General features: G+C 37.2%; 3 protein-coding genes, 1 long non-coding RNA gene and 1 pseudogene across 29 annotated transcripts in view; 1 reads left to right on the forward strand and 4 right to left on the reverse strand.

The window, feature by feature from the left end:
* The window catches only part of LOC117402914 (receptor-type tyrosine-protein phosphatase kappa-like), a 206,625-nt gene extending 174,325 nt beyond the window's left edge, over positions 1 to 32,300 (reverse strand). For all 15 annotated transcript variants that reach the window (XM_034004568.3, XM_034004565.3, XM_059024017.1 and 12 more), the window contains exon 1: positions 32,083 to 32,300. In XM_034004568.3, the coding sequence (XP_033860459.3) occupies positions 32,083 to 32,155 (73 nt within the window). In that variant the 5' untranslated portion in view covers positions 32,156 to 32,300. The remainder of the gene's footprint in view (positions 1 to 32,082) is intronic.
* Positions 32,301 to 69,220: 36,920 nt separating this feature from the next.
* On the reverse strand, positions 69,221 to 72,564 carry LOC131737210 (uncharacterized). Its single transcript, XR_009328794.1, has 3 exons — positions 71,246 to 72,564; positions 70,399 to 70,637; positions 69,221 to 69,802 (listed from the first exon to the last, which is right to left on the reverse strand). It is a non-coding gene; the product is annotated as an uncharacterized LOC131737210 (long non-coding RNA).
* A 15,478-nt stretch (positions 72,565 to 88,042) lies between these two features.
* LOC117403177 (vesicular inhibitory amino acid transporter-like) lies at positions 88,043 to 91,639 on the reverse strand (annotated as a pseudogene).
* Positions 91,640 to 93,653: 2,014 nt separating this feature from the next.
* lama2 (laminin, alpha 2) lies at positions 93,654 to 225,223 on the forward strand. Of its 11 annotated transcripts, none has more exons than XM_059024018.1 (66): positions 93,654 to 93,819; positions 116,700 to 116,870; positions 125,642 to 125,754; positions 134,121 to 134,363; positions 136,579 to 136,758; positions 138,082 to 138,171; positions 138,292 to 138,409; positions 138,684 to 138,862; positions 138,978 to 139,077; positions 139,344 to 139,504; positions 141,086 to 141,226; positions 142,299 to 142,472; positions 150,127 to 150,228; positions 152,683 to 152,894; positions 153,648 to 153,759; positions 155,971 to 156,009; positions 157,617 to 157,730; positions 163,286 to 163,413; positions 164,320 to 164,406; positions 171,762 to 171,973; positions 173,437 to 173,543; positions 174,332 to 174,610; positions 178,445 to 178,625; positions 179,124 to 179,260; positions 179,582 to 179,818; positions 181,422 to 181,565; positions 184,163 to 184,342; positions 186,064 to 186,249; positions 186,332 to 186,459; positions 187,630 to 187,747; positions 188,158 to 188,292; positions 188,427 to 188,551; positions 188,660 to 188,746; positions 189,427 to 189,620; positions 191,859 to 192,001; positions 193,460 to 193,558; positions 193,721 to 193,832; positions 196,822 to 196,984; positions 200,125 to 200,335; positions 201,049 to 201,165; positions 201,589 to 201,752; positions 202,211 to 202,349; positions 204,276 to 204,378; positions 204,718 to 204,834; positions 205,132 to 205,314; positions 206,289 to 206,443; positions 206,760 to 206,903; positions 208,060 to 208,193; positions 209,975 to 210,134; positions 210,386 to 210,510; positions 210,893 to 211,055; positions 213,587 to 213,731; positions 215,287 to 215,425; positions 215,796 to 215,807; positions 216,217 to 216,337; positions 216,919 to 217,095; positions 217,779 to 217,927; positions 218,668 to 218,844; positions 219,252 to 219,441; positions 221,564 to 221,676; positions 222,229 to 222,418; positions 222,849 to 223,007; positions 223,193 to 223,346; positions 223,461 to 223,591; positions 224,257 to 224,479; positions 224,982 to 225,223. In XM_059024018.1, the coding sequence occupies exons 1-66, from the start codon at positions 93,753 to 93,755 to the stop codon at positions 225,134 to 225,136; spliced, it is 9,648 nt and encodes a 3,215-aa protein (XP_058880001.1). In that variant the 5' UTR covers positions 93,654 to 93,752; the 3' UTR covers positions 225,137 to 225,223. The 11 variants fall into 11 exon arrangements, with proteins under 11 accessions (XP_058880001.1, XP_058880006.1, XP_058880003.1 ...); XM_059024023.1 differs by having other exon boundaries at positions 189,427 to 189,482; XM_059024020.1 differs by having other exon boundaries at positions 155,974 to 156,009.
* Positions 225,224 to 231,976: 6,753 nt separating this feature from the next.
* Positions 231,977 to 271,591, reverse strand: LOC117402433 (rho GTPase-activating protein 18-like). Of its 2 annotated transcripts, none has more exons than XM_059024029.1 (15): positions 271,358 to 271,591; positions 259,550 to 259,743; positions 256,304 to 256,539; positions 255,002 to 255,071; positions 251,327 to 251,490; positions 250,390 to 250,555; positions 249,954 to 250,045; positions 247,028 to 247,105; positions 246,444 to 246,603; positions 246,116 to 246,198; positions 244,732 to 244,938; positions 243,275 to 243,421; positions 238,064 to 238,188; positions 237,043 to 237,098; positions 231,977 to 236,450 (listed from the first exon to the last, which is right to left on the reverse strand). In XM_059024029.1, exons 1-15 carry the CDS (start codon positions 271,471 to 271,473, stop codon positions 236,359 to 236,361), a joined length of 1,986 nt encoding a protein of 661 aa, XP_058880012.1. In that variant the 5' UTR covers positions 271,474 to 271,591; the 3' UTR covers positions 231,977 to 236,358. The 2 variants fall into 2 exon arrangements, with proteins under 2 accessions (XP_058880012.1, XP_033859454.3); XM_034003563.3 differs by having other exon boundaries at positions 259,550 to 259,746; positions 271,358 to 271,590.
* Positions 271,592 to 283,366: the final 11,775 nt, after the last annotated feature.

The following is a 283,366-nucleotide window of genomic DNA, read 5'->3' on the forward strand; positions in this document are numbered from 1 at the left end:
GTAAATGTCGGCTAAAAAGGCTTCTTCTGTCAACTTGTCTGACAAATACATTAAGTCTAGAACAAACTGAACCCAATTGTGGCTTGACTGCCAGGCTGTTGGTTCACAGGCCTGCCCCACGTTTGGATGAGGGGGCTCATGAGAGTATTTGTTGCCCTTTCCTTTTTCACGCTGTCATTCACCATGCTGTGTCTCTCAGCTGGTCCAAACACAAACACTGTAGAAGCTATAAAAGTTCTGGCACAGCAGAAAGAAGTGCTGCAACAGTTAAATCGTACTAAATCAACTTTTCAAAATGTATTATTTTTAAAAACATATAATTAAGCAAAGGTTTACACTATTTTGATGCACATCAAAAAAACAAGTCTCACTAACACTTTGTTGTCGATTATGTTATCAGAACATTTACTTTATTAACATGTTCTCAACAGAACAAAACAGGTTCGGAGAGGGGCTCCCGAGTGGCGCATCCAGTAAAAGCACTCGCTCGAGTGCAGGCTATTCCACAGCCAACCGTGGACGGGAGCTCCCAGGGGGCGGCGCACAATTGGCCTAGTGTCACCCGGCAGGGTTAGGTCGGCTAGGGTGTCCTCGGCTCACCGCTCACCAGTGACCCCTAGTCTGGCCGGGCGCCTGCGGGCTTGCCTGTAAGCTGTCCAGAGCTGCATTGTCCTCCGACCCTGTAGCTCTGAGGCGGCTGCACAGTGAGTCTGCAGAGTGTAAAGAAGCGGGCGGCTAATGGCTCACGCTTCGGAGGACAGCGTGTGTTCATCTTTGCCCCTCCCGAGTCAGCGCAGGGGTGGTAGCTGTGAGCGGAGCCTAAAAATAATTGGGCATTTCAAATTGGGGAGAAAATAATAAAAACGAATTGGCAACGACTAAATTAAAAAAAACAGATTCGGAGAAGATGCTTCGTTCATTTCACCTGGGCAATTCAAATAAGTGTACTTTCCGTCAAGCTTTTACAGTTGTATCTCATTTGGCTCTGAACATCTGCAGTCTTAATCCCATAGTCAAACATCTGGTTTTGGTTTACATATTTTTCACATCGGCTGACACAGCACTCTCATATCCAAAACATAGACCTTGTTAAGGAGACGTGTACCCCTTAGACTCCCACAATAGGAAACTTAAATACACCTTAACATTACACAATTACAATAGTACATGTTTATTTTAAACCTTACAATATCTTGCTCACTGCAGCAGACATCTGGAGTGTGTTCAATAACAGAGCGCTGGCGCCCCATAACACATATTAGCTGTTAATGAACAGTCCATTAGGAGCGAGCAGTTTTACAATAGCAGGCAATACATTTGTATTAAAACCATGTTTCCATTTCTAATACAATCGTCACGTTAAAATAACATACCATAAATCAGTTTTAAAAAGCCAAAATGACAACAAAAATATTACTTATCACATAAAAAAAAAATCCATTTGCAGCCACCACACTGATAATGCAGGTTGGCCATTTTAAACCTCCAGCTAGGCAGCTCTGAGCTTGACAAAGCGCCACGTAACGCTCTGGAGCACTTTGCCTATTGAACGCACCCCTGGTGTTCTTGGTGGATAGTTTAGGAGACAATCGCCGTATTTTCCTCATGGCATAACTACTATGCAAAACTGGTGTGCTTTTAGACTCATTCTATTGTAACAAATACATTATTGCATCCAATTGTACTCTTTTACTGTCTGGAACATTTCACCCGGTTACAAAAGCAAATGCGAAATCATGTTTCAGGATTTGTGATTTAATTATCTGGATTTATCAAGAAGAAAAATACGCACATATATGCCCGTTACATGATACAGTATGCTAGGCTACATCATACAACAGTTCATAGCTCCTGACTTGCAAGAGAAAGTTATTTTACCCCATTAAAAAGTCTTCATGACAAGGAGTAAATCGGGACCGACACATTGATGATCGAACCCGATCCTGCTTTTGTTTTCAGAAAGTGGTTGCAACTGCAACGCAAAATGATGGCTCATCTACCAAAATGACAGTATTGCAAAGACAGAGAGATATTATAAAAATAAGATAAAATCAAATGAGGCTACCACAATCTCTTACAAGTACTAGGCACTAACTTGTACACACGAGATACAAACCTTTTTTAATTCACACCATGTCCCTTGAGGGTTTCCATACTATCCCGGTATTTCAGAAATACTATTTTCTTAACCTATTTACACATGAAACACATCTGAATTGAATAAATACTTGATATGTAGATACAGTAGATTGACATTGCTCAAAAAATAAAGAAACTCTCAACACATTCCTGATTTGCTGGTACAGTACTCCCCTGACCTCCCAACTCCCACCTAATAGGCTCTTGTTAACTGTCAGTAAATGTACTGTATTCAAGCCCCAAAAACACATGAGTATAGTGCTGCAGATCAGAGTCTCTCATGGCATCATTTCTAAAATGCCTTAAATCATTTAATAAAATATTGCAGCGTTTGTAAAGCATAGTATTATTAATAAAGGCCACCCTCGTTTAAGGGCCGCAGTTATTTTGATCAATTTAAAATAAATGCTGCAGAGCCAAATTGAAGTAATACGGTATATTATATGTCAAAAATTAAATGTGTCCCCATTTCATTTTTTTTTACGTACATAGTTTTTGTAATTTTGTAATCTTGTTTTTAGTTTTCGTTATGACATTATAATTTGTATTTTTTGTATTAGTCCTGTAAAGTGCTTTGGCATGGCATTGCCATGAAAGGCACTATATAAAAATAAATTGGTTGATTGATTGTTGAAATATTTTGTGTGTGGGTGTGGAGTATGAAAGATGCCTGGAAGAAGCTACAAGAAACTGATGGAGTCCCTAAGACCACCAGAAAGCCCTTTGATCTCGAGGATATCAACACACTTTTACTTGAGTACCACGAGGGGATGGATCCACTGGAGGAGGACCAGCCGGATGAGAAGCAGATGATGGAAGAGGGTAGAGATGAAGTGGAAGAAGCCGTTCGAGATGAGCCCCAGCCCAGCACTTCCACTGTCAAGTAAAAGCATTGTATTCCTAATTGATTTTTATGTATTCTTAATTGTTTGTCTTTCTTTTATAGTATGGCCACCACAGATGCGGACCATGCACACTTCTTGTCCACCAAACGCCGCTGTACACATCGTCACAACGCACCGGATCGCTGGTCACCAGACAGGTCTGCACCCACTCACTATCTATTACACCCGCTCACTACACACTTGCCCACACTACTGCCTCCACACCTGATGCTTCTGTGGAACCTGACGTCCTGTAGGAGTTGACATCCCCATGGTTACCAGCACTCTTCGATCCACCACAGCTAAGTTTACCCGCAAAATAATTTTTTTCCTCCTCATTTTTTCACGCAGGTTCTTATTGATGATATCTGCAAATTAAAAAAATTCCCAGGGATGGCATTTAGTTGTAGAAAAACCTAGCTACGGTAACACAGTCAAGCTGGTTGGAACGAAGTTACCTCAGAGGCGTTAATGCGATTTATTTTCCTCATAATTTACATGGGCATTGTACGGTTACCTGACGTTCATCGGGTATTGGAGAACGGCTTCTTGGCTTATAGGCTAGGGCGTTCATGACACACAATCGATTCAAGGCGATAACGGCTGCGCAACATATCGTCGATCCCACCACTGAAAATAACACTGATCGGTTACGCAAACTGTGCTACCTCCTCAATCACCTAAGCGCCACATGTTTTAAACTATCAGCCAAACCAAAATGTAATTGTGTAATAAACCACTTCATTGACATAGCAGTCTCAAATAGTTTCCTTCTCTTCCAAGAGTTGCACGAAAAAAGAGGTAACAGCCAGTTTTGAAAGTTGCAGAAAATATTCTCATCTTCATTTTAGAGAAAATCCTTTGCCAGCAGCTAGCGGGAACAGGTATAGATGACGATGTAACCGTTATACGAGCCAACAGCCAAATTAAGTCAGCCTCCCTCATCGTTACCTAGAGAAGCATAAGAACGGCTGGCTTTGTACCGGCTAAAATAGAACAGAAGACGTTTGTTGTATGCTTTGCTCCCGAATGCAACGGGAAACCATTATGTACGATTAGCGAACGGCCTTACTTCTAAATTTGGCACTCTCCGGATGCTGATAAACATCGCAGAGCTAATACATAGTCAAAAAAGACAGCTGCAGATGGATTGGGTTGAAAAGGAATGGACAGTTTTTATTTTCCATCTCTCTCCCTTTAAACCTCAATTAATGGTTGTTAAGCATTAACTGAATACCAGATTGTTTAAATTAGAGACGCACTACTAGAAACTAACACAGTGGAAATTAGTAAACTGAATTCAGCGATTAGAGCCACAACGAAATGCAGGTTCAAATAGAATCAGGAGAGACCAACGCACGTCGTTTGTTAACTCAATCAAGATATGAGGGTAAAAAGAAACAACTTCCTTTGGTAATTAGTGTTTGATTAAGAAAGCGAATCAGCTCAAAATATGATCAAAAATCAGATCAAAAATAAAACCCGAAAACTAGAAGCCCTAGTTATACTGTTAATTTGTCCCACAGTTTATTTGACAGGTAATAAATTACCTAATTTTAAATAAAAACTACTTTTAATAAAAACTTCATTGTCCCTTGTTTTTTCATACATTACCAAGATAAAAGGTTTTACATAAGATTTGGCAATGTACTTATGATATTTTGCTTAGTCTGGACGACTTTCATAAAATACAGTTGACAGTTCTGAAAATAGGGACGTATTGGGGAATTTTGGCATACAGACCATGGCTCGGACAAAATCCTCATAATTTTGCATCTGTCATATGCTGATAATTCTTTTATATCTAACTTGGAAAGGGGTCAAAATTGCCTATTTTTAAAAACATTTTATTATCCATTTTTCAATTATGTTTTGGGCGGTGCAGTTAATTCCTTATAATGTATTTTATTGTGAAATACATTTCACAATAAAATACATTATGTAATTGGAAAGCGCTACTAAAGGCCTTCCTATAGATATACTGGTTTTAATTTCTGATGTAAGTTATCACTTGAAAAGAATTTCAGTACAAGGTAAAAGCAAATGATTAAGAAATAGGCAAATCTCATGGAACAGAAGTGTTTTTTTTTATTGTTTGTCTTAAGAGGCACAAAATACTAAAATAAAACAGAGAGAGAGAGAGAGAGAGAGAGAGAGAGAGAGAGAGAGAGAGAGAGAGAGAGAGAGAGAGAGAGAGAGAGAGAGAGAGAGAGAGAGAGAGAGAGAGAGAGAGAGAGAGAGAGAGAGAGAGAGAATGTGTTTATAATCTGTAGCAAAAGATTTATGTTTGACACACTTCTTAAGATTTATGTTTAACACACTTAAGATCACTTGATTTAGGGGGTAGTGATTTAAAAAAGAAAAAATCGATCAGCAGAACCCAATAGGTTGAGTTTGAAATTACAAATCTATATTTATGGTATATGCCCTAAATTGATATACAACAAATTGCTGCCTTAGATTAAATACTGGCCAACTGCATTCCATTAAGAATTGTAGGGACAAAGCAGGTGGCTCTTAATATGCATCTTATCCACACATACCATACACAACAGTCTCAGCTGACTATGTCCTACAATGAAGCATAAGTGATTTCTAAACCAAGTTTACACTTTAAAGCAAATGTTGTCTGCCAAAGAAATTCACATTGAGAATGCAAGATAAGAACACAAATGTTCACTGGAAGTGGAGGGTAATAAATATAAAATGACAATAATACAGCCCTGATTCCAGCACTGGAGAGTTTTTCCTTCTGCACAGCAGTTCTGTTGTTTATCTGCTGCTGTAGCTTTTATTCAGGTTCGGGCTATGACCGATGCCTTCACAAAGAACTCCCTGTAACAGCAGAAACTAGTTACTGTAGCCAGCGTAGGCTTTAATGTCGGTGAGAGAGCAGCAAAGCTGTTGGTTAACCACTGAACTTCTGATAAAGGGTTCTGTGTTTAATCATTTTCCTCTAGAATGCACAAACTTACTTGTTTGCTTAACCTTTAGATATTAGTAAGCCAGACTCCTACATAACTTATTTAAAAGGCCAAAGGCTTGTATATATTTGTAATCTTGTATTCATTTTGTATAACTGCATATCTCTTTTTTTTAATGCATTTTTTTTTGATTAATAGAAGCAATAATACACAGCAATGGGCTCTGGCCAGTACCTCAGGAATTTCATGGGAAGGTTTACACTATCTCCACAAAACAAACATTTGGCACAGTGGAGTTCACAGCTTAGAACTGCTGAGGTAGCTAGATAAAATGTCTACGAGCCTGTTCAATTTATTCATTGATTGACTACTGCAGTTACAGTGCTCTAATTTCAGTAATTAGGGTGGGAAGTCCATTAATGTGCCATCAGTTAAACAACAAATCAGCAACATTGATATCTAATTAAAAAAAAAACTGATTTATTCAGTGTACCATTTATTTTATTTTTTTTCCCCTGAGTGCTTCAAAACGAGACTGGTCAAAACACAGCCCGAGGACCAGTATCTTATTAGCCACAGTAATGGTACAGAAACTGCAGTCCAATTATTACTGTTAATAAAATTCTCATCCAAGTATTCAAGGTGAGCAGGTAAAATTAAAATGTATAGACTTATGGTGCAATACCTAATTCTCACAACTTTCGTAAGGTGAACTAAACAGGACGTTTACTGTGTAGTTTTACTCTATTCAAGGAACATGCCATCTCACTGATGTAAAGTACAACTCTGACTGCCTTACGGCATCGTAGCTTAGCAACATGAGCACTACGCACACACACACACACTCACAACTCAAACACAAACAGAGTGCAGCTGAGCGCTTAACAACTGAACATCACATAGACATCATCCTTTTATACTTTGTTTATTACAAATGCAATGCAGTTTGCCAAAAGCGTGAAATATTTCTCTTGAAGGAGTTGTTTATCTTCATTTTTGGCAGTGTAATCTTATCCTGAAATTATACCAGGTCGATCATTACCTTTATTTGAAGCACAAAGTAGCTAAAAAGAAATAGTGTTGTCTGCTTTGATTCTAATGGCACATCATACAGAACTCAGTCTACAAAAAAAGTTTAGTGATAAGTATTCTGCACACACTAGGCACCACAACTAATAAAATACATTCATATGAATGGTGTAATTGGGTAAAGAAAACAAGCCCTGGAAGAAACTTGAGCCATCGTTTTGCTTGAACGGTATCAGCAGGATTTGGAAATTCTGTGGTGTTCCAAGCATTGGGAGACCAGGATTGTATCACAATACCCTATTTACATGGCTGGCTCAGTGATCTGACTAAATCTATTTAACAAGTCTACACATCACTTTCTATTGGCACCATCTCCTTGAATTATGGCTGCAAGCAGGGTAGTTTAAATGCCGATCCTCTAAAAAATTGTGGGAACCTTGCATCAAGGGAAATCCACATTTACTACACTATGCATTTTTAAAAAGGCAGACAATTTAGAAAATTATATAAAGGAGACCTTCATTCTCAACAAAACAATGTGTTTCTTATATGCAAAAGTGCACAATTTAACAATATAGATTAAATTGAATTTCTGGGGGATTTAACCAAAATTGTTTTGCCTGAGGACAATCACATAGCCATGACGGACACCGTAGACATAAGGGGGAAAATACCCAAAGGGCCAGCCATTCAAACCGCAAAGCTGTTTACTCTCCAAGCTATTGTCAAAAATCATTTCTTGTTTTCTTCCCAGAATCACATGCATTTTATTCATTTTGTATGTTTATTTCAATTGATGCGGCAAAAACAGCACAATAAATAAATAAAAATCAATGGGTTTCTCTCCAAACTCTCTCTCTCTGTGTTCCTATACAGATACTGTATAGTACACATCCAAACTGAATTGACAAGACCAACCCAATTTGGTCATCTTGGTTGCTTGTTTAAAATAAAAAATGGACGGAAATTTCCATGGTGTGCCAAATGCATAAACAGAATGCTAGAACTGTTAGCTCTAGAAGAGATTCCTTATAGCTTCAACGATGCATGAAAGGTTACTCTCTCAAAAGGAGATGCATCAAGAGCAATTTATAAAGCTTATCTGTATTAAACCATGCAATTATAGTTTCTTAACTATTTGAATGCATACCAAGTTCACTACTGCAAGCATACTCCCAGTCGACAATTATATTCATATTCAGTTTAAATTTGGTCCTCTAATTATTTTCTGTGGACTCAAAATACTTCGCTAAGGTTCTGCAAGACATTCTGTTAAGTACCGTATTTCTAGTTGCAAGGTTCCAGATACCAAATGGATAGCTTTATGGTAGCATTTTAAACACAAGGTTATGAACTACAGATCTTGCACAAAAAATATTTAATTAAAGCTGTAGTGACTTATGATAAACAAATACACCCTCACCGGCCACTATAAAAAGATTTTAATGGGGCTTACAAACCACCAAGTTGACCAGGTCCTGATCTGAAACCTGGACTTGAGAAGCAAAACATGGAGCATTACATGGTCTATAATATTCTCCTTCTTTCCCCTAAAAAATTGAATATACCCTAATCTGGGATTGGCCATTCATACCAGCCTGTTTAAGGAAGTGTTGTTGTTCGCAATACTGTATGCCTGTAGATAAAACAAAAAAGCCTATCAGTTATTTGTATTTTTGTAATTGTAACTGAAGTGTTTGACACTTAGGATACAAAATCACTACATAGTAAAGATGTAGCTTGGTAGGTCCGTACCGGGTTCAATGCGTCATTTCTAAGATTTACAAAAAATGCTATGCTTCAGAGAAATATATTGTTTTGATAAAAAATAAATAAAAGGTCATTTGTAAGTTTCAGCACAGAATGCTGACCAGGCAAAATAGAGCTCCACATGAAACAGCTGATGTGAGCTTTTCAGGATTTAAAGAATCATCATTTTCTAAATAGTGTCGCAAAGCACAACTGTACTGTAAAATTGTTTCTAGGTAATAAAATTAAATGTCTGTTTTATTGTGTGTACACCTAGAAGCATCTCCAGCAGAACACTTCTAATCAAAAAGCTTTTATTGAGGCAAGTTTATAAAATTGCAAGTACTTTTGATGAGCCATGAAACCACATTAGCAGTTACAAGGTTTTTATGTTGCTCCGATTAAAAGCTAACCATCAGGTTGTCAGACTGTGCCATTCTTTTTTATTTTTAAATAAAAATGTAAAGGTTCATATTTTTTATGTCAGTTTAAATAGACAAAATGGGAGAAAAAAAAAAAGAAAAAAATCCCCATACAAAATAGATGTATTCCCAACTTTATGTTCAGTTATCTTTCACTTTGGATTAGGCAGTTTAGTACCTTGATTAGATACGGGGTGGTCTATTGAGGATGTATAATAATTTCTAAAGGAATCTTATCCCCTCAAGGAGAGAGATTATATGGTGGAACCACAGTCTATCAATTACTGCCTCCAGGACTTAATTTGCAGAAATAACCTGAAGGACAGTACTTCCAAAAGTACAGCATACCACACCCATCATTATACTGCATTGATAGGCTCAGCATTTTGAGTCAGACTTTGTCAAGACTCATTTTATTCTGGACCAGAGGCAAAGGGGAAGCTATAAGCCCTGAAGTTAATAAGGATTATGAACAAATGTCTGTTTACTGTTTACAAAAAGCAGAGTTTTTAGGGATTGCATACATTTTATATTTCCATAATCTATTAATTAATTTGATAAAATATGCCATTTAAAAACCCAGTAATTGTCATGGATTTTTCCAAGTGTGTTAATAGCCTAAATTACTGGGTTCGGTTTCAGAAAACAGGAATCATAAAATAGAGTAGCAGGTTAACCCCCTGAAATAAGATGGCAGAGTCACTGATCTACAGGCATAAACTGGTCTGGAAAATAAATAAATAAAATATTTCACACAAGGACTTAATGGATATAAACTCTAATCTCATGTCACTATCCACTACCACCATGATATCATATCAGGGATGTCTAGACTGTGGATGCAGGTCGGTTATGATTGGTTTGGTTTTTTGTCAACTCTGAGTTGTTTTTGATGTCCAATCAGTTTTCGGTAAAACCGAGAGAAAAAAAAATTTAACTGCAGTTGTGCAGCCAAGGGAAGGGAACATGCCGTTCTTACACACATTTATTGATTGATTGATTTTAACTGTGATAAATAAGCTCAATACAGTATTATTGCATCACTCGTACCAAATATATTATACAAATAGACAATGTAGAAAGAATAACATACTGTACTGGTACACACATTGTCGCCAAGGTCAGCTGTAGGTGGCATGTCCAAGTACAACTGCAGGTCATGGCTTTCAAAACTGCAATTATTTAATCAACGTGTTGGCTTCAAAATGACAGACGTGTGGCAGCATTTTAAAATAGTTTGTAATGAGAAAACACGTCTAATTTATGACCTAGATTTGTCAGCAAAAAACTAAAGCTAGGACAAAAGCAAAGTTCTTGTGTAGTATACTTGTGTATCATAGCCCATTACTAGAATACAAATGACTATGGTAAGTCCCTTGCACTTGAATTAAGTCAAAATGCTGATAGAATGCAGCAACAAAGTAAATCGGACAAATTAAACTAATTTCAATACATGCACAGTGAACAACACTACTGTAACAATAACAAAGAAAACCTCAAAGCATCATCTAATTTAAAGCAGGTTCCAGATATTTGTCCACAGTATCCCTTTTGCTTGTTTTGCAGCTTCACAATGGTTTGGGTCCTCAACTAATATTTTATTTTCTTTCAATACTTATGAATTTGGCTCTTAGTCAATTTAGCATCATTAATTTAATCCTGATTCGGTCTATACTGTAATTTTTTATTTATTTATTTATTTATTTATTTTAACTCAAATACTTGCCAGCTTTTCACTTCTTACGATGCATTTTAACACTAACGGTTTAGGTCAGGGTACGCAGGCTGTGTGTTTGTGTATGCCTGCTAGTACTAGCACCAGCACCTCTCACAAACAAAATGTTTCAGAAAACCTAGAAAGAAAACAGCCCTAGATACAGTGCCTTGCATTAGTATTCACCCCCCTTGGACTTTCCACATTTTGTAGTGTTACAACCTGGAATTAAAATGGATTTAATTTGGATTTTTTGTCACTGATCTACACAAAATAGTCCATAATGTCAAAGTGGGGAAAAAAAATCTACATATTTTTCAAAATTATTTACAAATAAAAAACTGAAAAGTCTTGACTGCATAAGAATTCACCCCCTTTGCTGTGACACCCCTAAATAAGCTCTGGTGCAACCAATTGCCTTCAGAAGTCACATAATTAGTTGAATGGAGTCCACATGTGTGCAATTAAAGTGTCACATGATCTCAGATTAAATACACCTGTTTCTGGAAGGCCCCAGAGTTTGCTAGAGAGCATATCTAAACAAACAGCATCATGAAGACCAAGAAGCTATCAAAACAAGTCCGGGATAAAGTTCTGGAGAAGCACCAGTCAGGGTTGGGTTATAAAAACATATCCCAAACTTTGAACATCCCCCAGAGCACCGTTAAATCCATTATTAAAAAATGTAAAGAATATGGCACAACCGCGACTCTGCCTAGAGAAGGCCGTCCACCAAAACTCAGTGACCAGGTAAGGAGGGCATTAGTCAGAGAAGCAACCAAGGGGCCAATGGTAACTCTGAAGGAGCTGGAGAGATCCACAGCTGAGATGGGAGAAACCGTCCAAACTATAACCCGGACGCTCCACAAAGCTGGGCTTTATGGAAGAGTGGCGAGAAGAAAGCCATTGCTGAAAAAACCCCATATCAAATCCTGTTTGGATTTTGCCAAAAGGCATGTGGGAGACACAGCAAACATGTGGAAAAAGGTTCTCTGGTCTGATGAGACCAAAATTGAACTTTTTGGCCTTAGTGCAAAACGCTATGTGTGGCACAAAGCCAACACTGCTCATCACCCTGAGAACACCATCCCCACGGTAAAGCATGGTGGTGGCAGCATCATGTTATGGGGATGCTTTTCATCAGCAGGGACTGGGAAACTGGTCAGGATTGAGGGCAAGATGGATCGAGCCAAATACCGGGAAATTCTAGAGGAAAACCTGTTTCAGTCTGCAAGAGACCTAGGACTGGGGCGGAGGTTCACCTTCCAGCAAGACAATGACCCCAAACACACAGCCAAAGCTACACTGGAGTGGTTTAAAAATAAGAACCTGAATGTCTTCGAATGGCCCAGTCAAAGCCCAGACCTCAATCCGATTGAGAATCTGTGGCAAGACTTGAAAATTGCTGTTCACCAACGGTCCCCATCCAACTTGACAGAGTTTGAGCAATTTTGCCAAGAAGAATGGGAAAAAATTGCAGGATCCAGATGTGCAAAGCTGGTAGAGACCCAAAAAGACTCACAGCTGTAATTGCTGCCAAAGGTGCTTCTACCAAGTATTGACTCAGGGGGGTGAATACTTATGCAACCAACAAATGTCTTTTTTTTTTGTTTAATTAACTTTTGTGTCAATAAAAAAATATTTTGCACCTTCAAAGTGTTAAGTATGTTGTGTAAATCAAATGGTAAAAATCCCAATTAAATCCATTTTAATTCCAGGTTGTAACACTAGAAAATGTGGAGAAGTCCAAGGGGGGGTGAATACTTATGCAAGGCACTGTATCTGAACACAGGCGGAGTATGAAACTGCGGTTATCCCTCCTGAGGGCAATCAGGCAAGTCTTGTCATAACTTTGGATTTATGTTGCCCTATTAAAAAGGGACATTAATATGAACTGTCTACATAGTGTGTGCAATAAGCTCTCAAATGCCACTGGCTTAGTGATGAGACTGCCAATGCTTTTCATTGTACAAAAAAAATATATATGTTTCGGTTCGGTTTTATCTTTTGTCGTTCAGTTTGGAATTTTATGCAAATGTCAGTTTGTTTGGTTTTGGTTTGCATCCCTAGTCTGGACCTCTGGCTTTATCTATTCCACTGTTCACTATCTTATCCTGCAAATGCCTAAAGTATTGATAACACACTAACCAAGGAAGGATTATTATTTATTTATTTATTCACATTTAGGTTATTCAGTGTATTATTACTCATGTCTTGAAACCTAATCCTTACCCAAATAAATGCCATGGATTTATAATATTCACTGTATTCTTGTCTGTGCTGCATCAAGGACACAGTAAATCCCCCATACAGGGAGTACAATTCCCAAAACAGAGAATCCCAAAACATGCATCAAAATAGAAGCAGCAGGGCTTGTGATTTCAGAATGAAAATCCACTGCAGAATCTGGAAACAAAACACTTGAGACGATTATACAAGCCAAATTTAATATTTCTTTGCCAGATACTTTCCAGACAACACGTTATTTAAAATCAAAGAATAAGACCCCCGTTCACATTACTGGGCTGGCCCAGGGACGCCACATTTTTAAAGTCTGCAACCCTGTTCACATTTGAGGTTTAAGGCGTCTTTGTGCATTCATATATTTTTTTATGGAACGATAGCCTGCACTCAGTATGGAAAACCTACTGGGACACAGTAATCTTTGATTTATAAAGATTTTCTCATTAATTTTTTTTCAATGCAGCACAGTAGCAATTTTATGGTATATATTTTTTAAAAAAAAACTATACATATTGACTATTTTGACAATGTTATGGTGCATCAACGATCTTAATATTTGTGGATGAGAACAGTATTTTGTGTGTGTAAAAGCAAGCAGCTAAAAGAAATGATCGGTATTTTAATGTAGACACACACTTCTGTAGCTATGTATATCGTTGTGTGCAAAACAACCAATGGTGTCTGAATATGCCAAGTCGCCGCAATATTGAAGCATTAAGGTATGACAGGGGGTGGGTTAACATGATATAAAACACACTCGTAGAAATAATTAGTCACGTGATACAAAAAGACAGCCCCAAGTCTGCTTTGCATTCATATAAATGTAAAGGCCGGCCCTGGTCCTGCAATTGCAGGCCCTGGGCCACATCAAAACGGTGGCCTAAATCTAGGCTGGCCCTGGGCTGCCTTTTCTTTTTTGGAGCATTCACATAAAATAAAAGGCAGCCCTGAGGCGCAAGCGTGAATGGGGTCTAACTCATCTAAGACTTGGCGAAGACTGATTACATCAGTAATATTACATAAAGTATTTTAGACAGCTTACATTGTTTAATAGGAGCATTACAAATGCATACAAAAAGGAGGCAACTATAACTTCTTAGAACATGAGAATTAAAGTTTAAAAGTTTAATTCATAGAGGTCAAGGGTTCAAGCGTTAGCATGCCAGTCATAAGAAATTGGCCATGTCAATGGCACTTTGTGTGCAACACCACTGGTGCCACTACCAGTCTGCATTAGCTTGGGAATTACATTTGAATTTTGGCCTGCCCCAAATAGTAGAGTAGCCAAGGTGAGTTATCCACATTATTTTGTCTTTGAATAAGGCATCATCATTTTACAAGGTTATTAGGATTATTATTTGAATCAAAGTGTCATTTCAAAAAGGACCAATGGACCAATTCCTTATGCTTGGGTAGGCAATTTGAGCTTGAACCAAATAAAGGAAGGACACAAAAGTCCTTATCCCTGCTAATCTCGTTCAAAGTATTACCCCCTCCAGTATATTTTTATAGGGACAAAGGGGGTTGTTAGTTATGGCCACATAGTTAATCAAATTTTTCAGCTCAAGCTGCTTAAAATCAGATTTGTTTCTCAAAACAGCATGGAGGTCCACATAAAACCAGATTACAGATTCATTAAAATGATTCTTCTGAGGCAGAACGTTCCCTTCCGATTTGATTTTATTCTTCTTTTCCAGCTACTGTCACGGTGGTCTACTTCACTATTCTGCAGAGGAGGGGGGGGGGGGTATAGATGTGTGTAGTTTAGATTTACTAACTCCCCCAAAGCAACACAGACACACAAACACAATAAGTCTTTCTTAAGCAAATAGAAAAACAGATCTTCATTCCTGTAGGCTAATTAGACCATCTGGCTGACTGCTGCAAGCAACACTATGTCATGGCTTATTAACTCCTCAATTCTACCACATGTACTTGTATACCAGGATCTCAACCCCCAACAGTAAGCAAGAGGGAAGAAGGACCGGGCAGTATGTCCAGTCCTTGCGTCTTCAAGGACTATTTCAATTTGAGACGGTCTGTTTAAAAGTAGCAGAAAACGGTACAAAATACAATCAGAAAGAATATCTTACTAATTGTTTTAAAGCAAACATACAGTACATATATACTTCTATGACAGACATCCCTGGGGGAAAACAAATCGAACATGTGTTTATTAGATGTAAAGAACCCCATTTTGTACCAGCTGAGAAACCTTTTACATTTTAACCATGGTATGGGAACAATTTAGTGGCTACAGGAGTCTCTCTGTAGCATCATAAAATGATCACTATCAATCTTGCTCCAATACACGGATTAAAACCATCAAATAGAGAGGATGCAAAAGCTGAAAACAAACCAAGTATGAAAGACTAGAAGTGGTGGTACCACCCCCACCTGCCCCTGCCCCTACCCAACACTGGTGACCTTGCTTCACATAGACTTTTTGAAAAGGATCCCAAGACCAGCTCAAGTACTGTCCTTTTAAAAAAAAACACACTGATCCAACTATGTATTTATTTTTAACCATCCATTTTATCCATGATCTAATTTCACTTCTAGAACCCAATGTTTCACAAAGAGTCTCCACTAGTATCTCCAAGAGCTACAATACCTCAAGCATCAAATTAATCTTTTTCCAACACTAGCTGTGCTTCTCTCTAAAACACAAAGCCATCATCTCTGTTGAGCCTTTTCAGGAAAGTCATATAACACAGTATAATAATGCACACAGCAGAGGCAGTTCAGGTCAAATGTTAAGTGATGGTAATTAAACTTCTTCGGGCCATCATCTTGTCAAAACGTGCCATCCATGCTGCAGTGTGTTCAAAATAGCTTCAGCTAAGTGCAGCATTGTCTGGCACAGCTGAATAGCAGGAAAAGAAGGTTGACATTCGATTGTGGCATCTATGACAAGGGTATGGTTGCTTCAGTTTTACAGATTCTTTGTTATATTATTTAAACCTGAGCTACAATAAATACAAAATCGCACCAAACTAGTAAGGAAACCTAATGGATAACTAGTCCTGCCCGAGTAAGAAGTATGTAATAGTAACCTGGCATTACGAATCTACATTACACACTGAATAGTGACCTAACTTCATAATGTAACAGGGGTATGATATTGCATTTAAAAGAGTTTCAGCAAAGCAATTATAAATGATGGGCATGAAATAGCATGTCTACCGTATCCATTTTAATCACCTCTCATCAGGGTCAAGAGATGTTGCCAGTCCACCGGCACAATCATAGTGACTTTTGAGTAGTTTTCTTGGACTACATGTCAACTCTTTTTGTCTAATCTATGTTGAGTTGATTGCTTTGAAAATGTAATTCGGCAAGTATCTGTTACTTACTATGAGACTGCACACTGCTTGTTTTCTCTCTGGCAGTTTGTTAATGTGGAACTCAGGATGAAAATGAATATGATAAACCCAACAGTAAGAACTCATGTAAATTATTTTGATTTACAGTGTTTGATTTTATCACCTTCATATTCTGTTATTTTTGTAATATATTAATTAACTTTGTTTAAATAATGAATTAGACAGACATTTCTAATGACTTACTACAAACCCTGCAAGCATTAAATTAATTTCCTGGATAGTCGTTCCATTTCTGTTATTGAGAAATATTGTGATGCCCTTCCCATAGATTAGAGGCTTGTTATTCTTTTTTTTTTTTTAATAAACAATGTGTTTAAATTATAAGGTATAACAGTGCCATATTGACTAAATCAAAGGACATTTCTTAATTTCCAGTTTGTACCGTGTGTGACAAATGATATAGGTTAATTATGGTTCTTCGTCACATAAAATACTCAAGATTACAGTACAATATACAGGATCCACCGAATTAGCAATATGTGTTTTTATGAGACATCTTGGTCATGATAATGACTTCATCATATATGTCGACTGCAACAAAAGCAAAATGTCTGTGCTTACTAACCCTTTGTTTTCTGTTGCCCTGCCAGCCTCCTGGCCCTAGTCGATCAGCAAAGGCCAATTCCCCCTACTAAATATTTCTGCTGCTGCCCCTGCCTCTCATCAAAAAGGACCCTGGTGAAAATCTGTGCTAATTCTCAGCAAGCTATTTTTATTAAAATAATTTATTATAAGCAATGAGCAGCCAGTTCATCAAAATCATAATAGATGCTGGATCACACCCTCATACAACCCTTGCATATTGTATTTCAGGACATAAGGCAGCCACTTGGAAAAAAAAACAAATTGCCAAACGGTTTAATATAAATTACAAAAAAGCATATCTTATGAATGAATCCTTTTATAAAGTTATTTACTGTTAAGAAACTAAACATCTGTGTCAGGGCTGAAGCCCTGCCGGAATTGAGTGTGTGTGTGGGGGGTATATTGGGTTGGTTGTGATGTGTTATGTCTGTGTATTTTTGTAGAGCCTTTTGTTTTGGACCTTGAGCCTATTTGTTTACAAGTGTTTGATTTTGTTATTTGTAAAGTATTAGTTGTTATTAAAACATGTGCACTAGCGCTTAACCTGCAGCTTTTTGCTTCCGAGTCTCTCTTCCTGCCAGCTCCAGCTTGTCCGTGACGCTACCCTGTCGCACATCCCAGCTACATTATTCCCCAAATACTCTAGGTCTACAAGACTTCAAAAAGAGTTTGGGATCAAACATCAACTTGGGATTTGTGTTACCTTTTTTGTTTAAGAAAACAATGTTTTATAGACTTTCCTGCAGGCTATGCAGTCAAAGAAAAACAAGCATGCAGGCTCACAGCACAGTGAATATTTAGTCAGTCAGACTGGCAGTGAGGAAATGGAGCAACAGACAAATGTAGTATTTAAAAGATTTTTAAAAAAGGAGGAAAAAAAACTGGATTAGCAGAGCATGATATTGAAACTCTGGACACCATTAAATCAACTTTATCAGCCAGTTAATTTTGATTAAATTCAGCACAGACCTAACACATTCAATCCCAAAAATGTAATTTGCTTTTTGCATTAAATATTCTTTAAAAATGAAGCTTCGGTGCTTTTTCACGAAAAGTTTTGCTATTTTTTTTATTATTCTTTTAATAGTAATGGGTTTGCACGTTTTTAGTAGGTCTGGACTTAACCATTGCCTTGCATCTCAAGACAGACATATAATGGAGTGCATTATACCTTATTGGTCTCAGTCTACAATGATTTCATCAAAACTTGCATTAATTGCATGGAAACAATTTAATCCTATGGACAGAAAACAAACACCATCTTTCTGAGGAGAGGTTGCTGCACTACTTAGGCCAATTAATATTTTTGTTGGTCTGAAACTAATGCCAACATCGTTTGTCTTGGTCATCTCCCACATGGAGAAGGTCAAAGTTTTTATTTTTACCACCTTCAGTAACAGCTCTTCTTTTGTATGCACACAACACCTACCCTGGAACAATTTTCATTGATATTAGAGATCCTGCAAAGAAAATATGTTTTGGAAACAATAACTGGAAACAAAGATAGGACGGAGAGAGAGAGAGAGAGAGAGAGAGAGAGAGAGAGAGAGAGAGAGAGAGGAGCACTTCACAAAGAGAGGTATCAGGATTACGAATGTATCAGTCAGTTGAAGCCACCTTCTCACCATTCTAGCACTATCATGATCCAGCCACTTGCACTGATAATGGAAATTCTACTAAAACAAGCTGAAACTACGTTTTATACTTTGACTCATCTGCTTGTCTGAAAATTAAATCTTAAATAATTCAAGCTTTAATTTCTACCCTGCCAAGACAATGGAGTTACTGTCAGCCACAGGTGTTGACCTCACAAAAGCATTGCCTTGCCAGAGATTTGTTTGAAAGAACCACATTCGAACAGTTTTAGCCACATCCGCAAAATAGCAGTTAAAAGTTTGTTGCTTTGCTATAGTGTTTGAACATGAAAAATTTGGAAAACATTTTAGAATGGATGGAACACAGAAAATAAAACAAGATTAAAGCAATTTTAAATGCGTCAATAACATGGGTTATTTTTTTATAGAAGTCTTTCCAAAACAGCAGAATATAACCGAACCAGGTAACTACAGACCAATAAGCCTGACTTATTATATGTAAACTTATGGAAACTATAATAAGATCCAAAATGGAAAATTACCTATATGGTAACAATATCCTAGGAGACAGCCAGCATGGTTTTAGGAAAGGGAGATCGTGTCTAACTAACCTACTTGACTTTTTTGAGGATGCAACATTGAAAATGGATAACTGCAAAGCATATGACATGGTTTATTTAGATTTCCAGAAAGCTTTTGACAAAGTCCCACATAAAAGATTAATTCTCAAACTGAATGCAGTAGGGATTCAAGGAAATGCATGCACATGGATTAGGGAGTGGTTAACATGTAGAAAACAGAAAGTACTGATTAGAGGAGAAACCTCAAAATTGAGTGAGGTAACCAGTGGTGTACCACAGGGATCAATTTTAGGTCCTCTGCTATTCCTAATCTACATTAATGATTTAGATTCTGGTATAGTAAGCAAACGTGTTAAATTTGCAGAAGACACAAAAATAGGAGGAGTGGCAAACACTGTTGAAGCAGCAAAGGTCATTCAAAATGATCTAGACAGCATTCAGAATTGGGCAGACACATGGCAAATTAAATTTAATAGAGAAAAGTGTAAAGTATTGCATGCGGGCAATAAAAATGTGCATTATAAATATCATATGGGAGACAGTGAAATTGAAGAAGGGAACTATGAAAAAGACCTAGGAGTTTATGTTGACTCAGAAATGTCTTCATCTAGACAATGTGGGGAAGCGATAAAAAAGGCTAACAAGATGCTTGGATATATTGTGAGAAGTGTTGAATTTAAATCAAGGGAAGTAATGTTAAAACTCTACAATGCATTAGTAAGACCTCACCTAGAATATTGTGTTCCGTTCTGGTCACCTCGTTACAAAAAGGATATTGCTGCTCTAGAAAGAGTGCAAACAAGAGCAACCAGAATTATCCCGGGTTTAAAAGGCATGTCGTATGCAGACAGGCTAAAAGAATTGAATCTATTCAGTCTTGAACAAAGAAGACTACGCGTCGATCTGATTCAAACATTCAAAATCCTAAAAGGTATAGACAATGTCAACCCAGAGGACTTCTTTGACCTGAAAAAAGAAACAAGGACCAGGGGTCACAAATGGAGATTAGATAAAGGGGCATTCAGAACAGAAAATAGGAGGCACTTTTTTACTCAGAGAATTGTGAGGGTCTGGAACCAACTCCCCAGTAATGTTGTTGAAGCTGACACCCTGGGATCCTTCAAGAAGCTGCTTGATGAGATTCTGGGATCAATAAGCTACTAACAACCAAACGAGCAAGATGGGCTGAATGGCCTCCTCTCGTTTGTAAACTTTCTTATGTTCTTATGTTCTTATGAATGTGCATTTTAAATTCAAGGTCAGAGCAAGCCAGAATATGGGGCAATTTCCTGATTAATCTAGTGTATAGTAATCTGGTAAGGCAGTCAGTCAATGGTGAATGATTTCCCAAATGATACTCCCAAGCAAAATCTGGGCTAACGTTAATGGAAGGTAGAGCCGCTGGTAAAGAACACCAGCACTTTTAAAACATCACTCAGCCACATCTTTCTGCTAATTAATGGTCCAGTCACAGTTTAATTAGCATAATGTGTTTAAATTGAACCTCCACCTATCTTTAAACCAGTACCTGGAATTTCAAGAACAGAAGCGCTTAAGAAAATGTAGAGGTGCCCTGCACAACATTCGTGGTGACATTTTTATTCCTAACCTTTGTATTAAATATAAAAGACTTGCACCCAAATCAACCTAGGACAATGAAATATATGAGAAAGCTTTCATTAATTTTATCTCAAATTATCTCTGTGGGTGTATGTGACACATTGGCTTGTGGGGGAAGTCAAACCAGGAAGGAAATCACAACAGTACTGTGGTATGGAAGCACTGATGCTCGAGTTTTAGTTAAACAAAACAAAAGATTTAAACAAAAAAAAAACGAACAGAAAAGGCACGATGGCCAAAACAGACAAACAAAAGACACGGAACAAACACTAAATAAAACAAGTATCATGCTGGTTTAGAACCAGCACGTGCAGCAATTGTTTATTTGTATCTAGCTTTTCTTTTTATCTCACGACTCACGTCTTGTTCCTCCTCTGAAGACACTAACCCTGATTCATGCCTCTACATATACAGCTGTGCCAGGACTCAATTGCTAATTAATCATTCACTTGAATCTCGGCACGTGAACTAATTTGTGCAATTCCCGTGGCCACGTACTAATACACATTTTATCTGCACGTGAAGTGATTGTGCAATCCCTGTGCCTAAATACAAATACATATATTTTAAATCACCCGTGCTACACAGCCCATGCACCAATATATGCACACCAACAGTAACACACCACATACAACATAAAACACAAAATACGCATAGGGGTGGAGCCCCCCGCCACAGTATACAACTGCATTTTCTGTAAGTTTGTAAATTAAATAACTATTCAAAAAACACTTAGGGGAACAGAAATAATAGTCCCAACACCTAGTTGTCATGTCAGCCACCACACTCCATAAATTTGACACAGAGCCTAGTAAGAACACATAACTGGATATCAAACCAGTAAGAATATTATGCAACAGAAGATGTAGTTTACCCTGTTTGCCAACACTTAGGCAAGGGTCATTAAGTTATTATAAATTCTTTTAAATTAAAAGATCATGACATAGAAATTGTAATTTTTTTTACTCCTTCCTTGAAACACAGTAAATAGATGCTTGATGATGTTCAATCAGGGCAGGGCTACTTCGCCTTCCATACAATGGTACACCTCTGCACTTCTCCAACTTTCTCTGTGTGTACTGTACCTGTGCCAATTGGGCCAAAGCTCTCTCCTGACTACTCAGCTAGCTCAGCCTTCCCAACTGTCCCTTGAGGGAATGAGCCTTGTTCTCTTTTCCATTGCAGCTCTTTGAAATGCTACCATGGGTACCACAGCTAAGGTTTACCGTACCTTCATTCACATGTATTATTATTCCCTCCCAGGGGATATAGGACCTTCTTAATAACACATTATTGAGTGTAGCTGGCGTTGTACTCAGGCTCTTTGTCACACTTAAGCCCCTTTCACACTGTTTGGACATTGTGGGACAGTAAAAATAAAGGCTACACTTCACTGATATTAAAACTAAATACCACATAAACTCACTTATAGTTCCAAGTGCTTTTGCAATTTCTGTTGTCGCGTAGATTTTGGAATTATGATCGGAGTATGCTTTGGCACTGCAATCGTACAAACATGAACTATTGGTCCACATTTGAACAAAATCATCTTCACAATCTTTTGTCCAATATTCCGCCATCTTGTCAAGTCATATGATAAGCCACGTCACGTCACTTAAACCTGCTTCACCATTGATCGACACCCTTATCTAATCGATCTCAGTCAGTCTTGGTCAGCAATCACATCTTAACAAAACTGCGACTGAAAAATCTGAAGACATCTTGACTGAAATCTGGATAATCTTGGTTTTAGGACATGCATACTGCTACGATTCATGCAGACTGTGTACAGCCAGTTGAGATGAGAGAAGCTGGGACGGCTTGAGTCGGGCAGTGTGCAGCGGGCTTTAGGGGTATAATGTAAGTGAAGGAATTAAGTACGGATATAATGGTGTATTATTCTAACAGGAACCTGGTTAGGCTCAAATAAAAGTAACAAAGCTGCTACAGTTGATGTTATTCATCCACTTACAATCCTATCTAGCTCTCTAGCTGGCATACTATCTTCAGGACCCTCTCCCTCTCTTGCTACCCAGACCGAGGACAATTCATTACAGTGGCACCCAATGGAAATAATCCTGACCCTTCATGCGCCCCAGAGCATCAGGCTCCGGGGGGCATGAAGGCATCTGTGTCCGTCTGTTTACATATCAAACATACATCTTTACATGTGAATACAGTTAATGATACCAAAAAAACCCTGCATAGGAGCATGGTTGGCAATATTAACAAATCCTACTGATAATGCATCACTGGGGAAAACCTCATCAAAATGAACCTCTACCACAAGTTCAGACACAAAATAAAGTACGAATCCAGACATGTCCTAACACTTATTCTATCTTATATCTCTTAAAGTTTCTAATAACTGAGATGTACCAAAAAAAACAGCTTGTATTTTAATTTCCTCTGCTACCAGTGTCCCTAGGCTTTTCCATCAAAAAAACTGGACTAATTTAAAAAATGTCCTTTAGACAATCCCACATTTATTTCGCTTCCAGCCAAGAGCTTTATACTTCTATTTACTAATTTATTTATTATCCTTGCAGGCTGTTGATTATATTTTGTATCCTGATCTTCAAATGGAACATTGCATTGCCAACTGATAATGACACTTGTCTGCTTGCATAATGCTATACTAAACAAAAGATACTTCAGCTGTTGGAATACACACACAATAAGCAAGATAAGAATCAGAAAAGCTATCACGCTATAAAAGTATCATGTGAATTTGTGACAGCACAGTCCACTTAATTCCATCAACATAATAAAAAAAAATTGATTGGAAACTGTGCACAACACAGTGCAACAGCCCATTAATGATAAAGTGGAGTTGAGATACCCAAATCTGATTTAGTTACCCTCAACAAGATTTCTGCCTTTTAACCTTCATCTGTGCTACAGATGCTGTCAATGTCCGTATTACTAATTGTTGTCTGTCAAAAAAGCTCTGATCAACTGCTGTCTTACACTGACCCCACCAAAGTTCTCAGCTGCATATAAAAATGTCAATAATTGCTCCACATCAAGGCAACATTTAAGAATGTCAACGAGTAACAGAAAGAACACATCTATACTGCTACAATAATATATGAAGGACAACTGGCCATACTCTGATTGTGCAAATGTACATGATTTTTTACTATATCTGACTTATCTGCATATAGTAAAATGCCATTTTTGCTGGGAATGTTAAATGCCCAGTTGTCTCCCAAAGAATGTCATCATAAGCAGAAAGCAAATCTAAAATATCAATATGTCACTAGCATTTCATTAAATGTAATTGCTTCAGCTTTATTTGCCCCACCGGAGGGAGGGATTTAAAATTACAAACTTTAAATATTCAAAAATGTGTTTCTAGCCACAGGAAGAGGCAATTATTCCAAATGCATTTTTTATTATAATAGCTTAGAACTTGGTATACTGTCTGAAAAACAGTGATTTAAAAGGGTGTGTACATAACATTTGGGGAAAACCACTAAAACCAGAATAAAGAAATCACTGCCAAGGTCACTCAATGGCATTAATAAAACATGCTTCTAGACCTCGTTACAAATACAATGTACATAGACACACGTTACAGCTTCTAGACATGTTTTGACTTGGTATGTCAAAAATACATCAAGTTAACATCAAAACATTTCTATTTGACAGCAAAGCAGATCCACTGTAGATTAAAAACATGCAAAATAAATTAATTAATTAATAAATAAATAAAAACAGCTCACTTATTTTGGCAGCCAATCATTTGACGAAAGGGAATTGTCTCGCTGAACCCACATCTGCAGCTGCTCAATGTTTACTATTGGACCTTCCAAAATGACACAGTAGAACACTAATTATTGGTAACACTGGTTCATTTCCAATGACTGTTTGATAACGATAGTCTGCAACTGAGAACGTTCTCTGGAAATGCACTTGAGTACAAATACAGTGCTATTAATCGGTGTACAAAGAAGCTATCCCTCATATACAAAACGTTTGATTTACTCTACATTTGTTCATTAAGAAAAACATGCACCTTAAAAACTGCGTGTCATAAAGAACAAATCAAAAGGTGAAAAGTAATTTACTAGGAGAGTGAATTTCAGGGTATGTGTAAATTACTGTATGCAGCAGATTTTAATTTTGACTGCCTTTAAATCAAAATGACACTACTTCCTCATTCCAAAAAGACATACCAGAAGAATGGCAGTGACAGTTTTTCCAGATAGTTCAGACAGTAAGTTGAAAATAAAACCAACACACCTTGATGTAGGTTGGCAGACATGCCCAAGACTAATACAGTGCAGTCCATTTATAAGAATCACTGACATAAGAATCAACTGCAAATAGTGATCAAAACCGCTGGGACCAAATCATTCCTATACCAACCAATGTAAAATAATCTGCTTGTAAGAATCAAGCAATCTGCTTATAAGAATCATTTTGAGGCAAACTGACTGCATGCAATACGATACTAAATCAAGTGCAATGACGTGTACAGCCAATAAGAGCTGTTTCTGAATTTGATCACATCTTGCGTGATTAGGCACGTACGCAGCGTGGATAGTGCAATGATGCAGGAAACACTGCATTGTTTGTAATCAAATGTGACTGCGCCACTGCATTGTGCAGGTATGGGGTTTTTTTGTGTTCTCTGTTAGTGAAAATGTGTTTCAATAAAGTGAATACACGTTCATTGAATACATACCGAGTACAACAGTGTTATTGTGTGATATGCATGTAGACATTGCGGCGCGGTGTGGAGGAGGAGGAGGAGAAGGAGGAGGAGGAGGGGATTGCAGTGCTTTGCATCTCCGTTTAATGAAAAACTGTGAAAATAAATAAGCCATAGATGTTTAAATGCAGTGCTAGTCCTGACAGTAAAATACTGTACTGTAATGTCATTTTAATTCAAAGGCCATTACACGTAACACCGCACGGCAGTTAAACTAGGCACCCTCACAAGATGATCGCTTCAAGTATACTGTAGTAAAATAGGATTCTGCAGCCTTGAGTAAACACAAGTCATAACCGTGATCGTATAACAAGCTGCTTACCAAGGAGGACTTGTTTTGATGTATTGTCCTCAGTGATTGAGCACCATTGACATCTGTATACTGTACTTAAACTGCTGATGGCACGCTTTTGCTAATTGTAATGCAGAGTGGCTGAGGGCAGTGTAAATTATCAGGCTGGAGTCTTAATTTACAGTTTTAAACTGGTGTTGGTTTTATTTTTCTTACACTGCGGTGGCGAAACAACCGTTAATAAAACAAACAAAACAGACCTAGCTCTAGCTGGAGCGCTAACTAACAGTACTTTGTGTGGAACAAACCCTAGATCTCTTACTCAAGGTTTTGGTTTCTTTTTGTTACTTCTGCTTCCTTTCTCCTCTATACTCCCATCACAAAGCTATCGGCTAAGCTATTTTTATCGAGGTGTCATTAACTTTAACAAGCAGTTAACCAATTGACTATTACCCATAATTCATTAAGGAGATCAGCTGTGGATAATTCGTTAAAGAGAGCAGCCGGGACAGATGTGATTCTTATAAACGGACTACACTGTACTACACAAAACTATTATTCGGGTAAGCGCCCCACAGGTGAGGGTCATTGGTGTTGATTGGGCTAAATGACCCATTCCAAGTGAAACAAGTGAAGAAACAGCTGTTTGGATTTGAGATGACTGCTACTTTTCTAAGACTCTGGACAACAGCACTCCACACCAATCCAAGCAGCTGTTTCTTCACTTGGAATGGCAAATTAGCCCAATCAACACCAGTGACCCTATCCAATGCTGCACTACCCAAGACTGAAAAAACTATAATTCTGTGTAAGAGCAGAGAACAACTTTTAGAGAAAGACTACAGTAATGGATTGAAAATGTCTACTTTTAAGAAACGTTAGAGTGGAATGAACGTTCAACTACATTTGCTTTGTTGCAAAAACGTTGTGGTTTCAGGTTTCATTATGTATGATAGTATTGTACAGTGTAGGTTCACTATTGATTTTGGCATTGCCAACAAACCAGAGCAGTCCAAAATGAACTGCTTGTCCAATTGTGATAAGTTGCGCTGTAGTATTCTTTAGCTATTAAGAGTACCAGAAACTCAAGGGTTAAGAAAGGCAACCTATTTGTCTGTAGGTCACAATAAGTTATACATCTAGAGAAAAGCATATTAAATTGTGTTGAAGCTTGGTCTGGACATATTTTAGCTACTGAGAGCATTAGAATCTGGGTATCTACCCTATGTCAAATTTATTTCTTACATGCAAGTATAGTGAATAAAAAAGTCAATCTACTTTTTCATGTTACCGATAGCTATCATTTTGAATTACAGCCCTAGCAGGGGATGAGTGTAGGATTGTGCTTGTTTGGGCAGGTACGTGGAGGAACTTAGAAACAGAATCTTTCCTGTATCTATCAAACAAGTGTTCTCCAAATTCAGGTTCCATTACCAGAGGTTTGAGTGCCATCACAGACAACATCCTCTCGTACTGTCAGATTCATTAAACAGAAACAAACACATGTTTGTCAACACATTAAGGAGCAAATTAAAACACCTCTGAATTTCTGACAAGAGATGCTGCTACCTGCGTTTTCAATTTAGTTTATGTTTCTGTTAAATTACCAAAAACAAACTGCTAAACCTTTGGAACTTAAATGGCTTTACACATAACAAGTAGCCTACACCGGGACTAAAAAGGGGATTTGAAATGTATCAAAACTGCTGATCAAAAGAAAACGCTTACCGAATACTTCCATATTAAACTCCCGAGTACAAATGTATTTTTTCTTCCTGGGATTTGTAGGAATTCAATTACAAATCCATACTGCTGATGAAAACCTTACACATTGTCACATTTATTAATATTAGGTGTCTTCCTGAATTTAAGAAAAAATTGCCAAGCCTAAAAAAGTGTTGTACAAAAGCACACACCACATGTTTGACAAGAATGCTGTGGCTTCTGGCCAACTTATGTCAATGCTGCCTTTAATCTTTCTCCCCAGTGTACGTATTGTAGGCAATGAAACATTCTGTGGAGCTGCATTCAATCACACAACCAGGTATTTAAAGTATGAAGTGGGTGGATAAAACTCAGACTACCTGCCCTGCCAGAAAACCTAGTAATTATTCAGCTTGTAAAGTCATAATTACAGAATTGTTAAGTGTTTCAAAAGGCAGAATTTGCTGGTTACCTGCAGAAAGAGAGAGGCTTTTGTGATCAATGAAAACTGCCAACTAACAACATATTTTATGTTTTATAAATCAATGAAAACTGTTCTTTTACTCAGGAGTTTTCAATACAGTGAGGAGTCAATATCTACCTATTGTTTTGAAGCAGTTTGGGCATGAAAGCAGCAAATGCTGCAGACTGCTTTTGGTAAAGATTGAAACACATTCAGACTGTATTCGGATGCTGAGTCTGTAGTGTCCTTTCGTCAATAAACACCAATCAGTTAGCTGAATGAGGCACCATGCATGCTAAACACAGCTCACTAATTTAGGTACAGCCTTTTCTTTATCTGTGTGTATAATGTTATTGGATGTTACTGTGGGATTTCAGTTCATGCTGGGCTAAGCAAACAGTTAAAAAAAAATGTGTAAAATAATTTCCAAAATCTATATCCAATGATTAGATATACAGCAGTGTATTCTATTTCATATACGGACACACTGCCATGTAATACAAGTTGCGAGTTGGTTTTCTGGTTGAATGCTTTTCTGGGGCTGTGACTATGGAGCATACTAAACAATATGAATTCCCATTCTAGTTATAGAGCAGTCATTTACTAATTGGTTTTATTACCACCACCCATCTAAAAAATAATGCAAATCCATTTTTTTTTTTTTTTAATAAAAAAATAAATTTAGGAAATCATTGCTCAGCTTTGCAGAACTATCCATTGGAAAGGAGAATTGTTTAAACCAGAGGTGGGGAACCTATGGCCTGTGGGCCGGATCCGGCCCATTGCTTAATTTCGCCTGGCCCGCAGCACACATTTGTAAATATGACAATATCACAATAAATAAATAAATAAATAAATAAAAATAAAAAGCACTACAGTAAAGATAGTGCATGCAGTCCGCATTTTCACTGTTTTGGGGTTATCGGTGAGGTTGTAGGTAGTTTATATATGTGGCAACAGGTTTCAAATTTTAGATCATCACACACATGACGTGGTTGCTAGGCAGTGTAATTTCCTGACACCGGCCGTGCTGCACATTCCATACGCATGATACAGTTGTCCTGGGCAAAAAAAAAACAAAAAAAAAAAACCCTTGTGCTCCTACTACGACTACTGTGTACTTCTTACGTTAAAAGAAATGGCTACTGCAAACAAATGAAGGAAAGTGGATGCGGAGTGTCGTGTTTTTAATGAAACATACAGAAGGTGAGTTTGTAAAGGAGTGCATAGTTGCAACCACCACTTTATTGGCGCCTGGTAAACTTAATTTGAGCTTTTGAGCTTCTCACAGAACAGTGTCAGCCGTGATCCAAGTAAGTTGATTGTGTGCCACTATCGTTCACCAAGAGAATCTGCGTGCCAGATTAACAGACGACAATTTACAAAACCAGTTGCCAATGGCAACATCTTCAGTGCCAGCAGATATAACGCTTGCCATGTAAAAGCAACCTCAACCATCACACTAAAAAAACAAAAAGCAGGCGAGTTTAAAGTTTTATATTTATTAAGAAATAATAATAAACTAAATTGAGTTGGTATTGTGTGTGTGGCACGTGATGGATTTTTTAAATGGGCCAATGGCCAGTGATAGGAAAAAGGTTTCCCACCCCTGGTTTAAACCTTTCCAGGTGCAATATTTTCCCGATGCTATTTAATTGCATGGTCAAATTAGCACTATTTAAAAAGCATATATCACATCATTCTCTCAATATAATTGAACAGAAATCCATATATTGAATATGGCAATGCTACTCAGTAGCACATCTAATTCTAGCAGTTTGGTTGACATTGTATCCAGATGAAATAAAACAAATATAATTTGGATTAGCATAGATTGCTTCTCAGTTTTAGGACATTGCTAATAAATAGCTCAACAAGTTAATTGCAATATTATTGTAAGCATAATTAAACCTTTTGCCAAGTAATCTAAAAAAAAGTAATTTACAGTTTGCCAGGTTGCGTTTGATTACATTTTATGTGATTAATCCAACATTACGATTTTCTCATTTTAATCAGCTATAACCAACAGATGCAATAATCAATTAACAAAGTGTTATAATCTGATGAGATGATGCAGAATTATTCAAAACAGCTGTGGGTTGTTGCTGGTAAGCAAACTGCCGGTGAATTTACGAAATTAAAATCGAATAGCCTTATGGTCTTTCAAGAGTGCACTACACCAGGGGTTCCCAAACTATGCTGGCACAAGATCCCCCATTCTGACTGTGGACCCCCACCCGACATTTTGATTTGTATCACTTTTATGAGAGAAGTTGTTTGTTTGCACCGGTAGAAGTGTTACTGCTTTCATTATGTTCTGTGTCGGGGTCATTGCGTGCTTTTTATTGAACTGTAAAATAAATACAACGATTAAAAGAGAATCAAACTACAGACATTACTCTTTAGTAGTATATATATCCGCACTCGCAAAAAAAGCTGTTTATTTATTGCACAACCTCAAAAAGGTGGCTATTGAGTTTCTAACTCCACTGTCCGGATCCCTTTAAACAACAGCACACATTGTTTGCAATAATATGTATCAGCAAGTATCATATCCTTGAAGTTTGCATTAAGCCTGTTTCAATGAAGCTCTATCGCCTCTCAGCCCGATATATTCCTGACAGTTTTAAAGATGAAAGCACTCGCAAGATGTTGTTTTATAAGGAACGGATTCGCGGTGTCTTGATGAACTGTGACTGTATATCATTGGTTTAAACAGTTTATAAAAACCGGTTGTCTTTTTCAAGAAGACGCTCTGCAGACACGGGGGCTTGTTAATGGGGTATTAGAAATCCAAATCACCTACTGCATGCTGAGAAGGATTAATACCACCCCTCCCCCTGTCTAAAAAAAAACTTTACCTGTTATACTTGCTTTACAAGAGTTACAAGAGTTGCATATTATCTTATTCCTGGTATTTAAGATGCACTGTACATTTCTAGCTAATCAATATACATTCAAATTCAACAGGTCAGTTACACAATGTCAACTATAATGCTTGGTGTTTACGTGTTCTTTTTAGAAATGTAACTATAATGTTAAATTTGATTAAGTACTACATCACTTAGTAAGTTTTCAAATCAATAGTTCGCTGTATCAGTAGATTTAACAAAGCAAAAAGTTGTTACAAAAAAGCTCTTATATTCTGTAAAACAGTAAACTTAAATCAAGAATCGGGATCAAGTGTTATTATAGCAGCCACATAACATAGATGCGGTTATAGGTTACTTTCACATTCAGAAGTGACCAAAACATTTGAGAATGGCAGGTTTCTCAAACGCGCACAGTATATTATTGTATAATTGTGGCAACTTCAAACTAAACAAACGGCAAACATAATCCGCAGTTCATTGTTAATTTAAGCGATATTAAGTATGACAATCTTTTGTCCTTATACAATTGAACTGGCATTTACATGGAGATTATGTGCGGTTATAATGTCCAATTCATAAAAATATATATTAGGGATAGTCTGCAAAAAATATCCCTTACGTCAAAAGATACTTAGTAAATGATTCGAGCATTCTGTACAATTATAGAATGTAGAATTGGCAGAGTTGAACTGAACCATTCTAGAATGATTAATAACCATTGTGCCCTTAAAAACACAACACTTTTTGCATAGGTACGGATTTGCAATTAGCCTTTGTTGCAATTGCAAAGCAATTTATAATGCGGAAATTGTCCCTGATAACCCCGCTCAAAACGTAAAGTAATAGCAATGTTCAAAGCCATCCTGGGAACTTGTACAGTATTATTTTGTACAAATGTTTAATGCAAAAAAGCTTCGCAATTCAAATTTAAAAGGACGTTTGACTAAGGTGAATAGTTTCGAGACAGCTACAGCTGTGCAGTAGTTATATGCAGAAATCGCGAATGGTGTTTAGAAATTCATGCTTAACTTTCTTTATTTTTTTTATTGTTTAAGAGCAAAAGCGCACACCTTGTCAGGAACGCTTCCAAAATACGCTTTGCAACTTTCTCTCCCGCAGAATCCAAACCACAAAATAATTAAAAACAACTTCACTTACCTGCGGTAAACTGAGCCACAACTCTTAGATTACATGAAACAATAAGTATAAGAAGCGTAAAGGTGGTATCCATTTTTGTTTGTTGAAGTTTTCAAAGTTTAAAAAATGAGTTAGTCCTGCCGATTTCTGCGCTCCATTCTCACCGCTTTACTCGCTACTTTGTTTCTTCTAGTGAGTGGAGAAAAACTATAGTGACGTCAGCTTCCAGATTCAAACGCCGCTGTTTGTAGCCCATACAATGCTAAGGGAATACCAGCGCCCCCTGCTGGAATATATTTTTACTTCCATTCATTAGAACAGGTTTTCCAGGTAAAGTTACAATTTAACCAAATACAGTGTGATCTTAACGGGGAGTTGAAAGGTACAACACACTTTTATGTTTTTAAATACTGGGACAAGAAAGACCACGACATCATTACAAAACTAATTCATGTTTCTACTGGTCTCTGGAGAGTTTCACTTTTATCAGTAAACAAAAGTAATCATGGAGGTACATATGTAACTAGGCTTTCGTGGGAGCTTTCTTATTTAGCAAAGTTATGTCCCATGAATTAGAGTTTCAATTGATAGTACTAATTTTTTTTGTCACGACGCTGACTTCAAAACAATAGCCAGAGACAGTCAATCTGCCCCCAGGCTAGTAGCTTTCAGTTTGAATCCCTGTCTGCCACCGGAACTACAGAGGCTACAAACTGTTGAAGTGTGATGTTTCCAGCACTGGTGGGGGAGGTGTACCTCGCTTAGTTAATCATTCACTTTGTCATTACATTACCTCATTCTGATTAGTCACTGAAGAGTAAAAGGAAATAATAATAACAAAAATAACACCTGGAAGTACCAGAGAAGTCTAACACTAAGGTTTTAAACGTTGAAAAAATAATTAAACAATAAACAACTATCACTTTTTTTGTATAATTAACCAATGTTTATTATTATTATTTATTTCTTAGCAGACACCCTGATCCAGGGCAACTTACAATTGTTACAAAATATCACATTATTTTTACATACAATTACATTATTTTTTTTCCATAGAATTACCCTTTTATACAGTTGGGGTTTTACTGGAGCAATCTAGGTAAAGTACCTTGCTCAAGGGTACAGCAGCAGTGTCCCCCACCTGGGATTGAACCCACAACCCTCCGGTCAGGAATCCAGAACCCTAACCACTACTCCACACTGCTGCCCTTTAAAAACTAAAAAGGTAAAGGCACATTATTATTATTATTATTATTATTATTATTATTATTATTATTATTATTATTATTATTATTATTATTATTATTATTATTATTATTATTATCTAAGAGGAACTTCAAAGGCAGTTTAGTCTTATTCTAAGTTCTTATAGCTATGTTTATAAGGACTACTGATTGAGTGTGCCTTGCTATAGACTCGATTGTGATGTAAAAGGTTACACATACAGGGGTTAATTACATAATTGAAATGCCTACCACAACACTGTTAATCAGGTGTAGGACTACCAGGGGAAGCCAGAATAGAAATTATTTACAATTACAGATCACCAAGATGTTTTGACAGTTCGGGAGGAATACATAACCTTTCCCCAATTACTACTGCCTGTAATTCTTCAGGTATTGTAAGTATGGGGCTTCAATAAAGTCTGTTCTGCAGAATTGCCTATGCAAACTCCTGCCAACCAAACACTTACCAATGCACCTGTGTCAAAATCTGCTGTCTGCTGTCAATGTCATGTGAGGGATTAACCATTCACACATAAGTGTGTACTGCATATGCAGCTGTTTTGATTATATATTTTTTGTTCAGTTCTTGTTTTAACAGTAGGAAATACATTCACACCTTACCTACACTTTACATAATACATGTCTGCTAACAGCATTAACATATTGCTTTGGGCATGTTCCATCTTTTGATGCTTGGTCCAAGGTTAGTCCCAACTAACTTTGGTTTATCATGCTTAATAAACATGACGAACCAAAGTTAGTTTGGGCAATATTAATTGTACTGCACCTAACCACACCTTTCAATTCTCTACTCATAGCACTTAACTCCCTTTTTCTCCTCTATTAGATCTCTCTCTCTCTCTCTCTCTCTCTCTCTCTCTCTCTCTCTCTCTCTCTCTCCCAGGTTCTACCGCAATAACTCCCCTCCCCCACCACCTTTAAGTGCTATTGTGTTGTGAGAGAGCTTTGGGACTGAAATATAAATACAAGGGCTAACTGTGTAATTTCTAAATATCAATCACCTAATACTAATTACTAATACTTTCAGTAAATTAAAAAACAACACTTTAATGATTTATTTTTTCCCGACTATCTGTAATCAAAGAGTTTATAGTAACATCAAATTCAAATTTGAAATGTTTCTGTATGTTCTGCTTGCTGTTAAAGCAGTAGTGTCCCATATAATATGGCATTTATTAAACATTTTACTGGTGCAAATACAGAAATAGCATGAGCAGGCATAACAGGCAATGATGTGTGATGCACTGCCCTTTTGGATTTTGCCCCCTGTAGGTGACATGAGATAATGTTAAAAGCTCTAAAACCAGACAGGCCCAGTTCATGCCCAACCTCCCCCTGCTACACATACCTTATCTGACTCTCCTGTGCGTGTTTTGAGTTTGTGTTGTACTGTTATTATTTAAATGTACTGTTTTGTGTTTAAACGTTGTTTTATTGGTATTATTGTTTTACAGCATGGATGGGTTAAAATTCCCCATCCAGCTAAAACTCATGCATAATGTGGCCATCTCCCAATTAATCAAGTAATTACCAATTGGGAGATGGCCACATATATAAAAGCGAAGCAGCCACTCCTGGGAGGTTGATGAGAGTTGGAGAGAGTTTGGAGAAAGGAGACGGAGAGACAGTAAGAGTTATAAAACTAAAAACAATTGCTACTTGTGCTGGTTTTACACCAGCACGGTACTTGTTTTAATTATTGTCTGTTTTGTTTTGGCCATCGAGCCGTTTTGTTTGTGTTTAGTGCTTTGCTTGCTGTTTTGTTCAAACCTTTTATTTAATAAATAAATACAAGCGCATTTGCGACTCACCCCTGCAGTCCTTGTGTGTGCCTGTATTTCCTGGTCTGTGACATCACCATACTGAATGGAACCTTACTGTAAAACAAATGAAAATGCATAAATCATTGGAAGAAGCTAAAGTACTGGATCCCCAAAAACCAGAGTGAGATAAGTACAGGTCATTTATGTATTTTTTTTTTTAAGTTAGTCGTAGCCAATAATTTTTACCCAGTTTTTTCCAGTGTTTAATCAGGAGGCAAAACCGCATTTAGCCCTTATAAAACATCTGTCAGGTCATAGGGAAAGCAAAATGTGAACAGGGAGTTCTATGAGGTGTCAATTTAAAATGTGGACTGTATACAAGCATTTCTTACCTTTCATCATCCGGTTTCCAAATAACATTGACAAGGCTTATTCTGGACTACCAGAGGGAGCCTCAATGGCAGGTGTTATTGACAGTATAAGAGGGCATGCAATTGAAAAACCCAACAAAAACAACAAGCAGAATGTGTTCGCAATGCTCAAGGCTGCAGGTGTGCAGGCAGTATTGGAAAAGCTAACTAACAACCGACACAAATAGCTGATTTTATAATAAGGCCTAGGTGTATTCTTTCCCTTGGGGTGGGGGGTTGGGGATGTTTATGAAAAGGGTTTTTGCGTTGATATACACAGGCACGAATGACTGACGTAATTTGGTGATAAGCAAGAATGGCAAGTTTTTAAATAATATGTTTGTTTTACAAGCTAATGGGAAACTGTTTAGAAGCCTGTGTAGACTCTGTAAATGAAAGTAACAATGGGTTATTCAGACATTTTTAAAACCATTTGGCAATATGCCTACTTTGAAAACAGCTTTTTTCTATGTTGGGTGTGTCAAGCAACAGGTTCCTGCCCTGGAGGTGTACTAGTAAGAAGACTGAATGTTAAACAGATTAAGTAATAAGTGCATTTCCAGACGTGGGCTAGAAGTAGTGATCAATTGCAGCCTTTGGTATTTAAATATTGACTTGTAGTCTAGTAGATATTTAAAATAAATAAATTATACATAAGAGCATAAGAACATAAGAAAGTTTACAAACGAGAGGAGGCCATTCGGCCCATCTTGCTCGTTTGGTTGTTAGTAGCTTATTGATCCCATCAAGCAGCTCCTTGAAGGATCTCAGGGTGACAGCTTCAACAACATTACAAGAGAGTTGGTTCCAGACCCTCACAATACTCTGTGTAAAAAAGTGCCTCCTGAATGCCCCTTTGTCTAATCTCCATTTGTGACCCCTGGTCCTTGTTTCTTTTTTCAGGTTGAAAAAGTCCCTTGGGTCAACATTGTCAATACCTTTTAGAAGTTTGAATGCTTGAATCAGATCGCCACGTAGCCTCCTTTGTTCAAGACTGAATAGATTCAATTCTGTAAGCCTGTCTGCATATGACATGCCTTTTAAACCCGGAATACTTCTGGTCGCTCTTCTTTGCACTCTTTCTACAGCAGCAATATCCTTTTTGTAACAAGGTGACCAGTACTGAACACAATATTCTAGATGAGGTCTTACTAATGCATTGTAAAGTTTTAACATTACTTCCCTTGATTTAAATTCAACACTTCTCACAATATATCCAAGCATCTTGTTGGCCTTTTTTATACCTTCCCCACATTGTCTAGATGAAGACATTTCTGAGTCAACATAAACTCCTAGGTCTTTTTCATAGATTCCTTCTTCAATTTCAGTATCTCCCATAAGATATTTATAATGCACATTTTTATTGTCTGCGTGCAGTACCTTACACATTTCTCTATTAAAAGTAAGTTGCCATGTGTCTGCCCAGTTCTGAATGCTGTCTATATCATTTTGAATGACCTTTGCTGCTGCAATAGTGTTTGCCATTCCTCCTATTTAACAAGTTTGCTTACTATACCAGAATCTAAGTCATTAATGTAGATTAGGAATAGCAGAGGATCTAATACTCCAGTGGTTACCTCGCTCCATTTTGAGGTTTCTCCTCTAATCAGTACTTTCTGTTTTCTACATGTTAACCACTCCCTAATCCATGTGCATGCATTTCCTTGAATCCCTACTGCGTTCAGTTTGATAATTAATCTTTTATACAAGACTTTGTCAAAAGCTTTCTGGAAATCTAAATAATCTAAATAGTCGATGTTACATCCTCAAAAAAATCAAGCAGGTTAGTTAGACATGATATCCCTTTCCTCAAACCATGCTGACTGTCTCCCAGGATACTGTCACCATATAGGTAATTTTCCATTATGGATCTTATTATAGTTTCCATAAGTTTACATATAATAGAAGTCATGCTTATTGGTCTGTAGTTACCTGGTTCGGTTTTGTCTCCCTTTTTGTGGATTGGTATTACGTTTGCAATTCTCCAGTCTGTCGGTACAACCCCTGTGTCAAGAGACTGTTGCATGATCTTGGTTAGTGGTTTGTAAATAACTTTTTTCATTTCTTTGAGTACTATTGGGAGGATCTCATCCGGCCCAAGGGATTTGTTTATTTTAAGAGCTCCTAGTCCCTTTAACACTTCTGCCTCTGTTATGCTAAAGTTATTTAAAACTAGATAGGAACAGGTCGATAGGAACATGTGGGGCATGTTGCCCGTATACTCCTTTGTAAAAACTGAAAAGTTTTAATTTAATATATTTTTTTCTCTTCATCTATGATTTTGCCATTTGTATCTCTTAGACATTTTACCTCCTTTTTTAATGTTCTCTTGCATTATAATATTGCAAAAAGTTTTTGGAATTGGTTTTAGCCCCCTTAGCAATGCTCATTTCTACCTCTCTCTTGGCCTTTCTAACTTCCTTTTTGACTTTGAGTTTGCAGTTCCAAGTACTCTTTCTGTCTACTTTGTTCTTGGTCCCTTTTAAACGCTCTGTAAAGTGCCTTTTTTCTCTGAATATTTATTTTTAATCTATCTATTAAACCATTTTGACAATTTTTGTTTTAGATTTTATACACCTTTTACAAATGTGCCTAGTGGTCTGTATCATAATATAAAAGCAAGGCTTGCAAACAGAAATGTATTTACCTAGTATAGTACCAGATATCATGTTTTAAAAAATGAAAATACAGTTTCTTCAAACCTGCACATTTGAGGCACATATATCAAATGGAAGTGCAGAACATGTAAGATTTATATATATATATATATATATATATATATATATATATATATATACAATTTGCTAGCTACTTTAAGTTTTGTATAACTTAGCCTGTACACATTTTTAAAGAATAATACTTCCATAATTGCTCCAAGTGGAATGTGGTGTGCATTTATTTTAACAAAAATCTGAAGTAAAGAATGTTGTAATTATATGTTTTTCTTCCTAGAAGTAATTTGAAATGTATATATATATGAAATGAGTGGTTGCTAATAAGTGTGATCTCATTATAGCTCAGGCAGCTCATGCACATTGGGGCCAGATGGTCACAGGTTCAAACCTGGACATACATGCATTCCATCTACCAGCACCTCATTATAGAGTGTGTTTAAGGGACAAGTGCTGCTTTTCAAATAAGATGTAACTTAGCCTTGTCAGCAGAGGATATTAAATATCCCGCATTAGACTAACAAGAGCTGACCTTGATGCCCTAGCCATTTTTTTGAAAAAAACAGGGAGTGTAAAACAGTCTTCACTGTTGAGTCAGGCCAGCAAGCTTTACTAAATGTGTACTGTTATGCATAGGGTTGTAATTCATATATAAATTCAATTGTTTTAGCTTAACAGAACGGAAATCTTGATTTACAATAATGATCTGTAGAAAAGATATTTGAGGTAAAATGTGCTCAATTCAATTAGAATTTTTTTTTACATACAGTATACATACTAATATTATATGCATTCTCCCAATAATAATTTGTTTCTTATTTTATCATGATTATTGTCATGTTTTTTTTTTTAAATCATTCTCCCATTTATCTTGCCATTAATCAAACTAGAATTTTGAATTCTATAACAAACAGACATTAATCATCTGCACCATTTTTGTAATCCTCTTAGTTTGACCTCAGAGTGAATCCTGTATCTTGCAATGTCTAAATGATGTATCTACTTTCTAATTATGTATGACTGCATTAGTTTCTGGAAGTGGATATTTGTTATGGAGTTTCCCTATTTTCACTCATCAGTGCCTTCCTATTTAAAGCCACACTATGGCATGTATAAGCGTTTGACTCATCTATGTATCTCATTGGGTCTGTGTGCAAGATTTTTTCTTTGAAGTACTGTATGTTATTCCCCAGTAAGAATGTGTGTATAGAGATAGGTGGCCCAACCTTAAAATAAATTGGGAGTAAGTTGTTTGTACTTGTATATAGTTGTTTGTGCTTTTTGTATGGTCAAAGCTTATATTCATACATCACTGACAGGAGCCGCCTGTCCATTAGTATTCTGTTTTTGGCTGGTTGCTGGAATTCTCATGATAAACTTAAAACATTCTAAAAAAAAAAAAATGGCATTCTGCATTCATTGGGAAATGGCTTGCCAGTCTCATTGTTTAAAAATGTCAATATTGTTACTATGAGAAAAATACTGGTTGGATCCCCAATACTTTACTTATATTAACTTTTCTTGAACATTTTAACAGTGCTTAAATAAGTAAAAAAAAAAAAAAACAGTGCTTGCTCAGATGAGTTTGAACCAATAACTGCAAATAATTGTGGTTTCATTCACTATAAACAGTATTCTTTATTTTATTCTTTTATTTTTTGAGATAGAAACCATGTAGGTATGGACAAAGTACAAGTATGCACGTTCTTTCTTTGTGAAATATTAATTCAACAGTGAAGTTAGGTTCAAAAATAGTATTAATATTATTTAAAGAGATGGTACAGCCCAAGAATGTCAGGCTGATAACTTTGTACTTTATTATAGTGATATATTACAAATTAAATAGAGTTGTCAGTCTAATTCTTAAAGTTAATAAATATTTTATAGAATGGTATCATTTATTAGAAAAAAACGCTATCCCTAAACTTGAAACCTACCATTTATTAAAAATAACTAACCAATTTAATCAGGCACCATAATGTTCACCTTAGTCGTTTATACAGCTAATGTTTCACGGTATGGCGAGTCTGTCACAATAGGTAAATATATTTTGGTGCTGTGAACTGACCAACCTGTTTAATCTGTTAAATAAAACAGGATGGTGTTGAGACTATCTGTTAATTATATCATTATGTACTGAGATATTTAAAGGTATACTTGAATATGGCACCAAGCTGCACTGTTCACAGTACTGTTTCACCTATGTTTTTCATTATGCAGTTTTGTTGTCTCTTTTCTTTTTCATTTTTCACACCACATTGATTTTATTATTACAACTTCAATCTTCTGTCTCTGACTTGCAATCAAGGGTTCACTGTGCTGGGTTTTTACCATTTGGCTTAATATTTTGTACTGTGGGAATTCATAAATCCCTTTACAAGGGATAGGCTACTGCAATTTACACATTATCTTGGTTCATTTGTCTTTCATTTATTTGACATATTACTTGCAAGAATGACAGCCAACCCTGTATGACTATACTGCACTGCACCCCAATACAATAATACAGCAATACAACCGAATTAAGTTTTTAGATGAAGATCCTTAAAAAAAAAATCTAAACAAAGGTTATTTTTAAATAATGGTTGTGGTGAATAACAGACAGCTGCTGAAGAGTTTTGCCCCTAGCTGTAGGTTAACATACATTATGAAGATATAGATATAAAACAAATGTGGGAACTCAGTCAGACTCCTTTTATCCTAACACTTGGGAGGATAGTGTATTATAGAACAAAACAGGGCAATTTTTTTAGTCGACTTGAGCTCACTGAGTAGAATCTCACAAGCGCCATGGTCAGTTGCTCCAGCCCTGGCCGAGGCCACTGCAGTGTATAGAATGTCTGCTACTAAATGATATGAGATAATTTCACTTTCTAGTTAACATAAGACTAACATCACCAGAAATGATTATGGTGGCAGATAAGTAAAGATCCTTTAACAGAAAAGTAGGTATTTAGGAAGTCTTAATTACACCTCCATGAAGCAACCAGATTAGTCAAATTACTGTTTATATGGATTTCATTACAACAGGCAGTCAGCACTGACAAGAGAATTCATGATCACAGTGGAAATGCTTGAGTGCTTGATACACAATGAATCAATTCCAATAACAGGAGTTGAGTCTTGACTTTTTCTAAACTGGCTGGCACTGGGCTAATCAATTTTAAAAACTGCAATCCCTAAAGCCAGGAAATTGAACTTTTGATGCATCATGGATTTTACTTATCTGTCATTTTGTTGGGAGATGTAGTTTCAAATTGACTTGTACCATTATACGTCTAAAATGACCAGATCCTTTTTTATTAATACAAAAACAAATCAATTTATTTGTATTAATAACAAAAATTCTGAATAACATCAATATATGTTTTATCTTTTCACTAAACTATTAATATTAAAATAGTAACCCTACTCTTGCTGGCATGCCATTAAAAGGTTTTAGCTAACAAATTAATTCTGTAAATCGGACCGGTTGTGCACTTCTATTTGTTATATAGGTCTGCAGATTTGAAAGAAACACATATTATAACAAACATGTTTATATAAAAAATGATATCTGGTACTACACTAGATTTAAAAAATCCATGTTTGCAACCCATGCTTTCAGATAGTGTTGCACTTCCTTGGTCATTTCACCATGGAATACTCCATGGTAACCCATGGAATACTCCATGGGTCAGTCCATGTCAAATCAATCACTTCACAAAGGTTTCTGACCTCTTTTAATTGTGTTTGTGCCATAGAGATATAATATCCAATTATATTCAACATTAAACATAATTTTTTGACTTTTGACCTTGAATTGTTGACCTTCGACTTCAGCTGGCCTGTCAGCCCCAACTGGATCAAGGTTGGATACTGAAGCTCACACCATCCTCTAAGTTTGTACCAAAAATCAGACTGGGGTCTTGATGGGATCATAAGGTATTCACTCATTACACTGTGTCATTGTAGTTTCATGGGTGATACATTTAGGAATGACTGAAAAGGAAAAACATGTATAGGACACCTCTACTGCCTATCAACAGTGTAGTGTGCTGATGCTGCATCATGTGTTGACTATTGGGATGGAAACCTGGTATAAAATGTAATTATGCTTGTATGTAATGGAGCATATACTCAATGTGATGCAGACTCAAGAATTCAAAGCTATGAACTGCTGATTGTCTTCTCTTCTTTCCAGATGGCTTGCTGCACAGGGAGTTTCAATGAGGATACTTGTGAGTCAAGTAGCAGTGGACAGCTGTATGAACTTCTTCTAAGTGAACAGCAGCTGATTGAGCTATGAATGAGGTGTTTCTGGAGCCAAAGTTGGTGTGTGTTGGCCACTGAAAAAAAGTTCCTCACCAATTATGCCAGCCTCCAAAAAAACTATTGTGACACACCCTACCAAATTTATGACCCATGAAACTACAGTGACACAATGTAATGAGTGAATGCCTCCTGATTCCGTCAACATCCCAGGCTGATTTTGGTATAAACTTAGAGGATGGTGTGAACTTCAGTATGCAGACTTGATTTTAGTCAACCATATTGAGACTGAGAGTCCAAGGGGTCAAAGCTCAACAATTCAAGGTCAAAGGGCAAAATTCTGTTTGATGTTAAATATTTGGATAGAGCACAAAGAGAGCTTTCCAGCAAAAGTTCACTTTTTACAGTAGCATTAACAATAGAAAAAGTTATTGATACTTTTGTGTCATTGGTCTGTTCTGGGATCCATTTTGGGTAAAATATTTGGTGACCTCTCACATAAAAACCGTTAGACTAGAGACATGAAACTTGGATTAAATCTTATATCTCTAAGGCACCAACATCCCGGCCAAACAGCATCAAAATCCATGAACCTTCGGTTTCGAGTGTGATTGACCTGACATGGACTGACCCGGCATTAACAACCATCTGCTTCAAATATTGACTGACATGCTTTCAGCCAGCAATATGATTTACTGTCATTTATTAATCATGTGACTGTGCAAGATGGCAATTTTGGACAGCTGCTAAAATCAGTAATTGGAATGATACTTTATGTATGCATATACCATGTCTGTAACAGATACACCACAAAGTATAATATTAATGCTTTCCACTATTTTCAGATTGTACTATCATGTCCTGTATGCAGGGCTTTTAATTTCAGTAATCCAACTGTTTAGCTTTTAGAGTATAGAGAATTAAGCTTGGTTAATATATTTGTTTATAATAAACCAAACAATTAGTGCCTTCCAGGACCACACTCTGACCACCCTATGATCACACTGTGCTGTCTTTGTTCTAGAAGATAATATACAAACTCATTAAAATAACTTCTGGAAAACTTCCTAGTTATATCCAAACTCTCATTGTGACGATGCAATATTTTAGAGTACAAATTGCATCTTTTGCAACATAATATTGCCAGCTTTCTTAAGCCGGGACCCAACAAATTTTAAAGCTAATATGTATCAAGAGAGTTTAAAACATTAAAAGGCCATCCGATAGAAAATAATCTCACATGCATCTTTGTGTAAATAATAATAAAGAAGTTTGAGTTGGATAGTTGGATTAGTAAAACAATTGATTGTACTGTACCTGTTAGATGCTATGGCATTACTGAGCAGCATTTCGGATCAAGTTAAACTCAGTCGAGGCTGTAATGGTCTTTATTACACTGCACATGTTTTTACTGAATCACTCTGTTTATAGTGTTGTGCTAATTGATTCCTGTTAAAATAGTCAGTGTTAATTAAGCAGGTTCCAACTAATAAACAGATTGATGTTCATTTGCAATAGTACTGTAATTCAGAAACTCAGGCATCCATTAACACATCCAGCCACAGGTACTTTTTCAAAGTAGAGCTCATAGCACAATTCATTTTTTATGTGGCCGGGACTAGAAATATGTTTCCAATCCTTTGCCTACACTACATCGACTGAGGACAGGGGCTAGACAGAAGGCACAGGTGTCGTTGTCCATCAATTCAACAGTATGAAGGTCACTTTTAAAATCAGGACTTAAAGGATGTGTTGCAGTAAAAATGCCTCTGTAAAGAAAGGGGAACAAGACTAAAAGGCTAAAATATGCACAAGAACACAGAAATTGGACTATGGAACAATGGTCAAAGGTGTTTTGGACTGTTGATGGATGGACAACGACACCTGTGCCTTCTGCCAGTTCTGTTGTCAATTCAACGCTTGTCTTCTTTCTATTCCTTAAGGATATTATCTTCAAGTATTGCTCATCCTTGTTAGACAGCTTTTTGGGTCTTCCAGTCCTGGGTTTGTCAATTACAGATGATGTTTCTCTGTACTTGTTGATTATGCTTCAGATACCACACCTTGAAAATCAAGTGATGCGAGCTATTTCACTCAATGTTTTTCCTTCTTTATGCAAGTCAAGGTTGTTATAATAGTAGAAAATATTAGTGGAAGCTTTGAGTAAATTGTTGATGCTCACAATGTGTGTATATATATATATATATATATATATATATATATATATATATATATATATATATATATATCTGCTGGGTATCCAATAGAAAACCAGCAATATTAACTCTTTCAGGCCACCAGCTCACGAGAAGCAGTTGCTGGAAATTTCTGCAAGGGAATGAGGTACTCCAGGGGTCCAAAGGGTCAGTGAATGTCATAGTCTGACTGGATGGTTGTGTGTTAGCATTGGAATGCTTTGAGTTACTCAGTATCACTAGGAAGCATGATGGAGTGGTTTAGTGATTGGCAGCAGATTAAGCTAGAGGCCTGGCATTCCTCAGTGGGGGAGGGGAACAAGATAAAGGGGTACAGTGCACGGGTTTTAGGTGGTGAAACATTATATTTTAGTCCAAAAGAAAAATTAATCATTATATGTTTAATAAAAAGAAGATTATTGATCATATTTAAATTATATTTATTTTTTAATAAACTTGAGTATGACTACTTTTGGATTTATCACAGCATCTAGATGACTTGTCATAGGATGCTTTGTACACAAGTCAGAGAGATATCTTTTGCCTCTCCTCAATAGATCAAAGTAAGCTTTTTCGTAAAAAAATATATATACATATATATTACATGTTTATATAGCTTGAGATATTAACATACCTTCCTGAAAAAGTACTATAGCCACCAGAGATGTGATTTTTGTCACAGTTTATTATATTTTACTTGTCACTGAGAAAAAGGATCCTATGTTAGCATACATGAGCGAGTATAGAAGGCAATAGAGCAACAGCAAGCTCAGTTTATTTTTCTCAGTGTATATGTTTAAAATATTTCTTGGGCCTATCAAATTCCTTTTTGATGCAGTGTGGTTAGCAATATCAGTGTATACCATGGGTGATCTTGTGATCAGCAAATGGTACAGAAGGACTGCCCTACACAATTAAATTAAAACACAGACATATTTTTATTTCTAGTCCCCCAACACATACATGTACCATTTACATTGAAAAAGTACATAGGCATATAGCCTAATAAATGTTTCCAGTTAACAGATATATTTAGTCTTTTTTAATATTATTTTGTATATATATATATATATATATATATATATATATATATATATATATATATATATATATATATATATATATATATATATATATATATATATACAGTGCCTTGCGAAAGTATTTGGCCCCCTTGAACTTTGCGACCTTTTGCCACATTTCAGGCTTCAAACATAAAGATATGAAACTGTAATTTTTTGTGAAGAATCAACAACAAGTGGGACACAATCATGAAGTGGAACGAAATTTATTGGATATTTCAAACTTTTTTAACAAATAAAAAACTGAAAAATTGGGCGTGCAAAATTATTCAGCCCCTTTACTTTCAGTGCAGCAAATTCTCTCCAGAAGTTCAGTGAGGATCTCTGAATGATCCAATGTTGACCTAAATGACTAATGATGATAAATAGAATCCACCTGTGTGTAATCAAGTCTCCGTATAAATGCACCTGCACTGTGATAGTCTCAGAGGTCCGTTTAAAGCGCAGAGAGCATCATGAAGAACAAGGAACACACCAGGCAGGTCCGAGATACTGTTGTGGAGAAGTTTAAAGCCGGATTTGGATACAAAAAGATTTCCCAAGCTTTAAACATCCCAAGGAGCACTGTGCAAGCGATAATATTGAAATGGAAGGAGTATCAGACCACTGCAAATCTACCAAGACCTGGCCGTCCCTTTAAACTTTCAGCTCATACAAGGAGAAGACTGATCAGAGATGCAGCCAAGAGGCCCATGATCACTCTGGATGAACTGCAGAGATCTACAGCTGAGGTGGGAGACTCTGTCCATAGGACAACAATCAGTCGTATACTGCACAAATCTGGCCTTTATGGAAGAGTGGCAAGAAGAAAGACATTTCTTAAAGATATCCATAAAAAGTGTCGTTTACAGTTTGCCACAAGCCACCTGGGAGACACACCAAACATGTGGAAGAAGGTGCTCTGGTCAGATGAAACCAAAATCGAACTTTTTGGCAACAATGCAAAACGTTATGTTTGGCGTAAAAGCAACACAGCTCATCACCCTGAACACACCATCCCCACTGTCAAACATGGTGGTGGCAGCATCATGGTTTGGGCCTGCTTTTCTTCAGCAGGGACAGGGAAGATGGTTAAAATTGATGGGAAGATGGATGGAGCCAAATACAGGACCATTCTGGAAGAAAACCTGATGGAGTCTGCAAAAGACCTGAGACTGGGACGGAGATTTGTCTTCCAACAAGACAATGATCCAAAACATAAAGCAAAATCTACAATGGAATGGTTCAGAAATAAACATATCCAGGTGTTAGAATGGCCAAGTCAAAGTCCAGACCTGAATCCAATCGAGAATCTGTGGAAAGAACTGAAAACTGCTGTTCACAAATGCTCTCCATCCAACCTCACTGAGCTCGAGCTGTTTTGCAAGGAGGAATGGGCAAAAATTTCAGTCTCTCGATGTGCAAAACTGATAGAGACATACCCCAAGCGACTTACAGCCGTAATCGCAGCAAAAGGTGGCGCTACAAAGTATTAACTTAAGGGGGCTGAATAATTTTGCACGCCCAATTTTTCAGTTTTTTATTTGTTAAAAAAGTTTGAAATATCCAATAAATTTCGTTCCACTTCATGATTGTGTCCCACTTGTTGTTGATTCTTCACAAAAAATTACAGTTTCATATCTTTATGTTTGAAGCCTGAAATGTGGCAAAAGGTCGCAAAGTTCAAGGGGGCCGAATACTTTCGCAAGGCACTGTATATATATATATATATATATATATATATATATATATGCTGGTAAAGAATTTTCTCCCTTCAAACAACTACTATTACTACAGAATGTATTCATGACTCCACACTTCTGCCCTCCATATAAACTGTAATAAAAAAATAACTTACAAATACATTATACATCTGTGTTCGATAGTTGTGATTTTAATTGTGAATGGATGTATGAATGTAAAACATTAACTTGAGTGTGGAATTGTGTTGTTTTTTATATTAAAGGTCTAATTGAGATTAGTGTAGCTGGGATAAAATACATTTTGTGATTGACCGGAAAACTGAGGTGGTTGCTGATAAGCGGGCTGGGTTGGGGGGAATTCAGCCTCGTTGAGAACCTGTTGAATTTTTATTTTGACGAGGGATTTCTGCTGAGGATTTTGTCTTTTCAACGTGGGGACCAAGCTCTGCAAATACAGCTCACCTTCATCCTGGGGTTGGTTTGTATTGCATTTTGTCGAGAGGTAAGACAAAGTTTGCTCTGTAACAGGGTCAGGACTGGGCTGTTTGCGGCGCATCCTTTTTCTTGGTAAATTTGCTCTGTAACAGGGTCAGGACTGGGCTGTTTGCGGCACATCCTTTTTCTTGGTAAATTTGCTCTGTAGCAGGGTCAGGACTGGGCTGTTTGCGGCGCATCCTTTTTCTTGGTAAATTTGCTCTGTAACAGGGTCGGGACTGGGCTGTTTGCGGCGCATCCTTTTTCTTGGTAAATTTGCTCTGTAGCAGGGTCAGGAATGGACTGTTTGCGGCGCATCCTTTTTCTTGGTAAATTTGCTCTGTAGCAGGGTCGGGACTGGGCTGTTTGCGGCGCATCCTTTTTCTTGGTAAATTTGCTCTGTAACAGGGTTGGGACTGGGCTGTTTGCGGCGCTTCCTTTTTCTTGGTAAATTTGCTCTGTAACAGGGTCAGGACTGGGCTGTTTGCGGCGCATCCTTTTTATTGGTAATTGTCGTCCAGATGAAGAGCTTGATGGTGACACGGCTGCCTGTGGTGTTTGAGGTGTACTGGGCCGTGTTTCACAGGGGTGTACTTCATCCTTAAACTCTCTTTCAGATATGCTTTCCCTGTCAATTCTCCTACTCTCGCTATCGTCTTCGCCAGGTGTTGGAATGTTTGTGGTGGTACTGTAAAATACAAGCTTGCAAATGAGGAAAAAATACCTGGATTATTCCATTAGGGTTTAATGCTGTATATTTTTATATAAAATGTTTGCTTTTTATTTTATCAGACATATTATTTTTATTTTAAATAAGATATAATAAAATCACAAACACGTCTCTATGCAGCCTACATGTATTGCATTGTACATGTATTAAACTACAGAGATCCATTTCACAGAGTATTGTAAATAAACTTACTATTGACCGTACAGTTTCCATTTATATTTTACTTTCTATTTTCTGTGCACGAATTCAAGAATGCCATGCATGTTTCATACTTCCACTTTTTAAAAGTCACCGAGCCTTGCCCACTCTTGGTCACCCTCTCTTTTTATTTTTCTCAAGTAGGTGTCACGCAGGTTCTTCCATTTCTTCTTTATTTCATCAGCTAAAACCATTGAAAAATAGGCTAATGCAAAGATAATGGCTGACTGATCCGCATTTGACACAGTATTTTGGATATCCAGCATCCAATAACTATGCACTCCCTCTAAAACAACAACTGTTAATATTATTATTATTATTATTATTATTATTATTATTATTATTATTATTATTATTATTATTATTATTATTATTATAGGCCTGATGATAATGGCAATATATTAGGCGATATGCATTTAATCATGTATGAAATTATACAAACCAGGCATGCCCAGATCATTGGAAATCGACTCCCACATTACATTTTTGGCTCCGGTGTTTTTATAATTGCTTTGACTCTTGTCAAAAAGGTCAGGGAAATTAGATACTACATGTATGATCTTCTCCTCCATTTTGAGTGAAAGTGAAACAGGGCTTGATTTCAAACCACATGACATGAAGCTGTTCTCTGACTGCTCAGTTGTGTAGTTGTTGTGTAGTTGTGTAGTTGTCGCGAATTCGCAAAAATAGGACCAGGTTTTCATCACTCGCATTTGAATTTGCGCCGCGGCGATGTCGCTTGTCGTGTCGCCTTTGGTGTGAAGGGCACTACTGAAAAGCATGGGTTTTATTGATTTTCTCGCGTTTCTTTGTCATGTCGCTCTTCGCATCGCGTCTGGTGTGTAAATAAATTGGAAGAAATATGAAACTGAGTAGTATTCCTAGCTCTGTTAATTTATATTTAGTTTAAAGAAGTTTTTTCATTCCGAAATATTGTTCAGATTCTGCAATGCCAATGTGTTTTTTTTTTGGGGGGGGGGTATCTTTCAGCATTTGTTTACAGTGGTGCCCAATTGATAATGATTAAAACGTATTACATTTCTCTATATATTGGTCAGACATTAATGTCAGACATTCTCTTGAATACTCCTATGATACAATGGACAATACAAAGCAAATTGCTTGCTTCTGCAAAAGATCCATCTGAATTATTTACCATAATTATGACAAACCTTAGTGCTTGGCAGAATGAATTTGGTTCTTTTACTCTGTTAGAGACAGAGCAATCCTAATCACAGATTAAATGGATTTCTCAGGGTAAAAAACAAACAAACAAACAAGCAAGAACTAAGAAAAGAAAAAAAATCAGTAAAGGCAAAATAAGATTGGATGCGATTCATCCTTTTGGTAGCCCCTTTTCATGCCAGTGTAAATTGTATTATCTTGATTATAATTCCAGTGTACTTTCGCTACACTCTTGGTTTTAATATTTTACATACTAATGCAAATTTTAATCCCTTTTTCATTCGAAAGCTAACTGTCATTTGGTGGTTACAGCTTATTAATGTAAAAATGAAAATGTTTTCAGCAAAAGAAAAGGGGGCAGGATCTGAGGTGAAGCTACTGCTAATATGAGGTAAAAAAAAAAAAAGTTTAAAAAATAAATCAAACCCATGTGTAAAGGATTGCAGTGTAGAGGTGCTGTTATTGATCCCAGGTTAAAGTTTATATCTCATTCATAGATCAAGGAAAACAATGACGCCGTTGAAGCCCCTATCACAGGGTTAATTCATTCATGAATGTTAATGTGACCAGCTGATTCATTGCTGAATGAATGAGAAGTCCTCAAATACATATCTTTATTGCTATTAAGTCAATTAACTATGTGATATGCAGGCTTCAACTGCACACCCTATGTACATCTATTTTTATTGCATCATTGGTGCAATTTCCATGGAAAAAGAAAAAATAAGTCTCACCTTTTTATCACTCTATCTTAGCAGTACTTTCAAGTTGTGTGTGTTTTCATGTATTTTGTTTTTTAGCCAGGGAAATTGTCGTCAAATGCAAATAACCTAATTAATATTAAAATGTGGGAGGGTATATTTTAAAAATGATTCTGTACTTCACCGGAAGCCAATGCAAGCGGGCAAGAACAGGTGTAATATCTTCAAATCTTTTTGTACCTGTCAGAATTCGTGCAGCTGTATTCTGAATCTGCTGAAGCGATTGATAAGTTTACAAGGTAGACCAGCCAATAGGGCGATACAGTAGTCCAGACAGGATGAAGCAAAGACATGAATTAAAATTTCTACATCAGATTGTGCAAGATACAAACGGACATGAGATATATTCCGCAAATGATAATAAGCAGACTTCACTACAGTTGAAATGTGATGCTGAAAACTAAGAGTAGAATCAAATAAGACTCCAAGACTTTTCACAGCTTGCAAAGAGCTAATGGGGGGAGGGGGGGGGGGGCAAGGTGAGTGGTTGTTGGATTTTATTTAATGCTGTTTTAGAGCCAATTAAAATAAATTCAGTTTTATTTGCATGTAACTGCAAAACATTTTTTGACATCCAAGCCCCTATTTTGTCAAGGCAAGTTGAACTCATTTTAAAATAAATCTGGGTGTCGTCAGCATAAGAGTGGAAATTAAAACCTTGATGTGGGGAGGTTAAGTAGGACCGCAGCCAGGAGAGTACTGTGCCAGTAATGCCAATAGTTTTCTCAAGGTGATCAAGAAGAATCGTGTGATCAATGGTGTCAAATGCAGCAGATAGATCCAAAAAGACAATCCCCGATAACAGCCCCTCATCTTCATTCAGCAGGAAGGCATTAACAATTTTTATGAGTGCAGACTCTGTACTATGTTGTTTATGAAAGCCAGATTTAATTTTTGAGATTATTAGCAGAGAGATATGCAGACAACTGAGCAACAACAACCTTTTCCAAGACTCTTGCAAGGAAAGGTAAATTAGAAATTGGACAATAATTAGACAATACATCAGGATCCAATGTTTTCCTTCAAAACAGTATCTTCAGCAAATCTGAACCTTATAGTTTACTAACAGTGCTAAAATACCAGCACTTTAGGTTAATAATATAAAAATGATCCCGTCAAAATGTTTAGTACAGTACATTTTTAAAATATTGGTAGTAAATCAGGCAACCCTACTCGCCGCGTTTCCCACTATGTATTATTGTTATCATAATAATGTAATACAGTAGTCTCCACATATAGGAACACCTCCTAAGAGAACAGTTCACCTAAGAATATCTTGGCACCGATAGGGAATTGTTCACAATGGCTATAATATGGTTTTGAAACCTGATAACTCATCATCATCAAAGATATAAATTAAAATGGTTTATTCAGCCTTTTCAAAAATGACTTGTCATCACGAGAAAGTGGCACACTGATTGGTTTATTGAATCTTTCCAGAACCGGCTTCATATCATTGACTTGTTTTATATTCTGATTTCTATGGATGGCCATCTGGGTCAAAAACGTGTTATTTAGTATACGTTTCAAATATTTACACGTTCTACTTTGACTTTAGTATGTGTTGTAATTCTAATTATTACACATACTAATTTAGTCAATCAGATCACTGAAAATAAAATGCGAACTGCTGAATTTAAAGAAAATAGTAAGTGTAATAAATTATCCAATTAAAAGTTGCCTTACATCTGCCATTCCTGCCCAATTTGTGGTGGTATATGGACTTGGCATTGGGTAAAGTCTAGTGAAAGATGGATAGACCCGGACCCTCCGAGACAAGCATCAGCCGGTGGTTTTAGAAACTTAGAAATCACTTTAATTCAGTGGTAACCTCACTGTAACTAATATGTAATTTTAAACTGTGTTGTCAAGTGTTGAAAGATCTGACATTGAATCTAATATTAGCCATGTTAACTCAATATTTTAGTGTAAAACTGAAATAAATATAATTAGAAAATAAAAAATGTGTACATTAATACAAACTGAACCGTGTCACGGTCAACACTGTCTGTCTCGAGAAGTCAGCAGCACTCAGCAAATCTATATTTACACCATAAAGGAAAACTCTCGCTGCCATGATTTGCAATTTTCCTTATTCTTGATTTAAAAAAAAACGTATTTCATGTCTGAAATTAAAAAGATGTACTCCCAAAGGTGATTGGCTACTCTTGTAATTATGCTGCATGACTGTAAAATGACCAGCATCTACGTAGGTACTACTGCAAAATGACCAGCCACTGCATTGAAAATATGTAGTTCATTTACATTTATTTAGAACACATAGTATTCTATGTATTTTGATTGGTCCAAATCAATGTGCATACTAAATATTTGAAACACATACTAAAAAATGCATGGCCTTCCATAGATTTCCATAGATTTAATCATAATAAAAATAATCCTTCTCAGAGCGTTGTCGCTTGTGTAGACTTTTCCCAAGTCAGCACCAATTTTACTGCTGATACCAATGAGTCCTGGAAAGATTGTGAATGGCATTTCTGATCTGAACACATAGGGGTAGATTTTTAATTGATCACAGATTACTTGTACTTGAGTCCAAGTAATACACTACACCTGCGTCAATGCTGCGTTCACCTGCTGCACTGATATTTTGAAAGCGCAAGGTGGTTACCTGAGGAACAAGACAGGTGTTTGCGATCTGTGCTGAGCGTCCCACACCCTGTTTTTGTATTTGTGTGGCTATTTAAATGAACACAAATGGGGATGCAAGTTGACAGGCACAGACGTAACTGATCCTGCGACCTATTAAAAATCTACGCCATAGTATCCCAAATCAAAAAGTTTGGCAATTTGATCCTGTTGTCCAGCTTCCATGTGGCATATCTCGGTATCCATTGGTGGGTCTTTTTTTCGCTACAGTCACAGCAGACAAACACCTGCTATCCTGCAAACTATTACTGTGAGTCTGGATGTGTGTGGCAAAGTGCCCCCCCCTGTGTGTGTTATATGTTACGTGTTGTGTGTAAATGTTGGTGTATAGGCATTGGTACACGGGATATAAGCGGTCTGTGTTTCACGTGTGTGTAAATTGTATATTTGTATTTAGGCACGGGGATGGCACATCACATCACGTGCAAGTAAAAAGTAATATGTGAGCACGGGGAATTGCACTTTAATTAATTCACGTGCAGTTCCCCGTGCTCACATATTACTTTTTACTTGCACGTGATGTGATGTGCCATCCCCGTGCCTAAATACAAATATACAATTTACACACACGTGAAACACAGACCGCTTATATCCCGTGTACCAATGCCTATACACCAACATTTACACACAACACGTAACATATAACACACACAGGGGGGGCACTTTGCCACAATGTGATATAAACTAAATGTTGAATTCCTAATAAAAAGGGGAAACTGACATTTGTTTCATTGTCATCATGAAGTCAAATTAAGTCTTTCTTCCATTCCACTCCAAATGTTTTTTTTTCATTTTATTTTTTTATTGTTTTCACCCCAATTTAGTAATGTCCAATTATTTTTTTAGGCTCAGCCCACTGCTACCACCCCTGCGCTGACTCGGGAGCGGTGAAGACGAGCACACGCTCACCTCCGAAGCATGTTCCTCCAGCCGACCGCTTTTTTACACACTGCATACACACCATGCAGTCACCCAGAGCTACAGCGTCGGAGGACAACGCAGCCCTGGGCATCTTACAGGCAAGCCCGCAGGCGCCCGGCCAGACTATAGGGGTCGCTGGTGTGCGGTGAGCCGAGGACACACTGGCCGACCTAGCCCTCCCTCCCCCCGGGCAGCGCTTGGCTAATTTACCACCGCCCCCTGGAAGCTCCCGTCCTTGGTCGGCAAAGGAATAGCCTGGACTTGAACTCGTGATGACTATAGGGCACATCCTGCACTCCACATGGAGTGCATTTACTGGATGCGCCACTCGGGAGCCCCCACCACTCAAATTATTTTTAAATATAATTTCTTTCTTTATCATTATTGATTTCAACACTTTACTTTTGGCTGATTGGTGCAGTTGTTTGCTTAGTTGTATAAAAACCTGAATCGTAAAACATTGCCATGTCAAGGGAACGAGTCTTACCAACAGCACTTCAGTACGAACTCTCAGGTTTTGACTGTACAACAAATATGACATGCGGTGGGAAAATTCAGACTAGTTCAATTACGCCGTTATCGGAGGGGAGGCTGTGTTTTAAAGAATGGGTTTGTAAATTAGTTTTTTCAGCTTTTTGCCACACTGGCCCCTTTTCCTGGGTTCATGAAACGGAAGCCATGTCTACTATACCAGCAGTTCTCAAACCTCTCAGCATTGCAACCCCCTTCTACCAATAAAAATGACTTTGCGACCCCACTGCCCTGTATTACTGCAGAATAATTAGTATTGATAAGTAAAACATGTATTACAAGGTAATATCAACAAAACTAAAATATAGCCATTGCTTATTTTATTCTCACTTCCTCTCTGAGCTCCAACAAACGATTGAGCACCTTGCCCCGTGACAGCCAGCAAACTTCTGCGTGGTAAAGTAGCTGCCGGTGCTCTGCTCTCATCTCATCACACAAAACTCCAAGCAGACGGTCATTTGTTGGATGAGACTTGATAAAGTTGACATTGCGTACAGCTCCATTGAGAACTTGTTTTAGAACGGGTGGCTTTTTTTTTTTTTTTTGCAACAAGGGCTTGTCTTTGTATCAAGCAGTGAGTCCAAATGGCTTGTGGTACAAGAGCCTGCACTCTGGTGACTAACCCACTGTTTTTTCCTGTCATGGCATGAGCATTGTCACTGCAAATGCCGACACAGTGCTGTCATTCCAAGCCCGCATCGGAGACAAAACCATTCAAAAGAACAAAGAGTTGTTCTCCTGTTGCACGCTGAGGCAATGGCCGGCAGAACAGAAATTCCTCTCAGTTTCCCGTCATCTTCAAATCTAATGTAGGTCATCATCTGAGCAGCACCTGACACATCAGTTGTTTCATCCAATTGAACAGCAAAAAAAATACTTTGCTTTACCTTGACGATCACTTGCTCATACAGGTATAGCCATAGCCATACTGTGAATACACCTGGCAACAGTGTCATCAGACAGGGGAAAAGAATCAAGCTGTCTGGCAGCACTTTGCCCCATCATAATCGAAACCACCTGCTTGGCGCATGGTAGAAAAAAAGTTTATACAATATTGTGGGATTTACCAGTTTTGGCTATCCAGTGTGACACAGCAAAAGATGCATGGAGAGCCTTCTCATTAGTTGTAGCTGTCAACTTGCCAACTTGGAAAACGCAGGAGAGGGCTAACACTGCAAATTGTGCGGGGTTAAGTATTTTACTGTATGTTACTCTGTATCAGGGCTAACTCATAAACTCTAGTGTAGTGAATTTCTCTTTTTTACTCTCAGGGTCTCAATAGATATTAAGAAAATATTAGGTCTTGTTTTCTTACACAAATAATACAAGGATAGTACACAGCGCTTTCTTATGGAATGGAATATTAATTAGGTTATTTGCATTTGAAATGAGAATTTCTCTGACTAAAAGAAAACTACATGGAAACACACACAACCCAAAAGTACTGCCAAAAGGTGATACTTACTTTTCTTTTTCCATGGAAGTTGGCCCTATGTTGGCTAAAGCTACAGCATGTGTGGATATACCCCAAGCAACTATGCCAAGTTTGTATGTCTGTAAAGCAATGTTTGGCTATAGCAGCTGTAGTTTAATTGTGAAAGCTAACTATTAAGGCAATAAAACTTCATTTATAAACCTCAGTTAATAGTAATACACCTTTTAATATGAAAACTGGGGGGTTGCATTGATTATTATAACCTAGGAATTGTCAACTGATTAAAAGTACAATCTTCATAACATTATTATCCCGCTGAATTACAAGGATTTCCTGATTACTAATTGTCAAATTCCCTGAATAGACAGCATACTCATCCTCTATACCTCCACTGAATACATAATTCACCCCCTGAAACATTCATAATGAAATTAGTCCGTAGTTAAGGTGACTGTGGGCTGAATGGCTCTTTGCATGCATGTCTGAATTTTCTAACTGAAATTTGATTTGTATGGTAATAGAAGGCTAATAGGTATTTTTAAACTGGATCTTATCCATTGTGGGAGTAAACCGGCACCAGATTACTTACTGGTAAGTGACAACGGAATGTAATTTCTTCTTAAATCATTTGACTGATAGGGTTAATGTCACATATCATTGAAAGCTTCTGCAGCACTCAATTCAGAATGGCCAAAGGTTGTCTAAATGTATAGAGACTACCTATCAGGAAAGTATTTGTATAACGATACTCAAAAGTGTGATGTCATTTATGGACATTTTAATAACATTAATTATATGTTTTATTGTCATTGAAAATTGCCACTATGCATTAATATGCAAAGCTCACTGGTTTTCTTCAACAAGACATTTCAGGCATACACATTTAGTGCAAACAAGTGCATTACACATATTTAAAATAAAATTAGAAATAGACAGGTAGACATTATTCCCAACAGTTTTCATATATATATATATATATATATATATATATATATATATATATATATATATAATTTCAAAGAACTATGTTAATAACTGAGGTATGTGCAAATGTATGGCATTCTGTGAATTGCAATTTTATAGTAACCATGTGCATCACCAAACTTATTTCTGAGCAGTTTAGCATACATTAGACCCATATGTTATTATTATTATTATTATTATTTATTTCTTAGCAGACGCCCTTATCCAGGGCGACTTACAATCGTAAGCAAAAACATTTCAAGTGTTACAATACAAGTAATACAATAAGAGCAAGAAATACAATAACTTTTGTTCAAGTAAAGTACAAGTTTGACAAACCACAATTCAATAATACAGCAGGTAATAGTGATAGTTACATCAGGATATGATTAAATAGTGATAGTTACATCAGGATGTGATTAAATACAAAGTACTACAGGTTAAACACTTGGCAGATTACAGTATTCTGAAGTACAGGATTAAATGCAGTAAAATAGGGGCTGATAAGAGCAAAATAAAGCACATTTACATGAAGGGTGATAGTGTCCCAGGATACAAACAGAGGAGTTCTACAGGTGCTCTTTGAAGAGGTGAGTCTTAAGGAGGCGCCGGAATGTGGTCAGGGACTGGGCAGTCCTGACATCTGTAGGAAGGTCATTCCACCACTGCGGAGCAAGGGTGGAGAAGGAGCGGGCTTTGGAGGCAGGGGAGCGTAGCGGTGGTAGAGCTAGTCTTCTAGTGCAGGCGGAGCGGAGAGGTCGAGTGGGGGTGTAGGGAGAGATGAGGGTCTGGAGGTAGCTGGGTGCAGACTGGTCAAGGCATCTGTAGGCTAGTACAAGAGTCTTGAACTGGATGCGAGCGGTGATCGGGAGCCAGTGGAGCGAGCGGAGTAGTGGAGTAGCGTGGGCGAAGCGAGGCAGAGAGAACACTAGGCGGGCAGCAGAGTTCTGGATGAGCTGGAGCGGACGGGTGGCGGACGCAGGGAGGCCAGCCAGGAGGGAGTTGCAGTAGTCTAGGCGGGAGAGTACCAGGGCCTGGACCAGGAGCTGGGTAGCATAGTTGGTGAGGAAGGGTCGGATTCTTCGGATGTTGCTCAGGAAGAATCGGCAAGTGCGTGCCAGAGTGGAGATGTGCTGGTAATAAGAGAGGCAGGGGTCCAGGGTGACTCCAAGGTTCTTAGTGGAGGAAGAGGGAGAGAGTGTGGTAGATTCCAGAGGAACAGAGATGGAGAGATCAGAGGAGGGGGAGGAGGAGGGAAAGAAAAGGTGGTCAGATTTAGAGAGGTTGAGTTTGAGGTGATGCGAGTGCATCCAGGAGGAAATATCAGACAGACAGGTAGAGATACGGGAGGAGATGGTGGAGTCAGAGGTGGGGAAGGAGAGGAAAATCTGAGCATCATCAGCATAGAAATGGTATGAGAAACCATAGGATGCGATGAGGGGGCCCAGGGAGCGGGTGTAGAGAGAGAACAGGAGAGGACCCAAGACTGACCCTTGGGGGACTCCAGTTAAGAGAGGGTGAGGTGTGGAGGTAAGTGCGGTTGGAGAGGTAGGAGGAGAACCAGGCCAGAGCAGTGCCAGAGATCCCCAAGTCAGCAAGAGATGATAGTAGAATAGAGTCATCAACAGTGTCAAAGGCAGCAGAGAGGTCGAGGAGAATTAGGACAGAGGAGAGAGAGGCAGCTCGGGCACATTTAAGTGAGTTGGTGACAGACAGGAGGGCGGTTTCAGTAGAGTGAGCAGAGCGGAAGCCAGATTGGAGAGGGTCAAGCAGAGAGTGGTTGGACAGGAAAGCAGAGAGCTGGCGGTGTACAGTCCGCTCGAGGGTTTTGGAGAGGAAGGGTAGGAGGGAGACAGGACGGTAGCTCTGGAGGGAGGTGGGGTCGAGGGTAGGTTTTTTGAGGAGGGGAGTGATCGAGGCTTTTTTGAAGGCAGAGGGGAAGATACCAGAAAGTAGAGAGGTGTTGAGGAGGGAGGAGATGAAGGGGAGTAGAGCAGGAGCAGCAGCTTGAAAGAGGTGAGTGGGGAGGGGGTCCAAGGCACACGTGGTGGGTTTGTGACCCTGGAGCAGGGAGGAGAGGTCAGAGTCTGAGAGGGGCAAGAAGGTGGAGAAGGAGGGTGAGTTAGTAGGGGTTGCAGTGGGTGTAGGAGTTGGAGCGGGAGGGGGTGCGGGGGAGGGAGAGGTGTTAAAGAGTTTGCGGATATCTGAAATTTTAGAAGAGAAGAAGGAGGCAAAGTCATCAGGGGAGATAGAGGAGGGAGGAGGAGGGGGGGAGGGTTAAGGAGGGAGGAGAAGGTAGAGAATAGTTTACGTGGGTTGTTAGTGGAGGCTTGGATTACAGATTGGAAATAAGCACATTTAGCAGAGGAGAGAGTAGAGGAGAAGGAGGAGAGGAGAGTGCGGTAAAGGTCTAGGGCAGCAGGGAGTTTGGTTCTCTTCCATTTCTTTTCAGCAGATCGCAGTGTGATTCTTGCCGAACATGTAAGGTCCTTATGTACCCTTTAAGTAGGGGACAAGGCTCATTTGTATACCTGTACAGATACTATTCTCTGGGTGGAAATCAGAGGAACATTACTTTTTCCATCATTTGATGTGATGCCAACTGCCCTATTCATACGTGATTTTATAATAATTAACTAAGGTACAATTATCTTCACTGCGACCAGAATAGCAACAGAATGAGGGTGCTGCACACTAAAAGGTGATAATAAAAAACGTCCTTTAACATAAAAAAAAATTGAAGTGTCATTTGTTTTCTTTTTTCTTTGTCCTTTTTAATTTCTATGCTTGAGTATGCTAATGAGAAGCAGTACTGAAATGTAAAGTAGTATTGCTGGTGCCTGTAACCTTTCTACACAGACTACCTACTGCTTGTTGGTTTTGTGTGTAATAATGGACAATTTATAACATAAGCAGATAAAAGGTCAATGTAAATGTCTGGAGGGGGATCTTTTGAGGCTTTATAATATGATATATTTATTTACAATACAGTATATCCCAAAGAAAAAAAAAATCTCCTTATAAAAAGACTGCATGGTTGCAACAAATACTTAGTCTGCCACAGTTATTGGGCACGCCCTGTGGAACCTAGCTGTCAGTGTCTCCACTAAAACAATATCCCTATTGTATTGTAGTGTTACAATCCCCTAAGGCGGTACAGGAATGACTGCATCTGGGACAGCTCTCACTACAGAAGAGAGAGTCATCAGTGTTGGCTGGAGTGCCCTAGCAGTCACTGGGAAGGGTTGTGATGGCTAGCTTGAAGGAATGAATTTGGTTCCATAGAGGTGCTCCTTGGGTTACGTATGAGGGATCACGCAGGGTTAGTCACAGTGTGAGGAGTGTGGTCCTCTAGAGGTGCCACAAGGGGAATAGGGTTCAATATAAAAACATCTTTAATACTTGTCCACTGTGTTTGTTTGGCTGATGTTTTACAGTCTCACATTGAAATTCTGGGCCATTCTGGACTTTGCTGCATATTTCCACCATCAATTCCCCTGAAGGAATTAGAGCCGGTACCCACTGAAGAATAATTATGTAACCCTCCACAGAAATTTTAATTCCTTGCAGATGTACACTAACTGGTCACGTTATTAGGACCTGTCTATGTGGGACTGTGACAAGGATGATGTGTGTGGTGATGTCAGACCAGGAAGAAACACAGCACTGCGAGGTGATATGGTGACGTGCTGACAGTGCCCTGCTGAATCAAGGCTGAGGTCAGCTGCCGACGATGCTGAGGTCAGCTGCCGACGATCTCCAGGTCAAGGATCTCTCAGCAATATCCCCAGGTGATGGTGAAAAAGCATCCCCAGGCGATGGTGAGCAGGCCTCCCCAGGCGATGCAGGCTCGGCAGCCCTAGACGATACAGGCTCGGCAGCCCTAGGCGATGCAGGCTCGGCAGCCCTAGGCATTGCAGGCTCGGCAGCCCTAGGCGTTACAGACGTGGCAGCCCTGGGCTGGGATCTGCAGGTAGTCTCCCTCTGGTGGTGAAGGTGGGAGTAGCAGGTCTTCCCCCTCTAACCCTAGAGACTGGTGCGGCTCTCCCTCTGTCGCTGGGAACTGGTGCGGCACTCCCTCTTTTGCTGGGAACTGGTGCAGCTCTAGACGCTCTGGTTCCTTAGCTTGCCTCTTGGACCGGCCGCTCTTTCTTTTTTTTTTTGCTGGCAGCTCTTCCTCTTCTTGAAGGGGACAGTGTGCCACCATGTGCCCGAACTCTCCACAAGCCAGGCACCATCCTTCTTCCTCCAGGCCCTCAAGGAGGTCCTGAAGTCTGTCATCGTGCTGGAACCGGCCACTGTCCTTGTCTCAGCACACCCAGTTCTTCAAAACACTCCCACTGCTCTTAAAAAAAAAGAAAAGGTAAATGAACTTCACCCGCAGTGCTGTTCCTGGTGGTGCTGTTGCCCCAGTTCTTACAACATATGTGACAAGGATGACATGATCTATATATACAGTTGTGCCAGGATTCAATTACTAATGAATTATTCACTTGAATCCCAGCACGTGAACTAATTTGTGCAATCCCTGTGCTCATATACTATTACATACTTTATCTGCACGTGAAGTGATTGTGCAATCCCTGTGCCTAAATACAACAATATATATTTTAAATCACTCATGCTACACAGACCCGTGCATATCCCGTGCATCACTATATCTGCATATAACAGACGACACCAAACACAAAGATACGCAGTGGCGGGGCATACTGCCACAGGGACCCCACAAAATTTAGAAATCATTAATAACTTAATATAATTTGTGGGAAAACAAAAATACATTTACCATGCAAACTGAGTTTAATATTTTAATGCATTGACATGCAGGGACCATGTATGTTTACAATATTATTAAGAAAAATATAAGCTTTATATTGTAGCGCTGTGGGACCAAGTACAGGATACACCCTGCCCCTGTGTTTATTTTATGTTATTATTGTTATTGTTTAATGTATTTGTGTTTATTTTAGCTAGTTGGTGGTGCCGCTAGGACTGCAAAAAGCTGTTTTGAAGTCTGTGCATGGAGGGCCTGGCACGGGACACTTTGGGGTGGCAAAGACTGGGCTGGCTGCGGGAAAGATTCTACTGGGGGCAGTGTAAGAGAGACGTGGAGACCCACTGCTGCCACTGTGACACCTGCACCACTCTAGGGCACCTCTGAAACAGTATCAGGTGGGGGTGCCCTTGGAATGGATCTTAATTGACATTCTTGACCCCTTTCCCCAAAATGGCCTGAAGCTTATGCCATTCCCGATCATAGAACCACCACCTGTGTGGATGCACTGCTGGAAGACATGTTCAGTCTGTTCGGGGTGCCTGAGGAGCTGCACAGTGACCAGTGGCCAGAGTCCCAAGTCTTCAGGGAAGTCTGTTGCTGGCTGGGGATTAGAAAGACCTGCATCAAACCGCTCCACCCACAGAGCGACGGACTGGTGGAGTGGTTCAATCGGACCCTCGGCACCCAGCTGGCTATCTGGACAGACCAGAGGTAGTGTGACTGGGACCTGCATCTGCCCCTGTTCCTGATGGCTTACTGGTCTGCATCAGCACACCTCCACACCAAGGGCAGACTCTCCTGCGTCTGGGGCTTCAGTCCCTGTCAGAGCACCACGGTGGCAAAGAGACTAGACCGGGTTATAGACTTTGTTGTGGACCACAGACTGAGCCATCTGGACATTTGGCCTTTGGGTGGGGACAGTGTGACGGTCCTGGCAGCAGTGTGGGACCATCTTTTACCTTTACCCCAACTGGCATTGTGCTAGTTCACCTTTAGAAACCTCAGCTGACATTGTGCCAGTCAGCCATTTGGGACTAGAGGGTTTTGGAACCAGGTCAGCTGGGGATGAATATTGCTATTGTTGAATATTGCTTCTACCTGCAAGTGCCTGCCAGAATAAAGAGCCTTCTTTTCCTGCATCTCTGCACTTTATTCTGTGATTATTCACGCACAGCTTGCTACATTATTATACAAAATGTGTTTTTTGCTGCTTTTGTGAATAATACTTTAAAAGGAACAATTATTTTAGAAATGTTGTATTTCTGTTACTGTGAAAAAAATACTTTTTATTTTGTAATTCAGTGTTGGTCAAAGCAATTTTCTAAAAGGGAAAACTGAGTGCATTTTAGCTAGTTGCAAGTAATGCATACAGTAACTGTATGCATGTCTATTACTTATTTCTAGTTTAAAATGAAGATTGCTGCAAATAGAAAAAAAAGGAACTGAACATCCAATTGATCGCAGATTGGATCAGAAGCATGCTCCTGTTACCAATGGAGCAATGCTTTATTTTTTTATTTTTTTATTTTGCACCTATGGAGAAATAAACTTTTATTTTTGCAAAACAATATCTGCACAGTTGTAACTTCTACATGATAGAATTTGGCATCGCCACAGCTTGTCAAGGCTGTAATCAGTATATGGCCAAACCATATACTAGATACAGGACCAGCTCCAAATAAAGTGTCCAGGCAGAGTAATTGGTAATATTATGTGGTGTTATCTAATATTGCTGAACAAGGTGTGTGGAGGACAATGTCATTTTTTTTTATTTTTTTTTTATTTTTAATTTCAGCTCATCTAATGGGATTTATCCTTTTGTACAGTGTTTAAGATGCTTCGCAAAGGTTGCCAGTTTGTGTCCCCTGCTCATCCCCTGCCTGTTGTAGAATGTGCTTCTTATGACTGTGCCCCAGCTGCATTTTCTAGTTATTTCTAACAAAGACAGCTGTTATCTTTCTAGCAGCTTAACTACATAATAATGGTAACAATTTTAATCAGATATTTCCCTTATCTCCATCTAGGGTAAATATCATTTGTTACCATATTAAACAAGAAAGAACGAATTTGAATTATAGTACAGACCTAGCAATTTGCAACAGACAAAGAAAACCTGGAACTATGTGGAGGTTTACAGTTGGGATCATTCTGTTTGATAATGGAGTCATTGTTTATGTTTCACTTCATGGAAATAGCAAACAGTTTATATGCAACTAAAAAAACTAGGCCTTAATTTAGTTGAAGGTTACTGTCATTTAGTATTACATTTTTGTTTGTTTTTGAGTGTTATTAAAGGAGTTTATCATAATAAATCATAACAGATTTGCCTCAAATGAAAAAAAAAACAACAGTTGTTACTGTAAACATATATTTTAATAAAAAAAATATATACATATCATACACTTATCCTTAACTGGTCATTTTCCCTGAAGAGACACATTTTTCCCACTTTTTAATGCCTGATTAAACAATCAGCTTGTTCAAATTGTGACTAACATAGTAGATGTAATCCCCCATTAAGAAAAGGGAATTGCTACAAAGCCTGCCGAAGCAAGTTCAAAGGTTAATGAGAGATGGCTAAAGACAGCACACGCATAATGACATGCTGTAACTAGTGAAGGGAAAGTTTACAACTTAAATTACCTATGTTGTCTGGGTTTTTATGGAATAGACGAGTATTAAGAAATACCCAAAAATAAGAGAATGAAATGCTTGAGGGAGAAGGGAAAAGGGCCTTATATTGATCAGTACTTCTTACAATGTCAATCAAGTCAGTCGAATGAAATCCAGTGACAGGAAGCAAATCACAGTTCACAGGATATCAGCATCCCTGTCATAGGTGTGAGGAGGACTTGCATGGATACAGCTAGTGATGAACCTAATGATCCTTGTGAACCCGGTCAAACAAACCAGCATAAGAGAGAAAAGAACCTCAATGGGCACAAGCCTGGAGTTAAATGGCCAAGAGTTTGTTAGAAAACTGTGTTGGACACAGTAAACACGGATCTCTGTTTTGCGTTGGAAAGGTTAAGTGGAACAGTTGAAAAGAAGCTGGATAAATTTGGGGACATCATCTACGCATATGGAAGCGAGAGGTTTGGAGTTGATAAAAGGAAGGAAAAAGTACAAACTATTCCTGTAGCTGTGAAAAAAACAAGGGTGTCATCATCTCCAGGGTCCAATGGAGTTCTGTACAGAGTGTACAAGAGTGCTTCAGGAGTTCTACGAATCCCGTGGAAACTGATGAAAGTGGCATGGGAAAAACAGCTTGTACCAAGAGCATGGCGCTGAGCAGGTGGAGTCTTTATACCAAAAGAAAAAGATTCTAGAAGCATCAATCAGTTTCGCCCTATTTCCCTATTAAACGCAGAAGGCAAGATTTTCTTCAGCATTATTGCTCAGAGATTGTCAACTTACCTATTAAAAGAACTGCTTCATTGACACTTCAGTACAAAAAGCGGGCATTCCAGGTTTCCCAGAATGCTTAGAACACACCAGTGTGATCTGACAACAAATTCAATCAGCTAAAAAGGAGAGGAAGGAGCTCCATGTGACATTCCTGGATTTGGCTAATGCATATGGTTCAGTGCCACATGAACTTATTTGGGCAGCATTTGATTTTTTCAGTTTACCAATGACAATAACAAATTTAGTGAAAGCCTACTTTGGAGATTTGCAATTTCGTTTTTCAACTTCTGAATTCAGTACTACATGGCAATGCCTAGAAGTTGGAATAATGGCAGGATGCACCATTTCTCCATCGGCTTTTACCATGGCAATGGAAGTAATTATTAGGGCATCAAAATAGATAGTGGGAGGAGAGCGCTTGGCTTCTGGAATGTGACTACCACCAATTCGAGCATACATGGATGACATGACAACCATGACTATAGCAGTAGCTTGCACTAATCAGTTATTGGGCAAATTAACCACTAACATTGAATGGGCATGAATGCAAAAAACATTCCTCCGCCCAGGAGAGCAACTGCCAAGAGAAGGTGTTAAAAGCAAACCTCGCCCAGGACAACTGGATGCTGCAGAGAAGGCCACAGAAAATAAAATAAGCAGCTGCTATCATTTTGGTGAAAAGCACAATGCACAGAGTTGCAAGTTAAAAAATGACACATGCTACATGTGTTCTAAAGTGGGTCATATTGCACGGGCATGCAGGAATAAAAAGAAGCATATGGAAGCAAAATTTATCAGAGAATGCAGTCAGATAGATGTGATTGCTGATGCAGAGCTAGGGCTGTTGGCAGTTTTCACTGCGAGTGGAAATGAAACAGGAATTAAAGTACAAGTGAGCTTACACAGAACACCAGTTAAAATGCAGGAGGATACAGGAGCTACTGTTTCTATTATACTGGAAACCATCTATGCTAGATGCTTAGCACAGTTGCCTTTAGAGGAAACATCTATGCAGTTAAGGACGTGTTCGGGAGGGAAATTCCCCTTGCTGTGTAAGGTGAAAGTGCCGGTGCAGTACAAGACACAATCTTTACCACTAGTCATCACCAAAGGCAACAATCCAGCTTTACTGGGAAGAAATTGGAAGAAGCACATTCATTTAGACTGGAAGAGCATTTTTCAAGTTAAAAGCTCACAACTGACAGTAGAACAAATAGTAGAAAACCACAAAACAGTGTTCAACAAAGGTTTGGGAACAATTAAAGAATTCAAAGCTGAAATAAAAATGAAACCTGATGCACAGCCACCCTTCCACAAGGCTCGTCCTGTACCCTATGCACTGAGAGAGTGTTGAAAAGGAGCTGGATAGCTTGGAAATGGAAGGCATTATTTCAAAAATTGATTGAAGCAAATGGGCAGCCCCGACAGCAGTGGTGCCAAAAGCAGACATGTTGTTGAGAATATGTGGAGACTATAAGGTCACTGTGAATTGCTGTGTTGAAGAAGAACCATACCCTCTTCTTGCAGCTGAGGAGTTGTTTGCCACTTCAGCGGGTGGAAAGTTTTTCACTAAATTGGACCTGCATCATGCATCCCTTTGGAGGAAACGTCCAAACAGTACTTGGTTGTAAATACCCATAAAGGCTTGGATCGTTACAACCATCTGTCTTATGGAGTTTCAAGTGCACCATTCTGGATATGTTATGTTATCCAGACTACCACTAAAGGACGTGGAACCCATTGACAGTGGAGATGAAATCTTTTACTTCTCAAATGTGGACAAGCTGCCGATCCAAACTATTGACATTGCAAGAGAGACTCAGAAAGACCCATTTTTGTGTCATGTGCTGGATTACACTCTAAATGGCTGGCCAAAACATGTGGATAACAAAACCTTGCTTCCCTACTTTAACAGGAGACAGCAGCTTTCAATTGAACAGGGCTGTGTGCTTTGGGGACAAAGAGTGATCATTCCACCGGTGTACCGCATAAAGCTACTGGAAGACCAACATGAGGCACACCCTGTAATGTGTAGAATGAAAGCACTTGCTCACAGTTACCTGTGGTGGCCAGGTCTTGACATTGAAACAAGGTTCAACTGTGTGACATTTGTATGGCAGTGAGGAACGTGCCATCACCCGCACCATTGCAGTATTGGAGATGGCCTACAATTTTGTCGATATTGCTGAAAAGGATCGCCAGTATTTTTTGGTCCTGATTGATAGCCATTTTAAGTGGTTCGAAGTGATTACCACTTCCAGCACAATTGAAAGTTTAAGAACATTGTTCGCTGCTTATGAAGTCCCAGAGAACTGGTGTCCGACGATGGTCCTCAATTCATATCGGCAGAATTTCAACACTTTATCAGAGGTAACGGTATCAAACACATTTTAATTCCACCATATCACGCTGCTACAAATAGAGCAGTGGAACGGACAGTGCAGATTCTGAAACGTGTGCTAGCCAAAGATGTGTTGGAAACAAACCAAATGAAAAAATTATCACTGCAATATTGCTTGGCTAACTTCCTGGCCACATATAGAAGCATCCCTCACTCTCTGACTGGAAGAGCACCAGCAGAAATATTTCACAAGCGTGAAATTTGCACAAGGCTGACTTTGTTGAAACCAAATTTGGAACAGGAAATGGAAGCGAAACAGGACCAACGAAAAGGTTACCATGACAAAGCACACGCCAAAGAAAGACTGATAGTGGAGAACGACAATGTGTGGGTGAAAACTGGATGGTGGGGAAGAACAAGTGGATAAGAGGTGTGGTTTGCAGAAACAGGGACCACGATTATTCCTGGTGAAATTTGGAGACAAAGTGAGACTGATACATCTGGATCATTTGCTGAAAGCAGCAGAGGGTATTACTGTGGAAGTAGGGGACGGTTATAAACCAAGTGATAGTTTTCCTGATCCTGAGCCAACCTTGGACCTGGAGCAGACTTCATTTCAAAGGAACGCACACCCAACATTAACTGCAGACCAGGAGTCAGAGATGTCTTGTGCAGAGTTTCCACCAGAACCACTGAGCAGCCTGAGTGGGGGGAAACCTGTGAGGACACAACAATCACAGGCAGAACAAGACATACCATCTCAGTTATCTACAAGATGGCATTACCCAACCCGTCAAAGACATCACCTCAGAGACTTAACCTTTAATGGTGCCAACCACCACCAAAACACCACAAACACTATTTACGGGCAGGGCCGTGCCCTGCCACAAATTTATTTTTATGTAAAAATAAAATTAGATTCATTTGAATTTTTCAATGATTTTCAAAGTGATTCCAAGTACAGTAGATAGTCTTTCCATTCAAATGTGATACTGTATCTCTGCACTGTTACCATGCACTTTGTCCAAGATTTCAGAAGTGTGTGTTAAAGTTGTACTTTCCATAATTTGTATTTTATAGTGTCACCTCCGTGCCACAGTAAACCCGTCTTTTTATCTGCTGCAGAGCAAGACCTATGATGCAGCAGGGATACCTCGTCCTGCGAAGAAACAGAGGCTTAGTTGAATATGCTTTTCTATGTATGTGGGATCCCTCCTGGGACAGGTGTAAATATGGTAAATTGTCATCTTTAAGGACACAGTACCCATTTATTTTATGAACTCTGTGTCATTTCGAGGCCTTCCACACATAGCTAATATGTATTGCCTGGTGCCTTATTTTCCTATATGAAAGATGTACACTGAGGGTCAGACCCTCACTGTAAAATTGAATTGCCTGTTACTGTCATTGTTATTTTAATGGCGATAGAGCCGTGGGTTTATTATGTATTGTGCATGCTGTTGATGAAGTGTGTTTGATATATGACGGTGTATTGCTGTAATTAGATTAGGGTGCATACATTATTTTATTCCAGATGCCAGTAGACAAATTAAAAGACAGCCACCATAAAATGAATAAGAAAATAAAATAACTAACACTAAACCCTAAAATAGACAATAAGACAACTAACTACAACCTATTAAAATAATTAAAAAGGCAACTTTTGCGATGGAGTAGTAAATACGACTCCCTCTGACAGCTTCATATAGCCCTGCTGCAGCACACGGGTCCCCAATGCCTCATCTATCAGTCCATCCGCTCCTCTGTCTGTGGTGCCGCAGCTGCTCCGCTGTCCTGTGTACCCTCCTGTCCAGTTAGGAATCTTGTTGGTTAAAACCGGTGTCGATCGCCCCACGGTAAAACCTCTTTCACTTTCATTGCTTTCGCTGTTGCGGTTGCTGCTGCCACCGCTGCTCGGTTCTGTCTCAGTTGTTGCTCTCCTTCTGCTTTTTCAAGCATGCTTTTAAACAGTCTCACACCCAAGCCGCTTCAGGTGCAGGTAATTAGGGCAATAGTTTCCATGGTCAATTGGTGATCAAGTTCTGCGTGACAAGTCCGTTATACAAATTAAAGTGCAATAAAAGAAACACACAATCAATTAAAAAAAGAAAGAAAATCAAAATCACACGTGCAAATCATAATTGTGATAAGTGAAAAATAAATCAATGTAAATAAAATGGTTAAATAATAAAATCAAATGGTGCTGAATTAACTATACTTGTCACACCTGTGACACACTTCCCTGCTTTTTCAATTGCAGTCCCTGCAACTATCTCATTTCCAATAACTCATTAAAACAATAGATTCGATGCCCTTAATTTGCTTTTCCATTAAACTTCTCTGAAGCTCACTGGGGGTCTGCCCAAATTAGCCCTATTGGATCTCCTTAACTCACATGGTGGAGAGACTTCTCTAAACAAGTAACCCCATATTGACTGGGGTACTGCTGGCACCTCTACACTATCTTAGGTATTGGGTGGCTCAAGTAAAGGCCACAGGCTAGGACGCAACATATGGTGTTGCACGGTCCATGTAGGGCCTTCACGTTGCTCGGGTCGCACTGTATAAACTGGCAAAGTGGGGCCTGCAATATTTACTATGACAAATGGTTCAATTTCCCACCTATCTGCCAACTTACCTTTGCCCCACAGCCTCTGATTCTTGACCAACACCCTTTCACCAGGTAGCAATAGAGCTTGCTTCGTCACCTTGTCATAGTTCTTGCGATGTCTCTCTGTGCTCTGGGCCATCTGCTTCCCTGCTTTTTCATAGGCAAAAGCCATCTTCTGGTAATGGTGATGCACCCATTCATCTGTATGTCGGGGTACCTCGGGCTTTGCAATCCCCAGGGCCAAATCCATTGGTAGCCATGCATGTCTTCAAAACATCAGGAAGAAGGGAGCAAAACATGTAGAACTATGCACAGAATTATTATATGAACTAATGAACTAGTTCTGAAAGGTAATCAGGAAAGCGCCCTTGCTTCTCTTGTTCGAAAGTCTCCAGTATATTGAGCAATGTCTGGTTAAATCTCTCGCACATTCTATTGTCTTGTGGGTGGTATGGGGTAGTTCTACTTTAACTTATCCCATAACACCTACACAACTCTTTGATCAAATTTGACTCAAAGTTTGGACCTTGGTCAGAATGAAATCGCCTAGGGCAACCAAAAGGCTGTATAACATGTTGCCACAGGGCATGAGCTGTTGTCAAAGCAGTTTGATCATGGGTGGGGACAGCCCATGTAAAAAAGAGTAAACATGTTTGTGATTACTGCTCAGTGCTAGTGGTGCTGTAGTCTGAATGGGGACCAGGGGCGCTTTACGCTCTGGCTTTGCTTTTCTTAGCACACACCGGGGCATGAGGCATGCCAGCCCCTCACATCTTGTTCCATTCGTATCAATCCCCAAATGCCCTGCTTGCTCATGGTAACCCTGCCAAATCTCCCTCCATTCATTTTCTGGAGTAAACATTTGAAAACGTACCTCTAGTGTACTTGGGTCCATGCTCCGCCGACAAAGTACCCCGTCCTGTTACTCTAGCCATTCCCATTGTTGCAGAGCCTACAGCATCCTGGGGGCATCCTGTTCACGCGCTGCAGGAGTGGGGAAAGATCCCCCATCCTTGAACTGCTGGATCAATGGGTCCTTCCATTGTGCCTAGATCCATCTCTCTGGTGCCCACCCCCACTCTGACAGACACTACCATCCTCAGCCTGTACATGTAGACCTGTTACTCCACTGCAGCAAGCTTGGACCACCTCTGGATTCACGGTCTGGAAGGAAGGAACTTCTACTGCATCTCTGTCTGCCACTTCCGGACCCTCTCTCCCTGGAAAGTTTTCTGGCAACCTGGAAAGCACGTCAGCATTCACATTATTTTTACCTGTACAAGATGTCAAACTGAAAGTTGGACAGTTGTGCTGCCCATCTCTGCTCCACAGCCCCTAAGTTGGCAGTTTCTAAGTGGGCTAGAGGATTATTGTCGGTATAAACTGTGAACTTTGCCCCGGTCAGGTAATCTTTAAATTTATCTGCCCACTTTAAAGCAAGGAGCTTTCATTTAAAGAGCTGTAGTTAGGCCATTATCCTCTCTTTTCCATCATTGATGCTAAGCTAAGACCAAGTCCCTCCTTGCTGGCACCTGTGTACACAATAAAAGACAGTGAGAAGTCAGCAAAAGTCAATACTGGGGCCTGAAGTAAAGCAGCCTTCAACTAGATGAAAGCAGCTTCACACAGTTCAGTCCATGCTACTGTCTGGCCTTGTTCTTGGTATTTGATATGCCAGTCAATAGATTCTGAATGGGGGAAGCAATACTGGCAAAATCCAAGGAATACCCTGCAAATCCAAGGAATGAACACATCTGTTTAACAGTCCTAGTCTTTCACCACAGCAACTTTACCTGGGTCAGGCACAACTCCTTGGCAGCTCACAACATGTCCCAGGTACTGTACTTCAAGCTGGAAGAATTTGCACTTTGCTGGATGCAGCTTCAATCCATAGTGGCCTGACCTCTCAAAGACAGCCTCAAAATCTTTCAAGTGAGATGCAAAGTCAGCAGAATAAATAATTACATTATCAAGATAAATCAATAGTGAGTCGTACACCTGGCCTCCAAGACAGTGCTGCATTAATCTCTGGAAAAGGACATTATCTCAATTTGTATAAACCAAATGGAGTGGTAAATGCAGTCTTCTCTTTATCTTGAAGGTCTACTTCAACTTGCCAATAGCCACTTGCCAAGTCAAGTGTAGAGTACCATTCAGCCTTTGTTAGACTAGTCAAGGACTCCGATGCGAGGGAGAGGGAAGCATCTTTGTGTAACTGTGTTTAGTTTCAGATAATCTACACAAAAACGAAGAGAGCCATCCTTTTTTCTTACCAGGACAATAGGGGCTGCCCAGGGGCTGCTGCTGTTCCGAATCACACCCGATTCCAACATTCCTTGTAATAGTGCCTTCATCTCCTTATACATGGTTGGTGGGACAGGCCGATACCGCTCCCGCGTTGGGGCTGCATTGCCAGTCGGGATTCGGTGCTGCACAACACTGGTCTGACCGTAATCCTCTTCATGTGCTGCAAAGACATGGCTCCAGTTACCCAGCAATATGTCCAGCTGTTGTTGCTGGTCTTCAGTCAGCCCAGTTACTCCCAGCTTCTGGCTGGGAGAGGCAACACACCCAACTAATGGTTCCACCTGGATCGAGGGCACATCCACTTCAATTACATCAGGCCTAGGTGGAGTCAGACAACTCTTTCTCCCCCTCTATGCTAGTAGGATCTACAAAGAAAGCAGCTGCCAGCTTTTGATATCTTTTAAGCTGAACTGGGTAGCTATTTACATTCCTTACCCTCACTAGTACATGCCCTTGGTTAACTAACCCCACAGACCTGGCCACCCCAGCCGATTCTGTTCTTCCACTGGATCAATCATGCAGCAATAAGTGTTACCTTCAGCTCCATTGGGTACTTGTCCCCATACCAACATCTCACTTTTTGGAGGCACTTCGATAACTTTTCGGTAGGCTGGTCTCACAAACCCCCCCAAAATAATCTCCTTCTTTGCATTGGGCTGTCCACTGACAAATAGAATAGGCATTAGTGCAAATTAATGTAATTATATGTAAAAATAACGTGATATCTTGTAACAATTGTAAGTCGCCCTGGATAAGGGTGTCTGCTAAGAAATCAATAATAATAATAATATTCTAATTCCATTTACTACTACACTCACTTGGGGATACTCTCCTACAGTAGCTTTCTCTGAAAAACTGGGGATTTGACTCAAGTAACCTGCTGCTTGCCCAATACCAGCAGGTCTTAGTTTAAAGGACCCGACGCTGGTGGGTCTTCTGCGGGCAATACCTTTCTATGTGTCCAGCTTCCCGACAGTAGCGGCAAATGAGTTGGCTTCTGGGGTCCCATTGGTCAGCAGCCTGGTGTCTCGGCCACTCCCTCCAGGGGGTGAAACGTAGGTGTGAATGGTCAACTTGTTCTGGGGGCGGTCTAGTTATGAGTAGGGATGGACTTACCCGGTTGACTGGGGCTTCAGGACGCAGTTCCTTTAACAGCTCCTTACTTAATTCCGACACTTAATTTTCTCATTTCCTGAAAGAGCTCATCTTTTGAACCCCCCCCCCCCCAAGATAAAGCATTTTGGGGTGAATTCAAAGAATCTTACTCAGCTACTGCCCAACAGGAAGGTTCACTCCTTATTTCTACCTGCAGTTCTTCAAAGAGGATTGCCTCTTCCTGAGTCTCTTAAAGGTCAGCATTTTGTTGAATCTTTTTTAGCAGATTACGTTGCAGTTGGCTGTCTTTCAGTCCCATGACAAGCTGATCTCTCAGCAACAGGTCTTTGTCCCCCAAGCCGTGGGAAGCTTGTTGCTCCAGTCTGTGCAATACTTCTCTTAACCGTAGGATGAAGGTCTTCACAGTTTCATGGTTCTCCTGTTTACAAGGGCGCAAGAAAGAGGCAGGCACTTTCTTTTCAAACTGTTCATCAAGCTGCTTAAATATCTGTTCTATAGTTTTTCTATCTCTTTCACCTAGGATCTGGAGTTCTCATTTTGCGTCCCCCTCTAAAGAGCCCATCAAAAAAGTCTACCCTTTGTTCTGCTGAAAGTGGCTGCATACGCATTATCATATTCATTTGATCTTTCATTCTCGCAATTTTATGTCTGAGCCTTTATATTTTACCATCCATGGAGTCCCCCCCATGAAAAATGGCATCATCATAACTGGCCTACTTGTGCTTGGCCCTTCTGCTGCCTCCATGGTTGCACAACCAGTACGGCTTGCCCCAAATCCTGCAGACTGTGTCAATTTTCTATGTGACAATTAAGAGGTTTTATGTTTGTAGCTGCTACGCTACTGGAGAAATTTCACCTCCAGATATAGTAGCAGTGTGGAGTAGTGGTTAGGGCTCTGGACTCTTGACCGGAGGGTTGTGGGTTCAATCCCCAGTGGGGGACACTGCTGTTGTACCCTTGAGCAAGGTACTTTACCTAGATTGCTCCAGTAAAAACCCAACTGTATAAATGGGTAATTGTATGTAAAAATAATGTGATATCTTGTAACAATTGTAAGTCGCCCTGCTAAGAAATAAATAATAATAATAATAGTTTATATTTGGGTTCTTTATATTCGGGGGAGCAGTACCAGTGTACATCCACAGAGAGAGGAATATATTTAGAAATTATTTTATTCCAGATGCCAGTAGACAAATTAAAAGACAGCCACCATAAAATGAATAAGAAAATAAAATAACTAACACTAAACCCTAAAATAGACAATAAGACAACTAACTACAACCTATTAAAATAATTAAAAAGGCACACTTAACTTCTGCGATGGAGTAGTAAATACGACTCCCTCTGACAGCTTCATATAGCCCTGCTGCAGCACACGGGTCCCCAATGCCTCATCTATCGTCCGTCTGCTCCTCTGTCTGTGGTGTCGCAGCTGCTCCGCTGTCCTGTGTACCCTCCTGTCCAGTTAGGAATCTTGTTGGTTAAAACCGGTGTCGATCGCCCCACGGTAAAACCTCTTTCACTTTCATTGCTTTTGCTGTTGCTGTTGCGGTTGCTGCTGCCACCGCTGCTCGGTTCTGTCTCAGTTGTTGCTCTCCTTCTGCTTTTTCAAGCATGCTTTTAAACAGTCTCACACCCAAGCCGCTTCAGGTGCAGGTAATTAGGGCAATAGTTTCCATGGTCAATTGGTGATCAAGTTCTGCGTGACAAGTCCGTTATACAAATTAAAGTGCAATAAAAGAAAAACACACAATCAATAAAAAAAGAAAGAAAATCAAAATCACATGTGCAAATCATAATTGTGATAAGTGAAAAATAAATCAACTAAATAAAGTGTTAAATAATAAAAACAAAAGGTGCTGAATTAACTATACTTGTCACAGCAATGACAGCATAGAATCACCACGATTAATCCAGAGGTCAGTTATAACATGACTCTGGCATTGAGGGACCATTCCAGATGAATGGCTCAATATTAAATTTCCATTCTTATTAAACCCATAGGCTGGTAGATTATGCCATATTGTGCCAAGTGTTGCACCAACATCCTGTGGTTGTATTACATGGATTGTATTTAGATGTTGCCTGACATCTGCTGTCCCCCCTGTTTTCATTTCGAATGAACATTTACTAGCCTTTTTAAAATAAGTGAATTGGCTTGAAGATTTCAGATCATTCAACAACTGTGTGCCTGATGAGTATAGCATCAACTCCTCTTTCTGTACATCCACCACTTCATTTGAGTTCATTGAGTAATTCTTGTGCTTGTGCACATTTGTCATCATTTTTTATGTAATTTCTTAATTACAAAAAGTGTTCATCATTAGTATTTTGCTGCCAAGTGGAAAGGTTTAGATCCAGGCATTTTGTGATTATAAACTACAGTCCTCTGTCACGCTCATTTCCCATTGGAGAAAAGCTCAATTCAAACCCATGCCTTGAGATGTGAAAGATAGGGCTTTAGATTACCTCTGCTGCCCAGGCTCCATTCATTGCCTGAATATAAAAAAATCCAATATCTGCCCATTGACTGGGAAGCCAAAGCTAACACTTAAAGGTTCAAACCCAGCTGAAACACATCCTGCTATAAAAGCACCAAACAATAAGAAAACAATTGTGCAGACATTGAGTCGAAGGCCTTTAATGGCCTCATTACCACTGCAAATTGAACCAGAATGGAAAGAGATATAGCTAGGAGGCTGAAAATTGAAACAGTGTATCTCTGCGCTTTCCTTTCTTTGGGCAAGGACCCCAATCGATACCTACAACTAGGTTAATGCAGTCTCTTAAAAACATACAATTATACTTTCTGCTGAGCTCAATGAGATAATTAGTTTTGGAGTCTGCATAGTGAGGAGTGGTGCGTGGGTGTTCAGCTTGTATGCTACTTGGTGCCTTCTGTTGGAGTCCTATCAAAGTACACTGGAAGATCAGGAAGTAAACACAACTTTGCATTTCAAGCCCTAAATTGAAGTGGACATTATTTCATATCTATGGCACAAGTTTGCTTTTTAATTACCTGAAACAAGAATCCCCAATAAAGCTCTGCCTCATATAACAATTACCAGGCTGACCAAACTGGGATATTGAGAATCCACACAAAAACAAATTAATTACATTTACAACCATTCTAAATAGGTCATATTCCAATGAATATAATTGAGAACCTTTTAATCTGAAATGTGGTTATTCCAGATGAGTTAGCGTCGGAGGAGATGCATTCTTATGTTAGTATAGTGTTGTTTCGCTGGAAATATTATTTAAAGCATTTTTTAATGTGTTGCGATATATTGTACTGTCGAAAGTCATACATATATTTTTTAAATAAATTATACATGAATAAAAATTGCATTCAGATGACACATTTGAGTATGATGAAGCAGAGAAACTTTCATTACAGAAATCTAGGGGTACATCAGCAATGGCATTAAGAAAAGAACGACCACGGTGATACTTTTGGGAAAGTATACCAAAGCCATCACGAGGGAGATGAGCGGACAGCTAATGAGGGATACCTCAACCACACATAACCAAATAAGGTCAGTGATGGGAGTGTGCAACCTCAAGGACCCTTGTGCCCAATGAAGACACTGAGGGATCTACCACATTAACGCGGTAAAACCTGGTAAAGTTAAGTGGCGTAGTCCAGCTAGCCACAGTACAAATCTCAGACAGTGAGGCTCCTCTAAAGTGGGCCCAAGAAGTGGCCACCCCTCTGGTAGAGTGCACAGCTACCCGCCCAGGTGGGGGTAAGCTGGCATTATCATAAGCAGTCGAGACTGTGTCTGCAATCCAATGCGACAGTCGCTGCTTGGAGAGGGCCTGTCCCAGGGTCTGTATACCGTGACAGACAAAGAGCTGGTCAGAACGACGCAAAGGTCTTGTCTTTTCAACGTAACATCTCAATGCCCGCAGTGGGCAGAGGGAATTTAAACGCCTATCCTCCTCCGTAGCAAAGGGAGGTGGATGGAATGACTTCAATTCCGCAGATTGGTTCACGTGGAAAGCTTACACCTTCACAGGTACACCTTCAATAAGCTTTACCAGCATCTAGCAACTCTTGCAGAAACTGCAAGATGATAGGCATAGGGCAAGATATACACACAACAGTAAAGCTGTGAGGGTAAAATAGCAGTCACCACGGCAAGGCAGGTAACTGATTTTTTTTTTTAACCAGTGCCCCGAGTAGGCGGGTTGAAACAAGCCTGTGGATTCAACTCAATAGTGGGGCGCAGCAGAGTTGGGTCCCGGTGGAGGAATCGTGCTTTTCTTTTTTTGTTGTTTTTAACTTTTTTTTAACTGCAAGGCAGTAAAAGAAAACCACACGCACACACTAGCAAAACTGAGGGTGAATAGAACAGACACCACGGCAATGCAGGTAAACTGAATTTTTAAGCGCACCAAGAGGGCTGGCTGAGACAATCCAGCGGTCAACTCCACAGTGGGGTGCGGCAGAACTGGGGTCTGGTGGAGGATCACGCGTCTCTTTTTTTTAACTGCAATAGCAGAGGAAAACACAAAACAGTGAGCGCTGTAAGGTTAGAAAAGCAGACTACAATCGCGAAGCGATGCAGGCTGTTATTATTATTATTATTATTATTATTTATTTCTTAGCAGACGCCCTTATCCAGGGCGACTTACAATTATTTTTACATACAATTACCCATTTATACAGTTGGGTTTTTAATGGAGCAATCTAGGTAAAGTACCTTGCTCAAGGGTACAGCAGCAGTGTCCCCACCTGGGATTGAACCCACGACCCTCTTGTCAAGAGTCCTGAGCCCTAACCACTACTCTACACTGCTGCACTAAGGTGCTGTGCGACCAAGGCACCGAAGTACTGTGCGCAACGAGTACACTGAGCACTGTGAGCACCGGGTACTGTGTGCAATGAGCACCGTGCGCACTGAGGCACCAAAGTACCAGGGGCTAAGCGTGCACTGGGGTACTGAAGTACTGGGGGGCAACTATGCAGTGGTGCCTACCCTAACCGCCCAACACCAGGGAGACACAAGGGGCGAAGCCACGGCAGGCAAGCTGAAAAGCAAAACACAGCAAAAACACAACAAAAACAACTGGGGTAGAACTGAGGTGGGCAGGCCGACACAGCCGACGAGGTCTACTCTACAGTGAATACTGCACAGGCAGTCGCTCACACATGGCAGACAGTAAGGAAAGGCAGCCTGTAACACAAGCGAGCAGGCTGCCGAAAAAAGGAGGAAAGAAAAAAAGGCTTCAATTCTGGTTCCAGGAAAGTGACAAGACAGCTTTCAGTACGCTCAGTTCAACACAGACGTCTTACCTTACCGTCTTGAGAGGCAAAAAGAGATCGAGCATTCTGCACAGTGACTATTTGATCCCCCCAGGAGGCGGGACCTGGGACATCACTCTGCAGATGGGCTTATCGGCAGCTTTGATATAAAATGCTCAGAAATACCTACCAAAGACAGATAATATCCCAAAAGTATCGTCGGTGGTCGTATTCGAATTGAAAGGGAATTAAGAGCACAGTAAGGTATAAGTAAGAGCAAGTTTGACTAAGAGCAGTTATAACTTATAGTAAATATTTGTTTATATGTGATACAAAACAATGGAGGGAAAACTACCCTTTTACCACTTTCTAATTACCAAATTATAATCCTAAATGATAACATTTGACCAGTATTAAATAGTCATAGGAAGAGCCTTTTCTGATAAGGCTCCTACATTATGGAACGCTCTGCCTTTTTTTGTCAGAGAAGCTACGAGTCTTGCTGTTTTTAAGTCAAGATTGAAGACTTATTTATATACAGAAGCCTTTTTTTATTATAGTCTTTTTATTATTACTGTTTTTTTATTATTTTTTTTAAATATGATTGGAAATGTATTTACTTTTATTTGAAATAGTCATTTATTTTCTTTATGCTATTTTAATGTTTTATTCTGCTGTGTGTTGTATGTTTTCTGTAAAGCATCTTTGGGTCTATGACGTAAGATGCTATATAAATGAAATGAAATAAATAAATAAATAAATAGTAATTGTTCTTGTAACCCCATAAAACAGCCAGCAGACGGCTTTTGACAGACCTTTTGATGACAAAAACCAGTCTAATTTATTTTGCTGCAAGGGAGAAAAGAGTTAAACCAGAGAATGTTTCCATTTCTGTGTGTGTCATCAACATTGCAGTTATAAATAACCAATGCACATTCTCCGCATAATCTAGTTAAGGGGTTGTGATTGATTGTGTGATAACTTCAGAACAAAGAAACACTGCTTCACAGATGGTAGATAGAGACCAGAAGAGCAAAGAGTTTGTTTTGAATGTATGGAAGTATTTAAATTGGCCTTGTGGAGTTTCCTTTCCTTTCAATGCTTTATATTCAGCAATGGGTGGTAGTTATCTACATTTTGTATCTCCTTCCTACCTATCCCCACTGAATTAAAGAAACAAATATTTTTTTGGTAACATACCCTTCTTATTTTAGTTGTCAATGCTTACTAGTGTCATTTCAGAAACTGTGCAGTGTATTGCAACATACAGCAAAACCATGTGGTACAAGTTATTTCTTCAAAAAGCAAACATTCCTTGTGCCTTTCTTGATGTAATTATAGGGAAACTCACATATCCAAGAAATGTGGGCCCAGTAACCCTCTTTGGGCCATGTTGCTTTAAAGTAATTGTTGACATGGAGAATGACAACTTAATTCTTTCTTGAGTGATACAATTTAACCTAATATTGATGCTTCTAAAAATAATTATTTATAACATATATATCAGTGTATAGATTCATCAAGATATTATATTATTGGCACCCTCGATAAAGATGAGCAAAAAAGACTGTATAAAATAAATAACACCAGTACTGAGCTATATTGTAGTTTTCCAACATGTGGAATATATTTGACTTTATTAGTGATTCAATGGAATCAACCAAAATTACACATTTCTCAAATTTATTTTTTTCAAAAATGGAGTGTCACAGTTATTGGCGCCCTTGTTTTCAGTACTTTGTGCACCCTTTTCCCTTGCAAGGATAACGGCATTGAGTCTTTTTCTATAATGTTTAATGAGATTGGAGAACACACTGGGAGGGATCTTAGACCATTCCTCCATACAGAATCTTTCCAGATCCTTGATATCCTTCGGTCTGCGCTTATGGACTGCCCTCTTCAATTGAAACCACAGGTTTTCAATGGGGTTCAAGTCCGGAGACTGAGATGGCCATTGCAAAATGTTGATTTATATATATATATATATATATATATATATATATATATATATATATATATATATACACGCACACACAAACACTGCTGTACAAAAGTCTTAGACACATTCAGGAGTTACAAACTTGTAAATACAGATGCTTTTTCAGTCAGCTACAAGAATGAAATACATTTTAGTCCAAATGTTCCCAATGTTATATTTTTATGATGCATGCTTTCTTGCTTACCAATTTTACAGCCATCACAGTAGAATTGATTCAATATATTGAATGTTAGAGATTACATTTTTTTTTCTAAAATAATTCACATTCATTTGTTGGCTTTTTGTTTAGCTTCTGAAAAAATACAAGCCTATTTACCTCTTCATATTGCAGTGAATTCACAAAAAGTAAAATCAATATTTTGTCTAAAATAATTATTGATTTTTTTTTTTACAAACCCTCTCAATTTTCTTTTTGTTCTTGTACCAGACCTTCGTTTTTAATAAATAAAACGACTGAGTGACAGTCAGAGAAAGAAACAAACAGAAGACTATAGGTGTACATGGGAGAGAATGCCCATGTTTAACTAAATCGAGTTATTAATCATTTCATATATTAAGAAAGAAAGTCTGGCACAAGGATGGCATCGAGCTGATTAACTATAAAGAACAAGTAAGAAGGGGGTTAGGAAAAGTTTGCTGTACTGTATTTCTCTCCGTCATATTACAGAAAGCATAAATAATCCTTTCATTTATGCCAGTGATCCCTCTGCAAGTTGGTAAAACAGATTTTTGTTGTAAATCTAATTGATAGCTGGGAATAATTTACTTTTCAGGTTTTCTGGAGTGCTAAGTGCTAGGAAGTATAAATATTTCATTGCAGATGACAGCCTCCCCAAGCAGATTTATTAATGATTTTTCTGGTCTCACTTCACATCTACTGTGTGAAGGTAAGCACGAAGATTAATTGTCAATAATATTATAGCAGCTGACTAAAAATGAAGTTCTGGTGTAATAGCAGAGCCAAATATATTACTTGCAGGTCATGACAGGACTGTTTAGGTGTTTCAGTATGTTTTAGATATATTTTTAAACCTGTTTTTATGACAGTACAGAGGAGAGGTTTGGTTTGATACATTTGGATTGTGAATGTAACCCTTTCAAGGCTGTTACAAGATTTGTTTTTGTATTGGGTAACAAGGATATTTCGATTACACAGGAGCCGAGTGCTTGCCAAGTACAGTCCTGTGACAAGTGAACAAATGCTGATGCTGCTTATCTTGTAGTTAAGAATCTTCCTCACAACCAAGGTCAGACTTGCCCTAGTTTGCTATTTCTCACTGCTTGTCATCTTCTTCACTGCTGTTTATATCATCTGTCAGCAATCCCATTCTGGCGAATTAAGAAACTGCCCATTTTTATATTTTAGACTAGGTTTCTAGGTATTGTGAGGGAAAAGGGCACTGGCCCTTTAAGGAAACCAGGCAGTGTAAAAACTACAGGTACCAGAATGCCCAGCACCGCAACTACAAAAGGGGCGGGGCCAGGGAGTATATAAGGAAGTGCACAGAAGAGCCAGGGGTGTTGCCGTGGGATTGTTTACAATGGACACTTGGGAAAAGGAGACCCTTGGGTGTTATAATCTTTTATTGCTGTTTACAACAGAACACTTGGGAAGAAGGAATCTTTGTATCAAACGATACCGGACTGTGCTGAGGTGGTTGTCAAAGCGCAGCAGGGCCATCCTTTACTGTTCCTGGAGGGGGAGCCATTTCCCCAACTTACCTGTGCTTCACTGTTCCTGGAGGGGGAGCCATTTCCCCAACTTACCTGTGCTTCACTGTTCCTGGAGGGGGAGCCAATTCCTTGACTTAACTGTACTCCACTGTTCCTGGAGGGGGAGCCATTTTCCCATCTTACCTGTGCCCTACTGTTCCTGGAGGGGCGACAGTTCCCAATCTACCTGTGCTATCCAGTCACAGGATCAAGAGAGGTGATCATTCCCAGCCGGCGGAAGAACGCGGAGACGAAGCTGGAATCGTATGTCTAAAGCTGTAGAATAGAGAGGGATGAAGAAGTGAGTTGGTTAATGTCCGTACAGGACTAGAGACTATTAACTGACAATTGTAAATAACTTGTAAATAAAAATCAACTCAGCATGTATTTCCTGGTCCAGTCTCGTCTATCTCAGGGGAAATTATGCCAACTAGTGGCAAAAATCGGAGTGACAGTTTACAGTATAAATTCATCAAAAGACTTTCTTTTGGACCGTTTCATCAAAAGACACTATCTTGTGGAGATATCACCCCATAATGAAATAGGGTATATGAATGACATATGAAAATAATAGAAACAATATGTTACAAACAAGTACAATACAAATGTAAAAATATACAATCACTGTTAACAGTTGACATGAATGGTGGAAGGTTTACACGTGGGAAATGATATCAAGTGGCCTATAAAAACAGGGATTCAAGTGATCTCTGGGTGCTTTCAAAGTGGTCTGAGGAAGACAAAGATTGAATTAAAGGCTTGCCATTTCCATCAGGGTTACTGGACATTACTGAATTCAGGTAGGCCTGGAAGGAACCAACCATAACCTGTGGTGTAACTCTGGTTTATCAGGTCATCTGGAACTTTTAGGCTATTACTATCCTTTTATTCTTGACATGTATTTAAAAAGGAGGTGCTATTATGAAGACTAGTCCTATTTTTTTTTCTTTCTAAATATAATCATGATCACCCTGTCGTGTTTCAGGAAGCCCAAATGACTCACATAATGACTTCAGATACTCTGGGTTACTTTGCAGATTTGCCTTGCGCATTGATCACTATAGCTATTTCAATTAAACTCTACTGCTTACACTGTATAAACCATTACAATATAATAAAAAAAAAATCATAATACCTGTTGTGGAAGGGTGCTGGCCAATTCACTGACAGAGACAAAACTTTATTTGTAACGCCGCTCAGGCGCACTGATTTATTTTTTACCTGCAGAGGGCGCTGTTGTCCATGGCCTGAATACTGGCAACAGTAAACAGGACCATAAGGTTACCAATACTGGTATACAGTCCAGTGCACATACAAGTGTTCAAAAATTATAATGAAAACAAAAGGTGAAAGAAAAAGGGAAAATAAAACTACAAAATAAAGGTGCTGCACGTGGCAGCGTTACCCCGACCGTCGCTATCTGCACAGCCTGGGTCTCCGTCCTATTCTCACCCATTCCCTCAACCTGCTCGTATAATTCGGGGTTCTGCCCAAGTTTTTCCTCGCTCCTAAAAATTATTTTTCTTTTTATTTAATTATTTGGTGTGGTCATTCTTCTCCGGCCATGCTCGGTCCGGCATCTGAACTTCCAGCTGGCTCGTTTCGTCTTAGAGGGGCAGGCCAAGGGAACAACAGAGCGTTATCTTATAGGGTCAGCAAGACCCGCCTCTCAGCCACTCAGAGAGAGGGAAAGCTGCTGCCCCCTTCCTGCAGTACCACGCATGTGCCAGACAGTCAGCACAGATCTCGCCCCCGTTACACCAGTATTCGTAATATGGAAGAGCTACTATTGTGTTCCTACATTTCCAAATTTTATATCCTGGACAGGTGAAGGATTCAATGCAGTTTTTTTTTTGTTAATCTGTAGTTCCTAAAACTTTAAGTCTCGTACAGAGGGTGCCGCTGTGGAAACTGTGAAGGCCACTTCCTCTATCGGTGACTGCATTGTCGTCACAATCATTATGTGTATTGGATCTTTTCTCAAGGTTCTGCTTGCGCTGATGTACGCATCTCCCAAACTTGCCAACCCCGAACAAATCTGTTGTATTTGGACAATTGCTATGTTTTAGTATGAACAAACTGATTTGACTTCCCTTTTACAAAACTTGACCACAGGTTTCACAGTGTACGAAGTTAAAACACAACCATTCCTTACATGACAACATTAAACCACTGTTGCTCTGTGCTATGCAAAGATCTAATTAATACAATTAAGACAATTAAAGGGGAATCAGTTATATTAATTACCTATTTACTTAGTAGTAATGCACGACTCACGACATATCCATTAATGCTTGTCAACCTTGTACATTCATATGACTTTCAACATATACAGCTTTCACCAAGCTACCGCATCTTTCTAAAATATACGGGGGAAGGCAGCAGCAAGGCTGGTAGGTGACGTAATCACACACGAAGACATAAGTCCGATATACGCTCCTTACATAGGAGCCGGCACTTTTGTACAGCGGTATCGACTCTATGCTTTAGTGCTTTAGAGCGCCCGCCCTCTGCCTGTGTGGATTGCCTCACCCTGTGTGATGCGCCTGCCTGCGTTAACCGAGATCGCTACAATATTAAAGCTAATGGTTAAGATTACTTGTTTTCAGCCTTCCCCTATGCTTATACTGTACATATTCTTGAGCAGAATGAGCCATAGCTATCTTCCTTACTAATGTAAACTTGAAATATATATATATATATATATTGTATATGCGAGGCAAATGACATCTGTATCTATGGCTTCAATTCTTTATATGCTCCTACCTTTTCCAGACTTTAAAGCTATATGTGTAAAAATCACAGCTGACAGATTGCACCGTGTAACACATTTTTTTTTTTTTTTCGTTCCTGGGTAGTAAGTGTTATTTCCTAATTGCTTATGCCTCCAAAGTATAGAAAATGGCTATTATTCCCCACAAACTTTGCTTTTGTGACCAGGACAGTGATATTTTGACATTTACCTATTTTCCAGAACATTCCAGATAGATTCAGTGCTGAGTAAACTTGGAGTAACTTCTAGAACTTTCCAGTAATATAAATAGTAGTATAAATACAGGGACCTTAAGCCCACCAGTTCAGTTTAGTTCCAGCTGCCTAAGTGGATACATATCTGCATTTTTCTGAGATGGCATCAAGGTCATAGGAGACTTCAAAATGGTGGCATTCCTGATGGGTCTCCAAGGCAGTTTTACCAAGTTTCCCTGCTATCTTTGCCTTTGGGACAGCAGGGACACCAAGGCGCACTACCACAGGCGGGACTGGCCACAGCGGATCGAGTTCTCTGTGGGGAGGAACAATGTCAAGTGGGAGCCACTGGTGGACCCCCGGAAGGTGCTGATGCCACCACTGCACATCAAATTGAGCCTTATGAAACAATTTGTCAGAGCTCTAGATAAGGAGTCGGCAGCCTTCAAGTACCTTCAAGACTTCTTCCCTAAGCTGTCTGAGGCAAAGGTCAAAGCCGGTGTCTTCGTCGGACCACAGATAAAGAAGATCCTGGAGTGCAATGAATTCCCCAAGAAGCTCACTAGTAAGGAGAAAGCGGCTTGGAACAGCTTTGTCGCAGTGGTTCGGGGCTTCCTGGGCAATCACAAGGCCGAAAACTATGTAGAGCTGGTTGAGACTCTGGTGAAGAACTACGGCACAATGGGCTGTAGGATGTCCCTCAAAGTCCATATCCTTGATGCTCATCTTGATAAATTCAAGGAGAACATGGGAGCGTACTCGGAGGAGCAAGGCGAGCGCTTCCACAAGGATATACTGGACTTTGAACGCCGCTACCAAGGACAGTATAACGAGAACATGATGGGAGACTACATTTGGGGGCTGATTCGTGAAAGTGATTTACAGTATAATCGTAAATCTCGAAAAACTACTCACTTCTAAATCTTTTTTTGTATTACTTTAGTATAAATACATGTTAATTTGGATTCATATGTTGTTTTTTTCTGACTTTGTGAACGAAAAGACACAAATTTGCCCGTTTTCTCATTGGAAATAGGTAAATTTCAAAATATCACTGTCCTGGTCACAAAAGCAAAGTTTGTGGGGAATAATAGCCATTTTCTATACTTTTGAGGCATAAGCAATTAGGAAATAACACTTACTACCCAGGAACAAAAATTGTGTTACATAGTGTTGTCTATCTGGAGGTGGAACGCAGAGCGAGCGGGCAATAGGCCAATGTTAAGGTCATGTGATTTCTCTGCTGCGAGATGTGATACTAACTAACGGATGGTAAAAATTCAGTATTTTTTTTTTAAATGACATGCTTTTGGAATATTAATTTGTTAAGTGTGTTCATAGAATGTTGTTTTCGTTTGAGAGTTGTAAAAAATGCACTGTACTGTGGGCTAAGTTTTGAGATGCAGACGTGTTTTTTTTTTATAGAAATGTTTTCATACTAACTTTTGTACTTGATAACATTTAAAAATCCAATTGGTGCATACGATTAATATTTTTTGCAACAAATCCAAAGCTTTTAATATGTTTCCATATTAACAAAAGCGAGTTATTAATCAAATTGATTAATCTTGTTACATAATTGATTTATTAAAAGGTTTGGATATACTGTTACTTGATTGATTACTGTCTTGTTGACAGACATCTTAAAATAATGTTATAATATGTTTTGTTGGAAAATAAAATAAAAAGGTCTTCTTTAGGTTGTGCTGGGGGGGTCTGCTTCACAGTCTTGCACCAGGGCCCAGTAAACCCTAGTGCCGACATTGTATAGGATTAGAATGGTAGCTAACAAAAAGATTCCATAAATCTAAAGAATCACACACTGTGGCAAACATTATATATTTTATAATTTTAAAAAATATATATTTCAGGTACTAAACTACTGTATGTTGATTTATGTTTGCATATCTCACTTATTTACTTAAGTTGTCCAACACCTTCTTTCCTGTCATTAACCAACCAACTGCTTCCTCTATTGAGTGACATGTGTAGCAGTCAGCTGCTTCCTCTGTTGAGTGTCATGTGTAGCAGTCACTGACATGCTTTGATGCCAATGACACAGATCAGGTGAAATAAACTAAGAAGTTAAACAGTAACAGAGTTTCTGAAAGCAAACCTTTTTAACCTAGTGTAGTACCAGATTCCATGGTTTAAAATGAAATTACACACTGTAAGTTGAAGACACATAGTTTCACACCTAATTAGCCAATGAATGGGGGCCAATGCATTTTATCAACTTTTCTACCTCTATACAAACCAGTTACAAGTATATTTACTGTGTTGCTAAATTGTTGAAGCCCTTTAAAATGTAAACCCTTTTATATGTTTCCAAAAGCCTCAATTAGCCCTTTAATGGAACAAATGACTCCAGACAGGCTACAGAGGGTCCCCAAAACCAAAATGGAAACATCAAGGGTCTTATTCTTGCAATTCAGTTTCCTCCATTTTAGTTTCAGGTGAGAAAAAGAAGGAAGGTCATAGCTGCACCTGTCATGCTGCCTGTTAACCCCATTAACAGGGAAAAGCATGGCATGTACATAGCCATGAGGAAAGTTAACAACAGAATACAGCCTCTCAGGAACACAGCCCTGTATTGTGCTGTAGCATGGGTTGAGTCTAGCTGGAAAATACAGCCTTGTATGATTTCAGTGGCTGTGTAAGGGTAGGACAAAAGGGCTTTTGCTAGCAAACACAGGTTAACCACTGTTCGGAGAGTGGAAGGCAAGTTATTATTTATTTTGTTTCTTTGCTCCAAGTCAGGAAGGCAAGCACAGCAAATTAAGTCTTAAAGATGCAGGCGAAAAAGTGTGTCATCTTCACAAAACTGCCCCGGTTTTCCATGTTGCCCTCTAGGGTGGGAAGGAAAATTTGGTAAGTGTAGCTGAATATGATGACCCCTAAAGATACAAGAAAGTTTTCAAAAACCTACTGAGAACTTTATCCTCCTCCAGGACCATCTGTGTATCTGAGTCAAGAAATATGCAGTCACTATGAAAGTGATAATGAACTGCGCTGAGGAGCAAAGGAGGCTGAGAGACAATCCGGAGGTTGAGGATCAACATACAGGGCATCAGTGTGACAAATGCTATCACTGACCTGGCTGTCTGGGAGAGTGCCATGTATGGGAGACTGTGGTACATAACATTTCCACTTACAACCAGGTACTGTACAAGATGCAAGTCATTATCACTTGAACCACTTGGGCCACGTTGACTATTTTACCGCCGAGTCTGAGGATCAGCTGCTTGCAGCAGGCATTAGCAATGTCTTCATAAGTATTTCTTACCCGGATAGGCAATCCTTCTTCATTCACCTCATACAGACAGGCAATGAGTATTTTGTCAGAGTAGCAGCAGATAACTGCAACCAAGATTATAAGAAGCAAGCTGAGGTATGCACTGTGCAGGAGAACATATGGCAGTCCTAGAACAAAAATGCCCTAGGAAAGTAGAAAGTATTGAGTCTGAACTGGTAAAGCATCTTTTTTATTCTTTTATACAGACTAGTCATTTTGCTTTGATTAGGAATTAATATGTTTGTGACATATGTAGACAGTAAAAGATGTTCTAGATATTTGTCAATATATCTGTGTGATATATAATTAAATGTATATGAATACAATGCCCCTATCAAAACAACACTATTTTCAATTGTGTCTAGGTAATCTATTTGCAACCATGAGTTAATTTAGTATTGGTAGAGCAGTCAGCCAATGTCGCAATTAACAATGGTAGATTATTTTGCTGTGAAAGCTTTTCTCAATTTAATGTTTTCTGTTGGGATAGATAAGTTTGTTTTAATTAAATGATGCAGTTCTTTCACCAACAGCCAAGATGTTTGAATGATAAATGAGTACAAACATAAAAATAATAAAAATAAATAAAATGTGGATTTGTTTAGAATTGAAATAGCTGATAAGGCAGGTTTCCAAATGATCCTTCACCTATTGTGCTAGTGTTGTGTGGAATGATCTGGCAGCATATCCACCTTTCAGTAGTCAAAAAACATAATCTTTTTCATGCTTGCAAACTACAAAACACACTGCCTGCAAATCTATTTTTAGCATTTCCTGCATTCAACCTTCTTAAAAGCATTTCTGTTAAAATGCATTCACAAGGAGGCTGCTGCAGAGAATTAATATGCATCATGTTTTTTAGAACGAGAGGAAAATGATTTCAGTCTGCTTGCATAAAAAAGTATTTTTAAAATATGTTAGCCATTACCAGATGCTAGTGTGCAGTTAAACTGTGAGTCAATGTGTTTTTAATGAAGATCAAGTTCCTCTTTAAAAATATAGTATTAGTATATTGCTTTGGCGCATTTGCTTCAAATACAGATATGTTTTATGCCAATATATAGATATGTCAATAACCCCTTGCAGTACATTTCTATTTAAAACATGTAGTATCAAAGTAACCAAACAACTAATTCCACTTTAAAAGTAAACCTTATATAATCATCATACAGTATGTAAATGTCTCTTGCTTTAAAAAGAACAATGGATTTAGATGTTCTTTATCTCTGCATGATAGTACCAATAAAAGGTGCCCTTGTTATCTGTCCACCATTAAACAGCAACAGTTGTTGTTTCAATATTGTTTCAATATTTTCTGCCTACCTAAAAAGGACACATTTTATTGTATGAACATTTCACTAACAGATTAATCTGGGATCAAAATGTAACTATACTGTGCTGAGTTACATTATAGTGTAAAGTACCTTTTTAAACATTATATATTGTAGACAAGAAATAAATCTAGCTCTGTAATACCACAACAAAACAGCTGATAGTTACCTGGATTGCGTTGGTAACATTCCAGGTGGTGATCTGAGCGGCGGCACTTTCCAGGGCTGGAACAGATGGGCTAATAGCTAGATCCTCCAGGCACTGGGCACTATTGGGGGCTAACAGCCCATCTGGCTCCTCTTTGTCTTCTCTGTGAGTCCTGTCCAACTCAATCCTCTGGGCAAAATTTAAACTCTCCTCATCCACATCTTCACTAAATCTGTACCTTTTCCACTTCGAAAGTCTTAAAAACTCAGCCTGGTTAACGAACCAGCTCAGCTTAAAAAAAGGCATCTTAAAAGATGATGTATTTATTCTTAAATCAGCCTTTATTTTTTAAAACATAAAATCCAGGTTCTTTATATGTAGATCTAGAAAGAAACAGCTACCAGTACTTTTGTTAACCTGAGATAGGTTGAAATGAATTTACTTTTCATCTGTAGCTCAAACTCAGTAAATGAGGTCCACAGCCCACAAATAGAAATTTAAAATTCAAATGTTGCCTCTTGCAGCACACAAATCACTCACACCAATGAGTGCATGCAACAAGTGAGTGATTGGTTGAAGACCTGTAAAAGGTTTTTTCAGTTCGAAAAGCTATTTATGTTGAGTTAACTTGCATACATTAAAAAAACAAACAAAAAAAAAACAATGGCTCAGCTATTGCCTCTATTTAAAATATTCAATAAACATACTGTACATGTAAGAAAATGAATGTTTATGGAAGGAATACATAATTTGTTTACAATGAAAATGTACCTGTAACAGGATAGTGTCAGGCCCCAGCCAACCTGCCAACCCTATAATTCCAACACACAAATATACAATTTATCTTTAGAGCTTTTGCCTTGCCACACACCTCCCCTCATGTACGCAGCACACATGGCCGTAATCGGTCACCTCCACCCTTAAAACACCAACCCCCTCCCCCCATGTCCATCTTTACCCGTCTGGATTCTTGTGAGTGGGTTGGAGTGCGGGTTGGTCCCGACTGGTGGTCGGGGTTGTGGTGGAAGGGGTCCCCTCTCCTCCTCCGGCCGAGGTGATCCTGGGTCTTTTGTAAGCAGCGCCCGTTTGCCCCCCCTGTGATACCTGGGCTTTTGTAAGGGGGTGCCCATTTAACCCCCATAGTTACCCCTGGGCTTTTATAAGGGGGTGCCCATTTAACCCCCATAGTTACCCCTGGGCTTTTGTAAGGGGGTGCCCATTTAACCCCCATGGTTATCCCAGGGCAGTGACTCTTCCCATTTGGGGGTTCCTCTACAGAGGGTGGCCCCAATGCTGGCAGTGCTGGTCCCTCCGGTGGTGGCGAAACTGGCAGTGGCGCAGGGCACTCCGGCTGTGGCAATGCTGGCAACGATGCGGGGCCCTATGGCAGTGGCAGCTGCGCTTGGCCCTCCGGCAGCAGCAAAACTGGCTAATGAGGATTTTAACCACCATTTTAACCACCTCCCTGCCAACCCTATATTCCCAACAATCATAAATATAAAATGTATCTTTAGGGCTTTTGGCCTGCCACAGTACCCAAAACAATTCAATTACAAACCTTTTTTTCTCCGTCCATACCATGATGAACATTGTGTTTGGGGATGTGGGTTCTTGCAGACAAACGGGGCACTTGTTCACTGTTTTAAACAGAAATAAAAGGTTATCCTTTCTTTGAGAACAGGAAGTTTGTCAGGCTGACATAAATCTGGGCGCTTCTCCTTTAAACAAATAGGAGTCATGAAACTATCGCCTTAGAATCAATACACTGAAGAAAGCACTAACCAATCTCCTATATCTCTTAGACTGAGACTGGTCCTAACTCAGGTCTTTTGTGTAAATTAGTATAAATTTTACTCAAAATTAAAGTTATTTAATATTGTTTTCACTTCATAATCTAGGTTAATAACACATGCATGATATTTTCGATAAGCACTTGTACATTGATGGCTTTACTGAAAATTTTTTTACTTTTTCAGCTTGATCATATGAGTGCAGAAGTTGGCAGGGGTCATACACTTAAAGCAGAAAAGACATTTTTATCTGCTGACTAATTCTGTGCAAAAAAATAAAAACAAAACTAAAACTTACATTTGCAATACCGGGGGAAGCATTCTAGGGTTAACAGGTGTAATCAAAGGATTTAATGCAAATCATTTCACTTTGAATACAGTGAGGATATTCTTGATTAATTTACTCAAGAGGTTTGTTTGTGAAAGAAGCACACTTTAAAAGATCATTAAATAATATACTGTACAGATCCACTTCAATTAATAGTCCAAATTTCTGACAGGATGTTCATTATAAATGTATGATTGAGAAATACATAAAATAAGCATTCACTTTCTCATGACAGTGAGCATGTGAGGTCAAGGTAGAGGTTTAACGCTAGAGGATGCAATAGAGCTCCAATTACCAATACCAAACTTTGGGTAAAGCTGGGCAAGTTTGTTCAGTTTAGTTTAAGAGATTCAGCTTATTATGACACTGCAGTTTGTAAAGATTCCTTTCAAGCCTCGTATTCTTCTTAATAATCATTATAATGTAGTACGATAATATTTATAGCATATTGTATAAATATATACATTTAACAAAATACAACTTGATTGTCTGATAGGCATGTTAACTAAATGAATAATTCGCTGATGTTTGACTACTTTTTTCATCTGGGCAAGTTATAAATGATAACATATGTTAGCATAGTGCTAATCCTTAAATAAAATATACTGAATTCTCCTTCTACCATAACGCAGACTATTCCGCAAGAGGTCATTAACAATCGTTAAATATTCAATAAATAAATAACGTATAAACTGTAGTTAATATACATTTTACATTCCCCTGTCCTTTAAACCGCGTGTACAAGTCTTTTATTAAACAAAGCTAAACATCTAACGTCTTTTAGTCTATTCTATAAAACCTCATAGAATCAACATGGTTTCAAACACGGATTCGTTGAATTTAGGACTTTTCTGTTATTGCAATATTTTACAGGGTTATACAGTATAAATACAAATACCGTATAAATTGTTGATGCATTCGGCAGAGGATACATTCTGACATGTATTCAATCAAATGTCTTTTTTGGGCAGATTTAGCGCCCCCATGGTTGGGGGAGCGGTTTCAAAATACTTTGAACTTCCCAACGTCTCCATTAGACATCCCTGAATATTAGAAAGCTCGTGGTGCGCTGCACAAAAGTGTGTCTGTTTAGTTAGATAGACTTATTCTGTAATGAAGAAGTAGCAAAACTGAAAATGAAAACTCTCTCGATTCTTGCAATCATTGCGTTGCTATGGCAATGCTGTCGGGCTCAACAGAGAGGTGAGTGGAATTTTACCATTATAACTGCTTAAGTTAAAAAATATATATAATGATTTAGTCTGGTGCAGTAGAAAGTACCATCCATGTTTGAGAATAACAGACTATTAACAAATGTGCATTTAGCTTCACAGTGTATATGTATTTCATTACACTTTAACAATAATGTACGTGCAATTCATATTGAATGGATAAAACAAAAAAGAAAAAAAAACAGTAACAAACTTTTTTTTTTTTTTAATCAATTACAGATTTATGAAAGGGTTAGATTGCAAGGTATGCCACTGCATACATAAATAATATGTTCCCTTATTATATCTTAGGTAAGTTAGTCAAGTTCATAATGTTTGACACATATTGAAAGCATACTGTAAAAGTTTAACATGTAAAATGCCCTGTCATAAACTTCAATCCTAGACTACATTTCCTGTATAATTGCACTATGGTCTATAGTGCTCAACCCTTTTAAATTGCTAATATGCTGAGGTTACAAAACTTTGTGTTGCTTTAAAACTGCAACAGCTTTAAGTATAGTTTACTAATAAATTAAGAGTGTAGCTAAGACACTAAGTTGAAAACGCAAAACAGCACATTATTTTCACACAATTTGTTCTTTGCACATTATTTGTTTCCATCCAGTACTTGCAGACCGCTTTTCCTTTTTTCATCAGTATCAGTGTTCATTAAGCTAAGTTCAGTGAATTTAAATTTTGAGTGATATTTTTCAGTATACAGGGCCTGCATCTTTATTTCAATGATATGTCTTCAATTATTTTATGTTCTTTCATGCAAATGTGCATGGACATGACTGTGGATTAATACAGTATGTCACTCCTATAATGAGATAATAAAAACTACTTGTCAGAGGGTGTATGTCAAGCTGTTCTCAACATTTTACTTTTCACCTGCCTATTCTGTACATATTTATAATAGCTACATGGTATACTGGGCCCTATAGATATATCAGAGTAATAAGAGTCCTTCTCTCAATATACTGTGATGTTAAAATAGGACATTGGATTACTAGGTCAAGTTTGTTTAATTTACAGTGAAATTACCCGCATTTAATCACCAGGGAGAAGGTTGACAAAGAGATTTTAAAGATCTGACATTGGTACAGGCATTCAAAGCAGCTGGTCTCGGCTAATTTTAGACAGGTGTAAATAGAAGACAGTACCATCCAGGCCTATACAGTATCTATTACAGATATAGCAAACAGAAAGAGCTGTGCATTAAGTTCTGTTTTTAATGTGTGTTCAGTGTTTAACTTTAAGTGACAGCAGCAAGAGCTGTCACTGGAGAAAGATTTGTTTAAGGTTATACAAAAATGCCAGCTACCATGTTGTAAGTTCTACATCGTGATTTTTTTTGTAAGACAATACAGCAACACCGATTATTCTATTGATGATAGAAAAAAGGGTTTTCTTAAAATGTCACATTTTTTGAGAGAGCAGCATGTTTGCATAAAGCAGGCAGGGGTATATAACTGTCCATATTGTGCTGGCGCAGAATAATTATGTTACAGAGCTAATTGTTTATAAATGTTAGTGATGTTGGTTGATGTCAACCCTTGTAACCATTTATCAAGTATTTGATTTAAATGCATAAACTGCAGCTGCTCATTTCCATCACTATCAGCAATACATGCAGATCTGTCTAATTTCAAATAAGTGTATATCAGTCACTTATTTATCACCTAATGTCAGAATAAAGGTTGTTCAAGGTCCATTTGAAACATCAAGTTGAGAAGAAGGTGATTGTATCCTATTGGATTTTTCATGCCACATTTTGTATGCTTTACTTACGTATTGTGTCATGTGGCTTAAGTTTAAAGGTGTATCAATGTCCTAAAACAAAACAAAAAAGCTAACATGCTAACTCTTATTAGGTTCATTTTAAAATAATGTGTTCTGATCTTCAATTCCCAGTTATAAATTAGGAGGACCAATGAGTCAGGTTGCTATATAGAAATATATTATTTGTCTGTTCAACATGTTAAAATGGTCTTTGTCTGATGTGTTTCTTTGTCAAGTGCATATTTTTCCTTATACAATAATGCAGTTTCTTGTAATTTTTTAATATTTACAAATCAGCTAGGTAGAGTGTACTAGAGATGCTAACTAGGACGGTGTTGTAAAAAAAACAACGTTCACCCAACGTTCATGCATTGCTAGTTAACGCATCACTTACCTGAGAACCTGCAGTGTGCACTCAGGGGCATTTCATAATTGCTTAATATGATATTCTGACAATAAGATTTTTTAATCTTGTTTCAGATGCTGTTGTACATATACACTGCCTTGGTATATTTTTTGCTCTGTTGCCTTTTATATACTTTTTTTCCCTGATTACAATAACAGACCAGAGAACAAACAAAGGTTACAAATGTGATAGTTTCTTTTTGTATGCTCTGTGTTTTTGTTTGCATTGTATTGTGTTGGATTTGCATTTATAGTGACCTGTGAAGTAGTACAATATTTCAGTTTGCTTTATTGTCAAGGTCATAAAATCCGTTTTCTAACCTTTACCTGTTAGCATCATGTTCAATGAATTAGAATGCTGACTTTAAATGATGCTTTTAACATGTGCATGGCGCTTGACTGGAAACAAACTGGTAAAATGGGTTTCATGTAACTTTTAATTTAGCATGACAAGTTTATCATTAGCATGGTGACATTTTCATGAGGCTATTTAAATACTGAAGGAGGATCTATTTAAATCAGCTTGGACTCATTTATACTTAGCCTAAATAGTTAATGGTATTTACATGAGGTTTGTTGATTGAGCATGACAAATGTTGTAAATTTAACATGAAAGCACGAATGATTCAGCTCCTTCAATTATCCTAAGGATTGCTTATCATGTGATATTCACTTAAAATTGACATGCTTACTACTGTCGGTCTTTGCTGTATTGCACGAAAGTAGTTCAGTATTTCATCACTAAACAGTAATGTGACACTTGGAACTCCAAGACCATGCATATTTCAGTTAACATGATTTTGTTTGCTTTTTTTTTTATCATACACCCATTCTTAGACACTCAAATTGAATGCATGATAATACGAAAATCATATTACAATTTAAATGTACAGTATATATAGCAAAAGATAATTGTGTAAAGAAGAACAAACACAAAAAACAGCTTCATTAACTGCAAAAGGTCTTCCATTTGTCAGTTTTGTGCCATACATATACTGAATTATTATCTTGCCCTTTCATTGGCACACAGGGAATTTTTAGAATTATACACCCTCTTGTTTTGTCCCTGTCCAAAGATTTTTGGCTCTGTGAAATTACAAATAGACATTCCTGTCATATGTAGAGCTTGTAGGCTTCTTGCTGATAGAATCTTTGTTTTGGACAATGCCATTTGCCCACCCAGATCATCTAAGCCCTGTTGTGAGAAATGCTATATTTAATTTGTGTGAATGTCAAAGGGTGAAAATCAGGTCAGAAGTGTATTTTTAAAGTCTCTTCCCATATGCTGCACAACAACATTGTAATGTTGCATTGAGTTCATTGTAATGTTGTAGTATCATGTGTGCACCCTGTACACAATGGAGTTATTGGGTCAGATTTGCAAAGCATTTATTCCAGTCGGTAAGAAAAACTGAATTAGTTATTGTATTTTTTTGTAGTTTTCTCTTTGAAAAATTGAATAAATTACACATTGGAGTAAATGCTTTGAAAATATGCCTATTATATGTAAGAAGTTCTGTATTCTGGGATGAACAAAAATGTAATTCAGATGCAACAATGTAGAAATGAACTCGACAATTTGAGAAAAGCTGAAGGTTTGATTTAGCAAAGAAATAAATATAGCTTCATGTTTTAAGTGATCCATTTCTTGTGTAATGGAACTGGCATTCAGAATATTGACTCCCGTGATTCAAATTGTGCAGTTTGTCAGGGTTTCTAATGAGTGGTTTGTAGGATCTCATATGGGCATACACAAGCCATTGGAAAGTTAATGTGATTCCAGTTGTTTCACATTAGGGAACAGTGCTGTAAAAGCAAGTAAGGTGTTATTGAAATTTCTGTTGTAAAGTGCTTCCGCTTTATTGGGATGACAGGGAGTTCCCTGACTAGTGGAATGAACCTAAAACATACAACAAGATTTTCTAAAAAAGTTAAATAATAAGAAAAGGCGTGACAATATTCCATATGTCCCTGTAGTTAACAAGGTTGCTGAAGTACAACTGTCTGACGTAAGCTTTTCAAGCGACATACTGGCATATAGTTCTAGTTGCCTGCCTTATGTAGGCTAGATGACCAAAAGTATTAGTAAGCATCAGCATCTAGTGGACAGCAGTGTATTGCCACAAAAACAAAAGGAAATTTGATCCAAGTGGCAGTTCCTGCAACTTAACTCATCAAAATACTGCCTTTTTATTTTGGTAAAAAATATATTTTAAGCTTTCCGTTCTTTCTCAGAGTATCAGGTATATGCAATAACTGTCAAATGCATGTAATGGTGGTGCCAAATTACAGAATCTTTGAGTTTTACACAGGTTTGTTTTGTGATCTGCATACATGACCTTCAAGTTATTTTATACTTGGTACTGTCATTAGTGCATAATGGATGGCTAAATCACTTCGGGCCCTATTCATGAAAGTACTTGCCGACTGCCGTAATAAAACTAATTTTGTTTAAAACTAACAAAAGTCGTCCATATTGCTATTCATAAAATGATCTGAGCAAACAGGTGACTGTCGCAGAGCGCTTTATGAATGGGTATACAGTCGTTCTAGAACGAAAATCTGCCTCTTTTTGATGACATCAGCAGCATTATTAATGTTCCCTGGTTGCCGTTAGTAGCTGTTGCAAAAAGAAAAAATGCAATCCACTGACAGTACTACCGAAACCCGAGTCTGCAGCTGCCAGTCACTGGCAGTTTGCAAACCCTGATTCCGATGCCCCTATCACATCTGCCACAAATTCAGGACATGTCATAATTTAGAAAAAATAATTTTTTTAAATAAATACTTTGTATTTTCATTTGGTTTGGCAATGTTGGTAAACACATTTTCATACACACACATAAGATTTCCATTCTTAACTGCAGGAACAAAAAATAAAAAATGACTGTAAGAGGATGTTTGAATAATACTGTAATTCTAGTAATAATAATAATAATAATAATAATAATAATAATAATAATTTTGAAAACTTTAAATGTTAATCTTACAAATTCTCAACTATTATTATTATTATTATTATTATTATTATTATTATTGTTATTATTAATAAACCCTGCTTAAAGCAGGGAATCAATCAGGGGCGAGTTTATGTTTATGAATCAGTGAAAGTTTCATGCTGTATTGCACACTGTACATAAAATGGATCGTTTTGTGGTGCGTGAAATAAAAAAAAAAAAAAAAGACTCCCTTTCGAACACTTATCGAGCCTCGCACTGAAGCTTGATTAGTGTTTTTTGCAATACCAAGCAAGCCCAAATTTCCCACCGACTGCATCAGTTTCACACAGGCATCAGTAAACAGGTTCACACAGGCAGTATTCTTCCAAACTGTTTATTGTGAACACATGTAAACAAAATAAAAAGAAAATGACCGCTGTCAGCCTTAGATCATGGCAAATAAATAATAATATTAAAATAACTGTCTATTCTCAGTCTCTCACTTGCTCTCTGTTTCACAGCACTGTTTCAAAATGATTACATAAGATAAGAACATAAGAACGTTTACAAACAAGAGGAGGCCGTTCAGCCCATCTTGCTCGTTTGATTGTTAGTAACTTATTGATCCCAGAATCTCATCAAGCAGCTTCTTGAAGGATCCCAGGGTGTCAGCTTCAACAACATTACTGGGGAGTTGGTTCCAGACCCTCACAATTCTCTGTGTAAAAACGTGCCTCCTATTTTCTGTTCTGAATGCCCCTTTATCTTATCACCATTTGTGAATCCTGGTCCTTGTTTCTTCAATCCCTACTGCATTCAGTTTGAGAATTAATCTTTTATGCAGGACTTTGTCAGGTATGTCAAACTGTATAACAGAGCAAGTATAATAAGAAAATATGTCTTTAAAAAAATACTTAGCTTAGACTTGACTGGAAAGCATTCAATAGTTATCAACAGCATTTTGCTGTCGTTCACTCTTATGAATAGCAAGTTGACAATCAGGACCGAAGAAAACTTTATGCTAATCGTTAAGCTTTATCTCAATTAGTTTAAAACATGTTTCATAGACGAAAATCGTTGGGGCTTAACGACACATCTCAATTATCTATTATGAGTATCAACTGCTGTTAAATAGGCGACTATGGACTGAATCCGATCATGTACTCCTGTTTTCTCATTTCGAAAGGCATTAACCCTTTATGAATAGAGCCCTTCATACTGTACTGAACACCTATGTTTTCCATAGACAGATAAGTAAATTAATTCTTTTATTTTTATAAAATAATTATTTTTAAATGCAATGATGTATAATGCAAGCTTAAGTGAGGAAACAAGGAATAATAATTACATTTTTATTATTATTATTATTTGTTTATTTAGCAGACGCCTTTATCCAAGGTGACTTACAGAGACTAGGGTGTGTGAACTATGCATCAGCTGCAGAGTCACTTACAACTACGTCTCACCCGAAAGACGGAGCACAAGGAGGTTAAGTGACTTGCTCAGGGTCACACAATGAGTCAGTGGCTGAGGTGGGATTTGAACCGGGGATCTCCTGGTTACAAGCCCTTTTCTTTAACCACTAGACCACAAAGCTTATAATTAATGAAGTACCTTAGATGAAGAATAACATAGCAAATAATCTACTTTTATTTTAGCTTTACTGGAGTGACAGTGCTGGGTAACTGGGTAACTCATTAAGCTATCTGGCCTTTGTATAGGAAAAAGTTAATTCACTCGAGGATAACTGAAAACTAACCTTTTGAAATGGAAATTGCAGATGTTTTTATGGGAGTGGCATTTAATGTGACTATAAATGCTGCTTATTTTTGTGGAAGTAAAATACGGAGTAGACAATGAATCACAAATCAGAAAAGAACACACTGTTCAAGCTTAGAATGTCAGTGGATTTCTCAATCATTTTACTAATGTATTCAATGCCGTTTGTTAGTAAGGAACAGCACACTGTGACTTTGTGGTACTTAAAATACGCACACTGGGGTTGAAGAACCATTAGCATGTATTAAGATTAAGCATCAACACCCCTACGCTTGGAGATGTTTGCTATGTTTATGAGAGCAATAAGAGAAAGTTGACATTGTGTGCAGCATACAGATATTATTTGCATAGCAGTAAGACTTGCTTTTGGTAAATGTCACCAGTGATAAATAAGTAATTAACTGGGTAAACAGAAAATTATAAATCTGTATCTGGAGATAAACGTGTGTGTGTATGTGTGTGTGTGTGTGTGTGTGTGTGTATGTGTGTGTGTGTGTGTGTGTGTGTGTGTGTGAGTGTGTGTGTGTGTGTGTGTGTGAGTGTGTGTTTTGATCACCTCCAAATATGAGTGCCTATCATAGGATGGCTTAGGATAACAAAAGATTAGATAAGCCCTTTAAAGTTTATTCCTAGCTTACTCTCTGGTCTTGTGATTGAAATGGACAAAAAAGAAAGAGAAAGCTTATGGATACAAATGTGTATTGCATCTAGCTGTGGATTTCAACTTTAATTAATTATGTGGAATGATGATGCTTTAAAACACTATTATGCAGTTATGTTATTGGGCTTATATTACATGAAAGTATCTGATTTTAATTTATAACATGGGTTGTGGACACTATTATTGAAGACAGCTTTTAATCTTTGTATCAAAATTTGGAAATTGGCTGAAATGCTAAATAGTGTTCTATTTTACAAATAAAAAATTAAAATCAAGGAATCACAAATAAAATGTAATATACCTCAAAACATGTTCATACGGATGTACAGTGGCTCTCAAAGTATTCACTACCCTTGGACTTTTCCACATTTTATTGTGTTACAACATGGAATCAAAATGGATTTAATTAGGAGTTTTTGCTACTGATCAACACAAAAAAAGTTCATAATGTCAAAGTGAAAAATAAAATCTATAAATTGTTCTAAATTAATTACAAATACAAAACAGAAAATAATTGATTGCATAAGTATTCACCTCCTTGAGTCAATATTTGGTAGAGGCACCTTTGGCAGCAATTACAGCCATGAGTCTATTTGGCTAAGTCTTGCTATAATACACCTAAATAATCTCTGGTACAACCAATTGTCTTTAGAAGTCACATAATTAGTTGAATGGAGTCCACCTGTGTCCACCTGTGTGCAATTAAGGTGTTTCACATGATTTCAGGTTAAATACACCTATCTCTGGGAGGTCCCACAGTTGGTTAGTACATTTCCTAACAAAAACTACATCATGAAGACAAAGGAACATTCAAAGCAAATCCAGAATAAGGTTCTTCAAAAGCACCAATCAGGGGTAGGATATAAGAACATTTCCAAGGCACTGAATATCGCCCGGAGCACAGTAAAGTCCATTATTAAGAAATGGAGAGAATATGGCACAACTGTGAATCTGTCTAGAACAGGCCGTCCTCAAAAACTGAGTATCCGGGCGAGAAGGGCACTAGTCAGGGAGGCCACCAAGAGGCCTAGGGCAACTCTAAAGGAGTTAGTCTTCCACGGCTGAGCTGGGAGACACTGTACATATGGCAATAATAGCCTGGATGCTTCACAAAACTGGCCTTTATGGGAGAGTGGCAAAAAGAAAGCCATTGTTAAAAAAAACATCAAATCTCGGATAGAGTTTGCCAGAAGGCATGTGGGAGACTCTGAGACCAAGTGGAAGAAGATTCTATAGTCTGATGAGACCAAAATAGAGCTTTTTGGCCTCAACGCTAAGCGCTATGTTTGGCGCAAGCCTAACACCGCACATCATCCTGAGAACACCATCCCTACCGTGAAGCATAGTGGTGGCAGCATCATGCTATGGGGATGCTTCTCTGTGTCAGGGCCTGGAAAGCTCATGAAGATGGAGGGCAAAATGGATGCAGCAAAGTACAGAGAAATCCAGTTTATTGGGGCTCTCGAGTGGCGCAACCAGTAAACGTGCTCCACGTGGAGTGCAGGATGCGCTGTATAGTCTGGACGTCGCGAGTTTGAGTCCAGGCTATTCCACAGTCGACCGTGGACGGGAGCTCCTAGGGGGCGGCGCACAATTGGCTGAGCATCGCCCGGCGGGAGGGAGGGTTAGGTCAGCCAGGGTGTCCTCGGCTCACCGCACACCAGCGATCCCTGTAGTCTGGCCGGACACCTGCGGGCTTGCCTGTAAGCTGCCCGAGAGCTGCGTTCTCCTCCAACGCTGTAGCTCTGAGGCGGCTGCATGGTGAGTCCGCAGTGTGAAAAAAAGTGGTCTGCTGACGGCACACGCTTCGGAGGACAGTGTGTGTTCGCCTTCGTCCTCCTGAGTCAGAGCAGGGGTGGTAGCGGTGAGCTGAGCTTCAAATCATAACTGGCCATTCCAAATTGGGAGAAAATAATAACAATAATTGGCAACAACTAAATTTATATATATAAAAAAAAAAAGTACAGAGAAATCCTGGAGGAAAGCCTGCTGAGGTCTGCAAGAGACCTGGGACTTGGGAGAGATTCATCTTTCTTCATTCAACATACAGCCAAAGCCAAACTGGAGTGGATTAAAAACAAAAAGGTCAATGTCCTGGAGTGGCCCAGTCAAAGCCCGGACCTCAATCCAATTGAGAATATGTGGAAAGAGTTGAAAATTGCTGTTCACCAAAGGTCCCCATCCAACTTGACGGAGCTTGAGCAATTTTGCAAAGAAGAATGGGAAAAAAATTGCAGTGTCCAGATGTGCAAAGCTGGTAGAGACTTATCCAAATAGACTCATGGCTGTAATTGCTGCCAAAGGTACCTCTACCAAATATTGACTCAAGGGGGTGAATACTTATGCAATCAATTATTTTCTGTTTTGTATTTGTAATTAATTTAGAACAATTTATAGAATTTATTTTTCACTTTGACATTATGAACTTTTTTGTGTTGATCAGTGGCAAAAACTCCAAATTAAATCCATTTTGATTCCATGTTGTAACACAATAAAATGTGGAAAAGTCCAAGGTGGGTGAATACTTTTGAGAGCCACTGTAGGTGCAGGCATGCATCTGAAATGCATTACCTTGGTTTTGAAAAACATATAAAACACCTTACTACCAAGAGAATTATGCAAGTCAAAACATTTTGTAGATTCCCTCATAATTTTAAAAGCCCCCTACCATATTACAGAGCCTGTGCTTTTTTATTATATTTTTTTGGTGGCAAACGAGGCAGGCTGCACTTGTAGTGCTTTAACATAACCTAAAAGGTCAGTGGAAACCCAGTTTAAGAAAGCTGTACGATATCAGTAGTCACACAAGGCCAAATTGTAATTAGGTTATTTGGAAGGAGAATTTCTCTGGCTAAAAGTAAACTACATGGAAACCCACACTACCCAAAAGTACTATCACAATAGCATGAGCAAAAGGTGAGACTTATTCTTTTTTTTTTCATGGAAATTGCTCCATTGTTGGCATTCACCATTGCAGAAACAATGGCAGTAAAATGATCCACAAATCTCATACAGCACCTACTGCTCTATGTACTAACTCACCTCTTGGCAGTAAGTACGGTTGTTAAATAGCCCGATGCATAGGTGGCGCTCATTGCGACCCCCATTATCATAATTGCGGATCATTATTTGTGTGTGTTGAGTCATTTGCATTGCTCTTAAGCTTACATAGGGCGCAGTGCAAAATAATTGTTTGGCCGCTAGGCAATTTGGATTTTGCACAGCACCTATCCTTACATCAGCCCTTCAGTGAACAAGGGGTCTGGGTGGGAAAAAACTGGGCAATAAATGCCCCACTCCTAGTCATTCTACATTCCTAAATAGATCACATTTTGGGTACCAGTGACCTGTGAGATGTCTTGATCATTAAAATCGTTTGCATATTTAAAGAGGATATTATTGGCTATTCAAGGATGCAAACTGTTTATAGACAGAATATTTAACAAGATCAAAAATGGCTTAGTATCTGTCGGGATGTCAAAAACAATTTATGTTAAATATAACAGTCTTGAGTAAAGTCCAAACAAACAAAACTAAGTGCGTAGATCCCCAAATACATGTAGTAGCAGAAGTCGAAAATATAACAACATGTTTTAAATCTAACACTTACAACAAGGATAATCTTCATAAAACCTAAAGAGGAAACTTCTCTTAAATCAAAAAGGAAATGAGTTCCACAGACCATAACCAAGAAGCTTTAGAACAGGGTTTACAGATGGATTTTCTATGGTGCCTTTACAGTGAAGATTCATATATCTAACCAATTCTATATTTATTAAAGTTAGATGCATTTCTTGCCTGAATGTGCACACACCAACTAATACAATACAGATCTATATTTAGGAATACTTTTATTTGATGACAACTAAAAGCTGTTTGTGCAAAAAACAAAACCAATATAAACCCCTCTTTCCAAAAAATATATATTGTCAGATGATCATATTGAACAGCTCAATACATTATTGTAATCTCATCAAGTCAATCCATGCCATTGCAATTCATAAAGGGTGTTAATACTTTTAGGTATATTATAACTAGGACTTCTGATTTTCGGTTTTAACCGATAAAACCTGATAAAACACCCCCGATACAAAAAAACCAAATTAAATCGGTGGATAGCCAATAAACGCCGGAAAACACCAGAAAAACTGTGGAAATGGTTAATCTATTCACGTTGACTTTACAATTTTCCCATTAAAAAAATAAAACCTACTACAAAAATAATAATAAATACATTCCCCTGTGCTGCTGGGCAATGTCCCGCCTTCCTGCCTTGCATCTATCATTGATTCGTTCGGAATACTTTAAACCCGCCCCAACTGTTGGCTGAGTGACAGCACATTCCTACATTTCTATTGGAGAGTCCGCTTGCGAGATTTAAAACGAGATTACGATCAGGATGGAGACTTGTTGGCGGGATTTAAAGATGTATTACAGTTAAGATACAGAGGATTTAAAACAGAATTGTGGAGAAATGTACAAAAATGCCTACACACAAAAACCCCAGAAGAATGTGATCGTGACCATAGGGGTTTCGTTGTACTGTTGAGTTACTATACATATTTTGACACACACAAAAAAAAACGCTCAAGCATTTTGTAAAGTAACCGAAAACAATATTTTCATTACAGTATATCAAAAACGAAAGCCCTGAAAAAAAACGATTTACATAAAACTCGAAAATAGCTAAAAAATAAGCACCGAAAAATACAATTAATAAAACCCGAAAAACAGAATCCCTAATTATAACCTCCTAGTGACCACTGTTCTATCCCCCAGAGCAGTAGTTTTCCATTATGATGTGCAACTACAGTCATAAATGTATAAGATTCATGCCATTGGAATACTGTTATTGCCAAGGGTAAAGTTCATTACTCACAGAAATATTGGCTTAATCGGCCAGATCACGATCTTTATCCTACCAAGGTGCAATTTGCACCATTTTTGTGAAAGGATAATTCAACTTTAACTCCAAAATTATAAGAATAACTAAGGCAGACATTTAATACAGTAAGTTGTTTGTTAGTAGTGTTTTAACATTAATGTGAGTGCAAGTTTTGGTGTAAAGATTAGGCCCAATGTGTCTTGTAGCAATATAATCATAAGTAATGTATTAAAGTTTAAAAAGAAAAATCTTTCTTGTCCTTGGATGTATGATACATTAATGGTATAGTTTGTTCATTCTGTGACCTGCATTTTAATAAAGCACAGATCAACACTAAGGATAAATCATTCCACAGTTCATAGCTGTACTGATCAGAATGGGTTAGGAGAAGATTTAATGCAAACCTTGTGCAAGCTATAAATCATAAATTAACATTTAATAAGTATGATATTGAGTTTTTAACTCTGAAATGACAAGAGTATTGAAGATTGGTGTGCATCACTGCCACTAGCTCTGAATTGTCCAAACAAACTGGGAAGCTATCACTAGAGCTCCAACAAGAAGTAAATAATAATTTGGTAAACAATACATTTCTTGATTATCTCCCGTGTCTGGTTAGTTTGACTTGCCATAAGCTCTGCTCTGCAAATTTACCATGCTAAACATTGGCTGGGTTTACATGCACGTGAAAATCGACTCTACAGAATAATCTACGGTGGCCCTGAAGTGCAAAACACAAGCAAATTGTACCTGCAATTAAAAAAAAGCTTACCTGCAATTAAAAAAACGCCTGCATCTTAAGCTTTTTTTTTAATTGCAGGTACACATTTTTTTGTTTGTCTGTATTTTTTTATTTGCTTGTGTTTTGCACTTCAGGGCCACCGTAAATATCTGCATTGGTACGGCCGACTTTTTTACAGCATAGCAACGCATTTCCTAAAAAGTACGGAAAGTACAGGAAAACTGTCATGACTTGTCCATGTAAACGCTGTCATTTACACGTTAAATGTAATCTATTGTAAGTGTGGGAAGTTTTGTTTCAATCACATTTACTCAGTATAATTTTGGTTATTATTTTGAGACATTTAAATATTGTATTTCTATAAGGTAATTGTAATAAATATCATAAATATAAATGAGAAAAAGGTGTTACTGTATATATTTCAATAAATATAGATCAAATCACTGAATATTAACTGGATGGGAGATCTTTCACATTTGCTGTGACATTTCTCTTTTAAATAGCAATATGATGCTATCAAAGAGAATTCATTATATGTTGCCTTTTAATATTTTCAGTCATATCTGAATGTCAAGTCAAGTTTATGTCACATTATAGGTAAACAAAACAAAAAATCTTTAATGTAGACGCAACCAATTTCCAAGTGAGTGTAGCTTCTCAGTTGCCAGCTAGTTCCTATTCCAACTAAATGCCCAACCCAGTGCTGCCTCACGCTATAGAACAAAGAGCTCAGCCTGTTGTTCCACCCACAAATGCATTGCTTACTGATTTCATCTGGCAGTTTCCGGTCCTTTTGTAATATAAATGGTTTGTCTGTTATTAAAATACAAGCATGATATGATTTCAATCACCTCTTCATTGTTACGTTTGGACTTCAGAAGTTTGTGTAAAAATAGTTGTGACCTTTAATATTTTGACTGTCCTGGACATACAGTTCATATTTCTAGTTTCTCATGCAGTAAAATAGCAAACTATTCAGACTGATTGGATTTTCTTGGCAAAAGTGACTTCAGTTAATCCCACCACTGAGGTTGTATGTCTAGACAGTTGCTGTACTGCTTGTTTTAATTTCTGGTGTTGTTATGTTGTTAAGAGCTGGACATGTTTTCCTGTTTACAGCATGTCTGGATTGTGAACCTTTCTTTGTGTATGTCCATTGTAATGTATATTGATTAAGAATGTGTCTAGCAAATTATACAGTTAAGTAATAAAGTTGATATATATCTAAACACTACCGGTCAAAAGTTTTAGAACACCCCCATTTTTCCAGTTTTTAACCTGAAATGGTACAAAGGTAAGCGGTAAACTGCCAGAGGTAAAAAAAAAAAAAAAGTTTAGGTTACCAAAAACTGAAAAATAATGTACATTTCAGAGTTATACAAAAAGGCCTTTTTCAGGGAATAAGTAATGGGTTAACAACTTACAGCTGTTCTGCAGCAATGGAAGTAAATTAAGCCTTGAAAGTTGATGCTAACAATTCCTACAGGTGTCCCAACTTTTGTTGATTACTTACAAACTCTCTGTCTGTATAAAAGCAGTGTTGGAGACTGTGTTACTACACCCTCTTAAGCATTATTTGGACAGTATTGTACTGCAGGAAGTAGTATATTGCTCTCATAATGGCGAGAAAAAGGCAATTAACAAAGGAAGACAGACAGACCATTATAACCCTTAAAAGTGTAGGTCTTTCCTTTAGAGAAATTGCAAAGAAAGCCAAGGTGTCAGTGAGTACAGTTTCCTACACCATCAAAAGGCACTTGGAAACTGGAGGAAACTCTGACAGGAAGAGGTCTGGCAGACCCAAAGCCACAACAGAATCAGAAGACAAGTTTCTGAGAGTCAACAGCTTGCGTGATAGGCGGCTCACAGGACAACAGCTTCAAGCACAGCTTAACACTGGTCGAAGTAAGCAAGTCTCAGTTTCAACTGTGAAGAGAAGATTTCGAGCTGCAGGTTTGACGGGTCGAGTGGCAGTAAGAAAGCCATTGCTAAGATGGCAAAATAAGAAAAAGAGGCTTGCCTGGGCCATGAAGCACCGCCAGTGGACTACTGAAGACTGGAAGAAGGTCTTATGGACCGATGAATCAAAATTTGAAATCTTCAGTTCATCACGCAGGGTTTTTGTACGCCGTCGAGTAGGCGAAAGGATGGTTCCTCGGTGTGTGACACCAACTGTCAAACATGGAGGAGGAAGCATGATGGTCTGGGGCTCTTTTGCTGGATCCAGAGTCGGCAACTTGCACAGAGTGAGTGGCACCCTGAACCAAAACTGCTACCACAGCATTTTGCAGCGCCATGCAATACCCTCTGGTATACGCCTAGTTGGTCAGGGGTTCAACCTACAGCAAGATAATGACCCAAAACATACCTCCAGGCTATGTCAGAACTACCGTAGAAGAAAAGAACAAGACGGTAGGCTTCAGATCATGGAATGGCCAGCACAGTCTCCAGACTTAAACCCCATCGAGCTGGTTTGGGATGAACTGGACAGAAGGGTGAAAGCAAAGCAACCTACAGGTGCAACTCATTTGTGGGAACTTCTGCAACAGTGTTGGGAAGAACTTTCCGAACAATATTTAATTTCCATTGTAGAAAGAATGCCATGAGTGTGTTCGACTGTTATATCTGCAAAAGGTGGCTACTTTGATGAGTCAAAAATTTAGATTAAATTTTGTTAAACAAAACGATTCCATGATTTCTTTTTTATCTCCAACTGTTTATTTGTTCTATGCTTTAATTTCAGAGTTCATTGAGACATTAAACTGTGTAAATTTCAAAAACTGGAAAAATGGAGGTGTTCTAAAACTTTTGACCGGTAGTGTGTGTGTATATGTATATATATATATATATATATATATATATATATATATATATATATATATATATATATATATATATATAATTTGTTACAACAGATGCAGATTGTTCAAATATATACCATTTACCAAAAATAACACATAAAGGTAGAGATGATGTTCGCTTTCTCAGTCTGACATAAACTGATATACGTCCTAACTTAACTTCCTCCCCCTTGACTGACATCACAAGTCAAGAAACCTGTTGCATTCAATCCTAAGTCAACCTATGTGTGCTCCACTCATGAATGATCCAATAATGGAAAGCAACCCCCAGGGATTCCTTTTATCAAGGGCACTGTAGAATTGCAACCCAACACCTTCAGCCAAGGGAATAAATCTCTGTGAATAGCCATAAAACAGTGGCTACAATACAGGTTTCATAGTAGCTAATTACCCCTACAATGAAACGCAACATGTCAGTTTAAAAGTTTAAAATACAATTTTATCTGAAATAATATACAAGTGGTGGGTATGACCTGGTTAATATGTGGGTGATCACATACTAAAAAAAATACCTGATCACAACAGTGCCACCATTGAAAGCTGCCCTAAGTGCTGTGCTTCTTAAAGTTATATGTTTTTGTAGTGTTTTAGTATGATTCCAGTAACATTTAAGAATGATTCATTGAAATTGAAATGGTTGCTCTTCAGACAAGTAATTAACAAAACTAAAGATTGCAGATGTTACTCATTACGTGGGAGGATCTGATCATTTACTATATAAAAACATATAATTATTCAGACGAGTTAACCATACAAATTCAATTTTGTACCACATTTTTTAACTAAACATAACAACTGTCAAGTTATGAAAGTTTATTTATTTATTTATTTATTTATTTATTTATTTATTTATTTATTTATTTTTTTAATGCCAGACTACAGAACCCTCTGCAAAAGTTATATAACTGAAGATGGTGAACTGAACTAAATCTAAAAACAAAAACAAATTCTTGCTCAGCTTGCTGTGGCACTTCTGTGTTTGATCAAGTTATATGAACAGAGGAAACACATTTTACATTTCTCCAAAATGGACACCTCCACATATATTTTAACAAATTGCCAAGCAAACTGATCATTCTTCTTTTGAATTCTGCAATTTCAGTACCTGCTTTGCATTAAAAAAAAAGCCAGTGGCATACTCAAAACATCTTGCTGAAGGGATATGGCTTTACAGAGTTAAAGAGAAACCTTGTATGAAAAGAGATTTCCTTGTGTTTTGGGGATTTGGGGAAACTTGGGAGATGAGGAATTTGATGTTAAAACATCCTGTGCTGCAGGAGCTTCCTGTATAACATTTTATTTCCCTAAACGCAAGTCTGTCTCAACAGGAAACTCAGATTGTAGAGTAGCTTTAGCCTTTTAACTTAATGACTTAGTATTTGCAGATAATAAGGATCTCTAACCGTTTTTAAGGAGCCATTACCATCTATTAAGATGGAAACTCATGTTAAGGGGTTTAATTTCCTTTGCTATATCAGTGACACTGAGGCAAATGCTCAGTGTGGTAGCCAAGCTGGATAACGTAGCAAGCGCTCCTCAGTCTTCAATAACCTAGATTTGTACTTTCCTAATCCTTACAAGGTATATCACAGAACAGGTTTTATTAAAGCATGTCTAAAAACCCTAATGTGGTATTTAGTTACAGATACTCTTACATTCATTATGAAGACATTACCAATGATCTTACCATGCAGTAATGGCTTACGTGACACTAGAGATATGTAGTAGAAAGGTTACTACAGTACACTGACTTTACTACCTGATACTTTATTTTTTTAAATAAAATATGCTGTGCATGGGCACCTGTATAAAAATGGTTAGGGTTAACTGACAATTATAAAAATAGACTAAGGAGTTAGGCATCACTTTGCCTCTGATTCTGACATAGGTGCCCAAACACTACACACAAAAAATCAGGCAACTTTTTAATTTTAAAGTCCAATCCAGACTGTTTCAAGCCTGTTGTCTTTTTCTTAAATTGTGATATCCTTTGATGTTAAAAATAAAGTATGTTTCTTAACTGCACTGAATGTTCACTGTACCGTTGCTATGACTAACACACAATCTTCACACCTATATGAGAGAAATTGCTATCCCTTATAATATCTAATATGTTAGGGGGGCTTTCAGAGCTCAACCTTCAATAGTAATAACTGGCATGCGGTCAGTGCATTTCCCTTGTGACTATTATCCTTAAGGATGGAATGATTTCCTGTCATGTCTTCATCAGAAGCAAGCTTAAGTGCCGAAAATAGCTGGAAAAAAATGACCTGGCCTACGATTTATATTTTTGAAATTGTTCTTTCATCTTACTTCTGTTCAGATGAAAGGCAGGAGTTTATTTCTCTTTTTACTTTACTGGTAAACTTTAAAATATACATTTACAAAATATTAAATAAAATAAAGTTGGCAGTGCCATGTAATTTAATCTCAGAAACCCATCTGCAGCTGTCTTGAATGAAAACCAGTGCAGGTACATATTATAAATTCAAAGTATGTGAAAGATATACAGCAGTCAAAGGCAATCTTCAATGTATAGTGAAAAAAGTGGTGAAGAATGGTACATAATTAAGGCAGATGTCATGTTTACAGATGTGGGTCAGTTAAATAGTTAAATGAAATGTATAAAGTGCATTTCAGTAATACAAAACATAAGTCATACCAGATGGCCTATTGTATTTTATAGAACACTGATTGTATCCATGTAACACTTTTAAAATGTGTTTGCCATTCCAGGTAATTCTCAGATATATAATAAACAATCTCTATGTAATCTTGTATTTATTTTTCACACGTATATGTTATTATATTATCACCTTTGCATGCATGTGTGTTGGACATTCTAAAAGCTAATGTTGACAGCATCTCAGATGAAATGAATGCAAGGTGTTTTTTGGTTTTACATTTTTGAAGCCAAAATCAAATGGTCCGTAACTAGCTTCTCTGTGTTCATCCATGTGTGTAAATACTAAGGCACTATTATGCAATAATTTAAATATTCTGAATTACGAGGTTTTGCATGCATTTCAAAACCAAGTAAGAGCATATCTCTTTTACAGTTTGTCAAAATTAACTGTAGTTGCATTTCCTTAACAAACTTTGTAAATACACGTCTCCATCGCACATAGTAGCCTGCTGCTTGATCCAGTAGTGGAAAAGGCTACAGTACATACCATATCCTGCCAATAAAGACATTCTCTATGTGGCAAATAAACAAACAAACAAACAAACAAACAAATAAATAAATAAATAAATGATACAATAATAATCTGTAAATTACCAAAATCGATATAAACTTGATCAAATTCACATTTCATCCTCTGAATTATATCCTTTCATATTAATATTTATTTTTAGCAGACTCCCTTATCCAGGGCGACTTACAGTTTTTACAAAATATCACATTACAAAATATCACATTACAAAATATCACATCACAGATAAGAGCAGTTATAAAATACAATAGTCAGTAGTAAATAAGAGCAAAATCAAGTAAGAGAATATAAATACAGTAAATAATTACATTTGAGAGCAATATCGACTAAGAGCAGTTAAATATATAGTACAAATATTTGCTTATGAGAGTAAATTCCATTAAGAGCAAGTAGTAAGTACAATGAATGGAAAAGAACGATTTCAAATAAGAGCAATTACAAAAAACGTGAATACGGTTACCTTGAGGAGTAAAATCAAGTACAAGATACAGAAAATATTATTATAATTGAGAGCAGTAGTAGAATACAGCAAAGTGTGGAGCAGTTAAGTGCAAGTACAGGATGATGCAAGTACTGATACAATCGGGTGCCATATAGTCCAGCATAGAAGAGAGTTGTGAGGTTCACAGATGCTGTCTGAACAGGTGTGACTGAGCAGTCTTAATATCTGTGTGTAGGTCATTCCACCGCTGAGAAGCAAGGGTGAAGGAGCGAAGGAGTGAAAGAGGGAGGCGGCAGGGGCAGAGAGTAGAGAGTTAGTGACGGAGAGAAAAGCAGTTTCAGTGGAGTGTGCCGGGCGAAAACCGGATTGGAGGGGGTCGAGCAGAGAATGTTTTGACAGGAAAGCAGAGAGCTGGCGATGTATCGGTCACTAAAGGGTCTTAGACAGGAAAGGGACAAAGGAGACAGGATGGTAGTTCTGGAGGGATGAGGGATCAAGAGAGGTTTTTTTAAGATGGGTGTGATGCAGGCCTGTTTGAAAGCAGAGGGGAAAGAGCCAGAGAGTAGAGAGTTATTGAGAAGAGAGGAAATTAAAGGGAGTAGAGCAAGGGCAGCAGCCTGGAAAAGGGAGTGGGGAGAGGGTCCAGAGCACATGTGGTGGGTTTTTGGCCCTGGAGTAGGGAGCAAAGAGTCTGAGAGGGTTGAGAAGGAGGAGAAGGTTTGGGCAATCGCTGACAGAACTAGTATCTTCAGAAGGTATGTGATATCAGCACAAAACAAACCAGGTTTATTCGTCTTGAAATCATAAAAACAAAAGAAAATTGACAGAACTGGACGGTCCAAGGCATTGGGAGACACATCAAAAATTACACTGGACATTTCCATCAATGTGTTCCATAAGTTTACCAAGTACCAACTAAAGCATCATCATTTTCAGTCAAACATTTACGATTAAGATAGTTGGCGATTGGCAATGTTTAGCTGATGGACAGTACTGTCGCACAAAGTCACCAATACATACCCCTCTGCAATAAACAGTGGCTGTCCAGCAAAGCACAGAGCTCTGATAAACCCATTAACAGTCATTCTGCGCTCTCTTTTATTAAAGCACGTGTAAAAGCCGCAGAAATGGATTGCTTGTTTCACATTCAGTTAACGTTCTTGTTTTAGTAATGTGTTGTTTACTTTCAGTATGTTCTTTTATTCTGTCAACATGAACATGTAGCTCAGTGCATCAGTATTTGCAATGCAATGCATCCTCTGCCTCATCTGGCCCACTTCTGCTATTTGGCTTTTTGTATGTTATTTGATCCTCTGTCTAAACGTACGTTGCTGCATGATAGGATACAGTGTAGAGCTGCTTATTACAATGTCAGAGTCAAAATATAACAGCATTTTTATCACAATAATTATATTTTAACACAAATATACAGCACTAAACCAATGATTATGTTTTCGTAAATATGGCAAACATACACCGCCCCCCCCCCCCCCCCCCCGTTTTTCAATATTTGAAAATCCATATCCATTTATTGTTGGATCAATGGTTTTGTTTCTTGGTCAAGTGTATTTTGAGTATGACAATTTTAGAGGCTATTTTGACCTTGTGATTTACGGATTTACTTCAAGCACAATAAGAACCAGGTTCGTAACTGTAGAACTGTTCAGTGTAAGAAAAACATTCTCCCCTTTAGAAACTTATGGAGGAACATTTGTTTTCAAGAAACTAGGACTCAGTTTTAAGAACAAATTGGTTAAATTAAAAGTAGCAAAATCAACATTTTTCTTCCTGTGCACTTTCACAAAACTTAATTTTTTTTGCTAGACATTTTCCAAATGGCTTTTTCAGTTCATCGCCATTCAACATCTGGATCGTAGTTTTATAGCCTGTGAAGAACAGCTGGTAATCATTTTAGTGCAATATTCCTATTCTTTGTTTTAGCTACAATATTCCCACTCACTGGCAAAGCTTAACCATAGAAAACATGCATCAAAGTAAAGTACTTCCTTTAGGGGACTAGCTCAGTCATCCTATTTTGGGGATCAGATGCAACCATTTATGTTTGGGAACTGACCATTTATTATTTGTAAGTTGGTAAAGTGTTTTGTGTTTGTTTGTTTCATCTTTTAATTAATTATTTTACCCTTGCTTTTCTACCCAATTTAAAATGTTGTATTGAATGTCGCCTCACCATTCTAATCCAGTTATTGATCAGGAAAGTAATGGGAATATGTATTTCTTAACACCTGAAAGTGGGTGTAACAGGGCGAGCAGCCCTGTATATTGTTTATTTATTTTTAGATCGGGGTCTCCCCCTCCGCCCCTGTGCAGATTGTTTTGTATTGTTTATTTATTTTTTTGTATTTAAATGTATGACGGCGAGCGCCGTATGTTTTGGTATTGTTTTGTATTTTGATGGCGTAGCCATTTATTATTATTTAGTAACGTGGATGGGAAGCCCCATCCACATGTTGTAATTAAAACCCGTGCAGATTGTGGCCGAGGGGTAATAGGATGATTTGCTAATTGGTTAAACCCCTCGGCCATGATATAAAAAGCCTGCAGCTCTCGGCACTCAAGGTGGGTGTTGTAGGTGCGGAGAGAGCGAGACGGGGATTAAAAACGAAACTAAAAGAAAGTAAACATAGGAACAGTGAAGGCAATCGGCCCAGCCTGACCTGTGTTGCAGTTATTTTGTGTTCGTGATTTGTTTTTGTTTGAAACCTTTTATTTAGCTCTGTGAGCGCAAAGTTTATTTTTGTTTAAATATTTATTTTATTTTTGTTTGCTTAATTAAATCGGCGCAAGCCTTTTGAACTGCAGTACTTCCCCGGTGTCAGTATTTTTGTTCCTGCTTCTGCCTGACGTCAGACCACTCGTCATCCCTGGCACAGTGGGATATACTAAAACCAGAAGTGTCTTTAAAAAAAGTGTGTTTTTGCCACTTAGAATGTGATAAGATAGTGATAAGACAGCTCTTTACAGTTGTTTTTTTTTTTATCATCGGAAGTGCTGTGAATTTTATTTTGCATTCTGTTGTGTTAAATGGTAATAACTTATTCTGAATTAATCACATTGTTTGACTTAAAATATAAGGCTTCTCGATTATATATCTGACATTACTGTTATGTTTATTCTTTGTCTTCTTGTTTTCCCAGGCCTGTTTCCTGCAGTGCTCAATCTAGCTTCCATGGCAGAGATCTCTACCAATGCCACCTGCGGTGAAAATGGCCCTGAAATGTACTGCAAGCTGGTAGAACATGTCCCTGGACAACCAGTGAGAAACCCTCAGTGTCGCACCTGTAACTTGGCCAGTAACATTCCGTATGGTATGTGGCTAATTTGCTGTCAGTACTTGTTTCAAAGGGAGTATAATGTATTTAAAAAGTCACCTCTGTTTGTTGTCTTCAAAGATCTCCTGTGAAATGCTTGTTGCCTGTGGCTCATGTTACCTTACTGTTGTCAATTTAAACAAGATTAACAAGCAAATCACAATTCTCCATCTCTAATAATTAAAAACAAAGTAACGAAAAATACACACATACAGATGTTTCATATGTTTTCAAATGTAAGCCAATTTTAGGAAGATGTTTACTTGTGCATTGGTTTGCATTTGAATGTCGAGAGCTTTATTGACATTTATGAACTCAAAAAATGAAATCTCAGCAAGAAATTTCTAATAAATCCTGAACATCATTAGTTGGTGTTTGATTTGCTGATATGCCTAAACTTGAAATCATTTTTACGTTCTGTTGGGTTGTCCTTCAAAGGTGCCAGCTGCAAGATTTGTTATTGTGGGATTATTGATTTAGTACCATGTTATGTGGGACAAAATGGGATCATGACTCTGTTAAACACTTTTCAATGAAACAACAAACCGATTATAGTTTCTGGTGTCAATTTTCTGCTTCTTCAGTGTTCGTTTTACAAAACCAGTAAATGGGAATGTCAGGTCAGGTGCTATTTTAACAAATGTACTCTCTACATAAGAAAACCTCAGTAGGCTCTAATCTTTGAAATTATTGGCTCTGTGAACTTTTTTCATCCTCAGAGTAATGCAGGATAACAGGAAAGAACATCAACCCCCACATAGACAGCAATTATATAAAAGACTTAACAATGTTGTTTTTGAACATGTGACCATGACAGTCAGTCTTGAGGTGTTCATTTTATCACTCCATCTGTAGGCTACTATGAAACAATAGAAAGTTTGGTTTTCCATTCCTGATTATATACAACAACACATTTATTTTAATCAGAAACACTTTTATCATGCTGCATTGGGTGTAAAAATAGGGTCATCAGTGAAGTGGTTAAAATGTTTTTTTGGAGCAAAAGCTTCAAAGCAGGCTTTATTGTTGGGTTATGATGTTCAACATCAGTGCTTGACTTGTTGAAAATCGTCAGACAATAACTAATACAGTTAGCACTCGGATATCCATTACCCAGAACATGTCAGTCATGTTTTACTGCTCTTGTATTAAGAATAAAATCAATCCCCATTATACAGTGCCTATAGTAAGTATTCACCCCCCTTGGACGCTTTCACAGTTTGTTGTGTTACAACCTGAAATCCTGATGCATTTAAATTTTTCCCTTTGATTTACACAACCTACTCATCACTTTAGGAGGCAAGAGAATTTTTATTGTGAAACAACAGTTAATGAAAAATAAAAAACTGACCCCCCTGAGTCAATACTTGGTAGAACCACCTTTGGCAGCAATTACAGCTGTGAGTCTTTTGGTGTAAGTCTCTACCAGGTTTGCACATCTGGATAGTACAATATTGGTCCATTCTTCTTGGCAAAATTGTTCAAGCTATGTCAAGTTGGATGGAGATCGTTGGTGGACAGCAATCTTCGAGTCTTGCCACAGATTCTCAATCAGATTCAAACCCGGGCTTGACTGGGCCACTCTAGGACATTCACTTTCTTGTTTTGAAGCCACTCCAGTGTTGCTTTGGCTGAGTGCTTGGGGTCATTGTCCTGCTGAAAGTTGAATCTCCGTCCCAGTCTTAAGTCTTTTGCAGATTGAAGCAGGTTTTCCTCAAGAATTTGCCTGTATTTAGCTCCATCCATTTTGCCCTCTACCCTGACAAGCTTCCCAGTCCCTGCCAATGAAAAGCATTCCCATAGCATGATGCTGCCACCACCATGCTTCACAGTAGGGATGATGTTACCTGGGTGATGTGCTGTGTTGGGTTTGCGCCAGACATAACGCTTTGCATTTAGGCCAAATAGTTCAATTTTTGTTTCATCAGACCACAGAATCTTTTGCCACATCTTTTCAGAGTCTTTCACATGCCTTTTTGCAAATTCCAAGTGGGATTTTACATGGGCTTTTTTCAGAAATGGCTTCCTTCTTGCCACTTTTGTGGCCAGATTTGTGGAGTACCTCAGCTATTGTTGACACATGGACAGTTTCTCCCATCTCAGCCATGGAACGCTGTAGGTCTTTCAGAGTTGTCATTGGCCTCTTGGTGGCTTCTCTGACCCGGCTGCTCAATTTGGGAGGATGGCCTGCTCTAAGCAGATTCTGGGTGGTGCCATATACCTTCCACTTCTTAATGATCGACTTGACTGTGCTCCAAAGGATATTCAATGCCTTTGAAATCTTTTTATACCCCTCCCCTATCTGTGCCTTTCCACAACTTTATCCCGGAGTTGTTTTGAAAGCTCCTTGGTCTTCATGGTAGTATCTTTGCTTTGAATGCACTACCCAACTGTGGGACCTTACAGAGACAGGTGTATTTAATCTGAAATCATGTGAACCACTTTTATTGCACACAGATGGACTCGGTTTAACATATTGTGTGAATTCTGAAGCAAAGCAAAGGGGGTGAATACTTATCTAATGAAGACTTTTCAGGTTTTTATTTTTAATTGATTTTTTTTTTTCACCCCCCCCCCCCCCATTTTTTCACACATTGAAAGTGTTGAGTGGGTAGGTTGTGTAAATCAAAGGAAAAAAAATCCCATTAAAATGCATCAAGATTTCAGGTTGTAACACAACAAACTGTGAAAACGTCCAAGGGGGGTGAATACTTCCTATAGGCACTGTATATATATATATGTTACAAATGAATGCACTTACCCATCACAGGCGATTTCCGACTCCGTCACCAGTTTTCTGGTACAAAGCCCATCTCTTCAATGTTAGTTTACTTAAATATCCGTCACAGCCTGCAGTTTTTTTTTTGTATTTTTTTTTTTTCGTTTAGTACAGTTCACATGACGAAAATGCAGCAAAAACAAAGCGAACGAGACAAGCTACGGTAATGTAAAAGTTAATCATAAACAGTTTTAGATACTGTGATGCATTTTTTTTTTTAAATCTGTGATCTTTAGTTGCTTTTGGTGCATTTTCATTTGCAAGTGAACTATGACATTAGGGCCTTATCGAGCACTATATTCTGCAATTTTGAATACTGACTTTGGATATTGTTTTAATTCTAGAAACTAGTGTTGTTTTTAAATCTTTTACTAAATTGCATTGCCTTTTACATTGTATGCAGTTCTGTGCATGGATAACATTTTGATTTAATTTTGCTGTTGGGTTGTTAATGGGGAATTTTACATACTGCTACAATACGTACCTGATTTAAAAGTATGTACTGTATTACAGTCCACGTGTCCACAGTCGTCTCTTTTGGCAAGTGATATTTTCAGAATCATATATTTCTGAATTAAAATACTACTTCTGTTGAAATTATAATACTGTACCAACAAAACCAACTACTAAACGGAAGCCTATTTATTTTAAAACACAGTCCTTTCAGCAATGTATTTTTAACATTGCATATTTTTTGTGTTCCCTGAAAAATGGACAAGAGTTAGAACGGGCCAAAATGAAATAATCAGATATGTGTCACACTTGTTTAACTGTCACTGAAGTCAACATTTTATAGGGTTGGATATTGAGTGCTGACTGTATAAATGTCTTGGCATTCAGGCAAGTTAATTTCAAGGAGAGATATTCATCTTATTTGCTATTATAATCAATTCCCATTATAACGAAAGCCTATACGTAGTACAAATAACAAATTGACATAATAATGTCCTTGAATATGTGCATATGCTAATTAAGAAGACGAACACCTCTTCTAATTAGAAGGAGCAGCACAATGATTTTGAAAGATGCTTGACAGACGAATTATCAGTATCATTTAGGAAACTAAACAAGTGTTTGATACTGGTATTGAATGTGAATAAAGCAGCATATAATAAAATTAACATGTAACCATTTTTTGTATAATAATATTTCATATTTTTAATGACAGCCTTAGAAATGACAGGACCTTAATCCAGCAATCAAGAAGCTCCATTACCAGGTGCTACTTCCCAGGATGACCTTGTAACATTCAGATAGAGGGGTTTATTCGATCTAAATAACACCACTGTTTAGATAACTTATATAAGGACCTTTGTCTTTGGCGAATACAATCTGACTTCAAACAGTGCATATGATTTTATTTCTTCTTGTAAAAATATGTAAAGAGTGGGTCCTATTTTAATGATTGAAACATCAGTGGTATTTAGTTCTGCTGTCATACTTAACCATGTCTGTACTGTAGGTGCCCTGACTTGCAGCTCGGACCTTCCAGACTTGATCAGCTGCCGCACCGTACTCAGGGTTCTGCTTTTTAGGGGAAGTTGGCTACGTTGGGTAAAAAAGAGACTTATAAAGGGCCATCTACCAAGTTGAAAAATAACAGATTAATTTTAGCTGTGGTATAAAGTATATAAAAAAGCAGTGCTCTTCATGAGAAAAATATGACTTCCCATTCAAGTATGAAATGTAACCATTACTGAATGGGCATTTACCTAAAGACCTGAATCCTGCATACTTTATACCAAAGCTGCTCTTTGAGCCTGTGACGCAGTTGTGACCCCGCCCCAAAGGGGTCAAAAGTATTGCAGTCAACAGATTTCAGCGCCATTTTTCCTTGCAAGTCTGACTTGATCAGAGAGCCTTGTTCAGATAAGCACATTGATTCGAATTTGATGCAGCTCTTGCTGCTACGCAGTACAGATTTGGAGGAATTAAGACAATGGCTTAGTTGCACAAAATACAAGTGGCTGTCACATGATGCTGTTAACGTGATAATCGAAATGAGCGATCATTGTATGCAATGGTAATGTTTTAAAATATTTTTTATAGTTTTATAACAAAAGTTGCACATGGCCTAAGGTTTATATGCAGTCAAACAGTATTATACATGCGTTATTTATTGCTTTTATTCTTATGGTTTATTTATGGCACTATAATTGAAATTCATTATTGTGTATCATATCATTTATTTTGATTTCTGTCTGTGTTGTTGCTTTAAAACAACTGTTTACACTCCTTGCTCTTTTGAAATTAAATGTTTGTTTAATCATTTAAAGTTTAAACGCAGTGTTTGGACGGCCAGAGCAGCAACACAGAGAACTTGGTCAGTTTACTTGGAAACAACTAGAACATCGCAAAAGTAGGGGCTACTTTTTTGTTTTAATTTTAGGAAGTGTGACAGGGCGGCTAAGTGGTGACGTCAGGCCAGATTCAGGAACAAAACACAGAAGCAAGATACTGCGGTGCAAAAGGCGCTGTTTATTTTTAAAGAACAAAAATAAAATAAAAGGTTTAAACAAAAACACTGCTCCCAGACCGAGCAGACAAAAATAGGTCACCAAAAAGGTCAAGCTGGGCAATAGCCTTCACTGACACTTATTATTTTAGTTTCACTTTTGTTTTGTTTTTGTTTTTCTCGCTCCCGTTCCAACACACTCCATACTCCCACCCGGAACAGGGAAAACGGCAGGGTTTTTATATTGGTGACCATCTCCCGATTAGCAACAAACTAACCAATTAATTAAATAGGGAGATGTCCACCTTCTACACAAGTTTCTGTGTGGATGGGGCTTCCCCATCCACTCTGCCAAACATCACAAAAACACACGGCTTCGCCTTATGTTTGTACATAACTGTGGTGGAGTGTCCCGCCCCTATTTATTATTATTTGTATTTGTTTGCGGCGCGGATAAAAGCGCTGCGTCTTTTGGTATTGTTTTTTATATTTATAATTTATAAACCTGTGAGGATGCGTGGCTGATCAGCTACTGATTATTTAACTAGCTGACAGTCACGCATCCTTACCAAACCCGTGCAGACTGTGGCCGAGGGGTAATAAGATAATTAACAGCTAGTTAACCCCTCGGCCAGAGTATAAGAACCTGCAGCTGTCCGTGCTGCGGGGTTGGTTGTTGGGTGTACAGAGGAGAGTACGGGAGAACACGGGAGAGCGAGCAAAAACAACTGCTATATTTAATATATATTTGTTGCTGTTTATTTGTTTGGCCAACGCGACCTTTTAGTTTTGTGTTTTGTTATTGTTTAAATCTTTTGTTTTTGTTTATTTAGTTAATAAATTATGCTGAGTGCAGTTGCATTCAGCTTCACCCGCCCAGCCACTGTTTTGATTCAGTTACTTCCTGGTCCGTGACGTCACCACACCTCACCACTGCAAGCCAGCCTGCCACAATAACTAAATAATACAAAACAAAACACAAACACAAAATGATAAGCTACACAGGGGCACCCTGTTCTAAAATACACAATACAAATACATTTAAGCCCTGCCCCCTTTTCATGTACAGGGCTCCTAGCTTTTGTGGGTAATCCATCAGCACTTGGTTGTTACTGTATTCAGCAGATCTTTGTCATTTATCCTCTAATATACCTTTTTATAGGACAGTTTACTCCAACTCGGTGTCATACGTAAGCAATAATACATACTATATATATATACAATAAAATAGATTGTCTAAGTCAAGTACAACCACAATATGTTTCTTACGGTAGTGGTTTTATGCAATGTAGAGAAACTGTTAAATGTTTTACTGTTTCCAATCCATCCATACATTATTTAAAAATAAATTATCAGACTGAAAGTATAGGGTGTGGGACTCTGACCCCTGCTGGGCACCACCAAAAATGATACAAACCTGGTTCCTATGGATGCCTTGGCACACCAGTGGCCGAGGCATCTGTTATACGACTTCCCACCGCTCGCCCTGCTGCCACTGTGTCTGGAGAAAACCAGGCAGGACCAGGCCATGGTGCTCCTAGTAGCCCCATATTGACCCTGATGCAGCTCCTGAGCGGCCAGTCGTGGAGACTGCTGACACACCTCAGTCAGGCACGGGGGACCTTATGGCATCCTGACCCATTGAGCCTACAGCTCTGGGTCCGGCCCCTGAACGGCTGTATTTGAGCCATCTGGGACTTTCAAACAGGGCTATCAACACCCTTCAGAATGCCAGGGCAGCATCCATGCGTTTCCAGTACGGATACAATTGGGGCGTCTTTCAGACGTAGTGTCTGCCTCGTTGGGTTCAACCTCACGACTTGTCCCATGGCAATCATACTGCCATTTTTGCAGGACCTTTTTAATGAGGGCAAATCCCCCTCCACGTTAAAGGTCTATCTGGCAGCTGTTTCAGCTTGCCATGTCAAGATTGACTCTGTCTCCCCACACTGACTATGACTCATTTCTTGGCGGGGTGATTCTTGAAAGGGGCTCGGCGGCTTCGGCCGCCTATGAAGGACAGCGCCCCTCAATGGAGGCTAAATGTGGTGCTTAATGTACTCATGAACCCTCAATTTGAGCCCTTGCATTCAGCTGAGCTGCAATTTGTATAATTTAAAGCAGCTTTCCTCCTTGCAATCACCTCCGCAAAGCGGGTGAGCGAGATGCAGGCATTCTCTATCGCGAAAGCCTGCTACTTTTTACAGAGGCCAGGACAAATGTCACGCTTCGCACCAATCTTGCTTTCTTGCCGAACACTACCTCGGCTTTCCATGTCAACCAGTCTGTGGAATTGGAGGCTTTCCATCCACCTCCTTATCATTCTGACAGGGAGTGACAGCTTCATACACTCCATACACACAAGTTGGAGGCAGTCTGAACAATTTTTTGTCTGTTATGGGGCAAAGTCCTGTGGTCCAGCCCTGTCTAAGCAGTGGCTGCCCAAGTGGACACGGTCTTATTCCAGGGTGCATCTGTTAGGGACATTTGCAGCAGCAGCGTGGGCTTCTCCCCATACCTTCACTAGGTTCTGCAGGCTAAATGTCGTGGATCCTCAAAACCCTGGTTTTGGAACTAGAGTGTTAAGGACAGCTTCCCAGTTGACCCTTACAGCACAGGCATAGAGGTGAAATTCTCCCTCACTTTTTCACCCTGGCTACTTGTAACAGGTTCTGAATGATAACGCACAGGGCAGCCTCTTGGCTTAGCCTTGTAGCATTCCCGATGTTCTGCATTCATGCCCTTGCGACGGCTTGGGTATACTCACCCATTCAGTAATGGTTACATTTTGCACTTGAAAGGGAAACGTTAGGTTATTATCATAACCCCTACCTGAAATAGAAATGTCACCATTCACCTTCAAGGTCACTGCGTCCATTATTCGCAGCAGGCTTGAAGGAAAATGACGCAGAGATCTGTGACTGCAGTGCTTTTGATCCCTCGTGGGCAGGGTCACGACTGTGTCACAGGCCCAAAGAGCAGCATTGCTATAAAGTATTTAGGATTCTGGTCTTTGGGAGGTCAATTCAGTAATGGTTACATTTCTATTTCAGGGAACCAGGGTTATGATAATAACCTAATGTTCTCATATCCCAGTCGGCACTGAATACATTTTTTGCTTCCACAGGCTCCAAAAACAATATTTATTTCAGTGTAATTGTAAATACCTAAAAACACGCTAGATGCACTAAAGGAGCTTCCTGATTTGAACATTTTGAGACCACCCAGATGAAAAACGGCTGTGTAATTGAGAACAGTGTATAGTAGATGGCCAGGACCATAACGGGAGTTCAGCTGCATTAAATGATTTAAGATTACTGTTACAAATTAACTTCATACAGAAACTATAGTTTTGGGTACACCATGTGTTGGGGGACGTGGTCCTCAATGGTCTCAATCCTTGATGGTCTTCCATTAATCCTCAATGATTTACCATTAAACATTTGAGAAGGCTGGAGATGGTACAAGACTAGAATGCAAGAAACTGAATCTCTGTCCCTCCTGAATTTAAACACTTTTTCTCTGCATTAACAGAACGTCATCCAATCACCTATGCTATTGATGGCACAAATAGGTGGTGGCAAAGCCCCAGCATCCAGAATGGCATGGACTTTCATTATGTTACTATTACCTTGGATCTTGGACAGGTAGGAATAAACAAATATATAGCCTATTTTGGCAAAACAAATAATAAAAAAAATCACCTTTTAGAATAATTTAATAAGTGCATTCTTTGCTATATTTATGAACTAGTTTATACAGTTATATGACTAGAATGTTTCCCTCTTGCACTTTTTATGCACATTTATAGTGAAGATGTATACAAGGCATGTATATTTGTCACAATTAAAAAATTACCACTGCTTGAGTTAAGGATTCCGCTGTTATATGTAGGACATTTCCATTATATAAATGATGTTGTAAATTGTATTATGACTATTTGTTGCATTTGTTTTGCTTGTTGAAGCCAGTTTCTTTTAAGTTCACGACTAGTCTGCAAATTAGCAGTGTATCTGTATTAAAGACCTGGTTGGCACTGCAAACAGTTAATTATTTCAGAATTCCTCTAACTTCAACAGGAACTGTAGAATTTGAGACCAATTAGCCTTCTTCAAGCGTCAATACTGCTATAGAAATGTCTAGACAAGATAACAATATTAAATACATATTTAAACTGTTGTATTCACTAAATCTGTGTTTTTCAAAGGACTTATATATCACTGCGACCAAACAACTTTTCAGTCTGCCTCTTCACAGTATCATGGCAATTAGTAATTGTTATGTATGTGTATTCAAATGAATTATTAAGTCCAGAGACTCTTTGCCTCAGCAATAGGAGTGATGAAGGTCAGAAGACAACTGTCAGTTATTACTTTTCTCCAAATGAGAAAAACAGGGCACCACCTTCTTAACATCGCTGAAGAGAAAGTTTAATTTAATGTAGAATTAAGTGTGTATATAAAGAGAAGAATTCACTTTTATGTCTTAGTAAACTGTACAGCATTTAAATTATGTTGCAGCTACCACAATAGTCACAAACCAGTCGCAAATAAGTCGAAGTCTAGTTTGAAATGTACTAAACATGCACAATGCTGTTAGGGAATAGTTTGTAGCAGCAGTTTTGCTTTGCAGTTCATCCTTAGATGAATATGTAATTATGGGCGTTACTGCATAAATTCTTAAAAAGGGGGTGGAGTTAGTGTAAATTAGGGTTCTCAAATATTATCCTGACGGGAATTTCGACACTTACAATTGCATCAATTTGTTAAGAAATTTTGAAAGCATGTGTTTTTTTTTGTTTTTTTTTTTGTTTTTTTTTTAATTTAGTCGTTGCCAATTAGTTTTTATTATTTTCTCCCCAATTTGAAATGCCCAATTATTTTTGGGCTCAGCTCACCGCTACCACCCCTGCGCTGACTCGGGAGGGGCGAAGATGAACACACACTGTCCTCCGAAGCGTGTGCCGTCAGCCGCCCGCTTCTTTACATGCAGACTCACCGTGCAGCTGCCTCAGAGCTACAGCGTCGGAGGACAACGCAGCTCTGGGCAGCTTCAAGGCAAGCCCGCAGGCGCCCGGCCAGACTACAGGGGTCGCTGGTGCGCGGTGAGCCGAGGACACCCTGGCCGACCTATGACTTTGACTGTCCTGTATGTATCATAACTTGTCAATGTGGCACCATGATCTATTTTGTGTTAATTGTCTAGGCTACTAAGTATGCCAAGTCAATAATAATAATAATTTAAAAATGCTAAAATAATTTAGTTTCAATTTAAAATAATATTTTATTTGCATTGTACACCAATGTGTACAATGCAGTAGCATGATTTCTTTTGTGTTGCTGGTAGCCTAGCTACAGGCGAAAGTAAAAAGAAAGTGCTCTAGGTATTCATTTGATTTTACTACTGTACTATATACTGTATAGGCGTACTGTACAGATTTATATTTTTTGCATAATGTAATGTGTAGCCGACCCAAAACAATGCTAAAGAACTTGCTAAGATGACGTAACAAATATTTAAATTAGTATATTGCTGCTCTCTTCATTAACATATTTTCTCTAGTACATACAACAAAATGTATACTTTGTGCTGCAACAGGCCCATCTTAGTACATCTACCCCTTAATGTTTTTATTTCTGGGTGAAGTGCAAGATTATATATAATGAAAGCAATTCTTGTCGCATTAAATTTAAATTGTTTCTCTGCAATTATAGTGATACAAATCTAAAATACCCTATGATTTTTTGGCAGTGGGAGGCCCCTATCTGATCTAAAAATCATTGTTTAGGAAGTTGGCTCATGCCTCTTCCCACATGCATACACACAAATACCTCTTGTCGCATCTGGAGACAATAGTTAAACTCAGATTTTATAACTTAAATAAGGAGAATGATTTACATCAAATGGTATAAAAACTAAAAGATATGAAATATTGAATGCTCATTTATTTTGCTTAGAAATTGTAGTCATGATAGTTGGACAGTCTACAGGCTTCAAGCTAAATTATAATGATGGAGAACATTCAGTCAGCAGAAAAAATCAGCATGGGATGTGTTCAGTGTGAGTCGAATCCTTCTGTGGGGACAAGGTGTAGGACATTTGTCTGCTGCTGTTATTGTCATCTGCAGAAGTTTCTGTTTGCCTGTTGTATGATCCATCAAATACTGCTGCATCTTATTGAAGCTGTTTGCTGTAATTTGTTTCAAAGGACCAAGAAGCTTATGACAACCTGTCACTAACACAGGATGCAGGGACAAGACTATTTGTGGTGTCATTCACTGGTAATGCATCAACATCTCCTATTACATCTGGAAAGCAGCTGGCAGATAGTTGTATGCACCTTATGACCTCTGCTGCACAGTGGATGATATGTCACTGTAAATAATTTGAATTCCAGTACTATACAAGGTTGTGCATCTGTTCAAAAAGTGGATTCTGTTATACTAAACTGAACGATGTAATAATGTGAACAGTGGAGATCCATACAGAACCACCCCAGTCCCTTGGAAACCTGGGGTGGATGTCAACCAGCAAACTTTCAAGCATCACACTGACTGCTTGATCTGGCTATTTTCTGTCAAAATGCTGCTGAGATGTGTTTCTCATCATTCGGACAAATATGAATGCACTATACAGTTTCCTGTTGATAACCAAGACTACACTATATTGAAAGAAGAAATGGTAGTCTAGTCTGTATTATTCCTAAAATAGGTCCTGCATATTTTGATGTACCCTAAAATTAATGGATTATCATCATGGTATGTACAGAATTGAAGAAACCAATCAGGTTTTGCCAACTAACATTAGAAAGGTACACAAATCAAACAGACAATTTTCTTTTTGATTACCTATGTCTTGGAGTAATAGTAATACATTGGTGCTACATTGAGGCAAAGAAGAACATTTAATCAAATCATTAGATTTACCAGCAGAATGAAATGTGTTTCCATCAAATACCATACACTAGATAGATGAGGCAATATCACAGGCAGATAGAGAAGGGAGAAAAGTAAGAAAGGTGAGATTCATAAATTTGCATGGACCGAACTTGTGTCTGTTTGGAAGACTTGGCACAGAGCTGTAAAGGCTTATGGCCAACCGTTGACAGATAACATGAGATTATGGTATAACATTTGTTGGATACTTCTGAGACCTTGTCAGGATGTGGGTAGTGCGGTAAGGATAAAATGTCCACAATGGGGTATTTGCAAGCAGCTCTGCTTTTATTTCCAGAATTATTCCCTCTATCAGCAATGATATCGGGGATTACAGGATTGAAACAATAAACAATATATACAGTCCCAAAGTGCACACACGTATTGTGAGGGGTGTGCAAGGGCAGGTGCTCCGAGTGCTGGGACAGGTTGAAGTGATGTGGCAGTGCAGGTGCTCCGGGTGGTAGTGCAGGCTCCGTAGCTTCAGCTCCCGAATCTGTCTCCGTCTGCTTACACAAAAACAACAACAAAACAGCAACAGGTAACATTATTATTATTATTATTATTATTATTATTATTATTATTATTATTTATTGCTTAGCAGACCCCCTTATCTGGGGCGACTTACAATTGTTACAAGATATCACATTTTTACATATAATTACCCATTTATACAATTAGTTTTTTTTCTGGAGCAATCTATGTAAAGTACCTTGCTCAAGGGTACAGCAGCAGTGTCCCCCACCTGGGATTGAACCCACAACCCTCAGGTCAAGAGCCAGCGCCCAGAGCCCTAATCACTACTCCACACTGCTGCCCACATCAGTGTAAGGGGCCGTACTCACTTAGCTGCATCCCCTTTGTACTTCTAAACTCCCTGTGGTCAGTATGGGGCCACTCTCTATCCAATCGCTGCACGCAACACAGCTGATCACAATAGAGCTGTTCAACAGTCTTACAGCTACGGTCTTTCACCAAGATGACCAACTTCCGGTTCCGTCCTATCATTGAGTCGGCCCATCCCTGTGAAGGCGTACCACCAACCTTACTTAGCGCCCTTCCAGGTCAGGAGGTAGATTTACAGTTCAGATTCATTCTCTCCCGTTAACAGACCTCTCAGACCTTAATAAAAAAGTTATTCTATTTGAAAGAGTCAAATAAGATAAAACAAATGTATTATTATTTTCTGAAATCCTGCTGTTACTTTACCTTCAGTATGCTTGCTACCATTAGAAATGTACAACAAAGCAAGTGAATTACATAACACATAACTGCTACACAATATGCACATTTTTATGTAAGTTTGTCAATTAAAAAATCACTGATTTACAACACATAAACTAATAAATAATCTGTCATAATGGAAACAATCAATAGGGTTGCATTAAAGATAAACTACTAAATGTATTATAACATAAAACAATGCTTACTTGTTTCATGGCAATAGACAGGAAGGAGTAGAGCTTTTAAAAGTAGTTTGTCAAGAGTTGTACTTAGACACTTTCTAAAATTTAAGTAAGTGGGAAAGATGTTGAGTGTCTGGCACAATCTATGCTGGCTCATGTTTTATAAATGGCCATCAATTATTTAGATGCCCCCTTTGCAGGCAGCCGAAACACTAGCACAGTACTTACAATACAGGGGGTGGCTTATTAAGGGATTTATCCAAGGAACCTCAGATTTATGTAACTATAATATACTTCTATTCACTACATTTGATGCAGAATAATAGACATTTGGCACACCGTTCTGTACAAACAGACACTATGTCACACTTTGATTACCAGGTCACATTCCTTCTGACCCACATAGAAACAGATGTGCTGCAGCAGAACGGACTCATTACTACATCTGCACTGTTAACAAGCCAGAACTTCAATCAACACATGGAAAGCAAGATCCCCTCCCTACTTTGTCCTGGAAAATGAACACAGAGACCCTTTATTGACTACCTGTATGGAATAATATTCTATTTCAGGCCTTGAAAATGATTAAGGGGTTTGATGGCTTAACAGCTATTGTGTTAAAGAAATATAATATCATATTAGGTAAGATGAAGGCAGAAAGAAGCAAGCATTTCATATTATAGAGTATGGTGAGTAAATGAATTAGCACTACCACTGTATAGAGGGGTTTTGATAAAAAATGCTACACCCTTCTAAATAAAGGTTTGAATGCAACATTGGACAAAAGCAAAATATTGTGTATTTGACAGACATCTTATTTTGGTATTACAGTGAACATTAATCTTGAAAGAGATGTTTAAACACAGTCGGGTTAGTGCTCAAGTGTTTTATTAGTAACTGAAAACTGATAAACATTATCAGGTGCTTCTCAAGTGAAATAGTTGGTGTCATGGGACAAAAATACAAAAAGCATGCTGTACATAATCTTTCTGTTTTAGACAAGGAAGATCGAGTCTGCTCGTGTTTTAAAAAACAATCACTTAAGGGTTATGCTAAATGAATTGCCTATTAAATGTCAAATTATTTATTAAATAAATACAAACACCAATATACCCAACTGTTTTCTCAAACCTGTCATTGGCTTGGTTTACATGCACATGAAAATGGACTCTACAGTCAGGACTGTGTGACATTGTCACGCGAATACATTGTGAAACAGCATAAGGACGTCCTTTTTACAGCGTGACTTTAACAGCAGGGTCAATCATGATAAAAATACCTGTAAAAACCCATGTAAACCGGAGCAGGAATCGTGCTTGTGGCTCACCAGATTTCAGCAGTCAAGATCCCGTTCTTCTGACTTAATCTCCAGCAGAAAGGCCGTACAAAACATCCCCCCCCCCCCAAACACACAAACACACACACACACACACACACACAAAATGTACATTTATGGACTACTTTAAATAACCGCTGCGGGTATACTCATACCTACAACTGTCAACGGCAGTCATTATCATGGTACATTTTAAACATCATCAATATTAAAATGAAAGACAAACTATCAGATACAACTCAAAAGTTTTATTCAAGCACATCATATCAAACATCTGCACAGCCGAAATACCGTATTTAAATGAACTATTAAACATAAAAGGGTTTATTTTCTAACTTACCACATATAATGCACTACTTCAAAAAATGAAAAACTATAACAAACTAAACATTTCAAAACAAACTAGTGTGTAAACAGGTTTATGTACATACAAACTGTAAAAACAAAAGTAGTTTTTAATCTAAAACAAAAGTAACATCTGATTTCTCTTGCATGTGTGTCACTCGCAGCACAGAATCCAGGTTGAGCTGCTGCAGCCTGCTGCTTAGCTGTTTTTCTGATCGAAATGTTTCTGCTGAAGCGCTGTGGCTAGCTTCAAGATGAAATCTCTCCTACTTATATTTTCCCCGGTGCATTCTTGTACAAAACGAAGGAATTGATGGCTGCCAGGTACAATAGAGATAACAACAGGCTTGCATTTTTTTTTTATGAATATTGTAGCCATATTCAAAATTAAAACATGTTTGTAAAAGGCGGTTCTAGTGTTAATGAAATGTAACTTTTAGATGTTCCACACACACACATAAATATAAATTCTAAGTAGTAAAACTGGTACTTAGTAGAAATTATATTTTATATAATTGTGTGTGTGTGTGTTGGAAAGGTAACCAGACAAACAAGTAGCTAATGCGCAGCGTAATTCAGAATGTGTGTGACAACACGTGAATTAATTTGTCTTGTTAAATGTTTTTATCTCCATGGCAATGCATGAAGCTCTCCTCACGATATTCAGAGTCGTTCTTTTCCTACTTAGTAAGCAGACACGGACATTTAAATATCCCCTCCTCTAAATGGCTATGAATCGGACGATTTTTTTCCTGAATCAGAACTGCATAGCAACGCATTTCCTGAAAAGTACGGTAAACACGTTGTGAGGAAAACTGTCATGACTTGTGCATGTAAACGCTGCCATTGTTTCAAAATTCTATTTGTTTGTCATCATTGTACAGTATCTTTGGTCTACCTTGATCTTAAGATGCTATCTCAACTTATTACATTTATTTCATATACCACTCTTTACCTGCTCTGGAATCTTCATATTATGTTGAGGGTGCTGGCAGTCTCATTGATGACACCAGTGATAATGAACCAAGGGTTGAGTGGAATGGGAATTCTGATTATTCAAAATGGATGCTTTGTTCTGCTCTCTGCTGTGCTCACAAATTAAGATAAAACAACTAAAAAATCTTCCCAGTCACGATAGTAATTTAGATTAATTCCTGCTCAGATTCCTGCAAAGATTGATGGTTCCTGGAGACCGGACTCCTCAAATGCAGTCACTAACCATACACAACCAGAATGGCATTTCCTTCCTTCCCTGGTATTTCTCCCTCAGTTAGAAGGGCAGTCACATAAAATATCTCACCCATTTGAAAATGAAAACTAAGACTCAATTTAATTGGTAATTTGTTTTCATTTATTTATTAATGTATTCTTTTTTTTATTTTTGAGTTGGCAGCATCAGTGTGTCCCTATGCATATCCAAACCTGTTGCTTGGAGTAGGAACACAAGTCAGCCCTTGCAACATGGTCTACCACAGAGTGGCTTGCAGTTCAAACATGCAAAAAAGAGATACAATGCAGAAAAAGCTAATCTTTAGAGACAAAAAGGAAAGAAAGTGCTAAGGACACAAATCTGTCAGCATAAAGAAGCTTTGAATTATCTTTCCTAAACCAATTAAGGGGTAGATTAGATCAACCTATGAGCAGCCTAAATAAGCCACTGCTTTATATTTTTAGAGCTTTTTACAGTACCATGGCATCTACCAGGATTGCATCAACAGAAAGGATATTGATGCGATCACAGGTGTATTAAATACTTTAAAAAAAAATACAGCCTGTGGGGATATTGGTTGATCAAATCAACCCCTAAGTGCCATAAAGTAAGTTTAACACAACTAGACACAGCTAGAAAATCACTGTAAATTGCTTCATATAGAAAACACATTGTAGTTATTAAAACTACTGTTTAATTTGACTGTTTGTGTAGAAAACTGTTCTAATATTCCCACGTCTATAATTATCTATTAAATAAATGAAATGTTTGTGTTCCTCAGGTTTTCCAGATTGCATATGTGATAATTAAGGCTGCCAATTCCCCTCGCCCTGGAAACTGGATTTTAGAGCGCTCCATGGATGGCGATACCTTCGAACCTTGGCAGTACTTTGCAATTACAGACACTGAATGCCTTACTCGCTTCAACATCTTACCCAGGACAGGACCACCATCTTATACCAAAGATGATGACGTAATATGCACCTCCTACTACTCTAAAATCCACCCATTAGAAAATGGAGAAGTAAGTATATTTATATTGACAGAAATCATGAATTAGCATGCAGATTCATTTTCTAGTCACTGTAAAAGCCTATTCATTATTCAATCAAAAATCACATAGACCTTCAGAACTGCACAAAATTAACAATTTACAACAATAAAGCAAGCATGAGATGAAGCATTTTTCTATTTGACTGTACTTTTAACTCATGGCTTATGATTGAGTGTTTAATGTTACATAACAAGACTGTACATTTTAATTCGCTTATACAGTATTGAAATGAAACTCACACAGCAAGTGTTTATCTAACTATGGGGTATAAGAGGATCAAAGTTTTTTTCCCTAGATGGATTTTATTCATTCTAGTATCTACAGAGCAATACAGTATTTTAGTATTTTCTTTTTAATATATCCCTGTTGATTTTTATTCCCCAAATGAATGAGTTACTATAAATTATATATATATATATATATATATATATATATATATATATATATATATATATATATATATATATATATATATATTAGGGGTTTTAATCAATTAAAGATTAATCGATTGATCATGTCTGTGGGTGTTGAGCGATTTAAAAAATCATTGATCGATTAATCTAGTCTACTCATGTGCTGTAGCAAAAAACATTGAGTGAGAAAGAAATCTAGAAAGATGGCGTAGAGTACTTCAAAAGACAATGACAAACAGGTTACAGGGAGATATACCCAACATTTTGACATAGCTCAGAACAGTGTTTTTCAGGTTGTTGGAGGGGCGCCAAGACCTGACTGGAAAATACTTTTTTTTCTGACTTCCTTGCGATTGTAAAAGCTCCACAGTAAATGGCAGACTCAGTGGGTCTCCAGAATGATTGACTCGATCAACTGTCCAGCCAGGCAGGGATCACGTTTAATCTGACCAACCCCCTGTTAAATCTGACCAATTTCAGACCTATCGTAGCTCAGCGCCTGAATGAGATGGATGCAGTAATTTTATAAATTAAATATGTGAATAAAATTCATGCTATCTGATTTATTATTCATTGAGGTATACAGAGAAAGGTCTTTTTTTGTTTTGTTTAAATAAGAAAAACACCCACCAACAATACTACTGTGAATCCAAAGGCTAATAAATGTTTCTACCAATTAGCTAATTAAACAGCAATGCCGTTTTAAAAAAAAGACATGTTAATGCTCATTATACAATTTAACATCCATTAATGAGATATCTCTTGAACTAGCTTCCAGAATTGTGTAGACATGTAAGCCCAACATACTGTAACTCAACAGTGCATAGAGGCTGGGTGGGGATGAGAGAAACTTCTGGTGCCAAAAGGTTTCCCAATAACAGAATGAAATGCAAGGTCCTATTCGAAAAATCTTCGATGGCCAGTCTCATGTCAACAGATATACGAGTACTGTAGATGGTGTAGTGCAGTGCAGGTTATATTGAGGTTTTAGCTGTTGTAGTTCAATGGCCACAACATACAGTATGAAGTACTCTTTCTATGGTAGCACTGCTTACATCTGACATTCAAGTATGTCAAAGCCTGTTCACAGATAGAGTGACCCTGGAGCTTCAGACCACATGTTATGATGTGCTGGAATGGAGCATATGCCAGTGCCTGAACCAGAACACTCAGGGACTCGCTGAGCCACTTCAGCAAGAGTGGAACCATAATTGCTCTTGTGACCTGTGAGATTCAATTCCATAGAATCTGTGAGTGCAGCATGTGTAGCAGCTGGTTTTGGTCACACTCAATATCAAATTTCACTTCACCTTGATGTGGTATAAATAATGTTAATGTGAATTTGAATTGAGCCCTTTAACCATTTCTGCATCAATATTACCTCACTCCTGGTTTCTTTTAAATAATCATCATATGAAGTCTGATGCATGATACACACGAGGCAAATAAACCCTGTAGGAACATATAGGACATTGGATGTAGAATTCTGTTATAGATCTGCTTTTTATGTGTTAAAAAGCAGTAAAAATAAAAAGCTACTTCTGACTCATGGCAGAAGTAAACAGTGGAGGTAGAATTATGTTAACAAAAGTTGTTTTGGTGAATCAAGATCTGGTCAGACTTATGGACTTATGCTGCCAAGAACGGCATTGGCCTTGTAGCCATTCCCTGAATGGAGGCCAACAGTAGAAAGTATCAGTTAAGACAATGAATAATTTGATTAGTGCAATCAGATGTACTATTCTCACCTGTTTTTCTGTTGGTTTGTTTAGATTCACACTTCCCTGATCAATGGAAGACCCAGTGCAGATGATCCTTCCCCTGTCTTGCTGAACTTCACCTCTGCCCGATATATTCGCTTTCAATTTCGAAGGATAAGGACCCTAAATGCTGATTTAATGACATTGGCTTACAATGATCCCAGAGATGTTGACCCTATTGTAACTCGACGGGTAAGATAGTGGTAGCTCTAAGCGTAATTTGAAAGTATTTGAGCCAGAAGAAATATAAGACATGTTAATTCAACACATACATTTATCTTGCAAAGCAGAATATATGGCAGAAAGCAAAATGTGTTGCAATGGAAATCTGTTAATTTCTGAGAAACATTAACCTTACCATTTGTCTACTCTACACAATTACTACTTACAGTATTTCAGTATGTTACATGGCAATAATTGTTAAATATTACAAATACACATGGTTGTTCAGTAACACACAAAAAAAATCAAACAGCTTTAGATTTTTCTGTTAGGACAGATAACAAATTTGAATCCTTTTAAAAAATCAGTTGCTTAGAATCTTGAATATAGTTTAATTTCCCAAGCTACTAATTCAGTGGCTCAGAAATAAAATTACCACATAAATCTACATTGTTTTCATTAATATTAAATAACTATTTTAAATATGATCAACTCTTAAAAGAGTTGTTTTTTAACTGTTTGCTTGAGTTTTATTTATTTGTTGATAGCCTCATGTAAGGTGTTTTGAGTACTTGTACCTAATATTCAGAATTAATGCAATTATCATATAAAAGTAAAATTATAAAATATATGAATAAATGTTTAAAGCAGGGCGGCACAGTGGCATAGTGTTTAGCGCTGCTGCCTCACAGCGCCAGGGTCCTAGGTTCGAATCCAGCCTAGAGTACTGTCTGTGTGGAGTTTGCATGTTCCCCCCGTGTTCGCGTGGGTTTTTTTCCGGGTACTCCAGTTTCCTCCCATAGTCCAAAAACATGCTGTCCAGGTTGATTGGTCACTCTAAATTGCTCTGTGTGTGGTGCCCTGCGATGGACTAGCGTCCCGTCCAGGGTGTAGTCTCGCCTTGCACCCTGTGTATGCTGGGTTAGGCTCCGGCTCACCGCAACCCTGTAAAGGAGTAAGCGGTTAATGATAATGGATAGATGGATGTTTAAAGCAATTCACTTTATAATGTTTTCAAAGCTGCTATAAAGAGATCAATTGCTTGGGGGGAAAATGCCCACATTTTTTTTTCTTGAAATGTTTAATTTGTTCTGAGTCACTGAATTGCAATACTGAATTAGGTTTACTGAAAACAAATGTCAAAGAGAAAGCTGGTTAGTAAGATATTCACAAAAATGAATTCAGAAGGTAAATCATTTTGCACAATAATGTCACAATACATTTGATCACATTATTTTAAAAAACATGGTTGAAATGCTTGTTTTGCTATGTTAATATGTTTAGTTCTGAATACATGTATATTTAATCTTTAGACCATTGATTTGTAACATACTTACATTGTATTTTATACAGTATTATTATTCTATAAAAGATATTTCGGTTGGAGGAATGTGTATCTGCTATGGCCATGCAAAAGCTTGTCCTCTTCACAATGAAACCAAGGTTAGTGCACTCTGTTTTGCTGTTGCCAGTGCCTTTTTGTGACTACAGTAAATTATTTGTTTTTATGTGCTTTTGATGATCATCTTTCCAAAATATTAAAATGATTCTTTGTTTTAATAGAAATTTAGTTGTGAGTGTGAACACAACACCTGTGGAGAAAATTGTGATCGATGCTGTCCTGGTTACAACCAAAAACCCTGGATGGCTGGAACATTTCTCACCCGACATGTGTGTGAAAGTAAGTTAATCATCAAAAATGTGTATTTTTTTTTTGTTTTTGTTTTTGTTAATTACTTTTAAGTTATGTATTCACCACCTCTGGTCAACACTCTGTCACCAGACCAACGTTATGGATCGGAAGTTAGGGAAGTTGTAAAATCTTTGGCCTTAGAAATGGTTTGTATTTTAAGGAACTTCTTAAGGCAATAATTTCCAAAACAAAATGCCAAATCCATACTTTAGTCATGGACTGACTGCTCTCTAAAATATACTGTGGAATTATTTCTTCACAGAATGTAATTGTCATGGGAAGTCTGAAGAGTGCATCTATAATGACACTGTAGCGAACAACAAGCAGAGTTTAAATGTCAATGGGGAATATAAAGGAGGTGGTGTGTGCCTTAAATGTATCAGAAACACTGCTGGAATAAATTGTGAGACCTGCACTGATGGATACTTTAGGCCAAGTGGGGTAAGATGTTCATTCCTCTCTCTTTGTTTTAATATGAGCTGGCAATAAATATTATAATTGTATAATCTGATATAGTTTAACTTGTGTCATTAAGAATGTATGCTAAACTTTCCAGGTCACCTCCTATGAACCTGATCCCTGTGTTCCTTGTTCTTGTGACCCAGATGGGTCATTGCATGACACATGTATAAAGGATGAAACAAAGGTTGAAGGAGGTAAGATACATTTTTTCTTTAGCTTCATTGTCATGATCCTTTGTTTGAGAGCCCCCGATCTTAATTTCAACATTTCAACAAGATCAGCAAATCCTATAGCAGACGACATGTCTGTTCTCCAGATTTAGAACATCGACACACTCAGGGGTGTAGGTTAGTAATACAACTCACTGTCATGATAGGAATTCATGTTTTTGTGTACCAGTGCTTTGAATCATTCAATGAACTAGTGTTATTAAGTTGTTCTTCTCTCATTTTCATGTCAGACCTGGGACCTGGTTCTTGTCACTGCAAGCTTGGTTATGGTGGGAAGAAGTGCGACAGATGTGCCTTTGGTTATACAGGTTTCCCACACTGCATACGCTGCAACTGCAGCCTCGATGGAAGCCAGAACACTGATCCTTGCGAGAAGCCATGCAACTGCAAGGTAGGCCAAAAATAATCAATTAATGAACATATTGCAGCTATAGATTTACGACACAACCAAATATAATTATTGGTGTCAGGTTAAAATGCTAAGGCTGTAAATTCAAGCTGTTCGATTTCATTAGGGTAGCTGTAGGCCTTTGGCATCACTTACTATAAATTAAACAATACCATCTATTACTGCTAGCACAGAATGGGTTACCGGCCATCGTAATGCCAAGTGGCTGTTAATACTTTAATAACCTATTTTATTGCAATTATAAGCTACAGTAATGTGGTGGAATGGAATCTAGATGAATTGCCAAGGACATTGCAAGACCCACTCAAACTGAGAATAGACACAGTATCTTTCAGATTGTTAACCATTCATTTCTCTAACTTCCCTTTCCAATTTGTTTGATCTGTTTTCTTTTTGCTTTGTATTTATGTTTCACAATAAGAATACCCAGGGCTGATGCTCTTTTGCTGATCATTTCTCTGCTGTAATCAAGTTCAAGTAAAGGTTTTGCTAAATCTGCCTTAGATGTAAACATCTTATTTTCCCCTATACCTGCATGTGTGTAGGCTCTGGAAACATTTATGCACAGACAGTCCCCTTAGCAACCATGATACATTCTTAGCAAAATCAATTTCTGCCCTCGCTGTTGCTATGGAACTGTGACATGTAAATATACTCGGAACTCAGAAAATGTTGAAGTTTCATGGCAGTCACTGACCCATTTTGTGTGACCTTGGATTAGTCGATTGACCTCTTCCAGCCTTAGTTGCAGCTGTAAAAATCTGGTCTCTCCCCAGGAACCAGATGTATCTCCAGTTCTTCAAAATACAGTTTATATGCCTCACTGGATTTTGAAATGCCATTCTCAGTGGTGATTGGCGATATGGGTTTCTTCTAAACACTAACTGAACCAAGCTGACATCATAGCAAAGAATAGATCAGCCAAAGTACCTTGATGTTAATAAATGCCAGCAATACAAAAGGGATGATCATCAGATTTAACAGAGACTATATTAAAAATAAAAATAATAAACATATTTGAGTAATTATAATAAGAACCACTCCCAATGATTGCAAAAAATCTTAGTAAGGTAATGGAATAGAAAACTAAAACACATAAAAAACTATAAACATACGATGAAAATACTTACTCTTTAAGTGACATGTACCATAGAATGAAGACGCATATAGTGGTATCAAGATCATTGGAAAGAACTTTACATGCTGGCTTGAAAAAAGTAGGTAATGAGGGACACAAAGGGAGCACAGTACATTGCATGAAACAGGAGAATGTAAGAAAATAGCAGACAGAAAAAAATAAATGACTATGTGTTCATGTTAAGCATCAAAATGTTCCTCTGGTCTCTGACACCTGCAAATCTGGATAGAGTGCCAAAGCTAATAGTTGGAGTACAGGCAGACAGCCAAAGTGTAATACTTGTGTAATGAAAAGTACAAATTATTTACTGTTTGTAGGAAAATATTTCTTAGGACAATATAAATGACTAAATGTGACAAATTAGCAACAAATGTGTGTTTTTTAAAGCATTGACATTTTCTGACATTGAAACAATTAACTTTCAGGAAAATGTTGAAGGGGAGAACTGTGACCGGTGCAAAGTAGGATTCTACAATCTTCAGAATGGAAATCCGAAAGGCTGTGAGAAGTGTTACTGCTCTGGCGTATCCAGTGAATGCACAGAGTCCCATTGGACCTATAGTAATGTAAGAAATATGACAGGCTTAACTGTCTCATTTCCTTTGTTTCACAATACATTAGTGGCTTACATGGATAACTTTGCTTAACCCTTTCATTTTCAGAAAAATAAAACAACACAACCATCTTATTACAGCTGTGAAACAGCTTCCAAAATATATCTTTGCGGGCAGCCTCAAAGAGCTGATATCTGATGTGAGCACACCTTGATTATAAAATATTAGCATAGCTTGTTACTATGTGACAAGAGTTGGAAATGCAGTAAGTGGTGGGGTGGGAGTTTTATACAGCTTACATTTGTACAACAGTATTATCGTTTTTGTTTTTTTTTACAATATGTTTTTGAAGTGTTTTGTTTTTTTTATTCAAACATCCACTGTTCACTAGGGAACAATGTAAATTAAATGGTTGTATATTATATTAGATCATCTGCATCAAGTGTGGTGCTCCATGTAAATAAGGTATATTATGTTTCTCTCCCTAGTTGCCTTGACATTCAAAAGGGGTTTATGAGGAAGGGCATTATGATAGTGTTGAAAAAAACTTATGGATGGTCCAGATAAGTAATTCAAAATCACAGATAAAAAGCACTTTTCTAGTTGTATTTTGCCCTGGGATGTAATGTTCTTTTTAATGGAAACAACAACAAAAACATATAATTATGTGAAAAAGTTTGACTTATGTTTTCAAGACTTGTTTTATGGGTTTCATTTTACATAATGTATTTGGAATTCTCTGAAATAGTACATAGATTGTATGCAGTGTAAATTGGATACAGCAGTAAATATACATCCTAAAATTGTGACTTAGTTTTCTACTTGGGCAAATTGAGCAAAAAAAAAAATGTAACACACGACTACTGTGGCTTAAACAACTTTCTCTTCAAGGTTTGATTTTTTCTTACCACTTCAAATGGGACTTTTATAAGAGCACTACATTGTATTTGAATACTGCTGTACTGAAAAATTTCCTCAATAAAATGTTTTCAAATTTATCTGGAAAGGCAGGAGTTGATTTTGTTGTGAATAATTTAAACAAACAGTTTATATTCCAGGCATATCTTGTGATTTTAAATTGCAGGTGTCAGATATGTCTCGTTGGTTTCTGACGGGACCACTGGGTATTAAGAAAGCCCATCCTGTCCAGGACTCGTATGATGGACCACAGCAACTCAGCATTAGCAACGAAGAAGCAAGAAAAGTGCTGCCACCACTTTATTACTGGAGTGCACAGCCTGCTTATTTGGGAAACAAGGTATGTTTTAATTTTATTTCACAATCATTGGTACGTAGATTTTTAATCAGCATTCTTAGATGCTAGTTTTTTTGTGTAGTTAGTAATCATGAGCAACATTATACTATTCCAACCCTAATATTGACGTCCATTCAAGCAGTGTATCTATCTATCCTTCTTTTCTTAGGTCTTCTTCATTTACATGAAGGTAACAAATCTGATCCTCCCACTGAAATTATAGCCCCTTTCACACTGCCACTTCTACCCCGTAGGTCACAATCCTACGTAGTGTGAAACTATGTACCTGGGTCGTACCCGGGTTAACCCGAGTCCCAGCGATCCATCTCAGGATGCGGGTTGACATGCTTTGACCCGGGTTGAGTGACGGCCGACGAAATAACAAACAGCCACGCCTGCATGGTTTCACTTTTGCAAAGAACATTTTTGTTTATGCTGTTTAGCCATATTTTTGTTGCTTGAGACACAGCATGAGCCAGATTGCAGCAGGGATGAAGAAACATTTGCTCTAATCAACATTTGGACCGATGGTTCAATCCAGAGAAGCTTGGATGAAAGCGTCTCTAACAAGCTGCTTCCAGGGCATTGATATGAGTATTGTGTACTTGCGCTTGTCACCCACTTTAACCCTGCTTTATCAAAAGCAGTGTGAAATCGCGTAGCCGACCCGCATGACACTGGGTCCTGACCTGGGTAGGTTCCGACACAGGTAGAGCATGCCAGTGTGAAAGGGGCTTATGTCTGTCTCATAAAATGACATTGAAAATGGTACTGCACTGTTCTTTGAACTTTATACAGTATGTGGGCAGGTGTCTCATAAAAATAGTTTTCCTTTTTAACATTGACTGTATTGTATGTGATTTACCTTGGTACTTTAACATTGTATCATGTTTTTATGTCACTTCTGTGTGTGTACTACAGGGTTGGTATACAGTGAACCTGAAATAGCCAGTTGCTAAATATGCCTCTGTCATGTAAGTGTTGAAAAAAAAACACATTATCAGTTTACTGACAGAACTGCTAACCGCTTAGATTAAGTGGCTGAGTTGTAGAGTTGTAGAAAAGCATATCAAATTATTGTATGACCTTAAAACTTGAGATTACATTTAAGTTAAACAATAAAATTAGTAAGATTGACTGCTAGATATCATTTTTTGATGTCTGAAAGAACATCTTGATTTTTTTTTATTACATTATCAAATTTGGGAATAAAGAATGCCAAATGCAAATGCATTTACTGTATTTTTTTGCAAATAAAGTGGAAACATGCAATGCTTTCTCCTGATGCCAGCAGAGCAATAATTATAACCATTTTATACTGTCCAGTTCTGCTCGGATGGCCTGTCATGCTTTGTGTAAACTGAAGCGTACACATTTATTATGCTACGATAATGCTGAAAGCCTCAAACAATTACTTCTGTACATCTTAAATGCCATGTTTTATCATGTACAACTATAGCTCTTGTGACATTCATTAGAATAAACAGATTTCTTTTTTTTTGGTGCAATTAGGTTCTGTTATCATGTATATCTAAATGGTTTACAAATAATATATTTTAATCTGTTGTATTTATCATTTAGAAGATTAATGGATTTAGTAATTTATTTTATATTTAAATTATATATTTTTATACAGTATTGTATTTTAAAGAATAAAACACACAACCTTATTACAAGTTACACATTCATTTCAGTACATATCAGAGCTTATTAGGGCCTGCAGTGAAAAAGGTAACTCCAGTTCAGGAAGAAAGCATCATAGGCTCATCAGAATAGGACCTGGGGTTCTTTCTTAAGTTAATTCAAAGCATGTAAACACTAATAATGAACAATTACACCAATGGTCTAATTCTGTGATTGCCTAAAAAGTGCTGCTCGGCACCTTCAGGGGTATCTGAAATGGAATTGCACCAATTATAGTGACTGACTCTTCAGTGACATGTGACCTATCATGGGTAATAGTCTATTATGATGATAAATGAACCCATCTTTCAGGCTTCTGCCTGAGTAAACACTTGAGCAGTTTCACAGAAACTGGAGCTATTACCTCTCATCTTCAGATTGACCAGAGTGACAGCGGTGTGAGCAGAGAGTATGCATGGATAGATGCCAATGATCGTTTTACTCAAATGAATATACTTACAGTCGGAGAGGCCTGAAATGAGTTTTTCCGCTGCATTCTGACTTTCATTTAAATAAACACTGTTCACTCGAGTGTTGCTCCTTTCCTCATCATGGCCTGCTAATATGCTCGTTACAGATGTATTTCTGGAGCAGCAATTGGAGAAGACCTAAGTCCAAGAAGTTTAACTGAAGTGCATGGCATATCAAAATAAAATGATTGTGCCTTTTACCCATTCTACAAGGTATTATCTTTTTGAAGGAGCAACCCATGCCCTGATCTGGTGCGCAAAGTGGGGGGCGCGTCCCACCCCAGGGGAGAATCAATAAGGGAGGCGTGACTATGATTAGAGGCAGTTCTGTAAAAATTATTATTATTATTGTTTTAAAAGGATAGAAAATTTTTAAAAAATACATAAATGACAGGTGATTAGTCCAAGTTATTACCTTTCAAATTAACTGTTGACGCTCACTCTAGGACTTGTAGAACCGGAGAAGTTATGTTTGAAATGGCGATTGTCAGTGAAACTGCAGTGAACAGAACCAAAATGGCGGGTTCCATGTATTTGTATTTTAACAGTGTTTTTCCCGGATTTAATGTAAATCGTGTATTTTTTCCAAGATTTAACCAAAAAAAAAAGTTCTGATTTATCTTAATACATAAATGTTAACAAACACATTCTTAAAAGTTTTGAAATGTATACATTTTTTTGGCATTGTAGTATGCAGAGGAGGCAGGGAACCAGAGACATTGGCTCTCTGAGTGTAAGGGCAGCTCTGCAGCACACAATATCAAATCAAGTGCTTCAATGAGCTCATTTAGCTTCAGATTTAGCTGACAAAATAAATATTTATTTTGTGAAAACCCATATTTACTTTTCCAAATTTAATTGCTGAACGATAATGTTTTTCAGATTTTTCTGTTAGGTAAAAGTTTAATCACCAGGTGTAAAAAAAAAAAATTAAGTTACATTTACTGTTTCACAGATTTGTTTGTCAGAAATATTAGCTATGTTAACTCACCACTGATTTATTTGTTGGAAACCCAGATTTAACATGTCAGCTAAATGTTGACTCCCAAGTTTTAAAAAAAGATTTATAGACTGGTTTTAATGTTACATTTACAATATATGTTTCCAACATTTATACATTGAATCTGAAAGTACAATTTTGAAAATGTGTACTTTGTGTTTGTTACCATTTATGTATTTAGCTAAATCTGGACTTTTTGGTGGTTAAATCAAGGGAAAAGTACACGATTTACATTAAATCAGGAAAACAAACACCTGTTAAGATAGATGTCGGGGGGGGGGGGGGGGGGGGGGGCATGTAATAAGTATGCGCACTACTGCACTAGATCACCTGTTCAATATGTTATCAACAGTAATACCACATTACAAAATATCACATTACAGATAAGAGCAGTTATAAAGTACAGTAAAATCAGTAGAAAAGAAGATCAAATTCAAATAAGAGCAAAATAAAGAATACAGTAGATAATTACATTTAAGAAGGAATTCAACTAAGAGCAGTATACTTATAGTAGAAATGTTTGCTTATGAGAGTAAATTCCATTAAGAGCACTTAGTAAGTACGATAAATGGATAAGAACGATTTCAAATAAGAGCAATTGCAAAAAACGTGAATACAGTTACCTTTAAGTACAAGATACAAAATATTGTTATAATTAAGAGCAGTAGTAGAATATGGCAAAATATGGAGCAGTTCAGTGGAAGTACAAGATGATTCAAGTACTGGTGCAATTGGGTGACATGTAGTTCATTGTAATTGAGAGTTGTGAGGTTTATAGATGCTGTCTGAACAGGTGTGTCTTGAGTAGGTGCCGGAAGGTGGTCAGGAACTGAGCAGTCCGCATATCTGTGGGTAGGTCGTTCCACCACTGAGGGTGGAGAAGGAGCAGGCTCTGGGAGCGGGGGAGTGTTGAGGATCTTTCTGTCAATCAGAGCACATGTTTTGCCGCTGAAAGAAAGCCCATTCATGACATCAACACTATTGAGATTTTACTGTGCTTTATTCTCAATGTTTATTTTATCTGCTTTAAAAAAAATCATACACAAGGCTCAGTTCAGAATTCCATGAACCTGCAACGTCAAGTCGAAAATGGTGACATACTAATCAGCAATCTACCTCAGCCACTTAACAGTATTCTCTACAAAAATGTTTTCTCTCTTTTGAATGAATATCACAAAGTAAATATAGCTGGATTTACAGCAGTATATAATAGTTATAGGACTGAAAGCCTGTATGTATGGGTTATACAATAATCCATAATACAGAGGTGTTCGCCATCCTATAACTCAATAGTAACTACTTAGTAATGCCAACATTAATTAATGATATATCATTCCACACTTATTGATACTGAACTACAAACCTAACATGAATTCATCATGAACAGTGGCAGCATTGTCATGAATAGACACAGGGTCGATGATATAAGTAAGTGTTAAATGTATCATTAATTAAGATTATTTCGTATGAGATCAATATCAATTAAAGAATCTTGTGGGAAAAGGTGTGTTGTTTATATGTATTTACATTATTGTTAATGCAAATTAAAATGAAGTGATACCAGAATATGAATGCACCTTTTTTCTTTTTTTATAGTACAGCAGCATTTAGTGTATGTGCAAACGACCATATATAGTGCAACCTTTTTTGCAACATGAAATTGTAAAACAAATTACAAAAATATGTTTTAATTCATATAGAAAATCAAAATACAATATTTAGCAAATAAACAGCAAATAAGTAGTGAATGATTTAGACTTGCTGTTTCTTGCTAAACTCTGCATCAGGCTTAGTTTAAGCAACTGCAGACCTTTCTTTCAACACACATTTGAGTCCTAAAATGAACATTACTTTTTACACATTCTTAGTTCCTAACATTAGGTAATTTCCTTTCGCAAAAAAATGGTGCGATTGTACTTAAGAATAAAGAAAATGGAGATTACACAGTGTTGTGGCTTGATAACATTTTGAAAATCTATTTATAAAGAAAAGCATGATGTAAATCATTTAAATTGGAACAGATTCCTATTTATTTTGAAATAACTGTTTCAGTTAAGATATACTCCGAATCAGTTGAATTATTGCCCTCACAAGTGGCCCTGTTTCATGTTTATCGTACAGTATATTGGTGTCCATTTTAATTCATACATTCTAGTTTTCATTTTATGATTATTACAACCAGCTTTTTAATTTGATTTTTACTTTAGACTACATAGCACAGTGAACACGTTCCCAGTTGGTTGTACTTTAAGCAAATAATCTGTTCTGTTCCTTTCAATATTAAAACAAACATGACATAGTAGAAAGGATGTTTAAATGTCAAACTTAAACCGAGTTGTTATAAATAAATATAGCATTGTTTTCAGAGCCCCTTAGAAAAATCTTGGATCCTGTTTTCAGAAACTCAGCAGAGGGTCGGCTATACTGTCTTTTTTTTTACTGCCTGATCCCAGCTTTATTTCCACTTTGCTATGTCTTGTAAAGCACAATTTGGGCGGATCTTTATCCTGAGGAAATGTAGCAGCTGTGGTGTCTGGAACATGATTTCTAGCCTGTACTGTACAGCATCTTTTATTGTACTTATCTACTATATTGTACTATAGTTTAGATCTTATCTAAGGGGACAATAGCCTTTAGAGGTCATCAAGGTTTTCTTTGTACAATAATAACTTTTTTTCTGCCTGTCTGTTCTATTTATCTAATACCAATTTTTGGATTGTAGAACTGATGTTATTCACAGCGGCTAGAATAGGTCGCCATGGCATGTTTTCAGATTTGACCTTCAAAAGAGTGTGAGTCCCTTGTGATACATTAAGAAAGTTTGAGCTGAAGGTGATTTATTGTGTCTGCCGCAGTTAGTTATCATGTGTTTTTAAACATGCCTTAAGAACCTAATTAAAGGCTAAGGTCTTAACCTGAGAGCTAAATGTAAAAAAAAGGTCTATCTTAGAGCATTGATTACTTATACAAGCATTGTAAAGGCAAAGTTGTAGCACTTGTATTTATGCCATTTGCCAGTGCTAAGATTCATAAGAGACACTTTTCTGTACAGCTAACCTAAATATATTGTGGAGTAGTGGCAGCAGTGTGGAGTAGTGGTTAGAGCTTTGGACTCTTGACCGGAGGGTTGTGGGTTCAATCCCCAGTGGGGGACACTGCTGTTGTACCCTTGAGCAAGGTACTTTACCTAGATTGCTCCAGTAAAAACCCAACTGTATAAATGGGTAATTGTATGTAAAAATAATGTGATATCTGTGAAATAATGTGATATGTTGTAACAATTGTAAGTCGCCCTGGATAAGGGCGTCTGCTAAGAAATTAATAATAATAATTGTATACAACAATGCTTTGACGTCAGTAGAAATCCAAGAGATGTTATTTTAGGTTGATACAACTTTACTTTCACAAGCCCCACAATAATGTGCAGCTAAAATATGATCAATACCAAACAAATTATAGCATGAAAAAAATGTATAACTCAAGTGTATGTGCTACACTGTAGTTTTCAAACTTTAATCAAATGAGCAGTACAGTCGAGGTGCAATATGCACGTAGGTTCTTTGTCTGGTAGGGTACATTTTATTCTACTTTAAAAAAAACTGTTTACGAAGTGTTTTATTTCAAGTGGCATTGCCCATTTAAGCATATTTGGGTCACCCTTGTTGCCAAGTCAGCAACCACATGACATAACAATGATGATTACAGCTAAGGAGGTTTACTTCTCCTTCAAGGCAGATTTAAAATGTAGGCTTTCCTGGGTCAAATCTCACACTGGCTCTATTTATTTAATGTACAGATGCCCTAGAGCTGAACGTTTGAGGCCCAGCAGGGGTTTCTACATCTAAATAATGCTGACTTGAAAAGTTGCCTCCTGTGGAAAGATAAAATGAACTTCCTGCCCTGGTTAGACCAGAGACAGTCGTAGAGGCAAGCTTTGATATGCTGTTTCGGCTGAAGGTTTTGCACTTTCTTTTTTGGAAGGGTATTAAAAAGAGGGGAGGGGTTGCTTGTCCTTACCCAAATGAAAGTTTGTGTTGTTGTTTACCATGCCTTTTTCACTCCATTTGTACTGCATACTATGCATTCCTGTTCTTTATAATACTTTTAACCTGGTGTCAGACATGCTGAGTTTTGAAAAATAAAAATGTCTAAAGCAGTAGGTGGATTTATAGTTGAAGCCTGTGTTCTTTCTTGCATACTATTACAGTTTAAAGTAATATAATTCAATGTAGGACCATAAGTAACTGCTTCAGTAACTGCTTTAGGCCTTTAAATGTGCTTGCCAGTAAAAAAGAAGCAGTTCTGAACACATTTTTGTTATTCAGTGTTTTATGAGTGAGGTTTACAGTATACCCTACAAATTACACCTTGTAGTGATCAAGAGTTTTTACTTGGGCATGTGACAAATTAAAAGTGTGTTGGTAGGCTGAAAGGGTTTAAAATGTGAAAGTTGTAAGTTGTGCATTGCTTGAAATATTGATATCTGAATTTTATTTCTTTGCAGTTAGCAGCGTATGGAGGAAAACTGATTTACACAGTCTCCTACGACATCGTAGGAGTGGATAAAGCAGTCCAGGCAACAACTCATACTGATGTCATTATAGAGGTGGGTACTCATATTGTTTATGGTATGTAAATTCTGCAGGTACTGCATAGCACAGGCTTTCAAGCACAATGATATTTGACTAGACAAGGTGCTGAGCAAGATAACAAGATGGTGTTTCTGAAGCGATTTGGAGGGGTTGTATAATCATTTGAGATTTTGCAATTTCCAAAAAGCTGGTGGGAGGGGGAATATAACAGAATTTCATGTATAGGTTCCAGCTAGGTTCTAATATGATGTTATAAAAGTGATGATTAGGCACATTTCTTTTTGCAGAATTGATAATATAAACTACTGTACAGTAGGTATTTTTCCACCACATAGAGTAGATAATTGGCACACTAGCAGATCTGTGTCATAGAATAAAACAAGAACTAATAAAGAAAGGACTAATATAAATAGAAGAAAAGAACAAATAACATATTTAAACCATCTCAGAACTACTCAGTATCGTTTCAACTAGGTAATTTAGAGCGATTGTTGCTGACAAAATAACTCCATAAATCTTACATGTTGTGCATTTCCATTCGTTATACAGGTCTTAAATGTGTAATTTTGAAAGAGACACGTTAAAGTAAGCATTAAACCATGATATCTACCTCACAGGAACAAAGGTCTAGACTGGTTCCAAGAACCAGGCTTGAGTACAGCTGCCTTTTCTGAACTCTTACATTTTAAACACTTTCATGTTCTCTGTCTGCCTGCTTCAAGGGCAAACATGAGATAAGTGTGTTTGGCTAGAAAGCAGAAGTACAAAGAAGAAAAACAGAAACATATGTCCAGGTAATTAGTTAGATGTACTAACTATACAGATGTTCAGTAATATTAACTGGTTATTTCTATTTTTTTTTAATCACAGATTTTTTATTTTTTATAATTTATAATTTGTATAAAATGCACATCCATTTTCTAATGTGAACCTTCTGCATGTAGAGGAAAGTGATATTAAGAAACAGAAATACATTTTAATGAAAACTTTACAAAAATAACAAGGAATACTTTATTTATTTGTTTATTTATTCTTTAAACACACACACACACACACACACACACACACACACACACACATATATTAGGGATGCATATTGGACCGCAAAAACCAGTCCGATATCCGGTTCAGCCCTGTACCGCGGTCCGTACCGAAAAGCCATTGCATGGCAACTCAAACAAATCGGATTGGACTTCAACATCAGCGGTCCGTAGCGATTTTTCTCTACTAAAGTGGTCAGCGCGGAAATCCCAGATCAGGCTCCCAAATCTCATTAATGGCTCAGGACTATGTTTATCAGTCTAAAAATACGCTTCAGGTGCCAGTGTTGTTACCAATTCAGTACCTCCTCCTCAGAAATCTGTAGCCCATCGCGCATTGCGCATGCGTAAACAAATCATCCTACAGGCCCGTCTAATTTTTCTTTTGCTCGCGTCTGAGGTAAAATACGAGTAATGTGCACGCGCAGCAGTTGTAGGCTGCATTTTTGCAATAATATACAAACTTTTTTGACAGGACGGCATGATTTCTTTGTGATGTGTATAATCAGTTATAGTTTGTTTTCATTAAAAACATCTTTGACATGCTCAGCTTAAACAATCATTAAATAATTAATGCTTAATGTATTAACTATGCGACCTACCTGTTTATAAACGATTGTGCCGATTTCAAAGTAGCCTATTTTTAATATATATATATATATATATTTGGATTTCAAAACATGAAAGTAAATGATCACAAATGTTTTCATGAATGTTGTTGCTCTGTGGTTTGTGCTTTTCTGTCTGGAATAAACACGAGTCGTGTAAATGATATTAAAAATGCATAATGTATTACATATAACTTTATTGTTTACATATATTTGTTTATATATTTTATATACAGTACACACACAAGACGGGTACTGACAGTGAGAAACACAGGGGATACCAAATTAGACAGCTGACAATATCTTAGGCTATGGCTGTATTATTTGGTATCCCCTGTGCATTTCAGGCAGTGGGGCTCCTAGAAATGTCAAACTTGCACAGTGTGTCTACTTGTGCCCCATTATCACACACAAAAGGTTTGATTGATATTGGGTGTATTTACAGTGAGAAACACAGGGGGTACCAAATTAGACAGCTGACAATATCTTAGTCTATGGCATATAAACAGTTTGAGCACCACTTCCCTACAGTATGTGATTGACTGGTGTGCATTTCGTACGTGATTTTGTCATGCATGTTTCTGAAGGAAAGCACTGCACATAAATCACACATTCATTAAACTTTCATATAGCAAGACTGGAAATGGCTTAAGCACCAACAAAGGCATTGAGTACAATAGTTTGAACACAAAGATGTGCTTAATTTACAGTAGGTTGGATCTTTAGAGTGGACTTCATGCTAAGCTACAGTTCTAAACCATTCATACTGAGTAGTCTTTGCATTGCATTTTAAATGTCAAAATGTTCCATGTTTATATAGGGCAATGGGATGAGAATCATGAAGACCCAGCATGGAATCCAGCTTTATCCATTTAAAGAACGCACAGAAGTAATTGTTTTGCGCCCTGAACATTTTAAACACCAGAGAACCGGCTTGCCTGTTAGCAAGAAGGACTTCATGATGGTTCTAACAAATGTGACTCATCTGCTGATAAGAGCCTCCTACAGCAATGAAAATGAAGCCATCTGCAGGTAAACAGAAGTTTGGATGTAGGGTGAGGTTTTGAAAAGAGGGAGCATACAGAAATTACTGATGAGAGTTCTATGTAACTAAATCATGTGATGTTCTTTATGTCTTTGATTTAATTATCACATGCCCTCATTTTTTGGAAATCATTCTTTTTTTCTCCAGTTCCATTCCTGAGAATCATATTTCTATTACAGCAACACTTGAAATAAACAAAAGCTGTATACTTACTGTATAGGAATATGAAAAAGCAGACATCAGTTCTAACCAGGGAATAATAATGTTTAGTGATTTATTGTAACTAAATAAATAAATACATTATGATTGCAAACTTTGCTCAATGCGCCGTATTTTTACACAGTTCAGCCTCTCATGCATATTATAGATATTGACAAAGCAAAAGGGCTTGCATGGTACACATTTGCCTTCGTTAAAAGCCTTATCTATATTTGTGATAATTATGAACCGAAATATTGGTATGATGCATTATTGTCCTTAATTAAGTGAAAGTTTATAAACTACAGTGTACAACAACAAATATGTTATGTGCAAAAAGCTGTTATTAATGTTACGATAATATAAATGGTAAAGAAAATCTATTTAAATGTTTATTATACATAAGCAGATTTTTTTCTTTACCTTTTACTTGATAGCTTTTACCCTAGTCTCCAGGGTTTAATCAATAGTCCAGATATTTTGACGTTTTAAATTAATTTTCATGCTTTTTTGTGTTTTGTTTTTGTTTCTTATCCGAACAGGTTAAGTTCTGTCAGCCTTGAAGTAGCTGTTCCATATTCAGACAACACAGCTGTGGCAACAGCTGTTGAAATATGTAATTGTCCTCCTGGCTACACTGGCACTTCTTGTGAAGTGAGTGACCCCTACAGCCTGTTTAAAAAAAACTAGGCATCCATTATTAGTTAGCATGGTTTGAGATGTAGTATTTATAATTACATAGTGTTATAGCCAGTGTCATTCGTCTTCTTAACAATTACACAATTTTGTACAAGATACACATGCTAGTTTTCTCAGTTCATTAAAAAAAAAAGATAAGGCACAATTTTGAAGAAAAGCACAAAAGCATTTTTTGAGAGAAATAAAACAATTGCAATGCAAAACTAGCAAGAATCAAATAAATTGCAGGAAGTATTTTTTTGCTAGTTTGAAATATATTGTATTCCTCTATAGTCTGACTCTGCTCTTGTTTAAAAAAAGAGCCCTCAGACTTTCAGTAAAATCACACACTTCTGAATTAATTTCCATCTAACATAGAATTTAATATTGTTTATTGTTAAAATGTTTCAAATAAGCTAAGATCTTGCATGTAACTGTAATGTCACTCAAAGGATTATTACAAGTATTATGATTTTGCAAACCCACTGCCGCCTCTAATATTGCTAATATCTCATGAACCATATAAGCTGTCAACTTAAAATTGTCAGTGTTATGGGAACTCTGCAGATTTTTTTTTTACCTGATGGCCGCCATATGGGGTCATATGACTTTTTGGTGATAAAGACATTGGCTTCATACTTGGTACACATACGTATTCTATAATTTCCTAGGTCAAGTTCAATCATGGGTGTGCATCATTTACTGCTGGCGATGTTTTGTTTTTGTTCACAAAAACTCACATTTATGCACCTGTAAGGCATAATGAATTTGTTCTAACAGGAAGATACTATGCTAAATGTGTTGATGCTGCTTGACAATGAGATACAACTGCACATTCATCATGTAAAAGGACTATTAAACAAAGAAAACTCAACATTTTTTTACATTTAAGATAAATCAGTGTAAAACGGCAACATTCTGTACAGGAAAAATATGTACATTAATGCTAGAAATCTTACCTCGTTGAAGAACAACAATTATTGCCTTTTTATTAAGCAAATGACGTTCACAAAATACATGTGTCTACGTTTTTTCAGGTACTGAGTAAAAAGGTAAAATAAAATGTTCCAGGGCCGGTAGCCTGTTATATAATGACAGATCTTTCCTCTATGGAATTATCTGCTGTAGTTGTATATAAAATACACATTTTCTACAGTTTGTTGCTTCTGGATATGATTTTTTCATGACTTTTATATTATAGGCTTCATTAACACAAGATGGAACATGGTTTAAATTGTGTTATTGCTTGTCTGAAATAATTGTACTACTGGTGTTATACTATACAATTGTGTTTTATGAAGCAAATAAACAAATAACACAATAAACCTGAAAAAATGTGGCCAGAGCAATAAACATGAGCAAATTAAGTGAATTAGAAGCAATGACATAAGCATACAACGGCTGAAGAAAGGGAAATATCTGGATAGAGCCCCATATGTTGTTGGCCTATGTTGTGCAATGGATAAATGCGTTGTCCTTCATGTGCCTTTTGCTCATGGTAACTGATATGGAACAGCTTACAGACAGTAATGTAAAATGCATGAATATCTCCACCAGAAATTGTTTCTGGGAGCTACAGGGTTCTGTGTGACCCAGCTGATTCGAAGTGCAGTTGTAATACACTGAGCAGGCACATGCTTGTTTTCCAGTTGTGTGAACAGATAATCCTCCACCCTGCAGCTAGCATTGAAATGCTACAGTCGAGAACCAGCAAATGGATAAATCAACCGGGTACAGTTTAAAGTGTAAAATTCAAATGCTTGATCTTCGCTCTGAAAGGTGTGAGGGCAGGGCTTCATCACTCACTGTCCAAGAAATTGGAAAAAAAAATATTCTGCCTTGTTATTTGATTTACACATCAAAAAGTAAGAGAGCACCTTACACTGTAAAGCACATGTACAAATTACTGCCAAGACAACCAAATTATGAATTACCAAATTTGTGGAACTCATGATATTTGGATCAAGTGCTTTCATACAATTTCAGTACGTTAAGGACGTTCTGTGTAAAAAGGGGATTTACTGAAGTATTGTGACAGTCACTCAAATATTGGTGCACTTTGAAATCATTTCAGTTATACCCAATGCATGCAACGACTCTTCCTGGCTCTTTCATTTCTTTTGTCTTTTGTTGCTGTACTCCTTTTCTTTTGCTCCTTCCTTTCATACCTTTGCTTTTCTTTCTCAGCAGAAGCAAACACCTGGTACACCTTTGAATAAAAGTGAGGTCAGTATAAAAAACATGCTTTGAGAAAGTAGGCTTATTACAGTACAGTATCGACCTTTAGCTTCATTATAAAGGTGTTGATACATTCTCACACAATATAGTTCTTTGTAAAAAGTAATGTGGAAAGATCCCAAATCGGCTTCATATAAGTATAAAGAATAGGCATGGAAGTCAGAAACAGTTGTATGTTGTCAATAACAAACATAACACATACTGTAAAGTAGCAGAATCTGCAGCAGTGTGGACTCTTGACCGGAGGGACATGGGTTCAATGCCAAGTGGGGGGACACTGCTGCTGTACCCTTGAGCAAGTTAATTTACCTAGATTGCTCCAGTAAAAACCCAACTGTATAAAATGGGTAATTGTATGTAAAAATAATGTGAAATCTTGTGACAATTGTAAGTCGCCCTGGATAAGGGCCGTCTGCTAAGAAATAAATAATAAATAATAATTTTGCAACCTTAGTACTGTATACATGGGTGAACGTTTTTTGTCGTAGATGAAATTCCATCAAAATGGCCTCTCCCAGGTCCATTCTTGTGATTCATGTAGAAATGCAAAAAATAATCTGGGGAGGGGAGGGGGGGGGGTATACATTTTTAATTGTGGAAAACTGTACTTGATTGAGACCATAGGTGTCTAACCCATAGTGCACAGGGGAGGCAAACAATATTTTGCACCTCCTACTTTTTTTGTTCTGCGTATACACTATTATTCTATGTTTTGTTATGGTTTTGCCTTTACACGGTTTAAAATGTAATAAAAAAAATGGAAAGTCATTCAGAAGACAGAAGTACAACATTGATAACAAAAAAAACAAAACAAAATAACACACACAATAAAACGCACCCTACACGAACATTGGTTTGACCCATAGTCTGCACTATTTACAACAGCTAACGTTAGCAGCTGTGTGACTGCAACAGAAGATGCTGGGCGGTTTATGGAGACTTCAAAACATGATTAATTAAATATAGGCTAGGTAGTTGTTAGTTTGGTTTGTTTTTATTCTCTATTAATGAAATGATAAACATTGAACAAGAGTGGTTTTGCACTAGGAGTTTCAGTCAAAATGATAATTGGCTACTTTCACCCATGTGTATATCATAATGCAAACACTATAAGTCTACATGCACAGATTATCAACCAAGCAAATGAATATGTGCATATGGTCCAATTATCTGTATTCGTTAGTCTGGTGTTTCTTAGTCTTTCTTCCTGTTTTCTGTTTACAATCCTGTAAACTTTGCTTTGTCTCTGCAATGTAGCTTTCTGGTTAATTCAGCTGCAAACACTTAAAACATGAAGAGTGAAATGACATACCGTGAGAAATGAGTACATGCAGTTAATCACATACTGTATGACCATGGGGATTAGTTAATTAAAGCTTTGTAAATGAATAGGTTCCTAGATAATAACCCACAACCAAATCATTAAACGGAATGAATTTGAATCTGGAAACATTACTGTATTTTTTATTGAATTTCTTTGGCACACATCTTTTTACATCTTTATTGTTCTATATTTATTAATCAGGTTTAAAATGACAAGCTCCAGTACCTGATGCAGCACATCTTTTCATCATTACAACTCCCTTCTTTTTCAGGCATGTTTGACGGGTTTTCGGCGAGCTAACAGCACCCTGTACAGAGGGCTTTGTGAACCATGTCAGTGCTTTGGCCATTCGGACTATTGTGATGACTTCACTGGCGAGTGTCTGGTATGTTGTAATTACTGAGAAATGGATTAGCAATTCCTTGGTCTTCTATAATCTTGTATTGAATTAATCTGGTGCACAATCCTTTTAGTGTATTAGGTTACCTCGCCTTTTTAGTCTTTTTAAGCAAGTTGCTAAAAATGTTTCACTTGCTAAAATATTGAATGACCTGTGTTTTTTTCAAGAAATTAAAAACCTTAGCTAAATAGTCATTCACTATATGCACTACTGAGATGATAAATCTATTTCATTATTTTTTAATTATATTATACATTAAACATAGAAGACAAGTAGGGTGGGATTTTCAAAAGTTTGTAAATGATAACTCCGGTGTTAATCAAGAAATCGGTATGTAGCATTGATTTTGGCATTTTCAAGAGGTCGTTATGCCTATTTCATTATTAAATAATTGTCCTAACGTGATTTCCAAAATTATGTTGATTTACAAAATAATGTTAACGTCTTAATGAGCAGTGCACTTGCGACTATTTCTTTTGTTTGTGCGGGAATGTAAAAGCAAATCTGTGTTAAATGTCATAATTTATCAGGAGTTAATTTGCACTTTGAAAAAGAGGGTTTTAATTAATGAAAGTATATAACTCACCTTGAAACAGAAATTTAACAGACTGCGTCTGTGACACTGACGATACAGAGAGTGTACAGAACCAGGTTTAATTTCTTACACACTACTGTATTTGTAGTTATGAAAATATTTTAGCCTTTTCTATACTTGTGGTTATAAATTAGATTTATACGCTTATTTTACCATTTGTAACCTTGCGGAATGTTTGTTGTATTGCTAAAATGATAGATCGTTATTTGCACCTATGGACTGCCAAGTAATTATCAATGCAACGGTAGGCTATTTGAATCCTAGATGTATTTGTAATGTTGTCAGACTCCCCCCATACTTTATGTACAATGTACACTTTCACTTTCACACGTTTGTATGCATATAAAATGTTCTTATAATACTGTAAGTGTTCGGTGGCTAATCATGTTGAGTTTATTTATCACAGAGGCCAAAGAGTAAAAGAGAAAATGCATGATTAGAGGAATTCGACGAACAATTAATTATAAACAAATTATGTATTGGGTTAGGGAGTTCTATTGTAATGTTAAAATCTTAAATACATAATGAAGTGTTACATACATGGTATACATGTATAATAACTAACAACTACCAACACCAATGGCACTTGAAACGTATGTATTTATAGATAGCCTACAATCGTACAAAAGTAGATGTCATCACAAGAAAATAAATTCCAACCAATAATATACATAGTGCTGTCCGATTTTTACCCACACGGTAGATAATCATATATCAGCATTTTATATGTGAAGTGTTCTAAATAAATGTACATTCTGCGTGACATAATGCACAGTTTTAAATGAAGTTTAGAAATTATACACAAAATAGATAGTCCCATTATTTTTTTTATTTCCATTTGGCTGCTGCTCGCCTCCCTGTACGCTAGTAGTTTCCATAACAGTGAATTCTGCTTCCATTCATTTTTCTTGATCTTGTTAACATGCATTTTGATTGACAAGTTCCCCTTATCAAGTAAGTCATTGAGACAGGAAGTGATGTACGTGACCTGCGACAGTTAAGCTTTTTAATGAGAAATGCGTTCATTAACGACCTCATCGACTCAATTTCAAAGCATTAACAGGTTGATTTAATTAACACATTTAGTTTGAAAAGCACTTGCTACTAAAGCTCTCGTTACTATAACACAAATTCGATACAATAGCACTGGTTTTCGAAAATCCTGCCCATAGTGTTTTACTCATAATTTTATGTCAAGCATTCTTCCATATGTATTGCAATATAGATGGCACTGTCCACTTGATGTACAGTGTTGTCACAAGACTTCCACAAGAGTTTCCATGTGTGTTCTAAGTTTACTCAAGACATTGTGCTTGAGCCAAATGAAAAATGACCCTATACATTTCGAGTTTCCATTGGCTCAGTTTATTTTACTCGAGAAGACCTTCTTTTCACCCGACGTCATGCAAATGAAGGAGAAAGGAGGAGGTCGATATGCAAATTAGCCATGCGTAGAGTTCTCGTGCTGTTTTTCACAGACAGCTCTGGAAAATGTGGTTTCCTTGCACAGACAACAGGTACAACACGAGAGAATCTCACCTGGAAATCCATGGTTGTCAGATGACATCTTGTTTGAGTGAAACTTTAAAGCACTCATGTAATAAAGCTGTGTTTTATGTGTCTCGTGCCTGATTGTTTAATAATGTGTTTTACTACTCTTGCCCAAATTGTTTTTCAGATGTCCATTGGTGGGATGGCATATTGTTAGTTGTGAATAATATTTCAACTAATTTATCACACAACTTTTTAATTAAAGAAAAAAGAAAATAATTAACCCAAAGGTATATAATGAAACTGTCCATCCCAGCTAGTGCAGATCACCATGGCTGAAAACCGTCAGAGACGTAAGATTATAGAGATCTGTGCAGGACACCTTCCACTCATGCTCCCAAGGCTGTCTGGATTGGGAGCAGTGGACGTTTTCACGTGAAATGCAGGTTTCCATGTGAAAATGGGTGTGGATTTCCTGTGTTTTACGTCATGCTCACGAGTAAATGAGATTTACCCTATCCCTCTCTGATCCTAAACCTGATCCTCTCGAGCTGTTCTCCCAGACATGCACGTGCATCGCCACTTCACGTGTAAATAACCACAGCATAGCATAGCAACCTGTCACCGAATGGCAGGTTCAGTCGAATTCAGTCTCAAAGCAGAAGCATCACTTAACTATTTTTATTTTAAAACAGAACCTTAAAGCACCTCCATCCCATTTCGGATTCCATCCATTTGGAAGACTCTTACCTCCATAGTCCCCAACAATTATCTCTTTAATTATACATATCTGATGCTCTAACTCTATCCTGACCTGGTTTAGTGTTTATATGACATTCATTAGCAAATCTCTCTTCCTTTTCATATCCCTTTATAGACCTGTGTAAAGGATACAGTACCTTCTATTCTGTACTCATATTACTAACTGCTTGCTAGCATGAAAATGGCAGAGAATAAGAGCCTCTATTGCTTAACTATAAAAAATAGCCTTGTTACTCCTTTTTCCTCTTTGTCGTTACGTCTGGACCCGTAAACCAATAAGAATTTAGGTGTTTCTAGGGGCTTTTCTTCAAACAGCAGCTATCACCTTTTCAGTGTGGTCGGAGCAGCTAACTGTTGTCTCCATGGCAATGTATTTCTAATCAAACTGCCTTCACCTGCTCAGTCTAAACTGACAGGCAGCCCACCCCAGAGTTCTTATTATCTGACTTGCCTCTAGGCACGGAATGGAACTCAATACTTCCCAATCCATCTAGACAGCGATGCTAAACACCAAGTTACTTGGTTGGCTGAGCTTTCTTTAGACATAGATACAAGAATAAAAAATTTTTAAAAAAGAATTATATATTTTCTGTCGAAAACCTTTTTTTTTTTTACCTTAGCCAAGTTATGAAGGTTTTTCTTTTCCATTGTACTTGTCTTATGTGATTAAAAATAATAAGATGTATATTCCATACATCAGATGTGACAACTAGTTATTGAATAATTCTGTTTCACCTTTAAGCAGGATTGTAGCTGTGCAGCCTTGCAAGGAGGCAGCCAGAAATCATTCCTTTTTCTGAGATATTTTCAATACTAATAAAACCATTAATGATTTACATGAGAGGTAGGAGACAGTTTAAAAAGCAATGAGCATTGGAGGAACAGGCTAGCATTAAACACAACCTGCCAAAAAGGTGCAGTAATAAACTAGATATCTTTGGACACTGACAGTCCCCATACACCACTTAATAAAACTTTTGTTTCCCTCTTTTAATCAAGAAATCTTCTGCATGTGGATTATTATGCTGAGTAGACATCTGCAATTAACTCAAGAGCATTTAAATTTTATTAGGCCTGACGAAGCGTGTAGCTTAAAAAAACATTTCTCATTTAATTAGCATTGCATTAGTCGAGTTTGGGTTAATGCCAGTATGCATGAATATGCATTATTATTTTAAATATTTTGACACCAGGTTCTTTCAGTCCCCCAGTAATTTAGTATATTTGATCTAATTGTATGGGAATTACACTTATTAAACTTGTTAGTGCAAAAGTATGATTTCAAAATTTTGTGAATCTGCAGTTAACTGTTAACTTCTTATACCTTGATACAGCTATTTTTGAGGTTTATTTGATAAACGCACTGCTGGATTTCTGTGCACACCTTTCAAACTCAAGTGTTTGGTCTTAACCACCGTGACTTACTATCATTCTGACAGAAATGCAGGTTTCTTACAGAGGGGCCGATCTAAGGTTACTCCCTGTTAAACACAGATGTGAACACATTGCTGTATCGCTGTAGAACACGGCACACAGATGGCATATCTGTCATCTTTTGGACTGTGAACACTACAGCTGAAAATAAAATGAGTCTGAGCAACCAACAGGATGATGGCAGCTTGCATATTTATTGATGTGTCAATCTTGACCAATTCACAGTGCTTATCTTTTTCTGAGAAATAAAAAAAATAAAATTATACTCCTCCCTACTGTAACCTTACAGTCTTATACTGTAGTTCTTGAATAAGAAATATATTTTTAAAAGGCAATAGACATTTTATTTTTTCTGTGGATATTTCTTACTTTATGATTTGTACATTATTGTGAGAATCTCAGACTTGAACAATAATGTCAAGTGTAAAAGTTGTTTGCTGTATCGTTTGCTACTCAAGAAAAAGAAAAAAGAAAAAGCTGTATAAGCTAGACATATAAGTCTACCAGTCAGCACTACCAGTCAGCACTTAACCCTAACTTTAGCCCCAATATGAACTTTAACCCCACATTTTATGCCCTTTCCACTTTAAATGTCTAACTGCCGGTATACAGTATTTATAGAACCACTGTACACGTCCATAATACAAACACACAGAGCCACACGCAGTGATGTTTGTAGAAAAACAATATTTGACAGCATCAGCAAGATAGAAGATCTGTGTAAAAAATGCTAAAAGAAAATCTGGTACCCAGCTTTAAATAGCAAGTTAATAAACTCTGTGATGAGAGATTAATACACAGCATAGCCACACAGAAACCTGCCCCCAGCAAACCCAACAGTGACCTGTTGTATAGACTTATCAGTGTCGGTGTGACAAAACAACTGGAGTGTTTGCCTTATGTTATGAGCCTGTATTGACACAAGGCAACTCATCATTAAAACATACTGTATATAAGCACAGTATGTTTGTGCACTAGTCATTGTGATGGATGAATTATAAAATGTAATGAAATATCTATGTGAACTTATTATTTCCTATTTAAACTTCTGTGTTCTTTAATTATCTGCAGCAGTTTTGTTATTTAGAAAGATTCCTTATATTTTTCATGACCTGTATGACGTTTGGTAATTTTTGTTTGTTGCTGTGGTCACTTGGCACACTTGGAGAAACAAACATTCTGTGTTGCCTCAATCCCAGCTAAGCCCTTGTACAGTACAATACAGTGCAATAAACTAAGGCATTTTTTCCCTATCTAGGGCTGCAAGCATGACACTACTGGCCCATTCTGTGATTTGTGTATTGCTGGATTTTATGGGGATGCTACAAAGGGAACCCCCAGTGACTGTCAGCCCTGCGCCTGCCCATTGCAAATTCCATCCAACAAGTAAGTCAGACTTTACTGAAGTGATTGCTGTGTTATTGCTAGACAAGGCTGATCACGAGGCTTCTTGTAAAGACAGGGAGAAATGAAAGGGCCTTCGGATATGAATACTGGCATTTTGTATAATATTCTTAAAAAGAAATACCAGAAATGTAAGCACTCCAACAGCTCAATTTTCACAAATCTCACATGCCTGTTTGCACTAGATAACATAAAACATAATTGTAAATAATATATATGGATTGTACAACTGTTGCATGAACCCTTACAGCTTATCATGATTTTGAAACATTTTACTGCTGAAAAGGTTAACAATTTTTTCATTGTACTAAAAATAAAAAGAGGAGATCAGGTGGTATCTCAATCCAAGGATTTAAAAAAAAAAAAATCTAAATGCGTACTTTGTTTGCTGATTTTCTATTAAGACTCTTTTCATTCCATTTGCTGTGATACTGTATTTATTTCCAGTCACAAAACCTCTGCCTCAACCTCTTTAACACCATAGTCGGCAACTTCTAAGGTTGCAAAACAATTGCTCCACTGAGGCAGTCAATCTGGTCCGTAAAGCCCTGGCTGATAAAGCTTACCGCCAGCCCCTCAGAGCTAGAGACAAGCAGCTGAGCATTCCTGATTTTGCTGGGGGTACAGAGTGACAAGCTAAGAAGGTCTCATAACGGCATTCCATTGGGATGCTGCCATCCACTACACTATATCCAGTGTCGGCAGAAATAGCTAACAGCCATTCCAGAATCTGTTGGGTGGAACAAGATATCAACTGGGACCATAAGGACTACACTTGTCCTCTTCACATAGTAATGTTCTCCATCCAGAGCAGGGGACCATGGAGTTAATATACTTTACTCTGTTTCTATTCCTTGCTCCCATTTTCGCTCAAAATCAACGTCGCAGTTTCAGCCCCACCTGTTACTTGGACACGACAGGAGAATTGATATGTGACCGATGCCCACCTGGATACACAGGGTCTCGCTGTGACAGGTAAGCACCAGTCTTTTTCTTACTCTGAGTAACAGGACTAGGGAGCACTGTGTTCCGTTTCATCCACAATGAGGCTGCTGGGAATAGCATGGTCTTTTCTTTGTAGGTATTATTGGCTATTAAATGACTTTGATATATGATGTTACTGACTTTTAGTCATGTATTGCCATGGATGGTCATATACTGTGCTGGCATTCTTTTTAAATCCATTCTGAATATTATGGACTACAGTATGCATACATTGTTGGGTATAGTTTACTTGCTGTTGCACACTAAGACATCTCTGTTAACTACATGTAGATACTGTTTTGATGGTCACTGTACATTCCTGATGAATCTGTTTTATTAAGACCCCATATAAATGGTGTAAACATGAATGAGCAATTTTCATAAAGTCTGATACAGTCATTAAACACCTTTATTATTTTTGACAATAATATTTTTTTGTTAAACTATTTTTTTTAAAAAGATTTTGGTGAGGTTGATTTTGGACATATTCCATAAATCTGCAATGCAGGTCACAGACTAGATGCCCTGTGTTGGTTTAATGCCCTGTACAAGTAATTCAAAAAGAGCAAGCAACCATGATGCAGATCTATTTTTGTCTAATTCCCTAACCACACCAATGGGTGATCAAGCACTTCAATTATGTTTTCAAAACATGATGGTCACACATTATTTAGGTATAGTGGATAAGGTATAGGTCAGTGATGATCACTTTTGGCCCTTTCAGTCCATTGTTTTAACCAGGCCCTTCATTACTTAATTGATCATGCAGTTTCAATAAAACAATTATAGACCACATTTGAACAATAATTAAATTCAATAAATAAGGCTAAATTAAATGTAAAGCTAAGATGACATGCATTCTGAGAAGCTGCAAGAATTGTGCAATTTTCCGTTTTGCAGTTTGTCTTTCTGAAATTTAAGGTGCTATAAAATGGGAGGAGATATATCACACAGGTATGTTTTACTTTTGGGCAGGAACTGAAGTTTTAATTTCCACAAATCAGACCCCCTTTTATTGACATAAAAGAAAGGGATGAAAGTGCACGAACATGTGTTAGGAGCATGGAAACAACAGAAGGGAAGCAGACATCATGTTTCACATTTTAATTGATTAGGTATGAGGTCCAAAGAACTTAAAACGATGAATAACAAAAGCAGGTAGACCTTTTAATTCTTTTTTTATTTTTTTTAGCAAGGAGCTCCATTATGTTCTTGTTGCTGACTGTCAAATGCATGAAGGTATTAAATGCTTTTAGGGGGAACAGAAATTGATATATATATATATATATATATATATATTGAATGTTTGTTTTCCTATAAAGCTTTGTGCGAAAAAAAAAATGTAATTCAATTTTTTTTGATGCACTTCACTCAAGATGAAGATGAAAATATAGCCAACAGTTGGAATGTTCCAGTATTGAAATAAAATAAATACATAAAATAAAGATATATATATATATATATATATATATATATATATATATATATATATATATATATAATATCTAAGCTAAAATTGTTTTTATTAAATATTTTTCATAAAAAGCCTACAAACTGCAGTTTGTTAGACTTTTATTACAGAATTTGTAGCATCCAATAGTGTGTAGTAAAACCTGTCTAATCCAGCATTGACTGTGACCAGAAAATTGTGCCGGATACAGTATGCTGGTTTACAAGTACTGCAAAATCTAACCTAAAATAAGGTTACAGTACGTACAGCAGAAGAACCGTTCAGGTATTTCTGTTTCCATTATGTAAACAAGCATTTTACTGCAGATGTACCATTCACACAGGACACGTGCATATTTACACAACATACTTGATGGTAAAGAATATTTGAGACTTACGGCTATTGACCTCCAGTTTAATTGCAATTCTATTACCATTCTGAAGTAGATTTTGATGTGTGCTTTGGATCGTTGTCGTTTTGGAAAGTCCATTTGTACTTTAAACCAAGTTTTCTAGTGGAGGGTTTCAGATGATTTGCCAATATCTTTTGGTATGCTATGGAATCCATTTTACCATGTATTGGAACTAAATATCCTGTGCCATTAAAGGAATAACAGCCCCATAGAAGGATATTACCACCATGCTTGACAGTAGGTATGGTGTTCTTTTGTTTGTACGCCTCACCAGACTTTCTCCAAACGTAAAAAATATCAGCATGATCAAATAGCTCTATATTTCTTTCATCATTCCACAAAACCTTTGACCAGAATTCATATCCATCATTCAAATGCCTTTTTTGCAAACTTTCAATTCACTTTGAATGTATTTGGCAGTCAATCTCAGATTGTTATTAACCTTCCTCACAATTCGTCTACTTGTTCTTAGTGAAAGAATCTTTTTTTCTTCCAGACCGAGGGAACATTGTGACAGTACCATGAGTCTGCTTCTTGATAATAGAAACAATAGTTGAAATTGGGATACTCAAATGCTTGGAAATATTCTTGTATCCTTGTCCAGCTTTATACAATAAATAATGTTCTGCCTTCAGATAGCTCTTTACTTTTTCCCATATTGACTTATTGGAAATGACAGCAATCATCCTATGCCTAACCATTTTATACTCTCTAAAAATGTTTACCTACAATCCAGCATTTTCAAGACTTTTCTAGAATTAGGTTCTGCATTATCATATTGAAATGTCTAGCACCTTGTAGACAATACTATCATAGCATCAAAGGGTATGAATACTTTTGAATTAGCATTTTTGGAATTTCGCAAAAAATTGCTGAAATAAATAATTGTAGACATGTATTTCTTGTAACTTTTTTTCCTCATCCATGTAGTGTGCAAGGTATATTTGTATTTGGACTAGTTTAAATTGTAATAATAAAATACCGTATTTGAATTCAAGTCATGTAGAACCCACCCTGATTGAAATAATCAGACTTGATAACGTTTCTAGTGAATACAAAGGAACAGTTTTATTAGAAATAAAAATAAATAAAGGAAAAATTAAAGGTGCAACAACTAAACTAAAATAATACAGAAAGAAAGTAGTAACTAAACTAAACAGTACAAAAAAGAAAGTTTAAACAACAACACCCCACTCCTGCTGGTTGATCAGCGATCCAACGCAATCTATGGGAGATTCCCTTAAAGGTTATAACTGTATTCCTGACAGCTATTTAAGACGAAGGTTAGTCTTAACAGAGGTATCGTTAGTAACACAAATATTTACTTTCGTTAATATTTGATAATCAAAGCATCGTTAAATCAGTCTCATATATGTTTTGGTTCAGAAGGCAATTCTCACTCTTGCGAGATAGACGCTCTCTGCGTCCAGACAACCTATCAAGAATTATCTATTACCATTACAACTAAATTTGGATTCTAGCCTTGAACGCAGAATGATAATTGCCTTGTAAAACCCACATAAATTTGTATAAATTACATAAAACAATTACTATAGTGTTCATTAACTCAAAGCATGAATTGAAAGCAAAAATACTTTTCTTACATTCTACTTAAAACAAAACGTTAATTTTACTTTAAGATCTGCTTATTCTCGAGTTCATAAGAGGATTAAAACACTACTTATTGAATACTTAACGGACGTTCGCTGCCTCCTCCAGCTGATCCGTGTCTTCAACAATACAGGCGCTCGAAGGCTCTCCTGCTGGCAAGGACAGGTCCAGGTTCCGGGGTCTGCCTTCCTCACGTTTCGTCTCCACGTCAGGGTACGAAACAAATGTCTTTGCAAAGAACAAGAGTCATTAACTAATTAGGTATTCCACTGAAACAAAAATTCTTCCACCAACATGTGCACTCTTCATCTGGTTATGTCGGTTATGTTGAATATATTTCAATTTATGTCGACTTCAAATGTTCATCCAACTCTTTCTCCGGTGATCAATCGGGGCTAAGTTAGAGATAAGTTAGAGATCTGGTCGCAGGCTGGATCTCCAGATTTTCACGGTTCAAAGACTGGTTTGTGTATCAGAACCTTGGATTTCGTGTTGGGAGCGCTGTTTGAGTGGCGCGCTCATACTTTTGTAATCTTTACCCCTGTGATTGGATAGTTTGGTTATTTTGGGCAGTGCCTGAGTCCACGTGGAGTATTTCCCATTGGTTGTTCTTGTTCTGATGCAGCCCCTTGTTCTCAATTGGTCCGCTATTCCGCCCCCTGTCGGCTGGATTTATGATGAGTGTTTTCTGTCGTAGGTGTCAAAGCACCCAGAACTATCTGGCTTGCGGCGCCAAAGGAGTCATTCAGCGATCGTGAAGATAAGCCATTTGTCCCGTATTTAGTTTACGACTCTTTTTAAAAGCATTCTTTGTCAGTGGGGGAGTTTGTGACCAGAAGTAGACACAGAGAATGGCTTAAAGTCCCCCTCTGTATATTTCAATTCTGTTACTTTCATACACAAAATTATATTGTGACCCACTCTGATGCTACAGCCACAAAAGCAAAACTTCTGCTACAAAAGATTTTTCTTAAAATTCTTTGTTTTCAAGAAAATTCTAGAAATTCTACATTTCCATTGGGGTATGTAAACTTTTGACTACAATAAATAACTGAGTTGTGGGTGGAAAACCCTTTTTTCATGTGCTTTATTTTTTACTTTCAGCTTCTGTTATTGTGGTTATAAGAAAAGGATACTGATGTCGATTCTACATCAGGATCGCAAGATCTGTGAATAAATTGTGGCTGCATGCTATAAAGTGCTGAGATTTGCTGACTTTGATGAAATAACTTAAAGAATACACAATCAGTATCATCCCTGCCAATGCCAGAGGAATTGAATTTTTTTTTTTATGACGAAATGCAATGAACTGTAGCTGAAGAATGAGTTTGCACTTTTGTCAGAGGCATTTTTTTTATTATGTTTTATCAATTTATTTTGCATTTATATTTGCTTTGGAAACTTTAGACTGAATATCATTTATCAAGTCTAATTCTGGGACAGTAACAGCTATTTATGCAGAGCACACAAAATATAGTGTCAGCTGCTATAATACACTATACTGAAATACACTTCTATAAAAAGTTTAAATTGGAGCTGTAGTATAGAGGCAGTCTTTGAAACTTGACAGTTATACTGTGTGGAGGCACCTGGCTCCAAACATCACTGCAGCTATGTGCTATTTTAGACAGTCTTTTCCTGTCCGTCTCAGTGGACACTGACGCTGGCTATGCAGTTAATGAGAACAAAAATAAATCATACAATGTTGTTAAAGACAGCTTGTCAATCCACCATGAATAAAAACACCTTTCACTGCAAAACTGGTGCACTGAAATGTATCGTTAGTCAGCAATGTTTACTAAGAACCTTTACAACACATTTGTTTTTATTATATATTAAAAAGGTACAAGTTAAGATATTGAGATGCAAATGTCTCAGTTGTGGTTTGTTAATTATGTTTTTGCTGCATCATCACATACATTTATGTTGTTGTTATAATCAATGGGACATGTATTTTTGAAGCGACATATCTTTGGAAAACCTACTCAATATACATTATAGAGGCCAATTTAGCCTCTGACATTGTTGTACAGCAATATCTATTTCTGTTTTTTTTTTCTCCGCTCCTTAAGAACATAAGAACATAAGAACATAAGAACATATTGTCAATACCTTTTAGAATTTTGAATACTTGAATCAGTAGTCTTCTTTGTTCAAGAATGAACAGATTAAATTCTTTGAGCCTGTCTGCATACAACATGCCTTTTAAACCAGGGATAATTCTGGTCGCTCTTCTTTGCACTCTTTCTAGAGCAGCGATATCCATTTTGTAACAAGGTGACCAGAACTGAACCCAGTATTTTAGATGAGGTCTTATTAATGCATTGTAAAGTTTTAACATTACTTCCCTTGACTTAAATTCAACACATTTCACAATATATCCGAGCATCTTGCTGCTGGCTTTTATTTATAGATGAAAACATTTCTGAGTCAACATAGGTCTTTTTCATAGATTCCTTCTTCAATTTCAGTATCTCCCATATGATATTTATAATGTACATTTTATTGCCTGCGTGCAGTACTTTACACTTTTCTCTATTAAATGTCATTTGCCATGTGTCTGCCCAGTTCTGAATGCTATCTAGATCATTTTGAATGACCTTTGCTGCTGCAACAGTGTTTGCCATTCCTCCTATTTTTGTGTCATCTGCAAATTTAAAGTTTGCTTACTATACCAGAATCTAAATCATTAATGTAGATTAGGAATAGCAGAGGACCTAATACTGATCCCTGTGGTACACCACTGGTTACCTTGCTCCATTTTGAGGTTTCTCCTCTAATCAGTACTTTCTGTTTTCTACATGTTAAGAAGACAGCATTTGCTTGAAGGTCTTAAAAAAATGTATGTTTTAAGACGCCAAGCCTCAATACTACCCCATTGGGACCATTTCAACTCCATCGGCAGTTAATTGACATTTTTAGAACCCTGAAATCGTTTTGTGTTCGGCTTGGGGTTGTCTTGCAAACGACCACATCGCTATGCAGAAATTCACTTTACAAGAGCACCCGACCATCCCTTCATGAAAAAAGTGAAAAACGTTTGAATTATTCTTGGGGTTAACCTAATATGTGCCAAACTAGGCTACTTTGGAAACAAAAATAAATTAATAAAAAAAAAAAAAAAAACGTTAATGCAGTAATAAATACATTGCAGGCCTATGCTTTTAAATAAATGTATCAAACCATTTTATTTATTTATTTATGTATGAAGAGAAATGAAAGTTTATTTAGTTTTCATCCCTTCAAAAGCAAGACTAGTTGGAATTATCTACAGGGTAGCTCCAATTGTGTCAAACTATTTGGAAACAAAACAACAACAAAGAAACTCTGAATGCGGTAGCCTAATAAATACATTGCAGACCTATGCTTTTAAGTAAAACTACCAAACTATCCGATTTATTTATTCATTTACATTTCAAAAGGACAAAAGCAGATCTTCTTCAGATTGGCTTTGGATAAAGTGAATTTTCTGCATCGTGATGTGGTCATTCGCAAGACAACTCCAAGAAGAACACAAACAGATTTCGGGGTTATAAAAAATTTATATTAACCCCGATGGGGTTGAACCGATCCCGATGGGGTCGTATTTCGGCTTAGGGTCCTAACATATGCACTGTTCTACTTGAATGGTTTAGACCATTCAAACCAATAAACAAGTCAATTAATTTAACTCTGTCCCTTCCACAAGCAGCATTGCACTCATCAAATCATCATTTTTTTTTCATTCACTTTCGTGCAAAAATGTAATTAAATGCAGAAAAGAACAGTATATTTAATTTGTCAAAATCACTATCTAATATAACTGTTAGAAATGTTAATCTTACAAGCTCGATGTGTTTATGCAATCTGTGCTTGTCACTTTCTGGACTGCAGGTGCTCAGAAGGTTACCATGGTCACCCTACGGAACCAGGGGGCTCCTGCCAGCCCTGCCAGTGTAACGGCAATCTTGACCTATCAACCCCCCGAAGCTGTGATCCTGTGACAGGTGCCTGCCTGAAATGTAGAGAGGGATTTGGTGGTCAGTACTGTGAGAGCTGCTCAGACGGGTATTTTGGAGATGCTATTGTAGCCAAGAATTGCCAGCGTGAGTATTCACATAGTATTTATTTTACTAAGCAGGGCTGTGTTTGCTTAGAGCTCTGTCTGTCCAGTCATGAAGAAAGGCATTCAGGTTCAAACCCATGATTTCCACTTTGTGTAGGACCTTGGCCAGTTGTCACTTTTTACAGCACTTCTTTGATACTGAAGTGATATTTTAATATTTTGACAATCACTAGGAGTGATCGGTACTGCGCCTCTTCTTAGTTATCCATTCATCAAACTGGTTTATTGTTAACAATGAATGCAGTTGATGACCTTTTATAACATTTAAACATAGAAAGGCATTTTTTTCTGGTAGTAATTTGCTAAATATCTGAATATGTGTCTGTAACAGGGTGACGTGTTACATGTGTGGGTAGTCACTGGAAAATACTGACAGACACAGAGCATTGGTGTTGATACGCCGCACAGGCGTGCAGATTTAATTTTAACTCTGAACTGACACAAGGGTACCATAAAATAAAAATAAAATAAAAGTTTGCCACACAAAATGACGAGCGCTAGTCCCACTAAAAGGAACGTCCCACTCCAGGAACCTACTACTCTACGGTAACCCTCTTTATACTGTTTTGGGATCCACCTCCCCTAAGCTGACCTACTTCTGTTGTGTTATTTCTGAAGTCCTGGCCTCCCAGCGACTCCGGGCCATTCTGACGGTCCTGGCTGGGCAATTGCCTTCACAGGCCCCATCTTGAATTTAAAGGGCTCCGTAGTAGTCGTTCCCGCAGAGCGGACGCTTCCCTCCTGGATGTAAACAAACTCTCACTCAGCGCCCGTCTATACAGCAATGGCTTTGCAGCAGCCCCGAGCTGTAGCGCAGCCGCTTTTTGAGCTCTGCGCAGCATCCCCAGGCACGCCCCCCAGCCAATCCAGACCTCCCGATCTCTTTAGCTCAGGACGAGCCTGCCACTCAACTGGTTGCTTAGCAGCGCGTCTCCAACTGCGCGTCGCAGCTGATTTTCCACAGGCACACACTTGCACAGGAACCAGCGACCCGGTTCCCTGTCACAATATCCTTTAGATTAAAGTTCCTCTGATAAAAATTACATTTTCAAAATAATGTTCAAAGTTTGATTTTTAGCAGGAACTTCCCCCATGATTTAATTATAATTTGCTATACTTGCTGTAATTAATCAATCCACCTATCCATCCACTCATTTCAATTGGCTTAAAAACAACGTAAATTAAATTGTAGTCATATTTACTGGCTGGAAATAAGATCCATTTTACCCAACTACACCAGCTGAAGTTTTGAATTGTATACAACACACTATACTATACTATACTAAATAATACATTGTACAGAATAACTGTTCATATACAATATACCATGTGAGTGAAGCAACCATTTTTGGTTTGTTATATAAAGGCAAGACAAGAAAATCTTGCCTACAGAGATCTGTTACCTCTCTGCCTAATAATGAGTGATTATCCTTTATTTTGCAGCGTGTCAATGTAATAACAATGGGTCCATGTCTGAGGTGTGCAACCCACAGACAGGCCAGTGTGAGTGCAGACAGCATGTAGTGGGAAAACAGTGTGACGAATGCATGGTGAGTATCTATTTGTCATGAACTCATCATACAGTTTATCATATAATTATTACATTTGCAAGCGATGACAAACATTTGGATAACACTATTGTAATAAATAAATAAATGTGACATGATACGGGCAGCAGTGTGGAGTAGTGGTTAGGGCTCTGGACTCTTGACCGGAGGGTCGTGGGTTCAATCCCCGGTGGAGGACACTGCTGCTGTACCCTTGAGCAAGGTACTTTACCTAGGTTGCTCCAGTAAAAACCCAACTGTATAAATGGGTAATTGTATGTAAAAATAATGTGATATCTTGTAACAATTGTAAGTCGCCCTGGATAAGGGCGTCTGCTAAGAAATAAATAATAATAAATAATAATGATCTGTGGTGAGAATTGGTGGAACGAGGGCTTTGACAAGAGCCTAACTAGTCACCTACAGTAATAGTCAGGTGCTCAGATCGTTTCCACGATCGTGTTTTTTTTTTTTTTTCACTGGCAGATATTATCTGAACAACTGTAGTAGCAATATTACTGTTAGAATATGCCATTTCATACAATGGGGAGAATTCAATTGACCAAACCAGTGGAAGATCTAAATACATCTGTTGTAAATATGACCCTCCCTGGCATTTTTACAAACATAAATGCAATAAAGAGACTCCTGTGCACAGCTAGATTATTGGGTTTTTTTTTAAAACTGCAAAACTGGATTTCCAGTAGTAATAGACCTTTTGGTTTTTTGGTAGATTAAGGTTGTCATGCTTGTGATTCACTGACTCCTATTTTACCCTGTGACCTGTGAAGCCCAACTGCTGGTGGGACCCAGAGAAGCTGCTTTGTATGCCCTGTAGCTGCAGCCCTGTCGGTTCTATGTCCCCTCGATGTGATCTGATGGGGAGATGTATCTGTAAGCCGAGCTTCTCTGGGAAGCGCTGTGACCTCAGTAGACAGAACTATGAGCGCAGGGAGACTAGGCGGCCTCTTCTTCAAGTGCCTCTGCAGCAGCAACAGCGCTGGGGAACTAGCAGGACAGGGGGCTGTCCTAGGGGGGCTTACAGGCCCACCACACTCCCTGACAGTGGGGTAAAAGCACTGCATGTGTGTGTGAACAAACTGCCTGAGGAGCTATAAGGCCATGATCAGTAAATGATAAGAATGTGTAGAGTCTAACATAGATCTTAAACACAATTTAAATGTCATAATCACGTTCTTATTCCCTATAAAATTTTAAACAGCTTAAAATAGGAAGAGTGAGTATTATAGCATGATGTGGATACAACTTGTAATATGAGTTAAGTTCCATTTACTAGCAGATTTATGACCCAGGATGTGTGAATAAAAATATAAAAACAGTGGTGCTTATGTTGAAAAACATGTAATGTGATATGTATAACTCAGAGTAATTATTTTTTTTTTGTAATCACTACAAGGTGTTCTGTAACATTTTAAATCTCAACACAAAATAACATAACCCCAAACTAGGCCCCACTGTCTTAGACTTACACATTCTTGTCATTAATTGAACTGTGCTAAAGGTGTGTTAAAAGTGCAAGACTTTTATACTTTAATTTGAGTGAATTGTCAATACTAACGTTGGTTAAAAATGAAAGAGCAGATTGAGTTTTCATTCTAAAAGATGTACCAAAATAAAAAAGTAGTAGTAAAAAAAAAATCCAATTGTACATTAACATAAGAAAAAAAAAAATCCGTGATTAATGGCTGTAATAATTGCATTTCATTGAATGTTCCAAAAAAATATGACTACTGTTAGAAACAATATTGGCCAAACAATGCTTAGAAAATCTTCCCAACATTTTTGGACAGAGATTTATGGTTTTCATTTTTTTAAAATGTTTTATTAATTGTGCTGCTATGGTGGTTTCCATAAAGCTGATCCAGTGAAACAAAGTAAAATTGAGGGGCAACGTAATCCTCCTTCGAAAGGAAGTATGATACACATTCACTTAAGTGCTGCACTTCTATGCTGTGCTTAAAGTGTTGGTTAGGGTTAACTTCATCTATTCCTTTTAAGATTTTAAAGAGTTCAATCATGTCACCCCTGATTCTTCTTCATTCTAGGATAAATAGCTTCAGTTCTAGCTAAATGTAATGTTGCTTTAAATCCAAAAAAGATCTCACCATAAAATAGAAAATAATAGTTACCATGCGTCCTGTCAACAAATATTTAATAACCCTACTACAAACAACATCTGGAGAGCTCAAAGAAAGATACTGCTGAATCAGCCACGTTCAGATCGGCTCATTTCATAGTTATGACACTCATTCAGTAAATGAGAAAAAGTTAAACTCAACCACATCAAAGTGATGGCTGAAATTACACTTGTTGTTTTAGAATGGTGCAATCTTTTAAAAATATCTTAAATTTGTCATGTGGAAATAAAGTGCAGTAAGCTCTAACTCCTGCCTGACTATCCAGATACAAGTCCGAGTCTAGATTGCATGGATCCCAGGGCTATTTTATATCGGTCACTTATCAATGGAAGCCATTCGTTCAAGTGCTTGAAACTTTTGTCAGTCTTTGAAATGAAGGCCCATACTCTAATGACTCTGAAAACTCAAGATAACATTTACTTGTACTTACAGCCTCAATGGAATGATGTAGTCTTGATCAAATCTTTTAAAAAAAATATTGATTGCGTATGATGGCAGCATTGGTTTACTGCATTCTTGTTTATCTGATGGCTTTGATCAGAGTGGCCCTTTTTGTTGAAACGTTTACAATTGACTGACACATTTGGGAATGAAAATGTCTTTTAATCATGTTTTTGCTTTGTACCAGATTGCATTAGGATGTTTTTCTTTTAACTCCCCTTTAGGGTAGAGACCATCTAATGTGTGATAATGACCACTCTATTCAAATTGACTGGGACAATTTTCATAAATGTACTCAGTTTTATTGTTAAAAGGGCTTTGAATCTTTTATTTATATAGCAATATTATTAAATTGCCTCAGCTAATGACCATATAATAGCACTTCCATCAAAGAACTGGTTGATCCCAGTTTTTAATGTTGCTCAAATCCTGTGGTAATTAATTATGCAGTCCTTTTTACAATTACGCAGTTAATATAAAGTGATTTTGATTGTGCCCGTGTAAATGATAATGAAACCAGTGCTGCTGCAATGACACCATTTTCTATACATTACATTGTTACAGTGTTTTATTTCATTTAATATTGATGGTTTTGCTGTTGAGCTGTGTTTGAACCAACAAACCTGACATCCCTTTTTTGATTCTTCCAAAAAAAAAAAAAAAAAAAACCAGCAGCACTAAGATTTTAAATGTGTGAAGATGTTGCATGTTCCATTGGGGAAACTCTCACGAATCAGAAGGACATCACTAGAATAGGAACACACTAACATAATGCTGTGTGGAATAATGGAAAATGAAAAAAAAAAAAAATATATATATATATATATATATATATATATATATATATATATATGAAGGAATTCACTGACAGTTCATATGAAGCAAAAAGTAAACTTAAAATAGCATTATAAGGAGGCAGTGTGGTCCAATGGTTAAAGTCCAGCACTTGTAACCAGAAGGTCAACGTTTCAAATCCCACCTCTGCCACTGACTCACTGTGTGACCCTGAGCAAGTCACTTAACCTGCTTGTGCTCCATCCTGCGGATGAGATGTTAAATCAATGTCCTATTGTAAGTGACTCTGCATATAATGCACAGTTCACAGCCTACCTCTGTAAAGTGCTTTGTGATGGTGGTCCACCATTATTATTATTATTATTATAAAAGGAAAGAAACTTTCATGGAACAGGGTAAGCCCATTGAAAGAAAATGGTCCATTGCAGGGGGAATAAAGCAGGATTAATGGGCTTGCACAGTTGGCTTCTTATAATCATATTCTTATCAGGCCATCTGTGAGAGATTGGATTCCTCCTCAGTACTGTATTTCAGTGTTCTAATTGCTCCTTATTTATTTTCTGCATGCTGCAGGAAATTGATTAAAATGTACAGATATTGCCCCAGGCCTATGTCCCTTCTGGAGTGCAATTTGCTTCGCAGATTTTAATCCTGAAATGAACATAAACTCAGTATAGCAGTCAATTTTGTTTATGCCAAAAACATGTAATGAATCGTAATGTTTAAAGCTGAATCACAACATCCATTTGGAATTTAAATGTTCAAACGTACTGGTAAAGAAATTAAGATAAAAAAATCTAAAACAAAGAAAAAAAAGAAAAAAAGTAGTACACAGTGAATTCAGTTAAAACAAATTCTGATTTAAGCAGCTAGTTTTGATTACATCTGAACTGATATAAATGCTGTCGACCCTTTTTTCTAACTAACCTTAATTCAACAGATTGCTACAGATAAGACTATTTCTTTATTTCACTATTGTCTAATACACTAGTGCAGTTTGGCATTGCTAATTGAGGGTGGCCATTAACTTATTTTCTGTGAAACATTAGTCTGTTTCTCTGATGCAAATAACAGTATGTATTCAATTATATATTTGTTTTATTTGAAACACATTTTAGTCCATTTGCTGTAATTAGCCACACCTACAATATTAAATAAACTGTTATATATACTGTATATTTTTTCTTATGTAAAAGCACTGTATACAAATACCTATATTTACATATACCTATAGTTACTGTAGTACACCATGTCTATGTAAGAACATAGGCAAGCATGTCATAAACAGTTGTGTTAAAGTATGGTAAAAAGCATGGTGTTTATGGTAAATATATGGGATAGTAGAAAATACTGCCCATCATCAGTTTTACAGTGTTGTTTTGATGAGCAGACTAGGATTTTAGAGGCATGTTAATTCCAGTACTAAATGGCTTACTACTTGAGATTAAAAGCATTCAAGTATCGTGTGTCTAACCCTGAAGAAATATTTTGTGTTTGTTCCTTTGCCAGTCGGGTACTTTTGATCTAAAGCCCTCCAGAGGATGTGTGCCCTGTAACTGTAACTCCTTTGGATCCAAGTCCTTTGACTGTGATGAAAGCGGGCAGTGCAGGTGTCAGCCTGGGGTGACTGGGCTGAAATGTGATCGCTGTGCCATTGGATACTACAGCTTCCAGGAAGGAGGATGCACTCGTATGCATTTCACTTATCATTCCTTTTTGTGAAAATATTATATTTTAGAATAACTAATTAAAAGATCATTTAAAGAGAAAGTATTATTTTTTTAAGTTTGCTTTCTACTTATATTGTATTTGATAAGCAGTTACTGTACTGCAGCATTACAGAGCAAGCACTGAGTACCCTAATTTTTTTATAAGGTGCACCCTGTATATAACACGCATGCCTGAGCAGCCTCACAGCTCTTCTGTTATACCCATTAAAAGTCTACACACCGAATGTATTTATAAAATGTAACCTATGTAAAGCATTTAAAAATGTAATATAAGTGAGTTCATCTAAAAACAAACTTAGAACAAACTCACATATTGTTGCTGTTCCCTAAGGATTACATATAACCACAACATCTTTTTCAACATAACTGAATATTTTTACATAAAAGCTACCCTGAAGTTATGAAATTAACACTCATAGTGAGTGAATATAGATGGTCAATTTCTTGTCCTCACACAGCTTGCCATTGTTCCCATGTTGGTAATAACTGTGATGCAAGCACTGGACAGTGTATCTGTCCTCCTCATACGATTGGAGAGAAGTGTGATCGATGTGCACCAAATTACTGGGGTCATGATATTGTCAGTGGATGCAAGGTGAGTACATGTGAAATGTAAATACTGTCATTGATTTTCACACATACCTCAAACAAATGACATGCTAGCATGTTTGCATACCATCAATACTAAAGGTGCTTCATTCTGGGATATTATATATTTATTTCATGCATTTGAAATGCAGGACTGTTGCAATATGAACAGACCTTTTAAGTGTGGAACTTGATGATTAATAAGATCATTAAATGCTTCATTTTTGTAAGTGGTGGATGGAAATGGAGCAGTGAGGAAAGTTAGTCATTTTCAAAGACGATAGGACCATTAAACCCTTACGTTGCTTTTTTTTTTTTTTACCTATAGCCTTGCGGTTGCAATGTTGTGGGATCCCTAACACTCCAGTGCAACTCAGATACTGGCTGCTGCTTCTGTCGCCCAGGTTACACAGGGGAGAAGTGTACTGAGTGTAAGGAGGGCTACCGGGATTTTCCACACTGCATTGCTTGTGAGTGCTCCCTGGCTGGCACAGCGTCTCACACCTGTGACACAGAGATGGAAACATGCTCTTGTACTGATCGCACTGGCCAGTGCACCTGCAAGGTAATGTAGCTTTATTTCAACTGAAGCCGTTCATATTGATCACTACCCTTCAGGATTAATTTTCAACTCCCCAACAGGTCAATGCAATCAGTACAGTAGACAGCAAATACACTTTTAGATTGGAGTGCTAGTAATCCAGTGTGCACTTTTATTTTGCTATTTTGCTTAAAGCTGTTATTTAAATAAAAAAATAGCTTTTGCTTTTACCTTTTCAATTAACTTTTGTTGTATCTATACTGTAAAAATAAAGTTTGTTGAGGGATGAGTATTATCTGCCACATTATTTTTCACATACAGTACTCCTTTGCGTTGGTTAATCAATAAATTGTGCTAAATGTATATGGGCCCTTTACGTTTTTTTGATGTGTGAATCAGGTAGCAATACAGGTAGTACTGTAATACCCATTTAGATTTGGAAAAAATAAGAAACTATGAGATGGCTATGGTTGTATATATGAGGTATACATTATACAAGCGGCAGCTCTGTCATGTGCCATAGGGTGGTATATTCTTAAAAGTAGTCTTTCGGAGTTCAATCAACACCTCAGTGCCTCAGCGATCAACTTATGATATCCAATAGCTTGTCATATTCCCATCATAATCTTAGTGCTTTAGCATTACACTTATTGATTAATCTACATGTGAAATAGAATTAATTAATTGGAATTGATTGGCAAATAAAAACATAAAAACAGCTTTCACTTCAAGGTTGCTTTTCCTTTTCCAATCCAAGATGATAATGAACAGGTGGCTGCTTAGCCCAGTTTGTAGCAGACAGGTGTCCATATTATAAAACCATCCATTAAAACTGGCACTAATTGTGGCCGTTGTCTGCAGCCTCTCAAGAGTGGCCAAGTATCAGTCAAGCATGAAGTCAAATCTGTAGAATTTCTAATCAAAAGGTGATTATTCCAGGACAGAGTTCACTGGAAATCATCCTAAAAATACAAATAAGTAAATAAAAATACTAGCATTGTAGGTTGTGTGGGTGTTCTAAATATAAATATGTATGACATGAACATGGCATTCAAATTACTGAAATCTTTCTCTCTTATTGGCAATGCTGACTTTGACAGTTAACAATGCAGAGTGTGACATTTTGACAATCTGCCAAACAGCCTGCAATTATGAGTAGTGATGACTTATGATTTTTTTTTTACTATAGCTGCTGTACATAACTTAAATGTAACTTGATGTTGCAGAACCGAGCTTGTAACCCCTTAAATGACAGACACTATTAATGAGCAACATAAGGATCCAGATAGTTTTACTGTACTGAAATGTATATTATGAGAGGGTATGACTATTTACTGTAGTTTCACACAATTATCACTTTAGTCCTATCAATATGTGAACAGTGTTTAAATTCTAAACTCTAAACACTGTTCACATATTGATAGGACTAACGTTATGCCCCATCTCATTAGCAATAAGGTTACACTTTGTCCCTCATCTTCCCTCCTAGTCCCCAGTTACTGTGTTACTGCTTGTCTGCAACAACTTGAGCATATTGTACATTTACCGACTGTGATTGACGAGTTAAACTGAAAACAAAACACATACTGCATATATTCTTACAGTCACTTGCATATTTCTCTTTCAGGCAAATGTAGAGGGTCTTCGCTGTGACAGATGTAAGACTGGCACTTTTGGCCTCAGCACATTAAATCCACTAGGCTGCAGTAACTGCTACTGCTTCGGCATGACTACTAAGTGCACAGAAGCAAAGGGACTGATTCGTATGTGGGTGAGTAAGAAACTACTGAAGCGTGTAATGTGTTATGTCATTTCCAGTAGGATCTTGTTAGTCACTTAGAGAGGGGTTATTGAGAGCATTGATTGATTTACATACACTTTGCTGTATGTCATACGTTGATGAAGGCAGTCACATAAGTACAGTTGTAAAAAGATCTGGCTCACATTTTAAAGCACTACACATGTACCGGAGAACCTCCATTTGCACAGTATACAATTTGGCTGAATGGGGACGGATGCATTTAATTGGTTGTTACATTTAAACTTGGCCTCAAGCCTTCTTGTCTGATGGGCTATTATTTTCTGACAGGAAGCCTAAAGAAAGGTAGGCAATGGGTTTATATTTACAATTACCAGTAATTTGAAAAAGTGAACTAAGTTATATACTCAATGTAAGGCAAAAAAAAAGAAAAAAACAATTCCTATCCCTAGGCTGATTACAGTGTTACAGCTTGGAACCAGACTTCATATCAAGTTACGGTGCTCATGTGATGAATGTAAAAATGTTGGAAGATACTGGGTTATCTTTAGTTCAGCCTGTTTTAATGTCTTCTTACATTGATACTGTAACACCAGAGGCAAATTGAGAAGATACATTTTTTCTAAGGGATTGTGCTCCAGGTGTGAAACCCATGTTTAATACCAATTAATTAGAGTATTGTTGAATTCAAAGCTTTTGGGGTAGTTTATCAGTTCTTTAGGAAAATCACCTCAACCTATCTCCAGTTAGCTGTTATTTCCAACAGCTAGATTCACAGATATTGAATTTACTTGGTTTCCTGTTCCTAGTTAAAATATCCAATTGTCTGCTGTTTCTTTACCCTTTTCAATGCCACTTTCAAATGGCCTTGCAGTCAAAATAGCAAGTGGACAGCAAGTGGTTTCTAAAATGTGTTTTATACAGTTAAAAGAGTCATACTCAGGGGTTCCCATAACTAGTACGCAGTTACGCATGCAAACCAATAAAGAAAAATGCAGACTTCCATATTGTTCTTTAAGACGCGAAAGTGTAGTGTCAGTACATTTTTAACAGAAAAACATTTTTCATAAAGGCAGCGAGAGTGCTCACGCTTGAGGTAAGGTGAGCCATACCTGCCTAACCTCTGGATTTTTCCTGGAGCCTCAGAGTCTCCGGGCTCTGAGTATGATCTCCGGGAAGCTTCCAATAGTCCCTCCCTGCTAGCGCTATCATTGGCTGCTTCAAGTTTTTATTAAAAAATGGAGAGTGATAGGTGGAACCACTCCAGTTCATAAGAGCAATCATTTTCTTTTAATGGGCACTTGAAACAACCAATGATAGCATGGATCTCTATTAAGCTGTCCATTCAGAGAAGAGGGACGCAGTTACGAGGAGTGGCATTAAGGAAGCTCGCTGACGCTTCGATTCCCAAACTGTCTGAGATATTCACCCAAGAAGGTTGGGCCTGTCGATACACTATGCCTGGGGTCCATACAGACCCAAAACCTAAAACCATTAGGGAAATTCAACGAGGCTACTTGGATTAGAATTATCCTTTTTAACCACAGGTTACCTTATGAGGATTAAACATTGTATTAACCAGCAATCCTACTTAAATATTCAGAAACTATTGTTGTTGTCTCTGACGCTTCCATCCCAATTGCTTGAACTGCCAGAAGATGAGGTGGAGCTAGACAGCAACTTGGATGATGACCCCTAATTTGGGTGCGTACCAAACCATTTCTGCTGGTACTCACGTGAGAACCTAATGATAAAAGTTATGTGAACCCCTGGTTATACTCCGAAATGTCCTAAAATCTCAAACTTCAAATCTCCCTGTATCTCTTGTCACGGTCTATCAAAGCTCTTTATATAGGTTTATAGAACAGCAAACTTCTGTGTTGGAAGGAATATCAGCACAAGATGTGAAAGCCAAGGTCTCTTTAGGTGTTAAGAGTGTTGGTATATAAAAATGTTTTACGTCCTACTAAATACTGCTTTACTACAATTTGCAAAAAACGTTATTTGGTCTATTGGCACTCTCACTGAAAAAAAGGAAAATTTCATAAGACCTGTTTCCATTAAGTGGATGTGGTACACGTCCGAAGTCAAGGTTTTGAATTGACTGCATTTAAAAGGAATTTAGAATGGGGTTTATTTGTGATGTCATGTTTGTATTAAAAAAGGGAAGAACAGAAAGCTCCAAACTCTCCAGTCGAGAACAGTATATTATCATATTATCAGTATATTATGTTTCTTGCGCTTATTCAACAGCATTACAATTAGCCACCCTGTTCAATTTGCAGTTAACAAATAGACGCTGTGGTAGTGTTGGAAGGTAAATTACCACAATGTATTATATGGGGGGCATGATTTTTTTTTTTATTCTTTGACTCACCAGTCACATCTAAAGGTGAGTAAACACAAACCATATGTGCTCATAAAGCCTTCTGCCAGTGTTGGTTACTCAAGACTCATCACCACTTGCAGTAAAAGACAAGACAAGATGGTGTGTAAGTACAACCCACCCAATCATGGTAAAAAAAAAACAAGACAAACCAAGGGCCTTGCTGTATTCTTGCAAATATGAATTTAGTTAAACGTCATAATGTGCCTTCTGTTTTATCTAGTTGTCGCTCAAGCCTGACCAGATGGTGCTACCTCTTGTGGATAAAATGAATCAAAGAAGAACCACCAATGGCGTTTCATTCCAACACCCCGAGATTGTGGCCAATGTAGACTTGGTGTCCAGAGACCTTCTCTCTGAACCCTTTTACTGGAAACTACCAGAACAGTTTCAAGGCTCAATGGTAATTTTTAATTTGTATCAAATTGTATTTGTCAAGATTTGATTTGACTGGGGCTGGTGCTTTTCTGTAATCTGACCGATAACGCCTCCAGGTGACATAGAGAAAGCAAATAATACTTCAGGTTAAGCTGATTTTGCTGCAACCAAGTTGTCAACTCTCAAACTGCTGGAAAGGTTTCTCTGAAATGACAGCCCTGTTTCAGAATTGACTATAAAATGATGTACTGTAAACATTTCAGAACTATGTGTTTTGGAGGTGTTGGGGAGTAACACATTCCTGTAATCTGATTACATTTTTCAGTAACTTGTAACTGTAATGGTTCCTTTTTCAGACAGGTAACTAAATGTGCTAATGAATTATATTTTACAGGAAAAAAAGAACATACTTTTAGTTACATTTAAAAACAAGCAGTATGGTTAATGCATAACCAATAAACACTGGAAAAACTCTGGAAATGGTTACTCAATTCACGTTGACTTGACCCCTTTCCCTGTGAAAAAAATAAATTAAAATACCTAAAAAAAAAAAAAAAAAACTTTTCCTGTGCAGTTAGGCAATGTCCCTGCTTCCTGACTCTTCTCTCACAATGATTTGTTCTGAATACTTTAAACCCATCCTTACTACTGAGTGGCAGTAAATTCCTCCATTTCTATTGGAGGATTGTAACACGCTTTCAAGATTTAAAACGAGATTACAATTACTGTAGAAACAGAATTGTTCTTGTTTGCGAGATTTAAAGCTATATTAAGTTTGAGAGGGAGTATTTATACGGTCATGGAATTTAAAACTGAATTGCAAATTGTGGCAAAATGTAAAAAAATGCCTAAACACACAAACCCCATGACCATAAGGATTTCATTGTGGAAGACAGCAAGTACTGTCGAGTTACTACACATATTGTGACAGAAAAAAAGCCCAAGAATTTTGGAAAATAACCGAAAAACCGGAATTTCATACAGTGTATAAAAAAACTAAAAGCCCTGTAATAAAAACAATTTTCATAAAACTCAAAAATAGCTAAAAATAAGCACCGAAAAACAGAAGCCGTATGGATGACATATAAATCAGAAAGAGCTTCAACAGTGCAAGAGAAACCTTACATGTCACATAAGCATGCTTTTTATATAATTTTGATACAAGATGGTGTCAGAGTGGGTTCGATAGCTGAATCTACAAAAAACATTACAGCTGCAGTCTGACCAAACTAAAAACAAATATCTCTGTAAAATGTAAACTGTGCCTGAGAAATACATATTTGTAACTGTAACTGTAACTAGTTACATTTGTTCAATGTAATAAGTTACTGTAACTAGTTACAATTGTGTTCAAGTAACTGTAGCAGATTACTTTTTAAATGTAACTTCCCCAACACTGCTTGTAGACAATTTATATTCTTTGAGCTACAAAGCCTAGATTGCACTTTTTTTTTTTGGTTTGCTTTCCAGGTGGCGCTGCATACATGACATAAAACAAGTGTTTGTGAAAAAAATAATAAATAAACAAATAAATAAATAAACATTAGTTAGTCTGAGCTAATTGTGCCTCTGAACTCACTTTTTCAGAGGTAGGGTTAAGTCAGATTTGTATGTTTTCCAAAGAGTTGCCACCAGAAGTTTCATAGAAGCCACACCTTATTGTGAGAATACACTGATGTTCAGTGTAATATGCCCATCCAGTGTGTTGTACATGTGTTTTACTAAGTTTCTCTGTTGTACCCTCAGATCACAGCCTATGGAGGCAAGCTGAAGTATGCCATTTACTTTGAGGCGAGAGATGAAACAGGGCGTTCTACCTATGAACCACAGGTTATAATAAGAGGAGGTGCCAATAAGGATAAAGTTATCGTACGCCACATGCCTGCGCTTCAGATTGGCCAGCTAACCAGACATGAGATTGATATGATTGAGGTAAAATAATAAAGACAAAAATGTCCCATAATAACAGTGCAATTTGTAATCATGTAATATATCTCTACCTTGTGGTTTTCAGAACAATTGGAAGTTCCATGGCTCCAATGATGTCAGGACCATGACTCGGGAAGACTTCATGGATATTTTGTTTAATATTGAGTATATCCTGATCAAGGCCTCTTACGGAAACTCAATGAGACAAAGCAGGTAGTGTTATTTATTGTTATTTTTACGTAAAGTATATATTGCATCTGTTGCATACCTACAATACAAATTATTTAGCAATGGTGGACCCTTTTAGAAGTGTATATTTAGGAGCCATGTTACTAGGTAATCAAGTTTTACTTTCTTTCAATAGATGATAGAGTTGGTTAATACTACAGTTTATGTAATAATAATAATAATAATAATAATAATAATAATAATAATAATAATAATAATAATAATAATAATAAACTTTATTTTGTATAGTGCCCTTAAAAGCAACCATCTCAGAGTGCTTCACAATTAATAGTACAGCAATAAATAAACAGATTATACATAAAAAAGCACAAGGAAATAAAACAATCATACAAATCATAAAAACACATTTCTAAAAAAGTAAGTCTTTAAATTAGCTTTAAAAACACTCAAAGAAGCTGAGTCCCTGATCTCTAGTGGAATTGAGTTCCATAATTTGGTGGCATAGCAACAGAAGGCCCTGTCGCCCATAGAGCGCAGACAAACAGGCGGGACACACAGCAGTCTGAAATCAGCAGAGGGAAGGTTGCAAGTGAGAGTGTAAAAAGATAAAAGATCTGACAGATAAGTCGGAGCTAGCCCATGAAGAGCCTTATATGTCAGCATTAAAATTTTAAAATCAGTTCTGAACCTGATAGGCAGCCAGTGCAAGGCCTCCAAGACAGGAGTAATGTGATCTCTTGAGCGGGACCGAGACAAAATTCTGGCTGCAGAGTTTTGAACAAATTGAATTTTAGTGAGGATGCTATTATACACCCCAGCGAGCAGGGCGTTTCAGTAATCAATCCTGGTTGTAATCAATCCTGGTTTTTCAGCTGCAGGTATAACACTCCCTTAATTTCTGGACTTAATAAAAAGTAAATTCCATCAAAATGTGACCCCACAAAACATACATTTTCAAGTATCTTATCAAAGCGTTTGTTCTTCCTACAATTAACAAGTATTCCTATTAATACCTTGTACTTAATCTATTCAGCATCTATAACGTGTTAACAAAGTATTTATATTTAAATTATATTTAAGTGGTGAGGGGTTGTGGTGGAGATTTCTTATTCACGCATATAAAATATATTATATTGTATCTGTACAGTGACACAGTAGTACTAATATTTCCAACACCAACCTATTATCATCCAGAATCTCTGAGATTTCCATGGAAGTAGCTGAAGAAGGACAAAGCACTTTTGAAAGTGAGCGTGCCTACCAGATTGAGAAATGTGAATGTCCCCCGGGTTATTCTGGACTTTCTTGTGAGGTAACTGCAACTACACAAAATGTGCACCTTTCCATTATGCAGAACATGGTTGTCTGAACAAAAATGTACGTCACCAGAGAAGTTTGGATAATTCAGTGTCATAACATATGTCTTTTTCTCTAGAACTAGTTATTTTGAAATGTAGAAATAGTGTCATACATTCAAGAAACTGAACATAATATATACAGTAATCCCTATTACTGTATATATCATGTTGTGTATTTTAAAAATCATTTAAAATGATTAGTGAACTCCCTGCCTAATTTCTAATCCTACCCGTTGTACTTCTTCAAGTTCGTGTTGTTTGTCCCATTCATCCTTCTATATACAGTATTGTATGTCTGTTGGCTCTTATAGTACAACCCTGAAAAGCACTGTAATCAAATGCATTTGATGTTGTCTGTACACAGGAATGTGCTGCAGGGTATTACAGGCTGTCTTCGAGAGTCAGTGGCAGAGCATCCAGCTCTGGTATTGGGAGCTGCGTCCGGTGTCAGTGCAACGGCCACAGTGAAATGTGTGATCCCGAAACATCCATCTGCCAGGTACTTATTACTATTCCTTACTTTCCAAATGTATGCCCTGGTAGACATTTTTTATCCATCAAAAGTCGTGAGCTGGATGCTGAACATGACATTTTATACAAATGTTTGCTTTTATTGTGATCATTTCTCCTCAGAATTGTCGCCACAACACTGTTGGGGACCGCTGTGAGCAATGTGCCTCTGGATTTTATGGAGTAGTGAGAGGCTCCACTGATGACTGCCGCCCCTGTGCCTGTCCTTTTCCCATCCCCAGCAACAAGTATGTGTCTGTGTGGCTTTATGAACCATTGCTGTTCGTCACTGTATAGTCACTGTGGCATATGGCTTAGCGTGTTTCCACTAACTCACCTGTTATTATTATTTTTAGCTTTAACCCAACCTGTGTCATGGAGGGATTTCATGATTTCCGTTGTACTAACTGTCCATTAGGATATGAAGGGCAGTACTGTGAGAGGTAAGGAACGGTCAGACCATCACCACAGAAAGGCTTTGGTATTATAAATATTTATATATGTGATATTTCAATATTAACAACCAATCAGAATACAAACACAAATAGTTTTTAATTGACTTTTGTTTTTTGGTTTACCTGTCACTTGCTAATTAAAGATATGTAGATGCATCTAGAATGTATGAAAAAGACAATTAAAAAATACATGGTGGCCTAGATACAAAAAAAAGCCCAATAACAGTAAAACCAATATCATTAGAATACATAAAGGAAGGACTCCAAATTAAATAGAAATTTGGCAAGGTTCCAGTGTTCTTCCTTTTCTAAGGCATTGCAGTCTATTTTTACTTTTAATACATTAGAATTATAATTGTTTCATTAATGTAGTTTGTTATTTAACACTCTGCATGACACCAGTATTATTTAATTTAGAATGTATTATTAATGAATGCTATCTCCTCTGAAAAGATCCTCAGGCATTACTCGTGAAACTTGAACTTGACCAGCAGCAAGTCTGAACATGTAATGAACTACAGATATTAAACTTGCTGGGCTAAATTCTAAAATGGATAATGCATAAAGCAGTCCATAAAACTATTCTGTCAAATACCCTTAAAAGAAAGTGTTTTAAAAACGTAAAATCCTGTAGTATTTATTGTAGTATTTATCTGTTCTGTACACAGGTGTTCTCCTGGTTTCTATGGCGATCCCAGGAGTCCCGGTGGCTCCTGCCAGGAATGTAAGTGTGACCCCAATGGCTCCCTGCCCCTGCCCTGTGACCAGCTCACTGGCCAATGCCAGTGCAAACAAGGAACTACCGGACTGGCCTGCGATAGATGCATGGAGCGGCATGTGTGTGAACCTCAGCAGATTATTTGTACGTATACTAACAGCATTAACAAACTAGGGGTGCAGTCTATGGTTATAAGGGCAAAATTAGATATTGTTGTGACTCAGCATACACAAATACACAATAAGGCCTGTTCCTTTTGTGTAGCACTGGGTTGTGAACAGATGGTAGTGATTTTGCACCCAGTCTCCATCTGTGTATTTCCTTGCCTCTCCCTGACCCTTTATACAGTAGCTATCTCTGCCATCAGGATCCAATACAGCACTATTTACCACTTTCACAGTTTACAGTATTTTCTGTGGAAATGTATGATATGGCCGGCTAGCGGTGGGAATTATTATTATTATTATTATTATTAGTATTATTATTATTATTATTATTATTATTATTATTATTATTATTATTATTATTTATTTCTTAGCAGACACCCTTATCCAGGGCGACTTACAATCGTAAGCAAATACATTTCAAGTGTTACAATACAAGTAATACAATAAGAGCAAGAAATACAATAACTTTTGTTCAAGCAAAGTACAAGTGTGATTGCTACAAGATATCACATCATTTTTTACATACAATTACATTCTTTTTTACACATTATTTTTGCATACAATTACCCATTTATTCATTTGGGTTTTTACTGGAGCAATCTAAGTAAAGTACCTTGCTCAAGGGTACAGCAGCAGTGTCCCCCACCTGGGATTGAACCCACGACCCTCCGGTCAAGTCCAGAGCCCTAACCACTACTCCACACTGCTGCCCGAATAGAAGAGGAGTCAGGTGATTGCTGTTTACGTGCTTGGCAGCCCACTTATATTTGCAGCAATTAAACAAAACAATTAAACAAAACAAAATGTAAAACAAAGAAACACCCAATTCCCTCCAATCTGGGTTTTTAACAAAAAATCATACCATTAAGTGCAGCCTGATTTGGATACAGTAAATTTCTTCAGATTGGTCAGTCTTCTCCAGGTCTGGAAAGACATTATAAACACTTGATATTGCTACCTGTTGGAAGATGCCATAATGGCCACAATACTGTACCTTTCTGAAATCCCACTGTCCTGGTGGTTTAGATTGCATTTTCATGTTTTTTGTTTTGTGGCTATTCTTTATTTACTAGGTGTTAGTTTGCTACAACCAGAGGTATGTTTTGTTGATATCTGCATGTGTTTGAAAACTGTGTTTTTAATCCAGTTTGTTCAATTTTACCATAAAATTGGCTCAAACAAGCCTATTCAAAAAACCTTCAGTGAAAAATGTGCTAATTATTTTCTGAAAGAACACCACTACTTGTAAAGTTATTAAGTAAGTTAGTAACCACTGAATTTTGTATTTAAGTCACTGTTCAATTAAGTTGTTTCAAGTGCAGGTTCTAATGAAAATCCTTAAAATGATGAGTAGCCCTAATCTTACTCCAGGTGTGTCTTTACTCTATGTAGGCATAATGCTGTATTTTGTAAAATATCATATTTCTATAGAAAGAATGGTGCACATTTTGTTTGGAGCTAAATGCATCAACCTGTGCATTTCTGTATTGCTGTTAACTAATAAGTGATTTTGCCTTGTAAATGTAATTGGGTTATTGCTGTTGAATACAATGTTTCTGTGCAAATGCATGTGTTTCAAATGACCTGGCATGTAACGATGTCCTATACTGCAAAATACTGCATCATGAATAAGGCTGATTAGGTGCTTGTATATAAAAAAAGATTTAACTGCATATTATAAAAAAGATGAGTCAAGGTCAGAGCAGCCAGTGGCAATGTCACTCATGGACAGCTGCTCCGGACTCTCGTGGGGAGGATATTGTGGTTCAGATTGATTCAGATTCTCAAAGTGTGTGTAGGGAGAGCTATCAGTGAAATCAGTGCTGATGTGCACATCTCTAATCAAAACATTCCTTCACTTACATAAGCTGTTTTACCTTGAATGCAGTGTTAATTAGCCTGTTTTGTAAGCTGGCCATTGTTCCCAAAGCAGTACAACTGGATGTCAGCTGCTGTTCCATCACAGGACATGTAGTAGAAATATAGCTCCTAAGGGTTTTTTGGTATATAAATAAATCTGACAAGGTGATTCTAACAACAACACAGAATCTCAGCGAAACAGGTGGCCAGCCTGCACAATTTGCACATTTTGTTAAATTAGTTGAATAATTGATGTATGCATTCCCTGTTGTATTCATTTATTAACTGACACATTTGTGTGTATGTGGTTGGTCTTTATCTACACCTAACATTCCAACACATTCCTTTTTATTAGTTTGCGATGACGAATGCACTGGACTTCTCTTAAATGACTTGGACAGTCTTGGACGCATGGTTATGAGTGTCAATCTGACTGGACCACTGCCTCCTCCATATAAAGTGCTGTACAGATTTGAAAACATGACACAGGAACTAAAGGTACATTAATGGTATCGAAATTGTGAACATGTGACCAAACTAAAATCTGTATGTTTTTTTTTTTTTCTTTCAGTTTTATAAGCTGTGTTGGAGAAATTAAAATCTAATTACAATAAGGAATACTTTAAACTCTCTGGATTTGTATTATATATATATATATATTTTTTATCTGTCACTTATTCCATTATGTGTGTACCTAATCAGCAGGGATCCTAGTTTTCCGCAATAAAAATGAAATTCTCCAATAAAAAAAATGTAAATCTGCGTTATTCCGCAATTAAAATACTGTAAAAGGCTAAAATTGAGTCGTCGTGGTCCCCCCATCACTTTAAGATACACGAACAGTACTATTGAATAACAGTTAACACAGGAAGTATTTATTGGTACACTTTTAAATTCTAAGGAAGTTACAAGCTTACTAATGCCATCAATCAATAATATAAATAAACTTACCATTTTACTTTAAACATTATACAATATATATATATATATTATTCATATTAGTTTATCTCGAGTTAGTCTTTGTCATCTGGATGGCCATTGCCAAACTCATTGACCCAATCTTTTTGGGGTGATTTTCATCATTTTCGGCATCTTTAATCTGAATACTGAATTAAACTGCAGCTACTGTCACAGTTCACCTCGTTCAACCTTGACCTCTGTTTACCAGAAGCAGTTTTATTGAACAAGTATGTTTACGTAAATGTAAAGAAACATATGTGAGAAGTGTATTGATTTGGTTATCAAACAAACAAAAAAAAGCCTTGCATGTTTTTTGCCCAGCCCAAATGTAAAACTAAAAATTCTCCGACAACTTAAAAAATCTGGGGTTTTCCACGTTATTCCGCAGCAAACTGATTCCTAGGATCCCTGCCGATCAGTCTCTGATCAAGATTGAGTAAGGTGGAATTTCTGCAATTAGGCCAGTGAGTGTGTTAATGAATTGTAGTAATACATTAAGAACATGTGTAATGGTACAGTGAACACATTTTATTCAAAACCAGAGGGCGTGAAGTTTACTGTTTGTAAAACGTATTACAAAAGAAGACTTTGTTTATAAAAAGAAAGTTTTTTAGCAAAAAAATAATAATACTAATAATAATAATGAAACTAAGACTAGACAGATACGGGAAAAAAATACAAGCTGAAAGCAGAATACTGATATAAATTGAGATTGTTTAAAGGACATCACTTGACAATGAAAACATTATAGATTGCTTCATATCATAAGGCAGATATTTCTGGAGCCTATGGAACTGTGAAATGTTACTGGCAGGAGCTCCTTAGGCCATGCTTTGATGAATGATGGTTTAATCAAGAAGTTAAGTGAGAAGAACATACCGGTAACTGTTTTATATCAAGGCTTCATGGGGGTTTAAGGACAATGTATGTCAACCCCTGTGTGGAACCATAAACACTAAAATCTGACAAAACATGCTGAGCATTTTTCTTCCATAGCATCTGCTATCACCTCAACGAGCTCCAGAGCGGCTCCTCCAGCTGGCTGACAGTAACCTGGGCACACTGGTGACAGAGATGGATGAGCTTCTAAGCAGGGTAGGTCAAAACAACTTCAGGTCGTTTTGCTGTCCCTTTTAGCATTACTTGTCCTACCCCCTTTCCCTTCTCTTCCCGCTCAATGAAAGTAAGCTTTATTTTGGTATTTCCTCAATGCTGTCAGACCTTCTCACATATACTGCCATTTTAATTATTTGACAGGCAACCAAAGTATCTGCAGATGGAGAGCAAACAAATGCAGATGCTGAAAGGACTCGCAAAAGGGCAGAAGACCTGGACAAATTTGTTAAGAACAGTTTGCAAGCTGCTGAAGGTGCGTACACTGAGCCCCAAATTACATATTAGCATGATTCTCTCAGAAAAAGATAAACACACCCAATTAAGACTCTAAACCAGGGGGAAAAAAATCAGATTTAATTTAGTGGCTTGGGTGTAGTCTGAAGTTATTTGTTATACATTGTTATGGTATTGTTGTTTTTTTCCTTTCAGACAAAAAATGCTTTAATGACAATTTGGAGTAAATTCCTTTGAGAATTTAGCACATACTTTATAAAGGAAAAACAGTAAATAGATTCAAATTTAATGTCTATATTTGCTTGGTAGGGTTAAGAGTTGTTTTGCATTCACCAGCCTAATGGAATTCTATTTTTTTATGTAATACCTTATTATTAAGGTACAGCACTAAGAAAGTGGATACTTGTTATCCATGCTATTGAGATTTTTTTTTTTTTTCGACAGTCCCCGGGTTAGCTCCTATTTCAACTTTAACAGCTATTCCTTATTTTCCCTAAATTGTTTTTCAAACCCATTTTATTTCATTTTCAAGTAGGAAAACGGCTAAATTGCAGGGTTTTGTTGCATTAAAATAGATATACAATCATGATTACAGTAACTTATAGTATAGTAATACTGTTAATAAACCTTATCCTACCACTAGCCATGAACAAAAAAAAACATTATCCTTGTCATGGATTGGATGTTCAGTTCATTTTAACTGTAAACAGTAACATTATCTAAGTTATTTTATCCTGATGCACGAACAGAGGAAGTTTAAAAAGTTCAAGATGTGGACCATATGTATAAAGATCCTGCAAGTAGTAAACTGTACATGCTGTTTCAGATATGTCAGTTGCAGCTTTATAAATACAGATGTTATCACAGGAAGACTTATTAATCCAGTGATACATATAAAATCTTATCAGTGAATACATATAAACAGCAAAAAAAAACAACAAAAAAAAAACACCATTGAAAATGCAAACTGCATCCGGATAAGTGCTTAAAGTTACTTTTCTTTACTACATATTTTTTGTTATTTTCTACTAATTGTTCTCGATAATCTGGAATAAGAAAGTAAATATTTCAGTGACATACATCCCCCGTCACGACTGTGAATTCCAAGTAAGACGCTTCATGACAATCTGCAAAAATGAAAGTTTGACATACAGGTGGAGCAATGTAGGGACAAACAGACACTCCCATATATCCCCAGGATCTGACATTCTCAATAACTTGTGCTAAATAATCTGAAAAACAAGTTTCATGACAGTTGGATAAGCGGTTCTCCAGATATTTGCCAAAATGTGTGCCATACAAGAATAGAGTATACGAGTGCATCCTGTCTGTAGGACTTCATAGTTAGTTGTTTGTGTTTTTTTTTTTTTTTTTTAGGTTTACCTCTGATAGAAAGGTATTGCAGTTAAATCTGAATTTGATCCTGAAAGATAACCGCAGGAATGGAAATCAGTGGGGGTGCCTCTTTGAATTTTACAGTTGCTAACACATATTCCAAACTGATCCCAACTGAAAGAATAACAACAAAATATGCGCCAAAGAGTGAATGCTTAATTACATTTAGCAAAGATAATTATTTTGAGTCGTGCTGTTTGAAGAGGTACAACGGTTGTGGTCCTTTTAATCACATTAACTTTCTTTTTTGAACAAATATAAAGAACAAGAAACACATGGCATGTTATGCTGCTAATTGTATTTCATTTTCATTTATATTTGGTGGTTTATATTTAAATTAGAACCAACACAGATATGTCTCTCTCCTGGTTTTTATTTCAAAGGAGGCCAATTTAATTTGATTAAAGTAAATAATTCGCAAAGCAAAATTGTAAAAAGTCTTTGAAATAAACTTTAAATCAGCTATGGTTTCAGCTAGAAAATAAGCACCGTATTTCAGCTTTTGTTGTATCTTACTTTGTACTAGTCTTTGAGCTCTAATCTGTCGCTTATGTAGGGTGGTGCTGTAGGTTTTTATGTAAAACTGCTGTGCCATTAATGTGTTTGATAAACAGTGCTTTGGCAAAGTAGGTTCACTATATATTTATACATGATGTGTTGTTTCATTGTGTATCCCAAAAAACAACGGTGGTTGACAAAACTAAGATTGTTGTTGAACTTTGAAGAGCAGACAAAGGTAGAAAGCTTTCCATGACAAAAAAAATGGGGAGGCAGAAAAAAGGCAAAAATCAAGCACATCCTATTGACTTACTTTGCTAAATTTAAATAAATGACCAACAAAATAATGATATACTGTTATGTACATATGAAATATCTGTTTAATAAAAGGAAGCAATTCAGCCAAACTTTTAATTTCAGAGCAAGGTACATTACAATTCTAAGAAACATTTAAATGAATCACTCTATAAGCATTCGCTCTGTTCTTACCACACTTCGTTTCTTTCACTCTCGTCAGTATTAGCATTCATGGTCATCAGTGGGTGAGGGCACATGCCTGGTGATTGGCTAAAACAGGCATAAGAGGAGAGGAGGCATGGCACCCATTGGTTAATTTTACCTGCTTCACTCAGTGTTCGTTCCATGCAAGCCAGCTGAAGAAATGGAAGAATATGATTGGCTAATAGACGTGTTAATCATAACTACAGAGGAGACAAGAGCGTTAAAGCTTTGTATTTATTCTTATATCACATATTACGTATAAATAAATAAAACAAATAATTTCAAAATGTTCGAGCTGGCAATGCCTCCTCTGATGAGCTGCCACTGGACAATCACAATACGGAGCTGGAGTCAACTAAAGTGGTATGAATTTCTGGATCTGATCCTTGGCTAGATGGCATAGTAATGTGAACTGCAGTACCCTTCTGGTGAAATGAATCAAGCTGGCCTAACTGGTTAGATATACAGTACTGTAGGCATGTTAAAGCAATTAGCAGGCCCTGCCATACACTAGAAGCTCAAAGTTGTCTCTACCAGCTGGAGTTACTGTAATTTCAAGTGTTTATATCTCCCATGTGTTATATATATATATATATGAATATCCAATATTTCAGCTCTGAAAGAGAAAGCTCGGAAACTGAATGAAACTCTTGGCTCCCGAGATGGTGTCCTGGAAAAAAGCCTTCAAGAGATGCATACTGATATTGAGAAAATGCTAGCAGAGCTTCGTAGGAGAAAGCTGGGCAAGCACCAGCAAATTGCAGATGAAGAGCTGGGGTGGGTATCTGATCTGAATTTTAAATGTTTGTTTGTTTGTTTGTGTGTATTTGTTTTGTTTTATTCCTTTGTTGACTGAGAGCTGTTTCATAGTTTTGAGTACTTTCACTATACGGGGAGATTGTCTCTTTACTCTCTCTTAAGCCATAACTAAATGTCAGCCGTTTGTTTACAATTATTATTTGTAGATATTGTTTATTAGTGTGTTCATTTTAAAAACATGTATTCAGTTCTAAACAGCTATTGCTTCTCGAACAGGATGATGTAAGTGCAAACAGCACCATCTAGTGAATCAGTGATGGAAATGATAAGGAATTCAAAGGCCCAATGAACAGCAGAATTAGCTCATCATTTGTGTCCTAGAAATAAGAAATACAAGAGCCTCTCTAATGAAGGAGATTGCTTAAAAGCAATCTGAATTTTTGTTTAACAATAATGCAGTGGTTTGTAGTGGTTTCATGGCTAAACTTCTTATGTAAAAGTATTTTTTTTTAAATGTATCTGCATATGTATGTCTGTGTGTCCTATACAATATACAGCATATATACATTAGGTGTTTTAATCTTGACATTTCTATTGATCGAATAATCATCCGATCTGCACAATCGATTGATCACAACTGTTTGCTGGTGATATGAAATTGTATTGAAAGATTAACATAATGGTAATTACTGCAAATGTTTCGAAATGCCAGATAATGTTTAATAGACATATTTACTAACATGTAATTTGACATATAGTTTGAAAATATTTGATCACATGTAATTGAAAGTTAGCTAAAGTGAGTCCTTTACAATATTAACTTGGTTTGTAATTGCTGTTTGTGGTGTTTTTCACACCTGGCTCTTTTTAATTTGAACATTTCATTGGGAAGGGAGGGAGAGATAACTACACATAGAAGGTTTTCTTTTTAATCAGTGGTGCTGAGGATGGGTTCAAAAGTGTATAGTACTTTTAAAAGAAAAAAGGGGGAAGCTATGTGTCTGATTGTTTGAATTGTCAAAATGCATTTGTTTATTTGATTAACTTTTTTGCACATTTTTAACAGTTGATTAATTGCGTTTTTTTATTTATTATAATAAACATTTATAAGTAAAAAAAAAAAAAAAAAAAACCTGTCCTGCATTGACATTTCTTAAACTTTCTTCAGCTTCAGTTTTAACGCTCCTAACAGCAAACACTAACTATACACACTGTAGTTTAATCACTAAGACAGCAAGTTTTTCAGACAAACACGTTTTTCAATATACATTTTCTGATACCGTTTGAAAGAAATACGTTGAATAAAAAGAAAAATCAACTTACTTGCACCTAAGATGATACAATAAACTTTTAATACTCCTGTGAAAGGAAAGCACCGATGAGCAAATGTTGCAAGTTGCAGTCTTCTTTCTTCATTATGAGATATTGTGAAATATTGGGGATACCTTCCAGTAAGTATCTGCTGCCATTTTTCAAGATTTCTTTTTCACGCACCGTTTCTTGATACCGCACTCAGGCAGGCAAGATCAATCAATATTCTTTTAATCGATCAAAGCCCACAGTAGTAATATCTATATATATATATAAATACAGTATATATACTGTGTGTGTATATATATATATATATATATATATATATATATATATATATATATATATATATATATACAGTACTGTGCAAAAGTTTTAGGCAGGTGTGAAAAAATGCTGTAAAGTAAGAATGCTTTCAAAAATAGACATGTTAATAGTTTATATTTATCAATTAACAAAATGCAAAGTGAGTGAACAGAAGAAATACAAAAAAACAGTGCTTTAAGAAGTTGATAAAAAAACAAACAAGTAATCTTTTAAACAAAATTCCAGAATGTTGATGATGATGATGGTGATGAAGGTGATGATGATGATGACCATGAAGGATCATCCTGAAGAATGCTAAAATTTCTTTGTATGATGTATATTACTAAGACATGACATGTGTGCATTTTTCAAAAACTGTGGTTTTCCAGACACTATACTTAGAGAAGCTCAGTTAAGAGTATCGACAATAAACAGAAAGGATGCCTTGTACAAAACCAAAACACAGAATACCAACAATCGTATTCCCCTTGTTCTTACTTATCATCCTATGACCAAAAAAGTACAACACATCACACAAAGAAATTTTAGCATTCTTCAAGATGATCCTTCTACAGCTCCTATTTTCAATAACCCTCCTCTAATGTCATACAGAAGAGACAAAAATCTAGAGATCATCTGGTCCACAGTAACATTCGACCCATTCTGGACAGTCTTAAGGGTACGTTTCCATGCAATAGGTCACGTTGTGCAACTTGTAAATACATTCACTGCAACACAGTAGTTAAGGGAGCAAAATCCTCATTTACTATCCATGATACTTTTACTTGCATTAGTAAAGGAATAGTATATTGCATTGGCTGCATCAAATGTAACAAGCTATATATTGGTGAAACAAAACGACGCTTGGCTGATCGCTTTGTGGAACATCTGAGAAGTATACGAATTAACACCTCACATTTTAACAGAAATGACCACACTATAGAAGACATCACAATTTGTGGGATGGTTCAATGCTATGGAACTAATGCTGTCAGGAAACAAAAGGAATGTGAACATATTTTCAAACTAGGCACTTTGGAGCCATTTGGAATGAACATTCTATTCGGAGGTCATCATCATCACCATCATCATCATCATCATCAACATTCTGGAATTTTGTTTAAAAGACTACTTGTTTGTTTTTTATCAACTTCTTAAAGCACTGTTTTTTTGTATTCAGCCAATGAAAGACTTGTAGTCCGAAATGTTCTGATAATTGATTTGTAATCAATTATTCTACCTTTTTAAGTACCTGAAATATCCTTTTCTTTTTTCTTTTTTTCTTATATATATATATATTCTTTATTCTTTCGAATTTAAGACATACTTTTTTAAACCAATTTGGGAAATGTGGTCTGCATCTTAAATTTGAGGGTGTATTAAATTCAAAGGAATACGGTATATATTTCTGTTCCAAATTTGCATATATTCTGCCCCACCGTATGTGTTGTTGAAGTTACACCCATTGTAAAAGGTCTTGACAATCTGTTGGCCTTAGAATTTACTGAATGATTAATTCACTTTTTTCTGTTGGATTTCAGTGCTGCTGATGCCCTTTTGACAAAGGTAAAGAAACTCTTTGGAGACCCACATCAAGCAACTGAAGACCTTAAACTAGAGGTGACAGACAAACTGGCGGATTACAAAACCAAGCTGGATGATGCCCAGGCATTGCTGGAAGAGGCAAAGGGAAAAATCAGAGAAGCTGACCACTTATCTGCTGATAACCAGAGAAACATGACTGCCTTAGAGGTCAGTACCCCATTACTTGAGATGATCCTTTCAGAGTCCTACAAGTTTAAAACATTTAAAAACATGTAAAGCGGCTCCCGAGTGGCGCATCCAGTAAAGGCGCTCCTCGCAGGATGTGCCCTATAGCCTGGAGATCGCTGGTTCGAATCCAGGCTATGTCACAGCTGACCGTGACCGAGAGTTTCTAGTGGGCGGCGCACAATTGGCTGAGCGCTGCCCGGGTAGGGAGGGCTTAGGTCGGCAGGGGAATCCACGGCTCACCGCGCATCAGCGACCCCTGTGGCCGATAGGGCGCCTGTGGCTCTGCAGCGGAGCCGCCAGATCTGTGTTGTCCTCCGGCACTATAGGTCTGGTAGCATTGCTGTGGATCTGCAGTGCGAAAAATGACGGCTTGGAAGGAGCACGTTTCGGAGGACGCGTGTTTCAGCCTCCGTTTCCTGAGTCGGCGGGGGGGTTGCAAGCGGTGAGCCGGGGATACAGATAATAATTGGGCATGCTAAATTGGGGTGAAAACCGGGGTAAAAATAATTGGCGACGACTAAATTTATAAAAAAAAAAAAATTATAAAAACATGTAAAGCTAACATATCTGGATCAGGTCACAGGTCACATGCATGTATTTTACTCTTCCTATAATTTTTATTTTAAACATAAAAATTACATTTTAGATTCTAAAATAAAGTGTTATCGTTATTCTTTTTGTACTTACTTCAGAAAAAGAAACAAGCTGTTAATGGTGGAAAGAAGGACACAGAAGGTATCCTGGCTGAAGGGGAAAGTATTCTCGGTGAAGCCAGTCGACTGCTGGATGACATTAATCAAGAAATTGAAGTAAGCATACGTACAAACGTGTATACAAAATAAGCTTTAGATTAATGTTTTTTTTTTTTTTTTCCATCTGTGTGTTCAGAAAATAAAATACAGTTTTGGGGTATTTTTGAATAATACTTTACAATTTGAAACATGTTGTTTTCCTTTTACTCTCCATCTAAATCTGTTTTAAAACCCAATGCGTTCTTAATTCATGATCAGGCATTTTAGTCTTAGCCAGTACGATATGCAACTGGTGATTAATGACAGGTAATATACTCTTTGTTCAGTTTTATTATCTTGTGAACACATACATTCAGATAGCATTTCATATTTTTGTTTATTTCAAATAAAGTATTAGGCTTTTATAGGCTTCACATGTTTTTAATCAATTACCAAATTTGTAGTCGATTATAGACATACAATTTTGCGTGTTTCTTCAAGGATCTGGAGGAGATCGGGAGGAATATAGGACCACTGAGAGCGCAGCTCAAGTATAAAGTAGAAGAACTAACTGAAGGTCTGACTGAGAACAATCTCCCAGAACTTGTCCTTCAAGCTGAGAACCACGCAGCCCAACTCAACGACTCTTCAAGTATCCTGGATGGGTATGCTGTTCTATTGCACCATGGTCCTACAAATTAAAGGGATTGTAGCTAACAAAATCATTTCATAAATCTTATAGGCCATGCACTTCCACTATAAAGGTCTTAAATGTGCAGATTTTCATTTTAAAACATGACCGGTGGCATTATACTAGGTTAAATACAGTTCCAAGTTTGCTTGACCTGCCTTCCTGGAAGTCTTTTATTGCTTCACTTCGTAGGACATTTCACCCCAGCAGTGTTTTATGGGCCAAAGCCTGACAGTCATTAGAGGGGAGACTGGTATGTTACTGACAGGAAAGAAGGCGCTGAAGGGGTGGGGATAGTTTCACTCTCTGGGTAAAATGACCAATGAAGTGCAAGATAATACTAAAGCAAGATTTTCTTCAGATTTAAGAATGATACAAAACTGCTTTTTAATATTACACTTGCTAACAGTATCATTCTGTTCAATCCCACAGAATCCTGGCAGAAGCTAAAAATCTGTCATTTAATGCTACAGCGGCATTCAAAGCCTACAGTAACATCAAGGATTCAATTGAAGAAGCTGAAAAGATTGCTAAGCAAGCGAAGGCCAGTGCGACAGAAGCTGTGCAGCTGGTAGGGACATCCATCTCTTTTATTCAGAATGTAATTTCACTGTTTAACTACAATGATTTACTTTGTATACTGTTTCAGTCAATCCTTTATGCTGTGAAGATTTAAGCCATGCTGGGTTTTTTAAAAATCTTTTGGCAGGAGAAACTCACTTAAAAGAAGCATCTCATTTATTTGAGTGACCTGGGATGATAAATGTCCTTGGTAGTGTTTAATCATTTAATCATGAACCATATTTTAATCAGGCTCAATCAATTACAATTTTTGTAATTCTTTATTTGTGGACCTGCTTCTTCTTTTCTATTCCACTTATGTTATGACTGACAGTGTTAATGAGGTCTAAATCAATTAGAGTGATGATTTTAAATTAAAATATATACTGTATATATATATATATATATATATATATATATATATATATATATATATAGTTTAAAAAATATCAAAAAGAAAATGAAAGGGCTAAATAGTTTATATTCAATTTAGCATGTAACTTCAGTTGCCAGTCTCTAACAGTGCAATGCATTATGATAAATAGCAGTACATAATTTAGTTATGGTAATGCAGCAGTTACACAAAAAAAGTATTTTCTTTAAAAAAAAAAGTATTAGCATTTACCGTATCTTCGTAGCTGCTGATATTTATGGAAGTACTGTCCCTTAACCTCTCAGTACTGGGTAAGTGTCTATTCCTCTGTCGACTGGCTGTATTAAATAAGACAAGCCTTTGTAAGATTTTTTTAGATAGGCCTTATATGTTTATCAGATGTTCATTCTTGGTTCCTTGAGTTTTTAGAACATCTGCTAATTCGAGTCAGAAGAGAGAGGGAAGGATTTGTGAATCACTGACTTTATTTCAGCCTCTACAGAGTTATTATTATTATTATTATTATTATTATTATTATTATTTATTTCTTAGCAGACGCCCTTATCCAGGGCGACTTACAATCGTAAGCAAATACATTTCAAGTGTTACAATACAAGTAATACAATAAGAGCAAGAAATACAATAACTTTTGTTCAAGCAAAGTACAAGTGTGACAAACCACAATTCAATAATACAGCAGATAATAGTGATAGTTACATCAGGATATGATTAAATAGTGATAGTTACATCAGGATATGATTAAATACAAAGTACTACAGGTTAAACACTTGGCAGATTACAGTATTCTGAAGTACAGGATTAAATGCAGTAAAATAGGGGGCAGATAAGAGCAAAATAAAGCACATTTACATGAAGGGTGATAGTGTCCCAGGATACAAACAGAGGAGTTCTACAGGTGCTGTTTGACAAGGTGAGTCTTAAGGAGGCGCCGGAATGTGGTCAGGGACTGGGCAGTCCTGACATCTGTAGGAAGGTCATTCCACCACTGCGGAGCAAGGGTGGAGAAGGAGCGGGCTCTAGAGGCAGGGGAGCGTAGCGGAGGTAGAGCTAGTCTTCTAGTGCAGGTGGAGCGGAGAGGTCGAGTGGGGGTGTAGGGAGAGATGAGGGTCTGGAGGTAGCTGGGTGCAGTCTGGTCAAGGCATCTGTAGGCTAGTACAAGAGTCTTGAACTGGATGTGAGCGGTGATCGGGAGCCAGTGGAGCGAGCGGAGTAGTGGAGTAGCGTGGGCGAAGCGAGGCAGAGAGAACACCAGGCGGGCAGCAGAGTTCTGGATGAGCTGGAGCGGACGGGTGGCGGACGCAGGGAGGCCAGCCAGGAGGGAGTTGCAGTAGTCTAGGCGGGAGAGTACCAGGGTTCAATGGCTTCATGTAGACCAAGTTCAATCTTATGTAGTGCAATCATTTATTTCTGTTTGGCTTGTGCTCCAATATGTGTACAATATATTTTCTTAATTCTTCAAACACGTTAACAGTTCATAATCCCCTCAGCCGCAATACTTGTTATTTGTTATTAACATTTATGTTTTGCATTTTCCATCCCCAGGCTTCCAGTCCTAAGGGATCCTTAAAGGATGATGCCAAAACCTCACTCCAGAAGAGCTTCAGGCTGTGGAATGAAGCCAAAAAGTTAGATAACGTTGTGAAAGGTACATTTTCAGATTTTGTAGAAAGGTGCCTCGCAAAAGCCAGCTTTCGTCCTAAAATTAGAAAACCTACAATTTCTTGAGCATACTACTTTCTTATGGATTTAGGCATAATTATCTTACAAGCCTGTCCATTCTGGAGTAATAGCAGTCATTTTGACAAGGCTAACAAATAAAATAAAATAAAATAAAGGACTTGAATTTGAATAGTTGGATTGGAGAATTAAACAATAAAACCTGACACAGAGGAAATCATAGTCAATGTAGATATGAAATTTGTACTTTCAGTATAATTATGTATTTTTCTCTGTGGGAGATTTATATAATCTTTCTTATTTCCAGAAAATGGTGACAATCTTGATCATTTACAGTCCAGACTAAAAGCTGCTGGTACAAAGAACAAAGATCTGCTGAAGTCACTAAATGATACTTTTGGAAAACTTAATTCAATCCCCAATGGCAAGTATTAAGACTGAAACATTTCCATCCTTTGCCCTCTTTTATACCTCCAACAAAATTGGTGAAAAAATAAGAAAGAACATGTTTGTAATTTATTGATGTAAAAATATAATAATAATAATAATAATAATAATAATAATAATAATAATAATAATAATAATAATGAACTTGAATAGACAGATAGATTTTGAAAACATACATTTTTGTATTTATTTTGGGTGTAACATTTAGGAAATCATCAAATCCTAGAAACAATTTAAAAATACAGCTGCTTAAGTTTTTTGGTTTGTCTTTCAGACACAAGTTCAAAATTGCAAGCAGCTAAAGACAAGGCCAGGCACGCTAATGAAACTGCCAGTGATGTGCTAGGAAGAATTAAGGACATCAACATGAACCTCATGGGGCTACAGAAAAACTACAGCAAACTTGAAGATGATGTGGCCAGAGCAAATGCTATAATACAGGATCCAGTGAAAAACAGTAAGATTTCACCTATATGTTTTTTTTTCAAGGATACCTTTTCCTCTAATAAACTTTAAATTCTAATATATATTTATGAATCCATAAAACATCAGATGCAACACTGTCTGAACAGTCCCAAACAGCTTTTATTCCTTAGAAGTGGAGCATCATGTACTTTACTATTCTCATTTCCAACTTTACTCAGATAAACCCATTTAACTTTTACTGTACAAGTCTATAGAGCAATTTGCATAAACCAACCTTGTGAGCTTTTAATGCATTGATATAAGAAATATCATGATGCACCGTATATTGAGACAAACTGATGCTGCACAATGTTGACCTCCCATCACTTGGAGGACTGTAGCGCAAAGACCTAAGAACAAAATCCCTTGTCATTCTGAAAAGAGCTGCTTTTATTTCACATCACTTTTTCAGTAACTCCCTTATCTACCTTCTCTGTTCATTTTTGTGTTACGCCTGACAGTGGTGCAGTTACATGAACACTTGCAGATACTGTTTCCTTACATGTGTTTTTTCTTTCTTTTTTTTTCAACATCTACAGCAATATGTACGTATCTCTTTTACCTTTTAAGGCACACTAAAGCTAATGCATTGTGGCGTATTGTACTTTGATGCTGCATGTGTGCTAGTTGGCTATAATAAAAGCTTTATAAAAAAATATTATCCCTTTTTGTTTAACTTCAACAAGATTAAGCCGTTCCTTTGTAAGATTAACAAAGCTTATTCTCTAATGTGTGCTTATAAAGATTATGCAAATTTTTCTCATTCCAATTATTTTCCTTCACTAATACCATTTTCCCTCTTTACATAGAGGCTCCTAAACATTTAATTAGGTTTGACACTGTTTTTTTTTTTTCTTTGTTGCTGCCTTCTGCTTAAAGCACGGCTCCAAGAGATTCATTGGCACAGTACACATTTCTGAAAACAGTTCTAACAACTAATAAAACTTGTTTTCTTTTTCAATAAAGTTAATGCTGCTAGTGCCAAAGTTAAGGATTTAGAGGATGAGGCTGATCGATTACTGGAAAAGCTTAAACCAATCAAAGAGCTTCAGGACAACCTGAAAAATAACATCTCTCAGATAAAGGAATTGATCAGTCAAGCTCGAAAACAGGCAAACTCAGTGAGTAATCTCAATAGCATGTATTTCATTTATATAAGCATCCCAGATCACTGAAATGGAAAACATTAACTACATTAACATATTTATTTACAGACTCTTGAACTTAGTGGACATTTGCTGTTGCCAGTCAGTAAACCTGAACATATTTTCAGTTTTCAAAGCCAGTTATTGAGTGTGGCTCCATGAAAAGACCAGAAAGCTCAGTACCTTTAGCACCAGTTTAATTCAGGTTAAACCGTAGTTTGCAATTTTACATGCCACTTCTAATGGTATAATACAATAACTGCTTGAATGTTAAATGTTTTGATCAATCTAGATTAAAGTCTCCGTCTCATCTGGAGGTGACTGCATCCGTACATACCGACCAGAAATTAAGAAGGGCTGGTATAACCCCATCATCCTGAATGTCAAGACAGCCATGCCTGATAACCTGCTCTTTTATCTAGGAAGTGCCAAATATGTAAGTCTGTTAGGAACAATATTTAAGTTGTGTTATAAGATATATTGGCTTCTTAAAGTAAATGTAAATGGTTCTCTTTAACATTCTACTATTAGGTATGCAAATCTATCTATCTATCTATCTATCTATCTATCTATCTATCTATCTATCTATCTATCTATCTATCTATCTATCTATCTCTATCTGTCTATCTATCTATCTCTATCTGTCTATTATCATTATTACCCTGCTTCGACTTTATGAAATCGATACGGCATTTACGGCATTTTTTATCCATGTAACTGTTTTTTTAGAATTTATTTGCCCTTAACAATGTCTGATAAGAGCAACAGACTCAAAATGAAACCTAAGCTGTGAACTCTAGGACTTCCGGCTAGGAGCACCGCATACACTCACTGAATACGTCATTGGAAAGCTCCGAGTCTGTACTTTTAAACAAGCCAGATAGGTGCCTCAGTAATATGCGCGTAACCATCGGGGCGCTGGCACCAAGAAATCAACAGGCTGAGTGTAACTAGTTAAATAAATATTTGCATGAGTACAATATAACGGGTCATTTTTGTAAAAATATATTATCTGGCGAAAGAGTCAGGAACGTAACCCCAGTTTATAACATTGTTCCTATGGGAAAATGTGTTTCGACTTATGACGCTTTGACTTACAACGCGACTTTCAGGAACCAATTGTGTCGTGGACTGCCTGTATATATATATATATATATATATATATATATATATATATATATATATATATATATATATATATGAAGCCTTTCTGCTTCAAAGAAATAGTTAACCATCTTGAAAGTGTAATGTAAACTATTACGTTTTAAATAGTTATGGATGGTGTACAGTATCACCATTTGTGTGGGCCAAACACATTTAATAATTATAGCTTGGATAACATTGCGAAATAAATACCTTAAAGTGTAACTGTCCTTGATTTTTATAATCTCATAGCCTTCTACAGTGTATCTGATCTCAGGGTTAGAGTGAAAAGCTATCCTCTTGCTAAAAAATGTTGGTTGTCAAGTATCACAGTTGGAACTAACTTAAGCAAATATACAGTAGGTCCCATAAAAGAAGCAGACTCTCAAGATAATGTTTTAAGGCAGATACCCTATACCAGATAGTTATTTTCATTTGTTCTGTTTTAGTCTGACTTCTTGGCCATAGAGATGCGTAAAGGAAAGGTTAACTTCCTTTGGGATGTAGGCTCTGGGGTTGGACGTGTGGAGTATCCAGACATAACCATCAGTGATCAGAACTGGTACAGAATTGAAGCTTCACGGTAAGTTGAACACTTTATCTCATGTCACAGCCTGTTCTGAAACAACTGTGATAAGATGCACATTAGTTTCAACAAAGCTTGTTTTTGTTGAAAATGAATTCCCAACAACCATTTCACTGTTGCTGTCCATTGTGATGAACCCTATACAGTCTGAGCTTAATAAATTCCACATTATAATAACAGTAAAGCAGGGCAGCAGTGACATGATAGCCATGAACTAATTTAATAAAATCTAGAGGTTCGTATTTAGAGGATTGTAATGTATGCTGTAAGGAGCTTTGATAAGAACAAACCTAGGTAAGAAAACAATTACAGATATGCAATCATTTTTTTAATCAAATTTACTGTAACAAGCTCAGAATATATTTCCATAAATCAGCACCACCAACAAAAATGCATTAAACTCTTCTGTGCATATATTAAACCTTGAATTTAGTCATTAGTGTTTTGCTGTTGCATAAGGCAGCATGTATACTAAGCTGGTGTGGCTAATCTTTTGGGAAAGAAGATTTCCCCAATGGCTTAATGTCATTTGTAAATGTGTAAATTGGGAATGCTCGATGATCTTTATAATCGTTTTATGAATCGTCAGACCAATTACTAGGTAAGGTGAAAAGCTAAACAATAATGCAACTAAGCAGAGGTGGAAAAATCCCTGTGCACTGTCAAGGCTTCCTTAGTCTAGTATGCTCTCCTTGATTCCCAAGGTGCATTGAAGAAAAACGGAAGTGCTATCACTCTTTATAAAAAACTGGAGACTATATATATATATATATATATATAGCTTATATGTAATACATGTTACTTATCTGTATTAAAGAATTTGTATCTTACAGTAGGTCAGTCTCCCATGATTGCTCCACCTCAGTTTAAAATAAATGAAATTTGAATACCACGGTATTAGCACAGAATACTACAGTATTAGCATATGTGCCTGTGGCAGGGCAGAAGAGCCCTGCATGTAGTCAGTGGGGAAGGGCAAACCCCTGCTGATAAATATATTGCTGTAGTTTTATGATTTAAAAATAAATGATTTGTATGATTTAAATGTATTGTTTGGTGTTTATTTAAGAACGGGCAATGGTATTATTGTTAAATGTGGTCTGCCAGGGGTGATGTTATCAGCTCGTCTCTGCCAGACATCTTGTGAAAATGCACGGTCGGCAGCAAATGAATTATTAACAGATTGACTGTCGACCACACAGATTTATAAAACTCTCGTGCAGAATATGATAATCTCCAGATTGATTCATTTATTGCTAATCTGGAGATGGCCACGTGTATTAAAACTGTCAGCTTTTGCTGGTCGGAGTGGGTGTTACAGAGAGGAGGTACGTGAGAGAGTGAAGGAGAAAGAAATTTAAAAAAGTAAACATTGCTACTTGTTTTGGGTGTATTTGTTGTGTTCGAGACTTGTTTTTTTTTCTTTTAAATTTATATTTGAATAAATACGCACACCAGCGCATGAACCAGCAGTACTTGTCTGTGTCAGTTTCCTGGTCTGGGGACGTTACCGCCAAGCCATCCTGTCACAGTGCCATATATGCGCCATGTGTTATTTACTACAACTAAACGTTTAGCCATTCACTGAACATTAAAACTAAACTCAGATTTTATTCCCTCAAATAAGTACATTATTCGTTTGGTTTGTTCTTACCTGAACAGTTTATTTTGGTACATTCTGTATTGCTTACGGTACTTAAGGTGGGAGCATTGTTTTAGAAATGTAGAGCTTTATAAGGCTACACAATTTCTAAAAGTATTTGCTTTTTCTTTGCTAGCAATGGACGTAATGGCACCATTTCAGTGCACGCTCTGGAAGGCCCTAAAGCCGGAATAATGCCAAGCACCTTCAGTGGAGTGTCACCTGAAGGCTACACTATTCTAGATGTGGATGCCGATGCTTACCTGTTTGTTGGGGGCTTAACTAGCAAAATAAAGGTAGAGTTCATATTAAAACACAATTTATATTGGTTTTGTATTTAACTTTTTTTTTTATTGCTCAAGTGAAAAATGTGGCAGTTGTTCTGAATGTGTGAACTCCCTGAAACTTTATTTATTGTTTCTTGTCTCTCAGACTGCATCGAACAATATACTGTAGAGACCACATTATTTCACTGAGATTATTGTGAATGTGACAACTGCAGTATTTTGATTTTGTTTATTTATTTTTTATTTTCTTAAATATGCAGAAAGCTGATGCTGTTAAAACAACCACATTCTCTGGCTGTATGGGAGAAACATATCTGGACAGCAAACCTATTGGACTGTGGAACTACAGGGAGAGACAAGGAAACTGTAAAGGATGTGTTGTGAGGTACATACAAAAACATGTAAAATAACATAAATTAAATAAATAAATAAATAAATAAATAAATAAGCTTTTGCATCGTTGCAGTTCCTAACATTCCTTCTGCCTCTGTCCAGTACAGCAGGAAGAGGTCATTTTTATAAGTATCTACTGTGTCTGTTTTATTTAATTTTTCTTCCAAATAATGGACGGTAAGGAGCTTTTTCACCCTGAAATTACACATATCATCAATAGACTGTACCGTGCATTTTGTGTACTACTGAGCTATAAAATGTAAATAACTTTGTGGCCTGTTATATTAAAACTGACTTTAACATACAGTAAATAAGGAAAGTGCTGCCAAACACCCTCCTGAAAATGTTTTTTTTTTTATATAATGAATGTGTAGCCCCCAGCCTCCTGACACTGAAGGGACTATGCAGTTTGATGGAGAAGGATATGCTGCTGTTAGTCGACCAACCCGCTGGAATCCCAACGTCTCCACAGTCATGTTCAAGTTTAGGACCTTCTCCACAAATGCTCTCCTCATGTACTTCGCTACAAAAGACATGGTAGTGTACTTTTAAGTTGTTACTTTATAACTCCTGGGGTCTTCAGTCTGAGTGCAGGAAATCTTCCCGTTGAAGTGTAATGATCATTTCCCATGCAGGGTCTGAAGGAGACAACATGACTAGGGCCTGTAGTTTTGCAAGACTTGTCTGCTTACCTGTCATTTAGCCAACTGCCACTAACTGTCAGTTCAGACTCACCATGTAATTAGCAATAATGAAACAATCATTGCATTTCTACAAATGTTTACTATTTAGAGACTTGATCATCTCTTTTTACTACAAACTACCAATTAACAGCATTTTAAACAGAACAGTTAGATGGCTCTTCGAATTCAATTATCACTTTATTTAAATTTACATAGGTATATAGATTGATTTAAATTTTATTTTTATTTTTACTAATTTCAGAGATTTCACATGAACGAATAAACAGTTTATATTTTTTATTACCAATATTCATCCACTTTATTTTTCATTTTGAGACGGTTTCACTCCCGACACTCTCTTGACATGCATCCAGTAAATTATATATACAGTGCCTTGCATAAGTATTCACCCCCCTTGGACTTTTCCACATTTTGTAGTGTTACAACCTGGAATTAAAATGGATTTAATTGGGATTTTTACCATTTGATTTACACAACATACTTAACAATTTGAAGGTGAAAAATATTTTTTATTGTGACACAAAAGTTAATAAAACAAAAAAAAAAACACATTTGTTGGTTGCATAAGTATTCACCCCCCCTGAGTCAATACTTAGTAGAAGCACCTTTGGCAGCAATTACAGCTGTGAGTCTTTTTGGGTGAGTCTCTACCAGCTTTGCACATCTGGATCCTGCAATTCTTGCCCATTCTTCTTGGCAAAATTGCTCAAGCTCTGTCAAGTTGGATGGGGACCGTTGGTGAACAGCAATTTTCAAGTCTTGCCACAGATTCTCAATCAGATTGAGGTCTGGGCTTTGACTGGGCCATTCGAAGACATTCAGGTTCTTGTTTTTAAACCACTCCAGTGTAGCTTTGGCTGTGTGTTTAGGGTCATTGTCCTGCTGGAAGGTGAACCTCCGCCCCAGTCCCAGGTCTCTTGCAGACTGAAACAGGTTTTCCTCTAGAATTTCCCTGTATTTGGTTTCATCCATCTTGCCCTCAGTCCTGACCAGTTTCCCAGTCCCTGCCGATGAAAAGCATCCCCATAACATGATGCTGCCACCACCATGCTTTACCGTGGGGATGGTGTTCTCAGGGTGATGAGCAGTGTTGGCTTTGCGCCACACATAGTGTTTTGCGCTAAGGCCAAAAAGTTCAATTTTGGTCTCATCAGACCAGAGAACCTTTTTCCACATGTTTGCTGTGTCTCCCACATGCCTTTTGGCAAAATCCAAACAGGATTTGATATGGGGTTTTTTCAGCAATGGCTTTCTTCTCGCCACTCTTCCATAAAGCCCAGCTTTGTGGAGCGTCCGGGTTATAGTTGTCCCATGGATGGTTTCTCCCATCTCAGCTGTGGATCTCTCCAGCTCCTTCAGAGTTACCATTGGCCTCTTGGTTGCTTCTCTGACTAATGCCCTCCTTACCTGGTCACTGAGTTTTGGTGGACAGCCTTCTCTAGGCAGAGTCGCGGTTGTGCCATATTCTTTCCATTTTTTAATAATGGATTTAACGGTGCTCCGGGGGATGTTCAAAGTTTGGGATATTTTTTTATAACCCAACCCTGATTGGTGCTTCTCCAGAACTTTATCCCGGACTTGTTTTGATAGCTCCTTGGTCTTCATGATGCTGTTTGTTTAGATATGCTCTCTAACAAACTCTGGGGCCTTCCAGAAACAGGTGTATTTAATCTGAGATCATGTGACACTTTAATTGCACACAGGTGGACTCCATTCAACTAATTATGTGACTTCTGAAGGCAATTGGTTGCACCAGAGCTTATTTAGGGGTGTCACAGCAAAGGGGGTGAATACTTCTGCAATCAAGACTTTTCAGTTTTTTATTTGTAAATAATTTTGAAAAATATGTAGATTTTTTCCCCTACTTCGACATTATGAACTATTTTGTGTAGATCAATGACAAAAAATCCTAATTAAATCCATTTTAATTCCAGGTTGTAACACTACAAAATGTGGAAAAGTCCAAGGGGGGGTGAATACTTATGCAAGGCACTATATATATATATATATATATATATATATATATATATATATATATATATATATATATATATATATTATTGTATTCAGAAACTTAAGCTGGTTGAAGAAAGCATAGATTGTAATTATTTGTTTATTTTTCAAGAACTATGTGGAAAGTTTTAATACCCTGCTCTTAGCTCACTGAGAATCAATTCAATCCCCAGTTACGTAAAAAAATCTTTATTTGGTTGAATTATTATCCTCCACAGGGGATATAGATTCTCATTGCCAGAGACATGGTGAAAACACAGCTGTAGCAGAGAACATAGCATAGTTGTATTTATTTGTAACAAAGCAGATTCTAAAGAAAAAAAAAAAATATATTTATCTTTGAATCAACAGAAAGACTTCATGAGCGTTGAGCTGAATGACGGACGCATCAAAGTCAGTTATGATCTCGGTTCAGGCACAGCATCTGTGAGCAGCACTCAACGTCACAATGATGGAAAATGGAAATCACTCACCATGTCACGGGTTCAGAAGAAAAGTGGGTTTTCTGGTTGACTGTAAATAAATAGGTAGTGGACAAAAAAAATAGAAACACCAATGTAAAGTCACCTAATAGGGCGTTGGGCCACTGTGGTATCCCGCTCTGTGGAGTTCTCGGCGGACTGTTTTTGATTAAACTGGCTGGTTGAAATTTGCAGTCAATTGATCTGCAGTTGCTCGCCTGTTTTGCCTTGCACTTCGAATTAATGCACGGATATCACGATCCTGTAGTACGCGCTTCCGCCCACTGTTGCCCTTTGCTGATGATGTCTTTCCCTCGGAGTTCCATGCCGACATCACCTTAGACACCGTTGCTCGTGAAACATCAGCAAGTTGAGCTGTCTTGGTCACTGAAGCTCCTGCCAAACGCGCCCCAACAATCACCCCTCTTTCAGAGTCACTGAGGTCTCCTCTTGCAGCCATGCTAGCCATAATTATAGGCAGCCAGGCCTGTCCAGCATTTTTATACATAACCCTAAGCATGCTGGGATGTTATTTGGGATGTCCAGCATTTTTATACATAACCCTAAGCATGCTGGGATGTTATTTGATTTGCTTAATTAACGCATGAGCCACACCTGTGTGGAAGCCCTTGCTTTCAATATACTTGGTGTCCCTCATTTACCCAGGTGTTTCCATTTTTTTGTCCACTACATGTGTGTATATATATATATATATATATATATATATATATATATATATATATATATATATATATATATATATATATATATAATTTTGATCTTTTATTTAAGATCTGCAATTAAAGAAACTACAAGATGATATCACAAAAGTCTACCGGAAGTCATAATAGTAGTACAGTATTTCATGTTAGATTTCGAAATGTCACATTTTTTTAATTCGTCAGTTTTTCGTTAAGCATATGGAAAATTAAAAAGCGGTATGTAATTCAATATGTTAACGTAACATTATTCAGCAGGTTTCACTCGACTTTATGAAGCAACATTTGTTAATTCTGTTAGGTGATGCAAAACTTTTGACCATAGCTGTAAAAGCAATGATGACCAGTGGCCGCCTGTGGTCCAGTCCTCGGGTCCACGTGGCCATAGCTGTACAGCATGTTACAACAATGCCTGTCTCACTTGAAATACCTTTCAGTGTTTTTCAAATTGACAGCTTATGCTCTGCTCACTCCTGAAGCTGGCGGTGCAGTGTTTACATTGGGACTCCCATTCTGTTTTCATTCTTTTCCTGTGCATTGCACCTTCACAGTTTTATCTTGTCAGTGAAAATTCCCAATGTGCTATCTGATATTTGAAACTGGTACAGACTTCACTATTGTACACTGTTTGTGAGCCACTGTGTAACGTAACATCAAAACACATCTCATCTATCTACAGTGAAATAAAACGTATTTTCAATACAAAAACTGAAATATTAATTTTTCTACAATTGTGAGTGTTTGTATTTCATACATACAGTATCACACTAGTAAAAAAAAGTAGCTAACTATCTTTAAATAATCTATTTGCCTCGCTTTATGTGCAGTGTCACAAAAATGTGGTGTTCTAACGAATTTTTCTCCTTAACAGCTAATGTGGCAATTGTGGATATAGAAACCAATAAAGAGGAAAAGATAGAGACTGTTTCTGGGGGCACTAGTTCTGGCCTGAATTTGAAGGACAATGAGAGGATTTACTTTGGTGGTTTGCCAACTCTGAGAAATTTCAGGTATGAAGATTTCCACCTTTTAGTTAAATATGAAGTGTAGTTTATCCAAACTGTACCATGTGGTGTTATTGCAGGATAACAGTATTTGAAAAGTAAATGGCATAGAGATTCCACTTGTCATAATGTAGAATGCAAAATGTTCCTGCATGTTTTTTTTTTAATTTTTTTAACAAAGCTAAAATACTACAATTAAAATGCTGTATAATTATATTGTATTGATCTACTACAATCTTTATTGCAATAACATTTGTGTAATTATGACGTTTCTGCATAAGTTAAATGCAGTATAGTATAGTCGCTCAGATGTAAAGTAAGAAAGTACATTACTAAACTTTTTTAATTTTATTTTTTGTACGTTTGGTTCTCACAGTATGAAAGCCAGGTAAAAACCCTTTCATTCATGCATGTATTGCGCAATTGCATGAGTTTAGCAACAAAAAAAAAGCTTTATTGCGCTACTTTATAAAGTTTTATGTACAGCCTAGTGTACATTTACCAGCTGATTTGCTTATTGGCGTTGTGATGCAAAAGCGCCTCTATGCCTAATAAAACTGCCTTTTTCTCCTGCTTAAATTTGACATCCTCTGTATTAAAAATGCTACATAGTTTAAATATTTAGATTTAGCTTAATTAATCATTTTTAAAAGGTTCTGAGTAGCAACATGAAAGAAAAAATCAGCAAATGTTTTCTGAGACGTTCAATAATTGTTTTATGTTCTCTTTAAATACCTTCATTTTATATTTGTTTGACTATAAAAATGTAATTATTTGTGTGTGTGTGTTTAATGCAGAGCGGAGGTGACTCTTAAGAAATTTGCTGGTTGTCTCAAAGACATTGAAGTTTCCAGAACACCCTACAACTTGCTAAGCAGCACTGATTATACTGGATTGACCAAAGGGTGCTCTATAGAGGTTGTTAATGCATAAAACATTGCTTTTATGTTTTATTTCTATCATGCTGTTCCCTCAATGCTAGTTAAACTAAAATGGATGTTTTATACAAAGTCCTATCATGTGTGTTCTTTATTGTTGTTTCTATATAGAACATTATTTACCAGGCTTACTATAATATTATTTATTTCTTAGCAGACACCCTTATTTGTTACAAGATATCACATTATTTTTACATACAATTACCCATTTATACAGTTGGGTTTTTACTGCAGCAATCTAGGTAAAGTATCTTGCTCAAGGGTACAGCAGCAGTGCCCCCCACCTGGGATTGAACCCACAACCCTCCGATCAAGTGTCCAGAGCCCTAACCACTACTCCACACTGCTGTTTTTTAACCACAGAAAAAGCTATATTTTGTTAGAGAGGTGGTTTAAAAAATGACAAAAATGAATAGTGCAGCTGTAATATGATCTTGAATAGTTTCCATGTACTAACTCAGGTGTCATAGGGGGGACAGAAATAACAGCGTACAGCCACAGGGTTATGGACTGCAGATCAGGGGATTGAAATCCTAAACTCACTTGGTTTCCTTTTGACAGAATATCCACACTGTTAGCTTTCCAAAGCCTGGGTTTGTGGAGCTGAATCCATTCTCTCTTGATGTGGGCACAGAGATAAGTTTCTCCTTCAGCACTCAAAATGACACTGGCATTATCCTCTTTGGCAGCGGGGGAGCCCCAACTCCACCCAGGAGGAAACGTAGGCAAACCGGTCAGGTGAGTTAACCGAGTCATATCGAGTTGTGCTATTGGAATTCATTTTGCAAAGGGATTCCAAAAAATATATGTATTTTCCCACCTGATTAGAGCACAGGATTATTTGATTTCCAACCTCCACAGTGTGATATACTGTATCTTTGTTTTAGGTTTTGGAATAATATAAAACTTTTACCTCAGTGTAATGATGTTGAACACACTTCACCAAGAATTTCCACTAGAGTTCTGTCTCACACTAGAGCAGTTTGTCACCAGCTCTGTATATTGTGTAGTAATTGCAATTACATTAGACAGACACCCAGTTAAGAAGGTGATGGTAGCTTTAACCTCTAACATTAGTGTAAATATATATTTGACCAGATCAGGCTGTGATAGATGTTATTAAAGACTAGTTAACCCTAGTTAAACCTAGTCTAGTTAATCAGATTGGCAATAAATGGTGTTTAATTAATTGTTTTTAATATTTTTACCATGTCTAATTTAAGGCTGTGTGTAATTTATATAGAAGAAAGCATCCATGTAGTTCTCATTATTCCAATGAAGTTTATTCTGTAGATGTCCATTGGCTCCTTTTTTATAGATTCCTAGAACAGCCTTGCGGCTAACGTATCCATTACAGAGTCAACAGACACAGCATTTCTGTAATATACACTGTGTTCACATAACTGCAATTCCCTCTGCAGCCCTACGCTGCAGTATTCCTGCACAAAGGTCGTCTGGAAGTTGTTATTTTCATTGGAACCCGGGATCCGCGCAGAGTAATGATGAAACCAGAGGAGGGAATTCTGCACGATGGCAGAGAGCATTCCATCAGAATAGAAAGAACACGGGGGTGAGGAACACTAAGTGACAATGAAATGAAGTAGTACAGATGTTGCTTCATTACTGTTTTGCATCACACAGATAGCCACATTTGTTAAACTTCAAAGGTACGTCAGATACCTACAGAGAATGTGTTGGTTGGTCTTGACTTTTGTTACTAAGAAATAGCTGCCTGGCAGTTATCTTGGTGTTTTTCAGTTACCACTTTGCTTTGCTTCAAATCAACTGAATGCTTCAAATCAACTGAATGAATTTTCTTGAAATATTAGTGACTGATTGACCGTGTTTGTGTGTGTATGTTGATTTGAATTTGAAGAGACGCAAAAATCCTTGACTTTTTGTTCTATTGTTTGTGGTGACCCTATTTTGAAGCAATTGCATATTTTAAGAGAAAAGTCATGCAGGAAGTAGCAGATACATTATTGTTCTTGCTAGTGTATCTGTTACTTTCTGCAAGTTTTTGCCTGTAAGTTTTATATCTACACAATGCTTTTATTTATCTGAAATATGGAATTGTCCTCAAAGACCCATATGATTAAATTATGTTCAAAATGGTGTTTTGTTCTTCAGTATGAACAAATACTGTTACTGTTTATTTGCAGATACTCTTTTTCATTCATGGTTTCTGTTAGTACCGAAACAATACAATACACAGCTTTAAAGGTATTGTCCTTTAAAATACAGGTGTGATTATGATTGCAGTGATAGCTCCCAATTTGAGTTCTAACTGCGTTACTTCTGTGTTTCCAGAAAATTTACAGTACAAGTGGATGAAGAGAACAGACTGGAACAGAGGCTGCCCAATGACCAATCAATAAACATTAAAAAGCTCTTTGTTGGTGGCATCCCCACATACATCCAGGCCAGCATGCTTAGGAGCATTAATCCTTTCGAGGGTTGTATATGGAACTTAGTCATTAATACCCTGTAAGTGCTTTCAGACATTTTAAATGGACTTTATTACTACAGTACATAACTAATTGAGTCTTATGCTTTAAAACAAAACTTTAATATACTGTATATACATTTAAAATCTGGTTACTGGTTACTAAGACTGGTTACTTACCAAATTCATTGTTTAAATATTATTTTACCTGCATTGTACTTTCTGTTTTAATGACCTGAGATGCTGTTTTTATCAGATTTAATATATTTCCTGCAAGTGATGATAATGCCCAATTCTAACTATATCCTGCTTATCATTTACATTTCTACGATTGAGCTGCTTTCAATTCATCCACAATTAAAAGCTCAGCCCCAGCAAGCATAGTCGTTATGCATAGTATTCCTTTTACCGATATATCCAATCATAATAACTCTTTCTTTATCCGTAGCCCTATAGACTTTGCTCAGACTTTGTCTTTTGAGAATGCGGAAATTGGACAGTGCCCTACCCTGGCACCCCCACCCAAGCCACTGCCAGAAGAGGAAATAGATGAAGTTACTGAAGCCCCTGAACAATCCCAACCTAAACCTGCTGTCACCACAAAACCTATTGTCAGGCAGCCAGCCACTCCAGCTCCTGTAAGTGCTTCCTGTTCTAAAACATATTACAATTACACAAACGATCAGGTGATGTGAAACATTCAATACAGGAGTTAGCAAGGGGTATAGTACATTAGTTGTATAACCCAGGTTTGTTTTTCTCAGATTCAAGAATACTGTATGTTGTCTGTTTTACCTAAACCCACTGTTCTTCCGTCAATGCTGACACACAGAGAAAAATACTTGAATCCATGTTTAATACTTTACCTTGAACCATTCTGCAAACAGTGGTTCTTTGAAATAATGCTATTTATTTTTGCATAAGTGGTCATATTCCATTGCCATTACATGTTTAAAGGTTTCAAATGGATTGATAAATGATATATGTGCAATAATAATAATACCTCACAGTTAATGGTTTTTGAGGGAAACTGGATTGAAATATGGCCAACACTGTGCTGTTTTATATATTAACAAAACAAGGATAAGTGACAGTAATTTAAAATAAGAAATGGTAAGCTAAATTAAAAAAAAAACACAGCAGCTGTTCACCAGCTCAGCCACCAGATGGAGTAGGTTCTTAACAAAATACAGTATTGTTGCCTCACATCTGGAATATAAAGCATTATTTATATTTGCTGTGGTTATTAAATGTATATTACTCTGTCTCCAGTACCCAGAAACACTGTTCAGAAAGAAGAAACCTGTTATGTTCTACATAAAAAAGTCAAATAATCAGGATATTTGTTTGTAAAATAACAAAATAATCATTTTAGACCACCATTGAGGTGATAAAAAAAAGAGAGAGATTGGGTCTTAAATGCAGAACAGTTAACATTGTTTCTCCCTTCTAAAACACTGCACCTTCAATGGCTGTTTAAATAAAGATTATACATCACATAACACTTGCTTGACAACTCAAAACCGTGTTTTAAAGTACTGTATACATACTTTTTTCTGGCTTCTAAATTTTTTGATTCGAAAATGTAAAATCAGTGTGGTGTCTGGCACTTCAGAAAGATAAACTATGTCTATGTGTCTTGAAAGCAGTCATTTTACAACTAACTAAAGCTTTGCATTCCAAAAGGTTTCTAAACCCTTTCATACAATCTTAAGAATAATTAAAGTGTTATGCATACTGGTACCAATTATATCATTTATACTGTATCTTACAACGTACAGTATGTATGTGTGTTTTTTTCAATATGTGTAGCCAGCCTAACTGTGGTTTGCCTCACTTTGCTGCTTGTAGGATTTCCTTGTATCTGAACTCAGAAGCACCAGTGTTGCTACTGACATTGACTCCACTCCGGTACTTTTTATCTCCAAACATTTTTTTTTTTCCTATGTGGTCTTTCACAACATTCTCTTTTCCACTGAATTGTGTGGCATGAAATTATACTAACAATACAGCCTTCATGTACCACTGTCGGATAAACAGTATAATATTCTTTAACCACATACTGTACTATGTCATCGGACTGTACTTCAGTAGTCACAAAGGAGATGCAGAAGCAGGCTACTGTACCATGCCTCACAAAACCTTGACCTTGCCTGTGAACTGGACAAAGAATGAGGATATCCTTTAAGTGACTGGAGATTTGTATTCTAATTCACTTCTTTACAACTAAAAGTTATACAGGCGCTGTAACGAAATGTATTAAATGCATTAATAATCTGCATGCCTTCTTTGTATGGTTTTCAAAGGAACTACATGTAGAGGCAGGGGATGTGCCAGATTAGATGAGTCTTATTTCTTAAAAAAAATATATACCATGCTAACAAATGTTTTTTTAGTGAATTATGCTAATATTCAATTTATAATGTATTGAGTAAGCACTTTTTTAGCAATCTTGTCATAAGTGCCAATTATTTTTCACAAGTTTCTGGCTTGGTGCAAGATACATTTTAACAAAACAACTTTAAAGTCATATGCAACCGAGGTCCAGAACCTTATTAAAAAGCAGTTGGATCATAAGTTTGTAAGTGGATCAAATCCAATGTGTTTTGCAATAACAATAACTGTCCATCTGTTATCAGCAGCTGACTCTTTAAAGCAGTGAAGCACAAACTTGTGTTTTTAAAATTTGTTTAGAAATTACTGGAAGAACACATTCATCAATGTATTTACCTACACATGTAATGATTCTTTCCTCCACAGGTTACTTGTGCTGCTGAAACAGAGCCAGTGACTTTGCTGAATGCCAAACAGTTTGGCCTTTCCAGAAATAGCCATGTGGCTATGGCCTTTGATGACACCAAGGTTAAGAGCAGGTATAGATGGACTTGAATTTTGAATGTGAATGAGAAATTACTGTATTGACTCATTGTGGCAATGTGCCCCGTCCCTGTGTGCATTTGTATGTTGCGTGTGTAAATGTTGGTGTATAGTCATTGGTACACGGGATATAAACGGGTCTGTGTTTCACGTGTATTTAAAAATGTAGATTTTATATTTAGGCACGAGGAGGGCACAAATCACTTCACGTGCTGGTTAAATGTAATATGTGAGCACGGGGTTGCACAGAATTAATTCACGTGAAACACAGACCCGTTTATATATCCCGTGTACCAATGACTATACACCAACATTTACACACGCAACATACAAATGCACACAGGGACGGGGCACATTGCCACACTCATGTATTGTTAATCCTCTATTATACAGCAAGAAAAAAGCCTTACTACAGATAGACAGTTAGGTGAGAGAGGGCACCAGTCAATTTCATATAACACAATCATTCATTTATAGTTTACGCAGATTTTAGTATGCTATGCGAAAGTATGGTGTGTGTGTTTATTTATTTATTTATTTTTTTACAGACTAATAATCGAGTTTGAAATCAGGACAGAGGCTGAATCTGGTCTGGTATTCTATATGGCAAGGATAAACCATGCCGACTTTGCAACAATCCAAATGAAGGATGGAATAGCGCATTTGAGCTTTGACCTAGGAAGTGGAAACACAAGCACATCAGTTCCACAGAAAATCAACGATGGCCAATGGCACAAGGTAAAAACTGGTGATTTTTGGTATGTGTCTCTGCTTGTAATGTTATATCCAGCTTGACTACTGTATGTATTATATTTTATTTTTCCTATAAACAATTCAACTGAACATATTTGTGTCCCAACTCTAATGCAGTTTTCCCGCACTAAGGGGTAAACTACCACCCCCGCCAAATTCATAATTCTGCTCTATACAGTATTAAAACCTAACCTTGTGGGCTGCGTTTGGCTTCATAAACATCTACAGAATGTTTTCACCACACACTACCTTCTCCATCCTGTTTGCCTATTTTTGCAGACAACCAAAAACAAAGTTTGCCAAAGTTTGCAAATGTCTGCAAAGTTGAGCACAGCCCTGGTATATGAAAGGGGAAGCACTGTAGTTCCCAACTTTTTCAAGTTTTTGTCATTCAGCTTTTTCTTTGTCCTTGCAGGTTAAGGTATCGCGAGACAAGCAAAGAGGAATATTAACAGTTGATGGACGTTATTTCAACCAAACCACAAGCCCTAAAAAGGCCGATATTCTTGATGTCGTGGGCATGGTGTATATTGGAGGTGTGCCAGTGAATTACACAATAAGAAGAATTGGACCTGTACGTTTATTTTATTTTAGCATCAAAAATACCATATATAACTCTTAATGTAATTATATATATATATATATATATATATATATATAAAGTGAAAAAAAAGCATAAATCATTTGATTAATGGTTTAAGCCTATTGGGTTTTTGTGTAACATGCTGTTTTTTTTGTTTTGTTTTTTTTCATAAACAGGTAGTTTACAGCATTAATGCTTGTATCCGCAACTTTAAAATGCTAAACTCAGCCTTAGACTTGGATAACCCAACCTCCAGCTATAATATTGGTACCTGCTTTGTCAATGCTCAGACAGGCACCTACTTTAATGGAACTGGATATGCAAAAACAGGTATTTCTAAAAGTATAAAAAGAAAAAAAGAAAGAAAAGCAAAATAATTTATTTAAAAGGAACAAACATGCTACAATGAAAAAATACCTGTTCCTTGTTTTATCTCAATTACAGTGGGAGCGTATAAGGTTGGTACAGATTTGTCAATAGAACTGGAATTCCGCACATCTCAGAGAAGTGGCGTGCTATTAGGAATAAGTGGTCAGAAAATGGACGGTCTTGGAATCGAACTGGTCAATGGGAAAGTAAGTTGTAGTACTAACATTTACAACATTCATAGATGTACACTGTAAAATTGTATTTAGCTTTTAAACATAAATCATTGTAAGCAAAACAGGTTTAGATGAGTGTTGGTAAGCTAAACATGTCTTGAATTTCAGGTCAGGAGTCCCTGTTCGCACACAGTTTGTAATGCTTTAGTATATAGCAATAGGGTCTGAATTCAGCACCCCTTTAAGCCAGTTAAGCTATACGTGGCCCTGATAACACAAAGATAATTAAGACATTTGTCAGAATCTGAGCAAACACAAGATGCCTGTCCGTCTGTCTGTCCGTGCTTCCATACATTTTTGTACATACACTGTATAAAAAGTGCATCACTCACCCAACTTATAGCAACAAAATGCTTTCAATATATAGTCATTATTTTAGATGAATGCTGGTAAGCTAAATGTACAAATTGTGACACACCATGCTATAGACATATCTACATTTTTTCATCCATCACTGAGGACGTTAATATAACATGGCATCTGTTATTGTCTCTACCATTCTCTTTCCTATTTTTTGTTTAACAAAGTGTTTTTTGATAAAGTAACCAGTATACAATCCCCAATGTGTTGTCCTGGCTTCCACCTATCTTGTTAAACAAGATTGTGCTGAATATATGTTACTTGTAATTGATTCCCAGATGCTGTTTCATGCTGACAACGGTGTTGGCAGGTTTACAGCCACCTACGAGCCAGATTCCCAAGGCGGGCTTTGTGATGGGCAGTGGCACAGAGTGGTAGCCACTAAACTGAAACATCGCCTGGAGCTCACAGTAGATGACAAGAAGGTGGAAGGTCAAAGTCCTAATACTCACTCAGCTTCAGCTGATACTAATGACCCAGTCTTTGTTGGAGGATACCCTGGTATGTGTGGATATTTGATGAATTTGCCATTCCACTTTTTACTGTTTAACAATTTTAACTAATTTTGAAGCACAGACAAATACCTTCTACAGACTCCTCGAAATTATATAATATTTTGCACATGATCTTCCATAGGCCAGTACTGTTTGTGCTGCAGTGTCTAAAAATCAGATCAGTTTTACATTACAAAAATCTTCTATAGCATTTTGTGTTTTATACTTTATCAATAAGAAGACTTTAATCAGTTTCCCCTTTGAAATCTGCTTGCCCCTACATCTGTGAGCCCAGATAGTATCATCAGATATGAATAAGTGTATTGCCTTTTCAACATGGGTCTATATGGTCAGAACCACCTATCCAAAATATATTTTTTTAAATTGTAAAGCCCAGTGGAATGGTTTTGTTTTTATTGGATTATAGCAAGATAACCAACAACTAGTTGTCAGTGAGTACTATTGCATGCATTTTAAATGATATAAAATTCCAATGATGTGTCTTTCAGATGGGCTGAAGCAGTTTGGATTAACGATTAATACCCCTTTCAAAGGATGCATCCGGAACCTTAAGCTAACTAAGGGCCCCAAGCCTCAGGAAATTGACTTCAGCAAAGCTTTGGAACTGCAGGGAGTGCAGCCTATGACATGTCCTGCAAACTGAACCTGAAACAGTCTTTGTTTTAGAGTTTGAACCTGTTACAAGAAGAAAATAAAAATATTAAATATGAAACTCATTCTCATAAAGGTGTGCTAACAAGTCATGTTGTTTTATTTGACAATTAATTCATAATGTCAGGGTTACATATTTAGGGTTAAAGTTGTAGCCTTGTGTAGTAAAAACTAACCATTTTTAGACTTGCTATTTTGGAACCTTCAAGAAACATTTATAATGTGGTGGTTTGAATCCAGTTAGAAATGTAAGTAGTTTATTAAAATACTATGCATGGTGTAATGGAGGCATCCTAAAATTATTTTAATATCAGAATTGCCTGTTCAGAATTTTAAAAGCTACAGTATAGCTCCCTATAGCTTAACTGTCAAAATATTATATTACAAAACCATTGAAAATGTATGTGAATTGTTAGATGTGCACCATGTGTGTAACTTCATTTCAGTACAAATGGAAATCAATCAATTAAATACAAGTATTCACCTACAGGGAAACAACTTATTTCAGCATCCATCTTCCAGACTATATATTACTGTATTAATTTTAAAGTTTTCATTAAAGCATTTTTAACTGGTTGTATTCTGGAACCAGATTATTATTTTATTTTTTTTTTAATTTGAGAAAAAATAAAGATGACATGGTTGTAAAAAAAAAAACTTGTTTAACCCATTGCATGCATATACTATATATATATATATATATATATATATATATATATATATATATATATATATATATATATATATAAACTTTAATAAACAACATCGGAGAGTAGAGATGTATAAACGTAGTGTGTTTTTTATTTGTTGCTTTACACTTCACCTAAAATTTAACCCCCCAAGGTTTACATGGAGCAATATTATTATATATAGTACTTGTATTTTACCATGCTTTTACTATGATACTTATAAAAGTAATTTATGACAATACAAAATCACCCATTAGAGTTTGCTACCTTTGTTCCATCAACAACAACAAAAAATAGGCTTAATTTCTGAGAGAAAAAATGATCAATTCCACTTTGTGTTAATTGTTAATGTTGAAGCAGCTCTTGAGACACGCACAATATGGAGGACAATATTGAACAAGAGTTAAAACAAAACAAAGCAAAAAAAAAACAGTGCCAGTATTTTCTTTCCATACATGCTATTATATTTTGTGAGTAAAACACAGTGACAAAGTATGCCACCGTGGGTACTCTGTGGTACCCTTTCTAAATACTGCAATGAAGACAGGCATGCAAACTGCAAGATCTTGTTCGCTTAACTTACATTTTTACTGATGTGACCAAAAAGTCAAGGATACTGCAGGGGAAGTGAAAGCATTATAAGAGACACCCCAACCCTGCTTATAAAATCACAGGAGAGATAGGAATAACTTACAAAAAGGAAGCAACCCCAGCTGGTCTTCACATTTCTTACACTTCTTTTAGAAGTTATGTTAAGCCCGTTTCACACTGGCATGGTCAACCCGGGTCAGGACCCAGTGTCATGCGGGTCGGGTACATGATTTCACATTGTTTTTGATAAAGTAGGGTTGACCTAAGTGACAGACGCAAGTAAACAATGGGCATATCGATGGGCAACATTGGGCAACAAAAATATGGCTAAACAGAATAAACAAAAACATTCCTTGTGGAAGGAAAATTCTTTGCGCAGGTGTGGTTGTTTGTTATTTCGTCCCCCGTCATGCAGAACATTTGTCTCGCTCAACCCGGGTCAAAGCGTGTTGACCCACATCCTGAGGTGTGTCACTGGGACCCGGGTTATGCTGGTATGACCCACGCAGATAGTTTCACACTACACAGGATTGTGTAGTGTGAAAGGGGCTTATGAGGAAAGTTTATCAAGCATTTCATACATACTGCTGTAAGCTGAGATCCACAGTCAAAACACCGGCAAGAGCTATGCATTCTTGTACAGCGCTGGTTTACAGAAAACATGGACGGTACGATGATGTGATGATTAGGTAGGTCAGAATACATTCTGATTAGACTTTGGGCATACTTTTTGCTGAAGGAAGAAACTATGCTTGTCTCTGTTTTTTCAACTTTATTTGGTGTTTTATTTCTGAACAAAAGCAATGGAGTAAAGAACTCTGGAAATCTAACATTTTATAATTAAACAAAATACCACAGTAGTAAAACACTGACCAATTGTCATGGCAGATACATTTTACAAGGGGCACAAAAATTGAAACTAAAAAAACGTTTTTTTTTTTGTTTTTTTTTTTTTACAAAATCCTGAATGAATTGTAGTTGTGGAGTATGTGTGTATTTTGGAATGCTGCTAGACATGCATTTACAGTAATATATATATATATATATATATATATATATATATATATATATATATATATATATATATATATATATATATATATATAATGTTACGGCCAAAGTCCGAAGCTGGCCAGTTACCGGGCACTGTTGTCAGAGCCCAACAGCAACGGACAGTTTTGTCGGTCAGTGTAGTCATAAAGATCTAAATAACAACATTGGCCGGGTAATGACGACGTTGCCCAGTAGGTGGCCAATGTTGAAACAATTGTAAATACAACTACTGAAATATTCTGGAGGTAAACAACAAAAAAAACATAACCCTGTTTATTTAGGAATACTTACAGATTTAAATTAACAACAATTCAGACACCATTTTAGAAACAAGTGACATAAATTTATAACAAACAACTTTCTCAATTATTATTTCTAAATAAGAGAAGACCAATAACAGAGATACAATATAGACCTCACTGAAAATAAATGCTAATAGCAAAAATGAAACGGGAAAATGTATCAAACTCATATGTTTATTTACATAATACTTGCAAATGCTTGGAATGAAAAGAAAGAAAAGTAACAAAAACACGAATATGCTTTGAAACACAAAAGCAGTAAAACGGTAAAAACAAACAGGTTACTAGCAGATTGAAAAAAAAAGACCCGAAAATCAAAATGCTGTATACAGTCTTTGTTTAAACATTCCGAAATATCCAGTCCCCAAAAAATATATTTTTAATCCCAAAAATAACTGGCAGAAAAAAAAAAAAAAATGCAAAAATAAAAAAACAGTTTGGTTATCCAAATCGAGAAGGAGGATTCTTCAGCAATAATATTCTTGCTGATCACGGCTTTGAAGAATGAAGATCCACAGCAGGGCAAGGCATACACAGTAATAACACAGCTCTGTTGTAGTTTTTTGAGGCGTACACAGTAATAACACAGCTCCGTTTTAGTTTTTTGAGGTGTACACAGTAATAACACAGCTCCGCTGTACTTTTTTGAGGCGTACACAGTAATAACACAGCTCTGTTGTAGTTTTTTGAGGCGTACACAGTAATAACACAGCTCCGTTTTAGTTTTTTGAGGCGTACACAGTAATAACACAGCTCCGTTTTAGTTTTTTGAGGCGTACACAGTAATAACACAGCTCTGTTGTAGTTTTTTGGTTGTTATTTATATATGTTTTTGTATCTTTCCATAGGCAATACTGACTGAACTACAATGGATTACAAACTTTACAAGCAACTCCATTCTCGGAAAATATATATAATTTCAAAAAGTGTGCGCATGACCCAGGACGTTTTTTTTAAAGGGATACAAAGAAAACCAAACTGGGCCAGGGAGAAACAGTAAAATCAGCTAATTTTTTTTCTTTCTGCGTACGTTTTTTGTTAAAACAATAGTTTTTCCTGGCCAGGCTTACTGCTGCTAAAAATAAGAGACAGCAGGTAGAACGCTTATTGTCCCAAGTTATGATGCATTTGGTACAAATTGGCATAGTTACACACACCATTGCCCGAGATGCACTGGGAATTGTTGACAATGGCCGGCTAATGTCTGAACAACCTAAAATGAGTGGCTATTGACGTCATTGGCCGGGCACTGTTGTCAGAGCCCAAGAGCAACGGCCAATGACATCATTGGCTGATTTTCTGACTTTGGCCGTAACATATATATATGTTACGGCCAATATATCAATATATCAATATATATATATATATATATATATATATATATATATATATATATATATATATATATAGTAGCAAACCTCAGTTCGTGCAGGCAGGCGCATCACGCAGGGTGAGGCAATCCACACACAGGCGGAGGGCAGGCGCAAACCTGGGACCTCTCACACTAAAGCATAGCGCCGATACTGCTGTACAAAAGAGCCCGGCTCCCTTGCAAGGAGCGTATACTGGGCTTATGTCTTTGTGTGTGATTACGGCACCTACCAGCACTGCTGCTGCCTTCCCCCGTGCACGCTACACTCTCCCCTGCCAGCCTGAAGTCCGCCCCGGACTTGTTCACCAGGCTACAGTCTGACAAATGCATGCCGGGGTACCTGCATCCACTTCTGACACCAATGTGATGGTGGCAAGAAGGAGAGTTGGAGGGAGGTGGTGGCCGTTCCAACCAATCCAGAATGGACATCTCACTCTGCTGGAAGGTTCTAGAATGACAGCTGAATGGAAATCCCCCAGCCCAGGAGACTTAGTCTGGGGATCGGAACACTAGATGAAAGGGGGCGGGGCCCCAGCCTGACCGCGGGTAACCTAGCTGGATGGAAAAGTACAGGCTGAGTTCTCCCGTTCACTCCAACGCTCTGACCACGCCCGATCCGCGGGGTGCGCTCTTCCAGGTTGTTAACAATCAGTCAGCGCGCCGGCCCCGCCCATCTTACCAGCCCGCCTCGGGACCCACCGTTACAATATATATATAATGTGCTTTCAGTTTATATTAGTTTACAAATTAGCACAACTATTGTTCCTGTTTTGAGTTGCCTACATTATGAGATCAAATAAATTGTCTTTTAATTTTGTCTTAATTTGTTTCAAACTGCCTTATGGTTTGTATTACTCATACAACAGTAGGACAACACCCTTGCTGATTGGTAATTTAAAAACATACAGTATTATCCATACAATATACTTTAGCATTGAGGACGTAATACAAATATGTTAGTTCACTGTAACCTGCTCTGCCCATCATTTTCACCCCTACCCAAATTGTATATTATATATATATATCATTTTAGGGTTTTTTTTTTTTGGGGGGGGGGGGTGTTGTAAAGATAAGATTAAATACTATAGTGTTGATGGCACTAGTAGTGTTGAAAAAAACGGTGTTGTAGTTTTCATAGGTAACTAATTTTGCCTCAACAAAAACTTCAGCTCAGATGTAAAAAAAACTGCCTTGTTTTAACATGTGTATTATGTGTATATATATATATATATATATATATATATATATATAGCAACTGGACATTATAGGTAGTGCTGGTATTTATTTTAACACCAGCTGCTGGTGAGTAAATCACAAAAGGTTAAATTCAACTCTTGAAAGGTTAAGTTGAAGTAGAAACCAGAACCACTGGAGCAGGCAATGATATTTTATTCATGTCACTCTTTTATGGAATATAAATGAAAGACCTTTATGAATAATTCCTTGTTTTAGGGACAGGAACTATATGCAGGGAAACTGACCTGATTCAGATAATATTTCATTGGTTTGTGTTACCACAATTGGTGTGAACCAATGTACTGCATGACTTTAAGCAACTGAAACCTGATAACTGCTTCTTTTTTTCTAGTATAGTATATGAAATGTTTTTATTATAGTGTCAAATTTAGTCAGATTATTACAATTTTCTTTTTAGGTGATACTGTGCTTCGAAATGGGCCAACGGTGCATTCGGACAGGCAGTAATTAATCTTTCATCTGCTCTGGGAATAAAGACCATCAATGTAATACGAGACAGGTAACGGTGGGTCTTAAAACAATGAGGGCATCAGATTATTTAAATGCTCTTACAATTAAAACTATAATTCAACATATGTAAAGTACAGTATGTGGATATGTGGCCTTTGTAGCTCTGTAATTGAGCAAATGAAAGCGTCTCAGTTGTGTATAATTGGTTTGGAGATACAAAAGCATATCAAAAAACCTGAATCACACAAAAGCATCAACACTTGAATAAAGTGACTGGGTTTTAGCGATGTACCATATTGAAGCTCACAATTGTTTTTTTGGTAGATTGCTGTGTAAGTGCAAACCAGGAATAACAAACTTGTATGAATGCTGACATACAGAAATTACAAGTACAGTAACTTAAAACGCAGACATGTCAACACATGCAAAAAACAGTGGCATTGTTCTTGAGAGTTATCATGTCACTAAACCCCCTCAACGGAATTAGTGTATTACAGGTATGTACAAATGGATGTACATTATTACTATTAGGTTTGGGAAGGTACATATATTCTACCTGACAAAAATACTTGTTTGATAGTAGCTAGTATACACATGTTATTATTATTTATTTCTTAGCAGACACCCTAATCCAGGGCAACTTACAATTATATCATCTTATTTTACATACAATTATCCATTTATACAGTTGTGTTTTTACTGGTGCAATCTAGGTAAAGTACCTTGCTCAAGGGTACAGCAACAATGTCAGCCACCTGGAATTGAACCCACAACCCTCCAGTCAAGAGTCCAGAGCCCTAACCACTACTCCACACTGCTGCCCTATGTGGAGTAAATGCATGTCCAATTACCATCATATTTTTTCAAGACAAAAGATCAATCAAGGACATACAACACTGTTGTAGCTGTTGTTGTTATTATTATTATTATTATTATTATTATTATTATTATTATTATTATTATTAATGGTTTAGTTCCTGATTTCTAAAACACAGTGCATGGAAGATAGCTGAAGACAGTTAAAATAACAAATATAGTGACTGATTAAGAAATGAACAAGGAGTGAAAATAACAGTGTAATAGGTTACAGTTTAAAGAATACACATGATAGCCAAATCTTGGTTAATAAAATGCCTTTTATAAAATGTCAAAAGAGAAATATTTTGCCTAATACCATACTATTTTCTTAAGCTTGAATAATAACTGTCATTTTCTTTTTTTGCCCAGAGTTAACCTTCAGGAATTAGTGACCAAGCTGCAGACCCTAGCAGCTGATGATGTTATTACTGATGAGGCACTGCAAAGACCTGATATGGACTAAATATTTTTATGATGTGTGTGCTTCTTACAGCCCAGCGCAATATGTCAGTTATGTATAGCAGATTTGTTTTATTTCTAAAATAACTCATATATACAATTCCTCTAAAATGAAATAACAATAGTGTGTTGAAAACCTTTGAGAAAATACACCACTCCTATTGTGGTTGTGGTAAAATTCACAAATCCATTTACTCCAAACTATCAGAAGCGCCATTTGTCTAAAAGGAGAAAAGTGGAAATTTAAGTTGCAAAACTTTAAATAAACTCAAGGATTTAATTCAATGGTCTTAGGTACAAAAAATATAAAGACAGTTGTTATTTATAGATAAAAATTATTCTTTATGATATACTTTTTTTACATTACAGTAGGAGAGACCAGGGACAGATGTACCATTTTTATCTCTCTCTCCTTTATGCGCAGATGATGAAAGGACAAACAATTGAATACAAGTTGTAGTATTAATCAGGAATGTCATATAAATCATCTACACACCCAAAACATTGTAAATAAACAGACATTTGAACAGAAATGTCTTTATATACAGACATATTACATAAAGCGCAACCTCAAAAAACGGTACAAATTGAAATACATATATTTGAAAATAAATTTGTGTATATACAGGTATATCATGTACATACAAAACTGTACAACTGAAACAATGCAAATAAGTATAAAAGAAGATGAATATAAATGGGTATATATTGAGTCCAGCAACACCTTGCTTTTGTTGGGAAAAGCTGCTCATCCACTGTAATATTCTGTCCCGGTTTGTAGCAGAGAATGCTATAGTCAATGAAACAGGTCCAAATGCCAGATGCCGGGGCAAATTTATCATTTTGAAGTTTGGCGCTTCTGGTTTGCTTCAGATCGAAATGCAGAAATTGAAAATATTTCACAAAAGCGACTCCGTGGCATTGGCTCTGAAAAAAAAAAAAGCAACTCCCCACTTATTGGATCACAAACTGTACAGCGACAGGCTTCTTGTCCCAAATGCTCCATGGGCATATACTAGTGCAATGAAAGCTTCTAATTCCTCCAAGGGCATTGACCAGGAAACATCTTGTAGTTGTCAGTGGGCTTCTGCTTCAGTGCAACGTATGTGGTGAAGCGTATGCATGTCAATCAATAGGCGAAAAGCAGTCAATACGCTCTCATCAATGTTGCGTTTTGCATATACCGTGGGCCCTGGAAATTCCCTCAAAATATTATGTTCAACCCTTCTACCTGTAGCTTCAAACACCAGGATTTATAGTGCTCCAACAGTGCCATCGTTACCAGCCTCTTGAGTGCCAGGTGGTGCTGGCGCTACTGCTGGAGAAGCGGCTGCCTCAGGTTAAGTAGCGGCTGGATGAGGTGCAGGGGCTGATGCAGGTGAAGAGACTGGCATCCTTGCAGGGGCTGCTACAGGATTGCTTTATCTCCCATGGGATCTCCTGCGCCCTCTTCGCCCACTCAGTCTTGGCACTTCGCTGGCATCCTCCTCACTGTCACTGATGCTGGAAGATTCATCTTCGCAAACCCAGTCGGCTTCAGAGCCAGATTCGTCATTGTCCGTCTCTGCTGCATCAGAATCGTTGTTTGGTAAACTTTGCAGTAATTCCAAACACTGCTTTGCTGTCATGTGTCTTCCATGACCATGATTGATTGATTGATTGATTGATTGATTGATTACAGAACAGCACTAACAGCCACAATGCAATCCTACCAAAGCACCAAGCACATTCTTCTTATGTAGCTTTTTTTGTCATATCTAGTAACTTTTTAAAACAATAGCCACAAATTCATATGAATTATTATAGTTTCATAGGATTGCATAGGAGTAACATCTGAAAAATTGGCCTGAATGCAATTTTTAACAATGCCCACAAATTCAAGAACACTACAGGAATAGTAGATACTGCATTGGAATGCATAGGAATGTGTGTCTATTATGAGTGGAATAATTATATAGATATATAGATATATCTTCATATGGATCTGCACACAGTAATCTGATACTTCAATTTTGTTCCATTTTAAATAAACATGAAACACTTCACTTTTATAGTTATAGAAACCCCCAAAAGAAAGTAAACACAAATGTTTGTTATTTTATTTATAAAAGCTACAAAAAAAATGTACAGCTTGTATATGGACGAGCTCAGTTTTGAGCATGTTAACATCCTGCATAGTGGTTACATCTACAGCAGTTATAAAACATACATGTGTTAAGGGGACCTGATTTTGCAAACATATTCACAGCTTGATCTAAATATAACATTGCAGTTCAGTGCTGCTTCAGAAAAGCAGTGCTATGCATGTCATTTCTACCAGTCCACCAACCCCCTACCCCCCTTACCTCCAAAATATCTGCGTTATTGAATGTTATCATACATGTAAAGATTTGGCCGTGAATGTTGAGGGACAGATGTAAAATACATATATAAAAAAAGAAAAAAACAGGTCATAAAATATTCAAATTTTCAATGCATAGATCTAAACTTGTGTAACACAAGCATGTCCCCTGGCCCAAGACATGATAACATCATCAGGAAGATCAAAAATCGAAATATTACACAAACCCAAAAAATTAAGAAAAAAAGAGGGTGAAAAATAAACAAAAACAAAAATAAAAATAACTCTTTGGGAAGTTTAAAATCAAAATAGTTTTAAAGCTGTAGCTATCATTAGACCCTGTATTTGTTCTGCATTTATTTCAGTGTATTCTGAATATACATATGGTGGCTGCCTTTTTTTCACATGGTTTTAATACATTTATTTGTCTTGTTTATAATATTTGCACCTGATGTACAGCTTAAAACACATCTCCTTGTGATTCACTGTAGCCTCTGAATGCAGTCTAGGTTTGCATTGAACATGAAACTTTAAATCTAATTAAAGAAACAAAGAATGCGTCACATTGGAAATCTGAATCTTGGTTTTTGTCATGATTCTTGCCCCCCCCCCCCCCCCCAATATGCCATGTTTTCATATTGTATAAACATAAATCATCAAGATACTTGTATATCAAGTATTGACTCATTTATATTTACAGCATGCATATACATATTTCATTCATTCTGTTACCATGGCAACAAACCCCTAAACTGGAAAAAAGACATCCCGATATTAGTTACTAGTTACATTCCCATTTAGGAACGTGGCTAATATTTTGTTCATATTAGACTCCTTCCTATGTCATTACATTCTTCATTGTGCAGTGCCTGTCCACTGAATGTCAACAGCTGCCCTATTTATCAGCAATTAAAACAAGCACTATAAAGTGGACAATAGGCTACATTCAAAACAAAGATATGGGCAATTAAAAAAAAAAAAAAAGAGGTTCACAGCAATAACAGAAGAATTTTTAAAAAGAATAAAGAAAATGAAAATACAAGAAGAAAAACACTTGCTGGCATAAACCTCACAAAGTCATATTTGCGTTCAGCAGTAGAAATGAGAGAATTTCACCAGATACCTGAAGAAGACCTGGACAAACATCTTTGGAATTTCATCTCATCAGTAAAAAAAAAAAAGGGAGGGGGCAACTTTGAACCAAGTTCTCTTCGAAGCATTTTTAGCAGCGTTGACCGTTATCTGTGCAGACATAATGAATGCAGCATTTGAGTAGTTTATACAAACAAAAGAAACTAACTCAGCCAAACACAAACAGCTTAAGAAAGAAGATAAAGGCAACCAGGTTTAAGAAGCATAGAATATATAAATTAACATGGGTCCGAATATATAACCACACAAAATAATGTCTCTCGTTGATTTTGAGCTAGTAATGCACTTGTGGCTGTGCTTTATCATTATTCATATATGTGCCTGAAGCCCAGCAATGCTTGTTCTGGAACTGCAGCATGATTGATAGAACAAGATTATGGGCAGTTTAAAGCCCCACATGACTTTAATGATTCCTGTTCTTAAATCACACACAGACTGTACAAACACAGCTTCCAGAATCTTAGTGGACACATTCATTCTCAACAGGAAAAAAACAGTTGTGCGCACAATTTGCATCGTCTTACATTGTATAGTAATCTGGATTTGGCAATTAATGTTAGTTCATTTTGTTAGTTCAGTTTGCTTGATCACGTCATATCTTTTCCTTTTTCCATTTAGTACACCACAATAACCTTTTTTTTTTTTTTTTTAAATGGGACACCAGACATTTTCAGAGTTGCAGCCATTGTCTTAGCATGACCGAGACTTTATGACCCACTCTGCATTGGGATTCAACTGGTACAGATCCTTCATGTAGGTTTCATCATTCAGGCAGCGTGCTCCTGATGGAAAAGTAGAGGAAATATGTATATGTATATGTATATGTATATATATATATATTTTTTTTTAAATAATAAAAATTAAAAAAACAGCAGAGGCTTTGGCTGGAGCATAATTATCTAGTCCAGTGATTCTTATTTTTTTACGAGAATACTAACACTTTAGTAGAACAAAAGGACATTTATTCAGAAATGCTGAGAATCTCCTAAGTGGAAATGTTGGTAAAAAAATAAAACTGCTTCTGTACAGGTCTTGGTTAAATGATACCTAAATTAAGGGATGGGGGAAAAATTCCTTTGCAGAGCCCTATTGTTTTTAATGAGGCTTCTCCTCTATGATTCTAATGAACCTGGAATGGCTCAAACTGCTGTACAATGGGGAGTCTTATTTCCACCCTTAAAAACAATATGTTGCAGAGTATTTGGCACAGCACCAAAATTTGAATGGACAAAATAACCTGTGCAAAAACTAATGTGTTAAGGATAGCACCTACTTATTTTAAATACTGCATATAGTCATATACAATAATTTGGTTGTTGAATCTCTGCACTAGACAATAGATTTCAATTACAAATTACAAAATAGCACACTTACCAATATTGCCTCCTATTTCATACAGACATAAGTCTTCTCTCTTGATGGCAACAGTTCTGCAATAAATAAAATTGCATATTTAGATATTTTGTTATTTATAAATGGATTATTAAAACATATATAATAATTGGAACTTTGGATTTTCCAAACTGACTTTCTAATTCTCCCAAATTAGGAAATTCATAATTTTCTCAAAAGGTAAAACAACAACCACCACCACCACCACCTTTTAGGGTGAAAAACAAAAATGTCTTAATTAAAATACCTTCTGTGTTCCTTTCTATTTTTGTAACTTTAACAGGTGCTTTTTCTCTCCTTAGAATATAAGGAGAGAAAAACCTGAATTGGACTAAAAGGTTTTGAAAACCAGACCCTTTGTAATTTTTGTATTTTAAAAGCATCCTGCTCATTTTCTTGTTTATTTCTCAAATTATGGTGGTATGGCTTTAGAGGTTCAAATGGTTCACTGTAAAATCATTCATATAGTTATCTGACTTGGCAGTCTGCCACAGCTGAAATCACTCACTTTTAGTATCATGAAAAAATAAAACATGATACTTTAACTCAATAAATGACCTAACCACGTTTCATTACAAGTAGTAAGTTCTCTAAAGTAAATACAGCACATTCCACAGATTCCTGGAACTCTCAATCATTCGTGGTAAAGATTGTTAGAACAGAGTTTAACCACAATTCTATCAATCAGCCTGATTTACAAAATACTAAGCACCTATAGGTTTATCAACAATATTCGTATAAACACTTGAAGCAAGGGGGATTGGAAGCATTTAGATGCTGTAGAATAGAAGAATATGTTCATGTGGTGACACCATAAGTGTTATAGACACAGTCAGAAAACGTAATATCCTATTAAAAACCATTACAATTGCACACATTGAAAAAAAAGGTACAAGTGACACAACTAGGCTTCAATTCTTTGTCCTTATAGTAGATGTTTAAAAACATCTGGACTCATTTTCAGATGGCAGAAGAGAGAAAGAATTCTTAAACCAATTCTGACCTGATTTGACTGAGAAAACTGGCCAGTACATCACTAGCTTTCAGATCCTCCTTCAACTGTATTGCCATGGAAACCTTGGAGAACTGTGGTGCCTGCACCCGTATAACTCCCTGAAGAGTGTCAGTCTACAAAACAGAAATTTTTAAACAAAATAAATCAAAACAGTTAATATACAGTACCAATGACACTTACGTTTAGGGTAAGCTTATTTTTAAACACATAAAAGATAAAAGATAGTGAAGGTTCTGAGATTTCCAATTACACGCATCTTTAACACCGTTCTTATATGATTATTCTGAATTTGAGAATGACAAAGAAGAAATGTTCTGACTAGTTTTAACCGGTTTCTGTGAAACCAACTGATCAAAGAATGTATCCTCTTTATATTTTGCTTATGGGAGCATTCCAAGTTCCTATGTAACAGAAAGTAGCCATATTACCTATGTCACATTTCGAATTTACAAAACACGTCATGATTAAAGGATACGATTTTGTCACGGAAATCGTGAAAATCATGAATTTGAACAAAAGTCAGTGAAATCTTGGAAATTAATATAAAAAAACACATTTGGTTAGGCACTTCCTTTAAAAATGCAGTATGTCATGCAATGAAAATACAAATATGCGAGTATCTGTAAATTGTTTGGTTGTGTATGCACACAGCACTTGCGTGTAGCTGTGTAGGTCAGCAAATGAGATTTGTATTTTGTAGCTGTGCAAGCCTGTAAATGAACACAGATCATGTGTTACTGTAAACTCTCAGTTGTGATCTTCACATACGTACAGCACTTGTTAATTTATTTAAACAAAAAAGTGGGCTTGCATCTTTAAAAAATATTAATACTTACATTTTATTTCTTGAAACTTTTTTCATACAATGTAGTGTACCCAAGTAGTCTGTTGAAAATAAATACTCACTTTCTTAAAACTAAACATTGCTAAACAAAATACTTCAGACTGCCGTTGAACAATTTTTTTTTTTTTTTTTTATTTCCAGCAAACTGTAGCTAAAACAAGAAGTTCATCTGTTTTGCAGTCTTATTTTTCTTATCTTTGTGATGCCCCGCTTCTTGAACACGGTGCCTGTCTGTGTGATTTGACTTTTCAACTCTGTAGGCTACTCAGAAACAACCAATTTAAACGTCTCATTCTTATTATTGAAGAATATTTATATACGGTTTCATTTTGAACACGGTAAAAAAAATTAATTTGACATGCTGATTTTGTACATATACCGTAAAACTTCAAATAAATAGACGCCGGGTCTCTTAAACCCCAGGTCATTAATAATAATATAATGTGCGTCATACTGAATGTTCCAGTCAATACACACACATGGCTGTACAGCGAGCTTACCAATTTGTTTTTCAACAGCGATGAAGAGACCCTGAGGCTCAGGATAAATAAAAAAACTGAATTTAATTTATTTTAAAAGGTACACATAATGCATAGAGTTTTTTTTTATTATGTTATTAATTTTAAAACCAGTTGTGAAGCTTTTTTGGGCATGCTGAAAGTAAGGCTGTGTGGTCCAGTGGTTAAAGAAAAGGGCTTGTAACCAGGAAGTCCCTGGTTACAATCCCACCTTAGCCACTGACTCATTGTGTGACCCTGAGCAAGTCACTTAACCTCCTTGTGCTCCGTCTTTCGGGTGAGACGTAATTGTAAGTAACTCTGCAGCTGATGTATAGTTCACACACCCTAGTCTCTGTAAGTCGCCTTGGATAAAGGTGTCTGCTAAAAATAAAACAAAATACCAAGAGCCCAATGGCAACTTTGCAAGAGCTACAGGCTTTTATGGCCAAGACTGGTCAAAGTGTGCATGTGACAACAATAGCCCAAGCACTCCACAAATCTGGCCTATATGGTAGGGTGGCAAGAAGGAAGTCATTACTCAAGAAAGCCCACCTTGAATCCTGTTTGAAGTACAGATTCTGTAGCCATGTGGCAAAAAGTTTTGTGGTCCGACAAAACTAAAATGGAACTTTTTGGCCTAAATGCAAGCGTTATGTTTGGCACAAACCCAACACAGCACATCACCCAAAGAACACCATCCCTACTGTGAAGCATGGTGGTGGCAGCATCATGTTGTGGGGATGTTTCTCATCGACAGAGACTGGGGCACTTATCAGGATAGAAGGGAAAATGAATGGAGCAAAGTACAGAGAAGTCCTTGAGGAAAACCTGCTGCCCTCTGCAAGAAAGCTGAAACTGGGATGGAAGTTCACTTTTCAGCATGACAACGACCCAAAGCACACAGCCAAAGCTACACTGGAGTGGCTAAGGAGCAAACAGGTAAATGTCCTTGAGTGGCCCAGTCAGAGCCCTGACCTAAATCCAATCGAAAATTTGTGGCATGACTTGAAGATTGCTGTCCATCAACGCTCCCCAAGGAACTTGACAGAGCTTTGTAAAGAACAGTTTTGTAAAGAAGAACGGTCAAATGTTGCCAAATCTAGGTGTGTAAAGTTGGTAGAGACCTATCCCAACAGACTCACAGCTGTAATTGCTGCCAAAGGTGCTTCCACCAAGTATTAACTATGGGGGGTGGAGACAATTATGATCTTTCAGTCTTGTATTTTTAACATACAACTTTTTTCTCAATAAAAACTTTCCCCCTTAACAGTGTTTTTAAGGTTGTGTGCAGGCAGCTTTTTCACGATTGCATCTGAAGTATTTGCAGATGTTAGTGATCTTACGTAATAAACGACGAGTCTCAAAATAGGCACGGTCTCCAATAGGCGCCGGAGCTACTGGCAAATATTGTAAATAAACGCCGGGGCATTTATTTGAATTTTTACGGTATGTAAATTTACACCTGATGCGCACAGAGAAATAGAAACACAGTTTTATTTCAGACCCCTTCTGTTTCGCTGCACAGCCGGTGTGAAAGCCTGCATCGTACAGGAGTCTAATAAATAATTAAATAATTAAATAATTAAATAATTAAATAATTAATTAAATAAATAAATAAATAAATAAATAAATAAATAATGTTCCATTGGTGTGAAAGGACCTTTGAGTTGTGTACTCTAAAGTAACATTTAAACTTGCCAGCAGTCAAACTCAATAGTCTTTATATTATTGGTTTTGGTGTACTATTTAAAAGCTCTTGTGTATGTTGATGTAGCTAAACCTACATTATTTGGTGGGCTATCCGTGAATTCTTTTTTTTTTTTTCCGTAACTCGTCCGTGAAATGTACAAATAAATCAGTGCCAAAATCGTATCTTTACTCATGATAAAATAGGCATGCTAAAGCTTTGTGAGTATAGTAACAAACACAGTACCACATACCTCCACCAGATGGTGGTGTCCTTCCTCAGATTTCACAAAACAATCCTTTGACATTTCACCTACACAGTAGAGAACTAGTATCTTTCTCTATGACACAAACTGTCTAACAAAATAATTTATAACATAGTGTGGTGATGCCAAGCAGCACACATGGTAATGCTTTTCCAAATGTTTTTGGAGTTTGCTGTTTTAAACCATTCTAAATTTGGGCCAAACTATTAGTTTGAGAAAGCTTTAAAATCATTGAGCTATAGACACATTTACCTTTGGTATGGCATGTTCTCTGTATTCGACTTATATATATTTTTAGTATTTTAGTATTTTTTTTTTAGTATTACTGCGCATAGTACTTTACAACACATGTTAGATGTTACCAGGTACAGTGGTTTGCAGAAGTATTCACCCCTACCAATAATGTCACATTGTTGAATTACAAATAATGTATGCAGTTTTTCAAAACAACTTTTTTTAATTCAAAGCTGTAGCGGTTAAACTGAACACTGTTATATGAGGAGGAGGTTAAATGTCAGCAAAACTTGCAAGGAAAATGTAAGAAATGAAATTTACTGGTTGCATAAGTATTCAGCCCCTTAAGTCAGTACTTGGTAGAAGCACCTTCTGCAGCAATTACTGCTATGAGTCTTTTTGGATAGGTCTCTACTAGCTTTGCACGGTAGGATGGTGACATTTTTGCCCATTCTTCACGGGAAAATTGCTCCAGTTCTGATAAGTTTGTTGGGGATCGTCAGTGGACTGCAATCTTCAAGTCTCGCCATAAATTTTCAATTGGATTCAAGTCAGGACTTTGACTAGGCCACTCAAGAACATTAATTCTCTTCTTGTTCAACCACTCCAGTGTGGCTTTGGCTTTGTGCTTCGGGTCATTGTCCTGCTGAAATGTGAATTTCCTCCTCAGTCTTGGCTGACTCAAACAGGTTTTCCTCAAGGATTTGCCTGTACTTTGCACCATCCATTCTCCCCTCTATCCTGACAAGCTTCCCAGTACCTGCTGAAGAGAAGCATCCCCATAACATGATGCTGCCACCACCATGCTTGACAGTTGGGATGGTGTTGACTGGGTGATGTGCAGTGTTGGGCTTGCACCAGGCGTAACGCTTGGAATTTAGACCGAAAAGTTCAATTTCTGTCTCGTCTGACCACAAAACCTTTTTCCACATGTTTGCAGTATCATCTACATGCTTTTTCGCAAACTCCATACGTGCTTCAAGATGAGGCTTTTTGAGTAATGGCTTCTTACTTGCCACCCGTCCATACAGGCCAGATTTGTGTAGGTACTGGCTTATTGTTGATGTGAACACTGACTCCCATCTCAGACACAGAACTCTGCAGATCTCTCAAGGTCATTGTTGGCTTCAGACTGACATCCCAAACCAGTTTCCTGCTTGCTCAGTTTGGGAGGGCGACCTGATCTGGGTAGTGTCTGGGTGGTATGATGCATCTTCCACTTCTTCACTGTGCTGAGAGGGATAATCTGTACCTCTCTACCACTTTATCCCTGTCTTGTTTCGAAAGCTGCTTGGTCTTCGTGGTTGCTTTGTTAGATTACTATGCGAGTTGCAGCTTGAAAGTCTTTATATACCTGAGGGAAATTATCTACAAGTTAAACCACTTTGAGCACACACAGGCTGAACAAATTTCACTAATTTTGTGACCTTTCAAACAAATAATTTGTACCTGAGCTGATTTAGCACTGCAGTAGCAAAGCAATCTTACTTATTTATATTCTATATGCATTTTTTAACTGTATCAGTGTGGAGTAGTTTGTGTAGATTCTACATGTAAGGTCTAATTTGAAAGCGTTCTGGAGTATGCTCAAGTGTCAACAAAATGTGAAAACTTTGCAGGGGGGTGAATACTTCTGGAAACCACTGTATATGAAACTGCATTGGCTCACTTCAGTTGTGTTCCTATCCGGTTTCTCATGCTTCTCCCGGTCATAAGCCATCTTCTTCAGCAACTTCTTCATAGCCCTATCCTTGGACATTTTCTTCTGGTTTTCAGTGTTTTGCTTTCTTACTTGATTCATAAGAAATTTGGGTATCTAAAACACAGGAGACACAAACGCTTTATACATATTGTAGCTTGGCTATAATACAATGTTGTTACGAGGAGGGCTTGTAGCCATGATAATTATTCTGAATCCTAGCTCAGAATTAGAGGTGTTTACAGTATAATGGGTGGTGTGTCATTTGTAGCACCAAGACTCCAGTATAACACCACCCTTCCAGATACTGAAAAGGCAGCTCCGGACCCACCTACAAGACTTACTGTATGTACCCAGCCACTCCTGTTTAGCACTCTTGAAAGACACCACTTAAAGGTATATTTGTTTGCTCTGTTTTTGTTTTTAGAATGCAGAATAAAATAATTATTTATTACATTTTCAGACTGTATGGAGCTGGCCTAATGTACGGAAGATTTACAAAAATATAACACGCGGTTCCAGCAAGAAATGGGCTATGAATCACATAATGAGAATGCAAACAGATTCATGTTTATTGAAATAATGTGTAGACCATCCCCTGGTACTGGGAGGAAAAAAAAAGTCATGTGTTTTTCTGAATACTCTGTACTCCACCACAGAAGCACCCAAGTGCAAATAACTAATTTCATGTTAATTTACTTCAAGCAAGCTCTGACAAGCAACAACTAAAAAAGACCAGTAGCTAGTCTCCCCTGTGCAAACTGGCATTGCCATAGGCATGATGAGGTATGACCCATAGGCGTAATTTACACTGGAGACATGTTGCCCTCACATTGCAGCAGAAGTAAAACCTTTATTTCTCAATAATGTATTTGCGTAATCACTTGTTAGTATAGCAGTCTCTGCTAGGACCCAATGGAAACAACAATCAACTGCGGCAGCGTTGCCGCACAATGCATTCAGGTCGAGCTCAAGCAGAGCCTGGTTGTAAAGAAGGTTTTGTTTTTTCCTTTTCATTGTGACATTTCTCAACCATGATACCGTCCGACATCTATGGTCTCAATACTATAAAAACATTTTCTAATTTGAACACTGGGATCATAGAGTGTCTGTAAAATACCCTCCCCATCCTCTGAAGGAGGAGTTCAAAGCTGAAAAGTTGTGAATCTGAACTAAATGAATGTTTATTTTTAATTGTATTACTATATGCAACTTAGATAGAATAATCTTTATGCATGCCCCAGCTACAGAAACCCCCCTCCCCCACTTTTGAAACCAAAGTTATGCCACTGGTATAACCAAATAGGTTTGGCTCAAAGGGAAGCAGATTTTAAATATACTTTTACACAATGCAGAACATTACTGTGTTTCACCGTGGTCTTGACATTAAACATGAGGACATATTCTGTTTTTGTACTACTGCTTACCAACCAGAGAAGGTCCTGGTATCTTATCAGCAAACGCATGAGGTTTGCTGTTCCAGTAGCCATTGCAAACTCCTGTTGGTCCCCATTCTTGGAACGAAATCCTTTGAACATAAACAGGTTGGGTGCCATTACAACAGCAATATTGTTCAACGTCATTTTATTCTTCTCCTTGCGGTCTATTACTCTCTGGAGAAATTCCAGCAGGGTCTAGAATACAGAAGACAAAAATATTGCATTAAGATTATTTCTAAACTGACCTTGCTCACTGGTAATGGCAATTCCTCTGCAGTTCTTTCATTAACTTTCAGTTTTGAACAACCACATTTTAACTTTAATTATTTTTAGGAGGAAATCCTCTGAAACAATCTTTAAAACTAGAAATGGGAGATTTCGGATTGCCATGTCAGATTGGATGGCTTGTAAACAAAATTAAAATGTTTTTTGCATAAAGTTTTATGTGAAAAAAATAATCATTAATCTGGATCAGAGAATCATAGAATACAGCTGTGTACCAGTTGTGAATAATCTTAATATGTATTGTCTGCATCACTGACATAGCAAAAAAATAAACCATTTTGACTTGACAATACTGGTAATCTCACTGAAAAAAAATCTAGTATTAACCCTTTGCGGTCCTATGTCGGACCTGGTCCGACATCACAATTTTCCCTTTCCGGACCAATGTCGGACCCTGTCCGACATCATCAAAAAGACACAAAAAACAGGTCTCTAGTCGTTTTTTCTACGGAAAAAGTCAAGAAAACCATTCAATGGCCGAGTGAGACCGATAGTAGCCGAGAGAAGATGAAAAAAAAAGGACGTATCTCATGAATACTGATAGACCCCGACACCACATAGATGACACGGACATAAACAAACAAGATAGCTGCTTTCGCATCCAGCGCTCAAAGAATATCACAGACATTTGCAGAGCTTTTTTTTAGATGTTATAGTAATAAAATAACGACTTGGATCGCATTATTGAGGAGTTTGGTGATACAACGAGAGATCAAGAGATGATTTATCGGTATGTACTATTATTAAGAGGCATTTGAAAAATATAGCGAACAAGGGGTGGGGCTGGGCTGGAGATGCAGTACTGAGTGTCCTGTTGAAATGCAGTGCCTTTTAAACCTGTTTTACAGTGAAAAAAATAGTTTTAAACAGCGAGTCTAAAATAAACTGCGCGTGTGAAAATAAATTGGACCCGACGCGCCTGACACGTGCTGAATAAATGGACCGCTAAGGGTTAAAGACAATAATTCAAAGCTTACCGCTTCAATACCCACAAAAAACAAATGACAGCAATATGGCAGCCAGGTGCTTATTGAACCCTAAGGGCAGTTAGGATTCAATCCTTGCTGAATCCTAACCTGTGTAGTACCTTTAGAGTGTCCCTGCTTGGCTCTGGGAGAAAGAGCACCAGAAGATTCAGGGCCTGAAGTTGCTGCTTTCTTGTTGGCAGTTCTGTTAAGAAAATGGAAATTTTACAGGCATGCCATACAATTTCAGGTAGTTCACTATTTGCATATGTTTGTTTTGTACAGCCTAGGCAAAAGAAAGCCTCTACTAAAAAAAAAAAAATACCACAACATTTCTCAACAAGGGCTTAAGGTTTACACATGTACAAAATGTTTGTGTGTTTAAAACTGTACAGGGCACTAAGAAATAAACTGCAATAATATAAATACATACACAAAAGTGACCCTTACTTTGCACTGTAATGAAAGCATTGAGGTATTCCATGGTGAGAAGTGGGTGTGGCAGTTCCCGGATGAAGAATTTCAGTAAACTTGCAGCATCATGCTGCTTTATACAGTCCCAGGCAAACGTCCCCTCATAGAACTTAGCTTCTAAATCTTGGCAAAGACTCTAGGAACCGTGATTGATAAAAAAAAGAACATTCTTGTTTGCATGTACCATGTTATTGATTCCTTTTACTGCTGTATATATAAAAAAATATTATTATCCTGAATACCAGTAAAAATGTATCTTTTTGGTTTACAAATAATACTACTGTGTTAATCCATACTTAAAGTGAAACTTGGTATGGATATGAATATCACATCAATGTTAACCAACTCATTCTCATTTAAATTTGCTTTGTACAAAACTTTCAGGCATCCCATCCCAGCAAATTATTACATTTAAAGCAACCTTGTGGCCTCTTTTCTTCTCTCAAACATAACTTCTCTTGCGTAACCATAAGCCCCCCCTGGTTTAATCTTCCAAAACGGAAACCACTTTTGAACAATTCTTTGGGCCCCATTTCAAAAAGCAAAAACTGGTAAAATACCTTGATTCTTGTTGCAGATCCTGGTATTCGCAGGAGGCCTTCTGTATCCAGCCCCTCCTCTTCTATATGAGAAATGAGCTGAGAGGTCAAACCACAGTAAGATTACATCACTAAACAAGTCAAGCATACTGAACAAGATATAATATCTAATTAACAATCCAGTTAAGAGGAATTTGGGACTCTAATCTTAAAAACAAAACAAAAACAAACAAAAAAACACACCTCATCCAGACATAATATAGCAGTTATTAATTGTGGTGTGCCGAGTAACAAGTATAAAGAAATATCTATAATGAGTATGTCAGTTATTTCAGACTACAGTAATAGACAAGTACAAAGCTTATTAGACATTTTGTTTTCAGGGCACTTCAAGGTTTACTCTCGCCACTTGCAGTTATATATAAAACACTTTAGGACATCAAAATGATCAAAAAATCAATTTACTTAAATCTCTGATCATTTTGAGTCCCAGAAATGTGTACGAGTACGAATAATGGCTCCTCTGCAAACCCCTAGTATGTACATCTACAATTAACATTTAAAAAATTGTTTTATAGGTCGCACTGCTGTAAAAGTCACTCCCCCCTTTTTGAGACTTCAATTTTAGGAAAACACCTTTTTTGTGTTTAAAATACATTTTTTTTACAAATGTTTTTTTTTCCTACATGCTCAACACCGATAAATAAAGAAAGATACACAGGCTTAGTTTCGAAACAACTCTTGTTTGCAACATAATAAACAGAGCGTTAAATTAAGTCATCCCACATAGCATCTGTATTAACCCACCAGTATTTTATTTTAGCTTATCAAGTACCCAAACAAGTTCAAGAACATATCTTTGCGTTACTTAACATTTATTTTCAAAGCCATACTTAGACAACAGTTCCCGCTGCATTGGCTTTTACAAATTTGTTGTATTAATTCAAATTTAAAACAGTGCTGCTTGCATCAATTAAAAAAGCAAAAAAAACAATAAACTAAACAGTGCACCATCTAATAACCAGTAAACAAAAGAGTGTTGCATACGGTGCAGTACAATTGCATTCAATTTCCAGCTGTACAAATACATTCATTTTGTTTTGTTATTCAAAATCCTAACCACACATACTTTACAAGCGTACCACTGCGTTGCACCGACACATAGAACAAGTTACAGTATGTATTGAAGTCATTCAAAGCACTCCATTCAAACAAAATGTTTTCTACATCGGGCCATAAACACTTTCCTCCTATCAGATTGTTTTACTTTCGCCATTTTAAGTTTGTCTTTGTTTCGTCTCCAGTCACGCATTGCGATTAACATGTATTTCTGGCAAATTTAATAACGCACAATTTCAAACCTGTTGAGTAGAATTTCCGTTTTTTGTCCGACTGTCCTACTTTATCCAGTCTTAGTCACCTGCATTAGCATTGCAGTTACGACGAACAGAAGTAATCCCATTGTGGCACTGGTACAGTTGCACCAGTGTATTAGTCGCTCCCCCCTTTTAACCCTTTGCGGTCCTATGTCGGACCTGGTCCAACATTGCAATTATTCCTATCCGGTCCAATGTCGGACCCTGTCCGACATCATCAAAAAGATGCAAAAAACTGGTTTTTAGTCGTTTGTTCTCCGGAAAAAGTCGAGAAAAACATTCAATGGCCGAGTGGGAGCAACAGCAGCCGAGACAAGTCGAAAAAAATAAAAAAGGGCATGTCTCATGAATAGTCATACTTGCCCCTGGCATCAGATAACGGCGGCCATAAGGAAACAAGCTGGCTGTTACTGAATCAGCGCACAGAGAATATCACAGACATTTGCAGAGCTTTTTTTGAGATGTTATAGTAATAAAATAATGACTTGGATCGCATTGTTGAGGAGTTTGGTGATAAAACGAGTGATCAGGAGATGATTGATCAGTATGTACGACTATTATTATTATTATTTATTTCTTAGCATAGGTGAAAGCTATAGCGAACGAAAGGGTGGGGCGGGGCTGGAGATGCCTAGTGAATGCTTTGTTGCTATGCAGGGCCTTTTAAACCCGTTTGACTGTGGGAAAAAATACTTTTAAACAGCGCATCTAAAATTAACTGCGTGTGTGAAAATAAATTGGACCCTGCAAAAATGCCTAGAAAATCGACTTATGCAACGTTTTTTACAGTATTTTTTTTAATTGATAGGATGAAGAAATCCACATGCAGGCTACCCCAACTAAGTGTGTATCGTTTAAGTGTATACCCTGCCTAAGTGTATTAAATACCTAAATCATTACCAGTGCTGCACCATTAAAATTTACCCCAGTTAAGTGCAAAACTTAAGTCCATATCCCAGTTTTACTGTATAGCGGGATACTTTTCATACATTTAACTGAGCACGTGGATTGTGAACAGATGCTTTCAGTACATTCCCATACTAAAATGGCTGTATAGAAGGCAACTGACTATTTTTCAAATGAACACAGCATTTGTTAAAAGGTACCTCCATAATCGTTTGTTCAATTTTAAAGTAGGCTAATAGTACATTCGATATATCAATGAATACAGTTTTCACGGTGAATAGGTAAATTATCCCAATGTACATACAGCACGTAAGTAACAATTATTTCCATTTCATTATTGAAAGTAAAAGGGGGTATTTTGCGAAAATGCATCACTGTGCATTGTATATTATTTACTGTACAATTAAATAAAATACATTACACAATTGTGGTTCTGTTATTTCTTATTCAAAGTATAATTATTGGGCTGAATTAAGTGAAGCTTCAAAGAAATGGTAAATACATGTACCGATATATAAATATTTGTGAAAAATAGGTTATACACTTAAGTGGGTTAGACTGTACATATTATACCTATATACAGTATTAGGACTTATATACACACACACACACACACACACACACACACACACACAGTAACAGTATATTTAACACTAGGCACTTACTTTTTGCAATATAAGTGGGACTTTGGTACCTGGCACTTTCTTCTGATCCTGCTCAAGTAAAACTGTAAGTGGAACACCAAACAAGCCAGATTCTATAGAAAGGAAAACCAATGCATTGTAATGTATTGTACTGAAATACAGCAGTACGAACAGTTGGTGCAATTCGCAAAGCTTTAAGCAGACCATTTTGATAAATGACACACTATCTGGACCAAAAAAAAGGCCTTAATGAAATGGGCAGGGCAACATATGTCTCTTGGCGCTTTGAGTGGACACAGGTATGTCTTTTCCAGAGGTGAAAGAGCCAAATATGTAATTATTGTAAAAATCTTACAGTAACTATGTCCTTAACATAACAAAAAAAATCACTTTTATTCGCCTATTAAAATATCAGTATTCTATATAACACACACACACACAATATAAAATGTTTCACCTTTGATTTTAATTTTCACAGCTTTGTGAGATTTGAAGTCAATTCCAAATGTATCATAGAGTGCAGTCAGTTCAATGAGTGCTAGAGAGTGGACCTTCTTCATGTCCTGTGAGGCCAGGTCTCCAATCATTGTTGTACCTGTTTTGTCTTGTGGTATTCTGAAATTCTGTAATAATAATAATCATCATCATCATAATAATAATAATTATACAATGGGCATCCATCACTGAACAAACATTCCCCATCTCTAATTTGAGACTATCACACACCAGTTAAACCAGCCACCATGGAGAAGAATGAATGTGCAGTGAAAGCACAGCTGCATCAACCTTGCTTTACCAGCAGGTGTCAATACCAATCCTTTTATACAGGTCTACTGCAGAAAGCTATGCATGTATACCTAATAATTTCCCTAAATACAACATTTCTTGAGGGAGAAAACTGTTCTCGACAGCTAGATTAAATGTGGAATGTATAGTTAAGTAAAATAGTTAAATAAGAATGAAGAGTCTAATACATGTGCTAAAGTTCATGATGCAACTCTGACTACCCCATACTAAAGGACCATACTAAAATGACAAGACTGCTGACATTTGTATTCATTGTTTTTAACAGAATCCCCACCCACCAACCTGCAATAAGAGAGAATATACTGTATAACACATTTGTAGCAGCCATGAGAAGTGATAAACCCATCCAAAAAAAACACTACTTAAGTTTTTATTTATAGTGTGAAGAAATGATAGACTGCTATGGTATAATGTTTATACTGTATTTTGTATACAGGACCACTCAAGACTGCTGATTTGTTGGCAACAAAACATTTAGATGCAAGGACTGTGATTCAATCATTGTTTTGGAGATGTGTTTTGATACATTGTAAAGCAATGGAATACTGTTTATCAGCCTTAGTCTTCTGGGATGTTGTGCCACTTACAGGTAAGAGTGCGTCATCCTCGTCGCCATGGGGCTCGTTGCTCTTTGATTGATCTTTGAGGCCAGCTGCCTGCTCCGAGAAAGAAATCTCTAAATTGATATCAGTTTCTAATAATGCTGTGTCCAAGTTGCTTTTGTCATCCCCACACGGGCTTATCGTTTGTCCTGCGAGGAAAGTAATACAAGTGTATTTGTTTTTGTTGTTGAAGTCATGGTTTACCCAAGATACAATATGAGCCAAACATTACAGATATGATATCAATAAATAATTTGTCGTAGCATTCTTTTTTTACAGATGATAAAGAAAGAATAAATACAGTTCATCCCAGTACTAATATTTAAATCAGAAGCAGTGAGCGACAGACCAATAGTCTGCAGAACAGAAAACTGAAATGGCAAAACTTCTCTGTCGCACTACTCTGCCCTGGTCCTTGCCTACACACAAACTCAAGTAACGTTCTTGAAAACGATGGGTGCTGAATTATTTTAAACATAACCCTACATACGGTATACCTGGTGTGTCTGTCATGTTTGTGTTATTTTTCAGCGAGAACTTTTACTTTATTTAAAAACACATAACAATGGGTGACAAAAGACACCTGGTGGTTTTATTTTCCATTTACAAAAACTTTTTTTTTTTTTTGTGAAATTCACTTTTGAATAAAAACCTTTTTAAACCTGACAATAATAAAGGATTAGTGGGGTGCACATTTATTAATCATCTGACTGATAGAATGCATTTTTCTGCATGTATATATGGTAAGGTATGCGTTTATGTAGTAAGTGTTGAAAGTATAGGCACAAGGCTTGCTGAAGAAAATATTCATACTTTCAGAAAACATAACTGGTATAATAAATTTTACAGCCATCCCAAAAACACAGAAGACGGTGCTCGGCACAGCAGCCACTGTTGGACACTTTTAAGATAAATCTGTTCAAATTGGAGTAAGGCATAAAGCAGAGGACAGGGTTACTTCTGGGACAAAGTTTCCACTTCCCATATTTATTTTTGAAAGATTGTCTAGGAAACAAACTGTTTCAAAACAGACATATGCAAAAAGATTCAGTTTCATTTACAGGTTTATTTTGCATTTTAACACTAAAGGATGTAGACATGCGGTGCCATCTGCAGTTAATCATGCATTGCACTTTGGATACTCTGTTTATGGATGAGGCACTTGTCTAGCGAGATGAACAAACGCAGCAGTTTCTTAGCAGCTGGACATTCAAAAGGTCACTGCTAATTGCTATGCAAACTTCAGCTTATTCTGAGCTTCCTCTTCTGCCCTCCCATTATATAAAAACAGCGTCACTTCTAAAGTTATTTACAGCGGAGCACTATTCGTAAATGTAATGCTGCCATACTCAGACTTTGTGTAATAAAACTCAATTTAATACTAAATGAAACATGATGTGATGCCTATACTCCTAGAGGAAAGATGAGCAATTATTTAAGTTAACAAAATCTCAGTTTAGTTTGGGCAGTTATAAAAATGTGAATAAAGATGTTGATTATTAATAGGGCTTCTGATTTTCACTTTTAACCGATAAAACACCCCAGATACAAAAATAAATAAATCGGTGGATAGCCAATAAACACCAGAAAAACTGTGGAAATGCTTAATCTGTTCACGTTAACTTTACCCTTTTCCCGTTAAAAAAAATAAAACCTACTACAAAAATAATAATAAATACATTTCCCAGTGGTGCTGGGCAATGTCCCTCCTTCCTGACTTGTATCTATCATTGATTTTTTCTGAATACTTTAAACCCGCCCCAACTACTGAGTGACAGCACACTCCTACATTTCTATTGGAGACTCTGCTTGCGAGATTTAAAACGAGATTACAATCAGGCTTGTTAGCGGGATTTAAAGCTGTATTACAGTTAAGATACAGAGGATTTAAAACAGAATTGTGATGAAATGTACAAAAATGCCTATACACGAAAACCCCAGAAGAATGTGCCCGTGACCATAGGGGTTTCGTTTTGGAAGACAGCAAAGGAAAGAATATATAAAACACTATATAAAAAACAAAAGCCCCCCCAAAAAACGATTTATGTCACAAAGTAACTATCTTCTTACAACCCAAGGTGCATATAGAATTAATTATGTATTACTAATGCTTGCATCTTCTTTAAATACATACATGTTTATTAATCATTGATAATGGAAACTACATTGTTACATATGCAGCTATGAGATTCCTTTCACACAAAATCTGGAGTGATTTGAAGCAATATGGAATGGTAATTTCTCTCAGTGAGAAATAGCAAAACTACCGTAATGTTCAAGGCACCAGAGGAGTTATAAAAAAAGGATAGGATTAAAAAAGAGTAGCTTTGTGATAGCTAAAAGACACACACAGATTACACAGGCAATGCCCTAAAAAAAAATTATTTGCTGAGATGAACCACCTTTGTAAATGTAAAAACGATTTATATTTATGACAGGAACTCAGTCTTAATTTTCATTTAAAAAGTAGGAGACTAGAAATCCTAAGTCGAAGGCAAGTGGGGTATGGGGGTCCTCCCCCAGCGCGGTTGCAGGTGGCAACGCCCCCTACCAAAAACAAATTTCAGGGTTTTGCAGGTGTCTAAAACTGCATATCCTGGGCCTAAACATGTGCCTTAATAGGGACCGAAAATTCACAAGAAGTGTAACTTTGTTCATTTTTTTTATGATTTTAGGCATCAAGATTTAAAGAGCAAGTAAAAGTTACTTATATATGTCTATGAAAAGTAATTACAATATAATATACGGTAGTTATTTTAGAAGTTTAAAACCACAAACTTGTCTTAGCACACAGTAAATTTCAAAGTAAGCAAACTGTTTGGTTTTGCAATAATATTACACACAAAAAAAGAAGAAGTTGTGGAAGACAGAACCAGACACCAGTGAAACAGAGAAATTATATTTGAGGCACAAAAATAAACAAACAATGTTACATTATATAGACACCATAATACCAAGCGAGACAGAAAAGAAAAATAGGAAATCTGGAGTAGCTTCCCTTTTTGGCTGGTGCTTGCAGTCTGCCACAAAACACTGCAATACAAGGCTTACTAGAAATCACATTAATGTTTATGTAGTACCCTGGACAAGGTTAAAAGTTATGAATGTAGATTGTATACACTCTATTTTAAGAATTTCAATGTAATACTGTTGTAGCTCAATTTTGCCAGAACATGTCGCCACGATCGGTGAGCCAACTACACAGCTGGAGAGTACGCGGGAGTAAAACGTTTCAAAGTGAAAGCAAACGCAGAGTTAACCCATTCATTAAAGCTTACATTTTTATACTGTGTATCTATGTTTGCACCATGCCCATTAGCACCCTAAAGGGCCTGGATACACCACCGTTTCGCGACGCATCACCAGCACATCCCACGCGTCAGTCTTTAAGTAACTGTTTTAGGCGGATCATCTGGAAAAGTAGACTGCAATTTAGCTGGCTGCCAGCTGGAAATGAGAAGGCTGGAAACTAGTAAAAAAATAAAAAAAATAAGATATATATATATATATATATATATATATATATATATATATATAGTTAATCATTTAGTGTAGCTCCCAATGCTGTACAGTTGAAGAGTACTTGACAAAGGTTTTTGCAAGTCATTGTATCAGTTATACATCAACCATGCCAAACAAGTTTAGTGACGTCCTACATACCATCAGATTTAACATCCTGTTTTCCATTTTCACTTGTCCCAGCAGGCTGTGTTTCGTTAACATTAGAGATCTTCAAAATAAAAATCAAGCAAACAAACTATGTTTATATATCATCTTGGCATTGAGGACATTCTTATTTTGTAAATTAAAATGAGCTTTTATCTCAAACATGTCCTAAATATTTCATCATTTTATTTAACACTAGAACTGCCGCGGTTATACGCAAAACTAAAACCGCCGCCGGCATTCATTATGACGGTTACATTTTGAACAACATCAATATTAAAATGAAAGACAAACTATCAGATACAACTCAAAAGTTTTATTCAAGCACGCCATATCAAACATCTGCACTGCCGAAATGCTGCATTTAAATGAACAATTAAACATAAAAGGGTTTATATTCTAACTTCCCACATATAAAGCACTACTTCAACTATAAAACATTTCAAAAGAAACTAGTGTTTGAACAGGTATATGCAGATACAAAACTGTAAAAACTACATATATAGGTATTTTTTATTATTTTTTTTTTAATTGAAAGTAATATATGTTTTCTCTTGCGTGTCACGTGCAGAACTAAATCCAGGTTGAGCTGCTGCAGCCTGTTGCTTTGCAGTTTTCTAATCAAAATGTTTCTGCTGAAGAGCTGTGGCTAGCTTCAAGATGAAATCTCTCCTACTGATATTTTCCCCGGTGCATTCCTTCTATAAAACGAAGGAATTGATGGCTGCCAGGTCCAGTAGAGATAACAACAGGCTTGTACATATATATATATATATATATATATATATATATATGACTGCTTTGGTGGTTCTAGGTGGGCGGGATTATAACTTCCTTATTTTCGTGATCCCGCCTTTCAAATGCCGTCAGGGTATTTAATACATCTATTTAGGAAAAGTCATAAACAGACAACCGCGTAACTTTCAGACACGCAGAGTAATTTAAAATTTGAAAACCTCAAACCGTCAAAATGACTGCCGTGGTGGTTCTAGTGTTAATAAGCTAAAAGCTCACTACTGGCCCCTCTTGGAATGAAACTGTAAAAGCACATAAAAAGTTTGGACGCCACTGGGCTTAATATGCTACTTAAATTAGGTTTATTCTGATTTGAGAATGTATGAGACAGGTTTTCACATCACTTACAGTAGGAACGTGCCAATTGTATCTGAATTAATGAATACATGGTTCAAAATTTTGTTAAAGAGTTTTGTCTTTTAGTAGTCAGACCTGGATATAGAAAGTGAGTAGTTTTGATTGTTTTGGCTACGGTAAATGAGCACCTTGCTGCTACTGTACCTTTTCACTTTGTGCACTTGGCAAACCAAAGATGTCCCTGACGTCTGGTACTTGGTGATGCCTGTTCTTTTTCCTCAGGGTCTGAGCAACAGTCTCCACCCTCTTTTGCACAGCTGCCGCCTGTGTGCGGGTTAGTGTGGACAGCACGACCATACTTTCCTGAAGATCCCCTGCTGAATCACCAATAAGGTCCGATAGGCCTGCTTCCTTCAGCCACTCCTCCTCCAACTCCCCTTCTGTGCTCCATGCAAGACAAAAGCAGCACATCAGTGTCAGTAATGTATGTTACAGAAAATGGGGAACCTCGCTTCACACATGAATATACATTAATATTTAGAGGTTAGGTTATGTATGAATAGGGGTCTACCCAAATCGCGATTTCGCAGAATTCGTAAAATTGAGGGGTGATGTGTGCACTGCACAAAAAACTTCCACAAATAACATTTATAAAATAAATTAACCAAAGCTGTTAACGTTCTTGTTTACTATTCAAATGACAAAGTTTTAATCAGCCTATCAGTGCGTCTTAACTGTTTTTATGTGATCTGTACTGTGCAGTAGGGGGTGGGAAAGTTGATGCTGCATTGTTTTGATTTAGGTTGCTAAAATCTAGTTTTCAGCATTGGAGGTAAAATAGTGGAAATGGACGACAAAAAAGCAAAGTATATTTCAGCTGATGATCGTTTCAAGATATTTCCCAAAGAAACTGTACATGCAGACTGAGGTAATTGTTTTGCATATCTTAATGTGTCTGGAGAAAATATGATTGATCGCTATTTAGCTTCAGAATCACACATTAAATAAAAGGCTACTACAGAGGCTGCTGAACAGAATGTAAAATAAACAGCTTTCAGAAACCAAACTGGAAAGTCAGCCCAGACAAAAAGTATTCCTGTCTGCAAGTTAAATCAGTACTAAAACGATCCAGCACAGTCACCTCACTTCAACCTGTTGCTTACTTTTTCACAGTTGGAATTTTAGACCCGAATAGCCACGTTTTCTTTGCTTTGACTCGGTACTAATAAAATAAATTATTGGGTGGGACATATAATATGACAATGAACGTGCTGCATACATTGCCTTTATTAAAGTATGCCAGATGCCCTTGTGTAACCAAGTTTTTGGGCTGTTTCTAATCGATTTCCACATCTGTATAACTTGGCAAAGCTTTGCCTTAACTTCCAACCAATTCAGTGGATGCAGAATGTGCAGTCTCAGTGTATGGGCAAGTCAAATGCTGGGGGATGCTGCATGCTTGCCTTTAACAAATGAGTTTATTTAATGTTTAAACAGGTCTGCGAAATATCCACGAAATCCTAATTTTATTCCGCAGCATACCCGTGAAAAATATGTAAATTTACTGTGATTTACATGGAATCCTATGTATGAAATACAAGTTAGGTAGAATCCAGATAAAAAGAAAAACATGCTATCAATCTTTAAACAATTTTCTTACTTATTATCAAATGTCCTTATCAATGTTCTGTACATCATTTATTATTCTATACATTATTTTCTTTTTACTCAGGTGAAGCCACCACATTTTGCACAGTACCTTGAACTTTAAATTTGAAAATAAACTGCACCACTATATATGTGGGCAGCAGTGCGGAGTAGTGGTTAGGGCTCTGGACTCTTGACCGGAGGGTTGTGGGTTCAATCCCAGGTGGGGGACACTGCTGTTGTACCCTTGAGCAAAGTACTTTACCTAGATTGCTCCAGTAAAAGCCCAACTGTATAAATGGGTAATCGTGTGTAAAAATAATGTGATATCTTGTAACAATTGTAAGTTGCCCAGGATAAGGGTGTCTGCTAAGAAATAAATAATAATAATAATAATAATAATAATAATAATAATAATAATAATAATAATAATAATAAGATACACACTGCCTGGATACTTTATTAGGACCCAATAATGGTTGAACCACCATGGTATACACTGGACAAGTGCTAGAACGTGTCTCTGGGAATGTTAGTCCATTTAGTCATTAATGTTTTACACATCTGGTGCACAGATGTAGGAAGAGGACTGTTATCACCAATGCATTGTTCAAGTTCATGCTAAACATGCTCAACTGTATTGAGATCCGGGAATTATAGTTGCTATTGAAGATGCCTGAAGCCTCTGCCATTCTGGCATGATGGATGGGTGCATTATTATCTTGAAAACTGCCATCATCAGGAGTACAAGAGCAGCATTGTTGGGTGGACTTGATCCAAATTACGCATTCGTCTGGCCCACCAGAGTAATCAAGGGACCTAGGGTAAACTAGGAGAACCAGGGTAAACTAGGAGACTATGGTAAGCCAAATTATCATTTAGAGATATCTCAAATTCATTTAGAGATCTCTCTAAATCATTTCCAGATATCTCAAAATATTTGAAGATATCTCAAAATATTTGAAGATCTCAAAATATTTGAAGATCTCTTCAAATATTTGAAGATATCTATAAATCATTTTAAGATATCTAAAATACATTTAGCGATATCTCAAAATGATTTACAGATATTATTATTATTTGTTTATTTAGCAGACACCTTTATCCAAGGCGACTTACAGAGACTAGGGTATGTGAACTATGCATCAGCTACAGAGTCACTTACAACTACGTCTCACCCGAAAGACGGAGCACAAGGAGGCTAAGTGACTTGCTCAGGGTCACACAATGAGTCAGTAAATGGAGCTTTAAATGAGATATCTAAAATGCATTTTTAGATATCTTTAAATTGTTTTAAGATATCTCTAAATGTTTTTTAGATATCTTTAAATACTTTTCAGATATCTCTAAATCATTTAGAGATATCTAAATAACTTCTTGTTCATTTGAAGATATCTTTAAATGGACAGGAAGTCAACTGAAAACATAGAGCATTTTCACAGGAAGTCATTTCGAGATATCTGGAAATGACTTCCTGTGAAAATGCTCTATGTTTTCAATGGACTTCCTGTCTATTTAAAGATATCTTCGATATATCAAATTTACAGATATATTTAAATTAATTTTAGATATCTTAAAAACTGCACAATTAAAGATATCTGGAATTCAATTTGAGATATCTGGAAATGTTTTACAGATATCTCGAAATATTTCAAGATATCTTAAAATGCAATCTGAGATATCTCAATGATAATTTGGCTTGCCATTTTTTGGAACATATCAAACTTTATAGTACTTGGCAAGCACAGTTTTAAAACAACAAGCTGATTCAATACAAGCCTAAGAACAGTGATCTGCACATACCATCAGGCACTTTCATTAGCACTTCTTCAGGCTGTTCCTGGTCATTGCATCTGGTCTTCTGGATGTGCTCCAGCTCAGTCCAGTAATCATCCATTGACAGCTCATCAAGGGAATCCTGGGAGCTGTGGCGGTTGTAAGGTGGATTCCCTGCAGCATTTTTAGCACGACTGTGAATGTTGTATTGGCCAGTTCTCCTGCTGTAAGAATTTTAAAAAATCATACATAGCATTTAACTAAATTTGAATACAAATATCATGGAAAAAGAAAGCCAGTTTTGTACACCCTCTTGAATACTGCAAATAGAGCCACAAATTGTAACTCAAACAAGATTTTATGATTGGCATATTAGAGCTGAACTCCTCAAGTGAATGCAAATTTGTATGAACCAGTTTACATAAAGCTTTGCATATATGAATTGAAAACATAATGCATCTCCTACAACAGATGATATTTTCAACTGTATTGGGATACTTTGTAAAGAAGTCCAAGCAAGTAGATCAGTGTTCCTTCTACAGCAGTACTATTGTTACCTTTAATCTTGACATTCTATGATACGTCAGTTCATTCAACCGCCAGAAAGTCACTACCACACTATAAAATTGTTCAGCAGTGGGAAAAAACACATATTGTGAAACATTGGTAGTCTGTGGGACAAAATACAGGTGCTTGTTAATAGGTTAAGTCAGTCATCTTTCTCTCAACCTACCAAAACTAAAAATGTAAGTCACCTTGTACGGTAGATTGCAGTAACACAGCATCTGAAACAGGTCTAGAAGCAGGCAAGAAGAGTGAAGGTCATGCTTTATCTACAGAAGTCATGATGCTGCATGTCTGTAGAATGCCATGCCAGCGAGTCCACAAACCAAAAGTGTGAACTTGCTCAACCTAATCTCTGCTGGTTGACTCTAAAGAAAACCCCGAAACTGTACTTCTCTACAGCATCTGACATTTTTATTACACAGTAAACATAACCACCTTTGAAACCTTTGATGTTTATTGCAGGGAACTAAGTTCTCATTGTTTAAACACTGCAATCTCTCCTGATAGAAGTGTGCTCCGTTACAGAAAAGATATGCCACCTCTTTAGCTTAACCTGGCACAGCCGTATGGGGTAAAAATCACACATGAAAATCTTTTTTAAAGCCAAAATGTTACGCATGCGTGCTCAAGGCTGAATGTGGAGAAGTTGTGGTTGTTTTTGCTGTGTCGGTTGTAGAAAAATAATAATAATAATAATACTACAGCTTACATGTTACATAATCTATCAAATGCACAGATTCCAATACATAGTTATATTACTGTAACTCTACTGTTCAGAGATCAGTGCCACAAATGGGAAATCCATTTATTTATTTATTTATTTATTTATTTTATTTATTTATTTAATTTATTTTTTAATATCTCCTTCTTTTGACAAATTACAGAGGTTTGTTTGTTTTTAAACAACTTATTTGCATAAAAGTGTACTGGTAAATGATAGCCTATACATAATTTATATATTTACACTTATGCGTTCTCTGAATTAATATTTAAAACAAAACATCCTTTTAAAATGGTGTTATACGTACTAGAGATGTGCTTTTGGTACATTTTTATGAACGTTTAAATGCTTTGCAGTGTTAGCGTTTAAACCATATCGACACACACACTCTTTATATTACATTCTGATAGACAGCCCTGGTTAGTATTTTCTAAGCAAATAAACCCTAAATGAACAAATAACGTTTTAACATCAAAGACATAACTACAAAGTAAAAAATAAGTTTTTAGAATAGGGTGTTTCTTAAAGGTTCATTTAACAACAAAAAAAACAGGAGCCTACTCCTTTTGAGTAACTTTGCCCAAAATTAATGTTTTATTTTTTTTTTCAAAAATTCAAGAGACTAAAATCACTCACTGTACATTTTTTTAATTTTTTTTTTACTGTACTGTCGTTTGAACGTTAGTGTTTGTGGCACGACTGCAAGCCTGCTGAATACTATCCCCCATTGAACGATGCCATCAATTTCACAAAGCAATTTATGCTCAACAGCATTCTTTTTCTAACGTTGAATAAGTACAGGCAAACTTTTTTTTTTTTAAATAAAGTAAAAAAAAAAAAAAAACACACCCTATTCTTCCGTTTACAAAACCGATGCTTTAGTTTAAGCCTTCATTTGTGCAAAACTTGCACATAACAAACAAACAAACCTCTTACTGTACTTTTTTGTTTTTAACATTTACTGTGGTTTATAAAAGTCACTTATTTTAGACTGCGTTAAGCCTCTCAGGTTAAACAAAATTGACCCGTTCCATCAAGGTAAGCCATTTGTTTTTATCCATTACAATGTCTCCAATTGTCCTTCAATTAACAGTATGCCTCACTTAGGCGAGAAAATGTTTGCAATGTCTTATTTTCAGATGCATACATGCAGATATTTTTCTTTTGCTCTGGTGTTAAATGTATGGTTGACTCGCCATTTTGTACTTTTTGTTTTGCTTTAGGAGCGGGAGTGTAGATGACATTAGTATGAACATTCAGTTAACAACGGATTAGGAATGCGAGTCAAAGGTTAACTGCATAACTTTGTTGTTTTAATTGGCCATGATTATTTCGCTGGCACTAGGGAAACTACAATGCTTATATATTTATGTTTGCTTGGCTTGGGAAGTTGGTGGATGGCAGACAGCGAGGTGGCGATATAACAGGTAAAAATAGCACTGTTTTTATATTGGCGACATTTGTTCAGATAAAATAGCAGGCAGTATGCGAGGGTGGCGTTATAAAGGGGGGGGGGGGGGGCGGTATAACACGGTACAAATGTATATGGTCAAGTATGACTAAATAATGTAAAGTATTCAAATTCATGTATCCACATAACTTTAGATTAAATTGTAAAAACAGATACCTGGCCTATCTGTTTGAAGTGTGTCTCAGAAGTTCTTTGCTTTAGTGCAGTATTTCCAACATACAAATAAAAACTGTACTAAACATAAATGGCTGTTCGGTCCAAAAGCTTACAGAACAATTTCATGTAAAAAAAGCCTTCCATCTATGGGAAGATTGGGGAGTGGGGTCCACGAGTCTGTGGTAATTGCAACTTTTTCTCCCTTTGAAAGTTTTGTATGAACAGCTGCAGCACGATTTCCTTTAAGTTTTATTGTTTTAAGGGTCAGCACAGTATTGGGATAATCTTACATCGATTTTTTCAAAACTGCTGCATTCACGATTCACACGCATTTACCTCATAGGGGAAAACTTGATCACGCCCTGTTTGGCCAAATCTATAGTAAATGTTGTTATGAATGTTTGTGTTTTAATGCCATCAGTAGCTCCATCCACAATAATTCTTAACGTTTGAACTTGTGTTTTTGTGGTACGGCAATTTTGTTTGTTATAATTATTTACATACCACGGTTTTCTCATCCAGTTGCTCAAAATATTCCAAAGCGTGACTTCCTTTGTTTAGAGATGTCACTTTAAATATAGAACAAACTCTTAAACGATTGTCATTAACGTTATTACCCCGCCGTGGAGTTGATACCATACCACGCCTACTACAGGCATGAACACACACAGTGCACCAATGAAGCGCCAGATCGACTGAGAATAAAACCCACCCCAGTGTCAATCTTTCTGTTGTACCAATTAGGAAAGCTACTTGGAGGCAACTGCCAAACCCCTTCCTTTTTGTAACATCCGCCCTTACAGTGGCAGTCTGATACGCGACTGACTGCTGCTGATGATGATAAATTACTAAAATGAATGCATAAAAAAAAAATGTGTTTGGTGACATTTGTCATGTGACCGGTTATACGTCTAGCATATTATTAAACATTTAACCACCTCTTTAGACTTTATACTTTTAAATGTTTAAAAGTCCCATCCCTAATACGTACAGTATTCACAGGGATGCAAGGGCTATTTAAATGTCAGTCACCATCAACAGCTTTTTGTTTAGTATTAATGTTTGGTTTTTACTGCCATCTGTAACTGCATCCACAGTAATTTCTGAATGTTTTCATTTCAAATGGTGAAGCACTGAACTTGTGTTTTTGTGGTACGGCAATTTTGTTTGGCATAATTATTTACATACCACGGTTTTCTCATCCGGTTCCTCAAAATACTTCCAAACGTGGCTTCGCCTCTTCCTTTGTTCAGAGATGCCATTTTATTAAAAATAAGACAAAGCATAAGAAAAAACACTTCTCATTAGCTTTCTTACCCCATGGACTGGATACCATACCACACCTACTACAGCATGAACACAGAGTGCACCAGAAGTGCTTTTTACCTGCTCTGATTTTGGCGATGTAAATTTGAAAAATAGAATAAGGGGAAGGGACATGCTTTCTGAGACCAGAACAAAGCATATCACAGTCAGGTAGAAACTCAGCAATGCAGAAACACAAAAATACTTCCAGGATCAGACCAAAGTTCACCCTGTATCTATGGAAACAGTCATGCAGTGCAGAAACACAGTACAATACGATTTCAAGCACCATTATAAAACCAAATATCTTAATGTAATTTAGCATGCATTTACTCTTCAATTACTGTAAGCACCTGCATCCTGCCAGGAGCTAACGCTGACTGGCAGCGTCTCTAATGATATAAACATCTGCAGAAGTCACACAGGTGTTACAATTACTGAACATGCAGTTTCAATACTAAGATTCATAATGTAAATTTGTCAGGTTCTATTGCATGCATTTAACCCAGATGGTGGCATTAGATGTAAAATACTACTGTATTCTTGTTTGCTACGTATAATTACTTGTAAGAATAACTGTATTAAATGGCTAGTCAGGTAAAATATATACAGGTGACTCCAGGGATATATGATGCCGTTTCCCTGGAAATCCATTATTCACAGACAGGAAAATCAAAAAAGGATCTCAATGTACTTAAACGCTATGTCAGACTAGAACCCATTGAAACATAAAGGTGACATCTCCAGTGACTTTCAGTAGAGTATTTCATCTCCAGTGAAGTCTGGCTAAGAAGTGAAATTTAATTCTGTGAAAAAAGCAGTTACTTCTCTGTGACAAAGACAGAATGATTCTTGGTGATAAATCTCTCACCCGACCTGTGAGGGCGCTGTATAAGGGAACAGAGTGCCCTGGACTGGGTGGCCAGACAATTTATTCCCAGGGTTAGGTGGAAGTCGGCAAGCTAGAAATGGGGCGGAGCTACAATGTACTAAATCATCGACCCAGAAGGGAAATGACATGGCAGCCACGGATTGGAGGAGCGGTTGCACTAGTTAACCAAGGTGTCATGATTGACGGTACAAAAGGGGACGTAGCGAAGTGGAAGGAAAGACGTGTGTTATTATCGTGAGTGTTTTGTTTGTTTTGTCCTTATTAAACATACTGTTTGTTGTTATTTAGATGGCTAACACGATCCAGAGCTGTCGCCAGAGGTCAGCACAAACCCGGACTACACTGCTCTTTGTTTCATGAATAACTGTATTTACACCACAAGCACTTTAGCACTCACTGTGGACTTGTGTTTTGTGTTACGTGTGGGTGTTTAGGTACGGGACTATTATTATTATTACGGGACCAACCCGTGGATTAAAACAGTGCAATACACACCGCTGTATTGCCTGTTTCTCGTAGTTATTGTTTACTGACGTTTTGTCATCAGACTTTGGATTATAAAAATAAATAACATTGCACCATTGTCTGTCTGTTCATTGATCACTGATGCATCCCTGCACCTGCACACTGTTAACCACTTTGCCACATTCTCCCATTAGATTCCCATATGGTTTCCAATTCATAAAAGCAACAAAGTACAGATGAAAATAGTTTGCACATGCTAAAAAAACAGGTTTAACAAATGAGGTATAAACCTGTGTGGTTCTTTACAATAGTAGAAAAATGATTTACTAGGACCTTAGTTCCATGTATGCAGATGGACCGAAATGATGGATACATAGTGATTTAGCTCGACAACATACAGCGTAGCTATAGAATTGACCAGATTTACAAAAATAAATAGAAGTTCTGTAAAATGTTTTAAAAGGCAAACTATCAATATGTTGGCACTTAACTGTCAATATTAGAAGTACAGGGCAGCACATTCAAATGTATTTATTTAACCAGGATAGAATCTCATTTCAAGGGTTCCTGGCAGGAGAAGGCGGCAAGAAATAACATAATAAAAAATCAATGGCAAAACCACTTAAAAAAATCATAAAAACCAATACAAAATAAAAAGCATAAAAAATAGGACTGCCTTGTCTGTATAGAAAACCAAGTTTAACTCTGTATTTGTGTATCAGATGTTCAATATGGTATTTAGAATTTAGCAATGAATCAAGCCATACACCAAGATATTTATATTGTATTACAGTTTCAAGACTAGTGCCATCATTTGATACAAGAGAAAGATGACTTGCACTTGGTTTGCTTTGATTCATATATGTATTACCAACAGCTAAATTGCAGCAGAGGAAGCAGTTTCACCCATTGTAGGTTTTAATATGTACTTGGTTAGCCCCAGTGTATAGGCTCAGGTGTGTCTGATTAAACTCGTAGTAAAACTACAAATGGATCAAACTGCTATGCAATGGGAGTCTAATTTCCATCCCTGAAGTGCATACAAAATGCATCCTAACATTGTAACTTCCTTCCAGGGGTGTCAAACTCAGTCCCTGGAGGACCGCAGTGTCTTCTGGCTTTCGTTCCACCCGAGCTCTCAATTACTTAATTGGTCTAATTATTTGATTGATTGGACACATTTAACACTTCTCTTCAGGCCTCAAAATGTTTCAGGTAGTGTACCTTGAATCAAGTGCATTTTTAAAACCATCAACTGAAAAAGATCTTGAAAATATTAAATGTCATATTGAACAAATAATTAGATCAATTATGTTAATTGAGAGCTTAAGTTGGAATGAAAACCAGAAGACCCTGGGCCTTCAAGGACTGGATTTTGACACCCCTGCTATACACCATTCAAACATTGAGTTTAACAAGTAAGAACCACTTGTTAAACCATTACTATTATGAAAGACTCAAGGACTGCAAATAAGAAATCGAAATCTTTGATGCTGAACATGCTTAAACCCATAGGCCTGGCCTACAAACCATTTTTTATTCTCTGCATGTCAAGTAATTGCAAATCGAAGCAGGTTTTCTTTAATTTAACTTCTAAATCATATTTAATTGATTAGATATAAAGAAGTTACAAACCCATTTGTATTTGTTTTATTTAAAATAATGAACACAGTACATTTAAGCTACATGTACTGTATGTGAACAGACTATGCTCCTACCACAGTAAAACTATGGTAAAGTTTGATAGAAATAATCATTATGGTTAATTTCATTAAGACATCCAAACTTTTGTTTCACAAACCAGGTATAGCTTGTGCAAACATTGCGCTGATCCAGAAATAGTTTTTTTAGAAGACGCTGTATATAAACATACTTGGTTCTACAGTTGAGCTGTATTAATAGCTTCCAAGTATAACGACTGTATCTACGCATTTTATATTAAGAAACAGTAAAGGCTTGTCAACAGTTTAACTGCTAAGGTACTAAGAAAGATCAGTAGTAGTAACAAACATTGTAAAATTAAATGGATGCTTGCTACATTTGTTATTTGTTAAGCAAGACCATGGTTTATTCAGTTGTAAATAATGACACTTGCATTTTTTTTTTTTATGTAGGTTGTTGTGGTAGTGCCATATGAGAGGTGGAAGTAACAACAATTACATTAAACAACATCAACACCAAATAACCGAGTGAATATATGGCAACTTGCCCAAGCACATTAATTAAAATGAAAATACAAAATTTAAATAAATGGACTACAATTCAGAACCCCAGGCAAATTCACAGACGTTTTGAATGACAAATCATGTCAGTTTAGACTTGGACAGATATTAGCAAACATCTACAGCATATACTAGATTCACATAGTGGCAGTTGGAGAAGTTACTTTCAAAAAAGTAATCCATTACTGGTTACTTGAACAAAATTGTAGCTAGTTACAGTAACTTACTACTTTGAAAAATGTAACAGTTACAAATAGTTACTTTTTACAGTTACTTTTTACAGAGTACCACACTGTAGTTCAACAACTAGAGGAGGGTACTGTCAACTACCTTAATTGGCATTCTTGGACTGATGTATTTTTAAAGAGAATATATAGGTTTCTTAAATCTATTTCTGCATAACTATGATCTAATCTGTCACATTTTCCACTTGCCATTACTTAGTTCTTCCCCATTTTGATTTTCAAGTTTCTCCAGACTGACATATCACTTGCATTTCATGAAGGTACAACAAATCATACAGCCAGATACACAGATAGATAAAGAACAAGGTTATATGAGGGTCTAATGAATCTTTTCAAATGTCAGAGCGTGCCAGATGAAATATCTCATTGAGGTACTGTACTTCCAATATTTGACTTCAGGCAGAAATCTAGTCATTTTAGGCTTACTACACAGTTTACAGAAGGGTTCGCATGTCTTAAAATGAAATACACTTAAATTGAACCAGATCTTTCAAATAAAAGATTAACAAGCAACATGCAGGCTGTTTGATCAACATGAAAGGGACGGATGACGTATGAGGTTTTATTTAACAAATACCCCAGGCAAAGGGTGAGGAAGTTATCAAGGTCATTCTAACTAGTTTGCCAATACAAAACTAGAATGGCAAAACCATAATATTTGCTTGTATTTTTAACACATGTAGCTATTTCACAGGCAAAAGGTACCTGGATAAACAATTACTCTACACCATATCCTAAATTTAAAAAAGAAAGAAAAGAACAAACAAGTTGCCACCCCTTCTCCTCAGCAACTTTATATGGCTGGGAAGTCTATTGTTCCTGTTAGGATTTTTAATATTTTTTTTCTTCCGCTCTTTTTTCAAAATATCTCTAAAATCAACGCCGTTGCACGTAATCTCACAAAACTTGGTAGGGTGGTAGGCACCTAAGGGAAGTTGTGTCAGAGCGAAAATTAAGGTCATAGGTCACATGGTATGGTGGCCATATTGGATTTTTCGAGAATTCTGGACAATTTTCAAAAATCTTCTTCGAACCGGTTTATAGCAGAGGTCTGAAACTTGGTGCAAATACTCCCCTCATGGCCTAGAGTTACGGTTGTTCAAAAGAAATCAATTGGTCACATTGTTTGGCAGCCATATTGGATTTGTCAAAAATATTCAAACGACTTCTTCTCTGAAACAATTATGCCGATTGAATCAAAACTTTGCATACATCGCCTTGGTAAGGTTGTCTATCAAGTTTGTTCAAAGCAAGTCGCTACATAAAAAAACATGGCCGCCACGAGCCAATCAAATTTCAGCTATGGTCAATTTGCACATATATTGCAGTGTTTCTCTATGGTACAATGTGGTAGAGTGATGAATCAAAACTGTTGCACGAAAGCTCACGAAACCTGGTAGGGTGGTAGGCATCAAAGGCAAGTTTTGTCAGAGCGAAAATGAAGGTCATAGGTCACATGGTATGGTGGCAAGAAAGGATTTCTTGTAAATTTTGGACAATTTTTAAAAATCTTCTCCGAAACCGCTTATCGCAGAGATGTGAAACTTAGTGCAATAGATTTGCCGTTGTTCAAGAGAAGTCGGTTGGTCACATGGTCTGGTGGCCATATTGGATTTGTCAAAAATATTCAAATGTCTTCTTCTCTGAAACCGTTACGCCGATTGAAGCCAAACTTTGCATACATAGCCTTGGCAAGGTTGTCTATCAAGTTTGTGCAAAGCAACTCACTACATAAAAAAACATGGCCGCCATGAGCCAATCAAATTTCAGCAATGGTGAAATTGCACACATTTGCACATATTACCTTGCTAAAGCGCAAATGCAAAACTTGTTTAGAACTCCTTAGATAGTTCAGATAGTATCATAATTACTATAGAATACACAAATGAACCCATATATGCTCCATTCAAAAATTAACTTGACTGTGACCTTTGGCCTGTCCTTAAGGTAAAGTGCAAAAATAGCTTATAGCTCCTTACAGAGTGCAGATAGGGTCATGGTTACTATGGAACACAGATAGGAACAAGAATGCCTTGGAAGCCATTCTAGTTTATTTTTTTTGTGTGGACTGATATAAGGAAAGCGCTTTTAACAAACTATCTTCTCTTGTCATTTTTAGGGAGTTCTGTAAACTAAAACCACATTTCCAGTTCCATTTTAAATGTGTTTAATATGTTTCACACACCCTTCAAGGAGAGGGTATCTCATTCCCTACCTATTGTAAGGTGTCATCTTTCAGACAGCAGTACAGTAGCAGGTTAGTGTTACAAGTGGCTTGGCTTGCTTCGATTGCATCTTTAAATGTTGAGAAAATGGATCAAAGTAACCACTGCATGCCAGATAAATGTCTAAAGGATGAACAAGCTCTGACAAGACTTAAGTTGCACAGATGCAAAGAAGCAATTGTTTATAAACACAGTGCAAATCTGAACCTAAATACAAAAGCAAAGTTAGCTACTTCATAGTGATAGTTCTTAAAGTTAATATCCAACAATACCTAATTTTCACAACATATATTCACGATTTTGCTGTATATAATATTCACTTCCTGTGAAGCATATTTTTAATTTTGGTTGTTACCTATTGCATTTACGTGTTATCCTACCAATTTGATTTATGAATACTATACTTGTTTTACTGTTAGTTAAATAACAATAAACCAGAACAATTCCAATGTTAATTTATTTCCAAGTGATTCAAACTACTCACGGTCCAAAGTGCAAAGGTTAATGTGATTTTTGCAACCAGGTAATGTATTCTGAATCTATTTTAAGTGAGGCTAGTTAAGCAAAAAAAACAATTATAAGGCAAACTTTTGTTTTCCAAATCTTAACACAAAAAGGTTTACGCATAAAAAAGTTAAGTGTTGATTACCATGGTTAAAAAGCAAAAGCACTGTCAAGATGGGTAAATTATAGAGAAGTATGAGAAAGCACTGCACAAACAATGGTTAACTACGGTTTAATTATCTATTTTGTGGTTTCACTGTGGTTTAATGTATGTATTGGTGGTGCTAGTATTTTCAGCTTCCCTAGTTATTTATCAAACTTTGAAAAACAAGACAGCACATCGACATTCACCCCCTCCCACTCTGTCAGATGGACAGACAAACAGCCTCAATGTTCTCAGAGATTATGATATCATGTTTCATGTAGAAACTAACATGTTTCATTAGAAACAAACATCGGTTTAAACTTTGAGAGTTGTTAAACATAAAGAAAACAATGACTGTTTTCTGAAACCTAAACCGCTTGGAGCTCGTTTTCTAACCATTTCAAAATGTGTCTTTTGTTGGATCCTCCTTTGTGAATAATTAATACCACAGAGAACCAACGCCATGGGAAGGGTTCGTGCCAATTAGAAGATCCAGCGACTCTCTTATCAATAGTTCAAGTTTATACTTGAGAGCACCCAAAGAGAGCGCCGGTTAATGAGTTTCAAACACTAATACAGTGTGTTCATTACAAAACGTGTGTATTACACGTTTAACTAAATTAAGCCTGCAATTGATTAATGAGGTTATGTTGAAACTTTCCACAGTTTATTTATTATATGATATCGACATGTTGTGCAACTACAAGCTCTGGACAATCTCTGAACAACAACAGTATTACTATTAAGGCATTTCAGTATCTTGTGATCAACTATAACAGCCCTTTTCACTTGGGTACACACTGACGGACCGGGACTTGCACTGCATACTGGCATGTTTTCGTAAATATTTTATCATCTGTTTTGCAAGCTATGTTTGTATACGAATAGACGCGTTATTGCTACATAGACTCTCTCACCTTAACAACGACGTCTGTTCTTCTTCATCCTTACCAGTGATCAATACAGGTAAACCCTCGTTGTTCTGATAGAACCCTGTCAAAACAACTCCCTTGAAATTTTGTTGACTGCTCATGATGTGTGCCGCATAATTAGTAATCGCTCTTTAACCTCTGTTCAGGGCTAAAAGCACAGAGCAGTGAGTACTTCCCTTTCTAAGCGACGTGAGTACTTGTCATATGTTAGTTCCTCCCCAGCTGTTCTATGTTTAACTTGGTGAAGCGGGCGGAGCTAATGTTTGAAAGAGTTTGTTGGGTCCAAAATATGAGGAATTGCAGTACATATCTAGTCTAGGGCATGAAACTAAACAAAGCGGGACAAGGCGCTGTCGTTTCTGATTAGTTTACTGAAACGGAGGGATAAGAGTTTGGTTGTTTGTGAAAGTGGAATTTAAACGTTCTTTTTAAAAGCAGTTTTGAATCTGAAGAGGGCATGCAGTCTGAAGTAATACAAATCATTGATTCATTTCGTGTGTTCTCTTAAGCTAAATTAATATTGTTGTTGTTACTGTATTAACAACCATTAAATATCTTAACAGTATCCATACAATTCGCTTTTTTGTGCTGCTTTTCCTGTGCCGTGGCTAATACTGTGCCTTCCTTGAACAGTTAAGTGAAGTTGTTCACATCTAATTAGTTTTTGCACTTTTAGTTTAATTATCTTGTTTGCGGTTTCAATGTAGTTTAATTGTGAGCATTGCTCGTATTATTAGCTCCCCTCAACCTGCCTATCCAGTAGCAGTAGTTATTTAAAATACTTCGAAAAACAACACAGACGCTAGTGACATTCATCCCCCGCCACTCTGTGATATACATAGGAGGCTGTCTGGTCCAGTGGTTAAAGAAAAGTGCTTAACCTCCTTGTGCTCCTTTTTTTGGGTGGACGTTGTAAGTGACTCTGCAACTGATGCATAGTTCACACATCATTTTCTCTGTATGTCGTCTTGGATAAACGCGTCTGCTAAATAAACTTATTATTATTATTATTATTATTATTATTATTATTATTATTATTATTATTATTATTATTATTATTAATAATAATAATAATAATAATAATAATAATAGGGTCGTGGTTACTATGGAAATATGGAGCGTGGCTGGGGAGTCAGGATCGTTGGGCATACCTGGCTGGAGCTAAGGGGAGGATGCGCGGACAGCCTTCGCTGTTTTATTACAGTGGTGATCAGAAGTGGGATGGAGCAAAGACCCTGGAGCCAGAAGAGAATGCAGATGGAGCCGACATGCCATCACAGCCTGGGTGGTGGTCGACACCAAGAGAGGACGCCTTCCGGGACTAGCTGCAGGAACAGTTCGCCAAGCTAGTAGTGGAGAGTGGAGCCGGAGCAGGCACTTTGAAAAGGGAAGCCAGCAGAGAGCAGCGAGACTCAGGCAGCCAGCGGGGAACAGCAGAGGAGACAGCGGAGAAAGGCACCAGCAAGCCCCTGAAATACAACACGAAGGGACGCCTTCCAGGTCCAGTTTGAGTTTGTAGCACAGCTGGGTGGGTGGACTGAGCATGAAAAGGCCCTCCAGCTAGCGAGCTGTCTCAAAGAGGATATGCTGCCCTGTCTCCTGATGCTTACTGGGACACTGCGGCCAACAGCCCAAGCTGCTGCGGAACAAGCTCCGTGACAGGGCCAGAAAGCTGGGCGAAACCCTGCGGGAGCTAGCGGCAGCAATAGAAGGACTAACCAAGAAAGCTTACGCCCATATGCTGCTGGAGGTCCAGGAGGAGCTTGCAAGGGACCAGTTCCTGGACGCCCTGGGAGTCGGGGAGTTGTGCGTTCAGATCTGCCTGGCCTGCCCCGGAACACTGCAGGAGGTGCTGGAGCTAGCAGCATGCCTGCACTACCCTGGCTCCAGGAAGTCATGGCCCTTGTACAGCTGTGGCTAAAAGTTTTGCATCACCTAGAATTTTAGGATTGAAACACCATTTAAAAAAAAAAAAATTATATTAACATAATTTAGAGATAGTATACTTTTATTTAACATTATGTAATCAAAGCAACTACAAAATTATATCGCAAAAGTCTACCAGAAGCCATAACAGTAGTAGAGTATTTCATGTTAGATTTCAAAATGTCACATTTTTCAATTTTAGTATACGGAAAACCAATATGTTAACGTAACGTTATTCAGCAGGTTTTATTCAACTTTATGAAGCAAAATTAGTTCATTCTATAGGGTGATGTAAAACTTTTGGCCATAGCTGTAAAAGCAACGACGACTGCTGGAACTACGGCCGACCGGGACACTTGCAGGCGCAATGTCCAGCAGCAGCCCTCCCCCCCTCCCATGCAGGTACAGGAACCAAGTCAGATGCCGGGAAATGACTCCGGGCCTGCATAGGTTGGGGGACTGCGGGACCTGCAGAACCCCAGCAAAAACAACAGTGACCAGCCCCCACAGCCAGGGTGCATGCCCGCACCCTGCGCCTGCCTGCCGCGCCCAACTGTGGTCATGGGGAGAATGACGGTAGGGGACTTCTGCCACGTCCCCATCAGCATTGAGCGGGTCCTCTGTGCCGCCTGGTAGACACTGGGTCAAGCGTGACGCTGGTGCAGCCCGATGTGTACCAACGAGCAATCGGGAGATAGCAGGCCCGCCTGGAGCCCACCATGGTCCAGCTACGCACCGTGACTGGGGAACTGCTACCGATGAGGGAGGAAAGGGGCCATTAGATGTGGGTAGTGGCAGTACAGAACCCCTGCAACCTGGGCCAGCAGCCAGCTGGATCTCCAGAGGGGGCTCCTCAAGTTCCAGGGGGACCCCACCCTTACTCTTACGAGGACTGTCCAGTGAGGGGTGGGCACACATCTGCCAGCATGCCACCGCCAGAAGTCTGCAGAAAGTCGTGGCCCCTGCAGTCCACAAACCGGGGGAACAAACCAACTCCACAGGGCAACTCCACAGAGGCAGGCGAGCTCCACCACCAACCATCCCCAGCTTGCAGACAGCCCGGCCCGGGCCAGCGACTGGCCAGCCTGCCAGCCCGGCACCGCCACAGCCAACAGCTCCGTAAAAAAAAAAAAAAAAACAGCCTACATCGCTTGCCAGCTGTAGTCTGCTTTTTTCTAACCTACAGCATCTGCTGTCTGTGTTTTTTCTCTGCTTTTTGCAGCTAAAAAACAACTAATAATAATAATTCTACTCAAGATGATGCAAATGTGTAAGGGAAAAAAATATAAAAAAAATTGAAAGAAAGATCAGCCCATTGTTATGTAATATGTTTACTCTTTTGCTGTCATGTTTGAATAAAGGCAGGGAAGCTGTTGACTTTTCCAAACCCAAGGTCAATAACTTCAATAGTGAAATGTTTAAGTGGGATAGAACTGGGATACTGTGCAGTTATGTTATCCCTAAGATTAAGTAGGTATTTTAGACAACCTGCTATCAGATTTTCAGTATCATATATATATATATATATATATATATATATATATATATATATATATTTTTTTTTTTTACAAACTTCTGTTTGCAAGAGCAATAATTGATATCGATAACAATTTTTTTTTTATTTTGTTAATTATTGTTTTTGCAAGGTATCTTTTTCTTATTCATTTACAAAACACAGAAAATCTGAAAAGTGCATTAAGTGCTTGCTTTCTTATGTTCAGATGCATTCAGTCGCCAGTGTTTGTGATGACATTGCAAGAGATGTCACATACAGAATGTATACAGTAAAAGGGCACATCTTTTTACAGTCCCTATTCGCTTCTTTTGCCACCAATTAAGTCACCTTCAATATTAACGCCACTTCTGCATTTAGTATCAAGACAATCATATGCAGTCCTAGATGTATAAAGCCTCTGTTTAAATGCACATGTGGTTGTTTATAACAAAAAGAAAACTGAAACATTAAACTGGAAGAGTTTGCATTAATAACAACATTTTGTAGGCTGCTTAACTGGCCTTAATAAGCAGGTTTAACTCCTGCTTGTTTTAACTAACCCTACTGATACTCAGATCTTATTGGGCTAGATTCTCAAAGCTGTTTACTCCAAATCGTTACTAGCATAACTTTTTTTTAACCCTTTCAGTCCTGAATTATTTTTGTTGAGATGAAGAATGCAAAATGAAGTTATATAATTAAAAAAAATAACTCCTTTATCAAGTATAGAACAGAAAAAGGACACAACAAAATGTACATATATTTTGGTAAATGCAACTTTTAAAGTCCTGACAGTACTATAAGAACTAAATGACTCTAAGAAAAAGCCTGAAAGGGTTAAAAGGAAAAAAAAAAAACACTCTGAATTCCAAAATTAAGAAACAAAGTGAGTCAGTTTATTTCTGGTCTTATAACTTTATTGGGTAATTTATTTCCTTTCTGAAAAAATTGTGCTAACGACGATTTGGAGTAAAGAGCTTTGAGAATCCAGTCTGTCTCCGGTACAATTTTAGTTACAATATCTAGAATTTTTTTTTTAATGTACTCTTAATATTATGATGATGATGATGATGATGTCAGAAACTATTGTTTAATACTATTATTAATAATAATAATAATAATAATAATAATAATAATAATAATAATAATATTTGAATCCAATCCTACAAATCCTGTGGCTGAACTACTAAATGCAGTATGTGCCTTTAACTGTATCTAATCTATATTATAATTTGGACTTGTTGATAATTACTACTCTTCCACAGGCTGTAGTAAAAATCTGTCCTGACCACAACTCATGTCACTAGTGTCGCTAATACTCAATTTATTCTACACCATGCAAAACTATGTATTGTGATCTGATCATCTTAATGTTATGGTAATTTCCAGCCGTGAACAATATCCAAACAAGAAATATTTATCATTACATTCATTGTAGTCAGTATAAACAGTTAAAGTTATCACTGAAATAAAATCCAGTTAACACATTGGGTTGAATTTCTAGTTACGTGTGGAGTTTTTATGAAATACCAGTCTGTAATAGATCAATACACTCAGTGTTTTACTGTAATAAACACTGCCACCTGCTGTACATTACCAAGAACATAATTTCTACAGTGTCCACAACTTTACATGTTTACAAATATTGCTGTTAAAAAGTTGTAGTACAATAGTGAAGCACCGTGTTTTATTGACAGGGCAATGCCATCACATAATATTTGGAAGCAAATATGAGGAAAGCTATTTCAGACATTTCAATACTTTTTATATACTTTTAGAACTGCTCAGTGCACAAGAGCATAATGTATCACAATAACGTAGAAAATTGTATTTTCTTTAAGTTGTTAATCATGTTGGGGAGCCCATTTATCTTGCCACAACACTATACATAACTTACAGAGAAGACTATCTGATAATTTCCTGTGTCACAAGTAGTATGAGGTACTTTGACCTCTTACACCAGAAGCAGGCTTATACTGTAGCCTTGTGGCAGGGAAAAAAGAAAATGTTTTTTAGCCTGCTATACTGGTTGTAGCTTTACGATTAAAAAGAATATAATAATTACTCAGATATATGGATTTAAAACATTTCAGTTGATTGTATTTGTGCTTTCAATTTTAAAATAAACAATGACCATGCTGGTAAAAGGCTCATATATCACTTTTTCATACTGCAACCTGGACATGGATATACAATATATTGTGTTTTTTTTTTTTTTTTTTTTTAAAGTAAAGACTTTTTGCACCTTAATACAGAATACAAACTAATACAAATTAATGCATGTGCACAGTGGCTTCTATTAAACTAGTTGTTTATTTTTGTTTTCGATCATTTTATTGGGTGCATTTTTTCCTTTCTGAATAAATTGGAGCTGACAACATTAATATCAATTTAAAAATGAACAACACCAATTAATACTATCTAAAGCTTCTGCCTCCAACATCTTCTGTAGGAAACCTAGGTTGTTATATTGTATTTTTCCACCTCTCACTTTAAAACCATATAGGAATTATTTCCATAATGTTTTTTTACCTCATTAATATATTGCCAGCCTAGTTTGATAATGTATTTAGTGTGGTTATTATATCTGGAATGGATGATACAGGGTGGGACAAATTACTTTGTATGCTGGTGGCTATTTGGCGACTAGCTTTCAAAACCTGGTGGCCAAGTGAACGCTTTTGGTGGCCAACAGTTTCAAACGGGGACAATATGAGGAGACATGTACATGTTGCACACACATTGCTTTTGTATGCTTTGTTTTCATGTAATGGGTGTTTTTTTATTATCTTTAAATTGTGGGACTATATACAATGGATGTGCCGGGGAATTAACTTCATAAAATTCCAGGGAACTATATTCTGTGCATAAAATACCAGATAACTATATGCATTAAATGCCAGGAAACTATATACAATAAATGCCAGGAAGCTATTTACATTAAATGCCAGTGAGTGAAGTATATACATAATACAGGGAACTATAACTGTATTAATCAAATGCCAGGGAAGATAACTATATAAAATTTCCAGGGAAGTGAACACATTTCTTCAGTTAGTGTCATAGACAAGCTGGCTAAAATACTAGCTCCTCCTCCTCATCTTCTGTTACATTCTCATTTTCGTGGAGTTGGCCAGATGTGGATTTTCCAAATCCAAATGCAAATAGATTTGACTGTTGCATCAGTTTCTTTGGCATTTTATTTAGGGTAAGTAAGATATTTTGAGAACAGAGAAACAAAATGGTATCGCAAAAGTCTACCGGAAACTACAATACCAGTACAGTATTTCATGTTAGATTTCGAAGTGTCACATTTTTCAATTTTTGGAAAACTACAAAGCAATATGATAATTTCCGCTGTTCTAACCCTAACTTGATTGGCTGGTGCACGTTATTATGAAAAAAAGAAAGAAGTGCTGGTTCCACAAAAGGATTGGCTCTGCAAAATCAACAGGGTGGTGCAGATTCTGACAGTTAAGCAGCAGCAGTGTGAACTGTGGAGTAGTGGTTAGGACTCTGGACCTAACCAGAAGGTCGTGGGTACAATTCTAGGTGGAGACACTGCTGCTGTACCCTTGAGCAAGGTACTTTACCTAGATTGCTCCACTAAAAACCCAACTGTATAAATGGGTAATTGTATGTAAAAAATAATGTGATATATTGTAACAATTGTAAGTCGCCCTGGATAAGGGCGTCTGCTAAGAAATAAATAATAATACTAATAAGCAGAAAGCCTTCATTACACAAGCAAAGTTCTGTTGTATATACTTTTAATGCTTAGTCGCTTTACGGTCAAATCTACTGGTCATATTAAAATTGAAGGTCGCATTTGGCGACCGGGCGACCTGATTTGAACCACCCTGGGATGACAGCAATTGTCTTTCTTTCAATGTCCACATGTTCTCTATACTGTTGCTACACCAGATCTTAGGTTTGACATTATCAACAACAGAAAAAATCTATCTATTCATAAAAATAACTCTCAGATACTTTCTCTTGCCCAATTAATAATCTATATAACATAACATCTATTCTGGTTTCAGCATCTAGATTATTACAACTACTGGGGGATTGCTCCCAAAGAGATTTCACTGCTGCCCACCACTCATTTCCATTCTGAATTCAATGTCATATTGCTGCACATTATCTGCAGTTTCTTTCACTGGGACCAACTAAGGAAAGTGAACGCTAGGTCACCTGGGGAAGGGATCAAACATTCTAATATAACATACATCTCTCAATATAATCAATGCTGTTCCCAAAAGCATACAGTACTTCAAGGAGCATTCTAATATTCAAAAATATTATGTATGATTCAAATGAGGGGAGCTAGATCAAAGCCTAGAGGTACACCCTGCTAAACCACTAAAGAAGCACACAGTTAGGTTTATTGCTTTACAAATAGTTGTTAAATATCTTTGGAACCACTTGCTCACATTGGGGAGTAAAAAGGCAAAGCAGTTTATTTTGTTTGCTAAGACATAATGAATTGTGTCAGAAAATTGATTTTGAAATACATTTTGTATCGACTCCTCATACCTTCTTTTGAGATTCTGTATTTAAATATAACTTGATGTTTTGCTGCTGGAAAAAAAAAAAAAAATTATCTGCTAGTGAAAGCTTAAAATAGCCTTCAAAAATGTCTTCAGCAATTACCATTTAAAAAGATAGCCTACCCATTTTTTGGGTGCAGTGTTTTATATACAGTCATTTTGTTTGTATTTAATTTTTACATACAGTATAAATTAGCATTAAACATCAAATATGTTGTGTTTTTTCCCTGTAAAATGTTATCATATGTAACAAAAAACACCACACAGAAAAAAAGACACTCCTCTCATTCCTGGATTGCATGTACCTGAATAATTAATTAAGTGTCCCCTGTGAGGAGGTGTTTTTATGAGTTGCTCCACTGCTGTACAATACATTGCTTAGTTTACAAACTCTTAACATTGCAGGTATAAAATATTGCACGCCTTTAGATAACTTGTTGGGTGCCCTTGTCCTCTTACACTGCACAAAATGGTTCACGGTGCAATGGCTAGATTTTCCACTTCCTCTAATTAAGCAGTGCAGAATATGCTTGATAATGAAAATATCCAATTCTGAGGATATTGAAAACAGGGCCCAAAACAGCTGAATGCCCATGTTTTATTTTCCCTTTTACATTTATATTACATCTTTCACAATTTAATTGTTACACAAAGAGCGAATAGATTGTATTCAGATTGTAGTACATGATTACACTTTATTTAAATGCTAATCCCCTGTGATATGTATATTCTTGCTGACAGGGGCACCCTGGAGGTACATTTCCATTTATTTTTCCATACTCCATTTGTTGTATGGTTCGTTGAGTTTAACAGGATGATTAAAACATATTTTGTTTATGTGGATACTAAACTTTCTGGCAATAGCATTCTAGGGCCTACCATATGATCTGCAGTAAAGTTAGGCTGTGCTCACACTGGGTCAATTTAAAGGGTTTGTTCAGCACTCGGTACGGTTCAGTATATTAATGCCATTCTTGCTTATCAGTGGTATTAATAATACTGTAGCGTTGCGTGGAAATGAAGGTAGACACACCGGGTTTTCAGGTTCTCAAATGCAGTGGTTTATTACAGCAGGGTCTCTACACTTAACAGGTAAAGTGTGCTGCTTTACCAGCCAGTGCTACAAATACAGCAGAGCAGCGTAGTGCTACTCAGACTGTGACAAATAATAAAAGAAAAGAAAGTCCAAAGCACACTGTTTTGGCCGTGTGCTACAGCCAACTAAGTGCTGTCTCTGGTTTCTTTCTTGGTTCTCTTAATCCCACTTCTCTCTGGCTCTCCTTTGCTGTTTTTTCTCCAATTCTCTATTCTTAAACTGTTCTTAAGCTCTTTCATCTCACACCACAGCCCGCCACGCCCCCAGTGCACCAGCCACTAATCCTAAGACTGCCTGGCTTCCTGCTCTCGATCCCTTGATTGTTGCAACATCTTATCTCCTGATTTATGACAACAATGTTGCAACCGGGTCCCACTCGCGCAGCAAGCCGAGCTTCTGATTGGTGCCGATTCTCCCGTCTCTGACATCCCTGAGCACCTGCTGCAGTTGAACCTTTGACTCTGGGTCACAGAACCTTTCCTAGCATGGTTACAGCAGACCCAGGGTTGTTACATACTGTACGTTTGGTGTGAAGTGTGAACAACAAAATCCGCTTGGGAAATGAACCATACCGAGTCCATCTAAAGAGGTGGTCTCGGTCCGTTTGGCAAACGCACCGAGTCTGAAACACTTGCCAAACGTCCATGTGAACAACTGCTGTACTCGGTCCTTTTAGACATAAGAAAACAAACGATACAAGCTAACCTGACTACGAAGTAAACATGTTTGGTTCATATTCTTGGTCACCAAACTTCCCGGAAAAATTAAGACTGTCACAGTTTTTAGCCTTAATTTTTTGTCCCTGTTGGAAACAGTAAAATTGTTCATCATCCCAGTTTTGCTATTTTATATATACATATATACTGTATATATATATTTATTTATTTTAGTACAAAACTGTATCAGTGTGCTTAGCAAGTTAATAGCAAAGTAACGTATTAGGTTGTGTGTTAGCGCCATTCAAAAATGAAATAATCAATCTTATGGATTATTTGTTAAATCATTCTCATTATGTGTAAACCATACGTTTAAATGGTAATAGCTGATCAATTTTTTTTTTAAATCTGGCTTTTTGTACATTTAACACATGTTGACTAGATGACAATATAAAGAAAATGATGAATTGTTATGATCTTCAATAAATTGACCCAATGTTTAATTTTTAAACTATTATTGTGTTATTTTATATACTGTTGTTTTTGTTAATGGCTTCAGCGTTGCTATAGTATCAGTGAATTGAAGAAAAACAAAAACGTCCCAAAGTGTAAACTGCATTCTCCTACTGTAGGAATTCAAGAAATGTTTTAATTAAATTAGTGAAGTGCTCCCCCAGTGCTTTCTTCCGCAGCAATATGTAAGAATCTAAAACATGCAATATTAAAAACCAGAGCAATACATCAATAGCTGCCATCTTTCAATATGCCTTGCAGGATATTGTAAACATGTGTTCATACATCATATAAACAAACCGAGTGCTTGAAAACTGCTTTGTGAACACAAACGAACTCGGTCCTGAAAAAAAAGGAAAAGGAGCAAAAAAAAAAAAAGAAAAACTTTAGCTCGCATCCAAGCAATCTCTGTCCCTTTGCTCGCAGATAAGTGTAAACAGCAAGCACATTGATACAGTTTCAAATGAATGAACCAGACCGAGTCTGTTTGAAACGGACCCAGCGTGGATGCTGCCTTAGATTGCCAGTGGCTGCATTGGGCTATCACTGTAAAACAACCATTTCTTTGCCATAGACATTTTGCTTAACTTAACAATAGCTGCTATGTGTATCCTTCAGGGTGCCGCAGTGGGTGAATGCACTAAGATGTGACACAGGGGATGCTTTATTTTTGGTCTCAGTTGTAGTTATAACCTCCTACTGCTAAATGTAGTAGCAGGTAAATGCCCATTTGACTCAGAGTAGCAAAGAGATTACTGGAAAGTGGAAATTACATGTAGCTTTCATGTACAGTATTAGGCCTAGGGTTTCTTAATAATTAATATGCATGTACATTTACTGGACCAAAATTACCAAACTTTGATCACAAGTTAAATTATGGGAAACTGATGATGCAACCCTGTTAAATATGCTATTAATAGTTAATTACAGTGATAAAGTTTTTTTTTTTTTATTGTAGCTGTTGCGGCTACTGATACGTGTACAGTGTGTAGGTGACATATGTAAATGGCTCACTATACATTTGATCACACACAAACAAATATGTTTACCTGTTTATCCAAAACAGCTTCATTTTATTTGAATATTGAAAATAATGACCGAATATCGCTCTTAAATACAGAAGGAACTGATCCAATACAACAGTAAACTACACAATAATATTTTCTTACCTCAGGAGCAGATAATGAACAACTTTGGCTACCATGGTAACCATCCTGTGTGGGTCCACCTTTTCAGCCTCAGCAAACAAGAAGTGACGTCTCTTTTTGAATGTAGTTTCTTTCTGGTTTACTAAAAATAGTTAAAGTGACCATCTTTTGCACTGTGCATTGCTGCTTTTAGCTGCTGATTTCTGTTTCTGCATGGCCCCAAATTTAAAGGGTATTGTTTCTGCTCCTTCCTCCAGGTTCTTGTAATCTTATTAAATGATTTATAACCCACTCTGACGTGCAGCCATTAACACAGTTAATGTGATTCTCCGGGATCTCTCCTCAGGGACTCTGTTAAAGCAACAGTAGCTTGTTTACTGTGGCATATAAAGGGCTTGCAAGTAGGAAATATAAATAACATAAAGGATACAGAGCAGCTCTATGCCTCTGTACTGTGAATATTTTATAACTCTGAGTGTAAAGGAAATATACTCTTGTAACAGTGATATTACAGCAAAGGTGAGCTGCATTATGATTTTTTTCTAAAGAGCCTCACTGTATAGATTGTATTCTGAAAAGTGCAAATGTAATCAAACAACATAAAGGA

Source organism: Acipenser ruthenus, chromosome 5, assembly GCF_902713425.1.
Source record: "Acipenser ruthenus chromosome 5, fAciRut3.2 maternal haplotype, whole genome shotgun sequence".
Lineage (NCBI taxonomy): Eukaryota > Metazoa > Chordata > Actinopteri > Acipenseriformes > Acipenseridae > Acipenser > Acipenser ruthenus.

Bases quoted from the DNA above. Each gene is read 5' to 3' on its own strand.
- lama2 (XM_059024018.1), top strand. From the start codon at position 93,753: ATGAAAACTCTCTCGATTCTTGCAATCATTGCGTTGCTATGGCAATGC. The intron at 125,755-134,120 runs GTAGGAATAAAC...TGTGTTCCTCAG, and splicing joins TTACCTTGGATCTTGGACAG to GTTTTCCAGATTGCATATGT. The intron at 139,505-141,085 runs GTAGGCCAAAAA...ATTAACTTTCAG, and splicing joins AGAAGCCATGCAACTGCAAG to GAAAATGTTGAAGGGGAGAA.
- LOC117402433 (XM_034003563.3), bottom strand. From the start codon at position 271,473: ATGAGCAGTCAACAAAATTTCAAGGGAGTTGTTTTGACAGGGTTCTAT. The intron at 251,491-255,001 runs GTATGTAGGACG...CTTTCCTCGCAG, and splicing joins ACAGGATGTTAAATCTGATG to GACAAACGATAAGCCCGTGT. The intron at 246,604-247,027 runs GTATTTTACCAG...CACGGTTCCTAG, and splicing joins GATCTGCAACAAGAATCAAG to AGTCTTTGCCAAGATTTAGA.